Below are 288,358 nucleotides of genomic sequence, written 5' to 3' on the forward strand. Positions count from 1 at the left end.
ATCTTTCAAAGCAATTGGTTCAGTTTTACTCTCTGAGACCTAAAAGTATTGATTATAACGGTTTAATTCTGTGTTCACAGACAAAAGAAGACAGTGATATAGATGATCTGTTTCCTGTGCTCTTGGTAAGTAACTCCAAAAACCTCTGGCCATATGCATTAAAATCAGTTTCCTAGCTCAAGAATTCTGGAAAATAACTTGATGGACTGGGTGCACTGAGTCACAAGCTCACAAGTTATAGAAACAGAATTAGGCTATTCGGCCCATCAAGTCTACTCCGCCATTCAATCATGGCTTATCTCTGCATCCTAATCCCAATTTCCTGCCTTCTCCCCATAACCCTTGACACCTGTTCTAATCAAGAATCTGTCTATCTCTGCCTTAAAAATATCCATGACATGGCCTGCACAGCTTTCTGTGGCAATGAATTCCACAGATTAATTACCCTCTGACTAAAGAAGTTCCTTCTCAGTGGAGTCCAGTGGAGTGTGGTAATCTTCATGCCAGAACAGCAGATAACGTTGTCGCAAAGATAATGGAGCATAGTGCATTTGTTTAGTTGAGAAACACAACATGGAAAACAGGCCCTTCGGCCCACTGAGTCCATGCCGGCCATTGATCACCCGTTAACACACGTTCGGTGTTGTCTCATATCCTATACACACTAGGGGCAATTCACAGAAGCCAATTAACCTACAGACCTGCGCATCTTTGAGATGTGGGAGGAAACCAGAGCACTCGAAGGAAACTCATGCAGTCACAGGGAGAACATGCAAACCCCACACAGACAGTTCCCAAGGTTAGGATCGAACCCTGGTCTCTGGTGCTGTGAGGCAGCATCTCTACCAGCTGTGCAGCTCTTAATAAACCTCAGAACCAAAGTTAAAGTGAAAATATTTCTCCCAGTTGTAGCATTTCCAGCACAGTTAACCTTAAACCTTTCATATTTTATGTGTACATCTTCATCAAAAAGAATTGTTTTATTATTACATATTAAAATGGATGGAAGCATGATTATCTTAAATAGTAGGTGTGAATGTGGAGAGCGGTCTTCGTACTTAAAGTACTGATAACTCAACTATAGGAAGGGCTTATTTCTAACTGAGCCCTATTGAAGCACTGGGCCCCAGGAAAGTAACCTTCCCCTCATCAACTCCATCTATGCTTTATGCTGCCAACGTGATCAAAGCAGTCAACGTGATCAAGATCTATTTTGACTCTGATCATTCCCTCCTTTCCCTTCTCCCATTGGGCAGAAGATGAAACATTTGAAAGCATCCACTGTTATCAGACTACTGAACAATCTTCCCATAAACTAGGTAAAGTCCCAATCTTCCAACTGACAATGGATATTTTTTTACTGTAACTGTAATGCTAAAATGCGGCACACACAGTAACAGTTAAGGAATACACAGTAAACTGATGACAATTTATATCATCATATCATATCATCATATCATATATCTACAGCCGGAAACAGGCCTTTTCGGCCCACCAAGTCCGTGCCGCCCGGTGATCCCCGTACATTAACACTATCCTACACCCACTAGGGACAATTTTTACATTTACCCAGCCAATTAACCTACATACCTGTACGTCTTTGGAGTGTGGGAGGAAACCGAAGATCTCGGAGAAAACCCACGCAGGTCACGGGGAGAACGTACAAACTCCTTACAGTGCAGCACCCGTAGTCAGGATCGAACCTGTGTCTCCGGCGCTGCATTCGCTGTAAAGCAGCAACTCTACCGCTGCGCTACCGTGCCGTCCTTGTCTTTACTTTTATTTATAATGAATGATCTCTTGCTATCCACTTTGCTGTTGTAACACTGTAAATTTCCCCAGTGTGGGACGAATAAAGGAATATATTACTATATTACTTTTAGTTTTAATTTAGAGATACAGCGCAGAAACAAGCCCTTCAGACCACCGAGTCAGCACCGACCAGCGATCCCCACACATTAACACTGCCCTACACACACGGGGGACAATTTACATTTATACCAAGCCAATTAACCTACAAACCTGTATGCCTTTGGAGTATGGGAGGAAACCAAAGATCTCAGGGAAAACCCACATGGTCATGGGGAGAAAGTACAAACTCCATACAGACAGCATCCGTTGTCGAGATTGAACCCGTGCCGCAGAATAGGAGTATATTCTGTACTCTGATATTTTTCTATTTGCACTACCTGGTGTAGTTGCATAGGGCTTGATTGTACTTGATGTATAGTATGATTTGTCTCTATAGCGCACAGAGTATTTTGCTATATCTTGGTACATGAGAAAATAAACGAACACAATACCAATTAGAACAATTGGCTATCGCTAATGGTTTAGATTCCCACATTTCATTCCCCAAAATTGTTCATGTTTTCCCATAGTTCTTTAGTTACTCTTATATGACCAATGTCACAAATTATTGTTTTACCATATCATGAAATCTTCTTGTAGAATTACACTTTGTTATAATGCTCACATCATAACCAGTAGAGAAATGTACTCGCAGTTCCTATTGAACAGGCAAAATTAGCACAAGAAATGTAACTGTTTTTCTTGCTTTGAATTTGATACATGACATCCACTGTCTGGTTAGTGAGAAACTGCACAACATCTCTTCATTCCTGTTATTTCAACTCTCATTGCTTCTTTTCGTAAAAAACTAGAACAGGGTGCACCCATTGGGCCCAAAGCTCCTGCATTGGTGTAGCACCCTCCCCTTCCCCACTCCCCCACTCCCCCCACTCACCCACTTACCCAACCCATCCCCCCTTAACCCACCTTTCCCACCCCCCTGCTCCCCTCACCCCCCCCCCCCCACTCTTAGGGGCTCTCTGGCACTGCCCGCTCCCCCCTTCCCCTCCCCCCGGCCCCCTCACCCACTCACCCACTCCATCCCCCCTCAACCCGGGTACCCAGAATCTTGGAGATCCTTGAGACTGTCCCCTCATTCAGCAGCAGCGGCAGCTCGACGGCTCAGCAGCAGCGTCAGCTTGATGGCAACGGCTGTTGCTTTGAGCGAGAAGACGGGCACCCCCCCTCAATGGCCGCCACTCCCGTCACTTGGGCGGGTTCCATTGTGACGCCGAACGCGGCTGACGGGCAGGGCAGGTGGAAAAGTGATTTTTTTAAAGATTAAAAGGGTGATTTTTAGTTTTAAAAGTGAAAAACGTTTTGAGTATAACAACCATTTGGACTGCAGGCCAATGGTGAGTAAGGTGAGCCTAAAATTGTCGCGCTATCGTGTACCGTTTTGGCTGTATTTCGGGAACAAACAAATATATATATAAACAAACTAACAAGATGAGTTTTAGTAATATATAATAGATGAGACCACCACGAAAATGTAGCAAACATCTTAAGATTCTGGCATTCTACCGATCCACCATACAAACATATCTAATGGAAAAGCTCACTTCTTTCCACTGTCCCATTGAGAGTTCACCATTCTCTCTGTCTGACGGAATCTTATAAAAATGCCTTCAGGCTTCCCACGATGAACCCTCTAGGGTTTCTTTACTGTTGACAGATTTCACAAACAACTGGTGCTTCAGGCTTCCCAGGAAGAATTCAAGCTTAAACCATATCCTGAGTTGCAGCTTTGCCAGGTTAGCTTTATTCACAACCAACTTGCCAGGCTTCACTGATAGACCCAAGGCTGCAGCAACTGCATGTTCAGCAAAGTCAAGGCTTCACCCATGACTACTTTGCAAATGCTCAAGGCGTTATGAAGGAACACATCATGTGTTTCTCATAAACACATTAAGCATCAGCTTACAGACATTTATAGATCTCAAAGCCAACAGACTGTCAAAACGTATCCTTCCATTTTCAATATTAGTGGCACGAGTTCATCCCTGTACACAGATGCACAGGATTGCACAATTTCTGTTCAATAACCATCGCATTTCTCACATTTTATTTTCCACTGAATAGACAAAGCATAGGGTACTCTTTTCCTTAAACTAAGCAATATTTTGATCACTGAGGTAGAACCAAGATAAATTGTGATTTGTTGATGGTTCATTTTAAATCTATGCTAGGCAGCATTTATAAACATTAAATAGCTTTTGCTGAACAAAAATGTATAAAGGACAACACATTCTGCAACACAGAATGACAACACATTCTGCAAATTATCATTTCCCTCTGACTCAGCATAGACCCATCTGCATTAATTTACAACTCAATATCTCAATTAGCACAGCCAGGATTAGGCACACAAACGAATTTAGATTTTTTAAAAATAGAACACAGAATTAGACACAAAGTGCTGGAGTGACTCAACGGGTCAGGCAACATATCTGGAGAACACAGGTAGGCGACCTGTCTGAGGGAGAAGGTCTCAGCCCGAAACATCGCCTATCCATGTTCTCCAGATATGCGGATTGACCCGCTGAATTATTCCAGGTCCTTTTTTTGTAAACCAGCATCAGCAGTTCCGTGTGTCTATAGTACACAGAATTGTTTTCTGACAAATATATGAGATTTCTCATTTAAGTAATTTACTGCATCACAAAGTGCAAATGTATGCTCTTAGCTTGGACTTACAAAAGTAAAATGGAGCAGTTTATATTTGGTACCAGTTAGGTCTTATTGGAAGAGGGGACAAATCAAGAATCCTTAGTAGTCCAAAATAGCATCTATGACATGAATGTAGACTTGTAACACATTGGTGAGGGCATCAGTGCATATAGACCAAATAAGGACCAACATTTGCTAATAACCTGTGGACATGAGCTTTAAGTTATTGGGACCTATTGCAGTGCATTTGATTGATATTTACATCAGTGATATTTCTCCAGGAAATTCATGCCTGAAATTGTCTGCAGGGTGAAAGAAAGGTTGAGGAAATGATCAAATGATGAAGCAAGCTTTTGTTACCGTTGTTCTTTCTACATTTCTTCCTCAGAGAGAACGTACAATGCTCATTAAAGTTTTATAATTCCACAATCCCTTCCCAGAGCCATGCTACTGAAGGCTAGGGGATCATCGGAAGGTTTTAATGGTATTGATCACAATGACTGCACAAAGGGTGGAATGTCACAATCCCATCTGAAAAATACTCAAAATATTCCCAAAGGAACTTTCTGACGTCATTATCATTATCATTCTGATATCATTATCCCTGCCTTTCATGAGGAACTAAAGAACTGTAGAACTAAAGTGTAGTGTCCCAATCTTAGTTTGGATTGACTGAAACGAATTAACTTAGCCCAAACTTTGTCCATTATAATCAGTTGCATTCATGTAACGATTAGTAAGCTGAGGTTTTCATGGTACTTCCATCATTTTTTTTTAAGTCAAGTGGATTTGAGTGGAATTAATCAATTTCAAATTGATACATTACAGAAATAGTCAAACAGTGGAAACACCATCATAAATATCACCCGCAACTTGTCCTGATCTAGCCATATCAAACCAATGGCCAAGAAAGCACACCAACACCTCCCTTTCCTGAGAAGGCTTAGGAAAGGTTGTTGCATGTCCCCAACAACTCTCACCAACTTCTACACATGCACAGCAGAAAGCATTTTATCGGGATGCATCACAGCATGGTTTGGGAACAGCTTCATCCAAGACAAATAGAAATTGCAGAGAAGTGTGGATACAGCCCAGACCATCACACAAACCAACCTCTCTTCCATTGATTCCATCTACACCACGCTGCCTCTGCAAGGCCACTATCATAATCAAGGGCGAGCACTTCCTCTTCTCCCTTTTGCCATCAGGCAAGAAGTACAGAAACACATACCTTCAGATTCAGGGACAATTTCTTCCCAGCTGTAAAAAGTCAACTGAACCATCTTATCCACAACTAAAGAGTGGTCCTAAGCTACCATCTACCTCATTGGAGACCCTTGGATTATCTTTAATAGGACATTACCGGCCTTTATCTTGCACTATATGTTATTCCCTTTATCTGTGCCTGTACACTGTGGACAGCTCGATTGTAATCATATGTAGTCTTTTTGCTGACTGGATAGCATGCAACAAAAACCTTTTCACTGTACCTCGGTATATGTGATAATAAATTAAATAAACTAAACTAAACTCTGGTCCAGATCTGGAATTATTGGGTAAACTAAGTAAATATAATCTTTTAACACCAGAGTAGCTTTGTTGATAATAGGATCCCATCTCAAATCTGTAAAATTTAGATTTTAAATCTTCCATCCACAGATAGACATTGTGAGAAAACACTAAAAATGAAAGATCTATACTTCACATTGAAAACTTAGAGTTGCTTAAGCATAGTCTGAAAATAAAATCCTAACTGTGCAGAGAATCCTCAGTGGTGAATATAAATCAATGTTCTTGTGATTATTTACTGATGTGAATGCTTAAGTTCAGTGCAAACAAATGGTAACAATGTAATGTTCACTCAGAATTTTAAAGCATGTTTGCATATTGATACATGCCGGAGTGGATTCCTTGTCAAATTCTGCATCAGACTTCAGTGAAATGACCCCAGTGGGTTGACACATGTCCAATGGGATTCCCAATGCAGTTGGCCAGTCATGCATTTTCTTTGTGAACTTGAGAATTATTCGGTTGGGGATTGGCATAAGAGTATTGCATGATTCCAAAGGAGTGCTTGTACACAGGAAATAGGAAACATGTTTATGTTGCTCTACAGTTATTATCCATTAGATGGGAGCTGGTAGTCAATGGTTTTTGTCAATGGTTTTGTCTATGGAATGAACTGCCCGAGGAGGTAGTTGAAGCAGGTGCTATAACAACATTTAAAAGACATTTGGACAGGTACATGGATAGAAAAGATTTAGAGGGATATGGACCAAACACAGGCAAATTGGATAAGTGTACTGGGGTATCTTGGTGGACATGGGCGTTGGGCCAAAGGGTCTGTTTCCATGTTGTATGACTCCATGACTCTATGACATGCTGGAGATCATTGTTCCCCGCTCCAACAGTGCCGTCTGACCTGTTAAAGATTTTCAACATTCCCTGTTTTTGGTTCGGAATTTCTGAATCTGAAATTTTTTCAATTGCTGGAGGTATTCTTGATTGACATTTACCAAGTTCAAAACGTGTCATGTTTGGAATAAATCATACCAATGTGACATTGCATTTTTCATAAAAGCATAAAAATAATCTGGAAACCTGTGAGACTTTACATTGACTGGATCATCAGGCTTCTGCTGAAGTGGTGGAATAATACAAGGCTAATTTCACCTATAATAATAAATATAGCGCTGTAGGTTACATCAATACCCAATCCATAACCTCATATTCTCAGGCCTTCCGTCTCTACTTTAAAGGGCAATGAACCACCCACAGCAACCATCCTGAAAGGCTGTGTAGGTAGTAAAGGGATTGAACTGGAAAAGTTAACTCCTAGCTGGACTTTACCACAAATAAACCTCGCCTTCCACAAGTGAAAATATTGTTTGTGTTTGATATCTGGTTACTTCCCACGTGAATAGTGTGCTTTGAGTCTATGTACACAAGATGATATTATTTCAAATCATATCCCTTTCAAGAAAAACACCTTGACAGATGGTCACCAAATGACTGAATGGCCTTCAACACATCACACCAGGATTCAGTATAAACCTTGCCTTTGCAACTGAGCGAAATTCAGGGTGCATTCAATTATCCTAGTGGCCACGTCTACAGTAGCATGGTTTTGATTTAACTGAATGCAAACAGAAGACACACACACAGTGGCCAGTGAGCTGGAGGAAGCAGATTGGTTTGGGACTGGCTGTGCCACCAGGCAGGGAAAGACAGAAAACCTCAAAGCCCATAGATTATGGTGGGGGGTGGGGGGGGGGGGGGGGGGAGGGGGGAAGGGCGGGGGAGGTGGTGGTGACAATTGGGCTGGTTGAGTGTATTGTTGTTTGCAAGGCTTGCACACAAAAGGACAGTTAAGGTGAATTTTACAGGAAGGGAAAGAAGCACATGCTCCTTCCCTTCTTTTCTCCTCCAACCTTCCGAGTTCATGTCAATAATATTCCATCCCTTGTGCGCTCATTTCACCTTGCGCATATCATCCCATTTAGTTGGAAGCCTTCCAATCCTTTATTTCATGCCAACACTCATTCTTGTCCCACAATTAAAGACAGCATACTTTCTCCAACTGAATTTATGCATTCCCCATCTCTCGTTATTCTTGACCTCTTGTGCACCTCCAAAGGACCATTCTTCCCTTATTATTTCCCCCCTTCATTACTATCCCTGTTTATTTCTATTGATCAAAATCTAGTTTCAGTTTTCCTTCATTTCCTCCTTACCTTTTCACATCACAGCTACTTCCACACTGCCACCAGTGGCATTTATTCTAACTGCTCACTAAATCCCCTGGATTGCCCCATAACATTTGAAAATATATTGTTACCATTTTAACTTTATATTTTCTTTGAAGCTTTTAATGGATTGGATTCTATTCCATAAGCATTTGATCATGGCTTGTGCTATTTTGGGGATCAAACCATCACCTTTCGATAGTTACAGACTATCCCGTTGATCTTTCCCAGGTTTTCCGTACTTCTTCTCCCCTATTCAATCAGTATCTGTTACTCTATCATCTCCTGTTGCACAAGTAAAATAGTTACTAGAGTGACTCACACAGTCAGCTAAACAACCAGGATTGGCTTTTGATCTGTATCCATCTCTGATAGACACACGGGAGATCCACAATGCAGCAGTACTAGGTTGAGGAAGAGAAGGTTGTGGAAGAATATACACTTGGGCATGTAACACACTGTTAAATTGATCCATTTCTAATTGAACCTGGATGTTATTCTGTGAGTCTGCATGTCTAGGAGCTGCGCCATGATGCCGCCCATTATGTACATCCTGCGTCTGATTACTGCTGGGAGCTTACGTGGAAATAGTTTTTTCCTAGACTGTTTTTTCCCCAAAACAGCTTTGTTACCTGCATGTTAATTTTCAAAGTCAATTATAAATGGTTCTCCAGTTCCCGATCAAAATCGCATTGCAACCAATTTGGCTTGCGTAATACAAATCGTGTTCCCTAATTCTATAAACACATTCTATCCAATTAGTGTTATGAAAACACGAGTTTGCAGCTGAACTACCTGTACTAGAAGACAGACACGAAAACCTGGAGTAACTCAGCGGGTCAGGCAGTATCTCTGGAGAAAAGTAATTGGTGACTCTCGGATCAAAACCCTTCTTCAGACCCGAAATGTCACCTATTCCTTTTCTCCAGAGATGCTGCTTGACCCATTGAGTTACTCCAACATTTTGCGTCTGTCTTCGGTTTAAACCAGCATCTGCAGTTTCTCCCTACACATTTGACCTGTTCTAGAATATTATTTTAAAAAGTTAAGATTAAGTGGTCAAGAAGACTTTCGGCACATTGGCCTTCATCAGTCAGAGTATCGTATGTAGACGTTGGAAGGATATGTTACATTTGTACAAGGCATTGGTGAGGTCACATTTAAAGTATTGTGTTCAATTTTGGTCATCTTGTTGTAGGAAAGTTGTTGTCAAAATGAAAAGGGTGCAGAGAAGATTTATGAGGATGTTACCAGGACTCGAGGGCCTGAGCAATAAGGAGAGGTTGAGCAGGCAAGGCCTTTATTCCTTGGAGCGCAGGAGAATGAGGGGTGATCTTATAAAGTTGTACAAGATAAGAGAGGAATAGATGGTGTAAATGCACAGTGTCTTTTAGTAGAGTAAGGGAATCAAGAACCAGAGGACATAGGTTTAATGTGGGAGGGAAAAGATTTAATAGGGACCTGAGGGACAACTTTTTTTTTTAACACAACGGTGGTAGGTAAATGGAACGAGCTAACAGAGGAGGTTGTTGAGGCAGGCACTATCACAACATTTAAAAAACATTTGGACAGGTACATGGATAGGATAGTTTTAGAAGAATATGGGCAAAACAAAATACAGGCAGTTGGGACTAGTGTAGATGGGCCATGTTGGTTGGCGTGGACAAGTTGGGCTGAAGGACCTGCTTCCATGCTGTATGACTCTATGACTCAATGATTCTATAACAGATGGGGAGAAGCTGCTTCTGAGTCTGGTGGTGCAAAATGTCAAGCTTTTGTACATTCTGCTGCAGGGGAGCAGGGAGAAGAAGGAATGACTGGGGTGGGACAAATCTTTGTTTATGTTGACTACTTTTCCGAGGCTGTGTGAAGTGTTGATGCAATCAATGGTGGGTAATCTGGTCTGTGTGATGGACTGCACTCCATCTACAACTCTCTGCAATTTCTTGTGGATAAAGATAAATGGCACAGCGAAGGACTTTACATTTCTAAATATTCTTGTTTTAGCTTTTATTCATCATGAGAAACATTTCTGACCCCCTTGATGTAAGTTTGAAAGGAAATTTACAAAGATAAACATCATTGCCTCATTTGTGTATTCTATTGAATAAAAGGTTCTTTGAAATAAGCAAAGACAGTGAGCTCCCCTGACCTCCTACTGTTTCAATTTTTCTGGGAATAAACTGAGCAGTGAAATCAGATACACTGATATTTCACATCCTTCAGTGCAAGGAGCACTTTGAGCAGGAAACACTTTTGAAAGCTAAGAGTGTTTGACCATGCTGTCATGGACAATCTCTGTAAATATGTTACAACCAGCAGAAAGAGACTTTGTGCAAACAAATCAAGTCAAGCAGAAACACTGCCAAGACGTTGATGGTCTGAGGCCTTGATGCTGATACTGGATGCAAACCAAGTTTTGATGTGGTTTAATGGCTGACATCCAGTTCCTGACATATTCATTATATTCCTGCGTTTTAGTTAAAGTGATGACAGCTACAAGAAGGCCATACAGGCAGTTTGGCAACAGGTGGTCTGACATTAGTTCTGAAAAGTTGATCTATTTTATCATCAAAGTGCATTGTATTTAAGAAAGGAAGTGTTTTTAAGGTTTTCAAAAATGGATCAAGCAGCAGAGGTATTTGACAATTTTGACTGAAGCTTTCAAACTGACTGCTATTTTTTTTTAGGCAAGGGAGTAACAGAGCTCTCCATACATGTAATCTAATATGGATGGTCAGCTCCAAAGCTAGTATCTGCTGTCACACTAAAGTGGATGTATATTTGTTCTCCAGTTTTCTACTTTTACCAGAAAAGATGAGCAGCATTTGCAGTTCCCAAAGGGCAAGAAATCAAACCTCACAACTCATTCACCGCTTTCTGCAATTAGCACCATGAATCAAACCCAGCAAAATAAAACACATTTTCAGATATCCCATTCAATTTTGACCCATGTTATTTTTAAATCAAAGTAGATGTATTTGTGAATTAATAAACATTCAAAGAGGAATGCAATGATGTGACCACTTAATGGCCTGTATAATGTAGGGAATATTTTTCAAACTTTGGTCAGAACTGCCAGGGAGTCAGTGAACTGTGCTCCCGGCATCAGAGTGATGACTCCATCAGGAATGCAGACCTATTTTCAAGTTTAGTCCTGGTCAACAGAGCTGCATGGAGGGTCCCAGAATGCTCAGATTTTTAGACATTTAGTCTTTACTTTAGACTTTAGAGGTACAGTCTTCGACCCTTCGACCCACCGAGTCCGGACCGATCAGCGATCACCCTGTACATTAACACTATCTTACGCACTCAGGACAATTTACAGTTTTACCGAAGCCAAAGCCAATTAACCGACAAACCACTTTGGAGTCTGGTAGGAAACCGGAGCACCTGGAAAAAACTCATGTGGTCATAGGGGGAACATACAACAGCATCTGTTGTCAGGATCGAACCTGGGTCCCAGGAGCAGCAGCTCTACTGCTACAACACTGTGCCGCCCAAAACCTGTTGCTTTGAGACACCACCTGAGGCAGTGCTAAGGGTTAGGATATCTGCCCACTTACAAAAATGAACAGGACCTCTGTTTCCCTTTGAGATGGGAATCTAACTCGTTGAAAACTACAACAAAAGGTTTTCAAGGGATTGTCAAGATGTTATCGCCACTATTTTTATTTCCCAGTGCAGCAGGATCAGTTGGGCAGATAGGCTGAGGAATGTTTGATGAAGTATAATACTGAGAAGTGCAAGATGTTGCATTTTGGGAAGTCTAACGAGGGCAGGACATATACAGTGAATGGCAGGGCTCTGGGGAATATTAGAATGCAGGTACATAGTTCCTTGAAAGTGGTGTCACAGGTAGATAAGGTGGTCTAGAAAGCTTTCGGCACATTGGCCTTCATCAGTCAGAGTATTGAGTATAGAAAGTGGGAGGCCATGTTATAGTTATACAAGACATTGGTGAGGCCACATTTAGAGTATTGTATTCAGTTTTGGAAAGATGTTGTTAAACTGAAAAGGATGCAGCAAAGATTCATGAGGATGTTGCCAGGCCTCGTGGATCTGAGCTATAGAGAGAGTTTGAGCAGTCTTGGACTTTATTCCTTGGAGTGCAAGAGGATGAGAGATGATCTTTTAGAGGTGCCTTAGATCATGAGAGAAATAGATAGGCTAAATGCACAGAATCTGCAGGGAAATCAAGAACCAGAGGACATAAGTTTAAGTTGAGGGGGGAAAGAATTAATAGGAATCTGAGGGGCAAGTTTTTTTTACACAAAGGGTGGTAGGTATATGGAACGAGCTGCCAGAGAGGTAATTGATGTAGGTACTATTACCACATTTAAAATACATTTAGACAGGTGCATGGATGGGATAGGTTTAGAGAGATATTGACCAAACTCAGGCAGGTGAGACTAGTGTGGAGGGGCCCTGTTGGTCGCCGTAGGCAAGTTGGGCCACAGGGCATATTTCCACGCTGTATGACTCTATGCTTATTATTCATGAGAGAATTGGGCAGTCTTATTTCAATTTAGAAACATCTAATCCTATGATATGCCAATGGCAACAGCGCTTTTGTAAGCAGCCAACCTCCGCAGAAGATTCAATGGAGTATTGGTCAACATACTGAATCTTCTCTTCTCAGGAAGGAAATGCATTGATGGGATTTTTGATTTTTTTTTGCAATTGAATTTATGTGCAGGACCCAGGACAGATCTTCAGAGATGTGCACAACCAGGAACTGTAATCTGCTCACTCTCTCCACCACTGATTCGTCGATGAAAACAGGTCTGTGGATTCTTAGCTTTCCCTTCCTGATGTCAACAATCAGCTCGGTGGGCTTGCAAATGTTCAGAGAAAGATTGTTGTTCAATCTTTAGTTTAGTCAGTTTATCAATCTCCCTCCTGTACTCTGACTCTTTGCGCCAGTTATTCATCCAACAACGGTGGTATCATCGGTGAATTTAAAGATGGCATTAGAACTCATGAGTGTAGAGAGCAGAGCAATGGACTGAGCACACAGCCTTGAGGTGCCCCTTTGTTGATGGTTATTGAGGAGGAAATGTTGTTTCCTACAACACTGGGCGGCACAGTGATGCAGTGATAGAGTTGCTACCTTATAGCGCCAAGGGCCGGGGTCCAATCCTGACCTCGGGTGCTGTCTGTACGGAGTTGATATGTTCTCCCTGTGACCACATGGGTTTTCTCCGGGTGCTCCGGTTTCCCTCACATTCCAAAGATGTGAGGTTAACTGGCTTCTGTAAATTGTTTCAAGTGTGTAGGATATGAAAGTGGGATAACATAGAACTAATGTACTGGTATATACAGTATTATCGATGCCCTTTTATAGCGTGAGAATCTTGGCCCTTAGTAATGAGAGGTTGAAGATATCAGCAAAAATTCCAGCCAGTTGTTCCATTCTGGTTTTAGGATCGCTGGTAAATACCCCATGGGGCTGCATGCTTTCTGAGGATGCCTCTTCATGACTGGTGACTGAGTTCTTACAGAGGTGCAGAAGATCATGAGGGGAATAGATAGGGTAGATGCACAGTCTTTTACCCACAGTAGGGAAATCAAGAACCAGAGGACACAGGTTTAAAGTGAGTGGGGAACGATTTAAAAGGAACCAGAGAAGCAACTTTTTTTACACAAAGAGCGGTGGGTATATGGAACAAGATGCCAGAGGAAGCAGTTGAGCCGTAGCTTATGAAACATAGTTGGAACCATTTGCCTCTTGTAAGCATATGTGATGGACTGAGGTTATGCTGCTATGCGGCAGGCTCCTGGGTCAAGCATCTGAACAACATCACATAATCAGGGCGGCACGGTGGCACTTGCGGCGCCAGAGACCCAGGTTCGATCCCGACTACGGGTGCTGCCTGTACGGAGTTTGAACGTTCTTCCCGTGACCGGGTTGGGTTTTCTCCGAGATCTTCGGTTTCCTCCCACACTCCAAAGACATACAGGTTTGTAGGTTAATTGCCTTGGTGTAAGTGTAAATTGTCCCTAACATGTAGATAGTGCTAATGTGTGGGGATCGCTGGTTGGTGCGGACTCGGTGGGCCAAAGGGCCTTTTTTCACGCTGTGTCGCTAAACTAAACTAAACTAAACATCGGAACCTGGTGTGCCAAATTCAAATTTATATTTGCAACAAAAAACATTTATGAAATTGCTAAATATTCTTAGAAAAATTGGCTGGTTGCATGAGAATTCTGCATGCATATACATTGGATAAACAAGAACTTACTATTGTTGATATTCCTATTTGAGAGATTTTACTTTTCCATGGAATGATGAGCAAAATGAAATTGTTTCTAGTTAATTTTAAGAGGACTGCTGGTTATTATTTCATGAAAATTGTTCCAGTGAAATTAAGTCTAAGGCAGAACATAATCTGTAAGCTTGTCATTATGAGATATCTCATGTAGTTTTACTTTCCACAACTCAAGGTACCCTGTTGCCCTGTTACACAATACAGACAATTGTCCCAGTTGGAAATTAATCGCACTGAGACAAAAACTTCAAACTAGTTTGACTAACTAGACTAAATTTCTAATTTGAGGGTTTTTTTCCCATTTCATTTAAATTGAAATTAATTCTGCTGAAATGAGTATTACTTGATTGGATCCATTTTCTCTCTTTTCCTTCGACAATTTCTTCTCACCTTCTTCATGCATCTGGAAAAACACCCAGACTCTAATCTTTCTCTGTGTAGGAAGGATCTGCTGATGCTGGCTTAAACGGAAGATAGACACAAAAAGTGCAGAACTCCCGTCGGTGAGAGGAGGAGAACTTCTTCAAAGTAGACACACCTTGAGGAGATTTCGCAGTGGAGCAGACGAAATGTGTAGGAAGGAACTGCAGATGCTGGTTGTGTCTAATCTTTCTCTTTTCTTTGTTACACTTTGAAGTGCCTTTGGACAACTTTCCTTAACTCTGTTGCATCATGGTAATGATGCAGATTGAGTCACAGACAGATATTGGCATTGTCAGCATGGGATTGGTCACGGCCCCTTCAACGCCCAGTAATGCCCCTGCTGCACCAGAATCTGCAGACAGCTGACTTATGGACTCAAGTCAAAAGTCTGGCAAGGACATTGAGGTGTGAGGGGACTCAGATGTTATGGTCATGAGTGCTTAAAAAATAGCCGGTGATTGTTAAAGCAGATCTGGCACATTCCCAAAACTATTTTGGATTCGATCTGCTTAAATAGATGTTGTTTATTGGGTAAGGTGCCAGGGCAATTGTTGGTGGAAGCAGGCTTGTTTGCTGTGTATAATGATGCCAGATTCAAGGGTGAACAAAAGATAGGTGTTGTGGACTATTAAATTATTTCACAAAGGAATTTAATCTAAGCACTCGGAAGGACTGAATTTATCTGTGTTTTTCTTAATCATATGCTCCATTTTTTCCCCCTGGACCTTTCAGCTCATCTGCCTAAATTTGCAGCTTGCAAACAGGGGTACCTTCTTGCAAATTCACCTGTATGCTGACCTTGTAAAATGAATTCTGAGCTCTGAGTATTAGTTGACTCTAATCTGTGCATCGTGTACATATTGGCTCAGAACAGTCAGCAACAAAGCCTACTGCTGACCTCAAGGTTTCCTGCAAATATCTGAGTGCTCTCCGAGGTGAGAACTTGCCCTTGTCTGACAGCTGTATGCATCACACATCAGTTCAAGAAAGGATATTCGTGCCCAGTGGCCGTGATGTCATCAAACTGGTTCAGCTACCAACCAGATTAATTGTCTCATAGATGAAAACTAGGTGTTTTTTGCAAGTTTTTGCACACTATATAAAATGCAAAATAACAATTGAACTAAAAGGTGAAATATAATTTTAAAACAAATTTTAAATTGTTGTCTAGAAATGTAATTGTGTAGCGTAGCTCATTCTCTGATGCTAGACTAGTTCACTTTAAAATGAGTGAGACTTTCATTGCATTAGGTTAGTAACCATTAGAATAGAGTTTCATCTTGGTGCTGAGTTTTGAGGAAGCAATACTTCTCTCTAGCAGGAACAGACATTTGCAATCTCACTTTGTTGAAAATGGACAGATTCTTACAATCAATCCCCTGGTGTTTTTCACACTTAGAGTTGCCATGTTGATTAGATAAATAATTGAAATCATTCAGGATAAGATCCAAATAACACAGGGTGAAGGAAGATATGACATCTTATCCCACAAGTAAATTTAACAAAATTCAGCTGATGTGAATGAATTATTGATAAGGAGATTATTTTTCAAGAAGGTGAGAGCTTACACATGTACCAATATCCTACATGTCCATTTCAATTAGAGTTTCATGAAGCTTCACACAAGACCTTAAGCCATCTCAGGAGTCATTTCTCAAAACATCCTCTTGTATTTGAGCAAGGCATTATTATAAAATTATTATAAAATTATTAAATACAATTCTTAACTAAACTCATCATAAAACCTTGAGAAACGTTGAGTACAATAACAATAACAATAACTAACAATAACAAAAATAGATCACTCCAGGTGAGTCAGCATTGGCTGAATGGCAGTTTCTAAGTCTAAACATTTGGATTCAAGCCCCAACTTTGGAGACTTGAGGGCATCATCAAGATGGACACCTCAGTGAGGTACAGGAGGGCTGTACATGACATGTTCAAGATCACAAGTGACTGATTAAACCAAAGGAAGCTCTTCCAAAATTGAACCTTCATACCTTCATATCTCAACCAATATCACAAAGGACCTAAGTCAGGTCTCTCATTCCTGATTTTGGCATCTTATTGTGCATAGATTGGCTACTATATTTCTCCATATTATCCTGATGACTACACTTAAGCGACAATTTATTCATTTTTCAACAATGTTGTGACTTGCAGTCATGTTAGCTGCCAAAAGAACTGCCATGAAAATTTCCTTAAGAATTAATATACCATAGGCATTTCATTTCCCACTGATTTTACTATTTAACTGCTTTATGGATTGGTCTTGATTTGTCTAGAGTCAATGGTGTTTCATTGTGATATGTCCTGAAACAGAAAAATTAAATTCTTACTAGCAGCAGCAGCAGCAGCATAACAGTTTTGTAAACACGGGGCACAATAGTGATAATCAACAATATTATGTGCATGTATACATTGAGCCTTGTATTTCCCCAAGATAAAGTGCTGTTTGATACAAGCCTTTTTTGAGTCTTGATGGTATTTTGTTTAGGATTAGATTTAGTAGGCGGCACGGTGGCCTAAGCGGCAGAACTACTGCCTTACTGCGCCAGAGACCCAGGTTTGATCCTGACTACGGGTGCTGTCTTGTATCTATTATCTTGTATCTTGTATCTTGTAGTCTTCACCTCCGAAGAGTCCACCAGAGAGTATACTGGAAGTTGACAAGAGTGGGTTTGGTCTCGTGGGGGCTTTGCCTTCTGTGGGACTGGATGGAGGTCTTGAAGGTTGCGTAGGTGGGCATGTCAACAGAGGATTGTGGGAGGGCATTCCAGAAGGAAATTGCTTCAGGGAAAAACGACTGGATGTAGGGAGTAGATGTGTGTTGTTGAACTACAAGTTGCTTGTTGTGGATTCTTCCGGATCTTGTTATTTTCACTTTGATGTATGTCAGCGTCAAGTTCGATGTCCTTGTTGATGATCTTGTGAAGGGTAGGAAAGTAGCTGCAGATGCTGGTACAAATCGAAGGTATTTATTCACAAAATGCTGGAGTAACTCAGCAGGTCAGGTAGCATCTCAGGAGAAAAGGAATGGGTGACGTAGGACCCGAATCGTCACCCATTCATTCTCTCCTGAGATGCTGCCTGACCTGCTGAGTTACTCCAGCATTTTGTGAATAAATCTTGTGAAGGGTAGTTAATCTGAGCATCTGGTGCCTCGTTTCAAGGGAGTCCCAGTTTAAGTCGGTAAGCATTTTGGTTACACTGTCTGTACGAAGTTTGTACATTCTCCCCATGATCTGCGTGGGTTTCCTCTGTGAACTTCAGTTTCCTCCCATATTCCAGAGACGTACAGGTTTGTACTTTAATTGGCTTGATATAAATGTAAAATTGTCCCTTGTGTGTGTAGGGTAGTGTATATGTGCAAGGATCACTGGTCAGCGCAGACTCGATGGGCCGAAGGGCCTGTTTCCGCGCTTTATCTCTAAACTAAACTAAAAGAAAGGAACATTTTAGGTTTGTAATTTTTCATCAAAGATCAATAACCTGAAATGTTCACTCCATTTTTCATTCGCCACAGTGACTAAATGCCCAGAGTATTTTCACCATTTTCCGAATCTTATTATAAATTATTTTGAAAGCTGACATGGTGGAAGTGAGATGACACTTGCCTTGACAGCTGTCTTGGATAAGAGATCATAGTCTCAAAATAAGTGGGCAGCCATTCCGGGCTGAGCAGCCTCTGATTTTTCCACTGAGGGTGGCAATTTTTTTTAAATTCTCTGCTCAAGAGTCTCGGTTGCTGAGTAAATTTAAATCAGTTTATTATATATTTTTTATTTGTAGATCCTATGAAGAACGGTTGAATAGGACGGACATGTTCCCGATGTTGGGAGAGTCCAGAGCCAGGGGTCACACTTTAAGAATAAGGGGTAGGCCATTTAAGGCTGAAATGAGGAGAATTTTTTTCACCCAGAGAGTTGTGAATCTGTGAAATTCGCTGCCACAGAAGGCAATGGAGCCCAATTCACTGGATGATTTCAAGAGAGAGTTAGATAGAGCTCTTAGGGCTAACGGAATCAAGGCATATGGGGAGAAAGCAGGAATGGGGTACTGATTTTGGATGATCAGCCATGATCATATTGAATAGCGGTGGGCCGAATGGCCTACGCCTGCACCTATTTTCTATGTTTCTATGTTTCTATGCTTGTATCTGAGAGTGTTTAGAAGAGCGAGAGGGGACTTGGTTAAGACATGAGTGATCCTGAGATGTCTTGACAGGATGGATGTGAAGAAGTCACCCCTTTGGAAGCAAGAAAAGCCTACGCTAATGCTTCGCTACAAAAGAGAGACACAATCTTTTGATTGAGAGATTAAATTTGCTCTTTCACGTGGAAGTAAATTATCTTATAGCATAATATTGAAGGTAAGCACGAACTAGGTCAATTAGGAATGGCCAATAATTGGCGGTAATAAAAATGAACTGCAGATACTGGTTTATACCAAAGATAGACACAAGTAACTCAGCGTGTCAGGCAGCATCTCTGGAGAAAATTGATAAAATCCATTTGTTGGAATCGGCAACTGTTACTTTGCACCATTGGTCCCATCTAGAAATTGTTGACATGATTCCAGGAAAAAATCCATTGCTTGAACTTCATTCAAGTGATGCAAAAAGTGATGCACAAACATAAATGCATAAAATTATCCATTTTCTTCAGAGTTACTCCAACATTTTGTGTCTATTAATAATCATTGATAATAATAATAATAATAATATTCATTTATTGTCATTGCAACGAGTACAACGAAATTTAAAAATAGCCAATCCTGACGGTGCGTACAAACATATATGCAATAAATGCAAAAACAAATAAATACATAAATACAATTAAATACAATTATATGTACAATCTTATAAGTACAAGATTTTTTAACGGTGCTGCCTAGTGCAAAGGTAGTGTTCAGTTCTCGTATGGCCCTGGGGTAAAAACTGTTCTTAAGTCTGTTTGTTCGGGATTTGATCGACCTGAAACGTCGACCAGAGGGCAGATGAACAAACAGACGGTGGCCGGGGTGGGATGGATCTTTTATTATTTTGCCTGCTCTACTGAGGCAGCGTAGGCTGAACAGGTGCTCCAGGGAGGGCAGTGAGCAGCCGATGATCTTCTGGGCCGTCGTGATGACCCTCTGAAGGGCCTTCCTGTCCTTTTCTGAGCAGTTGGCATACCATGTGGTTATACAGTATGCCAGCACACTCTCGATGGAGCAGCGATAGAAGGACAACATGAGCTTCTCCTGCAGGTTGGTTTTCCTGAGGATCCTCAGGAAGTGGAGTCTCTGCTGTGCCTTCTTTACTGTGGTGATGGTGTTGGTAGACCAGGTAAGATCCTCTGCGATGTGCGTACCCAGGAACCTGAAAGCTGGTACCCTTTCCACACAGACCCCATTGATGTAGAGTGGGTCGTAATCTACACTGGTTTTTCTAAAGTCAATTATAAGTTCCTTTGTTTTGGAGGAGTTCAGGACCAGATTGTTCACGGAACACCATGCTGCCAGCCTTTGGATTTCATCCCTATAGGCTGTCTCATCTCCTTCTGAGATGAGTCCAACCACAGTCGTGTCATCCGCGAACTTGATGATGGTGTTGGTGGGATGGGTGGGGGCGCAGTCGTGAGTGTAGAGGGAGTAAAGGATGGGGCTCAACACACAGCCCTGTGGTGAGCCGGTGCTCAGTGTAATGGTGGAGGAGAGGTGAGGGCCTATTTTGACGGTCTGGGGGCGGTTGGTCAGGAAGTCCTTGATCCATTGGCAGATGGTTTGGGAAAATCCAAGGTCGGAAAGTTTGGTGACCAGTCTGCTCGGGATGACTGTGTTAAAGGCAGAGCTGAAGTCGAGGAAGAGCATCCTCACATAGCTCCCCTGGTGTTCAAGGTGGGTCAGTGCAGTGTGAAGAGCAGTGTCGATGGCATCCCCTGTAGACCTATTTGCTCTGTAGGCAAACTGGTGTGGGTCGAAGGTGGGTGGGAGGCTGGCTTTGATGTGCTGCAGGACCAGTCTCTCGAAGCACTTTGTGATGACCGGTGTGAGTGCTACCGGACGGTAGTCGTTAAGACCGCTGATGACAGACTTTTTCGGCAGTGGGATGATTGTGGCGGACTTCAGGCAGGGAGGGATGGTGGATTTTAAAAGGGACAGGTTGAAGATTTTTGTGAAGACCTCAGATAATTGGTCTGCACATTCCCTCAGCACTCTGCCCGTCACACCATCGGGGCCTGCAGCTTTCCTGGGATTCACTGCTCTGAGCACGCGCTTAACATCATACTCCTGCACAGTGAAGGTGTTGCTGTCAGGTGCTGGAGAGGGTGTTATGTCTGCCACTGTAGCTTTCACCTCGAAACGAGCAAAGAAACAGTTAAGTTCCTCTGCCAGCGAGGCGTCGCCGTCGGCAGTCGTGCGGTTGCTGGTCTTGTAGTTGGTGATGTGCTGGATGCCTTGCCATACCCGCCGTGGGTCATTGTTGGAAAAGTGGTCCTCAATCTTCCTCTTGTAGGACGCTTTGGCATCCTTGATGCCTCTCTTCAGGTTGGTTCTAGCAGCACTGTATAGAGCTCTATCACTAGACCTGAAGGCGGTGTTACGGTCCTTGAGGAGAGACCTGACATCCTTTGTCATCCAGGGTTTTTGATTGGGATACAACCGGATGTGTTTGTCGACGGTGACATTGTCAACACAGTTTTGGATGTAGCAAAGTACAGTTGATGTGTACTCCTCCAAGTCCTGATCCTCAAAAATATCCCAGTTGGTCCTTTCGAAGCAATCCTGCAGCTGCGAGGAAGCTCCTTCAGGCCATGTCTTAACAGTCTTTATGGTGACAGGAGCTTTCCTCCTGAGTGGGGTATATGCTGGAGTTAGGAATATGGACAGGTGATCTGACTGCCCCAGGTGTGGTAGTGGTGCTGACCTGAAACCCTTCTTAATATTTGAGTAAACCTTGTCTAGTGTGTTTTTCCCCCTGGTAGCACATCTTATGTGTTGTTCAGGTTTCGGGAGAACTGACTTTAGGTCTGCATGGTTGAAGTCCCCGGCTATGATGTGGGCTGCTTCTGGATATGTGCTCTGTTGTGAGTTTATTGCACCGAGCAGGTAGCCTAAAGCTGTGCTAGCGTTAGCATTCGGTGGGATGTAGACTGCTGTTACTATAACCCCTGTAAATTCGCGAGGAAGGTAAAAAGGCCTGCATTTAACTGTTAGGGACTCCAGATCAGGAGAACAGTGGCTATCTATGATTTGGATGTTAGTGCACCAGCTGTTGTGCACGTAAATGCATAACCCCCCCCCTTGCTCTTACCGGAGTGGATGTTTCTGTCCCAACGAAACGCTGTACGCCCGGCTAGCTCAATGGCTCCGTCTGGGATAAGTGGATGAAGCCATGTCTCTGTTACTAAGAGAATGCAACAGTCCTCCACGAGTTTGTTTGCTGATATCTGTAGTTTTAGTTCGTCCATTTTGTTGATGATGGATCTGGCGTTGGTGAGAAACATGCTAGGTAGCGGTGGTTTGTGTGGCTGTCTCTTTAGCTTGGCAAGTATACCGGACCGGCATCCTCGCTTTTGCTTCCTGTTTCTCCTCCGCCTGCGACGCCTGTTCGCGCCGACAACTATCCACGGAGCGCCCGGTGTCCTGGCTATCTCTTCCGGTATATTTCGCGGGTGTGGAAATTCGCGCACAAGGTCCCGATTGCACTGGAATCCTATGATCAGAAGATCCTTTCGGTTGTAGGTAGGATTTGCCTGATTTGCCTGGTTTGCATGACTAAAATTGACTAACAGACATAACACAGATAACACACATAAAACGCACCGAAAGGGAGAGCTGTGAGCCGCTGCGTCCGTGCGCGCCGCCATCTGCCATGTTAACCGTTCTGATGAAAATTTATCAATCTGAAAGATTGATAGTTTCTCTTTCCAGATTTTGCCATCCTACTGAGTATTTCCAGAATGTTCTCTTTTTATTTTATCTATGCCAGCCCAAAAATATGTGTTTTTATTTTAAAATACATCCCTCCTTGAACAGTTCAGCTAGAGGAACAGGTCTTCAACATTACAGTCCAGGTGTTGATTTGTTCCCACAGTCTTTGCTGTATCTAGTACTCTCAGCTATCTCTTGATAACACTTTGACCAAATTGAATTGGTTCAAGCCTGAATTTGTGATGGCAGGAACCACAACAGGAAGTCACGATGAACCATCTACTCAGCATCACTAACTGAAGATGGTTGCAAAAACAACACCTTTGGCATTGGCATGAACTGGGCTCTGCCATTTTTTAAAGTGGAATATTCCTGCAGTCTCCTCCCATTAACTGAATAACTATCCACCATTCTTCTCACCTGATGTGGCAAGACACCAAACTTTGATCTATTGAAGTATGAAGAAGGGTCTCGACCCGAACGTCAACAATTCCTTTTCTCCAGACATTGTGTCTGACCTGCTGAGTTACTCCAGCTTTTTGTGTCTATCTTCGGTTTAAACCAGTATCTGCAGTTCTTTCCTACACATTTGATCTTTCAGCTATGGATTTGCTTAGCTCTGCCTATTGCATTCTATTTTTGCTGATTTGTACACTTGTGGTTCTATTTCATATTCACCTGGTTGGCACTTCACTTTTAGGATGTCCAAAGATGTTCCTGACTTAGACGCAAAATGCAGGAGTAACTCAGCAGGTCAGGCAGCATCTCTGGAGAAAAGGAATAGATGTTCTTGACTTGTCCTTCCGCAGGAGTTATTTAAGGAATAGCTACAATACCAGTGCCTCAAATACAACATAAAATCCTTGATATCAGGATATGCATGATGAAGGAAATGTCACTTAAACCCAATCATCTTACTGCACCAGTGGAATGTATGGATTCAGATTACCTTTGATTTAAATCTAGCCTACTCTTATGAGAGGTCATTGGAGTGGATAATCATCAACGGTTTGTGAGCAGTCTTTATGCCTTGAATGAAGTTCAAGCAATGGATTCTTCCGGAATCATGTTAACTATTTCTGGATGGGGAACAATGGCTCAAAGTGCCAGTTGCCGATTCCAGCAAAGTTATTATTACCCTGTCCCTGAACCTCTGAAAAAAGTAATCATGAAGAGGTTTTCTATTGGGTAATGGGCATACATCATACTAAATTGAAGCATTTACTTCTGACTGCCCACTTTACCATTAAACTCTCAGTTGGGTGGCTTCAAACTTGTCTGTTTCTGGGCCTATTGTGTTGGCTCCTTTAAAATGGATAGTGGCTGAAGCGTTACAGGGATAGAAGCCTAAATGCATTCTCATGCTCCTTTTCCAAAGGTGGAAATCCTTGACCCAGACGGATGAATAGAAAATCTTGCCATGCTGCTGATGCAATTTAAATTCAGTTCAAAGTTGCCTCTGTTGCTTTACTCTTGAGCGGATTTATGATAGTGATTGACTGTACTCTGCACAGTGTCGCTCAACAAAGTAGACCATTAACAGTAGAAAAAGACACCTACAAAGATCAAACTAATTTAGAAACCAGTTTCAGATATTTTCCCAGGCAATTTTCTTCAGATAAAAATGTTTTTTTGAAATGCATAGAAAATATTATGCTGTGGTTCAGTATGCTGAATATTTTAACGTGGCACCTTGTAATGTAAGAATTTCTGTCAGTTCACTTAGTGTACAACACGACTGACCATGACATATCCTCTATTTATGAAACGATACATTTTCATGGTCATTGCAATAACATTATGATAACTTCATGGTTCAAGGAATTCCATAACTTTAAATTATTCTCATGCCAAAAATGCTGCAGTGTAAACGGTAGTTAGCAATCAGATGCCAATGGGTGAGGGAGGGTTTCATGTGGATGTTAAAAGTTGTTACATTCATTTGTAAACAGAGTACATTGTAGGAACTTCCATTATTCACTTATATTAAATGGTTGTATATAATTTAGGCTTCTATCACAAACCATATTCAAAACCACAACTATAAAAACAGAAATAGTGCAATTAAAAAGAGATTTTTATTCGGTAGGTACACTTTCCATCTGTTTGCCTTCCACTGACTTTGAATTTAATTCCTCTTCCCTCCTTATCTCACAATGTTCTGTGTTTGCATCTTTGGTCATCTACCAACCACTCCACCCCCCCACCCCTACCACTATAATCAGTCCGTCGAAGGGTGCCAACCCAAAATATCACCTTCATGTCTTCTAGAGAAGTTGCCAGACCTGCTGATTTACTCCTGCATTGTGCCTTTTTTTTGTAAACCAGCATCTGCAGGTCCTTGTGTCTACATGTACATACGTACATGTTTGTATTTGCGTTTCCACGGCTAGTTAAGACAGCCCATCTAAGAATATAGGCAGGCAGAAAGTCCTCACACTTCGATCAGTGGTACTTTTACCTGGTTGCTCTGATGTGTAACAAAAAAGCCAGTTTGCTCATTAACAGAACTCAAGCACTAAAGCGTCACACATTGTTTGTACTTTCCTCCACACTTTTATTTCCACCAAAGTCAGTTTATCTAAATGTGCAGAGGTGCATATAATGGGCAAGTATGCTCTCATGTAGAAACACAGAACTGTAGATAGTGGTCAATACACAAAAGGACAAAGTGCGGGAGTAACTCGGCAGGTCAGGCAGCACCTCTGGAGAACACGGATAGATTGGGTGGAGACCGTTCTTCAGGGAGTGGAGGGGGCAGAAGAAAGCTGGAAAAGTAGGGAAGCCGGACATAGCATTGCAGGTAATAAATCGACATAGGCAAGTTTTTTTGGACCAATTTTAGATAACCTTTCACTACCCCTCCTTTCTCCCCTACACCCTCCCTTCCCCTCCCTTTCCTGTGCCCAAGTGGATTCACACCTATTTCTCCCCTCCCCTCACCCTACTACTTTCCTGACTTCACAATCTGCAACTTTATAAATCTATCTCATACCTTCCTTTCTTATTTCTGTCCTATATTCCAACCATTTTCCCATCAAAAACTTCCCTCACCTATGTAAACTCAGTCCGCCTAAACCTACCCGATCTCCCGGCTGCTAAACACTTTAGCTCCCCCTCCCATTCCCATACTGACCTTTCTGTCCTGGACCTCCTTCACTGTCAGAGTGAGGCCCAGCACAAATTGGAGGAACAGCACCTCATGTTTCGCTTTGGCAACTTACACTCCAGCAGTATGAATATTGACTTCTCTAACTTCAAGTAACCCTTGCTTTCCCTCTCTCTCCATCCCTTCCCTTCCTAGTTCTTCGACCAGTCTGACTGTTCCCCTAATGAAATTTTATCTCTGTTTGCTTTGTTGTCACCTTCTCCTAGCTAATAATGATCTACTCTACATTTTCCTAGAACCTCATTGACTTTGATGTCTCATTTTCACACCTTACACTTCTTTATCCGTGTATCCCTTTCCCCTGACTCTCAATATGAAGAAGGGTCTTGACCCGAAATATCACCCATTCCTTCTATGAGATTCTGCCTGTCCCGCTGAGTTACTCTAGCATTTTGTGTCTATCTTCAAACTATTATCTGCCACGCTTTGTCCTGCCTCTCTCCTTTTCCTGCTTTCTCCCCACCCCAATCTGTCTGAAGAACGGCCTCTATCCAAAACATCACCTATCAATTTTCTTCAGAGATACTGCCTGACCTGCTGAGTTACTCCAGTACTTTGTATTCTCAGTGTATTCATTTTCATAGTACTTTCACGCCATGCCAATGTGTCCCACAGCCAATGAATTCCTCTTAATTGCATTCATCCCTCTAATTTGTTCAAATTACTTTAAATTCCACCTGCGCCTAAATTCTGCTGTTCCCCTTTCCCACCTCTAAACCTTCCAACTGGTGCATTCTGTTCAATCCGCATCCAGAGCTGCACTTAATTCAATGAGCCAATTCACATTGTTGTCCTATGATGACCTCGTTGTTTTGTGAGATTATTAACCACAAGAAAGCTGATTCACACAAATTCACCCAAATTGCCCTTCCTACCCAGGGTTTGAATTTGCAATGCTCAGCTAACCGAAAGAAATCAACTGAATCCACTCGCAGTCAAGTATGTCATAGAAACACTGTATATTTTGGAGTGGGCGTATATTTAATCTTTTGCATCATAAATGCGTAATCCTTAAAATGTTTAGGAGTTTAAACCTTTCTGTTGAAAAGAGGGGACATTCAGTCTCCCTACTATCCCCAAACACTCCACACATGTATAATTCCTTGAGGCTTTCTGCAGTTGAAGTAGCAGTGGTGAATGAGAACACTGACACTTGTTGAATCTGGATTTGATCTGGTTTGGATTAACATCAAAACTAGTTGCAACTTCTGCAAAACACAAAGTGTTGGAGAAACTCAGCGGGCCAGGCGGCATCTGGAGAGGGAATGGACAGGTGGCGTCTCGTGTCGAGACCCTTCTTCAGACTCCCCTCCTTTTTGCAACTTCTGTCGACTGGAACTGCATAATTAAATACTGAGGCCGGTGGCTTGTCAATAACACCCGGTTACCCGCCGTTTGTGCTGTTGCATTGTCATAGCGAGGAACACAGAATAATTGAACTGATGTGGATTTCACTATGTAACACAATAACATGCCTCGGGGGGGGGGGGGTGGGGGACATTGAGAAAAGGTAGTGGCTTGATGAAGGAGACGCATCTAACGTGTTTAGTAACTTAACAAAACACAATTGTTGTTAAACATTTCGTCGGGCTCAAAAGATTAGATGCACGGACATCTGCTCCTTTGCTCCACCCCCGAGTCATGTACAGGTGTACAACATAGTTTATTTCCTTATGGTGGTTGATTTTAATTTAATTTCCAATCACTTATATGTGGCTTTAAGTATTTAAAAAATATATATTTAATCATCTTTCAACTATCCCTCAATGCTTCTGATGATCAGAGACTTTGTGGTGATGCTAGGAAGTTTTTAGGACCCATAGGTATATATTTATATCACTGGGGATACATGCATGAAGGAACCCAGGTCAGTTTTGCAATGAAGATATCATTCCTTCCATTCTATGATTAAAATTTCCATGATTTTAAAACAAAAATAAATGGTATGTTCCAAGTTAATGCTGGGCCATACAAAGGCTGGGGAACGTTGGCAGTTACCCCAGAAAAGCTAGGAAGTTGAGGACTCACAGGCAGATATCAAGAAGTGAAGTTATTGCCCGGGTTATATTAATTGTCTGTATATAACATTGAGGCATCTTAGGTTGAGAAAGGCATTTTATAAAATAGCCTTTGTTCTTTCACACGGAATTAGCAGAGGTATATTGCTGATTGAACATCATTCTACAATCACAAGTAAAATTACAGTACCCTGTTCACAATTGTCAAATGTAAGTTAAGGTTTAGTACTGATTCTGACCTGCTGAGTTACTTCAGCATTTTGTGAATAAATACCTTCATTTGTACCAGCATCTGCAGTTATTTTCTTACACTACTGATCCAAATCAAGACTGCCAGTCCTACAAGTTGTACTTTAATTCATGCAATGATTGATTTAAGCTTGATTTGGAGCCAGGTTTGTCTTCCCCCTGAGCAAAAGTATTCTCTGTTGACCTTAGTTTGGCATAAACCTACTTGTTTCATAACATTAGTTTAATGTTAAACACAGCAACTTTTTTTGACCTGTGGAAATCTTGTGTTAACAATGACTTTTTGCATAGGAAATCAAAGCTCCTCATGGGGGGGGGGGCTTGGAACAAGTTTATAACTTGCAAAAACAAAATTGAAAATGTCAAACTTTTCACTAAAATTGCAGCACTGATGGAAGCCATATTCAGCCCAAAAGTTCTTTACTTGGGGCAATTCATCTGTTCCCATAGCCTTGCAAATCCTTTCCTTTCTGATCTTTTAAATACTACAATTGAAATCACTTTCTCTGTTAACCATTGCAGTGCATTCCAGACCCCAGACCACCTTTATATAAAAAATAATTCCACATCAATTTTGGTCAACTTTCTATCCCCCCTGATTCTTAATCCTGTAAATCAATAGGAAGAGTTTATTTCTATCTTCTCTGTATTTTCTTGATTTTAAATACCTTTAATTATGTCCCAAGGATATCAACCCCACCTCTCCAGTCTATCCACATAACTAAAGTCAACTTGTCATTGGAATTATTTTAATAAATCTCTTCTGCATCCTGTCTAAAGCCAACATATGTTTCCTAAAGCATTGGTTACAGAACTGAGCACAATAGTTCAGTCATGTTTTTAATGTTTTTTAAGCTTCTTCATGACTGACTTGTTCTTTTGCACTCAGTTTCTACTTAAAGTCCACAACCCCATTTGAAGTTTCACTTTCTCAACTTGCTCTGTCACTTCCAACAATATGTACATCATCACAAGTTCAGTGTTCTTGTACCACATAATAATTGCATTCTCTAGTATGTTTTGTCTCCTACCAAAATTAACACTGTGTTTCCCAGCATTGCATTACATTTCAGTCAATGCCTATCTGGCCAATTCATCAGCTTGTCTAAACCTCAAAGTAATTTACAGTTCACATACTTCACCTTATGTCATCAGTAAGCTTAGAAATTGTACCCTGAACACCTCAAGTTCAATTAATATTAACGAAAGTGGTGGTCCAAGTGTGTAGGAACTGCAGATGCTGTTTTACACTGACGATAGACACAAAAAGCTGGAGTAACTCAGCAGGTCAGGCAGCATCTCTGGAGAAAAGGAATGGGTGACATTTTGGGTCGAGACCCTTGGTCCTAGTACTGGTCCCCATGGAATGACACTGTATGTTGATGATAACCCAAGAGCAACCTTTCACTCTTCTTCTGGTTCCATTTATTTAGCATTTCTATCCATGCTTTCACAATCCAAGGCGTTCAATCTCAATGTCAAGATTATTATTTGGCTCCTTAATCTAATCCCTTCAAGTCTCTGTGTACTTACCACATTGGCTGCATTTTCATCATTGACTCACTTTTGTATCATCAAAAATAAAAGTCAAGCAGGTGAGACATGATTTGCTTTTAACACATTCACACTGGCTTTCTCTGGACAATTGATAAATATCCAAGTGACTATTAATTCTGTGCTTGATCTTATGATCCATGAGTAAGATGATTGGTTTGTCTAGTTGGTTCCTCCAGCACTTTGTTTTCCTCCAGAAATGATCCAGTGGCCCCAGGAGACTACCCCCCCCTCCCTACCCCCCCCTCCCCCCCCCTCCCTACCCCCCCTCCCCCCCACCCCCACCCCCCCCCACCCCCCCCCCCCCACCCACCCCCCACCCCCTCCCCTTGCATAATTTCTCCAGCTACACATTTATCTGTGATATTTTGCAGCTGCACAGGGAGTAATTCGGAAGCTAATATCATTTAAAGTTCCGCTTTTCAATAGACATCAAAACGCCTTCAAATCTGTTACAGGGCCTGGTCCCTCTTTTTCACCGATATTAATATTTCCATGTCAAAAACTGAAAGGTAATCTGCAAGATAGATATTTTTTTCTTATAATTAACCACAGGCATCATGTTTGATTGTAGCTCATTCAATGCAATTGGTATTCGTATGTAAATATTTAAACTATTAACTGTCTTTCTATTGACAATAAAAGGTGACATTTATTATAATCAGGTATTGAATGTGTGCAGGTCTTTGTGCTTATTTTGCAGATAATTAGGAAATGCTCTATAACAAGTAGCACATAAAAAAATAATTGCCAGGACTACCTTTAGGCAATAATATCTAACAATTTACATGTTAAGTATTACCCCAATCCTATCTCGGTGCAATTTCCCCACTTAATTGGGAGAATTGTGTGTTAAACTATGTCCAAATTGGTCTAATTTGTGCACAAAAATAAATGGTAAATCAGAAGCACAAAATGTCTCGGCTTCAGATCGCAGAACTTGAAAGGGAATTAGAGAGATACAGAGGGCTGCATCCTGGGCATAAAGGGTATCGATTGTTTTATTATCAGGATTTTTGTAGACAGCCAATGGTATCAATTCTATTTTCTTAACTAGAATTCAAACTTTATTGGGCCTGAGAGGCTAGCTTAGAGTTGAAGCCTACCAGTGAAGGTGATGACAATAGTGGTCTTCTGTGGTACGTCAAACGTTGGATGATGTCACGCTTTGGGCCACATTCCCAAGCCGACATTGCTTTGGGATGTGGGCATAGCTACAAAGAGCTGACAAAGGAAACCTTCATCCCATTGTTTAACTAAGTTCAGAGTTTTCTAGTCCAGAGCAGCATCCGTACTCCTAAATTAGCATGCGTCCATCAATTGAAGCAGCAGATTTTGTGTATTAACACATCTATCAGGAGTCCAGCTGCTTGAGATTTTGCATTTATAATGCCACAATATCATAAAATGAACACAAGGGTAGATTTTATGTCCATCTGTCAGCTGCTCTAAATCATGCTATTAACATCTTCTTCCATCCCACACTTAATCCATGCTTATCTTGGAATCTAGTATAGATACGAGCCTGCGGATGGTGGAATCTGAAGCATAAAAAACAATTGCCAGAGAAACTCCATGGGTGCGGCAGCATCCACAGAGATTTCAACCTGAAGGATTGGCTACTCCAATCCCTCCGCAGATGCTGCCTGACATGCTTTATTTTTTGCTTTGAATAATGTGCGACTGTCTAATACCAGTGAAGGCTATTTTGTTTTATTAACTAAGGCTTTGTTTTAAGACCCTTGTAATTCCCAAACTGCCGAGTAATTCAGTAAGACGTTTTCACCAAAGCACTCTGAAGCATTAAAGTTACACTTCTCATTGCGTTGTGTGTGTGTGTGGGGGGGGGGGGGGGGGGGGGGGGGGGAGCATAGCAACATTCACCTTTTAGATCTTCAGTTTTTTGTTATGCATTGGGCACTCCGCATCTTGCACTGTTAAGTAACGTTGAGTGAATTTTCCTGAGAGTTTAAGACAGCAAACTCCATTAGTGGTGTGAAAGACTGCTTATAATAAACAGAATTAGACATGATTTCCTTTTTTACAGGTACATATACTGTGATTGCAAAGTTGTTTTTCTTTGGGGAGTGAGACTGCTTTATTTGAAAGTCACATCTTCAGGCTTTGTTGGAATATCTGGTTTTAAAATGCACTAAGAAGTGTTTATGTAGTGAGATTTTGGAGCATTGCTGCTCCAATCAATCAGCCAGACTCTGTCTAATTATACATTTTGAATTGTGAAGGGGGCAGGGTTTTCGGCACATTGCGTGGTGTCTCTTGACTGCCATTTGTGGTGGTGCCTGGAAGCCATTTTGAAGGTAAGCTGCTCATTTTGAATGGCAGTGTAGCTAATTTTTCTTGTGAGATCTGGCATCACAAGCTCATTATAAATGCACTCTCTGCTCCAGTGTGTTCAAAAAGCTCAGCACAAAGAAGTATCTCATACATTTTTAAAATACAAGTACAAACCTAGGAATCTCATGCATGGAAATAGAACTTATTTTGTCATAATAAACCTCGATTATAAGGAATATCGGTCCTTCTGTATATTGCAGTCTAAGCCCCTGATAGTCAGTTTTCACAGAAAAGTGACTGTTATCACAGAATGCAATCCCCAAAACACGGATAATAAAAACAGAGTTTGACTTATTCAGTCACTGAGTAAGCCGGTAAAGTCCTACGATTGATTGCTGTGTGTACTCGCCTGGCTCCTGCTGCCATGCCATACTAATTAACATCTCTTGAGAACACCTTGCAACACTGAGGATATATTTGGTGGGAAGGATATGATAATCTCAGGAAGGCAGAGCAGAAGTATTTGTCACATAAATAAGATTCAACACTGATCTAGTTTCCAAGTAGTGTGAGTAAAGATTATTTTACCTGTTCTGAAATTTGAACAAGAAAGCCATTGTTTATACCTACAGCTGCCACCCTGGGGGTGTTTGAGCCCACAAGGTTTTTGTCAGATTCTTGATGCCAGTCTCTATGTTGGACTTCAACAATTCCCTGCCTGAAACTGTGAAGCTATCCTCAAAAAAAAAGTCGGACATTGAACTAACTTACTTTGGTTTGCTATCTTTTCTCTCTCACAACAGATTTGCTGCATATTTTCAGATATTGTTATTTTCTAGGCACATTGTGCACCTTATAGCGATGTGTCCTGTAAATGCAATGTGGCCTTGGAATGGAAATATTATTCCACACTTGATATCTGTGCATAAGGAAACCATATAAAAAATAATACCTAACGTGTAAAAGCATCTCCAATTTTTAGAAGTTATTAGATCAAGTTTCATGTCCATGGAGCAGAAATAAGACCACCTCTCCTCCAATAGAAATGGAAACAGAAACAAGTTTATTTGTACATTTATAAAATCATAGATGTCAAGGTTAGTGTCTATAGGAAGAGGATCAATTAATATTTCAGGTTGAAGACACAGTCAACATATTAACCCTGTTTCTCTTTCCACGGATGCTGCCTGACCCGCCAAGCATTTCCAGCATTTTGTTTTCATTTCAGACTTCCAGCATCTGCCATCTTACTTTTAGTTTTCAAATGGTACACATATTTTATTACACATTTATTCCATATTGTTACACCAGTGATCTTGATGATGATTTTATTTTACAGGAAAAAAAGATATGTAGTTTATCTAGGAATTCTATCGGGTTTCCTAATCATAACTTTTTAAAATAGTAATATCAGATCTGCATGTCCATTCACTATCTCTGACACCGCTCTCCCCATATCTCCATCACAGTTAAAATGGACTGTACATGACCCATATCCCTCTATTCCCTGCACTTCTATGGACCTTTCCAAAAGCCTCTTAAATGCCACTATTGCATTTATCGTATCTTTGTAGAATCAAACATTAGTGGGTTACTTTATAATTGTGATAGAAAGAAATGGCACTTTCAGTTTCTTTTATTTTGTAGAAATAGTGTCAGAGTTTGTGGAAATGTTCAGTAAGTTTACTCTAACTTTGACACTATTAATTAAGCGTGCTAGTGCAATCGTGTAGTTTGACAACATTAAAAAAAATATGGCGGGTATTGATCACAGTGAAAAATTGATTTGCTTTTATTTCATATCAAAACTCAAAAATATATAGTTCGACAAAATGTTCACAGAAACTCTGGTAATTCATGATATTGTGCATTAGATTGCTGTAGTTGTCAATACTATGGAGCATGAAAACATTTGTGTTCAATCATCTGTTCAATTCACCCTCAGTTGTTCCTACCTATCACATATCAGCCCCGGTCTCATCCCTCCCTCTCACCACTTTATACTGGCTATCTTATCTTCCCTCTGTACTCTGAGTCCTTATGTAGGGTCTCCACCTGGACCGTTGACTATCCCTTTGCCTCTACAGATGCTGCTTGATCTGCTGAGTTCCTCCAGCAGTTTAGGGCTTTGCAAAGAGTGGGGGGAATCTGAACCAGGCATAACATTTAGAATTGACATTTGGAAGATGCAGATGAAAAGAGAAATTAAATTGGCTGATCGTTGAATAGAGGCTGAATATAGTCAAAGGAAATCATGGAGATGCAGAATGGTTTTAGGAGGCAATTTATAACTATTTATAACTTTTTTGTTTTTCTTTTTGTAACATATTGTATATAAATTCAAGATCAGTTAGGTCTGCTCTGAACCATCTTGAAAATCTCTCACCATTCGAATAGATGCTCATCATAACATGTGGATGGATCTGAAAGTGTTCTGTATATGCTAAACCATACTTCAGCCTGGAACTGCACTCTGTTACTGTAGAGTGTTTGAAACACTTAAATAAACAGACATCAATTTTCCTAATGCAAACGGAAGCCATTTTGACAAGCAGTATAAATGGGATTGGAAGCAAGTGAATGAGACAGCCAGTAATCGAGATTTGCGATAAATGTTTACATTATAGTTCCTGTGAAACTTTTGTTTGCTAGTCTAAATCCTTGTGCAAATCCAGCCAGATATAAAAGAACCTCAATCACATCATAATAATAATGGCTTCAATTCCAACACTGCTCTGGCATAACTGTGAACAATGTCATGTAGGTGTTCATGTAAGCTCTACTTCTGACAATGAAAGAAATAATATGTGTCTGCAGAAGAGATATTAACATTTACATTCTTTAACAGAACCTGAATTTTAATGGAACTAAAATGTCATAAGATCACATGCTTCCCAAGATCCACAAAACTGCATTTTCAAATACCACCTTTGATGAGTAAGTCATAAACTGAACCGTTTACTTGTTTAATAATAGGTACTTAGATCTTAAAATAATATTGTACCTTGTGATTTTTTTAAATGGTACAGTGAAATGAAGTTTAATATCTATGCATTGCATCAACATTATTTTGATCTGAAATATAAGGAATGTATCTGATGGATACTATATTTGAAATTGCTTGCAGGAACAAATATTATATATTGTATGTTGAGTGGTTATGTAATTTAATACAAATATGGAATATTTTTGGAAGTGGTATTAAGTTCACATCATTGGTAACACTTTGGAATTTTTATTTTAAGAAACATTTTCAAATTTCTCATGCTAAAGCAAAATTTCAGATGTCAGAGTTTTTGTTGTTTCATTTTTTCCTATTTCTTAGATTTTTATATTGATCATCAATCATTTGTAATCTTTAGACTTGTTTCATGGTCCTCTTATCAGTATTCTGATCATCCCATCTTCCAGAAGCAATAATTAATTTACTAGCTTCATATCCTGTCATAACCATTTGCTGATTTCAGACTGTGGATATATGGTGGTCATGATTCTCTAGTTTTTTCTCCCTTGGTGCATGTTTGGCCTCACTGGGAAATATTCTGACAATTCCCTAAAATACCTATTGCGAGGATCAATCCAAGGCAAGGTTCAACTAATTCAAGAGGAGGTGGTGAGCTATCAGGACTAGTTGTTGACTGTAACATTTTGACCATTGTTCCTTGATCAGACTCCAAGACACATCGTGTACCAAGTCATGAAATTCATGTCTGGCTAGGGTTCCTTTCTTTGTAGGTCAAGTGCCCAGGCCAAGAGGATTAAACAGGAAAATGGCACCCTATGTGATTATCATATGGGTCTGTCGATGTCCCGATCAAAAACCCAGTCAATACCTGGCTTGACTGTAGGATACAATGATTTTGAGAAAGCTATTTTCTATAACATGAAATTTCTTAGCAATGCAACTATTGCATTATTATAGAACTACCTGTATTGCCACTTTGTCCTCACAATTTGTACTCTGTGGCATCTATTAATGTTTTAATTATTGATTTCTGTACAGATTTACCTCGTTCACAGCTCTTTCATGTGAGTAACCAATACCCAGAATCAGATTAAGGGCACAAATCAATTAATTCAGGTAAAATGCAAAAAAACAGTGCAAATTGAATAGAACAATACTGTACAAGAAAACCTTGAAGCAACAACATGATCAGATAACACAATGGCTCCCGACCTTTTCCAATCGCAGATGAAAATTGATTAAAGATTTGGACATGGACCATATTTTAAGATAGTGTGATAAATGAATTGAAGTTCTGTTAAAAATCATTCCAGTTTTCAAAACATTTTATTTTGGCTTTGCAGCTTATTAATTATGAAATAAAAATATGAAATAAAAATCAAATTAAATAATTGAAAACAAAATTAAAGCATGAAATAAAAGACTCCAAATGAATACTGTGATGAATGTTGCTACTGGTTGATCCGCCTGCCCCTTGCATGTTGCAACTTGCACAACGGCTGCAGGTCAACTATTTCAATAACTTTCACCAGAATAATCCATCAATTAGAAAAAAATGTTGGATCTCTCACAGCCCAATTTCAATCCTGGATGTGACCAGAGATTGGGACCAGTGAGATTTATTTTGGTTTAGTTTAGAGATACAGCGAAGAAACAGGGCCTTCGGCCCACAGAGTCTGCAACGACCAGCGATCCTGGCATATGCTATAGACAATAGACAATAGACAATAGGTGCAGGAGTAGGCCATTCAGCCCTTCGAGCCAGCACCGCCATTCAATGCGATCATGGCTGATCACTCTCAATCAGTACCCCGTTCCTGCCTTCTCCCCATACCCCCTCACTCCGCTATCCTTAAGAGCTCTATCCAGCTCTCTCTTGAAAGCATCCAACGAACTGGCCTCCACTGCCTTCTGAGGCAGAGAATTCCACACCTTCACCACTCTCTGACTGAAAAAGTTCTTCCTCATCTCCGTTCTAAATGGCCTACCCCTTATTCTTAAACTGTGGCCCCTTGTTCTGGACTCCCCCAACATTGGGAACATGTTTCCTGCCTCTAATGTGTCCAATCCCCTAATTATCTTATATGTTTCAATAAGATCCCCCCTCATCCTACACTACACACATTAAGGACAATTTACACTTATACCAAGCCAATTAATGAATAAACCTGTACGTCTCTGGAGTGTAGGTGGAAACCGAAGATCTCGGAGATAACCCACGCGGTCACAGGGAGAACGTACAAACTCCGTACAGAGAACACCCGGTCGGGATCGAAGCTGGGTCTCTGGCGCTGTAAAGCAGCAACTCTACCACTGCGCCACCATGTCATGATAACGGGAACCTTGGAGATGCTAAGAAACCTAGCATTGAGAACTCTTTGTCATTAAATGTTTCACTCACAGGAATCTCATTCTTTTTGCTCACCAGCGGTGAGACTGTACTTGTCAATGTATATTCCCTTAAGATACAAAAAAATGGACAATAGCCACCAGATACGGTCTGTGGAAGAAACGGCAGAGAAGGAATCCACCCTTCAGTTACATAGCTGAGGACCAGCAGTAATAACTGACTGACTGATGACATTGTACATTGTCACCTCACATTAAGTGACTTGCAGCTGCCTGCTTTTAATAGTCTTGCAATTTCCCTCACCAATATGGTTTGGGCTTGAAACATTGATTATTTGTATCAGGTTTTGCTCATTTCTAACACCTACTTTCTGTGTAATCCTGGTCTCCAATTTGTATACATCCTTAACCCAAGCAAATGATTTTCTAAGGTTCTAATTTGTAAACTATATTATGGTCCAAGCTGTTCCATCCCTTTAGAAACAGTCAAATAGCATTTCTGCAGTTTTTCTTCTGAATCTTCATTTTAATTTCAGTGGGAGGTTGGCAGACCCCTTCCTCTCTCCCCCAGAAAAAAAATTTTCAATATTACAAAAAGTACAAGTTGTATAATTTGCCTTCTCTCTAAAGGGGCCATTGATATCCTACATTACAGGAGAGGACAGGGAGAATTAACAAGGATATTCAACTCCCCTGTTTTCTTTATAATTTATAATCACTGATCCGTATTCTGTAGCCTAGTATTAAGTTGGGGAATTCTCAATTTAACAACTCATGTGCTAATTTCGATAGTTCCCAATAGCAAGAGACCTTGTTACTTACAAATGTAACCCATGTTACTACAGCAACCACAGTTACAAGTAATTTGTTGGCTCTGAAGCACTTTGGGATAATGTGATTGTGATCTCTGCTTAGTATTACTTTTATTTCCATCAAACAAAAATGGTTTGAATTAATAGATTTTCCTTGATTAAGAGAATTTAAAACAATGGCATTTAAAAAGCAGAACATTGGAAATAAGTAACGAGAATAGAATGGAAAGTAAAGACAGGATGAGTAGATGATATAAAATACGAAATAAGCCTTAAGAGAATAAATTCTAACCAGTAGTTGGAGAATACGGGATTATTAAATTTGCAGGACGGTCGATGGAAGCTTTTAAAATGGTTTGGAATACCTAAAAATTTGCCACATCATTTTATGATGATTATGATGGAGAATAGCCTAAAGTACTTCCCAGTCAACACATTTCATTTTGACGTGTTTTCTCGGCTGATTAAGTAAGCATAGCAACGAATGTATGCAAACTTTGGTCCTACACGCTGGAATGGTATAAGGGACTAGTAATCTGTTTTAATGCCTTTAATAAAGATAACTCCATGCTCTATTTCAATCTAATATTTTCATGCAAACAGAGCTTCAGCTTAATGCCTCATTTGAAAGAGATCACACTTCCATTTCTGTCTTGGTGCTGCACAAATGTATCTACGTATCAATTCCCTGGATGGGACTTGACTTTGCAGTCCTCTGAGGTAAGAGTGCAAGCACTGAGCCAGGTTAGTTTGGAGGAGGAATTACCCAACATAATTATTGGCAGATACTATTGCAGAAATTGTTGGAAAATCCTGGGGTGAAGTTAGGAAAAGGGGACGTACAACGGGATCTTGGTGTCCTAGTGCATTAGTCACTGAAAGGAAGCATGCAGGTACAGCAGGCAGTGAAGAAAGCCAATGGAATGTTGGGCTTCATAACAAGAGGAGTTGAGTACAGGAGCAAAGAGGTCCTTCTGCAGTTGTATAGTGCCCTAGTGAGACCGCACCTGGAGTACTGTGTGCAGTTTTGGTCTCCAAATTTGAGGAAGGATATTCTTGCTATTGAGGGCGTGCAGCATAGGTTTACTTGGTTAATTCCCAGAATGGCGGGACTGTCGTATGTTGAAAGACTGGAGCGGCTAGGCTTGTATACACTGGAATTTAGAAGGATGAGAGGGGATCTTATCGAAACATATAAGATTATTAAAGGGTTGGACACGTTAGAGGCAGGAAACATGTTCCCAATGTTGGGGGAGTCCAGAACAAGGGGCCACAGTTTAAGAATAAGGGGTAGGCCATTTAGGACGGAGATGAGGAAAAACTTTTTCAGTCAGAGAGTTGTAAATCTGTGGAATTCATTGCCTCAGAAGGCAATGGAGGTCAAGTCTCTGAATGCATTCAAGAGAGAGCTAGTTAGAGCTCTTAACGATAGCAGAGTCAGGGGGTATGGGGAGAAGGCAGGAATGGTGTACTGATTGAGAATAATCAGCCATGATCACATTGAATGGTGGTGCTGACTCGAAGGGCTGAATGGCCTCCTCCTGCACCTATTGTCTATTGTCTATTGTCACATCACTATCCACTGCCACAACTAGCATTTCTCTACATTTGGCACTCCTTCCGCATATGTTCCACACACATGGTGCTGGTAAAGCAAGTGTTTCTTGGAATATCTGAATACTTTCCAGCTAGCTACTGCTGTTTTGCCAGGTTACTTCAACATTCCAAGAGAGATATCCAAAACAATTGAAGTTAGTGGTAGGGATGGTATGGTGACATTGACGGGGGCGGCAGGTGTACATTATATTAAAAGGAATTGGCAGGATTTAATTGGGTGACATTAAACTATCCAAATAGGTGAAACGAGTTAATAAAGAAGTTAAATGCAATGCAATGGCAGCTAACTGGACTTTGGTTGTGTTCTAATAGATTGACAGAATAGGTACCATGGGGATTGCCTATGGCAATAATAATAATAATAATAATAATGCATTACATTTATATAGCGCTTTTCAAACACTCAAAGACGCTTTACAGGGATTTCTAGAACATAGAGAATTGAATAAATAGATAAATAAGTAAACGTACAGAAAAAGGAGACAGAAGGTGAGGTGACCTTCAGTGGTTGAAGGCAGTGCTGAACAGGTGAGACTTCAGTGATGTTTTGAATGTGGTGAGTGAGGAGGAGTCTCTGTCGGTTTGGGGTAGTGAGTTCCAGAGGGTGGGAGCAGCGATGGAGAAAGCCCTGTCCCGCCAGGATCTGAGTTTGGTCCGGATGGGGGGGGACAGGAGATTGGCAGCAGCAGAGCGGAGGGTGCAGGTGGGAGTGTGCCTGTGGAGGAGGTCAGTCAGGTAGGATGGGGCCAGGTTATGGAGGGCTTTGTAGGTCATGAGGAGGATTTTGTACTGGATTCTCTGGGGGATGGGGAGTCAGTGGAGTTTGTAAAGGACGGGGGTGATATGGTCACGGATCGGGGAGTGGGTGAGTAGACGGGCAGCGGAGTTTTGAATGTATTGAAGTTTACTGATGATTTTTGAGGGTGAGCCATAGAGGAGGCTGTTGCAGTAGTCCAGACGGGAGGTGATGAAGGCGTGGATGAGGGTTTCTGCAGCTGTGGAGGAGAGGGATGGACGGAGACGGGCAATGTTTTTGAGGTGGAAGAAGGCTGTCTTTGTGATGTGTTTGATGTGTTTGTCGAAGGAGAGGGTTTGATCAAAGATGATTCCAAGATTCCGGATGTGAGGGGAGGTGGATACTGGGAGACCATCAATATTGAGGATGAAGTTTTGGGTGGATTTGGTGAGCGTTTTTGGACCAATGATGATGATTTCAGATTTGTTGCAGTTGAGTTTGAGGAAATTTGATTGAAGCCAAGATTTTATTTCAGTGATGCAGTTTGTCAGTGTAGAGTGTGTGGTGGTGGAGATTGACTTGGTGGAGATGAGGAGCTGGATATCATCGGCCAAGCAGTGGAAGTTGAGACCATGACGGCGGATTAATTGACCAAGGGGGAACAGGTAGAGGATGAAGAGGAGGGGGCCATGGACTGAGCCTAGCGGGACACCTTGGGGGAGGGGAGCGGTGGGGGATTTACAGTTGTTAATGGAGATGAACTGGTGCCTGTCAGAGAGGTAAGATTTGAACCAGGATAGGGCTGTGCCGGTGATGTTAAAGGAGGTTTCAAGTCGGGTGAGGAGAATGGAGTGATTTATGGTGTCAAAGGCGGCGCTGAGGTCAAGTAGGATGAGGATGTTGAGGTTGCCAGCATCGGAGGAGAGGAAAAGGTCGTTAGTGATTTTGAGGAGCGCAGTTTCAGTACAGTGGTTGGAGCGGAATCCGGATTGGAAAGTTTCATACAGGTTATTGGTAGAGAGGTGGTATTTGAGTTGGGAAGCTACAGCACGTTCCAAAACTTTGGACAGAAAGGGTAGGTTGGAGATTGGTCTGAAGTTGTTTGGGGTGTCAGGGTTGAGACCAGGTTTTTTCAGAATGGGGGTGACAGCAGCGATTTTGAGGGATGGCGGGACGATGCCAGTGGACAGGGAGGAGTTTATTGTTGCAGTGATAAGTGGAGAGAGAGCAGGAAGGCAGGCCTTGACAAAGCTGGAGGGGATGGGGTCCAGAGAGCAGGTGGCAGTTTTTATTCCTGTGAAGAGATCAGAGAGGTCGGTGGTGGAGACTAGGGAGAACTGAGGCAGGGGTTGACAGGATAAGGGGGGGCAGGTGGTTTGAGGGGGAGCAGGTGCGTTGGTGGTTAAGGTGCTGTAGATGCTGTCTATTTTGCTTTGGAAGAATGAAAGGAAAGTGGTGCATTTGTCAACTGTGAATGATTGGGAGATGGTGTCCAGGGGGCTGAGGAGTTTGTTTATTGTATCCAGAGGGAATTATTTGAGAGTAGTAGGTGGAGTGGGCGCGGGAGAGGGCATCTTTGTAGTGCTGCAGTGGGGGCAGATGTACTCCCTTACAATGAGATTGCTGGTGACTGCCACCTGGCCACACCATTTCTTTCATCATGGCCTGGCCACAGACCTTCTCTGGGAGCCCAGCTCCAGCATCTCTCAACAAGACTGCTTAACTGCTTGCAACCTTCTTCTTCTTCTTCTTCTTACGTTTGAGGCAGCAGAAATTATGTAACGCCCTCCAGGCGCTGTATCCAGTACAATGCGCTGTTGTCAAGGGCCGTGAGGTCTACCCCTCCACCAGGGAGACAGAGGACAGTGCAGTCAAAAATGACTTGCTGCGCTGTTTGCTGGTCTGCTCCACACACGCAGACTACTGATGGACGCAACCCCCAACGATGCATGTTGGCATTGAACCGGCCGACCCCTATGCAGAGCCGGTTCAGGGCGACCCACTCTTTGTGGGGCATGTCCGAGCCGGGTGGGGCTGTGGTGTTCGGTGCTACAGTGAATTGAGGAGGTCGTGATGTCTGTTCCCAGCTGGTTCTCCATGCTCCTAATATGTTGAAACCGGAGCCACAGAGGGTCGCTGCATGACGGGAGAAAGGGTGACGAGTTGACAGGCGTTGAGGTCCCAGTTGCTGTGAATCCTGGGCGAGGTGGTGCAAAGGATGTTTGGCGTCCGATGGGGCCTTGTACACCAGCCCATGAGTGAAGAACTCTCTGCAAAGCTTGGCGGGTGCGATACCTGCGAGCACCGGCAGGAGATCCGTCGGAATGCAACCTGATGGAATGGCACTGACAACTAGTATGGCCTTGCACCCCAACTCAATGCCATCACTGTTACTTATAGGTCATAAGAGTCTTACAGCATGGAAACAGGCCCTTCGACCCAACTTGCCCACACAGGTCAACATGTCCCAGCTACACTAGTCCCACCTGCCTGCGTTTGGCCAATAAACCTCTAAACCTGTCCTATCCATGTACCTGTCTAATTGTTTCTTAAATGTTGCAATAGTCCCGACCTCAACTACCTCTTCTGGCAGCTCGTTCCATATACCCACCACCCTTTGTGAGAAAAAGTTACCCCTCAGATTCCTATTAAATCTTTTCCCCTTCGACTTAAACCTATGTCATCTGGTCCTCGATTCCCCTACTGTGGGCAAGAGACTCTGTGTGTCTACCTGATCTATTTCTCTCATGATTTTATACAAATGTCTGAAATCAATTTGGACCCATTTTTTACAACTTGGATTTTAACCTGCATGAAAACATTAAAAAATGTCAATTAACAATTAAAATTAAATAAAAAGCTACACCTGTGCTTCTCTCTGCAGCTGATTGCTCCCATTCATCCAACTGGCCCAGAGTGCATGGTCCATATTTAACCAGACACAACCTCGAACAGATCCCTAACCACAGATCCTGGAAATCTGCAGCAGTTGTGCAATGCCAGCAGTGCAAATAACTCCACTATTACCTAGAAAATTAAGATAGAAATTGGGCAGACTTAATATGGATTTACGAAAGAGAAATTATGTGGGACTAATCAATTTTCTTTTTACATGGGGGTTTCACGAGTAAATTAAATATGGAAGAATCAATGCATTTGGATCTTCAGAAAGTCTTCATTAAGGATACTGAACAAAATAGAGCATTTGAGATCATGGAGAATGCACCAGCATGTGTTGAGGATTGGTTACTGGACAGAAAAGAGAGCAGGAACAAGTGGATATATCTGGTTGGGAGGTTGTGACTGGTATGGTTCCAGCTGTTTCTTAATTAGGAGAGATTAGGAGGGATAGATATCATTGAATGGCAGAGTAGACTTGATGGGCTGAATGCCCTACTTCTCCTCCTATCACGTATGATCTTATAATCTATAACAATGAATTTGCTAGATCAAGTGTAATATGTTCATGTTTGCTGATAATACAAACCTGAGTGGCAGAGAACCTACCTGTTTCTTGAAATGTATCATTGCTTTCTGAAGGGCTGTAAGAAACCCATGCAACCACATTTTGATAACCTACAAACTGCTACTACTTGCGAATCCTAACTTATCATTCCATCCAACCCCCAGCTATTTTATACTGGTCTAAAAAAAATGGAGCCCATGGGATCCAAGGCAAATTGGATCCAAAATTGGCTTGGTAATTGGAGCCAAAGCATGATGGTGGTTGTTTTATGTGATTGGAAGTCTGTGACCAATGTGTATCACAGGGACTGGTTCAGAGACTTAATTGTTTGTTATATACATTTACAATCTGGATATGAATGAAGGAGGTGTGATTTGTATGTTTACAGATGACATGAAAACTGGTATTGTTGATAGAGAGGAAAATAATGGAAGGCTGCATAATGGAAAATGGAATTTAATCTTGTTCGAAACTGGATGATGTACTTTGGGAGGATTATTAAGTAGGACATGCAAAACAAAAAGTATGGTCCTGGAAAGTATTGAGGAACAGAGTGAACTTGGTGCACAAGTACCCAGATCCCTCAAGGTGGGCAGCACACGTGCTAAAGAAGACAAATGGCCTAGTTGCCTTCATTAGGCAGGATGTAAAATATAAGAGCAGGGAGATTGTGGTACAACTTATAATCATTGGTTAATCCACAGCTAAAATATAGTGTACATTTCAAACCACGTCAATACACCACACTACTCTGATTACTCTACTTTGCTGTCTACACCATTACAGTTTAGTTTACTAAGAATAACTGATAATTAATGTTTTTTGTTGTTATTGCGTCTTTTGTTGTTGTACCTGCAAAGCAGCAACTGGGAAGAATTTCATTGTCTCTGTTCATATCGGGTGCATATGGCATAAATACTATTGAAGAAAAGATGTGATTGTGCTGGAATTGGTGCAGAGAGGATTTACCAGTACGTGCCTGCAATGGAACGTTTCAGTTGTGAGGAGACTGAAGAGGTTTGGTTTGCTGTCCTTTCAAAGGAGAAGGTTGAGACAGGACCTGTTTGAGTTATACAAAATTATTTTGGATATGGTAGGATTCTTTCCGAAGACGAGGGGCATCTACAAGATGAGATCACATTTGAGCATTGTGTGCAGTTACGGTTGCCCAGTTATAGGAAGGATGGCAATTATATGGAAAGGATGCAGAAAAGATTCACTGGCATACTATCTTGACTTGTGGGCTTGTTTCTATTTATTGTTTCTGAATCAAAAGATTACTTTGAATTTGTCTGGAGACTTGGACATGCAGTTTTCAGTGGTACCTCCATCATGAGGAGGTCCTGCACACAATGAGGTGCTATCTTTCAGATATTAATCTAAGGCCACGTTTTGTAGAATGGTTTACCATTTGTTCCAGCCGAATTTTATCCTTCAACATCTAATGCAGAGTTTGATCCAGTTATTATAATGTCTTTTGCGAGATTTTACTATTTGAAAATGATTGCTGCACCATTTTCTGCATCGTGACAGTAACTGCATTTCAAAAGTGCTTAACTGGGAGTAAATCTCTGAGATAACTGGGGGGTTGTGGAAAGAAAACTCTAGTTTCAGCTTCTCTCATCTTTATCGCAAACCAAATGGATGCACGCAGCCAAAGTGTTTTAAATGGTGCTGTCCTGGAAATGTAGTCCAGAGCCTATTTTTATCCCAGTTGTTCTGATGATTCATTCCTGAGGCCCGACTCCCACTCCTGTTCCAAACTTATTAGTGGGAACTGCAGCATTGTAATGGTGGATTTTTGTACATTATGTGCAGCACTATATATTGAAGCACATTAGCAGGCCCTGATGCAGTTTCAACCCAAAAAGATAAACATTCCTTGCCAGCCGCAGATGCTGCTTAGCCCGCTGAGTTTCTCCAGCAGATTGTTTGTTGAGCCAATTATACTGTTTTCTGAATTGGGCTGCATGATACAACTTTACAGCATCAGAAACCATTTGCCTAATGTGCTTGTACTTTGTTTTTTTTTAAACAATCCACCCAGCTCTCTTTCCTCCTGCTTGTCAAAATGTTGGGTTTTCTCTCTTTTTTACCTTTTGGAAGATAAAAATTCTGAGTAATGGTTCCGGTAGAATATTCCTTTCAGTTTCTTGTTACCAGTTTTCCATGGGACCAATTCCGCATTGTCTGGGAGCAATCATTGTGGAGGATACATTACATGGCAAGTATCACTGCAGTGTACACATTTCTTGGGTGAACTATGGCCTAACGAAAAGCCATTTTATGAACTTATCATTGTGATAACCCCACAAGCAGACTTGTTAGTTATAGATATGGTCCTAGATTATTGTCAGGAAGTCATGATGCAGGTTTGAAGGACTTTGGTTAGACCACATTTTGCGTATTATCTGTAATTCTGGTTGCCCCATTACAGAAAGAATATGGAGGCTTTGGAAAAGGTGCAGAGAAGGTTTACCAGAATGCTGCCTAGATTAGAGGTTATTAGCTACAGAGAGACCTCTTCTCCAGGTTTCTCCCCCCATTATAATTAATCTGAAGCAGAGCCCCGATCAGAAACGTTGTCCATATTCTTTATAGATGTTGCCTGACTTGCTGAGTTACTCCAGAACTGTTTTACTGTTCCAGCATCTGCAGTTCCCTGGATCTTCATTTGTTAGTTTGGTGCCATCATCAGGTAATGACATTTCTTAAAGTTTGCTGACTAACTTCAGTTTCTACTTAAGTCATTCAAATATTTATCTGCATCAAACTCTTAATTCCAATTTCACATTTGCTCTAATGAGATTTTAGCACACAATAATTAATTCAAAAATAAGGACAAGAAACTTCAGGTTTGTAATACACAAACTGACACAAAGTGGTGGGGGTAAAGCAGCAGGTCAGGCAGCATCTCTGGAGAACATGGATAGGTCTTCAGACTGATTATGGTTGGGGGAGGGGAGAAGAAAGCTTGAAGTTCAAAAATAACTTGGTTTGTAACTCACCTCCGCAATTTAAATAAAGACTCCCAACTTATCCAATTTGCCCAGATTAAAACAACAGGATTTCTTTTTCCCTAAGCATAAATACAGTTTTACCCATGTGTTGTTACTTAAATGTAAATAGATCTGACCTAAAGCATTTCAGGAATATTCTGATATTTCTATAAAATAAGATATGTGCTTTGGTACTGCTTTACAAGTTTACACAAGGTTCCTGAATATTTTAGTGATTTAAAAAATATTGATGACTGGGTGGCAGTGGCAAAAATAGAAAAGATTGAAGATCATGAAACCCAAAATGGTTAAAATATTTCACATCAAGGGAAATAAATTCACTACTTGTAACTGTAAAGAGTTTACGAAGCATTGCAGAAAACCCGTGCCAGTAAAATAGTTATGTTTATTGCAGCTGTTTGATAAATCATTTAAAGGGCAATCTCACAATCCCATCTGTGGTGCTTGTGAAGTGTAAGTGACTTGTAAAGCATATCTTTTTGTGCATTTTACAATCCAATTTCTATTTAAAAATTGAAGTGTTCTTGAAAATTCAGGGTCTTGCCATGTGAATTGTGAAACATTTGTTCATTTTGTGCATCTGCCACGTTTTATGCGCTGTGGTGCATAACGACAGACAATACACATCTGGGTACGAGTAGGAAGTTTGAGTGTCCATGTGTCACCTATACAGTTTGTTGCAAGCCTGCTTGTGTGACTTGCGGGGAGATTCAGATTCAGAATCAGAATAGATTCAGATGTTTATTGTCTCATACGCCAGGATGTAATGAAATTCATTGTCTGCATGAAGCCCACAGAGTACACAGTATACGTGACAATGATACAACAATAAATACAATGATGAATGCAAAGCACCAGAATGGTGCAACAATTGCAATGCAGTCTGAAGTTGTGCAAAATAAAATTGTGCAATAACAGAATGAGGTAGAATTAAGAGTATGTGGCACAGCTCCAGGCAAAAGGAGATCAGTTCAGGAGACTGATTGAAGTAGGGAAGAAGATATTCTTAAGTTTGGTTGTCTGGGCTTACAAACTCCTTCACATCCTACCAGAAGGTAGATGAGGGAATGGCCAGGGTGACAGCAATTCAAATTGGAGACGATGGAAGGATGTGATGAGCCTGTGATGGAATGGACGGTGTTCCCACACTCTGCGGTTTCAGGCGGTCAAGAGCTGAGTGATTGCCATACCAGCCTGAGATGCATCTTATCAGCATAGATTCTACTGAACATCGAGGGGATGAAGGATGGATGTTTTAAACACTAGGACAGGAATTGATACCATGATAAGCAATTCTCTTATTTAAGATAGATGAGAACAGTTTGGCATGTGTATCACACTTGCAGGGTAATGATGGAGAGGGATTGGAAGAGGATGGCGTGGCCAACTATGCCCAAGGCTGGTATTTTCTGAGAACATGAGAAAGGCTTAACCTTAATTTCAGCCACAGAACATCTTTAATGAAATTAAACCAATTCTAAGCAATGACAGGCAAATAAATCTATTTGGACGGATGCAGTGGGGAAGTAAGCATGATCAATAAATCTAGTATTTCCCAGAGATGGATAAGTCAGTTTGTTTTTAGTGGGATGATATGAGTTTTAAAAGAGTCCCAAGAGGAGAAGGTAAGGTCAGTAACATTGGTAGGTCAGAGGCCAGGTAGATTGGAATTGGATCATAGGAACACTTGGCACATCCTGTGGATGAAAATGGGGAAGTGTAAGATGGGGCAGTGATGAGAACAAGAAAGATGCAAATTTCAGACCAGAACTGGGGGAAGTCTGGCATGTTTGACCTATTTTTGAGCAATAATATGCGGCACAGAATGCAGCAGCATGGATGATTTTGGGAAACAATTGATATTGTACCTAAACCAGTGTAATCCTTTTCAGCCATTCATGGAAATGAATGTCAGCTGGTGTTGCAAACCCTTGGAAATATAAGTTCGCCCATGCAGAGAGAGCAGCTCAGCAGTCACAGATTTCGAAAATGTTCTTCCTGAAATTGAATATTATCATCATCCCTTTCCAGCACTTTTGTTTTAAACAGGATGCAATAGTATTTGCATTTTTTCTCCAAACTCGCCATAAGCACAAGTTTACAAACTTTATATTTAACAGTACTATTTGTATTTTCCCAATTTTTTTTCCATCTGGCATTGTTATTACAAATCTTGAGAAATTGATGTGTCATCATGAAAAGCCCAGATATGTTTCTATGCACTAAAAATAATATATATTTTTTAACATTTTTCTTTTCTTCCCTCTGCATCTCCATTCCAGTTTAAAAGTTATACAATCAAAGAACAATGTAATACATGATATGGATCTATGAACGTGGGTGGTGTGTGTACGTGTTTGAAAATGAAAATTCAACCAAAACATGGATGATGTACGTTTGGACAGTAGGCTCTGCCGATTTCAGATGTATTACTGAGCATTGAAGCTCTCATCCATGAAATGGGCCAACTTCAATTGGCTGGAACTTATAGAAATTAAAAACTAAATGTCACACGAATGTCCCCAGTTGAAGGACTGGATGCCCTGTTGACTTTTAGGTCTGCAGTATTTGAAAAGCAACTAAATTGAAAATTTATTAATTTTACCTTTTAAATACCTAACACTAAGAGGTATATTTAAGTAACTGTGTATTAAGTTTTTTTAAATGCTTGCACCCCCTTGTACAGATGTTTTAATGTCTCTGAGCATGAAGCTGTCTTAAAGGACATTAGGGCAGCACAGGGTGATTTCAGAATCTGCCATTTGAGCTCTGTTACTGCTTGCTGGGCACAATGTGCTGTGAGATGGCAGCAGCAGAGAGGCTTCGACGACAATAGGACCTGCGGGATTGTAAAGGCTAAGTAAGTGCCAATGGTACATATCATGCTCCACACAGCTCAATGTCTGGAATTATGCATCTCCCATCAATTCCTGGTTTATGACAACTATATGTAGCTCATACACCCATGAACTCCAAGCAGCTGGTCATATTGTCTCTATTTGCTCTTCATAAAAACGGGAGCTTTATATTCTAGTGGCTCTAGTCGTAGTACAATTAAAGCCTCACTGCAAGGAGTAATGCAAGCCAATTTCAGAAACTTGCATCCTGCCCAGTCATTTTCAGCAGCTGCACTTTGGGCATGAGGGAGTCATCGCTTTTGGAAATCTGACACGGGAACATTTTTGCCATGTATATACATCAGTGGTGACCCATTTAAAATCAAAGAATAAATTTGCATGTTAAGTCTTTTTTTATTCAGTACATCAATTATATTTTTCAAAGATATACACAAAAAGCTGGAGTAACTCAGCGGGTCAGACAGCATCTCTGGAGAAAAGGAATAGGTGACATTTCTGGTCAACCCAAATTGTTACCTATTCCTTTTCTCCAGAGATGCTGTCTGACCCGCTGAGTTACTCCAGCTTTTTGTGTCTATCTTCGCTTTAAACCAGCATCTGCAGTTCCTTCCTGCACAATTATATTTATCAATTTATTATGACTCTTAATGTGTTCATATGGGACAATGTCCTCAAAATAGGATGATTATTGCCCTTTTTGACAGAGGTGCCACAAGGCAACCTAAGCTTGTGCTCCTTTTAGACTGATCTTATTTAATATGAACATATTTATTCTGCAATCTACATAGATTACCACTAAGGAAAGTTTTTTTTTGAAATACACACTTTTAACTAGTTTTACTGTTAATAGTGCTGCCCAAGCTTTCATTTCGCCCTTTGGAGTCAGCAGGTGTTCCTCCTGGCCCTACAAAGGTTACCTGGATATAAGTTACTCAACAACCACTGCCCTACAATCATAACCTAACACTCCGTGTCTCTGGCATGTTTCTGCTGTCAGAGTGCCCAATGTTGCACTTCCCTAAATCTGGTGAACCACTCAAGGCCCCCTCGCCTGTATCCACCTATTACAAGGCAGTCTTTGTTCCGTCTCTTTTCCAGCTTTCTTTCTCTGGCACCCCCCACTACAATTGGATTGTAGAAGGGTCCCAACCCAAAATGGCACCTGTCCTGCCTCACTGAGTTACTCCAGCAATTTGTGATTTATATAACCTGAATTTTTCTCTCCTCTCCTGCTGAATATATCTAGTACTTCTTATTTGTATGTTTGAAATACCATGTCAATTAAATATTTTTTTTCTAGAAGCTGATAGAGGTATTTTGAAGATTATAATCTGCACAGGATTTTAAAATGACTATGCAGATAGCAAATAGTTTTCCTATTACCATGTTGGCGACTGCCAAATTAATCAACCGGAGGCTTGGACATATTTTGCCATATTTAATTTCGCTATAACTTGAAGGCATAAAGGCAGGAATAAATACAAATGCTATTTGAGTTACAAATAATTTGATTTACGATAATGCCAATCAGAATAAATAAGTGGTTGATATACTGGCTGTTGGAAATCCTTATTAATTTGCACATTAAAGTAAATGATGTTTCGGAATGTGGGGGGGGGGGGGGAAGGAGGGGTGGTGGAAGACATCTTCAACATCTTCAACAGTCAGCAAATGTGTTTCTTTGGCTGTGCATGATTCATTCAGTTTGGAGATTTTGGAAACATAACAGAGCCCCCATTTATCAGAGTTCTAATGCACTCAAGGCGTGAAAGTGTAAATATTTCTTGACCTGTACTGCCCCGGAATGCCAGGTCTAGCCAACTCTGGTTTATTGATACTGTCATGACATGACTGTCAAATATTTATTTTATAACTGTTATTTTATAACAGTTTCTGCATTTTCTCGAAAATGGAAATCTCTGTAGGCTCTTCTCCCAAGTTTGGACATACAATTTGGTGTTTATATTTTAAGATCATTATATAAACGCTACAAAATATTTAATGCTAATCTCCCAGCAATTCATATCTTGAAATGGCCAGTCACTGATGTTAACATGTGAATAACAATGCAGAAATAAACACAGACCAAAACAGTGAAACAGTGTGTAATATTAAAAGAATTATTTTACAGTACAGAGACTACAAGAGACAAACTTGTTGAGGTTACATTTCCAGTGTTTCGGATCTTTGCTTTAATTAAAACAAAGGTGATTATTTTCTTTCCATAAATGAATACCCAGTGCAATTCTGCAGCATTTTTGCATTTCTGTCCTACCATTGTCACATTTTGAAAGACCTATAGTCATATGTGACTAATTCCTTTTTAAAGATCCAATGAACAAACAGGATCAGAATTGTATATTTTGCCATCAATTAGATATAAAACATTCCTACTGATTTAATTTAAGAAACTTTTAAATATAACAATATATCTAACAAAGAAAAGGGGATTAAAAAGCTAACAAGTTGACCACAGGGCACTTTTAGTGGTATATAATGCATGTGTACAATGAAAGACCTCAACAGCCATTTACTTGTTCTTTTATGTTCATCTGTAGGTTATAACAGCAACGGTTGATGGCTTTACAAATGTTAGTATTATCATTGAAAATGAAGTAAAAATTGATTGTGACCTTAGAAGTGTTCTATTAAGTTTGATAATCTAAAACTTTAGGCAGAAAGGAGTTAGTATAATGTTTGTGATTATTTGAAGCAAAGCAAGTTTTAGCCACAAGCTATAAGTTTAATTGTCAATGTGATGGTTAACTTCCTGGAAGTCAATTGATTCACAAATAAAGGCAAAGAAGCCTTAGATAGCCAAAATACCTAATATTTTATACTCTTACTGAGAAATTTGATGTTTCCATTTGATAAAAGGTCTAAAGTAGTTTAACGTGGAATGAGGAAAATAGGGTAAAAGAGAAATGTAGCCAACATACAGGCATTTGAAAGCACAATAGTTTTAAATTGCTTCTAGACCTACACATCCCCTTTCAATGCTAGTGTTTTTATCTTGTAGAACTAAACTCAGTATCTACATGGGACTACATGTTGGTTTAAAGTATGCATAAAACATAGCAGTCACAGGACTATTACAACAGAAATGGATTTCACAGAATAGTTCTTATACCGTTATATTGAACGTTAGGTTGGGGGGGGGGGAGGGAGCAATTGGGGGTGTGGACAGCAGGCCAAACATTTAGATTGGAAAGCAAGTTTCCCAGAATGACGCTTAGCATTGCATCAACTTACACACAGACTGCGTGCTCCTGTGCTTCCCTTTTTTTTTTTTAAACCCTATTAAAATGCCAATCTCTAGTCTTGCAAAAAAATGGTTTGAAGAGAACAAACACCATCACTTCCACTGCACATTAACAAGTTTGATAATCATTTGGTACATTCCTTACCATTAGAACTTTTCAGCTTGCAGTATGCCAGTATTTGACTGCTGGTCTCAAGCCAAGCAGTCTTTGATCTTTGATCTAAATGTGTACTTTAACACAAAACCACTGATGAATACAGTGCCTTTGACTGATGTGCATACACCGCCAGTTATGTATTTTTAATGTTTTGTTCAGAGACCACACCAAACCATTGCAATGGTTTTTCTTCCAAACTCCACAATTATCCATGGTGTTTCTTCAAGAATTATTCCTTGGCCCTGTTCTATTTTCATATTATCATGTTGTCTCTTGTTAATCTTCCCACAAAACACAGCATCAATCACCATACCATTTGTGAACAAGATCCATTTTGACTCAGCACCATGCTTCTTGGCCCCACCACTTTCACTGAACATTAGGACTGGTAATCTAACATCCAGTACTGGACAAGCAGAAATTTTCACTAACTAAATACTGAAAGTATCTAAGTCATCAATTTTAGTCCTTGCCACAAACTCCATTTGCCAGCTATTAACACAGGCTGACTTAAATAGTTGATGCAGCCAGATGGTCCACAAATTTGTTGTGATCATTGAATGCCTGAGTGAGCTTCCAACTACACCTAAATGCAATTACTAATACTATCTAATCCATTTTTTTTGTCTTTAACAACACCTAATTTTGCCATTGCCGCAAGTCATCTGCTGCTGAAACCCTCATCCATATCTTTGCCATCAGCAAGACCGCTTCAATAGACTCCTGGACCACTTCCCACAATTGTTTTTTCTGTGTTCATTGTCCTACATTGCTTCCTGGTTAAAATGTGCCAGAATTTAAAAAAATTCTCTTAAAAACCTTGATTGCTCCCCTCATACTTTTATGATCTCCTATCTTTGCAATTCCTCAGTGTTATCTTTTGCACATCTTTGACAGTAAGCACTTCATCGATAGATTTTTTATATCAAAGCCAATATGTTCCAGAATATCCTGCCTAAACCTCTAGTACTTTGCAATTTTTCCTTCTATTAAGATGCAGGAAGATTTATACCGTTAGTCCAAGCATTATGTGACTCACTGTCAATTATGCTAGGCTAGCAATCATATTAAGCATCTTAAGATGCTTGAGAAGTGGTTTGTGTGTGTGTGCGCGTGTATGTTGCCATGTCAGTTTTATAAGGTGTAATTCCATATTAACATGGGGGGGTTGGGTATATTGTGGAATGTTTCCAAAATCTTTCAATGCACAAGTCTTCATCAAAAACCAAAAGGTTGACATGAAGTTATGAAGGGTTCAGTGGCTAAAGATCACCATCGATGATAGAAACAGGATTTGCACTAAAACAGCTTGGACGTAGGCCAGAAATTAAAATGGGTAAGTGAGCATGGACTCGATAAATTATTTGAAAATTTTCAACCTTCACACATTTTGGAAAGTTTTTTTTTTCATTTCTGGATAAGATTTCCATCAGTTCCAAGGATAGAGTATGCATAAAGGGAGATGCCAAACTAGTTGTAAGTATGTAGTTATGGATTAATTGTTGAAAATTAGCGATTTTGTTTCTGTAATGATACACATTCAATTTTTTTTGGCACGCAAGTTATTCAGTCAATTCACACATCAAAAAGGAATGTATACATGGGGTTAAATATTTTTGCTTGTATTGTACTTTGAATGCTCACCTGCTTTCATAGCTTGTTACTTTCTAACTGTGCATTTGTAGTGATATTTATATTTATGGGAAGTTGAGAGTGACTGTTCTTGCTTTTGGCCTTTTGGATTGGTAAAGCAGAAATATGGCCCTGGGTGACTATAACGAATTGAATTGGCTTCAGTTTATAAAGGTTTCCATAGCGTCCCGGTTGAAGACCCATTTTAATCAGCACGCATAAACTTCTCTCTGAGAAATTACATTAGGCCTTTAAATTCTTCACAAAAATACTAGTATTTTACTTAACAAATCAGTTTGTACATTATTGCATACAAGGTATGAAAGACAATAAAAAATAGCATGTAGGCCAAAAATGTCTCATAAGTGCAAACAGGTAAACTGGCGCCAAATTGTCGGTGGTGTTAGGAAGTTGGAGTTGAAAGGTGGGTTTAAGGAGGGGTTAATTACCTGATGATTTCTAATGTTGGCCCAGGCCTATGACTCTCCAGACTTCCCTCTCCATCTGTTTAGTGAAGCTTGAGGCATTTGCATTAGTGCACCTACAATTGAACAACCATGCTCTTGAATGAGCACTGTAACTTCCAAACCATAGGGCCTAACCTATGATAAAGTAGCTGATGAGCAGAGGGGGAGATTTGCAAGACAAGGAGATGGAAGGATGCAGATTTTTTTGCAGTTCAAACTAGAGGCTGGACGAGAGAATGTGACAAGGCCTAGAGAAATTAAAAAATTGAGAATATTTAATCAATTTGGGGCCACCAAAGTGTGCTGTGCAAATATACTATTGCTTGCACTGTATTCCATACAGAGCTGCAGAAGAAGTGTGATTATGAAGGTGAGAAGCTGGATAGAAGAGTAGGATTTGCAACAGCTGAGGTGGAGAAAGCAATGAAGTGAAGTTGGAAGCTAGTGAAGTTTAACATATGCTCATTTATTGTGTCTTGCATTCTGCTTTACTTCCTTTTTATGGTGTTAATTGTTTTTGTCAAAGCAACCAGGATTGTTATCAGTTCTTATGTAGTATGGATGTAATAAAAAAAAGTAAACTACACAGAAATCACACTTCGAGACTTAATGACAAATCAAAGAAGTTTCTTCGACGTAAAAATCTACTTTGGTCATCAGCCACGTTTTTCAAATGTGGGCAGATTTCTGTAGAGGCTCCTGTGATTTACTGCAAGGAATAATTTTTCCTTATGGTTTATAAAGAGGGAATAGCCTGGATTGGTATACACATTAACAGTGGGTCTGATTTGCTGGGATAAGGTTTGCAAACAGGGTTATCACCTATGTCTTTTATATTTTGTCCATCAGACTAAGAATGCTCCAAAGGGGACTGGAGCCAAGGTGTGCATTTACTATGGGGATGCAAATCACAAAGATAGATGGGTTGAGGGATTGGTGATGATTATCAATGGATGGTAATGCATAGTGTTAATTACTGGAAAGGCATATCCAAGTATGAGAGTAGGCTAGGAAACAATGCAAAAAGACTTCAAATGTGTAATAGATAAGGAAAAATTAGGGATTGAATGTCAGTGAGGGAATGGATGAGAGAATGCAGTTATCATCTGTCCTAAATCTGGGTTCATATCAATGATCCATCCAGATGCCAGTCTCCACAATAATCTTGTTGATTTAAGACCAATAACACCACATAATTATGATCAAACTGACTAATTCAAACAACTATAATAAATGACATGATCCATTCTATACAGGAGCATATTCAGGACTGCAGGTTAAGAAATGAAACTGTCACAGATTGTACGAATGCTTGTAAGAACCAGTGGCGATTACCAGGCTGCAGATGTTAGTTGGCCTCTGCAGGTAGTCCTTTTATTATGTTACAATTCTGGGGAATGTGTTTATCTCTTGTTGGGTTCATAGGTGTGACACTGGCCTGGGATGCAGTTGTTTCTTCCACTTGGTCTTGTACTTCCAATTTGCTAGAGCTTGCTTTGGCAGTTTTTTGTACAGCAATTTTCTAGGGTCTCTACAATAAACATTTTATTATTTTGCAATGACTGGTGAGTTAAAGGCTTTTTGAAGCTAATGAGATTTTTTTTTAATGAAAGTTGTCACTTCATTAATAAAGCATCTTTGAAAATAATGGGAAATATTAAGAAATTTGATAGTCAGGGACCCATTAACTCTGTACAACATGCAATGTTGATGGTTTATCCAAGGAGTGAAGAGGTCTGAAGAAGGGTCGCGACACAAACCGTCACCTATTCCTTTTCTCCAGAGATGCTGTCTGACCCGCTGAGTTACTCCAGCTTTTTGTGTCTATCTTGGAAATACATCAGTTGGAATTAGTACATAAATCTCTGGCAAAGCTCGGACAGTTTATGACACCCCTTGATTGTAACTCACTTTATTCTCCTTTATTGTGCAAGTACAGATAACACACTATATTAGTGTTGGTGCATTAGATGTAAATCCAGTTGACTTTCGTATCTAAAAATGGCTCCCATCACGAACATCAGTTACAAATCGAAGTACAGAGCCTCCACCTACCACAATATACAATCTTCATTATACTTATTAGTTAATGAGTTACAGTCCTCCTCCTTAATCCTTTCTTGCTTCCTCAATTCTACAATAATGTTAGACTTTTAAATTAGCAAATAAAAACTATTCTTTGTAAATCACTAGTTGACCTTCCATGACTTTGCTCTCAGTAAGGATGATCAGGTGTGAAGTGGAAATGGGAACAATGATATCAGAATGAGAGGATTCCAGTCAAATAATGGCTCAAAACCTTCAGGTTTGGGGAAGGCTCAAAAAACACAGATGTTCATTGGTGAAGGAGTGTTCTTGAAATGGTGCCATGTAGAGATGATAACATTTCAAGAGCACTTAAAGGAGAAGGAGTGGAAGGGCACAAAGAATCTAGGGTCAGATTAGGACGACACAGCTGAGACCAGGGATGAAGCTACAGGCAGGTTCAATGACAAAGGAGCAAGAATATATTTTGCATCTTGAGAGTGGGAAAGTTAGGGGCAGTAAGGAACATGCAGAGAGCTAAAGAATAATCAAGGTATCCAAGTAATGAAAAATGGACAGATAATAGAAAGTGTCCTTACACAAAGGGAATGCTCGTGTGAGGGTCTGATGCAACATAGAATGTATGATTTTTAAACTTTTATTCAGAATAGTTGCATTTTATTGTGCCTTCCACTTTTAAAAAAAAAGTAAAATTCAGGAATCGTTAGTGGAGCGAGCTGGGAAGCTAACTTAATTGCTCAAGACGTGTTGTTGGAAAAGAACAGGAATTTGACTGGTCAGTTTTGTGGTAATCTGTTTTCAGTGAATATGAAATAATTGGCATTTGGTCATTTCTGAATGGTTGTTTTTCCATTATGCAAAACACCTGAGCAAATCAGCATGTTTCTCAGCTTGTGGATTTTCCCAATTTCTGTGGGTACCTTCTGCCTTGTTTAGTACATTACCAAGAAAGTGATTTGAACCAGTATTGTTTTATTAAGATCAATGGCCTTCTGCCAAAACAATACCGACAGCAAATCATTTCACTATCTAGCCAATCCTGTATTTTCTTTTGTTGGCATAATATCAACTAACTTCAATTTGGATAAATCCTCCAGAACATTGCTCTGCAACTTAATACTTCTATAAAAATCTTCATAATTCTGTAATAAAATGAAGAAATTATAAAACACACCATTAATCAATGTGAAAATGAACTAACACCTTTCATCCCCTTTTCCAAACAGAATAAATGTTAATACCAAAGCTTTGAGAGAGCTTGTACGAAATTAATCAATTTCAACAAAGATTATAAAAAGTCTTGGAAAAACAAAAATAAATAGTTGAATCCTTCTGGTCCTCCATTCACTTAATGGCAAAAGAAGCTTGTCACTCTGCTCGCATAGTTGGGTTTTGAGGCTTTTTTATATATCAGACGGAAGTGTCCAGAAATTACGATCAAATACAGCACAGAGCTGAGAAACAATGACAAGAACGTTGAAGTCTTTGTTTTGCAAAGTCAGCCATAAAGAGCAAATCTAACAAAAGTGCTATAGTGAGTATCTTTGTGTTCAGGCTCCATTCCTAATAAATAACTTCATAGACTGTAGCCTTCTTGTCTCCAGAGCCAGTGATAATGTATTTATCATCCACTGAGATGTCGCAGCTCAGCACCGATGAGGACTCCTTAGACTGTGAATATTTTATATTTAAAAAAAAAACAAATGACAGGAAAAGATGAGTTGGTACATATCATTATGGAGCACTTAGAACTAATGAACATTTTGTGAGAGAGCAAACAATATTTCAATATAGGATTTAACAGTATCTCACATTTAACTTAATGCAACTTAATCTATTGCTGGTGGAACTTGTATCATTCAGTGGTGCATTGGTCAATGGCAAAATTGTATTGCTTTTACCCAAATATTTTTGTCATTCCTCGACTTCCTAAGGCAGTAGCATCCCTTTGGCTACATAAACCTTCCTTTTTGCCTGTTTTTTGTTCGTTGTTTGCTTGTCTCATCCATGCAAACCAGTGCTGCAGGCAATACAGGCAGACTTAAATCAAAAATCTAAATTTTAGAGCAGATCATTTGTTTCTAATTTCCATCTTGAGAAACACTGGATTCCACAGTAGCAGATGCTCAAGGGAATGCACAAGCTTTGCTTCTGTAAAATCTTGTACAAGACAAGTTGACTATTTCACATACACCAGTGAAAACTTCTATTTCTGGAATCACAGATATATCCAAGATAAAAATCCCAAGTTAAGGAGAATGTTTATTCTGACCCTGAATGTGGTGCATCGGATTGCCTGGGGGCCACATTCAGCAAAGGCAAGAAGAGAGGACCGAGTACTCAGAAGAGAGTTTGGGCAGTGGAAGCCCACTCATTATAATCTGCTCTGTTAAAATTCATTACAAATGTGCTAACTACTTTATAGACATGGGATCCAAACAGCATTATTTTTCACCATCTGCTCCGTTCAAGCAATCAAATGTAGGATTACGAATGTATAAAATCTACTTTGTATTTTTTTCAGTCCCTTGGTTTATATCAGCGCTTCATAGTGAAATTAATCTATTCACAACTTCGGATTTAAAATGGTAAAGACAATATAACTTCTAAACTATTTTTGTCACTTGCACCAAGCTATAAGTAATTTCGATGTTATGTACATTTATTGTTTGATTGTGTGCTTCATATATTTCTCTTTCCTCCATCTCAAAAAAACATTTTGCTAAGATGTAGAACATATTTGTAGACATTAGAGATCAGGAAGTTACTGAGTGGGAAGTTATATAGGAAATAAATTAATCAAATTAGTCTGAGACTGATCATTGAACTGTGATTCTCAAGACTAGTTATTGATTAATGTTAGAATAAATCCAGTTAATTAGATGCATAGTTACATTATGCACAATATTTTTCCTTAATGTGAAGACAGTAAACTGAATAACTGACTATTACAATTACTACTGAAGTAATTAAGGGCCAATAATATACCTTTTGGTGGTTGATGTGAGAAAACAATTCCCTCGAGGTTGAAAATTAGCCAGACATTACAGGCAAAAAATTACAGTTAAGTTTGAAGTATTTGATTTAGAAACTATCAAGTTATATTGAGGCATACTAGTGAGAACATATCAACATTCCAGCCTTACCTGGAATATACTTGCTCCATAAGGTGTTCTCCAGGCATTCAGTAGATTATCCTTCCCAGTGCTTACAAACCATTTACCTGAAATTCAATGAGCAACACAAGTTCAACATTTTGTTTGGACAAATTGAACTTAATATGTAAAATAAATTAACATTACTAAAGAAATATCCAGTCATATCTCTTAAAATCCATGTCTCTGGACTTAATTTTCTAAAACCAAAACCCAATTTCATTCAATATTGTCCAGAATTTTTATAGAGTTTGAAGTGAACAGTGAACAAACAAATTCATTTGTTTCCATTCACACAACTGTAATAGTCAATTAATTTTTGCAAAGTTTCCCTAACTGCAGTAGGATTAATCTTCATTGAGATCAGAGACATGTCCTGAAATGTCCAGTGACACAGCAGTCAGTGGTGCTGTCACACACCTGCAGCAATCCGAGGTTGATCCTGTCCTTGGGAATTGCGTGTGTGCGTGCAGAGTTTACATATTCTCTCTGTAACTGTGTGGGTTTCCCCTGGATGCTCCCGTTTCCTCCCCATCCCAAAGACAAACTAACAGATTAATTGCAGAATTAAATTTCCCCTTAGGTGGGTGACGGAATAATAGAAAGGAATTGATGGGTGTGTAGAGAAGAATAGGTTAAAGGGATAATGTGGGGGAAGGGGATGATGGAAATGCTCTAAAAATTAACACAGGCTCGTTGGGCCAAACAGTTGCCTCATTTTGTAAAATGAAATAAATATGGCAAAACCAACAACTCAGATTTTGTTTAAAACTGAACATTCATTGGCTGGCCATAAAGGGAAAGTTGTCATTGTTCTATTGTGAGACAGATAAAAGCAGTCAAGGAACTCTGTAGAGGCCTTTATTAAATCCTTCATGAAGCTGGCAGATAAGGCATTAGTAGTGGTTATCTACTCATATGACTGGGTCCAAGCAATAAAGTGTTGTCATAAGCAAAAGCATTCAAGGTGGATCGTTCAAAAAAACACATATCTATTTACTATTACTGACTTTCCTTCTGAGAATAAGACAAGCAACAGGAGTTTGAATCTCCCCTTACAAAGATCCTACTTTCACTGCTATTATGCCCCTTGTTGCTGTTGTTCATGTCCGTGAAGTGTGCAAAGGTCTAGAGGTTGTCAATTATTCCAATCCTTGACAACGTGGTTTCACATCTCCACCCAATCAAATTACTATTGAAATAGATTTTGGTCGTCTCAACCTCTATTTAAAATGAAGGGAAATACTTGGTAAAAAAAATCAAGTATCCTATCCCCTGCATCCTTTAAGAATACTCAAACATGCAATACTCTCAGCTCAATTATTAACATGGGCAGTATAAAAAAACAGTGCTTACCACAATGAGCGAACTTAAGGGACAGCACGCAGCTCTCATGGAGGTGCAATTGATATTTGTCTGGTTTTGTCACATGCAGAACTTCTACATTGCTGTTTTCCATTCCAACTGCAAGCCACTCTCCAGTAGGACAATATCCCAAAGAAAAGATCTAGAGAAGACAGAAAATAAACTGCAGAAACTGCCCCCTTTGAAGTAAATTATTTTGTAAATGATGGATAGATGAACAGCGGTGTCTCAGTCAACTTTAGTGAACCTGCCATGGTGTCATGCATGCTGACCTGAAGACATTTTAAATTGTTGTTCAATTATATTCTTAAATTTCAGAATACTACATATACTAGTAAAATGCACAACAAACAACTTCCCTTTGCTAAGAGGTACCTTAAAATTTTGAATTAAAGTAAGTTCAAAGCATATGTTTGAATCTTAAGCACTAAAATTAGAACATTTCAGAATCCATCTTTGGACATTAAGCTGCAAATATCTCTACAAACACAAAATTACATAGCTGCTAAAATCTGTAAAAGATTCTGCCAGTTTGTTTATTCGGCATTCATAAATTAATTCAAATTTTGTTTCCTGGTTTTGTTAGCTAAAGACATTGATTATTCAACAAACTTTCATTTCTCAAATGATTCCCTATTTATGTATACCTGGGATGTGAAGTCATGTTGCTGCAGTTGCCTTCCTTCTCTGAGGTCCCAGGACCTTACAGTGTTATCTAAACCTCCCGTCCAAAGTTTGGTGCCATCATTTGAAATGTCAATACAGCTGGCTCCATCTGTGTGGCCTTGGAATTGCCTGATTAAAATTAAGAAAACAATAGATTTCAGCTCATTTCATCACAAAATAACACATCTGGAAGCGCTGAATTGAGATGCCAACCAAATTATAGGTCGCAATGGAGCTGAATTTCTAATTTTCAGACTTGAGGGGCAACGCTGCTACCAAATGAGATGTACTGAGCCTTGCACGTTTACTTCCAAACAAGATAAAGTTGTGCAATTGAGGTTTCTTAATTTTGTTTTATAAAGTAATGATTCCAGCTCTAAGCGTTTCAAACATCACGTTATAAGCATTAATGCAAGTATAATGGATGAGAACTAACTCTTACCTGACCAACGTCTGGTTGTGCAGATCCCAGACAGCGATGTTACCATCACTACAGCAGGAGAAACAGACCTTGGAGTCAGGGCTGATCGCTAAAGCATAACAGGCAGGAGCTGAAGACGTCAACTCTGCCTTTATACGTGGGGTCGGAGCTGCCAAATCCCAAATGGATAACGTGCTGGCTTCACCACCAACAATCAGAGTACGTCCATCAGGAAGCAACTTGCATGATCGGATGTAATTGTCTCTGTTCTGTTGAGATAGAATCCATTAAACATTTGATCATGTATAAAGGCCAAATAAAATGATATATATATATATATTTGATCGATTTTAACTACAGGTCCACTACCGATTTTCTGGCAACTGGTGGTCTGGAACCTCTTTTAATCCAGACAAAATTACTAAAACATACTTGCGACCTAGGCGAACCATTCCGTTTGACTCCTCTCTGAAGCTGTGACCTCTGTTGGTCTGGCAAAACAGATAATCCAGCAAAGCTCTGGAACCAAGGGTGCCAGAAAATCAGTGGAGGCCTTATATTTGGAGTTTAGAAGAATGAGGGGGGACCTCATTGAAACATACAGAATAGTGAAAGGCTTGGATAGAGTGGATGTTTCCATCAGTGGGAGAATCTAGGACAAGAGGTCGTAGCCTCAGAATTAAAGGACGTTCTTTTAGAAAGAAGATGAGGAGAAATTTCTTTAGTCAGAGGGTGGTGAATCCGTGGAATTCTTTGCCACAGGCTGTGGAGGTCATCAGTAGATATTTTTAAGGCAGAGATAGATAGATTATTGATTAGTACAGGTGTTATGGGGAGAAGGCAGGGGAATGGGATTAGGAGAGATAGATCAGTCATGATTGAATGGCGGAGTAGACGATGGGCCGAATGGCCTAATTCTATTCCTATTCCTCATGACCTTATTCCATTTAAGACCTTTATAAGATGTAGAGAGATTTTCTTTTCAACCAATTATGCACTGGCCATGCAAGTTTACTTTAATTAAATATGATTGGAATTTGGGATTATTCAAATGTAGAACGTTTTCTTCTTTTCAAAATGTTTTGCAGAATATTCTTCCTGACAATTTCATTTAAACAACTAGAGCTCATAAATAATATTGTTGCCATTATAGTGCTGAGAACTACAATAATTTAATAAATACCCATTAGCTAATATCCATGAGCAGGCTACCAGTCTATATGGAGTCTATGTGGAGTAATGTGAATGCATTCACCTTACGTTTTGAGTATTTGATAGGAATAATTTTCTCCTAAGTAATTACTTAATATTGAATTACATTGTATAATAATCTTCTGGATAAATATGCAATAATTAAATTTGCGACATTGAAGTTAACATTATTTTGGAATTTCTTAAACTCCCAATTGCTTCACTATTGGAGTTCCACAGTGCCAAGTCTGTTTGTTCATACAAAGCATATGCAAGACTAAAAGGATATAGAAGTGCATAACAAAGCTGTAACAACAAAAAATATTGCTCATGGCTTAAAATAAAATACCAGGCTTTTAAATAGAGCATCCTAGAAAGTGAGAGAGATTACCCAGAAGGAACTAGCAGAAACTAGAAATTTAAAAATCTTCACATTTAAATATTTTGAAATGGAACTGTGCAGTGAGAATATGGGACTTGAAAACACTATGCTATTTAGCAATTAGACTTTTAAATATCCTGTGATGAGAAAATCAACATTTTCAAATGGTGGAAATTATAATTTTAAACATTTTTGGTTAAAACAGTAACAAGTACTGAAAATATTTTCAAAATGATGCCAAAAAAGCATTTTGGCAAGAGCGCGCAATGACTGCTAACATAAAGGATAAAAACAAAAGCACTATCAAAACTCTGTAACCCACTGTTAAATGAGGCAAAGGGCACAGTGACAAGGAGCTTTGAACTAGCCAGTATGCAGATATAGACGAACCAACATAAGCTTAGTTTCTCATTTGAACACCTGCCTGGTAACCAGCTACAGAAATACATTAGTAGTCTGAGCAAAAAACAAATTGCTGGAACAACTCAGTGAGTCAGGTAACATCTGTGGAGGAAAATGGACAGACCGTTTTTCAGTCAGGTTAATGGTGGTCCTGACCCAAAACATCATCTGTTTATTTCTCTCCACAGATGCTGCCTGACCTGATGAGTTCCTCCAGCACTATTTTTTGCTCAAGATTCTCATGACTGTAGTCTCTTTTGTCTCCATTACGCTAGCAGATTGTCTGGACGGCAGCCTATCAAAAGCAGATATAATTAAGTCATTTGGCGATCGATTACAAGGAAGGAATTATAATTGGCACCTTTCATATAGGGTCAAAACACCACCACAGACAAGTAATTACTTTGAAATACAATCCCATGTATTGTACATAGAGCAATAAAATAATTAATTTGCTCATAAGGTGTCTCAAACAATTACAAAATAATGATTAATATGGGTAAATTGTATTTTTGTTCACATTATTTATTATGGGTGGGTGGAATGCAGGACACCAGGGAAATTAACTCTTCAAAGATTGGCATGGGAGTTTTCCAATTGACATCAATGAACAAATAAGGCTCCCTTGGTTAAACATCTCATCTGAAAATATACTACTTGTATCATAGTGAATTGCACAGTGAAATGTCAATCTAGATCACATGCTTAAATCCCCAGTCTCTATCCCAAAATCTCAACTCGGAAGTGAAACTTCAATATTTCCAAGTTAAAACTAAAAGAAAAAAAAAATCGCTCAGTAGTAGAATGCATTGCTTATATTGATCAGTTATGAAACTCCAAGGAATACATGCTGAGTTAGTTTAATTGCTAAACTGCTGTCCACGCAAGCAGATCAGTAATGATAGGTTTCATGATTCATGAGACAGTATTGACAAATTTAGGAAACTGCTTATAGACACTCCCCGACTTACCTAAGTGTTATGTTCCGTAAACCCTTACGTTAATCAGATTTTACGCAAGTCGATTTCATCTTAAAACTCAGTAGAAACAAAGAAGTGCAGATGCTTGTTAATACACGAAAGGACACAAAGTGCTGGACTGACTCAGTAGGTCAGGACCCTTCTTTAGACTGATTCAGTCTGTTGAGTTACTCCAGCACTTTGTGCCATTTCACCGTAAAACTATGAGCTGATGTCACTGGTCTGAACCAGCGAGCCCATCTTCACTAGCTGCCGCACCATCTGGTTGACATGGCTGTTGCTGCGGCTCACATTGTAGCCTCTGACCGACAGCGCTTTCATTCAGCCGCCACCACCAACAGGACGCACTTATTCACCGTGGGGCCCCCTCCGCTCTCACCAGCTGCTGTTTCTTCCTGTCCGTTCCCCCCCTCCACTGCAGCCTCCACCTCCTCTCCTGCAGCCACCAACATCTCCCATGTTAGACATTGGGGGCAGAAGTGGAGGGGAGAGCGACAGAGTGGACAAAGTGATGGGAAGAAACAGCATCTGGTAAAAGGGGAGGAAGCCCCACAGTGACAGAGGGTGTCCCGTCATTGACGGCAACCTAAGTCGCCACAACTGCTGTGCCAACTGGTTGGTGTGACAGCTGCTGAAGAAGGGCTTGTTCGTGCATCTTGTGAAAGACCTTGTGGCACCTTGTGGAATACCAGAGTTGCTCTCCACCGCCTCTCTCGCTCTCACACGCTTTCCCAGTGTCATACCAATTGTGTCCGAAACTAGAAGAGCAAAGAGCCCGGGCGATGCTTTTATATCTATGAAGTGGATGGGAAGCCCCCGCCATCCTCCTGTTGCAAAAAAAAACAGGTCATTCAGGAAATGGTTCTCACCTATTGAGAATTATTTGCTTAAGTGCCAGTTTACATAACTTGCCTATTATGTAATTGGGGGAGTGCCTGTAATTTGACTGTGTTATGAAGCTTTAAAGTTTCTGCAAATTGATATTGTCCAATCATAGATAAAAATACAAATGCTCACTAATAGGTTGAGATTTATTCCATGTAGGTTCCATTATTGTCCACAACATGCCAAGTTTTAGACATGTAATTTGTAGCGGATACTTGATTGAAGCTTATCTTGACTTCATGTAAATCATGTTAAAAAAAAATCTGCAAATCACATCAATAGACAATAGGTGCAGGAGGAGACCATTTGGCCCTTCGAGCCAGCACCGCCATTCAATGTGATCATGGCTGATCATTCTCAATCAGTACGCCGTTCCTGCCTTCTATAGCCCCTTGTTCTGGACTCCCCCAACATTGGGAACATGTTTCCTGCCTCTAACGTGTCCAACCCCTTAATAATCTTATACGTTTCGATAAGATCTCCTCTCATCCTTCTAAATTCCAGTGTATACAAGCCCAGTCGTTCCAGTCGTTCCAGTCTTCCAACATATGACAGTCTCGCCATTCCGGGAATTCACCTAGTAAACCTATGCTGTATGCCCTCAATTGCAAGAATATCCTTCCTCAAATTTGGAATCTCTGGAAATTGTCAGAATTCCTCACATGAAAGAATCTCTGGAAATTGTCAGAAATGTTTTGTCACAACAGATCATTTTCCCTGTGCATGGTGAATCCCACAAAGGGATAACAGAAAGATACTCCTGGAATGCCATGTACACGAATGTCATGTGGATCAAATTTATTCCTGGAGATAATAGTAAAACAACAGCAAATATGAATCAGTGAATTTCCACTTTTCTCTTCATTATCAAAATGTGCATCATAAAGAGCTAATGCTGTCCATCCAAAATTCAAATTTCGCTAATCATTGTAAACCTAATTTTCATTTGTATTTGCTGTATTTTACAGAGTTCACATTAATTTGCATATTATTCCTTATGATCTTTAACAATAAAAGCAGAAAATATTTCAGTACAAGTGCCATTCTGAATATTACTTTTCTTATTACTAGATACAATATTAACAGTGGTGCAGCGGTGGAGTTGCTGCCTGACAGTGTTGGAAATGTGGCTTCAATCCTTACTAAGCATGCTGTCTGTACGGAGTTTGTACATTCTTACTGTGACATGGGTTTCCTCCCCCATTCCAAAGACATGCTGGTTTGTAAATTGGCTTCTGTAAATTGTCCCTAGTGTGCAGGATAGAACTAGTGTACGGCCGATCACTGGTCGGCGTGGACTTGGTGAGCTGTAGGGCTTATTTCCACGCTGTATCTCTAAAACTAAAATAAACCCAATTGTCTACCCAATACAGTGAAACTTTGATAATCTGGAACCCTCGGGACCTTGGTGCTGGATTAACAGATTTTCCAGATGATATTCCAATCAATACAATGACACACTTTTGATTCAGTCTAACGTATTGCACAGTAATAGTTTTTTTAGTCAACCAGTTGAGTTTGAAGAAGTCTGAACCAGTCTGAAGAAAGGTCTCGACATGAAACGTCACCCATTCCTTCTCTCCAGAGATGCTGCCTGTCCCGCTGAGTTACTCCAGCTTTTTGTGTCAATCTTGAGTTTATTAGGCACACTAGGATATGTGTGAGTTTATCACAGCTGGGGAAACACCTAGTGAGCCATTGGGATTTCCAAATTATTGGATAGCAGATTATTAGAGTTTTACTGTTATGCAACTTGACAATTGATTGAAAGATACTGTGTAGAAAGAAACAGGCCCTTCAGCTGACCACGAATACGCTGACCATCAATCACCTGTTCACATTAGTTCTATGTCACCCCTTTTTCACGTCTTCCCTACACACCAGGGGTAATTTACAGCGGCCAATTAACCTACAAACCCACAAGTCTGTGGGATGTGGGAGAAAACCAGAGCACCTGGAGGAGACCCATACACGCAGTCACAGGGAGAATGTGCAAACTCCACACAGACTGTACACAAGGCCAGGATAAAACTCGGGTCCCTTGCACTGTGAGGCAGCAGCTCTACCAGCTGTGGAACTGCTCCGCCCTTAGCAGGAAAGATAATTTTACTGCAAATAAAAACTTCCTTTTCCTGACCAATACATGTCTGTGCAAGTAGAGTAACCATTTTCCAATTACTCCTCTACATAACATGTTATCCTCCCATCATTCCTCTTACCAGGCAATCCAGCTGAGAGACCGGGCTTTTGTTCCCAGGGTGACTAATGTCCCAGACCTTCACACATCCCTTTCCACCAGTGTATACGTGTCTCGTAGGATTGCTGATGGTCACTGCACAGACAACATCACCGTGGCTGAGAGAATTCATTTGCCGAGCATGTCTTGGAATTCCCAGTCCAATGAGAGCATCAGGAGGGAAAGGCACAGGTTGCATCTGTCCGTCAACACTTACATGAAATGAATAAGCACTGAACAAAGAATGAAATAACTGATTAGCAAATCACTGCATCAATCGGCACATTACTTCTGCAACCTGCATTTCATTACAAAATTTTAAATACAATTAATCCATGGTATTTCCTGAATGCTAAAGTCAGAACTTGAAATGTTTGTGCTTTTTCATTTGTCTAGGTCCCCGATTTGTCTAACAGGTGCTCAAGATGTCTACATTCCAGTATGGTTCCAGTTGCCCAACAGAGTCCTTTTAGGAATATATCTTACATGTGCAAGTCCAGAGGGCAAAGGTCAAGCTCAGTGGAGTTCAGTGGTTGAAAGACCAAGTGTGATGGTGCACTGTTGGAACTGAACAAACACATATTTATTGTTTTCAATTATGAACTTATCCAGAGCTAAAAGAGGAAACCTGCTGATCCATCAAGCCTATTACTACTTATTTTATTTAATATCCACTGTGCATTAGTGTGCTAAGCAATGGTCAGTGTGGTCAGTTCTAACCAGTGCTCTACAGTGCCCTCCGTAATGTTTGGGACAAAGACCCATCATTTATTTATTTGCCTCTGTACTCTACAATTTGAGATTTGTAATAGAAAAAAATCACATGTGGAAAGTGCACATTGTCAGATTTTAATAAAGGCCATTTTTATACATTTTGGTTTCACCATGAAGAAATTACAGCTGTGTTGACACATAGTCCCCCCATTTCAGGGCACCATAATGTTTGGGACACAGCAATGTCATGTAAATGGAAGTAGTCATGTTTAGTATTTTGTTACATATCCTTTGCATGTAATGACTGCTTGAAGTCTGCGATTCATGAACATCACCAGTTGCTAGGTGTCTTCTCTGGTGATACTCTGCCATGCCTGTATTGCAGCCACCTTTAGCTAATGCTTGTTTTGGGGGCTAATCCCCTTCAGTTTTCTCTTCAGCAAATAAAATGCATGCTCAATTGGTTTCAGATTGGGTGATTGACTTGGCCACTCAAGAATTAACCATTTTTTAGCTTTGAAAAAACTTCTTTGTTGCTTTAGCAGTATGTTTGGAATCATTGTCTTGCTGTAGAATGAACCTGTTTGAACTTGAGCAGATAGGATGTGACTATACACCAGAATTCATTATGCTACTACCATCAGCAGTTGTATCATCAATGAAGATAAGTGAGCCAGTACCTTCAGCAGCCATACATGCCAAGGCCATAACACCCCCACCACCATGTTTTACAGATGAGGTGGTATGCTTTGGATCTTGGACAGTTCCTTCTCTCCTCCATACTTTGCTCTTGCCATCAATCTGATATAAGTAAATCTTCATCTCATCTGTCTACAAGACCTTTTTCCAGAACTGTGGTTTCTCTTTTAAGTACGTATCAAACTGTAACCTGGCCATCCTATTTTTGCAGCTAACCAGTGGTTTGCATCTTGAAGTATAGCCTCTGTATTTCTGCTCATGAAGTCTTCTGCGGACAGTGGTCATTGACAAATCCACACCTGAAGAGTGTTTCTGATCTGTCGGACAGGTGTTTGGGGATTTTTCTTTATTATAGACAGAATTCTTCTGTCATCAGCTGTGGAGGTCTTCCTTGGCCTGCCAGTCCCTTTGCGATTAGTAAGCTCACCAATGCTCTCTTTCTACTTAATGATGTTCCAAACAGTTGATTTTGGTGAGCCTAAGGTTTGGCTGATTCTCTAACAGTTTCATTCGTGTTTCTCAGTCTTATAACGGCTTTGTTGTCTTTCATTGGCACAACTTTGGTCCTCATGTTGATAAACAGCAATAAAAATTTCCAAAGGTGATGGAAAGACTGGAGGAAATACTGGATGATGAGAGCTCTCTTATACCTGCTTGAAGGAGGCAATTGAACACACCTGAGTAATTACAAACGCCTGTGAAGCCATGTGTCCCAAACATTATGGTGCCCCGAAGTGGGGGGACTATGTATAAACACAGCTGTAATTTCTACACGGTGAAACCAAAATGTATAAAAATGGCCTTTACTAAAATCTGACAATGTGCACTTTAACCACATGTGATTTTTTTCTATTACAAATGTGAAATTGTGGAAATTACAGAGGCAAATAAATAAATGATAAGTCTTTGTCCCAAACATTATGGAGGGCACTGTATGTGGACTATGTTACTATCTCATTCAAATATTAATGCTTCGCTTTGGAACTATCTCAATCTCACTGATAGCCCTCTCAATCACTCCTTGAGAATAATCATTACCAGGCCAACAGTGGCTGAGAACGACATGTTTCTATTCCTGTTTGGTGAGACGTGGTACCCAGTGTGACTCACCAGCAACAGGACGAGTGGTACAATTCTACTGAAAGTCAATTGCAAGGCATTTTCCTCATGCAATTTTTAGATTAGCAGAATGATTATTATACACTCACGGTTTTCCTCCAGGAATGCCACTTAAGTTTGGTGGAATGCCAGGTACACGTATGTGATGTGGATCAAATCCAACCTTTTTTTTGACAGAAATAAATTATAGTTAATTTGCCATAATTTACATGAAGAGCAAATAATAAGCCAGGCTTAAAAAGAAAATTACCTCCTCCTAAACATTTATTCAAAAAGCTTTAATTGTTATCAATTTTCACTTTAACCAGTTTAGGGGCACAAAATAAACTTTATTCTTTAATTCAAAAATCATTCAAATAAGCAGTTATCTTAAAGATAAAAAGAAAATAGTTGGGACAAATTAGGATTAAAAATCCACTTAATTGACTCACCACTGGAGATCGGCTGTAAGCAGCTGCCGCGGCTGCAGCAGCTGCTGCTGCACTCATCTGAGGGGAGATATTATGTAAACCTGCATATGTCCCTGGACTCGTTAGGTCTCCATTCATACCAGCATGGGGCACAATTCCAAAAGGAGCAGGATAAGGACATGGAACTGCCATAGGAGTCCTCAAGCCTGTAAATCACCAAATTCTGAAATCAGTGAATGGAAACTCAAAGTATCTGCAAAAGCTAAATGTTCTCAGCTGAACATTATCAGAGCAATCAATTAAATTAGAGAGGGGGGGGGGTGGTCTATGTAGTGCTACTGTCTACAATTTGCTTCCTGTAACAACATTTTCCAGATATAAATTGTATTATAATTGTTTTTGTAATTCTAAACCTATGTGAAAGCAATTGATTCGGTACCATTAAAATGCAAAACCATGCCAATAGTAAATATAACATTGTTAGGTCTAAAAAGTCAACAGTTTATAATAAACCATTTGCTACCTATTGGATCAAGTCCTAGTGGTTTGCCAGAGATAGGCCTCAATCCTGGAGTGGAAATACTTCCTGGAGTTGAAGCATCTGATCGTGGAGTTGGAGTGTTGGACTTTGGCACAGGAGTAGTTGATTTTTCATTCTATACAAAAGCAAGAAAGTGCTTTGTCAATACTGTAACTACAAAAGAATACATCAATCATTCACTAGATATTAGTATTGTAATAGCAGTAGAAATTACCATCAACCAACATTTTAATAATGCCAACAATGTATTTGCCCAAGTTCAATACCAAATTTGTTAATAACTAAAAAAGTTATATATTATTTTTGAAGAAGTGCTCATGATCTTTGCAAGATGCATGAATTACAAACTTGCACCCCACACTTTAAAGTAATATGATTGATTTTGAATTAGTTCGGGCTCGCTGATGCAGGGTCTGCAATAGAGATAATAGCTTATTTTTCACAGATACTAACCAACTTACTATGTACTTTCAACAGTCAAGTCTCTTTCAGACTTGGATTTGTAGTTTTGCTACTTTCCAAAGATTATATATTGACATCCTACTGAAATTCACTACTTTTGCAGAAAATTATGGTTGGTAAGTTTTATCCTGTCAAAAGGTTGTGCTGACTTAATGAAAAGCAGAATTTTACTAAATTGGAATGTGCATCTAATGCCACTATTCAGCTGTAATTTAGGGAGAAGTATGGACACAATACTCACATGACTCGTTTCTTTGGACTTTGTAGAAGGAGTACTACTAGAAGAAGCAATGGAAGCTGGGCTTATGGGTGCATCCTTTTTTAAGAGGCGAGATTTATCTAAACCATTTTCCCGTGGTGAATGAGGTGGACTACCTCTTGGTGAAGTGGGGTCCTAAACAAAAAATATATTTTGAGTGGGCATATTTAAAAACAAAAATAAAAAGACCGAGCTATACCTGTCGAAAAATATATATAAGATCGCAGCAACACATTGTAATAAGATGCAGTTTAATGTTTAATAGATATGCAGTGATCGCACCAAATTCATTAAACTTCATGTAAATGTTATTGAGGAACACAGAATTGGCCACCATATAGTTTGAGAGAAAATAACCCAAAATCAGTATACAACTTGGAGGAAGTAGAAATTAGTCATCTTGTGAAGTAACCAACTTGGGAAAGATGGCATTTACTTAATGCAATACTTCCTTTAACAACCATCCTTGCATTGACAACTCTTCTTCAGTAGTCTAGGATATAAACACAGAAACTAGGAGCAACTGTGAATAACTGAACAAATCTATATTTTGTATGCAGGTGAAAACTGTGCTGCCATTTTCAAGGATCTATGGACTTGCACCCCAAGATACCTCTATACAACAATGCTCTGAAGGGTCCTGCCATTCACTGTGTCCCTTCCCCTTACATATGATCTTCCAAATTGCATACTCCACACTTGTCCAAATTAAAGTCCAATCTTATGTAACAGCTACCGTGTCAAATACCTTCCCAAAGTCCATGTAGATAACATCAACTACTCTATACTCATCAATCATCTTTGCCATCTCCTCAAAAAAGAAACCCAATCAAGTTCGCCCTGCACAAAGCCATGCTAACTATTTGTAATATGCCTATGTTTTTTCCATATGCAAGTAAATCCTATCCAATAGAATCCATCCTGCCACTAGAGCCTTGGCTGTGGCTAGAAATAGGACATACCAAAGTACAGGGCAGAAACAGACCCTGGGGGGAGGGGGGGGGGGGAAGAGAGAGAATACATGACTGCAGGTTTTTTAAATTCAGAATGTCTTATATTTAATCTCCATTAATCATTCATTGGAGAATCTGATTCAGAAAGATAAAGTTAGGGTAGAGAGTACGAAACATTTGCCCTTCGCCGAGGTCTCTACAAATGGGGAGGGGGCAGGGAGGGAAGGCATAGGTTTAAGGGAAGGGTGAGAGTATTTAAAGGCATTTGAAGATTTTTTTTCACTTGAAAAAATGGCTGAAATTTGGAAAAAATAACTGAGGGGATTGTGGAGGGAGGTATTCTCAAATGATTTTTAGTAGTATTTGGTTGGAACATTGCAGCATAGAAGGGTACAGATGGAATGCTGGATGTGGCATCAGTACAGAGAGGTACTCAATGGCCAACCCAGACAGGATAGGCTGAAGGGCCCGTTTCTGTGCTGCATGACAATTTCTGTCTGGTAAAGTAGGACTCCAGCTGTAGTTCAGTTTTCTCTTCCACTTCCACTTCGAGTTTATCTGGAATTCCATGTTCTGATATCAAGTGCCACCCTTTCATCCAAGGAAATCACTTTCACCTCACCACTGGAATTCAGTTTTTATCCTCTTTGGACAAAGCTGCAATAGGCTCAGGAGACAAATAGTCTCAGCAAAATCCAAACTCTTATAGAAGAGCTGGTCACTGGTGATTTAGTGCTGCTTGATGGAGCAAGTCATTGACAATGCTCCCGATTTAATGTTGACTAATGGAGCTACGATTGATTGGATTAGATTCTTCCTACATTTTCATGGACCTGGGCTTTTATATTATTGATTCCGTATCAATATTGTAAACTTACTGGAACATTTCAGTTGGAGATATGTCTAGCGCTGAGTGCAAAACTTTTATATTTTCCACACTCTCAGCCATTTATTGTTATCATGAAGAGTGAATCTAATTAGTTTAAGACTGGTTTCTATGTCCACAGCAGAAAGCTTAGATCGATTGTCCATTCAGTACTTCTGCCTGAAAATGGTTAGAAATCTGTGTATTTTCCTTGGCTGTCTTGTGCTGGTCTCTACCATCGTTGAGAATAGGACTTATTAAAGCTTCCTCCTTTTTAGTTATCCATTTCTATACACAAATGGGCGTAGGACTGCAAAAACTTTGGTATCATCCATTAGTTATTGGATTGCTTAGGTCTGTGTAATACGTACTGCTTTAGCTATTCAGTTTGTCCATATTCCACTGTTGTAACTTTGCCAAGTTGGCGCCTAATGTTTTAATAGATGAAATGTCTAGCCACGTTAAAATTGTGCAAGTGTCCATAAAAGAAAACAGAACCACATAAGAATTAAGAAATTGTCAAAAGCCTTGTTGCAGATGGAAAAAAGAGAGGAGAGATTTAAAGGTAGGGAAAATGGAGCTAACTAGGCAACTAAAAGCACAGACACCAATTAAAATAGGGCAGAAAGAGCAAACAGTTTCATTATTTGCAGACTGACAGAGACTGCAGCAATGGAGAAGCAAAAACAAACATGGTGATTTGAAAACAAGGCATAAAATATTCAGCCAATGCCACACCTGGAGCTCAGCAAGCATAGAGTGATGGCTCAAGATGACTTGGTTCAGGTTTGTGTAACAGAGCTTCAGGCAAGTTCAAGCCTGCAAAGGGTCAATAAGCCAGCTAAATAGTCCTCTAGCATTAACACCCAAGAGCTTCAGCAGACAAGCTGATGAAGTGCAGTTGTTAATAAACTGGATAGGTGAATGATCAGGAATGTGAAAAATGCTAATTTTCTACTCTCCACTAATTATGATTAGTCTTTCCCATGATAAATTCTCTCCTAGACCAATATATTGAAGATACGGGAAATCTGAAATAAAAACTAAATGCTCTATATATTCAGCAAATCAGACCACATCTGAAGGAGGCAATTTTGTTTCTCTCTATTGATGATAGCTTACTTGCCAAGTATTTCCAGCACATAGATTTTCCTTTTAAGTTTCCTTTAATATTTGGGATGGTCATATCTTCAGTTATATTGAGAGGCTTCCTCGTGTCAAGCTTCCATTTTGTGGATATATGGAACAAGCTGCCAGAGGTAGTAGTTGAGGCAGGTGCTATAAAAACATTTAACAGACATCTGGACAGATACATGGACAGGAAACGTTTAGAGGGATATGGACCAAACATGGGCAAATGGGACTGGTGTAGATGGAGCATCTTGGTTGGCATGGATAAGTTGATCGTGGGGCCTTTTTCTGTGCTGTATGACTCTGACTCTTTGACTCAATGATAAATGGCCAGTTAATTACAAATCTTTAATTTTTTGAAGATTAATTTGATGCTAATAAATCTTTTAAACAGAAGTTTAACAATAATTTGAAAATCTACGGCAACAAAGTCTGTTAAATTCCAACACTGATTAAATAATTGAACTCAATATTCCTAGATCTACAAACCTCATTGGAAACATCAACCACCAGGTTGTCATCACTCTTCTCTCCATCGCTATCCTAAAAAATACAGAAAAAATGTGTTATTTTATTTTTATGTGGGATTAAATAACAGTCTGTAACAGCTAAATTGTTCATTATAGAAAGCTAACTCAGGGAAAAACTGGACCATGTTTTGACAAGTGGAAGTAACTGGCATAAAATGGCCAGAATTGATATTTCTCAACATCAGGTACAGCCATATTCCTTGCTTTGCTTCGTCGCAACCATCTTCTTCTTTCCACTGAGCCATGACCATGGCAATTTGCATACACAAAACAAAGTATGCATCTGAAAGTTTATAAAATTACTGACTTCAGAAATCTGGAATAGTGGTGGAGAAGGAAGTAACAAGTTCACAAAACATATTTACATTTTCTAACTTAAATGTTGATACTAATGTTTATTCCAACAATAAAAGGACACATTTTCAGATAATCAAGATTAATGACCATCTATCTTTGGACCACGGTGTTCCTTCTAATGGGGTTTAGCTTGGAATCCAGCTCCCAGCATATTAGCTTCGTGGAGTGCAGCACAATGCTGAGTCAGCACAAGCAGCCTGATCTACTCGTCTGTTAGTTTTGACAACTGGTAAGGCTTCAATCAAAACTGTCACCATTATCAAAAGATTCTGGTTTTAATACTAAAAGACTAAACAATGTTCTTAAAACAATTAAAGGCTTTTTCAGCTAAATTAATTAAATTGGAAAAAAAGCCCTAATTGCTATTCTCCTGGCAACTGATTATTTCCTTTTATTTGGCTTGATCTCCTGTAATTGTGCCAGGTCTAACCTTTTGCAAGCTCAGCGATCAGATTTCCCAGCCTGAGAGATGGGAAGTCTGGAGAGGTTTGTGTGCCCCATTGAATGATGGGGTACAGAGGCAGACGGCAGTACAGCTGGCAAGGCAGAAAATGCTTTTGCCGACGCAAGTCATTGCCAGCATTGGATAGCAGAATCTCCACAAAGAAACAAACAAAAGATTTTGCATACAAGCTGGTACAAGAATGGAAGATCAGCCCCATTACATCAACAATGTAGAATTTCACAAAAAGCATCACTTTTTCTAAAGTTAAAGGCAATCCTTTTAAAAGTATCTTTAAGGTAATCAACGAGTTCATAGTCATATACAAGGGGAGGAAGAATAAATTACAGAATAATTTGCTTAATTACAATAAAACCAACATTTTATGAGGGCATTTCTATCATTACTCACGTAACGTTTTGCTAAATCCTTATCATCTGTCTTCCGCTTCTTACTATCTGAGGAGTAGTCATTTGAACCTCTGTGCTTCTCAGCAGCTCTGAAACTAGCTGATGGAGACACTGAGGAACTCTGAAAAGACAAGCATCATATCATGGCTTTATTTATTGAGGTTTTAATATTTTTCAATAAAACAGTCATTCATATCAATAAAAAAGAATGTGCTTTATTTACCTTTTTTCCATTTTATCAAAGCCGAATTAGTACTTATCATCATATATATACAGCCGGAAACAGGCCTTTTCGGCCCACCAAGTCCGTGCCGCCCAGTGATCCCCGCACATTAACACTATCCTACACCCACTAGGGACAATTTTTACATTTACCCAGCCAATTAACCTACATACCTGTACGTCTTTGGAGTGTGGGAGGAAACCGAAGATCTCGGAGAAAACCCACGCAGGTCACGGGGAGAACGTACAAACTCCTTACAGTGCAGCACCCGTAGTCAGGATCGAACCTGAGTCTCCGGCGCTGCATTCGCTGTAAAGCAGCAACTCTACCGCTGCGCTACCGTGCCGCCCTTAAGTTACATTTGATTGCGATATCCTATCCACTAACAACTATAAACACATCTACAGTAGCATTTCTGCCAATTTGATGGGACAGTACAAATGATCAAAAACCTGCATTTGTAGCTTTTCATGTCGCCCACAAACATGTCAAAATAGTCATTTATATTACTGGTGTGCATTAATGAAAAAGTACAATCTCGCAATAAATGATAATATTTTCACCATTGAGAGTGTAATGATGCATTAAGTGTAACCATGTTAACCTTCTTAATGTCATCCAAAGCTTTTTTTCTGTTAGGTTCTCCTCATCCAATACTGCTATCTTCACAGCTCTGTATTGGCTCCCAGTCTCTCAATATATTTAACTTTAAAAGTTCTTGTGTTTAAATTCCTCCAAGTATTTTCTCACCCTTTTGTCCCCACAATCTCTATTAGCCCTGCAACCCTTTCAAACCCATCTTTGGCTTATTTTGGATATATCGCACACTGTGGTCAGGTCTTTTACACAAACTAATTCAAGCTCTGGATTTCAATTGGAAACCCATCAGTTTCTTTTAGACTTGTCCCTTCATACAAGGCTCCGATATTTTCTTCAAAATTTACTCTTTACCCAAAGCATAGAATTCAAACAGGTGGTACTGCATGGTGCAAGCATAATGTTGATGTAGATGTACATCAAAATTAATTATTTCTAAAATAGATAGTTCCAGGATTCAAGTGCACCACTCTGGAAATTCAACCCAGCACTTCTAGTTGCAAATCAAATTTATACAAATAATACATTTTTTTGCATTAGAGAAACATGAAATGATGCAATTTCATTAACATCACGTTAATATAGCATTGCCCAGGAAATTGGGTCAAAATGTTCTGAGGTCCACCTATTGTTAGGCCATAGAAAACGTCATATTTTAATCGGTTTTATTTGGTAATGGGTTCCTGGGGAACAACTTTTTCTACACAGAGGGTGTTGGGTATACAGAATGAGTAGTCAGTGGTAGTAGTTGAAACTGGTCCAATAAAACCATTTATTAGTCATTTGGATGTACATGGCTGGAAAAGTTGAGGGATATGGGCCAAACACAGGAAAATGGGATGGGTAAATTTGTTTAGATGGAGTGTCTTGGTTAGAATGGACAAGTTGGGGCAAAGGACCTGCTTCTGTGCTGTATGACCCTATGACTCTAAAACATTCCACCCTACCATTTCTCCCCATCACTCTCTCCCAATCTTGTCTGTCTCTCAATCAACCCTTTTCTTTTCAAGCAAATTCCTGGCTCCAATCTTCTTTCACCCTCTAATCCTATCCCAAATGAAATCATGCAAGTTACATCTTCAATATTTTTAAATGTGTGACAATTATAAGATTATGCAAGTTTGATATTTCCAATGAAAAAATCTCTAGTCAAGGACTTTGACTGTTATCTTAACCTTGTGTTTTCATCCTATTTGCACCTTGGCTAATCTGCAATGCTGAATTATACAATTATCTAATTATTCAATACATGTTTATACTGTACTTGTTGAGAACAGTAAAAGCCACAACTAGATAGGTCAAAACAGTTTGTATAAACCCTTCTCCACAGGAACTGTTGCATTCTATGCCCTCTGCTTCAATAAACATAGAGGATCATTTAGTCATACAGAGTGCTTGTTTAGTGGTTTGCATTCTGTGAACCATGAATTAATAGCTTCCTGAATTTTTTCTGTGGGCTGGATGCCTGCACTGAATAGCAATAGGCAACACAATGGTGGTTTCTTGCTACAAATGTAGAGAGCACAAAAACAGGTCAGGGTCAGAGGAGAAAAAAAATGCACTTTAATGGTTAGCATCGGAATAATGAATAATGCATTCATCACTTGAAATTAATTCAAAGTCTATTTTTGTATAATAACCTTCCATATTTAAAATTGACCAATTAGAATTCACAAAAAACTGCACAAGCAACTTATGCATTTGTACTACTAGCATATCTAATAACGACTAAATATGCAAACTGAAGCAAATATTAAAAAATGACACAAAAAAAATACATTGCAAGGTCAGAACTCTAAATCTGAACACTAATGTAGTGAATGTTAAAGGGACAGGATTTTCCTTTGTTTGTGAACCTGAGGAACACTGCCCATAGAGATTGTGATCTTTGTGCCATGGATTTCACTGAATATTGTAGGATGTTACTTCTGGATGGATGGCTGGCATTCAGTAACCATGAAACAACTAAGGCAGAGCAGCTAATCAACTAGCCATTCACAGGCAGCAAGAAAGGGAAAAGAGGGAGGGATGGTGGAAAGGGGAAGGGAAGAGGGAAATATGTCCAGCTATTAAAAACAAATATGCTGCAAAATCTTTATTTTTAATCAAAGGATAGACTATCAAATAAATTTGAGAGTGATGATTTACCTTTAGATGATAGCTATATTTGATTACAAATTCACTTATTTCTTTATAATGCACATAGAATTACTTGGTCATTTGTTCAAGGATCACAGTGCTAATCTCATTCTGCATTCAAACTCAATTCACATATTTATTAAGTTACAGCAAAAATAGCTTAACTAAAGATTCCTTTCTTACTTTTTTAAACCATATACAGAAAATGATTTATTTTAACCTATCTATTGCCTTGGATAGTTATTTTCAATATTACGACGGGTGGTCAAAAGAAATCAAAAATTGTTTCATAAAAGCTATTTTACTCTCCTTGTGTTTTTCACACAGACAGATAACTCTTACTAATACCTAGATTCACAAGTAAATTTCTATTTTATTCCCTGGTAGAAATTTAGTTACTAACTAAATTTGATGCGAGAAGAGTTGGGCTAACTCCCTCAAACACAAAAAAACGCTGCCTGGCTAAACCTCACTTCACTTTTCAATTCTGTCAAACACTTAGGGCAGGGCCCATGGGAATCCTGGAGTTCATCCCTCCTCATGCAATGTCAGAGCCACAAGTTTGATTGGTCCAATCAGTGCTCAGAGAAGAATAAACTAAAAAGATTAAAAGACAGATGCTCACGTATTTCACATGGAGCATACCCAGTGGCCTGTTACTAGGCAACAAGAGACCACCAATGTGAATTGTATTGTTTTTATAAAATGCAGCACATGGTGGGAGAAAGGATATAATGATGCAGATTTTGCTGAACTTGTTTGTTCATCAATATAATAACATTTAATATACACATTCACTTACAAAAAATTGCTGACTAATAATTAATTTTCCATAAGAATCACATTTTAGTTCTCCATTACAACTCTTTTATGGAAAAGAGCATCCCTTTTAAAATGCAGACTACATCCTATTAATTGCAGTCTGAATAGCAAATACCATTTGCTTTGTATAATGTGTACACACAATGGTTAACCCAGAAGCAAAAATAAATTATCCCAGTTCTACTGGTGTGTCCTGCCAAGTGGAATATTGCATTAGGAAAGCTGGCTGCAGTACAGAACACAAAACACATATCCTCAACAATATCAATAAACCTTTAATCATCTGGGCAGATATAACAGCTTCACCTTTCCTGCACTTACAAACTCGGCTTTCTCCTGTAATCCATGTAGAATCTGGCAGCCTCAGACCAGTCAGGGGAAACATCACAAATCTCAGAGGACTACAGTAGTTCAAGTGTTGATTTACAGAGGGCAGGCAGAATAGATCAATAGGAGAACAGACTCCATTCAAATTCACAGGAGAAAGAGAACATGCTGAGACAATAATTTCCTGGGAAAGCTAAAACCTAATGAGAATTAATTCTGTCCATTTCATTCAGCCAACCAACCCTTTTGTGAGCAACAGCTTCCTGACAGAAAGGAACCCAAGGCTTCTTAATAGGATTTCCATATGATTTCCAACACCTGCTAAAAGTTATTTGTTTATATTCAGAGAGCGCTACTTGATTCAGACATCTGCTTGTCGTGCAGATATATCTTAGGAAGCAATCTAGAAAGCAGTTTTGTTGCCATGGTAACATGGATTTTCATTCTGCCCTTTAATGCACAGTAAAGTACAACATATTCACCCTTGGATTGAAGAGAAAAAATTACTATCCGTAGGACTGCTGATCAGTTTCATTTTCTCTCTAAGATTTAACATATGGAACAGAACACTGTTTAATTATCATTGCCATGTTTCAAGTGACATTATTAAATTAGACAAATACATCACTGTAGTCTGTAGCTTGACACAAGTCACTAATATATTCACTTATTCTACTGACAACTCAGTTACAAGACATTCAGTTGTTCCAAACAATTAATGCATCCACACAGGCACAGCTGAATGTGTATGGCTAAAATGTAAATGCCATTAGGATACAGTTTAAAACAAAGTCAATACCTTAGTACACTATTAAATACATTTGCATTATACAAAGGAACTATCAAGTATCAACAATAATAGGTCACCCACAAACAATTATTTTTACTAAGAATATTTCAGTGATCAAGGGGTACAAGTAATATAAAGCCATTAACAACATAAATAAAAGGCTGTAAAAATGCGAAATTGATGAATAGCTTCCCACTGTTACTATTGCCCCATGGTGTTAAATGCCAGGTGTTTATCATTTATCATCAATCAAGTAGTGAACATTCATAAAACTTCAGATTATAGTTTTAAAAGTTTTTTGCTGTAGAAGAGACTATCTGATCCACGGAAAAGCAAGCTATTAAAACAAAATGAAGACATTTTCATATGTTGTGGTTACTGAAAATGACGTGAATAATGAATTTCAAGCTTTCGACATATCTTTCGACAAGTACTATCAACACCAAAATGTTGTACTTTAATCTAACAGTGTCACTACTGTTTTGAGTATCTCAGCCACCATCAAATCCATTTGATTTCTCCGAGTAACCACTGCAAATGTAACTCCCGACAGCACTTCATTCAAAATGTCATGAGAATAGAACCATTTAAGATAGCTACAGAGGTTTTGACTGTTATTGACATCATTGCAACCAAAACTTGTCTATTGTTGCATTGCTCAACTCGATCCTTTGCATGATTAAAATGCCATTCTGAATCAGGCAAACCAAGGATTGGAGTCAAATAAAATTCTTTACAGTATGTTGTTTTAAACAATTACTGGTATGCTTTTTCCAACTTCTGGCAAAGTACAGTTAGGTCACAGTTACCATAAATATATCGTTGCTGATTTTATGTAGTCAGCATAACTATTGTTATTTATTTTGTATATAACATTCCTGATAACTGTCCATAACCTCAATTTTTTGTTGCCTCCAGAAATGTGTCTCCATGGTATGTCTGCTAAATGATGGCATGTTCAGAGTCACCAGCTATTCATTCACTGAAGTGATTGAGAACATATCTTGCATTAGTATCCTTAAAATATTAGATCCTCCAGTCCTCTCTAAACCTGTTCATTATTCAACACCACTTCACAACTCCCCAACCCACTTCACTCATAAAAATGCACCACAATCTAGCTAATACCTTCTAATATTCAATGGCATTACCATCACTGAATCCTCCACCCCCAATACCATTGAACGGAAGCTGAACAGGAGTAGCCATATACACAATGTGGCTACAAGAACAAGTCAAAGTCCAGCAATCCTGCGGCAAGCAATTCAACTCCTAACTCCCTAAAGCCTGCTCACTATCCACGAGGTTCATGTCAGGAGTGTGGTAAAATATTCTCCCCCTGCCTGGATGAGCGCAGCTTCAACAACACTCAAGAAACTCAACGGCATATAGCTTATCTTCAAAGAGCACTGCATTAAGACAGCTATAAATATCATCAAGGGTACCTGCCAACATGGTTGTTCCCCTTTCTCTATTTTGGGAGAAGATACAGGAGTCTGGATAGCCAGACTTAAGAACAACTCAACAGCTATCAGACTCCTGAATCAATCACCCTTTCACACCAGCTTCCTGGAGGTGCCGCTGCACACTCAACTCCAAATCATATGGTTATTCCAGTATTCCTGTTTAGGAATTTTATTTTACACTACTTCGAATTGCACTACCACTTCTGCATCATTCAATAAAATTCATAGTCTTTGACGTTCATTGTTTTGGACTTATGGTTGTATTTATTGTTGTTTCTATCATTACACATACCCTTGAGCTTCTTGTGAACAAGGAACCCTCGTGTATAAAACAATAAACTAACATGAATCTGAATCTGATTAAGCCATCTGCTTGATCGGCACCCCTTCTACAACCATTCACGTGCTCCAACACTGATGTACAGTACCAGCAAAGATACCATCTACAAGATGCATTGCAGCAGTTCACCTAAAGCAACACATTTCAAATCAACTACCTCTACCAGCTAGAAGGACAAGGGCAGCAAAAGCGTGGAAAATCACTGCCTAGAAGTTGACATCCAAGCCACATACCATCCTTACTTGTAACTATCACTGTTCCTTCACCATCGCTGGAACTCCATTCCTAACTGCATTGTGGGTAAACCACACCCAAAGGACTGCAGTGGCTCAAGAGGCCAGCTCATCGCCACTATCTCAAGGCGAATTGAGGATGAATAATTAAATGTTAGCTCAACCTGCTAAGCTCATCTCTCTTGAATGAACAATAAAAAAACAAGACACTGGAAAACATGGACCGCTCCCCATACCTCAGAAGCCACCATTCAATGAAGTCAAACATTGATGATGAAATTCACTATCATCTTCAATGCAAAAGCAGACTCTTTGGCCATAAGAGGAAGTGTTTGAATGTCAAGATTTTAAACCTGGCTCAAAATTTGTAGTCTAGCAGTGACTCTTGCCATCCTGTATCATTCCAAGACACCATAAACCATTTGAGAGATACCACATAGGCGGTCTTGGAAAGATTCACTGGCGGGATAAGCAAACCAATGTAAGCATCTTCTCCCAGGCCAAAATCCCCAGTATTGAGGGCCTTAATACACTCTGTCATGTTATTTGCATGCCCAACTCCAAACTCCCAATACAGACACTTGACTACATGTTCTGTCAAAAGAGGAGGACACCAAATGGACAAAGGAAAGATTCAGGTATTTTCACAAACTCCCGTTAAAAATGTGCAACGTCCCACCTAGTCAGGAGAATCACTCGCTCGTGACTGCTCAAGTTAGAGAAAGACCATTCAGGTTGGCACTGGGAGCCTCAAGCCCATTCATGAGCTGCACAGAGATTCTCAACGTAAACAGTAGGAGTAGTAATTCTATTCCCAAACTACCACCCACTCGGACTGCCAAGCTCCTCCTATCCCATCTGTAGTAGAGTCTACAGGTCCACATTGGCCTTATTAGTTCCTGACAAATTGTCTCAGAATCCCAAAAAACTCCAACACGAGGTCATCATCAATGATAAGGGACTGTCTAAGATTATGTTAATGAAGCATTTTCAAATTCAAAGCTGGCTTGTACTGTAACAGGTAAATGCACTGAATTAGGAATTAAATATCAACATTTTGAGGCCAGGAGTAGAAATAATGAAAAAAAGGAACTTTGGTGATAGAGGAATACCAACGTGTATTCCAGTCTTCTGGTTAGATGTTTTGTGTAGGTACAATACATAAATCATCACAAAAGCAAATTAAAAAATAGCCATGGTCTCTCATTATTCTGTCCTGTGAAAAGAACGAATGCAATTACATGATATGTAAAATTAAGAATCGCCCAAAAGCCACAAATAAAATAGAGCCTAATAACTGAATGACATTTCCTCTATAATTCTTTTATCCTATGTAAGAAAATATTGTCCTGGAATGGTTAGAAAAAAAGTATTTGTTTTAAATAAAATTAATCAAATGATCTGTAGTACACAAAAATACACATGTTCATAATATATCCTACACTAATTGTTACCAACTTCTGCTTTACACATTAATGACTTTCAAGCGAGCCATAAAAATTTCAGGCATCATTAATTTAGATTTGCACTGGAATTTTCTTTGACAGCCAGCCAAAAATTGCTTATTATTTAGAACACTAGTAATGCCTGTTTGCACGTTAGTAGAGGAGAAAAGGGAGAAAAATGCAAAAGGCAATTTATGTCATGCTCATTACCTGTTAAAGAGCATTATTCTGCATGAATAAATTATACACACATGTACAACTGTTGGGAATTGTCAAATTCTGGTAGTTAGACATCAGCATTAGTCACATGATGCAAAAAATCATAAAATGTCTCTCCTTCACAGAATAGGTTAAGAGATGATCAATCAATAAAACAAGCGACTAAATGCTACTTTATGTATTGCTGAAAACATTTAGGAAATTAGCAAGCTAGTGTATCTTGAAGTGCTGGCAGCAAGCTTTTCATCCAAAAGTAAATCATTCTGACATGTCTTTAAACCTTTGGTACTAAAAATATTTTCTTTTTGGCCACAACACAATTCTGTTCCCTACCATAGCAAAGATTATCCGAGTTTGTTCCACACCCACTGCAACCCATTTGTTAACCGGAGTGTGCTCAAATATTATTTAACCAATTGACTTTATTTCCTTAAAAAACAGCATGCTTTGGCATTTGTAGCAAGGTCCTCATGTAAAATCATGGCCCATTTAAGCAAAGGCACTGGACATAGAACATTGATGTTACTGAGCCTGGAACACATAACTAACATCAGTGCTTGAGTGGTTGCATGCCACTAGCTGAATGTGCCTCAATCGTAGCTGGTGAAGACATGCTGCAGGTTAGTTAGAGGGTCCTTCCATACCATGCCATTATCATCATCTGGCCATGAGATGGTGCTTGCAATGTTCACAGAGGACAGATATTGCCCATCATCAAGCTATAGCAGAGATAGTCCTGAAGACAAGGATGCTTGTCCAGTATGCTCATTTCTGATGGTCCATTGTCACATTGTCTATTGGTCAGTCTAGATAAGGAGCTACCCAAAATGGCTTCATCATTAAATCAGTAGATAGGTGTGGAGTCATACAACAAATGTTGCACTTCTTAGCCCAACATAGGACTGATCAGCCAAAACATTATGACCACTGACAGGCGAAGTGAATAACATTGATTATCTTGTTACAATGGCACCTGTCTAGGGGTGGGATATATTAGGCAGCAAGTGAACAGTCAGTTCTTGAAGTTGATGTGTTAGATGCAGGAGAAATGGGCAGTACTAAAGACCTGAGCGACTTTGACAAGGGCCAAATTGTTATGGCCAAACGACTGGGTCAGAACATCTCTGAAATGGCAAGGTTTGTGGGGTGCTCCCGGTCAGCAGTGGCGAGTACCTACCGACAGTGGTCCGAGGAGGGACAAACCACAAACCGGCGACAGGGTGTTGGGCGCTTAAGGCTCATCGATGCGCGAGGGCATCGAAGGCTATCCCGGCTGGTCCGAACCGTCATAAGGTCTACTGTGGCACAAGTCACAGAAAATTTTAATGGTGGTCACGGGAGGAATGTGTCACAATACACAGTGCATCGCATCCTGCTGCGTATAGGACTGCACACGGGGACCAACAGCATATTAGACAGGTGGTCATAATGATTTGACTGATGTATATATGTTCATATATAGAAAGCCCGGAAAATGTAATTCTAATGCAATGCAGCACACCTTGCTCATTAGACTGTCACTCACACAGAGTCTTGCAGAAAAGTACAAAATTAATCCAAACCTAGAACAGACCAAGTGCTTCATTGCTTTTAAATTAAAATCACTAAAGAGCCAGAGTTGGGGTATTAGTTTAGTTTAGTTTAGAGATACAGTGTGGTAACAAGCCCTTCGGAGAAACCAGGGTGAGAGTGGTCTTTGATTATGCTGTTGGCCTTGCAGAGACATCATGAAGTGTAGATGGAGTCAATGGATGGGAGGCTGGTTTGCGTGCTGATCTGGGCTGCGTCCACAATTTTCTGCAATTTCTTGCCGTCTTGGATGAAGCTGTTCCCAAACCATGCACGATGCATCCAGATAAAATGCTTTCTATGGCACATCTGTAGTAGTTGGTGAGAATTGTTGGGACAGGCCGCAATTTCTAAGACTTCTGAGGAAGTAGAAGTATTGGTGTGCTTTTTTGCCCATTGCTGCAATGTGGCTGGTCCAGGGCAAGTTGCTGGTGATATTTACTCGTAGGAACGTGAAGCCGACATCCATCTCTACTTCAGCACCGACACTGTATACCGGGGTATGTGTACTGCTTCGCTTCCTAAAGTAAATTACAATATCCTTTGTCTCACTGATATGGAGGGAAAGGTCGTTGTCTTGGCATCAGATGACGAGATACTCAATCGACTTTCTGTACTCTGTCTCATCATTATTTGATATCTGGCCCACTACAGTGGTATCGTTTTAGGAGTAAAGAAGGGGGCCAAGAATGCCCTTGCATGGGCACCAGTGTTGAGGATTATCGTAGAGGACTTTTTAGTCAACTATCCTCATTAATTGGGGTCTGTAGGTCAGGATCCAGTTGCAGAGGTGAGAGCTGACTTGAAGTTCCATGAGATTGGATGGTACTGAAAGCCGAGCTGTAGTCTATGAATAGAAGTCTGACAGAGGTGTCTCTCTTATCCAGGGATGAGTGTAGGGCCAGGGAGATGGCATCAGCCATGGACCTATTGTGGCGGTAGGTGAACTGCAGTGGGTCAAGGATGTAATGTGTTCCATAACCAGCCTCGCAAAGCACTTTAAGGAACATTGGCATATTTTCAAAGACTCTTACCAATTTCTACAATACAATACAATACAATATATCTTTATTGTCATTGTACCCAGGGGTACAACGAGATTGGGAATGCGCCTCCCATACGATGCAATAATTTAGGTAATTTAGACAGCAGCAACCCAACGAAACGAAACAGTTGTAACAGTTTTGGACAGGGTAAAGTGCAAGTTGATCTATGCGTTGTGGCCATCCGGCTCAGCAGGACCGGTTCATAGCAGCTATGGCCCTGGGGATGAAGCTGTTCCTCAGTCTGGAGGTGCGGGCATAGAAGGCCTTGTATCGTCTGCCCGATGGAAAGAGTTCGAACAGACTGTTGCAGGGGTGTGAAGAGTCTTTGTGGATGCTGGTGGCTTTTCTGAGGCATCGTGTGTTGTAGATGCCCTCCAAGTCTGGTAGCTGTGTTTTCCGATGGCCCTCTGAGCTCTATGGACTACCCGCTGTAGAGCTTTCCTTTCTGCCTCCGTGCAGCTGAGGTACCACACAGGGATGCCATGCGTTAGGATGCTCTCTATGGTGCAGCGGTAGAAGGTCGTCAGCAGCTGTTGGGGTAGACCAGACTTTTTCAGTGTTCTTAAGTAGAACAGTCTTTGTTGTGCCTTCTTGACCAGCGCAGCAGTGTTATTGGACCATGTTAGGTCCTCCGAAATGTGAGTGCCCAGAAACTTGAAGCTGGACACTCTCTCCACACTGTCCCCGTTGATAGAGATCGGGGCATATTCCCCGTTATGTGACCTACGGAAGTTGATGATCAGCTCCTTGGTCTTGGTGGTATTTAGGGACAGGTTGTTATCCGAGCCCCAGTCCGCCAGGTTCTGCACCTCCGCTCTATAGTTTGTTTCATCCCCATTGGTGATCAGCCCGATCACCGTTGTGTCATCTGCAAACTTGACAATGGTGTTGGTGTCAAATGCAGGAACACAGTCGTGTGTGAAGAGGGAGTAGAGCATGGGGCTCAGAACACAGCCCTGTGGTGTGCCGGTACTCAGGGTGATAGTGGAGGACAGGTGCGGGCCCATTCTCACTGCCTGCGGTCGTTCCAGCAGGAAGTCCAGGATCCAGTCACATAATGACGAGCTGAGGCCTAGCTGGTGGAGTTTGGTGATGAGCTTGGTGGGGATGACCGTGTTGAAGGCGGAGCTATAGTCTATGAATAGCATCCTCACGTACGTGCCCTGTCTCTCTAGGTGAGTCAGGACAGTGTGAAGAGCCAGAGAGATGGCATCCTCTGTGGATCTATTTGCCCTGTATGCAAATTGATGTGGGTCCAGTGAGTCAGGGATGCTGGATTTGATGTATGAGAGGACCAGCCTCTCAAAGCACTTCATGACTATCGGCGTTAGGGCAACCGGGCGGTAGTCGTTCAGGTTGGAGATCTTTGCTTTTTTCGGCACCGGAACTATAGATGCACCGTTGAAAGCAGACCATCAGGATGCATCACAACTTGGTTTGGCAATGGTCTGGGCTCTACACAGACTGCAAGAAATTGCATAGACTTGTGGATATAGGCCAGTCCATAACCCAAACCAGCCTCCCCCCATCCCCTTGACTCGATCTACATTTCATGATGCCTCGGGAAACCAGCTAATGTAATCAAGGACCATTTGATCGAGGTCATTCCCTCTTCTCCCCTCTCCTGTCAGCAGAAGACGCAAAAGCTTGAAAACACGTACCACCAGATTCAGAAACAGAGATATTTTTCCACTTTTTACATGCAATACAATATATCTTTATTGTCATTGTACAGGAGTACAACGAGATTGGGAATGCGCCTCCCATACGATGCAATAAATCAATTAGCTAATCAGTATTAATTTAAACAACCCAATGAAACAAATTGGAACAGTTTTAAAACAGAATAAAGTGCAAGTAGATCTGTGCCGGTTCACTGTGCGATGTGACCATCCGGCTCAGCAGGACCGGTTCATAGCAGCTATGGCCCTGGGGATGAAGCTGTTCCCGAGTCTGGAGGTGCGGGCGTAGAAGGCCTTGTATCGTCTGCCCGATGGTAGAAGTTCGAACAGACTGTTGCAGGGGTGTGAAGAGTCTTTGTGGATGCTGGTGGCTTTTCTGAGGCATCGTGTATTGTAGATGCCCTCCAAGGCTGGTAGCTGCATTCCGATAGTCTTCTGAGCTCTGGACTACCCGCTGAAGAGCTTTCCTCTCTGCCTCCGTGCAGCTGAGATACCACACAGGGATGCCATGTGTTAGGATGCTCTCTATGGTGCAGCGGTAGAAGGTCGTCAACAGCTGTTGGGGTAGACCAGACTTTTTCAGTGTTCTTAGGTAGAACAGTCGTTGCTGCGCCTTCTTGATCAGCGCAGCAGTGTTAGTGGACCATGTGAGATCCTCCGAGATGCGAGTGCCCAGAAACTTGAAGCTGGACACTCTCTCCACACTGACCCCATTGATAAGGGCATATTCCCCGTTGTGTGACCTACGGAAGTTGATGATCAGATCATCCACATTCCACAGATCGTACACCCAGATGATGCAAGTGCACTCGTAACCTAGGCAGACCCAGGTCATACAATGCCAAAAGTCTTGAAATTCAAAACTTTAATGTGTAAAACAACACATCAATTGGAATTGCTTTACTCCATCTGGAGCTGCCAATATCACCTCAATGCCAGTGGTCTCACAAGAAATTGCCCACTTTCTACCAAAGACTTAGTCACATTTTTAGCACCTAAGTAACCAGTAATTACACCAAGGGAGAATATATATTTCTGCAGTTACCACACTGTGTGACTCAGAAGTGATGACAAAAGTGCCACTTGCAGAACAAACACAACATATTTTGGCTGCATTGTTAAACATTGGCCAAAGTGAATGTAAAACATAGCCATATCTTGCAGCTGGGCATGGAGTTTTCCAATGCATTACAATATTTTCCCTTCACCCATTAGATCCAATAAAGTAGGCTAACTCATTATTTCACTCAGCTGCTGTTCATGAAACATTTCTTTGTATAAGCTGACTATTACATTTACTTAAAAAATAGTTCCTTCATCACAAAAGGAAATGATTCAATGCACTGTGATTTTGTGAAGATAGTATAAAAGGTGATCTGTAATTGTGAGCATCTTATTTCTTTTGTGTCACTGGCACATTCAAATGTCAAATCTCATGTTGAACTACTTTTGGGGTCAAATACCCAAACAAGGGCGGCACAGTGCTGGAGGTAGTAGAATCGCTGCATTACAGCACCAGTGACCTGGACTGAAACCTGTCCTTGAGTGCTGTCTGGGTGGAGTATGTACATTAAGTGATCGTGTGGGTTTCCTTCAGGTGTTCCAGTTTCCTCCCATATCTCAAAGACGTGTTCATTGGTAGTTTAACTGCAGACTGTTAAATTGCCCATAGTGTGTAGTTGAGTGGTTGGTTGATGAGAGTTGATGGGAATATGGGAGAATGGGAAACAAATTGGATTTATGGAGAATTAGTGTTAATAGGTGATTGATGGTCAGTGCTGAAGAGACAAACTATGCTGTGTCTCTTTGACTCTTTAAAAAATATAAATCAGTTTGAAAAAGTGATTTTATAAAACGTTTTTTGCAGATTAACACACACTAAAAAAAATACAAGTTTTATCAGGTATACAGTATAATATTGGAAGCAGTTATTGAGTATTGACCCCACCAATAGATCAAAGCACAAGCATTCAACTTCCAGACTGATGAGTTTTCCTGATTTCCAAGGTCAGTCATCAAAAATATGTATTTATTTTTCATTAACCCACTAACATGGGATAGCAGTATGCTGGTAGGCTAAAAATGAAAAGTCAAGTGTTCCGAGATAATGGGTTTCCCATTGATTTCCCATTGGAGCCTCAGCTCGAAAAGAAAACCATGTTTAGACACAGATCTAAAGTTATTGTTGGCAATGTGACAACAAAAGCATTCCTGTACTGCAGCAATATGAGAAGATACATGGGACTAAATGAATGAAAATCAAAATGGCAAAAAACAAGAAAATTGTCAAAAGATCCAATTTGTATCCCCTTGTAAAAAAATTGTTGAAACCTACCTTTACTGAGTCTCTGTCTGTTCTCGTGGGAAGCCATATCATTAAATAAATGAACGAGGTTGCAATCAATAGCGCAAGGAAAAATGGGAAATGGGGAAAGGGATAGGAAGGAAAAATAAGCACCTGTTATCATGATTGTCAGGTTATCCAATCACCAGAAGTGTCGTTTCCTAGTAAAGTACATTTTCACATCCTATATTAACACATCTACAGCATAGGAGTCATATTCTGAATTCACATCGGGTGACATCTGCATTCTGTCCCACCCTGCATCCCAAGCCCAACCCCAAAATATTACTTTTAGTTGGAGAAAAAAAAAAAATATTTTGACAGGGCAGATAGAGAGATACAGTTGTAGAGTCAAGGGCAGTTGTATTTTTGCACAATTGTATGTTCTACATCAGTGTAATTCCTTGGTTTAACAAAATCTCTCAAAACTTAAGTAAGGGTAAAACCTCAAACTGGATAAACACATTAAATTTGTGATGTTCAAAGTTGAAGAACAAATTAACTACTTTGTTCATTGATAAATCAGGATCCTACTTGCAAGTATGAAGTAGGAAATGATTCCACTGAGAAAGAGTAGAATGTTCCATATAGTGATAAGTATGGTAATTTCCTTTTCACTAATCCTCTTAATGAAGACATCTGAATATAGTATCAGACTCTATACAGAAAGACTGACTAATCAATTCAATGAATCAGCAGAATAATTTGGTCTACAAAATATTATACCTTTAACTTGATATTTTATAACTATTTTATAATTTCCTTTCTTACTTTTTGTGATAATTTACAACAGATAATTTCCCCAACCTGCGGATTAATGAAGAAAGCAGTTGAATCGATTCATAACTTTATGTTGTAGTTGATCAACCAGTCTACAAAAAAATATTTTTCCTTGATGGAAAATTATCGCTCTTTATATTGATTGCGAGACGTCAGTAAGAATGAACATACTCATCTTTCAAGGAGCATATAATCAAAGAACAAAGAGCAGGGGTAAGAGAAGGAGGGTCAGTTCACTAACGGCAGACTAGATTCGAGTGTCACTTTAAGGACCCAATTAGCTTCAGCACTGATAACCCTCACCATCAAAGTCCTAAAAAATCCACTTTCAATCAGAAAGTTGATGCTTTAACAGTAATAAGTAGTTCTTACATTACTGCTATATTTATAATTATTCACTTCAAATCAGAAGCAAAAATTTAATGTAATTTGGTCAATGGTCGGATAGGAAATATAAAGTTGCTGGTTATAAGATTACAGATTATTATTTCCTACATTTTTAAAACAAGGTACAAAGTAAGGGAATCAATCGTTCAGTTAGCTATTTTCTATCATTTCCAAATATGTTTTAGGAAAGACAATGATGTCTGACCTCAGTTGTAACACTTCCTCTCATTTTATCCAGGATACAGATTGTCTAATTTAAACAATTTGAAATGTTTTATTGTTGGATAATTCAAAGTGGTGAATTGATATCAATTTGTCATCTTTTGCTTTTATGAATTCAGTCTTAGCAAGTTAAGGCTGGAAATAAAGTATTATGCTGAATGGCTCTCTAGTTGGGATAGTTTGGTAGTATTGATGTTTAAACTGCATTGATGGTAATATGTTACCCAGCCTCTCCCACACAAAAAAATAACATAAATTTCCTACGTCATCAAATGTTTATTTTCAACGACCATGAATTTGATGTAAAATTTAAGAATAACTTCAACATGCTAGTTTTAAAATCACACAGGAGAAATGGGAAAGTAGGAAGGTAAAGGATCACTATGGCAATTAGGAATTTCAAAACTGACATTGATGGTTTTTCAATTATGAATATTAACAGATACAAAACTAATGCAATTTGTCAGTGAGGATACAGATTAGCATTAATCCAGTTGAATAATGAAAGGGATGAAAATTAATAGCCTATTCCTATCACTGTTATTAAAGACAATTACTAACACCATCAGGTTGAAGAAGGGTCCTGACCCAAAACGTCAACTGCCCATTCCCTCCACTGATGCTGCCTGACTCACTGAATTCCTCCACCGATTTGATTTTTGATTAACACCAGGTTCCCATTTTATAAATACTGTCTACTTCATCTCCGATTTCAAACATTGTTTACCTCTTTGATGGTCTGTTTCATGGTGCTTTTTCTCATCTTTCATAGCACTCGATAATGCCAATAGTCCTGCACAGCTTCCAACAGAAGGGATTCCTGGAAGCTGGAGTCCTGATGGGTGAGGAGTGAGGGGTACTGGAAGTGCATGGCCGTGGGATAAGTGTTGGGCTTGTAGTTGCTGCTGCTGCTGTGGAAAAATTAACTTGTATGAACATAATGTGTGAAAAAAATTAGAAAATGTACATAAAATCACGAGAACACATTGAGAAATACAGTATTGCAAAAACTATAAGCACAATTATTTTTCACTTTTTCCCCCCAATTTAATAATTTATTAAAAATCCAGGCTCTGATATTCAGGAAAAGATGAAGGTGACGGCAGAGAAATGTGGAAGTCCAACTAAATTTAAGAAAATAACGTCATTGAAATTGTTCTTTTTAGCCATTTTCCTCCCAGCATTTAGTCCAGTTAACAGGATGGTTTGCACCAGAAGCTTAGTGGTAGAATACAGAGATCTGGGATGGATGAGAGTAAGAGCTGGAAAGTTAAAAAGCATTCATTTGATTATAAGCAAGAAATTGGTTCTTGGTTACCATAGCGGTGAGATAGGGTGTGATGACGAGGTGAAAGGTAGGGCAATCAAAGAAGAGGAAACGGGATAGAGATTGTGATAGTAAGGACATCAGCAATTAGTTGGTCAGATCAAGAACCCATGGGGTAGAATGAGCACTTATGTATCTCAAGCACTTATAGATTTCAAGCCCACCAGATGCACTATAAAAGGCACTTCCTGAGCCAGCAATTCCACCAAATTGTGTGTTTGAGGAGACCCAAATACCAACTTTATTTAATTGCCTCCTGATTATACATTGAATCTGTTGATTTGACTATGTTAGTCTCTTGCCCCTTTAAAAGATAAACTCACATAGCGAATAACCTCTCCAAACATTAATATTAAGGCCCAAGTTTATACCCAAGTAGTTACACCGATCAGCCAAAACATTATGACCACCTGCCTAATATGCCGTTAGTCCTCCATGTGCCGCCAAAACAGCGCCGACCCGCCGAGGCAGGGACTCTACAAGACCCCTGAAGGTGTCCTGTGGTATCTGGCACCAAAACATTATCAGCAGATCCTTCAAGTCCTGTAAGTTGCGAGGTGGAGCCGCCGTGGATCGGGTTTGTCGATCCAGCACATCCCACAGATGCTCAATCGGATTGAGATCTGGAGAATTTGGAGGCCAGGGCAACACTGTGAACACTTCATCATATTCCTCAAATAGTTCCCGAACAATGTGTGCAGTGTGGCAGGGCGCATTATCCTGCTGAAAGAGGCCACTGCCATCAGGGAATACCATTGCCATGAAGGAGTATACCTGGTCTGCAACAATGTTTAGGTAGGTGACACGTGTCAAATTGACATCCACAAGAATGGCCGAACTCAGGGTTTCCCAGCAGAACATTGCCCAGAGCATCACACTCCCGCCACTGGTTTGTCGTATTCCCACAGTCGGTTCGGACCAGATGGGATAGCCTTCATTGGCCTCGCGCATCGATGAGCCTTGGGCACCCAACACCCTGTCGCCGGTTTGTCCCTCCTCGGACCACTGTCGGTAGGTACTCACCACTGCTGACCGGGAGCACTCCACAAGCCTTGCCGTTTCAGAGACGCTCTGACCCAGTCGTTTGGCCATAACAATTTGGCCCTTGTCAAAGTCGCTCAGGTCTTTTATTCCTGCCCATTTCTCCTGCCTCCAACACATCAACTTCAAGAACTGACTGTTCACTTGCTGCCTAATATATCCCACCCCTTGGCAGGTGCCATTGTAACAAGATAACCAATGTTATTCACTTCACCTGTCAGTGGTCATAATGTTTTGGCTGATCGGTGTATATGACTTGCTGCATGTTGTTTATAGCAATAAAAGAAAGTTTCACAATTCATCTGTCATTTTAAATAGTTCCTTATTATTTTTTAAAGTACAATTGAAGCTAAAGGAAACTGATTATTAATTTGGTATAGAACTGAAAACTATATTTGCAATTGTTTAAAAGGAACCTGGATATTCGCTTTCCCAGCACATTTTCAATGCAAATTTTTAATTATTTTGCATACAGGGCTAAATCACACAGCTTGCTGGTGTAATCATTTGGATTTGTAATTCAGGAAACTAGTTTGAATAATACTTTAGTTTAAAAAGTGCCAAGAAAATATGATAAAAAATTAACAATGTAAAACAAAAACAAAAAATCCAGAAACAATTAGAGCATAATGCAACACATTAACCGGGAACAATGTAACGACTTTAATGGCACACTGAATAGTACTTAAATGCTAAGAAATGTAAACTACTCCAAATGAAACAACAGCATTTTACTGTAAGCAGCTACATTAAGTTGCTTACAAAAATAGGCCTTCTGCCCCTCCACAAATAACAAATCAGCTGAAAAGAATTGACAATAAGAAAATACCACCTCAGCCCTCAGAGTGTCCTTAGCAGTACTTCAACAAATTACTAAAAATAATCTGATGTAGCAGAGATCCATCTCCTTCGGCTTGCTCAATAATATTGAAGTAATTGTACACTCTGTGCACGTTTGGTGATGCTCGAAATAAAAAGCTAGAGGCCTGCCCTTGTCCTCTTTGCTACTCTGCGAGTTTATGTTGTGACAGGTTTATTTGAGTGGGACTATGATGCATGCACCAGCAGCTCCACTGACAAGAGTTTAAAGTCTGTTTTACCAGTACACTGGAACACATAGAAAAGCCCTCAAGAGGTTAGAATTTGAGTGTTTGACCTCAGCTAGAGCTGCATGAAGCTTTGTGCTGTACTAACCATTGCTGGGTAGATGGTTTGCTACTGTTGACAGGTGGAAGGAGCAAGAGGAATAATACAATTTAGTCTGTGCATCGTGGAATATGCCATCCACAAAAATAAACACAATGTATCAAAAAGATTAGAATTCTCTCAATTAAATTAGAATTATAATATTTAACTTTAATTAGATCCAATTAAAAATCAATTTTCAATATTAGTTTTCAATGATCTGTAACTATTTAATGTAATTGAATGTACTATTTATTTCATGACAACAAATTGCTGTGATTAATTATCTAATAAAATACATGAATACGTTGAAAAGTATTCAAAACTGAGCTGAAGGAATATGATTTTATTTGCAGGAAGTTGGAGGAAAAGATAAACAAGCACCAGCAAAACAGATATCAGACTGCAGCAAGTTCAAATGCGAGAGCTGCACGAATGTGAATGCTTTACATGAATCTTCTGAGGTTCAGCATTCAAGTTCTAACAGAACAATCTAACTTTCTATGAAGCTAACCAATAATGGATTTTTGAGTTGAGAAATAATTACATTTTGAAGCAGCAGAAATCGTTCCTTTTTCCGTTATGTTTCTTACAAAGCGTTACATGCAAAATTTAAAAACAAATGATATCTGTTGAATGCGGAGATCATAAACTCTTAATATGACTATCCCGAGATATACTGGTTTGGACTTTTTCGACAAGTGAACTTTGTATCTAGGTCCAATAGTCAGCCTGAAATGGGTTAAAACTGCCTCTCTGAATATGACAACTCGGTACTCCACTCCACCACCCTGTCCTGCTGAGTTACTCCAGCATTTTTGTGTCTATCTTCAGTTTAAACCAGCAACTGTAGTTCCTTCCTACACACTGAATATTCGATTACCTTTCTGAAACAACTGGATTTTTTCCAGTTAATTTCCCCTATAGACACTTCAGCTCATAAGTTCAATATAAATGATGGCCAAAAGACTACTTAACATTCATTTTCCTAAGTTTTGGCCAAAAGAATAGATAGGTAAAACACTACCTACTCATTCCCGTCAGCAAATGCTTCAACCAAATCTTACACTGTCTTGAGATTATTAAAGAGTGGTCTCACACAAAGGTCTTTTGCCAGGAGTCCATCTCCCATCATGTCTGTGTGACCCAGCCTAGTGCAGTGTAACATATTAGATCGTAAGTCACAGGAGCAGAATTAAACTATTCGGCTTATCACGTCTAGTCTAGTTTAGTTTAGAGATACAGCGTCGAAACATGCCCTTCGGCCCACCGAGTCTGCATCAAACAGCGATCCCCGCACATTAACACTATCCTACACACACTAGGGACAATTTACACTTATACCAAGCCAAATAACCTACAAACCTATACGTCTTGGGAGTGTGGGAGGAAACTAAAGATCTCGGAGAATACCCACATGTTCACGGGGAGAACGTACACACTCCGTACAGACAACACTCGCAGTCGGGATCGAACCTGGGTTTCTGCCGCTACAAACGCTATAAGGCAGCAGCTCTACCGCTGCGCCACCGTGCCACCACTACTCTGCCATTCAATCATGGCTGATTTATCTTTCCTTCACAACCCCATTCTCCTGCCTTCTCCCCATAACCTCTGACACCACATTTCTTAAGCAAGTGGTCAGCTCCACATATTGCTTACGCAGCTATTTGGATCTCACAGGTTGTCAATGAAATGAATGATATCACAAACATTCAAAAACACCAAGCAGCTCAACTAAAGAACAACTTTTTTAAAAAAAAGATTAAAACTGAAAATAACATTCAGCACACTGAAAACCAACTAAATGCATTTAGAAAATATAATTAAATCAAGGAACAAGGCTTTCTGAATAACGCCCCCTGAGCTCTTTTTTTCTCACTGATTTCAATGGGCCTTTTGTACTTGCAGGCACCACCACAGTGAGCAGATGTTCTAGCCTGAGAACTGCCCCATTGGATTCCATGATGAATCCAATGATGCACTGCAGGCCTTGCAGCAGCAACACAAAAGATGCCATCACAGGCTTAAGCCCACACCATCCCTGGTTTACAGGACAATCATGTAAAAACACAGCACAATGTGTAAAGCACAATTGAAGCATTGGTACCCGAGTGGAATATTTTCCCCTTTGATATAGATGTACAGTCCTGGAAAAATAAACATTCAGGTTTTAAGGTGCACTGGTAGATACACAACTACAGAAATACAGCAAAGAAACTTAGTCTGGATCAGCTGTAATATAGCATTTATGCATACACGTCCATACCTTCAATTAATAGCAAAACAGACCATTTAAAATAAAAATGTTCAATATACAGTTAAGAAACTACATTTCTGTTGAGCAGTATGGTATAACTTTACCTGATAATAATTTACTGAAGTAGTTGTTTTAACACATACATTATTTCAACCAAAGATTTAAATATCTGGTACTGAAATGCGACTTATAAATAATTGCAGATGTATATGTGTGCATACTCACTCGCATCCATGAATGCACATCTATACAAAGCCATAAAGCTGAAAATCCATATCATTACTTTTCAGAGGAATAAAATGTTTATTGGGAAGAAAAATCAAATGGGATATTTGACCTGAAACATTGACTGGTTTCCCTTTCCACAGATGCTGCTTGAATGGCAGAGTTCTTCCAGCACTTGTTTGTTGGTTATTGCTAACATGGATTTGTTATTTTTTTAGGGGTATGCAATGTAATAACCGTGTATACCTTTAGAACTGAGTGTACCATGTGGTACAAATTTTGAAATATTGCCATGACTTGCCTTACCAACAGAAATATCAAATAATCTACAGAATCTATAGCAACACAAATTATTCATTTGTGGATACATTCTAGTCATAGCTTCAGCACCTCTGATGCCTACGTATTCCCTAAATGTTGTGACGCGAATTAAACACAATATGTCAGCTTTGGATGAACAAGTCTCAAAGGTTCATCATGACTTCCTTGCTCTTCAGGTCTAGTGGCAAGCATTTTTAGAACCCAAATGCTTCTTGCTACTTGACGTTAGTATGGATCCCATTCACACACTCTGCATGGTACTTATCATCTAAAATGGGAAATCCAATGAAGGAATATTTGTGATTCACAGCATCCTTCCCCAGTTTGTCTCTAAATTCGTTACCAATTATTGAAGCATGTTAACGCTCACTGTGGAGTGGAACAGTGACTACCTTGACTGTGGAACCTAGCCTGTCAGAACTGAAGCCAGCGAGATCATAACCACAGTAGCAGGTTTAAGGGTAAGGAGTCAAAGAGAGGGTACTTAAAAAACTAAGAGGGGAACCCAGGAGTCACTGAGCTAAGATCTTAACAGGAATAACACATTCACCCATGTAGAATCAGGCCTCGTGTTAGAAAAACTTGCATCTGCAAGCATTCTCCAATGCAAACTCCAAGTAAAAATCCTAGAAGAGGTTCTGAATATGCATTGCATATCACTGATGCCACATTAGGTGTGCAGGGTCCTCAATGTGTTATGCAAGAAGGCAAAGCGATCTAGAATTATGCTCTTGAATTTTGTAATCCACACCCAGTCTGTGATTTCCATTCAGGTGTTAGTTTTTAAAGAAATTGGATCACTTAATGCAGAAAAATATGGTGTGGTATTTTATGATCTAATTTCTAGGCAATCAATTCTGTAGCCATCCCGTATTTTGCGATGTTATATACTTGGCATTTATTGCCCACCTCTAGTTGCCCCTAGAGGATCGAAGTACAAGTTAACATGACTAGACGGATTACTAAGCCATATGAGGGCAGTCAAAAATCACAAATCACATTTATGTTCTGCAGAAGTCACAGAGAACAGAATAGGCAAAAATGGAAAGTGATCTGTTCTAAGCATCTCAATCAACCAGATGGGTTTTTTTATGGAGACACAAGGAACTGCAGATGCTGGAATCTATATTTATCTAGGAGTCTAGGTTTTAAAAATATTTATCCTGTATCACAACTCTATCTTATAACCTATTTTCTCAGGTGATGCCAACTTTTGAATTCATTTTTATTTTGAATCTGGAAATAAAAAGTTTCAAACTGCTAAAGTGGCATATAAATTTAAGATTCTTGGATTTTTAGTCTAAATCTTGACATTATTAATTCAATAACAAGACTATAGCTTCACTCTACCTCTCAAAACATTGTGATTTATGTCCACATTAGAGGGTGTAAAATCATGGGATGCAGCAGAAGTACAAACTGAAAAAGCAAGTGCTAATGTGTACAGAAAGGCATATCAGGGAGTGACAAGTATGTCTCCATACTTCCATGCACCAAATATATTTTATTTCCCAAACTGAGAAAAGATCATTCTCAGGATCATGAATCATCACCACCATTCCTGAGCTACCAAAGAGAATAACATTCTCATGCTAAGAAAAAATCCACAAAAACTGAAGAAAAAATTATACCCATAAAATTAAATATCTGTACTGAAGAATAAATATACCCAGATTGCAGAAAATAATTGTTCAATAACTGTAAAGCTGCCAAGCCCTAATTTATCCTGTGTCTTGTCCAAAGACAAACAGCTCATGATTCCTTTTTTATTAATCATAGAGATTCACTCCTGCAGCATAACGTTTCTGTTCATGATCTAGTAAAACATATTTGTGTTTACTATGCTTCATTGCTTCAGCTCCTTAGCTGCATTTTGTCCTAATCCTGAAGGTCCATCCATACTGCCAACGCAAACATATCTATTTCTATCTCAGATCTTGATAATAGTCTGTGATTTCAAATCTACAGTTTTCTGGGGAAGAGGGCTTTAAAGTTTCTCAATTTAAAAGATTTAAGAATTTTTTATTTGGTCCTAAATGGTATCCTCCATATATTAAGATATTGCACTTTGTTTAAAGTCTTTGGATAGTGTTTATAGCCATTTGGAATACAGTAAGGTTCTGTGACAGTTTCAGTGATGCATTGAGGATCTGTCAACTCCAACTTGAAACTTGGAGGACTCCAAACTCCCACCTCAGAGGCTAAACCCCACTCCCTAGATTCACCCGCAATGTCTCAGAGCACCCAAAAGCTTAGATTACAGAATTTCCTTCAAATTCAACACATTCTCGACCTGTCTCAGCATATACTCCAATTTCTTATTCAAGATCCATTATTTACCCTCTCTACAAAAACTATGAATTCACAGTTCTACAGGAAGTTCGCAAATTTACATTTTCTCAATTCCAAAAACTGTCACAAACAGTCTGAAGCAATAAATTGCTCAGTTTCTTCCAAGCGCAAACATGTCTGGTTTTTCAACCACTGTTAGAGACTCTATTACTATACTCACAACCTGGTATTTGTTGATCAGTACTCATCACCGATTTATATTACTACGTAACTTTGCTTGTTATAAAGAAAAAGTTATAGAATTTAACCACAACAGCAATGGAGTATGAAAGGGATTCATAGTGCACAGAAGCTATACTGAAGGATTAGATTCAGAAATCAAAGGCCACAACGAGAAGATCCATTTTGGGTTGACAAAAGAAAGCAAGGAAAAAAATTAAGTCAAAAGAAAATTAAGAGAATTATTCATCATATAAGGAAGCCATTCAGATGCATCAGCTTCGTGAAAGAATCACCCAATTAGTTCCAATCCACTAGCCCTTTCCAATAGCATATACACACAACTTTCAACTCCCCTTTACTTTATCTTTATTTTTAATTCACAAAATCAATTATTGGTGGGATAACAGGAATTTACCAGAAGCTGCACACATGCCACTGCCATTATTCCATCTGATCCATGTGCCACACTAACAAGGACTTCTCTCGAGCCGCTGCCCTGTGCTTCACCGAGACATGGCTGTGTGAGTCGACCCGGACAGCGCGCTGCAACTGGCTGGCTTTCAACTACACACAGCGAGCGGACCGCGACACAGAGGCAGCGGAAAAATCAAGAGGAGATGGAATATGCTTCTACACTAACCAGCGACATCACGGTACTGTGTAACTTCTGTTCCCCCAATCTAGAATCGTTCTTTATAAACTGCAAACCCTTTTACTCTCTGAGGGAATTTATCTCTTTTATTATCGCTGCAGTTTACATCCTCCCGCAAGCCTGCGTACGTGAAGCGCAAACGCAACTCGCTGACCAGGTATTGAGGATAGAGAGTGACTTCCCAGACTCCACGGTCATTGTTTTGGAGGACTTTAACAAGGCACACCTCAGTCATGAGCTCCCAAAGTACAGACTTCATGTTACCTGCCCCACCAGAGGGGAAAGGACACTTGATCACTGCTACTCTTCAATCAGGAACGCATATCGCTCTGTTCCTCGGGCGGCTCTGGATCGCTCTGATCATTGTTTAGTTGATCTTACACCGACCTACAGGCAGAAACTAAAATCTGCTAAACCTGTGGTCAGAACAACAAAAAGATGGACAAGCTGAAAAACATCACAAACCCCCTGCTGGACCCGCTGCAGTTTGCATATAGGGCCAGTAGATCGGTGGTCGATGCAGTCAATCTAGGCCTGTACTTCATCCTCCAGCACCTAGACCGCAAGGGGACCTATGCCAGGACTCTGTTTGTGGACTTTAGCTCTGCTTTTAGCACCATTGTGCCAGAGCTACTACACTACAAACTCTCCCAGCTGACTGTGCCTGAACCCCTCTGTCAGTGGATCATCAACTTCCTGATGAACAGGAAGCAGCATGTGAGGCTGGGAAAGCACATCTCAGACCCGCAGACCCTCAGCATAGGAGCACCGCAAGGCTGCGTACTCTCTCCTCTCCTTTACTCTCTCTACACCAACAATGCACCTCCATAGACTCCTCTGTCAAGCTCCTCAAGTTTGCAGATGACACTACCCTGATTGGACTGATCCAGGATGGGGAGGATTCTGCCTACAGATGGGAAATGACACAGCTGGCGTCCTGGTGCCATCGCAACAACCTGGAGCTCAATGCTCTCAAGACAGTGGAACTAATTGTAGACTTTCGAAGAGATCCTCCTCCTCTCCCCCCACTCACCATCAACAACACCATAGTCACATCTGTGGAGTCATTTAAGTTCCTTGGAACCATCACCTCCAGGGACCTTAAATGGGAGGCCAACATCGACTCCACAGTCAAAAAGGCCGAACAGAGGATGTACTTCCTGCGGCAACTGAAGAAACACAATCTGCCACAGGCAATGATGGTCCAATTCTATACTGCTATCATTGAGTCCGTCCTCACCTTCTCCATCATGGTCTGGTTTGGCTCAGCCACCAAGCACGACATCCGGAGGCTGCAACAGATCGTTCGCACAGCTGAGAAGGTTGTTGGCTGCAACCTTCCCCCCATTGACGAACTGTACACTGCAAGGACCAGGAAGCAAACGGGCAAAATCATCTCTGACCCCTCTCACCCTGGCCACAAACTCTCTGGAAAGCGACTCCGGACTGTCAAAGCAGCCACAGCCAGACATAAAAACAGCTTTTTTCCTCGAGTGATAGTTCTACTCAATAACCAAATTCTGTAGTTAGTTCTGTAACTATGCTCTTTTTTGCTCTGGTTTATTTTCACCCACATGCTTAGACTGTAACGTTGTATCCTTATTGTTTTGATTTGGTTATGCTTTATTCTTAATTGTTAACTGTATGTTTGTGTTGTCATTTGTGAGCGGAGCACCAAGGCACATTCCTTGTATATGCATACTTGGCGAATAAACTTATTCATTCATTCATTCATTCATTCATTCATTCATAAAATAAAAGCAGCATCTAGGATACAATTCCAACAAAACTGCGGTAACAAAAGATGCAATGTTGTTTGCAAATGCCCATCTATAATTTGTACCTCAATCATTATTTCTGAAAGCAAAAAAAACCTTCAGATTTCTTGACAGAATAAAAAGCATGAAAGAGAACATAGGAGAAATGATGAACAAAAATGGACAAGGATGAAAAAGAAAAGCAATGAAACCGAAAGCCATTTTTCCTTGTTGCGAGTATAATGATACACTAGGTATCTGATTTTGAAAAGATCATGGTCTTTATTTCAACATTTCACAGACTCACCAATAGCCAGCATTGAAACCTTCTCTTCTCTGTGTGCTATGGCAAAGATTAAAAAATTAATGCAAAGTAAAATGAAGTTTTCTACATACTTGTCTTGCAAATTATTGTAAGCTATTTAAATATTTTGCCTAAGATCAGCATTATTTCCCCCCAAACCTCCCCATGGTTGCCTTTTGGGTTAGTTTCACTGAAAGCTTGCATTTTTTGCCTCTTCCAAAGGACATTTTGTACAAACATCATCTGACCAACAATTGACACCAAGCTGCATATTAGGTCACATGATGTCTTCATCAGATACCTTTATGCAGTACCTTTTTGTGACGGTGCGTACCAGTGTGACATATTAGCACCTCTAAGAAGTCAAAAATGAGATTTTCAAATATAGAACATGAATTTGATTTAATATTTTTTTAGTCCTTAGTTTATTAAGTAAGAAGTTGATTGGTCAAAACAGAAGAGGGGGTATATTTTTGGAAAAAATGTTGATAAATATAGCTTGATTTCTAATTGATGTGCATACCGCCACCTTTTTATTTGCCAGAATAAAGCACTGCTTTTATGGAGTTCCAGAGGTTTGGGTCTGGTCATTAAATGGTTCACCTGCTAACGATGGAGTGGAAGAAAGGTTTATTGGAGAAATAGAACATTTTTGGAGGCTTATTGGGCTGGAGGTTAATTTGGAGGAAGTGTGAGGTAGAAACATAGAAAATAGGGGCAGGAGTAGGCCATTCTGCCCTATGAGCCAACATCTCCATTCTATATAATTAAGAACAAACTGGAACAAAAGGAAGTGGATTTTGAAAACAAGATTTTTGTTGAACTAAGAGCCAACATAGAAAATAGAGCACAAATGTTGTGGGTGAATGGAATTAGGTGTAGATCAGAGTACAGACAGAATGGTTTGTGTCATATTAGGTTTATGAAGACTGCAGGGGAAAGGTCAGTTAAGAAAGCATTAGGATAGTTCAATTTAAAAGTAATGCATTTACAATGAGGAGGAAGTAAATGTTCATGATAGCAAGGAAATGGCACCAGGAATTAGAGTCAGGCAAATAGACTAGAAAAAAAAAAAATCTGACATGGACGTTTAGACAGGTGACCACTAGACCAGAATCTTCAATGTCTTTTCCTCTGCTTTCCCTATAACAAAAACCTTATGCTGCTGAGTACACCTGGGCATAAAGGGATCCTGAGTAGTGATTCTCTGGGTCAGAGAGCAGGCCGGACGTTTCGTGGGATACTGGTCTGTGGGCACAGAGATGGGTTGATGATGAGCTGGGTGCCAACACTTTTGTGGAGAAAATTTAGCTCTGCTGTCTGCATCCACCACAGTGGAACAATAACATTTAAATTACAAGATTATGAAATGGTACGCTTTTAAAAACAATGCATATTTTTGAAATCTAGCATAACGTGATACAGAGTACAAGCAAACTTTTTGAAGATTCAATGGATCGCAAGCTGGCCTTGCTCTCAGACAGTATTTATACATGCTGAAGGTTTTTATTCACAAAATGCTGGAGTAACTCAGTAGGTCAGGCAGCATCTCGGGAGAGAAGGAATGGGTGACGTTTTGGGTCGAGACACTTCTTCAGACTGAAGAAGGGTCTCGACCCGAAACGTCACCCATTCCTTCTCTCCCGAGATGCTGCCTGACCTGCTGAGTTAGTCCAGCATTTTGTGAATAAAAACCTTCAATTTGTACCAGCATCTGCAGTTATCTTCTTATAGTATTTATACATGCACTCTTTCTAGCACAGATCATGACTGCAAAATGGAATCATCACTTTATTTCCTTACAGTCTAAAAGAGATAAATGTCAACTAAAATGACCAAACACACATATGCTCTATTAAAATATTAAGAATCTAAGCAAGGCCTCGCAGATTTTCTGGACTGTTCCACTTTAGGCAAAGTTAATCCAGAGTAATTCATGGAGCGATTCCTCCTTCCACACATGCAAGTATTTCTATGGCCTATGCACTACGATACAGTCTTCCTTATTAAAACATAGAAACATAGAAAATAGGTGGAGGAGGCCATTTGGCCCTTCGAGCCAGCACCGCCATTCATTGTGATCATGGCTGATCATTCACAATCAGTAACCTGTGCCCAATTTCTCCCCATATCCCTTGATTCCACTAGCCCCCAGAGCTCTATCTAACTCTCTCTTAAATTCATCCAGTGATTTGGCCTCCACTGCCTTCTGTGGCCGAGAATTCCACAAATTCACAACTCTCTGGGTGAAAAAGTTCCTTCTCACCTCAGTTTTAAATGGCCTCCCCTTTATTCTAAGACTGTGGCCCCTGGTTCTGGACTCCCCCGACATTGGGAACATTTTTCCTGCATCTAGCTTGTCCAGTCCTTTCATAATTTTATATGTCTCTATAACATCCCCTCTCATCCTTCTAAACTCCAGTGAATACAAGCCTAGTCTTTTAAATCTTTCCTCATATGACAGTCCCGCCATCCCAGGGATCAATCTCGTGAACCTACGCTGCACTGCCTCAATTACAAGGACGTCCTTCCTCAAATTAGGAGACCAAAACTATACACAATACCAGATGTGGTCTTACCAGGGCCCTATACAACTGCAGAAGAACCTCTTTACTCCTATACTGAAATCCTCTCATTATGAAGGCCAACATGCCATTAGCTTTCTTCACTGCCTGCTGTACCTGCACGCCAACTTTCAGTGACTGGTGTACAAGGACACCCAGGTCTCACTGCTCTTCCCCCTTACCTAACCTGACGCCATTGAGATAATAATCTGCCTCCTTGTTTTTGCCGCCAAAGTGGATATCCTCACATTTATCTATACTATACTGCATCTGCCACGCATCTGCCCACTCACTTACCCAGGTCTCGCTGCACTTTCCCCTTACCTAACCTGACGCCATTGAGATAATAATCTGCCTCCTTGTTTTTGCCGCCAAAGTGGATATCCTCACATTTATCTATAATATACTGCATCTGCCACGCATCTGCCCACTCACTCAACCTGTCCAGGTCACCCTGCAACCACCTAACATCCTCTTCGCAATTCACACTGCCACCCAGTTTTGTGTCATCTGCAAACTTGCAAGTGTCACTTCTAATTCCTTCATCCAAATCATTAATATATATGGTAAATAGTTGCGGTCCCAACACCGAGCCTTGCGGCACTCCACTCGCCATTGCTTGCCATTCTGAAAAGGACCCGTTTACTCCTACTCTTTGCTTCCTGTCTGCCAACCAAATCTCTATCCATGTCAACACCCAACCCCTTAGTATTTCCATGGCCTACGCAATATGATACAGTCTTCCTTATTCCTGCAGGATGAAGATTTTTCAAGAGGGCTTCAGTCAACGGTAAACTAGTAAAAGCAATATATAATCAAAGGAAGTAGACCAGAGCAATTGTGCGTATGTACAAAATTCTTCAATTCTTATATGATAGTATAGCAAAGACTAGATTATTGTGCTTGTTCCAATTTTGAAAGAGATTGCGGGAGTGCTGCTTAGGTTCACGAGGTTAATTCCCGGGATGGTGGGACTGTCATATGTTGAAACAATGGAGCGACTGGGCTTGTATACAATGAAATTTAGAAGGATGAGAGGGGATCTTATTGAAACATATAAGATTATTAAGGGATTGGACATGCTAGAGGCAGGAAACATGTTCCCAATGTTGGGGGAGTCCAGAACCAGGGGCTACAGTTTAAGAATAAAGGCTAGGCCATTTGGAACAGAGATGAGGAAATACTTTTTCACCCAGAGTTGTGAATCTGTGGAATTCTCTGCCTCAGAAGGCAGTGGAGGCTGATTAGATGCTTTCAAGAAAGTTAGATAGAGCTCTTAAAAATAGCGGAGTCAAGGGATATGGGGAGAAGGCAGGAACACGGTACTGATTGTGTATGATCAGCCACAATCACAGTGAATGGCGGTGGCTGGTTTGAAGGGCCGAATGGCCTGCTCCTGCACCTATTGTTTATTGTCTATTATCTATTAGGCTTGTCAATCTTGATTAGATTAGGTACTGGCACCTTTTTATATATAATGCTATTTTTTTTTGCAGATAGAAAGGTGCCGGTACCCAATCAAATCAAGGTCTCATGGTCTTTCTGGGTTGTTCCACTTTTGAAAGAGATTCCCTATTAGACATGACAGACCTCCCTGCAAACAACAAATAATATTTACCCAAAACTCTTTTAGAAATTAATATTGAATGTCTCCCTTTCCAGAAGTGCAATCAAAATTAGCAAATTTGCAGATGATACTAAGCTGAGGGGTAGTGTGAATTGTGAGGAAGATGCAATAAGGCTGCAGGGTGACTTGGACAGGTTGTGTGAGTGGGCGGATACATGGCAGATGCAGTTTAATGTAGATAAGTGTGAGGTTATTCACTTTGGAAGTAAGAATAGAAAGGCAGATTATTATCTGAATGGTGTCAAGTTAGGAAGAGGGGATGTTCAACGAGATCTGGGTGTCCTAGTGCATCAGTCACTGAAAGGAAGCATGCAGGTACAGCAGGCAGTGAAGAAAGCCAATGGAATGTTGGCCTTCATAACAAGAGGAGTTGAGTATAGGAGCAAAGATTTATTCACAAAATGCTGGAGTAACTCAGCAGGTCAGGCAGCATCTCGGGAGAGAAGCAAAGAGGAGCAAAGAGGTCCTTCTACAGTTGTACCGGGCCCTGGTGAGACCGCACCTGGAGCACTGTGTGCAGTTTTGGTCTCCAAATTTGAGGAAGGATATTGTTGCTATTGAGGGCGTGCAGCGTAGGTTCACTAGGTTAATTCCCGGAATGGTGGGACTGTCGTATGTTGAAAGGCTGGAGCAATTAGGCTTGTATACACTGGAATTTAGAAGGATGAGGGGGGATCTTATTGAAACATATAAGATAATTAGGGGATTGGACACAGTAGAGGCAGGAAACATGTTCCTAATGTTGGGGGAGTCCAGAACAAGGGGCCACAGTTTAAGAATAAGGGGTAGGCCATTTAGAACGGAGATGAGGAAGAACTTTTTCAGTCAGAGAGTGGTGAAGGTGTGGAATTCTCTGCCTCAGAAGGCAGTGGAGGCCAGTTCGTTGGATGCTTTCAAGAGAGAGCTGGATAGAGCTCTTAAGGATAGCGGAGTGAGGGGGTATGGGGAGAAGGCAGGAACGGGGTACTGATTGAGAGTGATCAGCCATGATCGCATTGAATGGCGGTGCTGGCTCGAAGGGCTGAATGGCCTACTCCTGCACCTATTGTCTATTGTCTATTGTCTATAAGATCATGACATTCTAATTTAATAGATAGAAATTCTTAACTGCTCTTTGCTCCTCTAGACAGTGTCTGAAATTTGTGACCTTTGTTTATGAACCATCTGGTCAAAAAAATAAATCCCAGTAAGGAAGTCAAGCATCTGAAATACTTTTGGGACAAACTTACAATGGAGAATTTTATTGTCGAGTGTAATAATACTGAATGAAAGCCTTTAACTGTTTACATACTTACATTTATACTATTTGTAAAATTCGAAGCTAAAAAAGTAGAAAAGGAAAGTTGAGTCATAACCATTCCTGCAAACTGATGAATTTGAAATATTTCAAACTTGTAAAACTGTCAGTTTAATACCATTTACATAAACTAGGATTCCACACTTTCCAATAGCTGGTTTGATTCCAAGGGCTAACATCTTATTCTTACACCAAGTACGTCAGTATGTGACAATTCATAGAAACATAGAAAATACGTGCAGGAGGCAGCCATTCGGCCCTTCGAGCCACCACCGCTATTCATTGTGATCAAGGCTGATCATCCACAATCCGTAACCCGTGCCTGCCTTCTATCCATACCCCATCATTCCACAAGCCCCTAGAGATCTATCTATCTTTCAAATTTATCCACTGAATTGGCCTCCACTGCCTTCTGTGGCAGAGAATTCCACAAATTCACAACTCTCTGGGTAAAAAATATTTTTCTCATTGCAGTTTTAAAAGGCCTCCCCTTTATTCTTAGACTGTGGCCCCTGGTTCTGGATTCCCCCAACAATGGGAACATTTTTCCTGCATCTAGCTTGTCCAGTCCTTTTATAATTTTATATGTTTCCATAAGATCCCCTTTCATCCTTCCAAATTACAGTGAAACAAGTCTTAGTAATTCCAATCTTTCCTCATATGTCAGTTCCGTCATCCCGGGGATGACGGATGACCTGGTGAATCTACACTGCACTAGCAAAGATGTCCTTCCTCAAATTAGGAGACCAAAACTGCACACAATACTCCAGATGTGGTCTCACCAGGGCCCTATAAAACTGCAGAAGGACCTCTTTACTCCGATACTCAAATCCTCTTGTTATGAAGGCCAACATTCCATTAGCATTTTTCACTGCTTGCTGCACCTGCATGTTTACTTTCAGTGGACACAAAATGCGGGAGTAACTCAGCGGGTCAGGCAGCATCTCGGGAGAGAAGGAATGGGTGACGTTTCGGGTTGAGACCCTTCTTCTTCAGACTGATGTCAGGAGAGGGGGCGGGACAACGATAGGATGTAGTCAGAGACAGGAAGACTAGTGGGAGAACTGGGAAGAGGGGAGTGGATAGAGACAGGAAGCAGGGACCACCTGAAGTTAGAGAAGTCAATGTTCATACAGCTGGGGTGTAAACTGCCCAAGCAAAATATGAGGTGCTGTTCCTCCAATTTGCGATGTGCCTCACTCTGGCAATGGAGGAGGCCCAAGACCAAAAGGTCATATTGGGAATGGGAGGGGGAGTTGAAGTGCTGAATCACCAGGAGATCAGGTTGGTTGAGTTGGACTGAGCGGACATGTTTAGCGAAACGATCAATGACCCTGTGCTTGGTCTCGCCGATGTAGAGAAGTTGACATCTGGAACAGCGGATATAGTAGATGAGGTTGGAGGCGATGCAGGTGAACCTCTGCCTCAACTGGAAAGACTGTTTGGGTCCTTGGATGGAGTCGAGGGGGGAGGTAAAGGGACAGGTGTTGCATCTCCTGCGGTTGCAGGGGAAAGTATCTGGGGAGGGGGTGGTTTGGGTGGGAAGGGACGAGTTGACCAGGGAGTTATGGAGGGAACAGTGTCTGCAGAAAGCAGAAAGGGGTGGAGATGGGAAGATGTGGCCAGTAGTGGGATCCCGTTAGAGGTGGCGGAAATGTAGGAGGATAATTTGTTGTATGCGACGGCTGATGGGGTGGAAGGTGAGCACAAGGGGGACTCTATCCTTGTTACGAATAGGGGGAGGGGGAGCAAGAATGGAGCTGAGGGATATTGAGGAGACCCTAGTGAGAGCCTCATCTATAATGGAAGAGGGGAACTCCCGTTTCCTAAAGAATGAGGACATCTCCGATGCCCTAGTATGGAACACCTCATCCTGGGCGCAAATGCGGCATAGACGGACGAATTGGGAGTAGAGGATAGTTTTTACAGGAAACAGGGTGGGACGAAGTGTAGACAAGATAGCTATGGGAGTCAGTGGGTTTGTAGTAGATGTCGGTCACTAGTCTGTCTCCTGTGATGGAGATGGTGAGATCCAGAAACGGTAGGGAGATGTCGGAGATGGTCCGAGTATATTTAAAAGCAGGAGTCAGTGAGTTCTGCAGGGGTACAAGAGGAAGCACCAATGCAATCGTCAATGTAGCGGAGGTAGAGTTCAGGGATGGGGCCAGTGTACGCCTGGAACAGGGAATGTCCGACGTACCCTGCAATGAGGCAGGCATAGCGGGTGCCCATAGCAACGCCTTGTTTGGAGATGGTGAAATCCAGTGAGATGGTGAGATCCAGTTTACTTTCAATGACTGGTCTACAAGAACACCCAGGTCTTGTTGCACTTCCCTTTTTCCTAATTGGACACCATTGAGATAATAATCTGCCTCCTTGTTCTTGCCGCCAAAATGGATAACCTCACATTTATCTACATTATACTGCATCTGCCATGCATCTGCCCACTCACTCAACCTGTCCAAGTCACCCTGCAATCTCCTAGCATCCTCTGCAGTTCACACTGCCACTCAGCTTTGTGTCATCTGCAAAAATTCAAAATAATACAACAGCTTTCTTCTCGCTTTCCAAAGCCGATTGTACAACCGAGCAAAACTCTTGACTACTTCAGGCTATTAGCAGTGTTGCAGTGCTAATTTTTTAGGTGCCGGAGCTGTCACAGGTGCCGGAGCGACCGCTGTTAAATTCCCCGCTAGTTAAAATTCCCCTGCTGTTTATTTTGGCTTGTTTTTTTTAGAGGAGCTGGAGCGGCACTCCGGTGAGCTCCGACAGCACTGCAACTCTGGCTATTAGAACTATATAATGGCCAGACTCAGTCGTTTGTATGTGAGGTTTCCACTTCCACAGTACTTAAGTATTGAACATAATAATAGCATCCTCGAACAACCACTAAATCAAAATGCACATCTTAACAATGACTAAGGTCACTGGTGAATTTCCAACAAGATTCTTTTGAAAGAGATGACAAGGTAATTATATGAAGTTGTTTTTTTCCAATCTGACTGAATTCACTTCCCAACAGAACATCAGTAAATCAGAAGGGCTTTCAGAACACAGTCACCATTTTAAAACCTATTTTTTTGATACTCTCAAATCATTTAATTAATGGATTTAAATTTTCACCAAATGGAAATAATTAGAATCTGCAATGCACCGCCTTGATAGGAGACCTGAGACTAATGGTCTGCCTCAGGGATCAGTGCTGGGCCCATATTATATATTACAATTTATATTAACAATTTAGACAAGGGAATTATATGTGACATCTCCAAGTTTGCGGATGACACAAAGCTGGGTGGCATTGTGGGCTGCGATGAGGATGCTATGAGGCTGCAGGGTGCCTTGGATAGGTTGGGTGAGTGGGAAGATGCATGGCGGATGCAGTATAATGTGGATAAATGTGAGGTTATCCACTTTGGTGGCAAGAACAGGAAGGCAGATAATTATCTGAATGGTGTCAGATTAGGAAAAGGGGAGGTGCAACAAGACCTGGGTGTGCTTGTACATCAGTCGCTGAAAGTAAGCATGCAGGTACAGCAGGCAGTGAAGAAAGCTAATGGCATGTTGACCTTCATTGTGAGATGATTTGAGTTTAGAAGCAACGAGGTCCTACTGCAGTTGTACAGGGTCCTGGTGAGACCGCACCTGGAGTATTGTGTGCAATTTTGGTCTCCTAATTTGAGGAAGGACATTATTGCTATTGAGGGAGTGCAGCGTAGGTTCACCAGGTTAATTCCCGGGATGACGGGACTGACATATGATGAAAGGACGGGTCAATTGCACTTGTATTCACTGGAATTTAGAAGGATGAGAGGGGATCTTATAGAAACATATAAAATTCTTAAGGGATTGGACAGGCAGGAAAAATGTTCCCGATGTTGGGAGAGTCCAGAACCAGGAGTCACAGTTTAAGAATAAGGGGTAGGTCATTTAGGACTGGGATGAAAAAAACATTTACCCAGAGAGATGTGAATCTGTGGAATTCCCTGCCACAGAAGCCAATGGAGGCTAGTTCACTGGATGTTTTCAAGAGAGACTTAGATTTAGCTCTTAGGACTAAAGGAATCAATGCCCTAAGATTCCTTTGGATACTGATTTTAGATGCTGGCTTGAAGGGCCGAATGGCCTACTCCTGCTCCTATTTTACTGTTTCTATTATTGCTTGTCAACTATTGCAAGGTTTTGGATGAGAATGTACAAGGCATGATTAGTACGTTCACAGAGGGCACCACAATAGGTGGTATTGCAGACCATGAAGACGGTTATCAAGAACTGCAATGTGATCTTAATCAGATCGGTAAGTGGGCACAAGCATTGGCTAATAGAATTTCATTCAGATAAGTGTGAGGTGGGAAGTCAAACCAGGGCAGAAAAGTCACAGTGAACAGTAGAGCCCTGAAGAGTGTTGCAGAGCAGAGGGATCCGGGAGTACAAATACATAGCCCCTGAAAGTGGCATCACAGGTGGAAAAGGTGGCAAAGAAAGCTTTTGGCCTTCATCAGTGAAGGATTTGATTATAAGAAATTGAGAAAATATGCTATGGCTGGACAAGATGTTGATAAGGTTGGACTTATGTTCAGATTTGGTCACCCTGCTCTAGTGAAGATACTATTAAGTTGAAGCGTGCAAGAGTGCAAAACTAACAAAGTTTTTTCCAGGATTCAAGGTCAAAAGGGAGAGGCTGCACAGGCAAGGATTTTATATCTTGGAGTGCAGGAGGTTGAGGGTTGATCTTATAGAGCTCTGTAAAATCATACGTGTAATAGATTGGGTAAAAAAATGACACTGTGCATTCACTCTAAGTAGGGAAATAAAAGTTTATTTAAAATCCTTTGGGTTTAAGGTGAGAAGGGCAAAAGATTTAATAGGAACCAGAGGGAAAGCTTTTTCCACACAGGGAGTGGTGACAATATGGAACAAGTTGCTGGAGGAATTAGTCAATGCAGACACAATAACACCATTTAAAAGACGGTTGGAAAGGTACTTAGATAGGAAATGGGCCAAACAGAGGAAAATGGGGCTAGCTTACATGGGTCATCTTGTTCGTCATGGGCGAGTTTGGCAGTATGGGTTGTTTCTGCGCTGAACAACTCTACAACTCTGAGAAACAATGACATGGAATGACAAGACATTTGCTGATGTGGTTTCAACACTATCGCATGGATAAATTAGTTGAATTATTCAAACAAGGTTTAACAATATAAGATGGTGGAAATTTGGGAAGCTACGATTCTTTCAAGAACTTTGAAAAAATGGTAGACAGACAAGCAAAAAGAAATGCTTGGGGATGAGAACAAATAATGCATATTAAGGTGTGAATGCCTTTAGCTCTTCCTGTGACCAATCTATATTCAACATTAGCAAAGTCCTATTCAATTGAGCACCAGGTATGATCTAGGTAAATCCATTTGGTTAGTATCTGGGGTTTTTTAAAGTTACCTAGCTTACCATCTCCAAATAAAGGACCCTGCCACTGGTTTTGTTGCTTGGCTAAAGAATGCTAAAGAATCCAAGAGCTATGATTCAGTAAAAGTAGAAAAGTGCAGAGTGTGTTTTGCTGTATTATAAATAAGCTGAATTAAGCTTAAATATTAAAAATATTATGCTAATAAGTATTGATGCTAATCATGGCGGCACGGTAGCGCAGCGGTAGAGTTGCTGCTTTACAGCGAATGCAGCGCCGGAGACTCAGGTTCAATCCTGACTACGGTGCTGCACTGTAAGGAGTTTGTACGTTCTCCCCGTGACCTGCGTGGGTTTTCTCCGAGATCTTCGGTTTTCTCCCACACTCCAAAGACGTACAGGTATGTAGGTTAATTGGCTGGGTAAATGTAAAAATTGTCCCTAGTGGGTGTAGGATAGTGTTAATGTGCGGGGATCGCTGGGCGGCACGGACTTGGAGGGCCGAAAAGGCCTGTTTCCGGCTGTATATATATGATATGATATGATATGATAATTATGGATTATGTCATGACACAAGATTTTGTTTTACCCTATTTTTGATGGAATGTCACAAACCTAATGTTTATGCAAAGAAAGGTAATTACTGATACTGAGTTGGATGATCAGCCATGATCATATTGAATGGCGGTGCAGGCTCGAAGGGCCAAATGGCCTACTCCTGCACCTATTTTCTATGTTTCTATGATCCTTGGGTGACCATACAGGCTTGAGTTGAGGATCCAGTTTCCATTCCACATCAAATAAAGCTCGAGTAACATTTGGCACAGCACTTGTGGTCAATGAAGAGCTGCCTACACGTAGAAAAACCATAGAAAAACCTCTATTACAAACATGCAGTCCAGAGTCAGATCCCTCAATCACAGCATGGCCCTTGCACATCTCAACTCTATTTTGTGGGTGGGTAAAGAATAAACTCTCTCGGAAGTCACAGTTGCCACAGTCACCGCATAGGAAAAGCAAGTGGGACACATTCATGCCATCCATGCAATCTGATTATCTAGCAATTCACAATCATCTTTGGAAATATGGAGAAAAAAAACTTAATCGAAATGTTATATCCAGCATTCTCAGTCTCTGGAACAAAAAGGGCATCCCCACCTTTCAAGTCTTCACGTGGGTGGGCCATAACAGGAAACACCTGCAAAAATTGACCAGATTACAGTCCCAACTTTCAAAAGATGGCACATGTCCTGCATTTTCATTTTGAAAGGGTAGTTATATTATCCAATGCAAAACAAAGTAATGGAGCAAGAGCGACATTTCTAAGTTCTAATCATTTATCATGCTACTGCTGATATCCAAGATAAGTGCTTCAACATATGACCAAGTCATCCAGCAGCAGCTGAGTGAAATGAACATTGATCGGATTTCAAACCCAAACCTGACGAGTTTGTGTCTCTGGAGGCCAACAGGTCAAGGCAATCACCTTGAGCAGCAGAGTTCATCTATTGCAGGCTCAGGAAAATACAGCTCTGATCACAAAAGTAGTTACTATTGCTGTGCCGGATATTGAAATCTTGAAACAAGATATTACGGTTGATGATTTCTCGCAGAATCTTATTGAAATTATGCATTGGAAGAATAATACATTTAAACTCTAGTTAGAAACTCAAACCTCCCTAAAACCTTGTCTGTTGATAGCATCAAATCATTTGGAATTAAGTAACACATCCCAGGAGAGCCTAACTCAACACTGGATGGAGAAGAGTATTACAATTGAACTCAAAGACCAAGGTTGGGAGAATATTTAATTTGAGACTCAAATTCTTGCCAGTAAACTGCGAAAACAGAATTAGGGTGGGCTTTGATATATGACTTGTGTATTTCATCCCAATGCTCAGGTAGGGCGTTCTCTCATAATGTTTTCCTTCATCAGATATTCTTCCCTTATATGTAAAATCTCATCATTTAAAAAAATATATTTAAGCAAACAAGCCTGTGAAGTGCCCAAATAATAAACCAGCACAAAATAAGTTTTAAGGCAAATAAATCAAATGAATATGATTAATTAATGTAATATAAAATGAATTCCATATTAAAATCTTTATATGGGCACTCAAGATTAAAGCATAGCCTCAACAGAACTGCCAACATATAATGTGAAATACAGTAAACCCTCATTATAACGGACCGTAGGGATGGTGTTGGCAACTCTGTATGCTTTCACCAAAATCAGTTATAAAGGGGTCTGTTAAAACAAGGGTTTACTGTAATACATTTTGAAAAGTACAATTCGTCTTAATTAATTTGCTTTATAATATTCACAATGCAAAAGATCTTGTGGATTCTCGAGAGGCTGACAGCTCATTACACCCAATGATGTTTACAAAATTAAATCTCTTCACTGCACTCTACCTCGAATCAATAGAAAGGGAGGTTCAAAGCCATTGGGGTTTAATTCTGTATCTTACTTAACTTGCAGGATAGACATGGTCCAACTGAACTGCTCCTTCAGCACCATCAAAGCATTACCATGTTAATCGTCCTTCCTTTGCTTTTACTAATGCAGTTCAAGATGTCAAATTGGACACTCCCAATCTCAATGCAATCTGGTTCACAGTTATTACTCTAAAAAGGTTACTGTTTTAGGCAATAATTCTTCGAAAAATTGATTTTAAAGAAATTCTTCCATCTGCAAGTAGTTGAAGTTTTAGTATTGTATCAAAAAAAAAATATTGAAGTTATTGTATGACTAATAGCATGCAAAAAAACCTAGATTTTCTGCTCGCAGTTTCATTGCTGTTTATAGGAGACTGTTATGTGTGAATAACCTGCTGTGTGCCTGTAACATTTCAACAGGTACATTTCAAAGGTAAGGAGGCACTTTGGAAGTGCAATTGTATCAATCTATTGGTCACATGATTTTAAAACCTTGACCTGCTTTATCAAGATATAGATATAGGTATCGGTTTACATTTTATACTTTTTATTAGTGTAAATAAATTACAAAGAAACTGAGAGATATCTAATTGCAATGTAATGTTTATAATCAAAACCTTTTATCTCAACTTACAATTACATCAGCAGCCACAGAAATGCATTAAAGCTGTTGATTGCCTTAACACCTCTCCATCAGGGCCAATTTTCATGAGCGGCTAACAATAAGCAAGTTCGGTATCTCGACTGAGCATGCGCCGGTCATAGGTTACAGGGGCTAAACATTCTCGCCGACTGATCTGCTGCGTGTATACAGATATTCCTTCTCTCCAGAGATGCTGCCTGTCCCGGTAAGTTACTCCAGCATTTTGTGTCTACCAGTGTACAAATTAACCATAAATACACCTAATTAATATTTTTTATAGCAGTATTTTCTTACCTCTACGAAGCAAAACTGGAAAATATGGATGAAACGCAGGTCTGTATACACGCAGCAGATCAGCCGGCGAGAATGTTTAGCCCCAGCTCAGTCAAGATACCGAACTCGCTTATTAAAGGCAGAAATTTCTGCTTCAAAGTCATAAGGTGCATTGTGACTACAGCAGATGATGAAGTCATTCCAAATGTCACTGCTGATGGAGAAGAGATGACAGAACATGTTCAAGAGAAAGCTTTCTGTTTTTCCAATGCAACTGAGGCTTTAGTTGTGGAGGGGATGAGGAAGAGAAACACACTATCTCCAGAGGATCAGGGAGTATAAATTACACCTCAACAGGGCAATGGGAGGGAGGAGTGACCACTCAAATATGGAAGTGTAAGAAAATAACTGCAGATGCTGGTACAAATCAAAGGTATTTATTTCACAAAATGCTGGAGTAACTCAGCGGGTCAGGCAGCATCTCAAGAGAGAAGGAATGGGTGATATTTCGGGTCGAGACCCTTCTTCAGACTGATGTCAGGGGGGCGGGACAAAGGAAGGATATAGGTGGAGACAGGAAGACAGTGGGAGATCTGGGAAGGGGGAGGGGAAGAGAGGGACTATCTAAAGTTGGAGAAGTCAATGTTCATACAGCTGGGCTGCAAGCTGCCCAAGCGAAATATGAGGTGCTCTTCCTCCAATTTCCGGTGGGCCTCACTATAGGCCCAATGGCTTAAATATGGCTCAAATATGGAAAGCACATAGGACTATCCATCATGTGTGGGAAGGAACTGCAGATGCTGGTTTAAACATTAAGTAATTATCCTCGTTCCTGTTGAGCACTGTGATCGAATCTGCCTTGAGTAACCCTCCAGGCAGTGCATTATGGATTCTAATAACTCCCTACATGCAAAAAAGATCTTTCCTTAGTACTTTTGGTTATATTGCCAATCGCCTTCATTCTAGATCTCTTGGTTCTTGACCATTTCCCAAAGGGAATAGTTTCTACTCTCTCCAGGCCCTTTCTGACTTTAAATATTTCTCTAAGATCTCCTGGCAAATTTCCTGTCTTTCAATTAATACAATCCCAGCTTCTGGGGGTAGGTTACTCATACCGTACAGTCCCTCTTCCCTGAAATCACTGCAGTAAATCTCTTCAGTACATTTTGAAGAGGTGGTTGTGGCATCTTTCTCCATTTACCTCCCCACCACCCAATCTCTCCATTCGTATTCTCCTTATTCTTCCTTTTGAATTGTGCCACTTTGGTGAATGGAGACTTTTCCAGTCTTGGTACATCTTAAAAATATAACAGTGACAACCACATACAAGTTTAATTAAGGGCACAGTGCACCATGGTAGAGTTCACAACTCCGGCATGGTCACATTCCTAAGCAGCCCACCAAATGAATATGAAATCTGCTCTGCTGAAACAACATTTGCTACCTCTCACAGTACTTGCATGGTATAAACCATGTCTGACATCTCCTGATGAGTCCAAAAATAATCCAGAACCATAAATTTTAATGGTGATAATGACAATAAAACAATAAATTAAAAATGACAATGACAACAGAAAACAGATTACTGTTATCTGCAGTAACAATTCTGGCTGCATCATATGGCACATTTTGAACAGAATATCATTGCTAAAGCAGAATCATCTGCCACATCAATCTGCCACAACACACGCAATTTATTTGAATACTCCTGGAGGCAGGAAGGTTGAACAGGGCTACAGGAGAGGTGATTGAATTGCCATTTCCCCTACCAATCAAGGTAACTCCACGCAAGTTGAACATGAAACAACCCCTAAAGTTGAGGTCTAAAAGTCAGCAATGGCATCAAATGAGTTTTCCTCGATTGGCTACATACAGTGCAGACTTCCAGCATGCAAGTGTTACGCATGCTGGTTCCATCTCAAAATGGAACTCAGTGCGAGTCGCATCAAAAATGCGCACATCAAATTGGAAGCAAATCACCACAATGGGTGCTCAGCACAAGAGTTCTAACGGTCATGATATGAACAATTATTTCAGATCATTTTTGAAACAATAATTCATTGGTGCAAAACTTATGAAAATATTAATCATCTCTCTCGACAGCGATTTCATCATTGAATACCTGAAATAAATATGGTGCAAGTTTGATAGTTTAAATAGTCTAAGGTGATAAGCTGGAGTTCTGCTCACATACAAGAATAAAGTCCAAATTGACCTCAGCCAATTTAAACTCTTCACAAGTGTGGGGACCTAAATCTATTCTTACCCAGTGTAAATCAAACCTGACACACGGTCAATTCACTAGGGCTTAGTTCTGAAAGCCAGAGGCTTGTAGGCATTACTTCTCAAAGGACATTTGTGATGCTATTATAATTTCTTGGCTGGATAGCACAGAAACAAAAGCTTTTCACTGTATCTCAGTACATGTGACAATAATATACTAAACTAAACCAGCCTATTCCATACTTTAATATCCTTTATTATATCTAGCTCCAAGCAGTCAGCATTCTTTGGTATTCACTTTTGATAAGACTTTCAACATTAACCCAGTTGTGTGATACTCATTTTTTCCAGAGTTTATGACAGGGATCAACAGCACTGTGTCTACAGAATTGGGAAATTTGCAGAAAGGTTTCATCCCTAAATTGGCTCAACCCCATCAGCCAAGTTTCTGGCTGCTGAAGGAATTGACAGAATAATGCAGTTTCTCGTAAATGTCCTACATAGTACAAATTTAATCCAAGCATTGTGCTTTCCTAAAATACTGAGATTTTCAAATTGCCATGTTGCTTTTCCTGAATGATATTAGACACTATGAGATCAGCAAATTATTCCATTCCACAATTTTTGCACACAGCCACTCTTGGTCTTCATAGTTGTCATTGGATGTCGTTCTGCCAGTTGATAAATTCAATGGCACAATAACAGGAGCATGTGATCTGCATCATGGGATACTGCCTTAGGTCAGCATGTGAGTTTTCATAATCACGGTCTTGTGTCTGGGAACAAGCATTGTATTCCCAGTGGTTAGATTTTAGCTCTGGCTAATGTTTTCTTCATTTGAAAAGGTTGCCATGGTATCATAAACTGCTGAAATACAAATTCTCATTATTAATCTGCAGCTATTAGACTTGCCTACACAAGTCCACAATGTCGATATGTGGTGTTTGACATGCAAAATACCCCATTCCTGAGTGATCATAAAATGTAACTGCACAGTATATTCATCTACCATACGAACAAATGAAGCATGAAAGGCACAGAACAAACATAATTCACAATTCTTCAGGACTGGTTTAGATTTGTCCTACTTTGTGAAAGGTCATTAGCAGGAAATGAAGGTCACTCTTCCATTCCATTTCATCTAATTAACTGCCAATATCTTCCATGTGGTCACCCAAACTCCAAACAGTGCTTAAAGTAGCCCATTAAAAAACAACTAACAATCAAGCCATGTCTAATGCTACTATCAGCAGCAATCAGTGGGTTTCAATTTCCTCTTTTATAAAAAAGAGGAGCAAAATGAAGCACTATCTACACTTCAGATTGATTATTCAGTGAACCATTATCTACATCTTCACTTAGCAATTTGAATTTTAATCAAAGCAAATGGAATAATTAACATTTCAAAGTATTTTGACACAATGAACAAAACAATAAAACATGCACAAAAAACCCTAAAAAGATGGTACATGCAAGTCAACCAAAATAAGAAATTATAAAATTGTAATTGCCAGAACCAGCTGCACAGTTACAAATGAAGGAGATTCTGCTGTGATAAAGTTGCTTCTCTCTTTTAAATTTACCAGAGTGTATAGCACTCTGGAATGACTGAATGTCCACTATTAAACTTATGGACATAGGTATTTACAGAACAGTTGTGTTGCAGTTAAAGCCATATTAGTTAGCATTACTGGAGAGCAAGAATTTATCCTTTAGAATCAAAGATAACTCCATTAAAATTCAGATCAGTCTGTAGAGGGGTCTCAACCCGAAACATTACCCATTCCTTCTCTCCAGAGATGCTGCCTGACACGCTGAGTTACTCCAGCATTTTGTGTCTACCCTTTAAAATTATGTTTTTTTAAATGATTACAGCTTAAGAAAGTAGCCAATGGATAAAAATCTTAATCCTATTTTGAAGCAATTTACTAAGAATTTATTCTACAACCACCATAGACAAATTTTTTTAACTTTTTTCCATTGGCCTCTCCTGATCTTGCAGATGGGAAAATAATTGAATTCTTAATGAAATGGCAAAAATGGTTGCTTGGTGGTTTCATCAGACCAAAGCTAACGTTGCTCCCTCACTAATATCACGCAGCTCTTGGAAAATCGTGAGGATTGCAGGCCGGACCCTGATATAATTGACCATAAGATGTAGAAATAGCTGGAGGCAGCCATTTAGCTCAAAGATGCTGACATAAGATCCCCAATGGTGAAAAGTGCTTAAAAATATGCAATCAAAATCCGAGTTAATATTTCTGATTTCTAAAATAATACTCAGATTTTAAGAGTTCATCAAACATTCTCTGTGCTGGATGATAACCATTTCTTGCAATTATTTTATGGAACAAGATTTTTTTCCCCCAATTAGTGACTCTAGGAACCCTTTTAACAGATGCCGCAAATTTTAGCACATTCATATATTCATATTAATCACCTCCAGAAATTGCAATTACCCTCAAATCTTAGGCTCCTGGAGAGATCAAAACTTTATAATATCACCATAAGATATGCAAGGCTGATATAATGAGAACTAGCACTAAAATTTACTGTAATGTTTCAACTGATCATTCACGAACATTTATAGCAATGATAGAGATGCAAATGAGATATCTTCAACAAAGCAAATAATAATGAATGGTAAGCTGCACGCTTTGCCAAAGGGAACAAGTCTATTTATGCCATCTGGAGCAAAGTGAAAAAATTTGCCTTTATCACATTAATTCAAATTTTGTTTTATACAGTTAATGTTTTTCGTGACTAAAAAAATCTAATCCAAGAATAAATACACATGATATGTGTATAAATCATAAAGACTCAAATCCCACCAGACTTGCATATATTATGCCAGGAAAGGCTACCTTTTGGATAAGAACTCCAGAACGCAAAGTCTCTTCTTAGCATGCCAAGTACAGAGATAGTGACAGGAATATAATAATCTGAACAATTATTCCACTTTTTCAGGGGAAACAAAACCGTTTGGAGGCTTTTAATTGCACTGCCAAAGAATATCAAAATGCTCCTGAAGAACACAGTATTAGCCACAGATAAACGTTATGTTAGATGTTCATGTGAATGACATTTTTTTTTAAATAGGTGCACCCCTAATCATTCACTTTTATAGATTTTTCTCTCCTTAATGTGTACTGGGACTTGATTTCATCAATCCGCATTCAACTGCAATAGCTAGATTGAATTGAGCAATAATTCATGCCTGTATTTTTTAATTAAAACTGGAATTAAAAAATAATGGATCCCTTTACACCCGATCTCCCTCATTTTAAATGTTAAACTGGCTCCAGCAGTGGTGAGGAGAGTAATAAAATGGGTATACACACTGTAAGGGGCAGACTTTGAAGACCACGTACCCCGATGATGGCGTTTAGCTCAGCCATGGTCACTTGCTTGGCCCGTTCCACTGCCTGCACCACTTGCTGTTGGTGCTGAAAGTGAATTTCAGAAAGCAAGTAATGTCAGTTTCATTTGCATTCTGTCGAATTACATCCTCCCTAAACATAAGAGTGAAAAACTAGCTGGTCAATGCCATATGTAATATTCACAGAGCATATTTAACTGCTCAATCCAATCTCTTTTAAGCGGTTACTATGATAAACTAATCCTGTCAATTCAAATTTAAAAGACAAACCATAACTGAAAGGAAAAAATACAAATTAGCTGTAAATCAACAAAATCTGCAATATGTCCATTTTCTTGGGTTAAAAAAAAATCTATTAAGAAAAAGCTGAACTTAATCTGCAAATAACCAAGACGCACAATAGTGACTCACAACAAGCAACACAATATTATGTTATGAAAACCACAGTACAAGTAAATTTGTGAAACATCACGAAAAATGCCTCAAGTCTTAATGTATTTCACAACCAGATTGTTGAATAAATTGCCTTTGTTTGTTGCAGTATCTAATAGACAGATCATATATTGTACCTTCTCAGTAATGTACTTTCTGTAAATTCACAAAGACTTACAGAAAGATCCCATGTACCATCCTAACCACAGACATTTACTAGTCTATATAATTAAATGAAGTCAAGTAAGTGTGCCACATGCAATACAGACTTTCAACTTAAATCACTTGCTCAGTGGCACTTAGAATAATCTGCTGAAGCATAAATGCGTCCAAGTACCCTCATCCTTAGTATGCTCTTTAAGCAGCAAGATACAGTGAGCAAATCTAACTATGAGGTAAAAGAAACTCAGAGTGAAAAGTACACGCCATGATAACATTATATCTTTAAGTTCATCATTCAACTACATAATAAATCAAAAAGGCATTTCTTTTTTTTTTGGAATCAAATAGCCACTTGATCAACACTTTCCTCACTTGTATAGCAAACTCATTCAACCTAACTGCTTGTTGCTTTTTGATGAATTAGCCATTAAATGAAGACTGGGGTCAACAATAATATTATGCAATTTGTCCACTGTACACCACCGTTCCGGTTTATATATGAACTTAAACCAATTAGGCAAGTTTTAAGCTCCCATTCCATGACAAGTTACCATTTTCAGAAAAGGCATAGTGAAGAAACATACATGCATTATATTACTATAAATTACCACAATTATATATAAACTCGAATAGTCTACATGGATTATTCATAAGGATTCAATACTGAAAATTACAGATAACCTAAAATAAATTTAGTTTCATACCAAAGTTGTCTTAGAAACAGTTCCACAAGAGTGTTAAGTTCCCATTGTAATTGTTACCAGTGCATTTTTATTATTAAGAGTAGTTCATTTTGAGGTCTACTCTTTGGGTACTCTTCTGTGGGTCTGAGTTAAACAAGGAAATTGGCTCAAAAATCAAAATACTTCCCTGGACTAAGCCAAGTGCTATCCACACGATCAGCGTCAAAATAAAATAGGAAAATAAGCTAGAACTTACCTCCTGAGACAGGAAAGGAATGACCTGGGCACAAATGGCATTAAGTCTCTTGACAATTTCAGCCTGAAAGACAAAAGAATAAGTAGATCTTCGGTCAATAGTGCAATACAGTTGAAATAAATATAATGGGGAAAACAAAAAGTGCTGGAGTAACTCAGCAAGTCAAGCAGTATCTGTGGAGAGAATGGATAGGCGATGCTCTGACCCAAAACACCACCTATGCATTTCCTCCCCAGATGCTGCTTGACCCGCTAAGTTCCTCCAGCATGTTCTGTTTTAATCCCCATTACAACTGAAAATAGAATGGATTGCAGACTTTTCTAATTGTGGAATTAATATGAAGTAAACACTAATAAACAGTCAAATCAGCAAAAATATTTCGTTTAATGTCTAATTTCAGAAAGAATCAATACTTGTATAAATGACCAGGATAAAATCTTAATCAAAAATAGAGTGCTGCATGAAATCAGTTTGCCAGGCAGCAGTGTGGGGGGAAACGGAAGGCAATGTTTTAAGTCGGAACTTTTCCTATTTCTGGAGAAGGGACCTAATCCGAAATGTCTTCTGTCCATTTCCTCCCCAAATGCTGCCTTGTTGAGTTCCTCCAGCATTTAGTATTTGTGCTGAAGAGTTCCAGCATCTGAAGTCTTTTGTCTCCAACATAAAATCTTAATGCATTAACAATTAAATAATTATACATATGTATTGAAATATAAATAAGAATATTACATCAGCAAAAATCTGAAAATGTTGAACGTAGCTTTGACAATTAACTTTTAAATGTAATTATATAGTTAGCAGATGAAATATTGGGACAGACAGATCTATGTACTTTCAGCAGTGAAGGTGAGCAGTCGAAATTATGTGCAGATCTTACTTTGCAATGTAGACAAAGATTTTAATCTGCACAGAATAAAATCTGCCAGAGGAAATCAGTGGGTCAGACAGCATCTTTGGAGGGAAATAGACAAGACTGTCTATCCTGCTGAATTCCCCCAATAGTTTATTTTTTCCTCTCATAATTCCAGCATCTGCAGCCTCTGTCTTCATTTTAATCTGCATTTGTTGAAAGCCACCAAGGTATTTAGAATCCCAACAATGGTATCATCACATGACGGTTGGAATGGAGTGGACTGAAATGGCCTACTTAATACAAGAGAAACACTGCCACATACAAGAAATAAAATTCACAAGATCATAAATCCTGTTTTCTGCCTCATGGTGTCATTAGAAACATTGGGGTCTGCTGTTTCCACTAGTTTGCAATGTTTTATTCAGCACAAACACAGCAAAATATCAATGTTTCAGTGATGTGGTGTACCTCGACTTTCAGAAAGCCTTCGACAAGGTCCCACATAGGAGATTAGTGGGCAAAATTAGGGCACATGGTATTGGGGGTAGGGTACTGACATGGATAGAAAATTGGTTAACAGACAGAAAGCAAAGAGTGGGGATAAATGGGTCCCTTTCGGAATGGCAGGCAGTGACCAGTGGGGTACCGCAAGGTTCGGTGCTGGGACCCCAGCTATTTACGATATACATTAATGACTTAGACGAAGGGATTAAAAGTACCATTAGCAAATTTGCAGATGATACTAAGTTGGGGGGTAGTGTGAATTGTGAGGAAGATGCAATAAGGCTGCAGGGTGACCTGGACAGGTTGTGTGAGTGGGCGGATACATGGCAGATGCAGTTTAATGTAGATAAGTGTGAGGTTATTCACTTTGGAAGTAAGAATAGAAAGGCAGATTATTATCTGAATGGTGTCAAGTTAGGAGGAGGGGGAGTTCAACGAGATCTGGGTGTCCTAGTGCATCAGTCAATGAAAGGAAGCATGCAGGTTCAGCAGGCAGTGAAGAAAGCCAATGGAATGTTGGCCTTCGTAACAAGAGGAGTTGAGTATAGGAGCAAAGAGGTCCTTCTACAGTTGTACCGGGCCCTGGTGAGACCGCACCTGGAGTACTGTGTGCAGTTTTGGTCTCCAAATTTGAGGAAGGATATTCTTGCTATGGAGGGCGTGCAGCGTAGGTTCACTAGATTAATTCCCGGAATGGCGGGACTGTCGTATGTTGAAAGGCTGGAGCGATTGGGCTTGTATACACTGGAATTTAGAAGGATGAGGGGGGATCTTATTGAAACATATAAGATAATTAGGGGATTGGACACATTAGAGGCAGATAACATGTTCCCAATGTTGGGGGAGTCCAGAACAAGGGGCCACAGTTTGAGAATAAGGGGTAGGCCATTTAGAACGGAGATGAGGAAGAACTTTTTCAGTCAGAGGGTGGTGAAGGTGTGGAATTCTCTGCCTCAGAAGGCAGTGGAGGCCAGTTCGTTGGATGCTTTCAAGAGAGAGCTGGATAGAGCTCTTAAGGATAGCGGAGTGAGGGGGTATGGGGAGAAGGCAGGAACGGGGTACTGATTGATAGTGATCAGCCATGATCGCATTGAATGGCGGTGCTGGCTCGAAGGGCTGAATGGCCTACTCCTGCACCTATTGTCTATTGTCTATTGTCTAAATTATGTACAAAGCAACACTGGTTTCTGTAATTTTTTGCATTAATCTATAACTCCAAGGCTCTCCAAATAATAAAACGCCACAACACTCAGGTAAATCAATTAATGTGGAGTACTTCCACACTCCAATTATTTTAATCCCTTTGGGGAGGCACTAAAAGTTAAGGCAGCTTTATTAAGGTGCAAAGACATCAAAAATATTAAAGAATTAAAGGTACATTGCAATTTTTTTCCTTTGCTATTTTACATAAATTTACTAAGAAATTGACTGGTGTGCATTGTTTTTCCAGATTTTTTCCCCCTACATTTCAGCTAACTAAAATGGTGGAATACCATTGATTAAAAATACTTTAGTAACAAACCAATTTTCTATTCCTTTAACCTATTGGAAGATTGAAGCTTGATTTACTTGTTTTGTTAAAAAAATTAAAACAAACAGTTTTAAAATTTTTCCCAATGCCATTCAGTATGTAACAAATAAGCAGAGTGAAAAATCTAAATCACAAAAAAGGGAGCAGTAATGGACATATTTATACCTGCTTTGCTGCGTTTACTCAGTGGAAACTCTTCCCCCTTAAGATTGATGAAGAAACCTTTTCAACAGAATCATTAGTGCTTCAATCGGTGAACTCCAAACAATTTAGAAAATTGATAATTATTAAAGGCAAATATAACAAAATTCCTTAAATGCCCAGCTGACTGCTTTTCTTAAATTACCAAATTAAACATTCAGATTGAGATGTCACAAATTTATTTAGCAAAGGTTTACAGCACGTGATGAAAGAGGAATATACCCTGATGCCATTTTGTCTGTAATCAATATCAGAATTTTGAAATGATAAGTTATCCTTTGATCTTTGCTCTCATTGTTAGGTCATCTTCAGAACCTCAATTGTTAAAGCTTTGCATTCATTGAATCCTGGAAATTACTGTAAAGAACACTACCGGTTCGTAATTGAATCCTTATCTGGAGCTATGTTTATCCCATTTTCCAGCCATTCTCTCCAACCTTTGCAATTAATGAAACAATTTCCTTTTAAATGTTTTCATCATGTTCAACTCTCCTATTAGTGGTTAAGATATCTATCAACCTGCTGCATGAAAATATATTCCTATAAACCATTTCTATTTTCTGATTAAGAGCAACATTAAGTTTATGCCCTGATTATTCTTTGATCTCAAAACCTTCATATCTTGAAAACCCATTACATACTTCTTAATCTCTCTGTTCCACTTAAACAGCTCAAAGTTCTCAATTAACCTTCTCCTAATTAATCTTTCCATATTGAGATCATTCCAATAAATTTGTACAATTTTTATTGATCTTATATATTTCCTATAAAGGAGTGCACAGAACCTGAACTAATAGATTAACTTTGATCTATCGATGTTTATTATCAATGCAACATAATTTGCAATATGAAGAAAGGGAAAAGTACACAATGACTTTATTGACTTAGTTCTTGGTTCTATATTACTAGCTTGTGGGTTGATACAAATGGTGAATTAAGAGTATGGCAACAGTAATTTGTTCTCTCTGGCATGTACTTGATGTCTCAAGTATTAATATATTCATCAATGGGAAAAATTCCAACGGTAAACTCTGGTTTTGTGTTTCACCCTCTGATCCTCCAGTTATTAATTGGTCTCCTTGAAACAACTCCCTACCTCTCAGTACATCACTATCACATTGTCCTCCTCTGCAGCTCCACCACCTTGTGTCCCTTTGTGCCTCACACTAAACACTGCCCTTTTCCTCTCACCATGTTTCCTCTTAGCTTTTGCATTTTGGCGTTTTTATATTTGCATAATAGGCCAGATCACCATCTCAACACCACATACCATCCCCTACATATATTTCTGACAAACATGGGGAATGGACAGATGACATTTTGGGTCAGGACCCTTTCTCACACGTTCATCAACCCATCCTGCATCACCTTCCCGTCATGTATTACTTTTTTTCTCCCTTGGGACTTGTGTGTCAAAAAATAAAGACTGTCTATTTCATACTTTCCATTATATATTGCTTACATATGCCCCATAATCTTCTTAACTCAACTGTCATTTCCTACTTGGGAAACAAAACCATGGAGGTTATGGGGAAACCCATATCCCACGTTTCTGATGCCCTATTCCCTGCAGTCATATTCCCTCTCACGGACATTACATTTTCTAATGGAAACAAAAGAGACTGCAGATGCTGGCATCTTAAGCAAAGAACAAAACTGTGGAGGTACTCAGCGGTTCAAAAGAGCATCTCTGAAGGGAAACAGGCAGAAGTTGCTTTGGGTCAGCACCCTTTGTCAGACTGATGGAGATTCAGGAAGATAGCTCAAAGAAAGATGTGAAGGAAAGTGATAGAGCAAGAGCTGCCAAGTGATAGATGGATCTAGGTGGAGGGGTCAATTGGGGGAAGAGATGGGTGGAAATGGTACACGAGGCTGGAGGTGATGTGGAGCTAAAAGAGTGCAAATTGTAGAATCTAATAAGAAAGGAAGATGGGGAATGAGGCGACAGAGGGAGAGGTGGTGGGTAGAAGGGTAAATAATTGAGTATTCAGGTAGAGAAAGGTGGGTGATAAGCAGAAAGAGGAGGTGATGGTGAGGTAGGGACCTGTGTGATGGGGCAGGAATAGTGGAATGAAAGATGTGCACAAGAGTTGGCTGGAAGAGACGGAAAAGAGTAAAAGTAACATGAAAATGGAGAATTTAAAATTCACGGTACTGGGTTGTAGGCTATCCAAGTAGAATATGAGGTGCTATTCTTCCAGTTTATGTGTTACCCTCACTCTGGCAATGGAGGAGACCAAGAGTAGACAGATAGGTTCAGGAAGAGATATTTACAGTCTCGAACGATCAAGAGATCCTGCAGGACTTGGCAGACAGAGAGCAAGAGTTCGACTAGTCTACACTTGGTCTCACCGATGTAGTGGAGGCGACATCGAGAGCAAGTAGTTGGAGAAAGTGCAGGTAAACCTCTGTCTCACCTGGAGGGGCTGTTTTGTATCCCTGAATTATGGTGAAGGAGGAGATTAGGGACAGGTGTTGCACCTACCACAGTCGCATGGGACAGTTACTGGGAAAGGGCAGGAATGTATGGGGAGAGGTGAGTGGACTGAGGAGTCACTAAGAAACCAGAAAGGGGTGGGGAGGGGAAAATGTGACTGGTGGTGGGATCGTTTTGAACCTGACAGCAATGTGCAAGAAAAATATGTTGGATGTACAAACTAGTTGATCTCCTGTTATACTTAACGCGATATTATGGAGACAAACTATCTAAATATGTGATTTAATTATGCATAGTTCAAAAGAACCAAATCTAAGACAAAGAGAACAAAAAACGGGTTATTACATTATGCAGTATCTAACAGAGATTGAACTTCTGTCCTTGGATCCCAAGCTAATGTCCCCTGGTAACTCTCGTGCATTTTTTTTCAAAATCCAATATCATTTTTTCTTCTTCATGCTGTGTCTGGTGCTGTGGTTTTTTTTAACCATGCTAGATAGCAGTCAATGCTGAGGTTCAATTCTAGTTCTTTCCACAAACCTTGGAAAAAAGCTAAGTGCATTCACCCTATCTGTGCTAATGATTTTACACACGTCTGTAAGATCATCCCTCAGTCAGTACATTCCAAGGAGTCAAGCCCTAGCCTTGCCAACCTCTTCCTATGTCAGGTCCTTGAGTCCTGGCATCATCCTCTTAAATCTTTTCTGCACTCTTTCCTGCTTACTGGCATCTTTCACGTAACAGAGTGACCAAAACTGAACACAATGCATAGTGCAGCTTAACCAACGTCTTGTATAAGTGCAAAGTAAAGTCCCAATTTCTGTATTTGGTGTCCTTGATGATGAAGGCATGAATACAAAATGCCTTCTTTACCACTCTGCCAATCTGTGTCGCCACTTTTAGGAAATTATTTACTTATACGCCAAGGGTTCTTTGTTCTATAACACTCCACCGGTACTACAGTTCACTGTGAAATACCTACCCTGGTTAGTTTTGAGAAAATGCAACACCCTGCACTTATCTGAATAAATCTCCATTTTCCATACCGTGGCCCACTTACACTTTGCTGCTTTATTCACCGCCTTATGATACAACCTTGCAAAATTACTAACCACGCCTCGTATATTTTCATTCAAATCGTTGTTATAGAGGGCAAACAACAAAGGGCCCAGCACCACCCTAGGGCACACCACTAGTTATGAGCCTCCAGTCTGAAAAACAACTTTCCACCATCACCCTCTGTTTCCTTCCATGAAGCTAACTCTGTATCCAGTAAGCTAGTTGTTCCTGAATCCTTTCTCCCTCGATGTCTCTTAGCTCTATTGCCACTTTAAATCGTCCGTTCATTACCTGCTATCCTTAGTAGTCAAGAGTCAAGAGTGTTTTATTATCATATGTTCCAGATAGAACAATGAAATTCTTACTTGCTGCAGCACAACAGAATATGTAAACATAGTACACTGTAAACAATATGATAAACGAGAGAAAAAATGTAGAGATCAAAGCTGTCCTCATGGTGACGTTTTACATCTATCTACCCATTTTGCTCAAAGGTTTTACTTGCTTTAATTAAAGAACCTTTACTTGCTTGAACTAACATGAATAGAAAAAAAAATGATCCTTTAAATGCACAACATAATGCACTCTCTTCAAAATGCTGAAGTAGGTTGATAATTGTTGTGCAATTTGTTCCACGAACACAGTTTTCTATTTAAACAAAGTATTTAAAATTTACCTAAATTGATGCCATTTCAGGAATGAAACTGCAAGTAAGATCAATACTGAAAAGGAATTATTATAGCATTGCACAGGCATTCTTGACAGTGTTGCTGTGCTGGGAACCCGGTACAAATCCTATCCCCAGTCAACATTCCCAATGGGGTTTATTACCATAGCAAATTACTCAAGGCTGATGGGGATTTGTGCATTCAGGGATGCAGTCACTTCATCACATCCAAATGAGACAATGAACGCGACCAAAGGACCTGGACTTGAACTGACTGCCGACATCTGAAGCAGCCACATGTTTACCAGGGTCAACGTCGCGATGTGGAGCATCCCAGTCTGTTTGCCACCACCCCTCCCAAGAAACCTCTCCACACTAAGCCATCAGATGATTCATCGCTGGAGGAGCAGTGATAGCAGACAGATTTCTAGCACAGCAGTATGCAACCAGAAGGTTGTTTTTTTAAAATCTGGACTTAAGGACAAGAATGCTGCAGTAAAATCAAATTGTGCTATGCAGGTCCCAGTGTCTTTATTTTTCAAAAAATCCTTTAAAGAATAACCAGTGAGCAAAATGTGCTAAAAAGCTAAAGAAATGCATTAAACAGAACAGAACTGATAAAGTCTATGCTACAAAGAAAGGACACACAATTAATTTCATTGTTGTAAATTATGTAATTTATGGATGCCATTATTCTGGGTTTAAAACTTTTCAGTTATCTACCTAAAATTCCAGCAATGTAGAATTCTGTTGCATAGACCGCAGAGACTTAACTTTACAGAAGTAAAACCCATTACTAATGTGAACATAAGATTTATTGAAATTAAACAGAAAACACTAGAAAAACCCAGGCGTATAGAGAGTGGGCGGGAAGAAGATGTTTCCAGTGGTGGGAGAGTCTCGGACCAGAGGGCACAACCTCAAAATAAAAGGATGTACATTTAGAATGGAGATTAGGAGGAATTTCTTTAGCCAGAGGATGGTGAATCTGTAGAATTCATTTCTACAGATGGCAGCGGACACCAAATCATTGGGTATTTTTAAGCAGAGATTGATAGGTTCTTGATTAGAAAGGTTGTCAAAGGTTACGATGGGAAGACAGGAGAATGGGATTGAGAGGCAAAATAGATCATCCATGATCAAATGGCGGAGCAGACTCAAAAGGCCCAAATGGCCTAATTCTGCTCCTACGACTTATGGTCTTATGGTAAGGCAACATCTGTGGAATGCAAAACAATGTTCTTTCTTCAGAAATGAAAAACGATTTTCATAAGGCTTATAGAACTGGACAGCTTACTTGACCCGGCCTACTTGAGCAATGAGCATTGAAACATACAAAATACTTCAGGGGCTTGACAAACGAGCTGAAGGGAGGATGTTTTCTCTGATTCGGTCTATGATTAGATGCACAGATTGAAAATAGGGAGTGAGCCATTTATGATTGAAACAAGAAGATATTTCTTCACTCAGCAGGTGATGAACCATTGAAAATCTCTATCCCAAAGGCCTGAGGAAGCCCAATCATTGTGTTAATTCAAAACAGAGATGTATGGAGCATCCATAAACTACATAACTTCTGGATTTTGATAGAATTATGGGATACAAGGATGGTGCTAGAAAGTGGGGCTGAGGTAGAAGTTCGGTCGTAACTTTGAATAATGGTGGAATGGGCTTGAAAGGACAAATAGCCTGCCCCTGCTCCTATGTTGGGGTCGGGTGTCCTGTGTTCTTTTCTTTTTTGCTGTGTCTTGTGACTGCTGAAATTTCGTTCGGTATTTATACCGAATGACAATAAAGTGTTGTTATATTGTTATGTTCTTATGTAATATTCTACTTTGACTCGAACCCATGTGATCTTCCTTTCCCCATCCCATCTTTCCCCAGCTTCGACCAAATGTTACTAAAGGCAAGGCCCAACTGACAGACTGGCAGACACACCTTGGATGTGCCAGAAAATGGCAATTAAAAAACTGTTCACCAGATCCTGCCATTAAGTTCAACAGTCCATGCAGTCACCCTTCACCAGTCAATAATTCCTCCTCCTACATTCTTAAGGTATTTCTATGCTGTTAATTTATAACAAGAAAACACGTTTAGTTATGGCTATAAAAGGCTGAAATGACTAATTGTGGCCTGGGGTTTAGACAAGTATTCCAAAAGCACTGCAAAATATTTGATGGATACAGATCCTCCTATTCCTCTTGTTAACATCTTTACATTTACAGTAAACAATTGCATATTTACTTACCAAATATGAAGAAAATCAAGTATCAACATTCCACCGAAACCTGCACTTGTTTCAAGGTTGCCTAATCTGGTAAAATACTTTTACTCACATAATCCATAGCTTTTGGTGAAATGTGAAAGAATTCCTCAGAAAAACAAATCTGATCACTCCTTTAACATATTAATGAGAAAGTACTCAAAGAATTGTTCTGTAAATATATACTCAAATCCTGCAACAAGCACATCAGAAACAAAGTTACAATGTACCCAGAATAGTATTCCAGATAATTTAACTGATATGTAGCTCGGATCGGGAAATGTTAGCAACATTATTATTCATCTAATCAGAGAACCGTAATGTCCTTGAGAAATTTGAGGCATGCAACCATGATGTAACTAGTACAAAAAAGTATGTGCATTAAACTAGTTTTATGACTGAAGGAGGAGAATTAAGCAGAAAGATGTAAAACTGATTTCCATGAAAAATCATTGAAGACAGCATTGTAAGTGGATTAATTAACCAGCCTGCAGACAGATGGTATTCAAGACAGACCTAATGTGTACAGTTACAATATAAGACTGCCTCACTAGATATAATATGTCAGAGATTATTTTATAAGAATAGGTAAACCAATAATTTAATTTTCATTCTAATAATGAGTATTGAATGAAAAACAGGTAGGAGTGTTCGAAGAAGTCCATATAGATTCACGGTTTATTATCATCAGGTGTATTGATGTACAGTGAAAAGCTTTGTTTTTCATGCTATCCACACATACAAGACATAAATACAATCAAGTCAAACTCAAGAACAATAGATAGAGCAAAGGGGAAGATACAGAATGCAGAATACAGTTCTCAGTGTTGTGACGTAGCGCATCAAAGATAAAGTCCAATCTCCAGAATGGGGTAGAGGTAAATTGGGCAGTGCCCAAGCTTATGGATGGACCATGCAGAAGCTGGTCCAGAGTCTGGTCTGGCGTGCTTTCAAGCTTCTGTGCCTTTTGCTGGACAGAAGCAGGAAGAAGGAGGAAAGACCGGACGGGCTTAGTTTAGTTTAGTTTAGAGATACAGTGTGGAAACAGACCTTCCGCACATCAAATCAACGCCGACCAGCGATTACCCATACACTCGGTCTATACACTACAGAAGCCAAATCTACAAACCTGCATGTCTTTGGAATATGGGAGGAAACTGAAATACCCGGAGGAAGCCCACGTGGCCACAGGGAGAACAAAGAAACTCTGTACAGACAGCACCCATGTTCAGGATCAAACTTGGGTTTCTGCCGCCGTACGACAGCAATGCCACTGTGCCGTACTGCGAGTGGTCGTGGGAGGTGGCAGGGGGCCGATGGAGTCAGCTCCAATTAGGGCCATCCAGCACTGTGAGCGATGGGAGAGGTAGCATGAAACAGAGGCGGCGCAGGCAGCCATCGGTAGATCAGTCCACTATAACCAAAATTCGTTGTAAAGAGGTCTGTTAAAATGAAGTTTACTCTACAGTCTTTCAAAAAAGAACTAGGCAATTTTAACTACTTTAAGATATGTGGTAAGAAAACTTTAATTAAAATTAAATGACTATCTAGTTAACGAATAAATAATTAGGACCAGCACGTTTTTCAGAAATGAATATTAAGTAGAAAAGTTATTTGACAATATATTGAATTGAATTTGAATTTCTTTATTTGTCATTCAAAACAGGTTTGAACGAAATTTAGGTACCATGCAGTCACAACAATAGAAAAATGCAACAAAAACACTTACAACTACATAATTCAACACAAACATCCATCACAGTGACTCTCCTCCAGGCACCTCCACACTGTGATGGAAGGTAAAAAGAAAGTTCTTATCTCCTTCTTGCTTCTTCACCCGCGGTCGGGCAGTCAAACCTGCTGCGTCGTGGCGATCGAGGCTCCCGACTCTGAAGCCCCCGCCGGGCGATGGAAGATCCCGTGGTCGATTTTAAGCCGCGATGAAAAGTCCTGCAAACTGACTGAACCAAGGCCCACGATTCTGGCCGGACGAAGATGCCATTGCTGGAACCCCTGAAAATCGGTCGCCAGCCAGGGACCCGCGAGCTCCCGAAGTCACAGTCCACAGGGCAAGCAGCCGAAGCCTCCGTAGCCTCCAAAGTCAGCCAGCTCCGCGATGTCCATGGGCTCTACATCCGGAGCCCTCAAGGTCGATTCCAGCTGGAGGCCGCCAGCTCCCTGGTGCTAGGCCGCAGCACGAATGGAGATGTGACCCGGAAAAAAGACGCATCCCCGTTGAAGGAGACAAAAAAAAAGTTTCCCCCACCCCCTACATAATACACAACTAAAAGTAAACTCTTACATACATCTAACATTAAAAATGAGACAAGAAGGAAAAAGACAAACGGACCGCAGGCAAGCCGCAGCTGCTAGGACATCGCCGCCATGTCTGGGATATGTGATAGATTGGGAAAGTCCAATAGATTGGATGCACATGGAGTTCCAGAGTATCTTTGCTATCTACCATAACAAAGATAATCAGGAGAAAATTAAGTACTGCAGAATTGTGGGGAAGCAATTAAATTGGATTAATCACCGATAAGAATCTAAGAAATGTGAATCAAGTGTTAAGGTCAGCATCTAGAAATCTCTTGAAGTTAGTATTTCCAATCTGGATCTGCTTTGTAAAATATTTACTTGAATCAGAGATTAGAGCTCATGAGATATTAAAATTACCAACTCAAGTGGTGGAATCAGGAAAGGTAATTCCATGGCAAGAGATAATTGTATGAAATTAAAGGTAGTGGTAAATCAATTTTGAAAGAATCAGCAAATATATGCCATGCTATCCTTTGGAACCTCGTGTTGTTGTATTGTTCTCATTGGACTTTTCTCGGATGAAGACGATAGCATTTGCCTCTGCTGAAAAGCTTCATTGCAGTTCTGATATGCATGAGCTACAGCTTATCGAGTGGAAACTACAGATGATATCCCAATTTATGTACCTTCAGTTTTCATCCAGTCTTCATTTGGTCCAAGTATCCATAGTGGTCTCAAAACTTATCCAATTCAGACATAATTATTTGATTGGTGAGTCTGTATGTCTGGTGCCAGATATTTAATATAGGTTTTAAAGTTTTACATCGTCTTGGACTTGCTGTATACCTTCTACTAACTATATGTTAGGCTCTGAATGTCTTTATTCCTGTTTTTCATATATAGATAAACTCAATATGGATTTCTCCAAGAAATACAAGTCAGATACTTCCAACAAATAATCCCAGTTATGAGGGTCAAGTCAAGTTTATTTGTCACATACACGATGTGCAGTGAAATGAAAGTGGCAATGCCTGCGGATTGTGCAAAAAAAAGTTATAATTACAGCAAATAAATTTAAATTAATACAGAAAAGAAAATTTAGTCCCTGTAGTTATAATAGTTAACAGTCCTGATGGCCTGTGGGAAGAAACTCCGTCTCATCCTCTCCGTTTTCACAGCATGACAGCGGAGGCGTTTGCCTGACCGTAGCAGCTGGAACAGTCCGTTGCTGGGGTGGCAGAGGTCCCTCATAATCGTGCTTGCTCTTGATCTGCACCTCCTGATGTATAGGTCCTGCAGGGGGGCGAGTGTAGTTCCCATGGTGCGTTCTGCCGAACGCACTACTCTCTGCAGGGCCTTCCTGTCCTGGGCAGAGCTGTTCCCAAACCAGACTGTGGTGTTGCCGGACAGGATGCTCTCTACAGCCCCAGAGTAGAAGCATTGAAGGATCCTCAGAGACACTCTGAATTTTCTCAGTTGTCTAAGGTGGTAAAGGCGCTGCTTTGCCTTACCCACCAGTGCGGCAATGTGCGTTGTCCATGTCAGATCCTCTTTGATGTGGACTCCCAGGTATTTAAAGCTGCTCACCCTATCCACAGTAGACCTATTTATTTTCAGTGGCATGTACGTCCTTGGATGTTGAGCCCTTCTAAAGTCCACAATCAGCTCCTTAGTTTTTGTGACATTCAAGAGGAGGCTATTGTCCCGACACCAGAGTGCCAGATCAGCCACCTCCTCCCGGTAGGCCTTCTCATCGTTGTCGGAGATCCGGCCCACCACCACAGTGTCATCAGCAAACTTGATGATGGAGTTTGAGCTGAACCTGGCCACACAGTCATGTGTGTACAGGGAGTACAGTAGGGGGCTATTGACGCAACCCTGGAAGGATCCTGTGTTCAGGGTGAGGGGGCTAGATGTGTGTTCCCCCATCCTGACCATTTGGGGCCTGGCGGTGAGAAAGTCCAGGACCCAGGCACACAGAGGAGTGTTAAGCCCCAGTTCCAGCAGCTTCTCAGCCAGTCTGCTGGGGACTATTGTGTTGAAAGCTGAACTAAAGTCAATGAACAGCATCCTCACATAGCCCCCCTTCTGGCTGTCTAGATGAGAGAGAGCGGTGTGCAGAACCTGGGAGACCGCATCATCCGTGGATCTGTTCGGACGGTATGCGAACTGTGGAGGGTTCATGTTGCGAGGAAGGAGGGCACAGATGTGGTTCTTGATTAGTCTCTTGAAGCATTTCATGACAAGGTGAGGGCCACCGGTCGGTAGTCATTCAAACAAGCTGGAGAGGCATTCTTTGGCACCGGTACAATAATGGATCTTTTGAAGCATGCAGGGACCATGGACTTGGCCAAGGAGAGGTTAAATAATGTGGTGAGCACTGGAGCAAGCCGAGTAGCACAAGACTTTAGTACTCGCCCAGCTATACCATCTGGGCCTCCTGCTTTCCTCGTGTTCACATGCGTCAGAGCCCTCCTCACGTCGTGCTCGGACACCGAGAATGTGTGCACATCCCCGGTAGTGGATCCCCCTCCACCCTTCGCAGTCGGTAGGACTCTACCTTATAGTCGTCCATATTGCCGGATGCCAGGCCGGAGTTGTAAGCAGCGGTGCGAGCATTCAAAGCAGCGCGAATAGACCTGTCCACCCAGGGTTTTTGATTAGGAAAGATACTAACCCTTACCGTGGGGATGATGTTATCGGCTGTTGTTGCAATGAAGTCTGTAACCGCTTCCGCAAACTCACTGACGTCTCTGGAACTTGCTTGGAACATATTCCAAACGACATCGCTCAGTGCATCTTGCAGCATGGCCTCTGAATGGTCAGACCACCGCTTTACGTCCCTCGTCACTGTCGTTTCCCGTACTATCTGTTGTTTATACTCCGGCAGCAGGAAAATGGCAGCGTGGTCAGATTTTCCAAAAGGAGGGAGAGAAACAGCCTTGTAGCCCTTCCTGAACGGCGTGTAGCAGTGGTCCAAAGTTCTATCCCCCCTGGTGACACACGTGATGTGTTGGTAGAAGTTGGGCATGACCTTTTTGACATTTGCCCTATTAAAATCCCCAGCCACCACCATGGCCGCATCAGGGTTTTTATTTTGGTGTCGACACAACACATTTTACGAAAGATCATACAGAGTCCTGACATGGGCCTTCCCTTAGTTTCCAAGCATCCCCCCAATCTAATGTCAATTTGAACTTGCGTCTGTAGACATTATGCCCATCACTAAAAAATGTGTGGTTGCATCAATGTGCATCTCCATCATTTATCCTGATGGTGGCCTTAAACTCACATGTCCTAATCTGTTGCATTAATGCCACTTAACATGCAACCTGGTCTTCATTTCACTTGCAGATTGGTGCATTTTTAAAATATATTTAATTCATTTATGTGTTGGAATGTCATAGGCAACAAGTACAATTGCCAAGTACAAGTACAACATCATTAAATGCCACCCAAACCAAGGAGGCACCTAAGAATTAACTGCATTGATGATTTGGTGGGTCTGAAGTTACATAGGCTTAAATAGTAAGACAATTTTCTTTCCTCAAACCAAATGGGTTTTTAATGAAAATCTGTTTGTTTCATCAGTACTGGATGGAGACTAGCTTTCCTTTTATAAACAATATTACAGATTTATTTAATTTGTTGAATTTAAATTTCCCAGCTACCCTAATGGAACTCAGCATTAATGGTCCAGTACTATTTCTGTACCCCAATGGACATACATGACTGCCATCCCAAATATCGCTACTAAGGTCTCTGTGAATAACCTAGAGTTTTCATGCCAACCCCTTTTCTAATTACATAACTTATCATATGCTGAAGATGACCCAGCTGTTACTGCCACTGTATCCGGAACAAACTGAAACATCTTTATGGTTTTCTAATGCTACTTCTAACACTAATCTAACTCGCCTATTTGAAACCAAGACTTAGCACTTTTAAGAGTATTGCTTGGATGCATTGATCTGTTCATCTGTATGCAAATGCATCCCAAGGCTTGATCCCAGAAATGCTTCAAAATATGTGTCTTGATAAGTCCTTCAAAACAACTGCCAATTGCTTTTTCCAGTCTCTTGATTAAACATACCTAATTTATAACCAGAAAACTTCAGCCAGTGCCATGGAAAAAGTCAGCCTTTAGTGTTCTAATGCATTGTCAAACTGAATATCAACTCGACTGCATGTCGGAAATACGTTAACCTGTGTTGGGCATGACCAACTTCTCCATTGAAAATCGATTATAGAGGTCTGTTCCTCAGTGTTTTCCCATCACTTTTGTGGTATTATTAACTGCAACGAATGTGTTCATTTTTACTAAGCACCTGCTAAATGCCCCCTGTGAACTATCGCAGCTACCAAGTTTTTCCAAATGTTCCATTATGTCGTCTGCAATCCTTCAAACAGTTTGTAAGTGCTCTTTTCTAATATTGTACCAAAGGATCCATCAAGCTGGTTGCCACTCTTTATAAATTGATGATTTACCCAGTCTCACTTCTAACAATATGGACTCCCACAATATCCATACCATCCTTGTCACCAGTGTTGCATATTAAGTTCTCATGAGCTTACTGTGGAGTACTGAATAAACTCGCATAGACTGCAGAGCACAAAGAAACATACACAGGCATCTAGAATCAATATTTCAGTTCAGTGAGCCATTGACCATGTGATAGTTTCTTCATGTAGTAACAAGATTAAAAGGATTATACATCATCAAATGATACATAGCATAATTTACCATAATTTTAGATAATTAAATAATATAACTACACTTTTTTTAAATGCTGCAATTATATAAGATAAATTTCTGCATTAAGGCATTCTAAACAAGATAGGGGCTATTATTCATAATTGGTCAAGTTTAGTTGGAACAAAACAAGTCAGTTTGACTAAAGCCATACATTATTTTGATAATACACGCACACAAAAACAAAGTCACAAAATGCTTCAATATTAACAAGCAACAAAGATGTTTGCTTAATCATTTCAAGTTTGATTACATCCCACAAAAGCACATTCATTATTTTCTTGGCTCTCTTCAACTCAAGGCAGATCCAATTAAACACGTTCATAACTATGAACAGCAAGACAACATGGAATAGGCCTAATAAAGGGAAATCTTGTAAACAGACTGTATGCATAAATTTAATTGCTTAGACAACAGGGAAGGGTGAGAGAGAGTAGTAAAGGTTTTACCAGGGATACTCAGGACTGCAGGACCCTTTTTAATGTCAGTGTAAGAAAGCATAACATTTTGACTAGAGTTGTGATGGCACACCAAAGGAATGATCAGAAATCAAACTGAAATTGCATCTTGGTCACATATTAATAAGAACAAAGTGCCATACATATCAAAACTAATAATATTTTTCAAGCCAGCAACATGAATGGAGGCTTTGGAGGAAGAATGAATCTCTGCGAATGGAGGCAAGGGAGTGGAAGCAGTGATGTTAATTAAGGACAATAGGCAAAAGTAAATTCTCCTTATACCTGTCAAAAGTGCTCGAGTATGCATAGAAACATAGAAAATAGGTGCAGGAGTAGGCCATTCGGCCCTTCGAGCCTGCACCGCCATTCAATATGATCATGGCTGATCATCCAGCTCAGTAACCTGTACCTGCCTTCTCTCCATACCCCCTGATCCCTTTAGCAAAAAGGGCCAAATCTAACTCCCTCTTAAATATAGCCAATGAACTGGCCTCAACTACCTTCTGTGGCAGAGAATTCCACAGACTCACCACTCTCTGTGTGAAGAAATGTTTTCTCATCTCGGACCTAAAAGACTTCCCCCTTATCCTTAAGCTGCGACCCCTGGTTCTGGACTCCCCCAACATCGGGAACAATCTTCCCGCATCTAGCCTCTCCAACCCCTTAAGAATTTTATATGTTTCTATAAGATCCCCCCTCAGTCTTCTAAATTCCAGCGAGTACAAGCCTAGTCTATCCAGTCTTTCTTCATATGAAAGTCCCGCCATCCCAGGGATCAATCTAGTGAACCTTCTCTGTACTCCCTCTAAGGCAAGAACGTCTTTCTTCAGATTTGGAGCCCAAAACTGCACACAATACTCCAGGTGCGGTCTCACCAAGGCCCTGTACCACTGCAGTAGAACCTCCTTGCTCCTAAACTCAAATCCTCTTGCTATGAATGGCAACATACCATTCGCTTTCTACACTGCCTGCTCCACCTGCATGCTTGCTTTCAATGACTGGTGCACCATGACACCCAGGTCACGTTGCATCTCCCCTTCTCCTAATCGTTCACCATTCAGGTAATACTCTGCTTTCCTGTTCTTGCCACCAAAGTGGATAACCTCACATTTATCCACATTATATTGCATCTGCCATGCATTTGCCGACTCGCCTAATCTATCCAAGTCACTCTGCAGCTTCCTAGCATCCTCCTCGCAGCTAACACTGCCACCCAGCTTCGTGTCATCCGCAAACTTAGAGATGTTGCATTCAATTCCCTCGTCCAAATCATTAATATACACTGTAAATAACTGGGGTCCCAGCACTGAGCCTTGCGGTACCCCACTAGTCACTGCCTGCCATTCCGAAAAGGACCCGTTTATTCCTACTCTTTGCTTCCTGTCCGCCAACCAATTTTCTATCCACCTCAACACTGAACCCTCAATACCGTGTGCTTTAAGTTTGTACACCAATCTCCTATGTGGGACCTTGTCGAAGGCCTTCTGAAAGTCCAGATATAACACATCGACTGGTTCTCCCTTATCCACTCTACTAGTTACATCCTCGAAAAATTCTATAAGATTCGTCAGACATGATTTGCCTTTTGTAAATCCATGCTGACTTTGTCCGATGATTTCACCACTTTCCAAATGTGATGCTATCACATCTTTAATAACTGACTCTAGCATTTTCCCCACTACCGATGTTAGGCTAACTGGTCTATAATTCCCCATTTTCTCTCTCCCTCCCTTTTTAAAAAGTGGGGTTACATTAGCTACCCTCCAGTCCTCAGGAACTACTCCAGAATCTAAGGAGTTTTGAAAAATTATCACTAATGCATCCACTATTTCTGAGGCTACTTCCTTAAGCACTCTGGGATGCAGCCTATCTGGCCCTGGGGATTTATCTGCCTTTAATCCATTTAATTTACCTAACACCACTTTAAAAGAACACTTTCGTGCTTCCTTCATCAGGATGAATGAAAACCAAAATGCAAATATACTCATTTTTTAATGTTTGCCATTTGTATTCCAGGAAGATTTATGCGCAGCAAGCCCAACTCCTGCTCTGCTCAGGAAACATGCATTTCATCGAATCTTAAAACTGACATGTGGCCTGGATTAAAACATAGAGGGCAGACACTTACCTTGGTAGCATCTCTGCATACCTGCATAACTAAGCAAATCAATTTCAGGTCAAACATTTTCTTCACTATTGGGGGGGACATTGAATGTTCCTAACCTTGTCTTGGTATGATTTTTACTTCCATTGGGTGGGTGCAATGAGGTTCAGTTTCCACCCCAAAGATCTAAGCAGGCAAGTGCAGGGTGAAACTGAAAGCTTAACAATGGCTGGTTAGACCCCAACCACAATAGGCCTATGTCTGTTTTTTTTTTTACAAAGGCAGCTAACCAATCCATTCTCAGGAATGGGTTGTCAAATAAGAGGCTGTGTGGCTCCATTATAATGTTCATAAGTGATAGGAGCAGAATTAGACCATTTGGCCCATCAAATCTAGTCTGCCATTCAATCATAGCTAATCTATCTCCCCCTCTCAACCCCATTCTCCAGCCTTCTCCCCATTGCCCTGACACCCTTACTAATCAAGAATCTATCTCTGCCTTAAAAATATCCACTGACTTGGCATCCACAGCCTTCTGTGGCAATGAATTCCACAGATTCACCACCCTCTGACTAAATAAATTCCTCCTCATCTCCTTCCTAAAGGAATGTCCTTATATTCTGAGGGTATGATCTCTGGTCCTAGACTGTCCCACAAGTGGAAATATTCTCTCCACATCCACTCAATCTAAGCTTTTCACTATTTGGTAAGTTTCAATGAAGTTCCCTCTCATCCTAAACTCCAGCGAGTAGCGGCCCAGAGCCATCTAATGCTCATCATATGAGTATTATTTTCAGACCATGTTTGCTAGACCTCAGTAAATCCAGCAGGAAAGGAAGTTTGGAAGGGTTGAACGCAGTAGACAATTGCAATACACCTAAGGGTTAAGAGCTGCCAACCCTGCAAATGGCCAATCCCAAATCCTACACCCAAGTAAATTATCTAGGTCAATGTTTTTTAAACTCTCTCTTCCTCTTGCCTCCAGCATATTTGACGTAAATGATTTTCAAATTCTTTGGCAGAAGTTTACATTTTACAAAAATGAGTCACATTTTACTCTGCCAGTTTCTATCTGTACAGTAATTGCTCTTGACAAGTGGAGAAAAAGTACAGTTTAGCCTAATGGTCTGGACACTGCATTAATACATCTGCAGGTGGAACCACAAGATCATCAATCTGACCCATGAAGATGGATATATTTATGGCTACTAATTTCAATCTCACAATGTTCTGTCTAGCTACTTCTATTTCTCGGCATCTTGACACACATTTATAGTTCAGATTTTTCAAGTGACTTTTTTTTTTTTTAAACATTTTGGCTTCCATTCTAATAAATGATAGACAACTCTTGAAACTGAAAGAACTTTTATTTTTCCATTTAAAATGTACTTGTTCTGAAAATATTAAAACATTATATCAAGTGGATTGATACTCTCCAGTATACCATCACTATCTTAAACAACCTACAGTAAGACGACCCAAGGTTTCTCAGGTAGCCTAGTATACTTACAACCCAGCAGTATAAATATTGATTTCTCTAACTTCAAGTAACCCTTGCATCCCCTCTCTCTCTCTCTCTCTCCATCCATCCCCCACTATAGTCTTCATACTAGTTTTACTGTCATCCTGTTGAGTTTTACTGTCTGTATAACTCATTATCACCTACCCCACAGCAATAATGGACCTTTGGGGGCTCCCCCTTTCTTTGATCATCATTGCTTTTTGCATTTCTTTCATTCATTTGTTCTATATACCTTTAATATCTCTTGCTTACCTTTCCCTTGACTCTCAGTCTGACAAAAGGTCTCGACCCGAAACCGTCACCTATTCATTTTCTCCAGAAATCCTACCTGACCCACTGAGTTACTCCAGCTTTTTGTAGGAAAATAACTGCAGATCCTGATACAAATCGAAGGTATCACAAAATGCTGGAGTAACTCAGCAGGTCAGGCAGCATCTTGGAGAGTAGGAATGGGTGACGTTTCGGGTCGAGACCCTTCTTCAGACTGATGCCAGGGGGGCGGGACAAAGAAAGGATATAGGTGGAGACAGGAAGACAGTGGGAGACAGTGGAACCAGCACCTCATATTTTGCTTGAGCAGTTTACAGCCCAGCGATATGAACATTGACTTCTCCAACTTTAGATAGTTCCTCTGTCCCTCTCTTCCCCTCCCCCTTCCCAGTTCTCCCACTGTCTTCCTGTCTCCACCTATATCCTTTCTTTGTCCCACCCTCCCTGACATCAGTCTGAAGGGTCTCGACCCAAAACGACACCCATTCCTTCTCTCCATGATGCTGCCTGACCTGCTGAGTTACTCCAGCATTTTGTGATACCAGCTTTTTGTATGCATCTTTGATGTAAACCAGCATCTGCAGTTCCTTCCTACACACTGTATTTTAATAGTTTTGAACATTTGACTAAATAGCAAACTAGAAAAAAAGTAATGCCTCAGACTGAAGGGTCTCGACCCGAAATGTCACCCATTCCTTCTCTCCAGAGATGCTGCCTGCCCCGTTGAGTTATTCCAGCATTTTATGTCTACCTTAAACCAGCATCTGCAGTTCTTCCCTCTACATTAAAGAGGAAGGATTCCAAATTCCATAAAGTTGCTTATTTATTTCATTCCTGTGTCATCTGGAGATATCCGTCATGTGAAATTGATCTCATTAATCGGCAAATTCATCAACAGCTGAAAACACAGCATGTACACATTCTCACAGGCCTCTTTGCTGCCAAAGTTGTAGCAATTGTTGACCCTTGCAAATAAGATATCTGACACTTGTCTGATGATTTTTTGAGTGGTTGACTCCAATATTTTACTTGCTTCTCTGCCAGAGATTTGGAGAAAAAGAAATCACCAGTGACATTCATTTTCCACCTCAAGCCAGCCAATCAGATCCAGAAGGCAATAGATTTCTCCAAGGCAGTAACTGAAACAATATCCAAATCCCCAGGACGTCAATATTCCATCAGATCAAGCCAACCAAGCCTCTGGAATGTACAAAGAATGGCTTCCTGGTGCTGCAGTTTTCTCATGACAACCTCTGTCGTGCTCTTGCAAGGATGCAAGAATAGACTGATGTAATTTGAGTAATTTAGTGGGACAGGCAGCATCTCTGGAGAGGAATGGGTGATGTTTCGGGTCGACCCTTCTTCAAACTGAGTAGACAGCTCGAGATACTCCAACATTTTGTGTCTATCTCTATCGTTTAAACCAGCATCTGCAGTTTCTTCCTACACATGAAGTCACTTGATTCTCCTTTCATTACTCATCCCAATCCTCATCTTGGATCCCATCTACCCTTCACCTGCTGAGATTCCAAGTTTAAAAAAAATAAGACTGTGATGAAATAAAAATGTTAACATGGGGAGATTCTGATATTCCATAAACATGTTCAATGACTGTCCCTTTAAGTGAGCAGACTGGTATCTGGGCTGAACTTTTAAACATTTTATTTCCTACATACCCTGAACCACCCACCTTTTAACGGTAATATTTCCCACATCAATAAATCAGAAGGTTTGAAGTCTCATTTGCACTTGCACCAGTTTTCAATGGATTGCCTGTTCGCAGAACCACATTCCAAGACCACCTTCAAGAAACAGATGAGGGAGTGAAAAACATGCAATGGGAGAGGTGCTGCTCTGTCATCATGATACTATCTGAAGTCACTATCACATAATTTTAATTGTACAAGACAGAAATTTAACCTCCTCAGCAGCATTGCTTCTCGGAATATAAAAACTAGGAGGTTAAGAAAATTCAGCAACATTCCCAATTTAAAAGAAAGGGTTACCACAGCAACATCAGCAGTTCTATGGTCACAGTGCAAGGTGCCCTCCTTTGTCCTCTGGGAAAGACAGATAGTGAGGCATCATTTATTTACAGATCCTTTCACAGAGCCTGGGTTATCAGACAATAATACTGCCAAAACATACTCCTAATAATCTCCTTTTGAGACTGATGTAATGGCAAGAGTCCCAAATCCGTTCCAACCTGCTATTAAAGGATATAGATTATTGCTATTGTCACCATTGATATTTGTCATTGTAATGTAATTAGAAGCCTAAAATGATGCATTACAGCCTTTGGCATGGCTTTTATTAAAACCTTTTCTTCGGTTCGCTGAACTGCAACTAGGTATCTGATGAGTAACAGACAGCTTTAGGGTGAACAGCAGATTCATCAAAGATTTATTTTATACTTTGAAGTGTAGGCCGCATAGGAGAAATAGAAAAGCAAAAGAAAGTGGTGCACTACCTGAATTTCATTTGGTCACTTGAAATTCTGACTGCATCTGATGAATGTTGCTTTGGCAACAGATTCCAAGCCTGTAAATCACATGGTTAATCACAGCCCTTAATCTTCCATCCATCAGTGAATCCAACCATGTTGCCCAAGCTGTAACTTTCAATCAGATTTATAGGTCACGTGGGTCACATCCCCGAACAACAACTACATTCATTGATAGCTTGGGTCATTTGATAAGCAGTCATTTTGTAAATGACTTGGGTGGGTTTTGGATAGGGGTGGGCAAGAGCAGATGGGGGTGGGGTAAACAAGAAAGCTTAAGAAAGAAAGGTTAATAAATGCAATAAAGGCACTTGAACCCTCCCAAAACAAATTACTATAGTGGATGCTTCTTCATTGTAAAACCAGTTTCTAAGCAATACTTTAAAAAATAACCTTTTTAAGTTGGCAAATTAATCCAGATCTGTCATGGAATTCTGAAGTTACAACAATGAAATTTTACTTAGATTGAAGACACATCTCCTCCAAATGCTTCAAAAGACTAAAATTGCTAGTTAAGAACACATCAAAAGTTTATAATCCTATTCTCTAAACCAAACAAAACTGCACATCAACATATCAGTTCTTCAGTCGTTCAGTTTGCTGAGAAACTTGATGCTGTTCTGTGCAAAAAGAAAATCACTAGAGTATAATTTTTATTAAAAGATATATTGCTAAAACGTTATGAAAATACAATAAAGTGCATGCAGGCATAGCAGCAAATGAACACACTGCTCCATCTAGACAATCTATATACTAAAACTCTCGTTTGTTGTTTGTTTGTTCCTGAACTACAGCCAAAACGGTACACGATAGTGCGGCAATTTTAGGCCCACCTTATTCACCGTCGTCCCTTTGGTGCTAATGGAAGAAGTTTCATTGAAGTCGGTGTTATATTTTTAAAGTTATTCACATTTTAAAGTTTAAATCAATCTCCTAGGGAGGGAGGATAAGGGGGGTTGAGGGGGGGTAGGGGAAGGGGGAGGGGGGAGAGGGGGAGAAGAGGGGGGAAGGGGGGGAAGGGAGGGAGGGGGAGGGGTCCAAACTCTCATACAAGTGGCTGCTTCAGAACTGTAATATTCAAAAAGCCCGTTCATTTATGAAATAAATATATCAATCTTTGAGGTTATGACTCTGAAAGCTGTTGTATTCAATAAAGCAATAATGTTTAGGTCAAAGATAGACAAAAAGCTGGAGAAACTCAGCGGGACAGGCAGCATCTCTGGAGAGAAGGAATGGGTGATGGTTCAGTTCGAGACCCTTCTTCAGACTGGTTTGGGATAAGGGAAACGAGAGATGTAGGCGATGATGTAGAGAGATAAAGAACAATGGATGAAAGATATGCAAAAAAATAACGATGATTAAGGAAACAGGCCATTGTTAGCTGTCTGTTAGGTGAAAACGAGAAGCTAGTGCGACTTGGGTGTGGGAGGGATAGAGAGAGGGGGAATGCAGAGGCTATCTGATGTTAGAGAAATCAATATTCATACCATTGGGCTGTAAGCTGCCTAAGCGAAATATGGGATGCTGTTCCTCCAATTTGCATTTAGCCTCACTCTGACAATGGAGGAGGCCCAGGACAGAAAGGTTAGATTGGGAATGGGAGGAGGAGTTAAAGTGCTGAGCAACCGGGAGATCAGGTAGGTTAAGGCAGACTGAGCGGAGGTGCTCAGCGAATCGATCGCCGAGCCTGTGCTTGGTCTCGCCAATGTACAAGAGTTGACACCTGGAACAACGGGTACAGTAGGTGAGGTTGGCGGAGGTGCAAGTGAACCTCTACCTAACCTGAAAGGACTGTTGGCATCCCTGGACAGATTCGAGGGAGGAGGTATGAGGACGTGTTGCATCTTCTGCAGTTGCAGGGGAAGGCACCTGGGTAGGGGAGGTTTGGGTGGGAAGGGACAAGTTAACCAGGGATTTGCGGAGGGAAAGGTCTCTGCGGAAGGCGGAAAGGGGTGAAGATGGGAAAATGTGGCTAGTGGCGGGATCCCGTTTGAGGCGGCGGAAAGTTTGGGGGATTATGTGTGGCATGCGACGGCTGATGGGGTGAAAGGCAAGGACTAGGGGGACTGTCTCTGTTGCGACTAGGGGGAAGGGGAGCAAGGGCGGAGCACCGAGGAGACATGAGTGAAGGCCTCATCTATGATGGGAGATGGGAACTCCCATTCCCTAAAGAATGAAGACATCTCGGATATCCTGGTATAGAACACCTCATCTTGAGCGCAGATGCGGCGTAGACGGAGGAATTGGGAGTAGGGGATAGTCTTTGCAGGAAGCAGGGTGGGAAGAAGTGTAGTCGAGATAGTTGTGGGAGTCAGTGGATTTGTAATAGGTCAAGTGTTTGGCAATTTGGTAAGTGTATGCAATCAAATGAGTAGCTTTAAACAAATGTTTGCTGAGAACATAAGATCACAATATTCACTGTTAAACCAGGAAAAGAAAAAAATAACTTTAACGATACTGAAAATGGAATGGTCCACTGCTCTGACACATTAATTCACACAACTGTCATTAGATGTGCAAGAACTGTAAACAGCAAGGATACTGCCATGGGCTGTTAACTGATTTATTTAACCAAAAAGAATTTTAATGCCAACTTTTGGCAATATGAAAAAATAACAAAGCGATTTTATTCATTTTGGTTAAGAAGACCATTCAGCTCAGCAGTAGAATTCATGCCTCATGTCCATTAAGTACTAAATTAGCAAAAAAAAAGACAAGGTTAAGACTTCTAAGTAATTTTGAGGAAATGCTACATTACTGTCGGAACCATCTTTCAGAGAAGCTAAACTGATTCTTCAGTCTGCAAAAGATACCATGCCACAATTTGAAAAATACTCTCCCGGTATTCTGGGCAAATTTTCCCCAGCCAGTCATTCACATCTGTTTGACATTCCACTCTCCATACATTTGCTGCTACCTTTACTCCAGGTTGTGCTTCAAAATACTTAATTGGCTGGATGGTACAAACATTTAAAATTCTTATCCTTGGAATGCATGGATTCAGATATGAATGAGATATTCATATCTCAGATGTATCTACATACAATTGGCAAAATGCCCTAGAAAAAGACCAAGCCAAAACAGAGGAGCATTTATATTACATCTTCAATGACCCAAGAATATCTGTCAATAAATTACTACTTCTTTTGAATATTCAAAGCGCTGCACAGAAATGTGGCAATTTTCTCATAACAAAATCTCACAAACACCAATAATAGTAACCAATTGGTTCCAACATGCTTTTTAACTCCTCATCGTGCAATTTTCCATTTTCAAAAGAAAAAGGAATCCCACCCATGGAACAGCTCGATTGATAGATTTGATCTCCAGTCAAATGGTGAGTATTTTCCACCAGATCATGAAACATGATTCAAGAGCAGATCCTTGCTGGAGGGTGGTTCCCCAAAGGAGGAAATAAGCTTGGCTGGTGTCATGGTAATGGGAACAAATAGAAGCAGAGTAAGTACCGCTTCTTCTAATGGCATGTGAGCAGTGTGCCAAGCACATTTACCTTTTCCCACATTTACGCTTGATTCCATTCAGCTTCCAGTTGCCCTAAGATACCCTGCAAACTATGGGTTAAATGATAAGTATTGATCTGCATTATAACACTTCAATAAACATTCTTTATGTAGGATATAATCACGGATAGTAGTTAAAAAGCTTGGGAATTAGAAAGATGTCTGGGCAACTGAGATAAAAGATCAGTCATGATCTTTTTGATTGATGGAATAGACACAAGGGGCTGAATGGCCTCCTTCTGCTTCTACAATGTGCAGGAATTCCAATCCTGAGAAATGTCCATAAACTGATTTCAGTCAGAAATATCATTTTTGTTTATAGTAACCCATATCATCCGAGAGGCTTGCTATAATTTTATTATTTCATGAATAAGTCACATAATTATAAACTAATAATAATAATAATAATACATTTTATTTATATAGCGCTTTTCATATACTCAAAGACGCTTTACAGAGATTTTGAGAACATAGGGAAATTAATAAATAGATAAATAAGTAAATAAATAAATGAACAGAGAAAGGAGACAGTAGGTGAGGTGACCTTCAGTGGTTGAAGGCAGTACTGAACAGGTGAGACTTCAGCGATGTTTTGAATGTGGTGAGTGTGGGGGAGTCTCTAACGGTTTGGGGTAGAGTTCCATAGGGTGGGAGCAGCGATGGAGAAAGCCCTGTCCCCCCAGGATCTGAGTTTAGTCCGGATGTGGGGGGATAGGAGATTGGCAGCGGCAGAGCGGAGGGTGCAGGTGGGAGTGTGCCTGTGGAGGAGGTCGGTCAGGTAGGATGGGGCCAGGTTATGGAGGGCTTTGTAGGTTATGAGGAGGATTTTGTACTGGATTCTCTGGGGGATGGGGAGCCAGTGGAGTTTATAAAGGACGGGGGTGATATGGTCACGGATCGAGGTGTGTGTGAGTAGACGGGCAGCGGAGTTTTGAATGTATTGAAGTTTATTGATGATTTTTGAGGGTGCGCCATAGAGGAGGCTGTTGCAGTAGTCCAGACGGGAGGTGATGAAGGCGTGGATGAGGGTTTCTGCAGCTGTGGAGGAGAGGGATGGATGGAGACGGGCAATGTTTTTGAGGTGGAAGAAGGCTGTCTTTGTGATGTGTTTGATGTGTTTGTCGAAGGAGAGGGTTTGATCAAGGATGATTCCAAGATTCCGGATGTGAGGTGAGGTGGATACTGGGAGACCATCAATGTTGAGGATGAAGTATATATGGTATCTAACTATTAATCAATAACATTAAACATTTTATTCATCTTATTACTAGCTCAAAAATGCTTTACACATGTATGGGAGAATTTGCATCATCGGATTTTGGCAATTCAGATAATTCGTAAACCAAGGGACCCCATGTACTTCTTTTGGTCTCAGTTGTGTCTCTAACTGGTTCAACAAACAAAAATAAGATTACAATATCAATACAAATTTTAAAAGTTAGTCTGCTGTTTACACGACTAACATTTTGGCTTTTTCCAAGAAAAAAATGAATCAAGCTAACTTGAGATGAAGACAAATAATTGCAAACCCTTACCAAATTGGTATTTCTGTTTACTCACGTGAATGACACTGTTTAGGAAAAAAAGTATTCTGTATGTTCACAAGCATATTAAACTTTCCTTTGAGCTATACGTGAAATTGTTAATGTTAGTATTCCTAGCTCAAAGCCAATGTACAAACAACTAAAACATAATTCTTTTGTAATAAATCAAATCCATGGTAGAATTTTCCTATTCAAAAAAGTGAAATATTGAACTGCACAAGGAGCTGTGGCATTGTATAATGTTGTACGTTACCCCAAGCGAAGTGTTACCCCATGCAATTACCTCAAACCCTACCTTCATCCCTAATAACTGGGATGACAAGACAGTTTAACAGCAAGAGAATATGTACATGAACAACACCAAGAAGCTACTAAAGTGAACCTAGTTTCACACGTACACCCCTATCTGAAAAGAATCACCAGTTTGTCAGCCGACTTGAAAATAAGTTTTTATTTAACCTTCGAGTTTCCTGAACAATTGCCACAGGCATGCCTCCAAGACAAGGCCTTAAACAATAATTTTCTTTAAAGTAACAGTTCCATCTTAGATTTCTCCCTTAACCTCCATAACCTTTGGTAAGAAAAGAAGAATGGGGTTAATTCCATACAATGAAAATAATCAATTGAACAGAATCAACATGGAATTATGAAAGTAAATCCAGGTGTAAATAATCTTAGTCCACTGCACTACTCTCTTTACATCTGTCATTGTTTGACTAAGCACAGATCCAATGCCATCTATAAATTCTCTGTTAAAATTACTGTAGTTGGTCGAATCATGACCGTCGATGAGTCAGTGTACAGGAAACCAATAGAATTCCTGGTTGAGTGGTGCCACAACAACCACTCCTTCAAAGTCAAAAGACCATAGAATAATCAATAACCAGAAAGGGGGATTCAAGAGACCATGTGTCAGTTTTCATTTGTGGGTCAATAATGGACAGAGTTAGGCAACTTCAAATTCCTGGGCATCTCGGCTTAACATCTCAGATGACCCGTTCTGGACCCAGCACATAGATGTAATAACAAGAAGGCAGCCAGTGCCTCTACTTTCTTAAATGTATACAGAGGATCGGCATTGCACTGAATACTTTCACAAACTTCTACCAATGCACTGTAGAAAGTATCATGATTGCTAGGATCATGGCCTGCTATGGCAATTCTAATGCACAGGATTACAAGAGGCTGCAAAGTGTTGGACTCAGCCCCATCCATCATGGACCGAGCCCTCCCTTCTGTCAAAAGCATTTATATCAGGCACTGCCTCATGATGGTGGCATCTATCATCAAGGATCCCCGCCAGTTAGGCAGTGCCCTCTTCTCACTGCTAAACCTCAGTCAGGAGATATAAAAACCTGAAGTACTAGACCAGGTTCAGGAACAACTACTTTCCCACAACAATCAGGTTCTTGAAACAACCTGCGTAAATCTAATTGATGTAATACCACTGCCCACTCTTGCACTACCATGGACTGTCTATATTAATATTGGAAAATTTCATTTATATTCTAATGTTGTTTTGCACTAATGTCTTTTTTTTGCAGTCTTTTAGAAATTTGCACTGCCATTTATGCACTTTTTTTGCTTTATATGTGTTTGTCTGAGTCTGTGCACCTGTGATGCTGCTGCAAGCAAGATTTTCATTGCACCTGTACCTCAACATACTTGTCCATATGGCCATGAACTCAATTTGACATGACTTGGAATAATGCAAACTGAACACCATGCTGAAACTGCACTCTGTGTTTTCTGTACTGTTTTCGGCTGTAATAGAGGAAATGGAACAAGAAAAATCACTAGACTGGTTCGAGTGGCAACGATTGCCTAATGAAGAGAGACTGCAGAATATAGGCTTGGCAGAGTGAGCAAGGATATGTACAAATTTCATAAGGACTCAACAGGCCGAGTGGATGTTTCCTCAATGACCCCAAAAGATTGAATTCAACAATTTAGGTAATCACTCCAAGTTTAAACAGAAATTGTTCAGTTCTGGTATAAGTGGGCAACCTAAAAAAATTCAAATTTTCTCTCCATAGATAGTGCCTGACTTGTGTATTTTCAGCACTTTCAGCTATTTATCTTGATTTTGAACATTTGTATTTTTTTCATATTATACACATGATTATCATACCCTTTCTAAAGTAATCTAATTTTCAATATACTTTAACTTGGCTTTCCTCCTAGACACAAAATTGGCAATGAAAGAGTGCTGGTCCTGACATACTTGTTGTTCCTAGCAAGACTTTCAAATAATAGAGGTTTATAAAGTACTTTTCATATACTTACCATGCAGCAATGATTGACACATATCACACTTTATTTTCCCAAGTTATGTGGTTATGCTTCATTATTTTACAAGCCTTGGATGGCAGCATTTTTAAATTTACACTTTGAAAAAGAAAGTAATTATATATTGCACTGCTAATAAAGTGAGATTATTCTCACTCATGCAAACAACTGTCATTAGCTCTCAGACTTGCAGAACCAATGATTAATGAGTCTCTCACATTTGTAAAATAACTCCTGTCGGATAGCCCACCCTGTTCCCAGGCAACATTTCATGCACATTTGTGGAGTAAATCTCAAAAACTTTAGGAGCTATTAAAATGTTGAACCAACAAATCTTAATGTTAAACTAGTCCAAGGTCCAAATCTCTCCTGCGGGCCTCTCTTGGGGCAACCCTCCCCCAACTGACGAAGCCAGTTGCCGGACGGGGAGTGTCCCCCGGGTCTGGGGGTGGGCGAGGGGGAACAGGGGAAGGAAGAGGGAGCCACTCACAACGGCCCAATGGCGCCAGCGCTGCAGCCAGAGCGAGCCGTGGACCCAAAGCCTCTCCTGCATCGGTCTAGCAACATCCTCTCCCCCACGCTCCCCCCAATCCATCCCCCTCAACCACTCTTATCCCCCCCTCCTCCCCTCCACCCTCTCCGCACTCCACACCCCCTCAACCCCCCTTAAACCTCCCCCAAACCTCTCCTGCATTGGTCTCGCACCCTCCCTCCCCCACTCCCCCTACTCCCCCTAGCCCCACACCCTCCCTCCCCTCCCCACACGCACTCACCCCCCACTCCCACCTCCCCTCCCCCCACTTCCCCCCTCCCCTCCCGCCACCCCCCCGCCCCCACTTCCCCCGTCCCCACTTCCCCCGTCCCCCACCTCCCCTCCACCCCCACTCCCTTCCCCCCAACTCTTCCCTCAACTCTACCCCCCTCCTCCCCGCCCCCCCCCCGCAAATAAATCTTATCTGTAAAATAAATTGGTTCCGCAGCGGCAGCCCAAGAGGGAGCTGGACGGCTCAGGCTTAGTAAAAATCAGCTCGAAGGAGACGGCAGGAAGAGCGGGAGCCCCCCCCCCCCCTCCCCCCACGTGGAACCCGGACCAATCGGGTGTCAACCTGGATGGAAGGGCTTTTTTAAAAAATGGACCACCACCCCCACCCCCACGAGGGACCCGGACCAATCCGGCGTCGAGCTGGATCGAAGGACATTTTTTTTCTTTTACTGGGCAGCACTCCCCCCACATGGGACCTGGACCAATCGGGCATCGAACGTGTTTTTTAAAAGAACGTTAAAAAAAAAAATCTTATATAAGCTAAACTTTTTTTTTTTTAATGAGAAAACTTTTTTTAAAATTAAATAAACCTTTTCTGTAAAATAAAGAGTCTCATGTTAAAGTAAACGTTTTATTTTCCTTATTTAAGCCAAACTTTTTTTTTAAATGAGAAAGATGTAAATGAAAAAAGCTTTCTTTTAAAATAATTCGTCTATTCTGCAAAACTAACGGGTTTGTTTAACAGCTTTTTTTAAAATGAAAACGCTTTTTTTAATCAAATAAAGTTTATCAGTAAAATAAATCGTTCTTTCTTTAAATCAACACATTTTTCTTAAAGGAAAATGCTTAAAATCTTATCTGTAACGGTTCAACAGCAGCAGCAGCACAAGTGGGAGCTGGATGGCTCTGGCTCAGTAAAAGGCAGCTGAAAGGAGATAGCCGTTTAAGAGTGGGGGTGACGCACCCACCCCCCAATCCCCCCCCCACGTAGGACCCGGACCAATCCGGATGCTAGGAGGCTGCAGAGTGACTTGGATAGATTAGGCGAGTGGGCAAATGCATGGCAGATGCAATATAATGTGGATAAATGTGAGGTTATCCACTTTGGCGGCAAGAACAGGAAAGCAGAGTATTACCTGAATGGTGACCGATTGGGAGAAGGGGAGATGCAACGGGACCTGGGTGTCATGGTGCACCAGTCATTGAAAGCAAGCATGCAGGTGCAGCAGGCAGTGAAGAAAGCGAATGGTATGTTGGCATTCATAGCAAGAGGATTTGAGTTTAGGAGCAGGGAGGTTCTGCTGCAGTTGTACAGGGCCTTGGTGAGACCGCAACTGGAGTATTGTGTGCAGTTTTGGTCTCCTAACCTGAGGAAAGACGTTCTTGCCTTAGAGGGAGTACAGAGAAGGTTCACCAGATTGATCCCTGGGATGGCGGGACTTACATATGAGGAAAGACTGGATAGACTGGGCTTGTACTCGCTGGAATTTAGAAGACTGAGGGGGGATCTTATAGAAACATATAAAATTCTTAAGGGGTTGGAGAGGCTAGATGCGGGAAGATTGTTCCCGATGTTGGGGGAGTCCAGAACCAGGGGTCACAGCTTAAGGATAAGGGGGAAGTCTTTTAGGACCGAGATGAGAAAACATTTCTTCACACAGAGAGTGGTGAGTCTGTGGAATTCTCTGCCACAGAAGGTAGTTGAGGCCAGTTCATTGGCTATATTTAAGAGGGAGTTAGATGTGGCCCTTTTTGCTAAAGGGATCAGGGGGTATGGAGAGAAGGCAGGTACAGACTACTGAGCTGAATGATCAGCCATGATCATATTGAATGGCGGTGCAAGCTCGAAGGGCCGAATGGCCTACTCCTGCACCTGTTTTGTATGTTTCTATGTTTCTAATCGGGTGCGAGCTGGATGGATTGGAAAATTTTCAATTATTTTTATTAATGGGCCACGTGAATGACAACCAGATGCTGGTTTAAATCGAAGGTAGACACAACATGTTGAAGTAACTCAGTGGGACAGGCAGCATCTCTGGAGAGAAGGAATGGGTGACGTTTCGGTCGAAACCTTTAATGGTCTTTGAGAAAAATGTATTTGACAGTTTCATAATCAGTAACGTAGTGCCTGAAAATGGAAGCAGATTCAGTAATTACAGAAATGCAATTGGGCAAACACTTAAGAGGAAAATGGAATGGGCAAGGGGGACAAATTCGTAGATTTAACCAAGACTTGCATTGACACGATGGGCTGAATGGTCTCATATTTTGTACTATTTTATGATTTTTGCTACCTTTAAGATGCTTACCATCCCATCTTTGGAAATAAGCTCTGTAAGAGAATCTTATCGTGCATAGAACTCTAATATTCTATAGCAATAGTAATGGACAATGTAATAGTTCTATCAGCGAACATGCAGGAATAAGGATTGAGGTTTGATTAAGGTATTAGGCACAGCAGAGTGCTTTAAATCAGCGAGGTTCTATTTGACTACAGAAAAGACTTCAACATTTATTACAGCCATTAGCAAACAGAATAGAAAAGTGCAAAGGACCTGTAAGAACCTCTAGGTTGTATTCCTGTCAATTCAATGGGCCAATTTTAGGGCTGAATTTTTCCATACTTAATTGGAATCCAATAAATTATTTGCCTATTAAAAATACACAGCAAATATTACCATTTAAAACGGTATGTGCTTGGACAATTTCACAAAGAACCAATTAAATGTTTAACAAGTCAATCTAAAACTAATTATTATCTACACCAGTTGTGACCCGATGCCAATTTCAATACCCATCTAAATTTTCATCTAATACTATAAGAAATTAATCAGAGATAAAACAGAATTCACTTGTTTCTTCATGCATAACAAATTCCTTATTGACTGTTTTAAGAATATATTCCATTAAAAAGTTACGCAGTTTTTTGTGCTCTGAACCTTTAAATTTACTTACTTACACATTACCGTCATCCTCTATCTCGCAAATAGTCTATTCCTATTGCCACACAAGGCCTTTTATCTGTTTTGGACAGCATATTCTCGAATAGATGAAGTAGATGCCAATTGATTTGCTGTCGACCATGGTAAATTAATAGCAACAAATTGCTGTGGGCCCCCGTCTTGCTGCTGCATCATGCTTCAGCAGTTTTGCTTTATTTGCTTCATGATGGGCAGCAGTCAAACCTCTTCAAGTCAATTTCTTCTTAACAACCTGCAATACTTCTTAGTAGCGAAAATAGAGCCATTGCTTGTAAGCTAGAAATCAATAATCCTATTGCCCTTAGAAAATGCTAAACAAGCAGTATTGACAATCCACTTGGTACTGGAGGGTATTGGATATAATGCAAATCTATGCTGCTCTCCTCTTTGCAGTCTCTATGCTTTTCTAAAAGGCTTCTAATCCTATTTATCATCATTTCTAATCGACTGCTGCTGTTATGATTGTGAAATTCAATCAGTGGGCCAAGCCCTTGATTTTGTATTTTATTCTTTGAACAACAATCACATAGTTATTGCACATTTTTACACAAGCTTTATTCTGCCTAGAAAGCTTCTCGTTGACATAAAGTGAAAAATAAAATATTCCAAAAAGGAAAGCAGCTGATTGCATTGATACAGCATGTTGCCTATATGTCTCTATATGACTATTTTTCAAAACAATACTTTGTATGTAGATACTTGCAATAATTGAAACATATATTTAAAAAACTCAACATTTATTGAGTAATCTTTAAAATCATTATCTTTCAACAATGCAGCCAAATGCATCAGCAGTTACATTTGCTAATGATCAACATTTTTGACATAAATCTGGATGCACGAAAAGAGTAATTGCAAGATTGAAATCTAATATTGTGGCTCAAGTAACTGTTACAAAGCACTTAATCAGCACTCTTGCTCCTGATGATGTTACATAAATCCCCATATTAAATTATATTCATTTTCAGTTTTATTCTACATAGCTTGTCAAACATAACAAATCAAAATAAATTAAAAGACAAAATACAAAACAACAATAAAATTAGCATCATGAAAATGAATCGATGGATTAGGAATTCTAGAAGTTTCAGTAAACAATCATATTTGAACACCTGCTGTACAAACGCAATTGCAGAAAATTACCATGAAACCAGCAGCAACTTACCTCCTAGTTTCAGTGAAATAGTTCCTTGAACAAGTTTCATAAAGCTCAAGAGCTAATGCCCTAATATTAATTCTGACCATAAAGTTAATACAACTCATTAATCACATAATTATAAAAATAGAAAAAAAAGGTAATTATAAAAGTCTTGTTTATACGGAAGTTAACAAAGCTTGTAGCTTTGTTTGTGCATAGGACCTTCACGCTTACAGTGTCCTCCATAAGATTTGGGACAAAGTGCCATCATTTATTTATTTGGCTCTGTACCCCACAATTTGAAATTTGTAATAGAAAAAAAATCACATGTGGTTAAAGTGCACATTGTCAAATTTTATTAAAGGCCATTTTTATACATTTGGTTTCACCAAGTAGAAATTAGAGCTGTGTTTATACATAGTCCCCCCCCCATTTCAGGGCACCATAATGTTTGGGACACATGGCTTCACAGGCGTTTAGAATTGCTCAGGTGTGTTGAATTGCCTCCTTAATGCAGGTACAAGAGAGCCCTCAGCACCTAGTCTTTCCTCCAGTCTTTCCATCACCTTTGGAAACTTTTATTGCTTTTATTTAAGGAGAGCACTGGTGAGCTCACTAATCGCAAAGGGACTGACAGGCCAAGGAAGACCTCCACAGCTGATGACAGAAGAATTCTCTCTATAATAAAGAAAAATCCCCAAACACCAGTCCAACAGATCAGAAACACTCTTCAGAAGTCAGGTGTGGATTTTGTCAATGACCACTGTCTGCAGAAGACTCATGAACAGAAATACAGAGGCTACACTGCAAGAAGCAAACCATTGGCTAGCCGCAAAAATAGGATGGCCGGGTTACAGTTTGCCAAGAAGTACTTAAAAGAGCAACCACAGATTTGGAACCACATGTATGCTTTCTAGACATTTCCTATCTGCTCAAGATCAAACAAATGCCTCAAAACGCATTGGCCAACAATTTATTGTACAGCAAGACAATGATCCCAAACATATTGCTAAAGAAACAAAGGAATTTTTCAAAGCTAAAAAATGGTCAATTCTTGAGTGGCCAAGTCAATCACCCGATCTGAACCCAATTGAGCATGCCTTTTATATGCTGAAGAGAAAACTGAAGGGTACTAGCCCCCAAAACAAGCATAAGCTAAAGATGACTGCAATACAGGCCTGGCAGAGCATCACCAGAGAAGACACCCAGCAACTGGTGATGTCCATGAATCGCAGACTTCAAGCAGTCATTGCATGCCAAGGATATGCAACAAAATACTAAACGTGATTACTTTAATTTACATGGCATTGGTGTGTCCCAAACATTATGGCACCCTGAAATGGCGGGTCTATGTATAAACACTACTGTAATTGCTCCATGTTGAAACCAAAAATGTAAATCTGACAATGTGCACTTTAACCACATGTGATTTTTTTCTATTACAAATCTCAAATTGTGGAGTACAAAGGCAAATAAATAAATGATGGGTCTTTGGCACAAACATTATGGAGGGCACTGTAAGTATTAACTTTAGCTGCAGATTTTGGCCTACAAGTTATACATCATTACTAAGAAATTACAAATCATTTTTAAATTCATAATGATAGCAACAACATTTCCAGAACTTTAACAAGTTGCAGTAGGCCTTTTTAAATAATAGTGAGTAAACAATATTTTAATTAGACCATTAAAAGCAAAAAAAGTATAATACAATTCTTACTTTAAATACAATTAATTATAGGAGCCCCATTTATTTTAATGGTCACAACAAAATGTTCACTATTTTAATTATGATGCATCGTCATAATTAAAATAGTGCTAAAGAATGTGCTATGCTTTGTAGATTAACAAATATTTGATCAATTAACATACTTCAAAACAGGCAACAACCTCAATATTAATTTAATCAGTGTAATATCCCAACAAGCTGAGAATATACCTTTGATCAATTTATCTGAACATAATGATGCCATTGGAGGAAATAGTTTAATTGGTACAATGCATTTACTACCCTTAAAGAAAAAATAAATGTTTTGTATTTACATCCAGGGGTTGCCATGTATGAGTAAAAATCATCTTAAATATTTAGAGCACCAAAATTCTCCGATTATTTGCTAAAGCAAACCCTTGTAAAGCAGAGTTTAATGAAGAGCAAAGATCGTCACAATAGCACAATTCTCTCCAACAGCAGGTTCTTATAATATCTCACTTCAATAGTTTCTATTGAAAGTGGTGTAGAAAGAATAACCAAATAGATAAATAAAAGTACCCTTTCATAAGGTGACAGGGGTAAAGCGCCATTATATAGAATGGTCTCAACCCAAAACGTCACCCATTCCTTCTCTCCAGAGATGCCGCCTGTCCCGCTGTTACTCCAGCATTTTGTATCTATCTTCAGTTTAAACCAGCATCTGCAGTTCCTTCCTACACATCCTTTCCATTATATTAAATATTGGAATTCAATCTCTATTCCATTGTATCCATTATCCACTGCATCAAATAATTATCTGCAAACAAATTCAAAAGCAGCAAAGTAGATTTTAACTTTTAGATGGATGGGTGAAAATAATTTGAATATTTGAAATATCAGGGTCACCAACTATCATGTACCTCTCGGATTCTTAAATCACTCCTTAAAGCACTAACCAAGCCAATCTAATGTGAATTAATCCTAGACTGGTTTCAGGAACTGGGCATAATTGCAATACACTTAAGCTAGTGTGCTTTTACTAGTACAAGTGATATAAATAAAAATATCCAGAAACCAGATAATTTTGAATAAAGTATAACATTGTGTGTATAACATTTAATCTTAGCATAAGAGATAGGTGGCGTGCATGTTTTTGTTTGCTTCAGGACGCAAAAGATTTTCTATTATGCTGCATTTTTATGAATGTGCTATATCAGAGAAACTCAAAAAATTATTGAAACCGGAACCTCAAACAATGCATTTCTAAAATTAATTTCTACAAAAGAATTCAAAAATCAGAGACGATTGTACGATGAGGAAGTGAAATGCACTTGCGCTTATTAATAAACAACCTAATAAATAAGGACAGTTCAGGATGCATCAAATATTTAATTTATATTTGTGTAGGATACAATTACATGAACAATGAGAATCAGAGAAACCAAATATCAAGTTAAAACCAAACTGCTTTAAAATACTAACTATTCCTTACTGTCAAGCCACAACTATTGTTACATGTCAATTAGTTCACATAATCCACATCGAATCATTTAAGTGGATGGTACTAAATAAAGTCAGTGACATCGTCCTCAATCAACTGTTCAATTAAGTGTTAGATTAGGTTTTTCCAAATTATCGTTATCTAGATCATTGGCACAAATCTCCGGAAACAGTGTTAAAGGAAATAGATGTGTTCAACAATGTTGTAACTGCATAACTAAAATGGTTCTGTTGCAGTTCCTTCTGATTCTACTACTTCTGAAAAATATTCTCACTTATCAAAAACTTATTTTTAGCAATTAAAAGCCTGAAATCCCAGTAAGTCTTCCTCTGGGTGCATAATGGAGATGTGTGAGGAAAGGGTTTTTTTTAAACACATAGACTGGCGAGTGCCTAGAATGCACTGCCAGGGGAGGTCATGGAGCAGATACAATAGTGATGTTTATGAGGCTTTTAGATAGGCACGTGGATAGGGAATGAAGGAATATGGATCACATGCAGGCAGATAAGGTTAGTTTATCTTGGTATCATGTTCAGCACAGACATTGTGGGCTGAAGGGCCTCTTCTTATGCTGCACTATACTATAATGAAAAAAGGAGAATTAATTCCCTTATGCAGCAAATGCACACTGAACATTTTTCTGTACTAATCATTTTAATTTGAGTTTAATGCAAAAATTAAAATATTTTAAATTTAATAATAGCTCAAATATTATAATTTTTCTGCAAAACAGCACATTTCAATCTTTAAAAGCACATAACTTTACAAATCGTTCACCATGGCTTTCTCTCAAATTGATTGGTAATTACAACTAAAGTCGACATGTACTAATTTGGTCTCTATTATAACAAAACCAAAAGTGGTTTCAAACATAAATTGAAACTGAAAATTGATATGCTGTGTTTAATTTTTTTTATATACAAATTCCTCACAATCCATTTCAAATTTTTTTTTTAAAGGTTCATCTCCACCTTTAGGTATTCGCATTTGATGCTATCATTTCATAGATTGCACCCCAGAGAGCATGAGGTGGACTTATCAAAGCCCATTACACAGGATTTCACAAGCAGCAAACTGCTCGATTTCACCCAAACACATAAGGTGTTTTTTTTTAAAATATATCTGAACTAATGACCGGTACCTAAGAATCACCAATTTGATCCTCATTACTGTGCCCGATCAAGGCTTATTTGCTGTGCAAATTCATACTAAAAACCACTATTCCTGATTAGACCATGTCCAAGTGGTGTCAATGGAGCAGTAATGGGGGTGTTATTGTAACAATGACTTTTCTAGTCTACAACAAGTTCTGAAAAGCTATTAAATGCTACTTCCTTGTTGATTAATATTTTCCACTTCAGGTTCAGTATCTATATAATTTTAGCAAATATAAAAAATGTATCTTATTGCGTTGAAAATTCACTGTACATACTATGAATCAAATATAAAATTAATATGCTACAATACATTCTACGTTTACTTTATTTGTGTAAAATTCAACTTATAGTTTTGCATGTAGTTATTTTTAAATTAGTTTAAAGAAATAGGAAGCCAAGAACTACTGCAACCACAAGTTTTTTTTCCTGAAATTACAGTAGTTAAAACTGTGTAAAAATAGTTAATTAACTATAAAGTGTTTAAGACATTCCTTGGTCATCAAGTGTGTAAGACATGTGCAAGATGTTCTCAAAATCTCTGTAAAGCGTCTTTGAGTATATGAAAAGCGCTATATAAATAAAATGTATTATTATTATTATTATTAAGATGTAATCTCACTAAATGCATCAGAAAAAGCAATAGTTCTGGAAAAGGATTCTGCTAAATTCTTCACACATCACACAAGTAATGTCACCAATTAGGATTATTCCACATTAAAAAAAATTGCATCTAAAATAATATAACAAAAAATATACCTGCACTGTGTTTGGAACATTAAATAATAATTCGCAACGTCTCTCCCATAGATGATGGGGAAATGTGATACGCATTTAACAAGTGGCAAAATCTGCAATCCTCAAGCAGAATTTCTCATTGTGGTACAAAAGTACCTTTAATGAAGTTACTAATGCATAACAGTAGAGACAGTTTGATTTACATGCCTGGTATTACGGCTCCGAGTAAAATTATCAATCATGCTGACAAGTAGAATATATCAATGCACTGTCATTGTTTTTCCACAGGATCGAAAGATTCAGCAAGTAAAATGGGCAAATGATCAATGAGATATTTAGGAAATCACAGAAAATCAAGTGAGCCCCACTAGGAACATAGTTACAAAAAAAACTTAACTTTAAGTTTCCTTGCTACTTAAAACAACACTTGAACGTGAAAACATCCTCAATGGTGTCAGAAAAGGTATTTCTGGAAAGTTGTAATACCTTGACACACTATAATTTCCACTGCAATAATTTGCATTTAAACAATTTGACGCCCCAATGGGTAGGAAGGCAAACGTTACTTTGTTGATACTTTTTTATATTGGAATTGCGACATGTGTAAAGTAATCCCAAACAGCTATTTCTAACTCACAATATAGAATAAACTGTCATTGAAAGGGCCACTCAACTAACTCAATGTCGTTTTATCCACTGTTACACAATTGGCTCTGTCTAGTCGGCATCATCTTTAAGGAGCTCAATAATCCTGTTAAAAGTTATGCCACTATCAGCATAGATCTTTCAATTCTCATTGTTCAAAATGTTATGATGAAACCTATATAAATCCATTTCAGGTACCTATTAACATATTTTCAAATAACAAATAGGCATTAAAAATGTAAGAAACATACCTGTTTGTGCATTTCTATATTCAGACCATAAGACATTTCATAATACTGTGAAGATAAAGAAATCAAATATAGTACTGGTTAATCAATAATGTATCACTCACACACAAGAAGAGAAACTGATAAATATGGAACAAAATGATACATTAACAACCATGATAACACAAAACAGTCCAAGATGTTTTTAAAACTTACCATTACATAATGGCGTTGCATTTCAGTCTTTTCACTGGCTAGTTTTTCACATTCCAATTTCAAACTGTTTAAGGAAAGAAAGATTGTTCAATGAAACAACATGGGTATTTTATAGACTGCGCTGCAGGCAATAGTTTCTCTGCATAAATGATCTTACCCGGATCATTAGAAAGGTTGACTTACCGAGGCAGAGTGCACTTAATTAGTGCTGTAGTGCATTTTACTCTTCTGGAAATGATTTATGATGCCAACTCCGTACATGCCAAAATATGACAGTTTGCATTCAAAGATTGATTTTAATAAGTAGAATACCAACGCTGACACATGCGAACATGTCAAATACGCCAACATTATTTATTTCAATAATATGTTGCATTAATGATAAGAAAACGAAACCATTACTTTGTAATTAAAACAGCTTGATGCAAATCCAGGGGAAATATGCCGGATTCTTAAGAGGTTTAGTGCTGTCCAGGATTAGTAACGCCAACGTATTTAGATTAAAAGTTTATTTTATCTGAAAATAAGCAATAGGATCGTACTCTTCAAATGTCCAAGAGAGACAACAATCAGCGTCTCAACAAAAGATCGAAAAGCAAATATGCCCACTACACATATCTGTGCAGACGATATTAAGCGCTTCAGCATTGTACAAAAATCATCGCAGATGCTGATCTGCCAAGCAGGACATACCAGTGCAATTTTAATCTAGATTTGGGGGATTTACGATAATGAAAGATGCGACTTTTTGACACCAAAGCCTCGGCGTGTTAGGCGAATGAGCAGAGCCTAATGGAGAGGACATTACTCCCTCATCATCACTTAACACGAAGCAGAAATGTGAAAGCGAGCCAAAGAGCAACCGCGGAAAATCAAGATCGAAAATAACATCGAAACACTAAAGCGCTGGGCGTTTCAATACCACTAATAATCGGGGACTGCATGCATTTGGCCAAATGAGATAAATCACTCTTCGAACAGTTCGAATATGCACCTTTCAAGAAATGAGACACAGAATTCAGCAACATTAACAACTATTTTTTTTTAAATCCCTTCCACGGCGTCATTGCATCGATAACCGATGCAAAAGCCCGTCTGTCCTACATCGCCGACACTACAAAGAGTGCGATTTGCACTCGGACACCATCTTCAATCAAACTGGAGGAATATCGGAGAGATCGTTTTACATCAGACAACTAGAAAAAGGGGGAGATGACCGAGAAAAGAAAGCCGACAGCACAAGACGCGTGAATAATGCGGAGCGTAACCGAACCCCCGCTAAGCAGCCAGTCGGAGATTTAAAATTAAACAATCATTCAGATTTTCCCTGTACTTCCTGCCTCATTAATGTTGTTAGATTTGCACATGTATAAATCGATGGCCAATCACCCTACCTGTGATACTGCGCCTGCAAAAACTGAAATTCTTCTTTGATACGATCGCACGATTCGGAGATGGTGAATTTAAAGGGCTGTGCGGGCTGGTGAGGCGCCTGCAAAGATAAACACGAAGGAGCATCAGTGCGGAGTCAAACTGGCAATCGACCTTCAATCCCAGGAGATTTCCATTTATTAATAATCATGAGAAAGCAAACGCAAACATTATACTTTGCACGTCTGCAAATATTAATTGAAAGATTATAATTAAGTGAATGTTGTGAAAAAAGCTCGACCCCGCATGCCACTGCCTGTGCCTGGTGTTTCGGGTGGAAGCAAAAATATAAATAAACATACACACAACACAAAAATAACTTACTGGATGTCTGGCTTGAGGATACATCGCGCTGAGATTCCGTTATCTTTCCCGGAAAGACGTCTTAATTTTTCAGCAGAGTTGTCTCATTCAAGTTGCTTAATTCAAAAGTCGCCAAGTTGTACGAGATCCGGTCGAAAGTAGCAATCTCCGACCTTCCGCGGTGCGATCGAAGAAACAAAGTGGAGCATTCGTCTGAGGCTTGCAGAAGTGCCCGCCCGCCGATCCGAGATGCGCCTGGGCTGGGCTGGGCTGGGCTCCGCTCCGGCGGGCAGCAGCTCGCTGCGACCTTACACCATCACTACTCCAGCATGAAAGAGAGAGAGAGCGAGAGAAGCGCGGCCAACCTTGCAATCAGGAGTGCGGAGCGGAGGCGGCAGCTTTCCCCCTGCCTTGCCTTGCCCTGCCCTGCCCTTCATCCGACAACATGCGAAAGTAATGACTTGTCTTTACCAAATTTAGAAGCTTGGTGTCATTGACATTCTTACATATTCACAGCCCGGTCAACTTCACCAGCGAGGGACGGATACTGGAGGAGGAGGAGGAGGAGGAGGAGGAGGAGGGATGCGAGACCGCCTATTCCCCAGACCCATTCGGTGGGAGGGCAAGAAGCGAGCGGCGCTTCGGATGTTGTAGTCCATTCCCACTAGTTTAACGCGCCAAGCCGCTCAGAGCAACCTGTCGCCGGACCACAACTCCCACAGTGCCATGCGCTCGGACCCACCCTTTGACAATGGTAATTAGCATCGGCGTCCGACCAATCAGAGGGCTGCAGCTCCCGGGCCGGCTGCTCCAGTCGCGCCCCGTTCACCAATCGCCGCGGGGCGGAGGCGGGGTCTCGGCTGCGTGACGGCCCCCATTGTCCGCTCCACCAATGGCGAGCGAGCGTGGCCGCTGCCCCCACGTGGGGCGTTGACGCGAGGCCGGCGGAGCGACCAATGGACGAGGGTGGAAGGTGCGGAGCTGCCGCCCGCCCGCTGCCAGCGCAAGGTTCGCTGTCGTTCGCTGGGTGTCTGTCTGGGCGGCTTCATCCCTCCCTCCCTCCCTCCCACTCCCCGGCACAAGTGAAAAGTTGGGAAAAAAGGGAGAGGAAACATTGTTCACTTGTCAATCAAAGTAACGTGGGTCTCTTGCCGGCGTTTGGTGAAACGAGAATGTTTTTCCTCCTGTGCTCCACTCCACCCAAGCGCTGTGTGCAATGTCGGCTAATTAGGGTCGGATGTCTCTTTTTGCAAAATACTCCAGCAATCTGTCATTACAGCGCATTTAAAACAAGATTGGGGACCCGCACGACTCTACAAAACGCCGACCTCTGAGCAAAGAGTTGAGGGTGGGGGTCGGTCGGGTTGCACTTGGTTGTACCTTGCGGTATTTGACAGGTTTTAACTTTAGTTTCAACATTAGGTTAACGAAATTCAATTCAAAAACAACCAGATCGTAAATTATATCTATAGTCGCGTAAGCGTTTGCGCTCCTCACCACGGCCGTGTTCCCTTTAGTGATTCAGAATGAATCTGAAAGGGAAATGGTTGGATTTGAATGTGGATGATTTCGAAGATTTCTCGTTAACTACCTTCTCGCTGTAATTCCCATGCAATTGCTAAATCAATGCAACATTCAAAGGAAGGTGAAACGGACACGTTACTTATACGATTAGATTTATCTCTGCTAGTGACAGGTTAAAACGCAGTTAATAAGCACAAATAAAGGATCTATACCCAATGCGGACAATGCTGGCCAGATTACTGACTGTTGTAAATTTTTGACCAATAAAGACTAAACGATAACACGTCTGCGAAATAATATCCATTAACAGCTGTTGCGGCTTCCCGCTGTTAGAACTCTGCGGTGGGTCGAAAAATAATTTTGGTTGAAAACCGAACGATGGGGAGGTTGTCAGTTTTGTATTGTATTTATATCGTTTTTTTAAAGCTTCTCTCCATTTGTAAGAAGTTTCTGCAACATGAATGTCTTCCCTTAACAATAAAATGATCCTGCATTATGTTGTAAGATGTTGCTTCCTTTGTTCTTTCCGGTTTCTATTTACATTCTTATCACCCTATCTTCTGATGAATGATGCTGGGAGGAATCTGAATTCAAAACAAAATGTGATTGTGTTGGTGTCAATTTCAGTTATTTAATTTACACATTTTCTGACTTTCTGCAACAACGTAGCTGAAGTAAATAAACTTACCCACAAAACCTCTGCCAGTTTCCCATTAAATTCTATTTATTTGAAAAATTTGGTTTCTGAGGAGGTTGTTTTGGAAATTCAAAAGTGTATGGTCAACACCAAAGTTAAAATAGAATTTATTTTACTCCAGCATATCAATGGATGCTACTGTGTCATTGATTATTAATAATGTGAGGTTACCATACATTTAACAATCTAAAAAGTTAAACAGAAATAAGATTTCAGCGCCTGCTGTGTGGTGCCTGGTTTTATAATTGCCACAAGGTGGATGTCTCATCTCATCTAAGTTTATTATTCTTCATTGCTAACAATGGCAGCAAAATTGAAGAGGTTTGCCATCATTTGAAACTCTTAATTATAATCATGGCTTTGAAACAGCTCCAACTTTTATTCATGTATACAGATTCAGCAATGGATATTACAAGAAAATAACTGCAGATGCTGGTACAAATCGATTTATTCACAAAATGCTGGAGTAACTCAGCAGGTCAGGCAGCATCTCGGGAGAAGGAATGGGTGACGTTTCGGGTCGAGACCGGTGACGTTTCAGGTCGAGACCCTTCAGACTGACCCTTCTTCAGATCATCAGTCTGAAGAAGGGTCTCGACCCGAAACATCACCCATTCCTTCTCTCCCGAGATGCTGCCTGACCTGCTGAGTTACTCCAGCATTTTGTGAATAAATGGATATTACACCTTAATTCTGAGCACAGCCATCTGACTTGGCATTTAAATTGGTCATCATTATGTCTCTTTTCCAAATGGAAAACAAGTCAAATATGCCCAAATCTGTGGACCATGAACTCTATTTCAATGACAACAGAATGGAAATAAATTTGGTCCATGTCAGTCATGCAAAATAGTGGACATTTTACTCGGCGTTTTCTGCATCATAATTTTTTTAAAGAAAATGGACCATGAGATACAACAGGCAAACTACCTATTAGTCAATTTGAAGCTAAAAATTCACAGTGCTGGGGTAACTCAGCAGGTCAGCCGAAACCTCTGGAAGACATGAATACGTGACGTTTTGGGTCGGGACCCTTCTTCACTCCATTTTAAGCTGCCGGCTTTGACCAATTTCACAGCCTATGAATTTAATAATCATGTTTATGCTTTATAATTTTACTTATGTAATAACTCAATCATAATCAAAAACACAATCACTGAGTGGATCAGTTTTCTACTTCTGCCACTCCATCACAGAGATTTTGATCATATCATCCTTTAACTTATTCAATGCATAATCCCACAATGATTTTTTTGTTTAAGTCTCTAAGTGCCCATTTATAGTCACTGATAAGATCTTATTCAAAAATGACATTTCTTTAAATTTCTTGCACAGTAGGATTCCTTCTGGCTTTTCTTCAGAGTGGTTCCTGAGATCATAATGATTCACCATCTGGCACCACATACAAAACTGGGACAACTTCTGAAAACTTTTTTTAAATAGCATACTTGGTAGATCTTTCATTCAGCTCAGGTATCTGGGTTTGATTGTTATCTAGGCAGATCTGAAAGACGTTTATTCTTTCTATTGCTTGTAAGCACCCTCCATATTTCTTTATTTCTGAAATAGTTGTAGCCTAATAGGAGGAGATTCTATGCTGAAAGGCACCAAGTCCTTTATTGTTTAACACCAAAGGCTAATCTTATTAAATGTTTCCAGTATAGTACCTTACCCACCTGGACCCTGCACTCTGAAATATAGGAGCAGAAACAAGGAATTACAGATGCTAGTTTATACCAAAGATAGATGTAAAGTGCTGGAGTAACTCAGCGGGCTGGGCAGCATCTCTGGAGAAAAAGGATGGGAAACATTTCAGGTTGGGATTTTCTTCAGACTGAAAGCAGGGAGTGTGGGGGTGGTGAAGAGTTGAAGGCGAGGAAAGACCAAGTTGAATCAGGGCTGGCCACAAATGACCTCATGTTCTCCTATTGTTTTCCTCTTGAGATCACGCTTTCCCTAGCAAACAATGGGCTTACCAGGCATCATCATGCCTGAGGTCATCTGTAGCCAGCCCTGATTGGTTCTAGTCTTTTATTGCCTCCAGCTCTTGAACCCCCCCCCCCATCCCCTACCTTCAGTCTGAAGGGTCCTGACCCAAAACATCACCCATCATTTTTCTCCAGAGATGCTGCCTGACCTGCTCAGTTACTCCAACACTTTGTGTCACTCCTAATTATTCTTGCTGAGCCATCCTGTTTCATGTTCAAAAGTAAAATAGTACATTTATGCACCAAATGAAATAAAAAGTGATTAGCTTTGGATACAAGCAATAAGTTCAACAATCATAGGCAAAGTGTGTTGGGGTGGAGTTGAAGGAACAAATGGATTAGGTATGGCAATTTTTGAGAAATCAGATTGGAAAGTTGAAAGTTCAGGCAGTGAACAAAAATGGCCTAATTCTGCTTCTATAACTTATGGACTAATGAACTTAGAAGCAGACCTGGATAGGTGTGTGCCAAATGAGCTGAGCATTTGTGGCATCAAATTTGGGCCAATGGATCAGGGTATCATGGATCTTTGCAGTATAGAATTTGGGACCAATTGACCATTCTTGCTGTGCTCTCTTTTAAAAGAACAGTTGTAATCACCAACTACTTTCCTATCACTTTGTTGTTTTCTCCATTTTGTGTACTTATCCAATTCCCTAATTGATCTACCTGCATGACCCATTCAGACCCTAATGTTGTAAAAATAAATAATCTCCTTGCTCTATCTCAAATGTCATTCTTTGGCTATTGCATCACTGCTAGTGGAAGTAGTTTTTTTATTCACTCTATCAAATCCCTTCATGAATTAAACATCTGCTAAATTTGTTCTTAACCTTCTCTGCTCAAAGGAGAATAACACACAATGGTGCAGTGATTCCTCGTAAATGAGTCCCACACCCCTTATGCAATTCTTGAATGCAACAAATACTATCAATTGTCTTTTAACTGGAACCACCCTTATCAGACCTCTTCAATATTTCAGCAAAGAATTCAATAATATCAGTAAAAGACAACTTGCCTTTAACAAATGTCTGCAGAATATTATTTGTTAATCCATATTTCTTCAGGTGACAATTTTGACCCAGATTTTGTCTCTGAAAATGGCTCAACATTAGTCTGACTGGCCTGCAATTACTTCCTTTATCCTTCCACTTTTAGAACAATGCGAAACACTTACAATTCTCTGATCCTATATCTAACGGTAATTAAAAATTGGGGCCTTCTGAAAAATAAAACATAGCCAAGATGCGGTGATTTTTTTTAACCTTTGAGCACTGGCAATCTTTTAGTTACCTTCCTTTTATTTTCCCTCATGCTATCCGATTTATCAGCTTTTAGCAAGGCATTCACAGCATCTATTTCCTGAGATGTAAATTTATCAATCAGTACTGCAACCATGATTTTAATCTTCTTAATTTTCCCACCCTATCCTAAACTGCTCTTTTATTATTTATAAAATACATTAGATTGCCCTCAAATTTATTCCTACATTCTCTTTTTTACCATACACACTTTCTTTTCAGTTCTCCTCTGCACTTTTGACGCGAGTCTTCCTTCTCCACTTCATCATGAACTTGACATTTATCGTAAGTCTCTTCTTCCAGTTCCATTTTAATATCCATACCTTCAGTCATCCAGGGAAATCTAGCTTTGGATGCTTTTCCTCCCCTCCTTGTGGGATTGTGCCTTGGACATTGGCCAGATCCTCCTTGAAGTAATTTATTGTTAATTTTCTGTTTTGCATGCTGCTTTTGACTTTTCACCATCCTCGTCAAATTTGCAGCTCATCAAGATTCTCCCTGATCCAGCTGGTTACTTTTATATTTCTTTTTTTCTTGCCTTTGTCTAAGTAAACTTTATCTCTATTGACACTATCAATCCAGCTTCTCAAACATTCTCCCACTGAAACATGCCCCTTGCTCTCACTTCATAGCCAGAAGTTAATCAGGCATGGCTTCTGTACTAGTTAAAATGAAAGCTGAATAAGCAAGCACTCTTGTTTACATTACAAGAATTCAACAATATTATTGTCCCATTTTCCCCATTCTATATTAGGATAACTGGAGGCTTCCATATTACTTTCATGTTTTTAAATCTGTTTGATAATTGTTCCTCCTTCTCTTGCTCTTTGACTAGGTAGCATAGTATACATTGAGCTTTACAACACCATTTCAGTTCCTTAATTTCACCTGGTTTAGTTTAGCGATACTGCATGGACCCAGGGCCTTTGACAAACTGAGTCCACAATGACCATTGATAGCCCGTTCACTAGTTCTATATTAATCCCTCTTTTTCATCAATTCCCGACACACTTGGGGCAATTTACAGATGGCCAATTAACCGACAAAAATGTATGTCATTGGAACGTGCAAGGAAACAGGAGCATGCAGCGGAAAGCTTCCCAGTCACAGGGAGAATGGACAAACTCCACACAGCCAGCTCCCGAGGTCAGGATCAAATCTGGGTCTCTGGTGCTACGAGGCAGCAGCTCTACCAGCTGTGCCACTATGCCACCTAATTCCACTAAATTCCATTTTTCATTCCTCAAGCAGGGTGGCACGGTAGTGAAAAGGTAGAGTTACTGCCTCAAAGACACAGATTCGATCCTGACTACAGTTGCCATCTTTACAGAGTTTGTACGTTCTCCCTGTGGAGTTTCTTGGGGTGCTCTGGTTTCCTCCCACACTCCAAAAGGTACAGATTTGTAGGTTAATTGGCTTTGGTAAAACTGTAAATTGTCCCTAGTCTGTGTGTAGGATAGTGTGAGAATGCGGGGATCGCTGGTTGGTGCAAACTCGGTGGACTGAAGGGCCTGTTTCCGCACTGTATCTCTAAACTAAACTAAACTAAAGCATGTTATCCTCCTCCAGAATTGTACCAATGTCATGTACTGCAATGATCTTATTTTGTGTGAACCTGACTAATATAATCGCATTTCAGTATTATTAATTGTTACTTATGCTAGTAAAATCACTAGTACCATGCAAAGCATAGCAAATTGCAACTTTTGCATATTTTAACAATCTGCAACTTTTGTACAGTGGTGCAGCTGGCAGAGCTGTTACCTCACAGCCCTGGTGACCTGGGTTGACTTCCATGTCTACTGCTGTCTATGTGTTTCAAACATTCTCCCTGTGACCACATATCTTTCCTCCAAGTGTTCCAAAGGTGTGCAGACTGGTGGGTTAATTGGCCACTATAAATTGCCTCATGATGGAAACAACTGAGGGGAAAAGAAATGGAATTCAGTGGACAACGTGGGAGCAGCTAGATGACCTTGACTTTGCAGACGACATGGCTCTCCTTTCACACACACAGATACAAATGCAGGAGAAGACGGACAGACTCTTACAAGCTGCAACAAAACTTGGTCTTACACCCAATACAGCAAAGACAGGTGATGAAGATCCACTCCAAAACCAGCAACGCTATCCTTGTGCACAGCACTGCCCTGGAGGAGGTAGAAACATTCACATACCTAGGCAGTGTTGTGGACACCATGGGAGGGGCAGATGCAGACATAAAAAACAGAATCAATAAGGTTAGGGTGGTGCTTAACATGCTCGGGAAGATCTGGAGCTCAAAATACATCTCAATCAACACCAAAATACACATCTTTAACTCAAATGTGAAGCAGGTAATGCTGTATGGATCGGAGACATGGAAAACAATAAAACACACAACAAACAGGCTGCATACATTCATTAACACCTGCCTCACGAGAATACTAAACATCTGGTGGAGAGACAAAGTAAGCAATGTGGACCTGTGGAAAAGAACAAGCCAGGATCCCATTGACTTACAAATTCAAAGGAGAAAATGGAGTTGGATTGGACACACCCTCATAAAACCAGCCACAAACATCACCCGGCAAGCCCTGAAACGGAACCCTCAAGGAAAAAGGAAAAGAGGTCGCCCCAGGAACAGCTGGAGAAGAGGTGTCCAGGCAGAAATGTCTGGGAGTGGGCTCAACTGGGGAGATCTCGAAAGAACCGCCAACAACCGAGTGAGGTGGAGGACATTTGTCAATGGCCTATGCTCCCTAGAGGAGCAAAGGGCTTAAGAAGAATTTAAATTGCCCCAAATGTTTAGATGGGTGATCAAACTCTTGAGAAAGTGTTATTGGAATATGGAAATAATAATGTAGGATTAGAGTAAGTTTGATGGTCAGCATGAACTCCTTGTTGTTTCCTTGGGGTTTCCTTGCTGTATAACTCTATATCTATGTCTTTGGTTAATTTTCATACTCTGATATTTCCTCTATGTTGCAATAATTATGCCTCTTGGTGAATACTTTAGATTAGTCAGAATGCATAGTCACAGAGAAATAATATTGTTCCATTTTTTAAAAGGTCTGAAGTAACACACAATTTTTAACATGCAAAGCTAAAAGTTGCTAAAACATAGTCATGCAAAATCATTGTTTTCAGATGGCATGGCAGACTTGTCCATCACCACTCTTGGATATGTTCTGTCTCACCAGAGGTAACAACATTTGACTTGGAGTTGTACTCTGAATCTTCAACATTCATCCAAATTTCATGAAGTCTTATCATACCATGTCAAACATGAATGAAGAAGTCTCAATGATAACCATGTAATTCATCGCCCTTCCTTGTATGTGTGGCAAATCCAACTAGTTAAGTATCTACCTCAAAGTCCTCTAATGATCAGCAAAGTGATGGAAGGTGGTGATGGCATGCTGCACAAGCATCAGTCAATGGCATCTCCAACAATTGAGAGTCTAATCAGCTCCCCTAATAATGATTCAGCTGCGTCATTATTCCCAAGTTTATCCTGATAATTACATTGACCAGAACTAAACTCACACAGCCCAACCCGTGACGCCAAAAGCAAATTAGAGACAAGATTCCTTTGATGAGTGACTCATTACCTGACTCTTTAAAGCCTTTCCATTAACTTTTAAGCACAAGTCCTGAACATGAGGGAATCTTCTCCATTTGCCTCAAAGAATGTCTCTTAGATTCTGAAAGTTGACACCACTCATGATAAAGAATCCACTCGATTGGCATTCTATTTTCATATTATTTGCATTCCCTCCTTTACTTATACATCATGGCTTACATGTGTACCATCTACTATTTGTCAAGCCATCTTTAGAAAAACCACCAGAAGGGAATTAAATGCATGGGATTACCATCATCTGTAAGTTTTCCTCCAAATCAAACACCATATATATATATCTACTACAAATCTACCGACTCCCACAGCTATCTTGACTACACTTCTTCCCACCCTGTCTCCTGTAAAAAGTCTATCCCCTACTCCCAATTCCTCCATCTACGCCGCATCTGCGCTCAGGATAAGATGTTTCACACTAGGGCATCAGAGATATCCTCATTCTTTAGGAAACGGGGCTTCCCCTCTTCCATTATAGATGAGGCTCTCACTAGGGCCTCCTCTATATCCTGCAGCTCTGCTCTTGCTCCCCCTCTCCCCATTCGTAACAAGGATAGAGTCCCCCTTGTCCTCTCCTTCCACCCATCAGCCAACGCATACAACAAATCCTCCAACATTTCCGTCACCTCCAACGGGATCCCACTACTGGCAACATCTTCTCCCCTTTCTGCTTTCCGCAGAGACCATTCCCTCCGTAACTCCCTGGTCCACTCGTCTCTTCCCACCCAAACCACCCCCTCCCCAGGCACTTTCACCTGCAACCGCAGGAGATGCCTCCCCCCTCGACTCCATCCAAGGACCCAAACAGCCTTTCCAGGTGAGGCAGAGGTTCACCTGCACCGCCTCCAACCTCATCTATTAATTGGAGGAACAGCACCTCATATTTCACTTGGGCAGCTTACACCCCAGTGGTATGAACATTGATTTCTCTAACTTTAGATAGCTCCTCTGTCCCTCTCTTTCCCCTCCCCCTTCCCAGTTCTCCCACTGTCTTCCTGTCTCCAACTACATCCTTTCTTTTGTCCCGCCCCCTCCCCTGACATCAGTCTGAAGAAGGGTCTCGACCCGAAATGTCACCCATTCCTTCTCTCCTGAGATGCTGCCTGACCCGTTGAGTTACTCCAGCTTTTTGTGATACCTTCGATTTGTACCAGCATCTGCAGTTATTTTCCTACACATATATATATCAGTTATCCTTCTTATTGACTGAGACTGGATCCTGATACACACTATTGACCAGCAAAGTCTGGATAACTTCAAAACATATGTTGCAGCTGTTGAAGAGGCTGCCACTGTCCAAACAAGAGCACACTGAGATGGACAAGAGGTGTTGACCTTAACCAAAAATGATAAATGGTGGAAATACTAAGCAGGTCTGACTGTGACAGTGGGAAGGGAAACACAGTCAATGTTTTGGATTAGGGACCTTTCCTCAATGTTGAGTTTGGTTGCAATATCCATATTCCATGAATGAAAAAATAACAGCACTCCTGCATTTCTGGGCATGTTGATATCAAGATTCAGCATCTGATCTTCAAGAGTATTCCATCAGAAACCAGATTGCTGTATCTGATGAGGGGCAAAAACAGAAGCATTGCCACAATGCTTGTTGCCAAGATACTTCATGAGACCTGGTGGTAAGAGGATGAATTGTAAAGTTGAATGTTGGCCAATCAAGTATAAAGAAAACACTATACTGTTGAAAGCATGAGCTCAAAGAAAATATGTGACTTTTGAAAAAAATGTGCTGAGTATTTAATTATTATTCACTAATTGTTGAATAATCTATTGAGTGAAAAGAGCAGCTTAAGAATTTTCCTATTGCCCATGAATATTGCACGTTCTATTGAGGGTTCATCAATATAAAACTTTTCTTTTCCCATTACAATAAATAATCTTAGCTGAATACCTTAATTAAGAAAAAGCGCTGACAGCAATTTTGGAGCTATCAAAAGAAAGCTATTGCTTGAGTGTGCAATAATGTAATCAGCATTCAATTCTGGCTATTATAAAGCTACTCAGTTACTTTGGTAATCCTCAATCTATTGTTTTTCTAATTATAGATTATACTTGTCTCAGGTTTGATTAACACATTCAGTATATTTGCTTGTTTTGTACCTAATGCCAATTTTTTAAACAAACATATATCTTGAATGAATTAGTAAAATTGCAAAAATCTACTGAATTGAAACATCATTATTGGGTTTACAGCAGAGACACTTAGAGAGGTTTCTAACTACAACAATATCTTATGTCTGCATTTGTAAAATAATAACACAAATGGATAATAATGTTTGGAATATCCCAGATCACTGTCCAAAAAGATGTCATATTGTCTGATATATAGAGGAATAAAGAAATATATGAGGAATAGAGATGAGGAAGATCTCAAGATAAATTTCCATTTTATGCAGAACAGGCAATCTGAGAAAGAAAAGAGATATAGTTGGAGAGCAATCTTCAGACACAATGCCGCTTACACCCCAGCGGTATGAACATTGATTTCTCCAACTTTAGATAGCTCCTCTGTCCCTCTCTTTCCCCTCCCCCTTCCCAGTTCTGTCTTCCTGTCTTCAACTACATCCTTTCTTTGTCCCGCCCCCTCCCCTGACATCAGTCAGTTTTGTATTCCTAATCAATTATCAGTAATTTATAACAGAATTTTAAATTACCTAAACATTAGAATTAAACAAAACAAGGTTCTATGTGATTACCAACATGATCAAATAGCTCATGGTCAATTTAGTTTGAAATTAAAAGGCCAGATTCAGCAAGCTAACTCTTCTGCAATGCCTCAATGTTGCCCATCTACGTTCTCTCGCCCACTTTACCGATTTTCCCATGGCCCAACTTACCTTTTGAAGCTCCAGGTGACCTGGAGGACTCAATGCTATGGCATTCCCACAAAGCACAAACTGCACAAGCCTCAGGTGGCAGATACTGAGGTCCTTCCTCCTCACATCATACCATTGTCAAAGGCCTTTGTTAAATGCTAGATGCTTTAAACAGTACTAATTAAACAAAAACAATTAATACGAATATTTTTTTTAAAATCTATTGGCAATAAATTTACTCGGCAGTACCTTAAACAATTTAAAAATAACTAAAACCTTATAAATTAAAATAAAGAAAAGTAAATAAATCACCTGCCTGTATATTGCATTCTAACTTGATCAACCATCCCCCACTCAGTTAAATGAATTCACATTTATCAGCTCAGTATGAGAGTAGTCCAGACCTGTACTCAGGACTCAGTGGTGAGCCCAGATCATCTCTGACTTCCCAGGTTTCACTGTGCAGAAACAGAGATCAGAAGTGAGAAGGGTGTTTCTATGGCACCATTGGCCAGAGGAGGAATGATTTGGACTGATAAGTTTTTAGGTGGTCTGACGCCATAAGGCAACAAGATTATCTTTGGCACATAGATATTGTAGGCTACCTAAAAATGTCAACTGCTCTAAATTGCATGTAAGAAAAAATAAATATTCAACTGATCTAGACATAGACATAGACATAGAAAATAGGTGCAGGAGTAGGCCATTCGGCCCTTCGAGCCTGCACCGCCATTCAATATGATCATGGATGATCATCCAGCTCAGTAGCCTGTACCTGCCTTTTCTCCATACCCCCTGATCCCTTTAGCAAAAAGGCCCACATCTAACTCCCTCTTAAATATAGCCAATGAACTGGCCTCAACTACCTTCTGTGGCAGAGAATTCCACAGACTCACCACTCTCTGTGTGAAGAAATGTTTTCTCATCTCGGTCCTAAAAGACTTCCCCTTTATCCTTAAGCTGTGACCCCTGGTTCTGGACTCCCCCAACATCGGGAACAATCTTCCCGCATCTAGCCTCTCCAACCCCTTAAGAATTTTATATGTTTCTATAAGATCCCCCCTCAGTCTTCTAAATTCCAGCGAGTACATGCCCAGTCTATCCAGTCTTTCCTCATATGCAAGTCCCGCCATCCCAGGGATTAATCTGGTGAACCTTCTCTGTACTCCCTCTAAGGCAAGAACGTCTTTCCTCAGGTTAGGAGACCAAAACTGCACACAATACTCCAGGTGCGGTCTCACCAAGGCCCTGTACAACTGCAGCAGAACCTCCCTGCTCCTAAACTCAAATCCTCTTGCTATGAATGCCAACATACCATTCGCTTTCTTCACTGCCTGCTGCACCTGCATGCTTGCTTTCAATGACAGGTGCACCATGACACCCAGGTCCCGTTGCATCTCCCCTTCTCCCAATCGGTCACCATTCAGGTAATACTCTGCTTTCCTGTTCTTGCCGCCAAAGTGGATAACCTCACATTTATCCACATTATATTGCATCTGCCATGCATTTGCCCACTCGCCTAATCTATCCAAGTCACTCTGCAGCCTCCTAGCATCCTCCTCGCAGCTAACACTGCCACCCAGCTTCGTGTCATCCGCAAACTTAGAGATGTTGCATTCAATTCCCTCGTCCAAATCATTAATATACACTGTAAATAACTGGGGTCCCAGCACTGAGCCTTGCGGTACCCCACTAGTCACTGCCTGCCATTCCGAAAAGGACCCGTTTATTCCTACTCTTTGCTTCCTGTCCGCCAACCAATTTTCTATCCACCTCAAAACTGAACCCTCATCAAAGATCATGAACAACCCTCTGCTCCTAATCAAATCCCAATCAAATCTCTAATGGTTCACAGACAGCATCTGTAAAGCCTATATACATGAGAGATCTAGCTTTGCCCCTCTAATCCAATGACCTTTTGTGAGTTGGAAGCTTCTGCCTTCAAAAAAAGCACAGAGGGTAAGTTAAAGCAATATTTCCAAGCATCAGTCTACATTCTATTCATTCGGTGACATGCTCAATGGAACTAATGAAAAAATATTTATTTCACAGCCTCAAGGAGAAGCCTTATAAGTCTCCCTCCAAATATTTTAACTAGAGATGTGTGTACATCCTATTTCTGTGCATGTGGTATTATCATAAAGTGTAATTTTTTGAATCTTTTATAAGTTATGTTAGAAAACAATTACTTCATTGCCTCTGGGCAATCTGTCACGAGCTTCCTTCCAAATTCCTCCACACAATCAGTGAGCTGCCAAACATCACATTTTATCACCACTGTTCATAAAACCCTTTCCCCTTTTTCAGCATTAAAATGAAAGATACCAAGTAGATTCCAAACGCAAGAGATATTAATCTTATGCTACCAAACCCCAGAAAATCCTATCACCCCGTCTGATGGTCCCCGGATTTCTTTATACTATACTGCAGCTGAATTCCCATTTCCATGTGTTTAGCAGTTGGATCCTGTTTTACCAAACAAGAAAGTCACCTTCAACTCCTGAGCAGTATCCTTCCTCCTATCCAATTAAAAGCTAGCGGTTGATACCAAAGTGGTGCATCCTGCCTACCAATTTGCTGGGTATTTTGTCTTTTGCCAAATAGTAAGAGATTAAAAGGCAAAATTTAGGCTGTTCTTGGCAAATACTCATGATTCAAGACACTTGATGATCTAATTCAATCTTGCCATTATTGGATCTCCAATAGCAAGTGGGAGATAGAGGAACAGATCTGTAGACAGATTACTGAAGGTGGGTGACTTTAACTTTCCCAATATTGATTAGGATTTGCTCCATGCCAAAGGGCCAGATGGGGCAGAATTTGTGAGGTGTATCCAAAAGGGTTTCTTGAAGCAGTATGTGGATTGTCCAACCCGAGAAGGGAACAAACTGGACCTTATCTGTGGAAATGAGCCTGGACAATTGGCTGGTGCTTCGGTAGAAGAGCATTTTGGGGATAGTGATCATAACTCCATAATTTTTTTCATTGTTTTGAATGTGGAGAAGGCTGGACCTTGCAGGAAAGTACTAAATTGGAGTAAGCCAAACTATAACTTTATTAATTTTATTAACTTTTATAACCGAAGGTCTCGACCCAAAATGTCACCCATTCCTTCTCTCCAGAGATGCTGCCTGTCCTGTTGAGTTACTATTCTGTGTCTACCTACAACTTTATTAGGCAGGAGCTCAGGAGGGTACCCTGGAAGAAATCTAGGTTGGTACTGGACCCCAAGAAAGAAAATTGGTCGAGTGCCTCCGAGATAGATTCTTAGAGCAGCTTGTAGTGGAGTCTACTAGGAAAAAGGCAATTCTGGATTTAGTGTTGTGTAATGAACAGGATTTGATAAGGGAACTCAAGGTAAAGGAACCACCAGGAGGTAGCAACCACAATATAAGTTTTAATTTGCAATTTGAGAGGGACAAGGTGAAATTGGATATTGCAGTTGAGCAAAGGGGATTACAGAGGCATGAGGGAGGAGCTGGCCAAAATTGACTGGAAAGGGACCCTAGCAGGGATGATGGTGGAACAGCAATGGTGTAGCGACCATAGAGAGTGGTCCTAGTCGCCGAACCCTCAGATTGGCCAGCAAGGGTGCGACCGTAGGGATTGGTCCAGAGAGCGACATCGCTGATTGGACAGCGTTGTCATGTGCGCTTTTGTGTGCCCGAAAAGAGTCAGTTGGGAGACGTCTTCGAAGAGGACAGTTAGTTTTAATGGTTGTCTGTAATCTTGTTAAGAAAACGTTGTAATCGAATATTGCTGTCGCAATAAACTTCTTCAACAAAGAACAAGTTTCCAGCCTCGCCATATTGGTGACCCCGACGTGATCTGGGCGATCACCGACCATGAATGGACACGACGCCCCGTTGTTGGCTGCTGCGGCCGGCACACCAGAGCTAAGCGCGGTCAGCGTTCACCTTCCGTCGTTTTGGACACATCAACCACAATCTTGGTTTGTCCACACCGAAGCCCAGTTTCACTTAAGAAACATCTCGGCAAATGCGACGAAATACTACTACCTCGTCAGCGCTCTATCGCCGGAGACGACTACACGCGTGATGCGGTTCATCGTAAACCCTCCCGCGGAAGACAAGTACGAGGCCATGAAGGCACTGTTACTACGAACCATTGGGTTCAATAGGCATGACCGAGCAAAAAAACTTCTGCACCTACCGGATCTCGGAGATCAGCTACCGTCCGTTCTCATGGCTGAGATGTTAATGCTAGCAGGTGAACATACGGATTGCCTCATGTTCGAGCAGGCATTCCGAGAGAAGCTTCCCGAAGATGTCAAACTTATGCTCACGGATTGTTCTTTTAAGGACCCCGTGGCATATGCAGAAAAAGCTGATGTGCTCATGGCGTCCAAATCGAAAGGAAGCGGTTCGATCAACAAGGTCTCGACATCAGTGACCACGCCACAGCGACATCAAGATGGCACCGCGTCTCCCGCCATTTCTCCAAAAGCCCGCCAAAAGGATCCGCACAAGCGCGGCTGGTGCTATTACCATCTACGATGGGGTGGAGAATCCCACAACTGCCGCTCACCTTGTACCTTCGCGGGAAATGCCTTGGCCGATCGTACATAGGGGCAGTTGCGATTGGCCAAAACCGACGCCTCTACGTCCGAGACCGATTCACGGACACAGAATTTTTGGTGGACACGGGAGCCATTGTCAGTATAGTGCCGCCGACCGACCTTGAGACCAGATCGGGTAAGACAGGTCCTACCCTCATCGCAGTTAATGGCAGCCCCATCCGCACGTTTGGTACACGGAAGATGTCCCTGGTTTTAGGCCTCTGCACGTATGAATGGCCATTCATTATAGCAGACGTCAGCCAAGCGATCCTAGGCGCAGATTTTCTCTGGGCCTTTTCACTGGTCCCCGACGTCCACGGTAACGACCTCCGACCCTCCGCCAGCGATGAGCCCGTTGCTCCGACAACCGCCACCCCGCCCAGCCCAACTGTCCAGGCCATCGTCACGGCCCCCGACTCGTATGCTGAGGTCCTGGCGGAGTTTCCAGAGCTGCTCATCCAGCGTTTCGATGCCCTTTCGGCCAAGCACGGCGTTGTCCACGACATCCGCACCGAGGGTCCCCCCCCGTTTTCGCTCGGGCCCGGAGGCTACCGCCTGACAAGCTGGTGGTGGCGCGAGAGGAATTTAGGAAGATGGAGGAAATGGGAATTGTCCATCAGTCTGACAGCCCATGGGCCTTGCCGTTGCATATGGTCTCCAAAGCATCTGGGGGGTGGAGACCATGTGGCGATTATCGGCGTCTCAACGCTGTCACCACGGCTGATCGCTACCCCATACCGCACCTGCAGGATTTCTCGTCTGGGCTGGAAGGTGCGGTGGTGTTCTCCAAGATCGATTTGGTGCGAGGATACCACCAGATTCCTGTGCGGCCGAAGGACATACCAAAAACTGCCACGATCACTCCGTTTGGGTTGTTCGAATGGTTGCGCATGCCTTTCGGTTTAAAGAACGCGGCACAGGCTTTCCAGCGACTGATGGACCGTGTGGGTCGGGGTTTACCTTTTGTGTTTATTTATTTAGATGACATCCTGGTCGCCAGCCCCTCAGTGCAGGAACACCTGGTCCACTTGCGGACTGTATTCCAGCGGCTCCAAGACCACGGGCTCATTATCCAACCCTCCAAGTGTCAATTCGGCCTTCCTTCTCTCGATTTTTTAGGGCACAGAATCACCCCTGCCGGCGCCACCCCTCTGCCCGAGAAGGTGGAGGCAATCCGAGCGGTGGACTGCGAGGTGGATCCCCAGGAGCTTGCGGAGGCACAGCTTCTGGCGGATACCGCCTCGGTATACCAGTCCACTCAGTTGGCTCAGGTAGCCTGCGGGTCGGAAGGCACAAAAGTCTGGTGTGATGTTTCCCTTCCCCGTCCCAGGCCGGTAGTGCCGCCCTCCCTTCAGCGCCGGGTTTTCGATGCCATTCACGGGCTGGCGCACCCGTCCACCCGCTCCACCTCTGCTTTAGTAGCCGCTCGGTTTGTGTGGCATGGCCTGCGTAAACAGGTAGCTGTTTGGGCCCGTTCCTGCGTTCCCTGCCAGACCGCTAAAGTCCAGCGCCATGTCCAGCCCCCGGTACAGGAGTTTGAGGTCCCAGCGGTCCGTTTTTTCCACATTCACGTGGATTTAGTCGGGCCCTTGCCTTCCTCCCGGGGCTACACCCATCTCCTCACGGTGGTGGATCGGTTCACCCGGTGGCCAGAGGCTTTCCCATTGTCAGATACCTCTGCTGCCTCTTGCGCCAGGACCTTGGCCCTCCATTGGGTAGCACATTTCGGGGTTCCGGCTGTTATTACCACCGACAGGGGGCCACAGTTCACTTCGACCCTCTGGGCCACGCTAGCAGAGCTGTACGGTTCCCGGTTACAACACACTACAGCGTACCACCCCCAGGCTAATGGGCTTGTGGAGAGGTTCCACCGTCAACTCAAGGCGGCCCTCAGTGCGAGGCTAGAAGGCCCGGACTGGGTAGACCAACTTCCCTGGGTCCTTCTGGGCATCCGGACTGCTCCTAAACAGGATCTCGGTGCTTCGTCCGCGGAGCTAGTATATGGCTCGCCACTTCGAGTACCCGGGGATTTACTTCCGGACCCCTCCGGCCAGCTGACTCCGGCCAGTCCCGTCAGTCTTAGCATCGCTCCGGGCACGTGTGGGTTCCCTGGCCCCAGTTCCGACTTCACGTCATGGGTGTCCCATGGTACACGAACCACCTGCCCTGAAGGACTGTGAGTTTGTATTTCTGCGTAAGGATGCCCATCGTTCCCCGTTGCAGAGGGTCTATGAAGGGCCGTTCCGGGTTTGCGTAAGGGGACGGTCACCTTCAACTTAGACGTGGGCGGCAGGAGTGAGCTCGTCTCGGTGTCCAGGCTTAAACCTGCGCACTTGGATCCGGACCGCCCAGTCCTGGTCGGCCAACCACCTCGGAGAGGCCGGCCTCCGGCAGTTCCGATCAGTCCAGGACCCCCCGCTCCGGCAGTTCCACCAAGTCCGGAATCCCCTGCTCCTATGGTTCAGGCTGCCCCTCTCCTTACGTGTTCTGGTCGCGAAATCCGGCTCCCTGCTAGGTTCCGTACCTCGGGTTCTGGGGGGGGTCATGTAGCGACCATAGAGAGTGGTCCTAGTCGTCGAACCCTCAGATTGGCCAGCAAGGTCACGTGTGGGTGCGACCGTAGGGATTGGTCCAGAGAGCGACATCGCTGATTGGACAGCGTTGTCATGTGCGCTTTTGGCGCCCGAAAAGAGTCAGTTGGGAGACGTCTTCGAAGAGGACAGTTAGTTTTAATGGTTGTCTGTAATCTTGTTAAGAAAACTTTGTAATCGAATATTGCTGTCGCAATAAACTTCTTCAACAAAGAACAAGTTTCCAGCCTCGCCATAATGGCAAGAATTTCATGGAATAATTCAGAAGATGCAAGATCTTTTCATTCCAAAGAGGAAGAAAGATTCTAGGTGGGGAAAGAGGCGGCCGTGGCTGACAAGAAAAGTCAAGGACAGTATAAAACTGAAAGAGAAGGCATATTACTTTGCAAGAATTAGTGGGAAGTCAGAGGATTGGGAAGCTTTTTAAGAACAACAGTTCTTATGTAAGGGATGATCAGCCATGATCATATTGAATGGCTTGATGGGATGAATGGCCTACTCCTGTACCTATTTTCTATCTTTCTATGTTTCTATATGAGTAATTTCCATCTGTTTTCACCAATGAGAAAGATATGGAGGACTGTGAGATAGTGTGGAGAATACTAAATTGTAAGGGTAGTTTGAGATTAAGAAGGAGGTGGTGATGGGACACTTGAACAGCATTAAGATGGATAAGTCCCCAGGACCTGATGGGCTTTATCCCAGGTTATTGAAAGAGGCAAGAGAGACGATTGTGGGACCCATAACAAAGACCGTTGCATCTTCTCAAGCTACACGCAAAGTAACATAGGACTGGAGAGTAGCTAATGTTGCTTCCTTCATTTAAAACGATGAATAGGGAGAATCCAGGTAATTATAGGCTGGTGAGCCTCATGTCAGTGGTAGGGAAGCTATTGGAGAGGATTCTTCAGGATAGGATTTACTCCCATTTGGAAGAGAATAGGTTAATTAGGGACAGTCAGCATGACCTTGTACATGGCAGGTCATTTCTTACTAAATTAATCGTTTTTTTGAGGAGATGACAAAGATGATCAACAATGGTAGGGTATTTATTCACAAAATGCTGCAGTAACTCAGCAGGTCAGGCAGCATCTCAGGAGAGAAGGAATGGGTGACGTTTCGGGTCTACCTTCAATAAATACCTTCAATTTGTACCAGCATCTGCAGTTATTTTCTTACACTAACAATGGTAGGGTGGTGGATGTTATCCACATGGATTTTAGTAAAGCATTTGATAAAGTTCCCCATGATGGGCTGATCCAGAAGATTAAGATGTGCAAGATTAGCAGTGACTTGGTCGGATGGATTCAAACCAGTCATACTAATAGCCTCTGCTGCCTTCAGTTGCACATGACAATCCCTCTAAGAGAGAGGAAAGTTTTTGTCATTCAGAGGCTTCTAGAGGGGACTTGTGTGGCCTACGAACGTAAGAAATGGAGCTGGCCGTTAGTGTATGTGGGATGGAACTATTGAACACAATTATATTCTCACGGATAATCCTCCTCATTCAGTACTGTGTGATATATGAAGTTAATGCAGATTCATGGCCTATTAGGAGGCAGTATGTGAACGGTTTGATATGTGGTTGCGTTGAATAGCTTGATAAAGTGCTAAGCTTGGGAGTATGTGGTTTGAAAATGGTTGGTAGATATGCATCGTAATTGATAGAGATTGCTGGCAGTTAAATTATGGGAGGGTGGTGGAGTGAGCAGTGTCTGAGGCCAGTGGTGTATTTGGTAATTCACACCATTTCTGAATCTGCTTCACTCAATTGAGATTGTTGAACTCCTTGAAGGTAGACACAAAATGCTGGAGTAACTCAGCGGGCCAGGCAGCATCTCAGGAGAGAAGGAACGGGTGACGTTTCGGGTCGAGACCCTTCTTCAGACTGTTCCTTCTCTCCAGAGATGCTGCCTGGCCCACTGAGGTACTCCAGCATTTTGTGTCTACCTTCAATTTGAACCAGCATCTGCAGTTATTTTCCTACACTTGTTGAACTCCTTGCATCACAATATCCAGACCCCCTGGTTCTCCTGACATTGATCTCCATAGTTATTAATGGACTACTGAGCATGTATCTAAAGATGTTCGTAGTCTTGTGTGGATACAGCACAAGCCTCCAGTGTTCCACCTCCTCTTACAAGGATTTATGTGAAGCATCTCAAAAACTCTGCTGTTTCTCCAATTCACTGTTTTCCGGATCAGATTCCCCCCTGCACAACTGCCCATAGCACTTCCACTCTGAATGGACTCGCCCTTAATGAAATGCAGCATTGCAGGTTAACTTTCATTATTTCTAACAATGAATAGTTTAGGGCATGTAGGGAATAATCAGAGCAATGAACACTGGCAGGACAAAGAAACTGTTTTAATGAGTGCCACTTAACCCATTTAGACCCTCAAGCATTTTGGAAATTAAAATATCATTGTAATCAAGATCTCTGATGGACAGTTTTCACACAAAAAACAATCTGAATCTTAAAAAAATTACTGGCAAAATTCTCAGACCATCATGTAATGAAAATTCTTCCAATGGGAATAATTTTCACCTTTGACATCTACGCAGCAAACAGACAGACCACAAACCGGTTTTTCAACCTAACAATAATACATTTTCCAACATGTACTCAGAAAACAAAGCTTTCCCATTTGAAAATAAGAAAATTGTAGCCGTCATACTGTTGTAGTAAACATATTGTATTTTCTAGGCTGTTGAGGCCACATCTGTAGTGCTGGTGGGAAAGGTCTCATCTGGCACAACTGGAAGGTGAACAATACGTTTTCATGGTATCCTAGCACATAACTCCTCTCTCAAATTTGAATTAACTGATATTTCTCTTGTGGGATCTTGCTGTGTGCAACCTATCAGCTACATTTACATTTATAAAGCAAGAGTGACTGTTCTTCAAAATAATTTATTATTTATCATTCACTCTTGTACAATTTTGATTTTTACAACAAGGCATTTTATGAATGAGGCTCTTTCATTATGAGGCAGAGCACTTAAGTTATGGAGCCATTATTTTAAAGTAGTATCTCCTCCAATATACTCTGAGCAATGTTATAGGAATTTTACCAGTAGTATATTTCATTTATATCTCAACTGAATTAAATAGCAATATTATAAATGTTTTTTATTTATATCTATCATTTTTCTTTTCAATGAAAAAGTCTTATATATGTCAAATATGGGGTTGCTTTATATCATGTTCTGTCAATCAGCACAGAAGGCTTTATGCATTCGTTACTGGTATATTGGCACTCATGAAGGGTGTTTCAAAGGCAGCTGAAAATAAATAAAGTTCCGTCTGACAGTTTCTCATTTATGGGAAAGGAATCAAAGCTGTTTGAAACTTCATTTCCAGTCTCATACCTTGAAGATTGTGGCGTGATAATTCTGGATGGAACAGCTTATCTGAGAGGATAAGGTAAAACACATTCTTTCTATTACTGGCGACTTCAGCTTGTTCAATTGGGTAGGCTGTGTCACACAGTATCTCTGGCCCTACATATGTCACTAATCTTATCTATATCATTTCTGCTGCTTCTCTCAGAATTCCAACCACTACATTGTAACCCTTAATTTCATGAATACAGCTAGTACGATCACATTAACCCTCCTTTGCAGCATTTATGCAGTGTTACTAAAAATGACAACGTTGTCCTTATATTTTGAATTGGAATACAATTCTGGTGTACAACCAATAAATTCTGCAATGCAGGTGTACAACAAATACAATCTTGCTCTTAGAAAAGGGAATGTTCAAAATCTGCACTGAATAATAAAAAAGGCTTTATTGTCAGTGGCCATTATAAGATAACATGGAATTAAAAACAAACTATTTTTGTCATCATTCGTGGGTGAAATTGAAAATTATTATATATACATGCTCTGTTGTAGTCCTTTTATTAAGATCAATCTAGTTTACATTGATAAAAAGAACAATAATGAATTGAGCTGGCATCATCATGTTCACCCTTCCTCTACGTTGCAAACTCACTGAGACAATTGAACAAGTTTAAAGTAAAGGTGGGAAAATTCAGTCTGAGCTTCAGTAAGGGGCATTTTCAAACCTCAGTGTTAAATAGGAATTTTGAAAATTATTTATTCTTGCAAAAATATTCAATAAAATTGGAGATTATTATTCTTCGTTCGGGTCATTAACACTTCAGTTACTGAAACAATGAAATATGCAAAGGAATGTTATTTGTAGATTCATAGAAGAGAATAGAATGGTTTCAGCACAGAAGGTGGCCATCTGATGCACGCAACCATGCCAACTTTCTATCAGTACAGCTCATACGTTCCACCCATTCCGGACCCTCTCCGTAACCTCAGCATGTATTTATCTAATTTCCTCTTGGCAACCACTATTTGCCTCCACCAAATGGATTCCAGATTCAAACCACACCCTGTGTAAAACACTATTTCCTCATGTCATTTTTGAATTTATTTCCCCCTTTATTTTCTACCAATGACCTTTCATCTTGTTCCCACCTCCACCAAAATGAATGGCCTCTCACTATCCATTCTGTCCAAACCATCATCATTTTTTATCTTTCTACCAAATCTCCAATTATCCTTCTCGATTCTTAAAAAAGAAGTCCTAGCCTCTCTAATTCATCCTTTTAACTGTAAACCCCCATCCTCGGAACCATTCTTGTAAATCTTTTTTGGTTTCTTTTTAATCCTTTCACATCCTTCTTATAATGACACAACCAGAAAGTGAAAACAATATTCCAACTGAAGATCAACTAATCTATAAGGATGATCATAAATTCCATTCTTTTGTACTGTACGAATCACACAATTGTGAATGCCCTATCAACCCCTTTCACTAACTTGTTTATCTATGGTTTCCTTGGCTCAGGAATTAGACAAATTCCTTGGCTCCTGCACCACTTTTACAACAGGTCAAAGTATTCTCCTTATTCCTCTTATCAATGAGTGTTGATTCATTCTTCTTAGCCATTTGTATCATCTCATACTGCTCCAGTCATCTTTGCATTTGCCATTCCACAAACTTGCTTATATCCTGCTGCAAGATCATCACAATTCATAAAACGGTAATGTTTGTGTCATTTACAAATCTTGAAACTATAGTTTGTACCCCCAAATTTAGGTCATTAATATAGATTAAGAAAGAAGAAATGGGCCTAACACTGATCCCTGAGGAATGTCTGGTTCATCTTCCTCTGTTGTCTGTCATTTGGCCAACTACATATCTAAGTCCAAAGAAGGGTCCCAACCCAAAACGTCACCTATCCATTTTCTTCAGAGATGTTGCCTGACCTGATGAGTTACTCCAGCATATTGTGTCTATCTTTGGTATGAACCAGCATCTGCAGTTCCTAGTTATTACATATCTAATGGATTATTTTAATGCCATATGGTTTACCTTTACTGAAAAGACTAATAACCACATCAAAAGCCTTCTGGAAGTCCATGTTTCAACTGGATTCCTCTCATCAACTCTACCCATTACTATGACATACAAATGGCCTTAAATTGGTTAAGCATTACTTGCTCCTAATAAATTTATGCTGATTCCCCTTACTTCATCCATTTCCTTCAGGTGACTGTTAATCCTTCTCAATCAATATTTCTCAAGGTTTTTCCACACTGAGGTTAAACCAACTGCTCTGTCTTCCCACACCGAGCTTTCCTTTTATAAACAGCGGATTAATATTTGCTGCTTTCGAGTCCTCTGGCATCATTCCATATCTAAATAGCATTGAATGATTATGGTCAGTAGCTCCTAAATTTCCTTCCATAATTTCCTCAAAATCTAGGAAGCAACCCATCCAAATCAAGTGTCAAACATACTTTAAGTTCAGCTAAATATTCTAATACCTTCATGTTATCATTTCTAAATGTATTTTTATCTCATCTATTCCTTCACTATTACTTTGAAAGCACCCCATTCTCTTGTGAATATGAATGAAAAGTATTCATTCAGTACCTTAATAGGTCAGGCATCATTGGTGAAGAAGACTTTTGGTACATTGGCCTTCATCAGTCTGGGTATTGAAAATAGAAGTTGGGACATTATGTTATAGTTGGACAAAACATTAGTAATGCCGTATTTGAAGTACTGTTATCAGTTTTGGTCACCCTGCTATAGGCTGATCACCAACGGTGATGAAACAAAATACAGAGCGGAGGTGCAGAACCTGGCGAACTGGTGCTCTGATAACAACCTGTCCCTAAATACCACCAAGACCAAGGAGCTGATCATCAACTTCCGTAGGTCACACAACGGGGAATACACCCCGATCTTTATCAATGGGGACAGTGTGGAGAGAGTGTCCAGCTTCAAGTTTCTGGGCACTCACATTTCGGAGGACCTAACATGGTCCAATAACATTGCTGCGCTGGTTAAGAAGGCACAGCAACGACTGTTCTACCTAAGAACACTGAAAAAGTCTGGTCTACCCCAACAGCTGCTGACGACCTTCTACCGCTGCACCATAGAGAGCATCCTAACACATGGCATCACTGTGTGGTATCTCAGCTGCACGGAGGCAGAGAGGAAAGCTCTTCAGCGGGTAGTCCATAGAGCCCAGAGGACCATCGGAACACAGCTACCAGCCTTGGAGGGCATCTACAACACAAGATGCTTAGAAAAGCCACCAGCATCCACAAAGACTCTTCACACCCCTGCAACAGTCTGTTCGAACTTCTACCATCGGGCAGACGATACAAGGCCTTCTACGCCCGCACCTCCAGACTCAGGAACAGCTTCATCCCCAGGGCCATAGCTGCTATGAACCGGTCCTGCTGAGCCGGATGGTCACAACGCACAGTGAACCGGCACAGATCTACTTGCACTTTATTCTGTTTTAAAACTGTTCTAATTTGTTTCATTGGGTTATTTAAATTAATACTGACTAGCTAATTAATTTATTGCATCGTATGGGAGGCGCATTCCCAATCTCGTTGTACCCCTGTACAATGACAATAAAAATATATTGTATTGTATTGTATTGTATTGTATTGTATTGTATTGTATTGTATTGTATTGTATTGTATTGTATTGTATTGTATTGTATAGGAAGGATGTTATTAAGCTGGAAAGGGTGCAGAGAGGATTTATGAGGATGCTGCCAGGACTCGATGGGCTGAGCTACAGGGAAAGGTTGGGCAGGCTAAGACTTTATTCCTTGGAATGCAGGAGGCTGAGGGGTGTTCTTTTAGAGATGTATTAAAACATGAAGGGTCTTGATGCAAAATGTCAACTATTCCTTCTATCCTGGGCCAATGGGTCTATTTCTATGCTGTATGACACTATGAATCTAATATTGCTGGCATATTAATTTGAAGAAGACCATTTCCCAATGGATTGGCAATTAAACTCCCCATTAAGCATTTTTTCGCAATCTCATTATGTATTTGTCCCAATAATATTATCTGCAAAATTGCACATGAAGCTTCAACTTTAGCTGTCATCCCTTATAAACAATTTTTGAAAATGTTGCATCTTTTGCCTTCTCATCCTGGTGAGCTCTCAGTATCAAGTGTTTAACTGAATACCTGCTGTACCATGTAACTAAAATCAGGTTATATTCATACATTAATCATTAATATTTCCCAACCACAGGTTTGATTACGTAATTTCTGGCCAGCACTTTTTGTTCCTCCTCATAAATAACACTCACTCCTTCCAACAATAACAAAATGACTGCCAATGATAGCTACCGAATGGGTCCTGCAAATCAATGTCATTTCAAACAGCTCTGAAGATACTTGATCGCTCAGAGGGTAAATACATCAATTGCGTTTGTACTGACCTAAGCAGGTAACAAAGATGCCAGGTTAGAGCCCTGAATGCTGATAAATCAGTTAATCCCAAATGAACCAAAGATGGAGGCATTGACTTGATATTTCAAACCAAGGAATAAAAGAAGATCAATTTAGACAGATTTTTTGTTCCTTACTGTTATTCAACAATTCTTGCCAGAAAGTGTACCTGTGTGGACATCAGAGGAGTAGGTTAGGATTTGGATCTGATGCTCTGCCAGGATTCACCATCTGGATTCACACACAAAGTCACCTGGATATAACATCAGAGAGCCAAGTTACATCTGGTAATTGCCTGATAAACTCTATAGGAGAGGAGAAATGGAAAATTGTTTTAAAAATACTGATTCAGGATTAAAAACACTGATATCTGTTTAACGTATATATTTTCTGACCAGTGTTATATAATGTTCTGCATTTTCCTAACACAGGCGTTCAGAATCACTGGCATTTACTAGTGAAAATGAAGTTAAAGCTTCACACGACAGCTGCTTAGAAATGATAATGGTATCAGACAGAACCTTCCATTTGCTTGGATATATATGGATGTATGTTTCATGTAAGTTATGTTAAACTTAATGAGAAAGTAGAGTAAGAAGTATGAACAAGGCTGTAACATTCCCTCAGGGTATAGAACTGGAATAGTGGTATCGTAGGGATAAAAGTGATACTTTATTGTAATTCATAATGCCTAAGGCAATGAGTATTTATGCACAATTAAACCAATTCTTCAACAAAAGCAGAAATACGAATGAGCTAATTCTAAAATATACCTTATTTTGTTATTTCTGACCAGGTTCTGGAATGAAGAATGTTTGGAGGCTTTGCCTTGAATGCCTCAGGTAAAATGTTGTTCTTTGATACAGCATCACTTTATGCTCCCTGGTTGTATATATAAAATGAGATATATCATTTAATTTTATATATATATATAATGTCTTATAAATTATTAGAAATATAAACATGTATAACTTCTTCACAGTATGATATAAAAATACATATTCTTTGCAGTAAGACTTCAAATGTAAGTAACTGTCATATGAACAATAAAATATTTTGTAGCATTTAAAGGAATCAGTGAGCTAAAGTGCTGAGGGAAGAAGGGATTTAAGATATTAGCACTATTACTGGGGTAAGGGAAGGCTTTTCTGTTGGAATGGACTTTACTTAAAATGGACTGGGACCAATTATCCCATGACAGGTACCAAAGGAGAGCTGGAGAAACTCAACAGATACATGATACATGATACATGATACATGATACAAAACAGTGCATGGTTTTCTCTACATTCATAGTGTTATCCAATCTTTACATGCATCGTGTCAAGTCTTTGCATTTATAGTGTCATCTAGTTTGTACATTCTACGTACAAGATGCCAATGCCAGTCGTGAGGTCTCTTTGTATAATACACACTTCAAGTGTTTGCAGGGCTGTAATACAAGACCTAGCCCCTCAGTACCCAGTGGCAGCAGGATCTTGGATTGCATTCCCTCCCAACAAAGTCTATGCATGGACTGCACCAAGCTTCAGCTTTGCACCTTAGCACATGCTTCCGCAGCTTGGAAAGTGCCATAGGGAGCATCTACTCATGGAAATCTCACCGTGCCGCAAGATCAACAGTTTTTAGACATGCCAAGGAGCATCTTTCACTAAATTGATGATCTTCCAGTAGCACAGCTAATTGTTAGAATCCTCCACTACTCTGCTGATTGGGATAAACCTCAATATGAACCCTTGCATCATTTTCCAGTCCTTCTTTGGAAATGCACTGTGCACAAAGAGGTGTGCGATTGTTTCATTTTCATCATGGCCATCTTGAGAGCAGTTTGCATCAGAGAGAGACTCTGACCGTGTAGGAAGTATCTCACTGGAAGTAAACTTCTCAGCACAAGTCCAGCGAGGTCATGCTCGTTGGTGAGTTCTGATGATGAAGCAGTCTGCCAAATGGTTTGACAGCCTACTAGGGAAGCCATTCCACAACATCCATGATGTCCTTCTTCCACAAAACCGCAGGACATTCTTTGCCTGATGGATAAGGTCAAAGGTCATTTTTTGAAATAACTTTCCCATGAAAGATAGAGTCTGGCAAATTCCAACTGAGTGGGACATTGCACAATAAGGTCAGCCCCATCCTTTGTAACACCAGGGATTGATAGAACCTCAGCACATAGTGCTTACACAGTACAGTTTTACACACAGGTTGAACCTCACACAATGATATTGGGTATGTATTCTTGCCCATTTTATGGAGAAAAGTGCCATGTATCCATCAGTCCCATTTAACCTTGTTCTCTGATGAAACTGAAGATGGCTCTGGTCACTGCCATGGCGATAGAGTGCAGTATGGGTTACACCTGAACCAGATACAGCAACTTCGAGAGCAGCATGCACCAATGACCAGGGTCTTGTCTGCCATCGAGAGGGATTGCCATTCCCACATTCGCATATAAATATGGAATATTTATATATTTATATATATGAACATAAAATATAAATATATGAATATATGAATATAATATAATATATGAATATTCATATATTCATATATCTAAAAACGGATGTAATGCTGAAGCTTTATAAGGCACTAGTCAGACCGCATTTGGAATATCGTGAGCAGTTTTGGGCCACATATCTGAGGAGGGATGTGCTGGCCCTGGAAAGGGTCCTGAGGAGGTTTATGAGAATGATCCTGGGGATGATTGGATTAACGTATGATGAGCGTTTGACAGTTCTGATCCTGTATTCACTGGAATTTAGAAGGATGAGGGGCAACCTCATTGAAACTTACCGAATAGTGAAAGACTTGGATAGAGTGATGTGGAGAGGATGTTTCCACTAGTGGGAAATTCGAGGACCAGAGGTTCATAGCCTCAGAATTAAATGGCATACCTTTTGAAAGGAGATGAAAAGGAATTTATTTAGTCAAAGGGTCGTGAATTTGTTGAGTTAATTGCCTTTGGCAGATGTGGAAGCCAAATTATTGGGTATTTTTAAAGCGGACATTGACAGGTTCGTGATTATGAAGGGTATCAAAGGTTATGGCGAGAAGGCAGGAGAATGGGGCTGAGAGGGAAAAATAGATCAGCCATGATTAAATGGCGGTGTAAACTCAATGAACCGAATGGCCTAATTCTGCTTCTATGACTTATGAACCTATGAACTTATGCCTTTAGATGAAAATGTGCATGAGCTCTGTACTCATCCATGTACAGAGGAGGAGTACATCAGACATATTGAGGATCCACAAGAAATACTGCAGACATAGTGAGTCCCATTTCAAATCCACGATTTTCTTTTGAAAGTGAATTGCCTTAGCACAGGAAATCATGGCTCCCTGCTTAATGCCACAGTTTTTGAAATCAATGTTCTGAATGAGAGAAATGTTTCACTCATGAATATATTATTTCCACATTACAATAAATAATTTGATTCATGTATTGTTTAAAAGCAATTGCTTTCTTTTTGGAAACATCATTACATTTTTTTTCACAGACGTCTGCATTTCACAAACTTGTAGTTACGTGGATATTAATTTGGTGCAGGATTCAGGGCTGTCCCTTAGGTGAAATTGCTTGGATCTGAACTATTTGTGATTTCTGTTAGTTATTAACAAGAACAAATTTCATTCCAATATTTTGGGCCAATTTCATCCTGGAGTCTCCAGAGATGATGAACATTAATTGAGATTTAACCAGCTGTATATCTGCTTCTTGTTTGTCCCTTAGCATGAGGCTTACCACAGACTTACAATGGCTTAACAAGCACTACAAGTTCCTGCAATTAGATTCCAAATACAAAATATATTTCTATTAGATCTTAACTTACATGCAGAAGTCCAATAAAAATCTTAGATATTCCTAAAATATTAAAAAATAATACGTCAACATGACTGCTTGCAATATTTTTAAAAAACACGCATTTATAATTAATCATTCTGAAGAAAGGTCCCGAGCCATAACATCACCTATCCATGTTCTCCAGGGATGCTGCCTGACCTGCTGAGTTACTCCAGCATTTCATGTCTTTCCTTGGTTAACCAGCATCTGCAGTTCCTTCTTTCCACATTTCTCAATATACCACTTCGGGTGCTTTTTGATGCTGTCAGTTATAATATTAAAATAACGTAATCAGTGTCATCTATATACTAAAACTCTTGTTTGTTATGGTGTTTGTGACTGAACTTCAGCCAAAACGGTACACGATAGTGCGACAATTTTAGGCCCACCTTACTCAACATTGTCACTTTAGTGATAATGCAAGTAGTTTTATTGAAATCGGTGTTATATTTTTTAAGTTATTCACATTTTAAAGTTTAAAAGGAGGGGGAGGGGAGGAGGGAGGGGGGAAGTGGGGAGTGGGGGAGAAAGGAGAGGGGGGGGTTGAGGAGAGAGGGAAGGGGGGGAAGGACAGGGTGCTGCACCAATGCAGGAGAGGTTTGGGCCCAATGGGTCCACTTTGTCTAGTGTAAATATAAAAAAGATTCATAATTGTAGTGGACTCCTAGAGATAACTCATATTAGATCAAATTTATATTGCATTTCTTGGAGCATTAAATTTATAGTAATTGTCATATCATCATATCATATCATATACATACAGCCGGAAACAGGCCTTTTCGGCCCTCCAAGTCCGTGCCGCCCAGTAATCCCCGTACATTTAACACTATCCTACACCCACTAGGGACAATTTTTACATTTTACCCAGCCAATTAACCTACATACCTGTACGTCTTTGGAGTGTGGGAGGAAACCGAAGATCTCGGAGTAAACCCACGCAGGTCACGGGGAGAACGTACAAACTCCTTACAGTGCAGCACCCGTAGTCAGGATCGAACCCGAGTCTCCGGCGCTGCATTCGCTGTAAAGCAGCAACTCTACCGCTGCGCTACCGTGCCGCCCTGTGGTGTAGTCTCCCAAAATGTGCTGCCAATAATGTTTGCAGAGTCCTACTGCAAGGAAATCTAATGCACAAATAGTTAATGCATGCAGATAATTTTAATGCCAAAGCACCAAAGCAGAAAATACAGAATGAATCATAGCTTGGATGGACAACCACTGATTAACTACACCAGTGTAATAAAGCCCAATGGAGCAATGACTGAAACATTCGGATCAAAATGTAAATCTTACTACACTGCAAACTATTTGCATGAAGGTATATTATAACATCAGTGGCAGTGTATAAAATTGTAATAATTCATATGAGAAAAGTGGAGCAGGTGATGAATTTTACTGTAGCACAGGCAATTAAAAGGTCTAATTCCTTGTTTTGGCAAGAATAAATAATTTTAAATGAGGCCATGAGTAGACAGTTTCATTTAAACATGGAATGAGATTTATCACTATAAATAAAGATACTGCTTTGTGTAAGGCAATAGCAAAAGGAACAAGGACAAAACTGAAATGTATTATTCTTATTGCAATGAATATATGTAATAACAAATTTAAAATGTCCTTGTGTTAGTCTAAAGTATATAGTACAATTTTCACAGCACTGACAGAATTATCTATCAAGTTTATAACATTTCAGTCTTCCTGGGAAGTTCACTTTTATTTACCATTATTGTGACTGGCTGCTCAGGCTAACTTAGGCCAACTTGTTGGCAAATGCATGCTCAATTCAATCAGGAGTTAGTTTCAATGGGATGAGTAATTTTGATGTACGTATAGAGGTGAATACTTTTGCAGCAGGGGTGAGCCCACTGATGCGTGCATACATCATCAAGAAACTTCATGCTTTATAGGGGCATCGATATAATAAAGTCCATTTACGTATAGAAACCAGTATGATGGATGAAATAATGATTGATTTGCCTCAGTAAACCTCTTGATTTTAGTTATAATGTAAATTAAACAAAAATAGTTACATGAAAAGCTGCATCTCAGCAATACACAATGCAACTGATGTGACACATGCTCCGGCTCACACAAAGGTATTTTTGTTATAATTTATAAGATTCACTATTCTTGGCATATCTAGAAACTGAACTAATTTCTGTATGTCCAATTGTGATGAGACCATATAAGGATAATCACGCACTGTCACTGGGAAAGTATTTTTCACGTAATTTTTGTTTTGCCATACCAATCTACGGGCCTGGCAAAAACAGACGAATATTTGAAATCGACTTTAATTGTGATATTGGCCGAAACAGCTTTGTCCTCGCCCGCAGCTGCTTACCTTAGGGGCAAAAAAAACCTTTAATTTTAAGCTGCAGACATGATTGCCAGCTGTTGGCGTGAGGTCAAAGCTGTGCTGTGAACATCTGCTGATTAACCTAATGATGTAATCCTACAAATCCATGTTTCGGCAATTCACTTTTGTTTAGCTGAAATGTGTCCAATTCTCAACATGACCGTTGGGAATGAAAAACTAGGTCAAAATACAGAGGGCAAGAATGGTCTTTGTTACTCCTTTGTCATTTTTATCCATTCGTCTGTCTTTCACTTTCTGATAACAAGCATGTAATTCTAACAAGCATGAAAAGTTTCTCATCTTACTTTGTTAAAAGTAGCGGTATATTTTGCTTCATTCCTACCAGTGCTATGTTACATATTAAATGAATGTGGTATAAAAAGGCCATTAATAGTAACTAGACCAAGTGGACCCGTTGGGCCCAAACCTCTCCTGCATTGGTGCAGCACCCTCTCCTCCCCTCCCCTCTCCCCCATCCCCTCCCCATCTCCTCTCCCCATCTCCTCTCCTCTCCATTCCCCTCTCCCCGCCCCTCTCCCCCCTCCCCCCTCCCCACTGACCCCCTATAATCTGGAATATACTGCCTGTGGATGGGATGGAGACAGACTATATCTTGGCTGAGAAGATGTATTGGATAAGTATATGGTTTAGAGAATGGACTGATGAGTTGGCCTGGTGGAGCTTCCTCCCATGCTCTAACCATTCAACTATACCATCCCATGTAAAGGGCCTGTCCCAGTTCGGCGATTTTTAAGGTGAATCCAGGCGACTAGGCTGTCACTGCATGGTCGCCGGTGTGTCGCGGGGTGTCGTGGGCATGGTCGTGAGTAGTCTCCAAAAAGTCGTAGCTTTTTTCTGGTCGCCGCGGAAATTTCTCCCTGCTTGAAAATCTTCGGCGACTGCTGGCTTGACGCCAATGATCGTAGCTTGTCATCTCCTGTCGTGGGCGCTGTCGTAGGTTGTCGCCGGTGCTGACAACGGTTATCCACCTTTTATAAGAATTTTGTTTGTTTGAATAAAGTAAATTTTGGACATTTTGACAAAAGATTGATGTTTGAAGTTATTGTATTTCAGAGCAGTTTCTCATGGCATCTCTTTTAAATATTTTAATTTCATTTATTTTGACCAATAAAACAAACACAAACACAAGCATTGCACTGCATTGAAAAGCAAAATCTTTTCATTTACTTTGACATTGCACTGCCTTGGGTCTCTTCAGGGACAAGGGCTTCAACCACACTGACCTCTTCTTGGGCTTCTTCTTCCCCATTCTTCTTGTCCTTCTGTCTTGCAGAATTTTAAGCATGAGGGCCGCTGCAAACAGCAGGGCTTGTTCTTCTTGTAAGAGCAATGCCATCATATGTTGCTCCATGGCAGTCATAAGGCAGAATGATTGGAACCCCTACCCACACCCCTTTGCGCCAAAGTTACGTGAAATGGCTACAGTTGGCATCAGTTGTGACCGACAGGGTCATAGCTTGTCGAGGGTGGAGGTAGGTTGACTTCGGTTGTCATAGCTTGTTGTAGGCGCTGTCGTAGGTGGATGTCCTAAGTCGCGATGACTGGGTCGCCGGTTGTCGGTAGCTTGCCGTCGACTAGGTGGTAGGTTGTCATAGCTTGTCGTAGACATTGTCGTAGGGGGAGTCCAGTCGCCGTTTTTTCGGCGATCTACTACGACTTTGACAGTCGCCAGCAGTCGCCTTAAAAATCGCCGAATTGGGACAGGCCCTTAAGGTTTGTTTCTTTATTATCAAAGCAAGCATCCAGCCTTTCAAAACCTAGTCCTTTGTGAATTTATTAGCTCTTCTATTTGTTAAAAAAAAAGCTTAATTTGCTTGTTCATATCACTTCTTGATATTGATAAAGGTTAATTTTTACTTGACCTACAATATGATTATCCCCATTGTGTCTGCAGGCAATTTCATTTTTCACTACAGAATTCTTTCTGGTTCAAACTATCCATCCCACCATCCTTAAATATACCTCCAAATTTAATTGCATTTTTAAATTCTCTTATTCTCAACTATCTTTCTCTTTTTTTAATATATTTGTGAAAATTCATCAGATGTCTAAATAAGCTCCTACACCAAACGCCTGTCCTACTTAAGGGCCTGTCCCACTTAGGCGATTTTAAGGCGACTGCTGGCGACTAGGCTGTCGCCGACAGTTCGCCGGGGTGTCGTGGGCATGATGGTGAGGAGTCTTCCAAAGATCGTAGTGGATCTCAGCGCGTCGCTGAGAAATCAGACGGTTTGAAATCTCTCGGCGACAGCTGGCTTGTCGCCAGGCATCGTTGCTTATTGCGGGCGCTGTCGCATGCTGTCCCCAGGTTTGATTGGTTCTCTTAAGATGCATTTAGAAGCACATAATATTAAAATAAGTAAAGTCATTTCAAAATACCATAAAATGCTTGTGTTTAACCAATTTATTTACCGTCAGGACATTTGGCAGGTAGATTGGAGGCAACAGTTTGATGGTCAGGTAAGCGTGGAAATTTTGCGATGTTTATGGCCATCAGCCATTACTTTTAAAGTGGGCTCCCATGCCAGATATTCAACCCAGAAACAAGATATGCATCTCCCTTACATTTTCAAAGAATGCCCACAAACTTTTCACAAAAATCCACTGAACCACTTTTTTTTTTAATACAGCTATTAGTAAACTGGAAGTAAATCCGGTTTATTCCTTGTTACAGTGAAGCTTGGTTTTTAAGTAACCCATACAAGGTGTTATAGTTCAAAACTCTCAAGTACTTACCGACTTGTCAGTGATATCAGCGAAAATGAGGACGCCGGAGAAGCATTGACAGCGTGGGAATTTTCACGATGTTTCAGAAGACGCTGTAATCTCGACCTGACTCGGCATTGTCGTGGTCATTGTCGTCGGGTAAAAGAAAAGTTTGGCGATCTGCTACGAATTTGACAGTCGCCGGCAGTTGCCAAAAAAAATCACCTAAGTGGGAGAGGCCCTACTGATGCTACATTTATTCCTCAATAAAATAAAACGGAATGGAAAATAAATATATATTTTTTTGTTCCTAAATATCTTTCACTTTCAGTTGGAACATCATTTTGCTTGCTTTCCTTTTCTTCGGCAGTTTCGTCATAAAGCTTTGTTGCCATTTTAGGTGAAGATTACTTGCCCAAGGTGAGAGCAATTATGGCCAAGGAAAGAATGTTCAGATCCAGAGAAGATGCTGTGGTTGTCTGCTAATTCCTCATTTTATGCAAAAATATGACCGAGATTCTCAAAGATTTAGTTTATATCTGCATGTAACGTTTTTCTCTTATTTTCTGATTTGATTTTCAACTTTATCACATTCTAGGTATTGTGGATCCAAGCTGATCTATCTATTCTGTTTTCCATTAAAAGAAACATTTAATGCCAGCATATAATATTGTGTTAAATATTTTATTAAGCAATTCAGTTGCTGCAATAACAGACATTCATTCTGTGACCAATTGTGCCCTCAATCCATTTGTTCAATATAATGAGCTATGAGTTTTCTTTTCGTTTGTTTGAGACTGACATGTAGCTAAATTGTTCTTGGTGTCAATAGTAGACCATTGTCATATGTTGCACTGGATGTGCTCATCGCCAACACACTCAGTTGCATGGACTTCAATGTAACCAAACATGCAGGTGGTGAACTCAACCAGCACTAATACATTAATATCTTGTTTGCATTCACAATCAAAGAAAAAATACACCCAGTGTACATATTTCAGAAGATATACTTAATGAAAAAAAAACCGATAATATTAACAGGTGGAATAAACATAGAAAATTATGAAAATATTAAACTTTTTAAGATAGATTTTGAAAAGAAGAAAAATTCACCAAGAAGGATACGGAATCTTGACTTGATTCAGAAGATTTCTCCTGATGTAATTTTATCATTTTCTGTTTTATTATATGTTAATGTCATGTTGACGGATCCAATTATGATGCAGCATCTTGAAGATCAAAGTAGTTAGAAAACTACTGCAATTTTAGAACATAACACTTGGACTCCATGAGATTAAATTGGGCTCAGGCCTATAAATCTGTCACAGGGTCTTAACGTGGTAAGTGGGCAATAAAACCATGAGCACTTTGTAATATTAAAAAATAGTTGCTTCACAAGGAAGATTAAATTTGCACTGGATTTTTATTAACCTATGTACCTGACTCGATATAATTCATAGTTTGGTGAAAATTTACATTTTATATGTATAGAAAAAACAGTTAAATTTATTGTACCAAGGACACAACCTTGGTAATGGAAGCCAACTAAACAGCTAATGCAGCTGTCAATAATCTGAAAGCCAACTTTGCTCAAAATTAAGACTATTAAACCACAAGAACCAATAAGGCATTAAGGTTAAATAATTAATTAGTTTTGGTTAGCATTAGTCACTTAATGAATTTATGCTATTAACCCTCAATGGTGGGCATAGGCACACGCACAGAGTAAATAGTAAAAATTCATGCTGCAAATTTATTTATTGTTTTATCACAAGAAATACCACATTATCTGATCTGATTTCAACTGAAGAATTTTGGTTCTGCATCCATAAACTTCGAGCTAGTTTGACATAATGTTGATCTAATTGCTCTGAACTGGGTTTCCTGATCACAGTCTGGCCAGCAAAAAGAGTATTAAAATTAGCATTTGTTTCCCATTGAGTGGATGTAAGCCATCTTTAATCCTGAGGGACTGCCTCAGATGAAGAAGGTCGATGGCTACCCAGTGACCCCTATTGGATGTGTGTGTGTTGCAAGTGTGGGAAGGGAAGTAAAGAGGAAACATTACAGTAGATGCAATGATTTAAACGACTGGTCATTGAAATTACCATCAGCAGCTGGAAGAAGTTTAATTTGGCGGTTATTGTAAAGTAAAAGCAATAATTTAGCTGGGATTCTACAGATGTGGTCTGACCTTCTGAAATGATCCCGAACATAAAAATATCATAACATGAGGGTAATCTACATCAAAAGTAAGGGCAGGGGTGAGCTTGCGAAGCTCTGGAGCTTGCTCCACCAATCAGATTATAGCTACTCAGCTCAGGAAGACTAAACTGCAAGACTACATGCACACTGCACATGAAAGCAATTCAAGAATGCTGTGCACCATCACTATCTTCTCAAGTACAATTATAGAAGGCCAACAGGTGTTTCCACAAACAACAATATGCAAGTTTTAAGAAGTCAATCAAAATACAGTAAACCCATGTCATAATGTACCATGGTTGGGGGGTGGGAGTGTCTATTATAACTGATTGAGGGGGAGTAAATATTAACTGGTTTAACCCAAGGTCAGTGGGGAAAAACGTGGCGTTGGGGGTGGGGAGGTTGGGGGGATTGGGTTAAACCAGCTGAAATTCACAGGCCGCAGTGATCTCTGGGTAACCTGGTGGAAGTGGGGGGCGATGCAACGGGAGCCTCACGCCCTTACCAGGCAACTGAGTTTCCCACCCCCAGCATCCTTCTCCCCTTCTCCACTGCCATGCACGGTCTATTGTCTAACATAGTTTTTCATCTAAATCTTACCCCGAGGCCCATGGCTGGCATCAAAAATTTTATTTTCTTCATGAGACAAGCAGTTGATGATAGAACAGCCTGTATCTGCAGCCAAATTTGAAGATGCAGAAGGAACCTGAGGGCCAGTTTTGGGATTGCTTCAGGACTTTTGTCCTGATGTCCACTGATTGTGGCACAACAATGGGTGCAAAATAATTAATTATTTGGATCGTCTTGTCTTTCTCCTTCATAGATGCTGCTGCACCCCCCCGGCAATGTTCTTCTGCCATTCTCATATCACTCAGGGTGTCAAGTCACAGCGGCTTCCTTATCCAACATCCATTGCCATTATTCTATCAAAAGACAGAGAAAGAAGGTGGAAAGAGACCATGGAATGAGCAACCTGAGGGATTAACGATGTGAGTTCCAATTCAACCATTTCCCAGTGTCTCCTTATCTCCTCAGGAATAGCAGGTTTAGTGTATTGCAGCCAAAGTCAAGAAACATCCTGGTTAACACAGACAATTAAAATGGAAAATCATAAGAAAGCTCTCAAAGCAGAAGACCTGGGTCAATGTTTGAGATCTGATAAGGACAATACTTTCAAACGCATTCAGCTGGAAGGTAGAAATCACATGCACTTGAAACTAACTTAACCAGAACAATTTGCAATGAATATATTTTGTAGTTTAAATCCCATTTTTAGTCTTTCTAAAACACAAATCTTTTATCATGCTGGTTTCTTTTCTTTTGTTGTAAGTATCTTCTCCTCAAATGAGTGTTATGGAAATGGATAATAAGCATCCCTGCAAGCTCAATTTCTAATCTATGAATATTAATCTTCTTGTATGAAAGAATAAAAAAATTATGACACCCTGCAGACTGGCAGACTGCCTACCATCAGAAAAAATGGGTCATTAATTTTTTAAAAGGAAACATTCATTATAATGCTTTCTTAGAGAAGACTGGGTTTTTTTTTAAATGACGACTTTAATTTACCTTTAGATAATGAACATTGGTAATACTAAACAGCCTCATGCATATACTATTAGGAGCCTGAGAGGTGCAGGTATAAGTACAGAAATATGTCTGATCAGTGGCTATTTAATGTCTGCTTTGCATGTTTTTAAAGGACAAGAGCTAATAATGGACTGTTTAACATTCCAGTCACATGACACCTGAGGAGAATAAATCAGCTGCACAGTAAGACGCCGCACAACTAATTTTCATGTAAAAGGGTGATTGCCTTTTTGCCGTTGTGATGTTGTCAAAGCTGTTTAAGCACAAACATCCTCATCTATTGCATATGAATTATTAATAATAAAAAAGAGGCAAAGCTTCCTTTAAAAAAAAATATCATCCACAAGCTCAAGTGCTTAAAGGGATTCCTGATTTACATAGTCCCAGTTGGAGTTTAATGAACACTGCCGGGCCACCCTTCAACATGGAAATGAGTCTTCATGTTTTTAAGCAGGGAATAAGTGCTTTTTGCTGGCAATTTATTCACCTAAGAGCTAAAGTTTTTGACACAACGTGCATCAGATAAACTGTCGTCTAAATTGCAAACTAATTAGTGATTCAAACATTTTCAAGCTGATTGATGACAGAATAATTTACACTTGTTTCTCAGCTTCTAGCTGGCACAGTCTGATGATTTGAGCCCTAATTAACGCTGGTACATCATTCATGTTCTGTCATACCAGTACATACAATTAAAAGGTAGTTTAAATGAAATTTCAAATAAAAAGGGCATGTGAGTGCAAACATGTAGAGAGCAACACCATTTATGCTCAGAGTGATTGCAGACAGCAGAAGATGTGATGGAAAACATTTCTGCATCGGTAAACTACAAAAGTTTTATTATTAAATCGTGCGTGTGTGTGTGTGTGTGTGTGTGTGTGTGTGTGTGTGTGTGTGTGTGTGTGTGTGTGTGTGTGTGTGTGTGTGTGTGTGTGTGTGTGTGTGTGTGTGTGTGTGCGCATGTGTGTTTGTGTATAATCTTTTATATAAATACTAGAGAAACAAGGAATTGTAGATGCTGCAATCTTGAGCAGAACATATAGTGCTGGAGTTATTCCAGGGTGTCAAGCAGCATCTATGGAAGAAATGGACAGATGACATTTTGGGCTGAGACTCTTCTTCAGATATATAAATACCACATTGGCTAGTAATTACTTAAATTAGTCCTCCATAGTTTTTAAGTATTGAAGTATTCTGCTGACTGTTTTACCTCTTTGTCTTAATAAAACTTGCCTTCAGATTAGAGTTGGGCAAAATGGTCTGGATAAACTATGGTTAGCCCATGCCTTTAAATATTAATAAGCAATATACCACTGGCAAAGGCAAATGATGACAGTTCAGGCATACATGTGAACGTCTCAAAACTAACAAGAGCTACAGGGATCAGTGAATAACAAACAGCACTGCCAGTGAATAACAGGATCACATATAGTTTATTGTTACCAGTACGAAGCTCTGTTTATTTCATGGATACATCAAGGCAGCACAGTGGCACAGCGAGTAGAGCCACTGCCTCAACAATACCAGAGCCTGAGTTCAATCCTGGCATTGGGTGACGTCTTTGTGGAGTTTGCATGCTCTCCTTGTGACCACATGGGTTTCCTGCAGGAGAGCGAGTTTTCTCCAACGTCACAATGACCCGCATGTTGGTAGGTTAATTAGCCACTGCATATCACTCCTAGTGTGTGCATGGGTGATAGAATCTGAGGGGTTGAGGTGGGGAAATGCGAGGACAAATTAAAAAAGTGAGATTAGTTTAGATCAGTGGATGATGATCAGTATGGCCTTCTTGGGTCAAAGGGCTAGTTCTGTGCAGTAATTCTGTGTTTCTGAGTTTCTTAAGCAGATTGGTTCTTAAATGAAATGCTACTGACCAACAATTGTGATCACAGAGCCATGATTTGATAAGTTCAATCATTCAAATATTAAATATTGACCCATGGGGCAGTGAGATGGAATAATAATTGCACCAACACAATTAAATATTTTAATGCACAGCTGTATTTTTGTTCTGCAATCTTACCAAGCATCGATTATATTTGATTTTCTTCCATCCTTTATTAAGTGTCAAAGCACCTTGGGCTGTTTAATGTGATGTTGTAGCATTGTTATTGTTGATGTGCCTTTGCATCCATATAATTTAGAACAAACAGAAGCCATGCATATGTCATTCAATTATTACCTCCTAGATTAATCCTTGTTTAATTATACAGACTAGAACCTGGTACTATTTAGTAGGCTTGAATTTATGTTCAACCAGAGTTCAACGATACATGTTGATTTCTGCAAGAAGGAACTGCAGATACTAGTTTAAACCAAAGATAGACTCAAAATGCTGGAGTAACACAGCGGGACAGGCAGCATCTCTGGAGAGAAGGAATGGGTGATGTTTTGGGTCGAGACCCTTCTTCAGATTTGCTGATTAGCATTATTTTGCAATGTGACGTACTGTGTGGTGCAACAAGAACAAATATCATAAATGAAACCCACTTTTTAAGAAGAAGGATAGAAATAAGTAAGATTCTTTAAATTAATAAATTTTGCTTTTTCTTTCCATGCATTTGTTCCAATAGACAATAGACAATAGACAATAGGTGCAGGAGTAGGCCATTCGGCCCATCGAGCCAGCACCGCTATTCAATGTGATCATGGCTGATCATTCTCAATCAGTACCCCGTTCCTGCTTTCTCCCCATACCCCCTGACTCCGCTTTCCTTAAGAGCTCTATCTAGCTCTCTCTTGAATGTATTCAGAGAATTGGCCTCCACTGCCCTCTGAGGCAGAGAATTCCACAGATTCACAACTCTCTGACTGAAAAAGTTTTTCCTCATCTCTGTTCTAAATGGCCTACCCCTTATTCTTAAACTGTGGCCCCTGGTTCTGGACTCCCCCAACATTGGGAACATGTTTCCTGCCTCTAATGTGTCCAACCCCTTAATAATCTTATACGTTTCGATAAGATCCCCTCTCATCCTTCTAAATTCCAGTGTATACAAGCCTAGTCGCTCCAGTCTTTCAACATATGACAGTCCCGCCATTCCGGGAATTAACCTAGTAAACCTACGCTGCACGCCCTCAATAGCAAGAATATCCTTCCTCAAATTTGGAGACCAAAACTGCACACAGTACTCCAGGTGCGGTCTCACTAGGCCCTGTACAACTGCAGAACGACCTCTTTGCTCCTATACTCAACTCCTCTTGTTATGAAGGCCAACATTCCATTGGCTTTCAACAGTTCAACAGTTCAACAGAGCTTTATTTGTCATTCGGTACCAAGGTACTGAACGAAACTACATAGCAGTCATACAAAAAAGAACACAAGACACATAACCCCAACACAAACGTCCATCACAGTGACTCCAAACACCCCCTCACTCTGATGGAGGCAACAAAACTTCCACTCTCTTCCCCACGCCCACGGACAGACAGCTCGTCCCCGACCGACCCGCACAGTCCCCGCAAGGGGGTGGAAGTCCCCCCGGCCGAGCCGCACCGGGCGCTGAAACGTCTCGCGGCCGAGCCGGGCGATGGAAGGCCCCGCTCATAGCCTTGCGCAGCTATGTCCCGCGGCTGAGCCGCACCGGGCGATGTTAAGTCCCGTGGCCGAGCCGCACCAGCGATGTAAAGCCCCGCGGCCGAGCCGCACCGGGCGATGTTGGGCCCCGCGGCCGAGCCGCACCAGCGATGTAGAGCCCCGCGGCCGAGCCGCACCGGGCGATGTTAAGTCCCGCGGCCGAGCCGCACCAGCGATGTAGAGCCCCGCGGCCGAGCCGCACCGGGCGATGTTAAGCCCCACAGCCGAGCCGCACCAGCGATGAAAAGTCCCGCGACCGAGCTGCACCGGGCGATGTAAAGTCCCGCGGCCCAGCCGCACCGGGCGATGTTAGCCCCCGCGGCCGAGCCGCACCGGGCACTGTTAAGTCCAGCGGCCGAGCCGCACCGGGCGATGTTAGGCCCCGCGGCCGAGCCGCACCCTGCGCCGTGAGGAAGAGACCTAAAAGAGAAAGGTTTCCCCCACCCCCCCCACCACCCCCCACCCACACCACCCACACCACCAACCCCCACACATACACAACACAAAAAAAAAACCCCATCCCAACACCGACACACAACAAAAAAAAAGGAAAAAGACGAACAGACTGCTAGCGAGCCGCAGCCGTTAGGCGCCGCCACTTCCGCGTCACTGCCTGCTGTACCTGCATGCTTCCTTTCAGTGACTGATGCACTAGGACACCCAGATCACGTTGTACGTCCCCTTTTCCTAACTTGACACCATTCAGATAATAATCTGCCTTCCTATTCTTACCACCAAAGTGGATAATCTCACACTTATCCACATTAAACTGCATCTGCCAAGCATCCGCCCACTCACACAACCTGTCCAAGTCACCCTGCAACCTCATAGCATCTTCCTCACAGTTCACACTGCCACCCAGCCTTGTATCATCTGCAAATTTGCTAATGGTACTTTTAATCCCTTCATCCAAGCCATTGATGTATATTGTAAATAGCTGCGGTCCCAACACCGAGCCTTTGCGGTACCCCACTGGTCACTGCCTGCCATTCTGAAAGGGACCCATTTATCCCCACTCTTTGCTTTCTGTCTGTCAACCAACTTTCTATCCATGTCAGTACCCTACCTCCAATGCATCAGTGGAATGCATCAGTGAAAAGTTTACAGATAGATAAGCATAAAGATCCCATTAGCAATTAAATGGTAGGGTTGTTAGTTCTAGCAGAATACCTCTACTGTTGAATGAATTTATCTCTAACATAAAAGGGGAATGGGGTTACATGGCACACAGTCTTCAGTGGCAATTATTTAATCATTAATTGATTTAATTTAGGTTGGGCACTAATGCAATTTTCAATTGTGTTGCAATAGTTGCAATAATTTGAGAAATTATTTGCCGTACATTCTTTAAAAGGTCTGCATTTCTCCTTAAAAAAGAGAATCAAGATCAAATAAATTCCAATATATCGCATTCCCAGAATTTATATTAGTTATAATCATCTTAAAATAATATTTTGGTGTTGAAATCCTCTTTCAACACTCAGAGTATTAATAATGAGTTCATAGTCCAATTGCTGCCAAGGTTTCTTGGTGTAAAACACAGCATTAACAAACTTGAGCTGGTTGTTTCCCACTGTCTTTTACTAACTATCTGAGTATTTCAGCACCTGAATCAGAATGTGTTGTTGTAGCAAAGATTAGAACAAATTAGAACAAAAATGACAAACATTTTGACTTGAAATGTGCAGCATTAATCAGGTATAAGAGTGAATAGGTATCACATTCCAGTCTTAATTGGAACCTTATCTAGTCGTGAACTTCTAAATTTCATGGAGGAGAGGTTGTGATGGTGAGCAGCTTGTTTAAACTGAAATTATAGCAATAAAACTGTTGCATAGATTTAGATTTAAAGAAAGTTATTTGTGAAGTATAACAGAAAATCCAACAAGGCCACATCATTTGTTCAGGATCACATCATTATTGGCTTGAAAACTTCCCAGAAGTTACCAGATGATTTCACTGATCCAAACATATAACTGATACTGTGCAGTATATTACTGTTCAAAACGGGATTGAAATTACATATAGTTGAAAAATGAATAATATATTATTATGAATAAATAATGACAAAATTGTTGCAGTCAATGCAACAATCCACTGGACAGATACAATTATTATCCAATTTAAGATTTATACCTTATTGCTCAGGAAAAAGAAGTAACAGTATTTAATGTTAAGCCATATAATGGTTGTTCATGAATATATATTTCTAAGTTAATTCTTTTTGCACCAAACTCCAATGAAGATAAAGCTGACCATATTAGATTATGTTTTTATTAACAGTTAACAATTCTTCTTGGGTGATGTTTTTCAGGTATTGGCCATCTGCTAGAATTGAGTGGCTTTTTCCTCCTGTCAGTCTTTGTAATCAGTTTAACTTAACCCCAATCTTAAACTTGATTGATTGATTGAAAGATACAGCATGGAAATTGGCCCTTCAGCCTATTCAGTCCATGCTGACCAGCAATCACCCATTCACAATACATGTATGTTATCCCACTTTTGCATTCATTCCCAACATACTTGGGGCAATTTACAGAGGCCACTTAACCTACAAAACCCGCACGTCTTTGCGATGTGGGAGGAAATTGGAAAGCAGTCACAGGGAGTCTCCATGGTGCAAACTCCACACAGACAGGGCTCGAGGTCAGATTAAAACCCTGGACTCTGCCACTGTGTGGTAACAGCTCTACCAGCTATGCCATTTTGTGCCGTTATCTTATTCAACAAGCACTCACTTGCAGTAGAGCAATGAAAACTTTGTACTCCGCATAAACCCACGGGCATTAAACCCAGTGGCTCAGCAAGAACCAACTACCACAATTCAAATTGGGGATCAACCCAAGACATCCCTCAAATACAGGACTCATTCAGACCAAGCAGTTTTTGTTTTCTCAACTGAGTCATTCAGGAGCAGTGTGGCTGCTTTAAATTACACTTGAGTTCAAATATGAGGGTACTATCACAACTACCTTTCCCATTCTCCAAAATGCACTAGTCTCTGCAAAGATCACTATTTAAATTAATTTGGTAAACTACACAAGTACTGATCATTTGAGATCCTCATTCGTTATACTGTGATCTACTTTGTGACAATGCATCAGTTTGCTCTTTAAAGTAAAACATGCCTCGAATATTTAATGAAATTGTGTTACTCGAATTTCTTAAGAAGTTCATAAGTCATAGGAGCAGAATTAGGCCATTTGGCCCATCAAGTCTACACCATTTTCCAACCGTGGCTGATCCATCTTTCCCTCTCAACTCCATTCTCCTGCTTTCTCCCCATAACCTTTGACACCTTTACTAATCAAGAATCTGTCAATCTCAAAATGACCCAAATACCCAATGAAAATACCCAATGACAGCCTCCACAGCCGTCTGTGTCAATGAATTCCATAGATTCACCACCCACTGGGTAAAGAAATTCTTCCTCATCTCCTTTCTAAAGGTACTTTCTAGAAGTGGTATTTCTTGAAACAATTCATCCCAAAGTAAAATTTTCAAACAAATATTTGCATGAGAAAAACTAATTTTGATCAATTTTACCATTTGTGATTTGAGAGCAGACAAATATTTGTGGCCATATTTGTGTAGACTTGGTGAAAGTGTTATGTGCATCTCTGTACCCAAATTCCTGTAGAATGAAACTATTGTTTAAAACTCTGTGCCAGGAGTGTTTACTTGTAAACATCTGCTAGATTGTCTGCTGTCTCCCAGACTGAAGGTTTGAAACCTGCCCTTCACACTTCAAGCGAATCACGTTGAAATACATATTGGATTGGATGTGAATCTTCTTGAGAAATGTCAGCAATTCCTTGTACAAATGGTGGCATTTATTCACATAACCATCATGAAACTTGGGATTTTATACATTGGCAATGGACATCCCTATTCCATTCCACAAAAACATAATACATTAATAAAATGGATAATATTCACTTCCCGACAAACTTGCTTGCTATATGATTAAAATGTATTCAAATGAGAATCACAGTAGTCAATTCACCTAAAAATTATGATGTCAGTTAACCATTCTAAGTGTATTTCCTTGATAATCTATGGAAGTTGCATGCCATACTTTTCATTTATCAATTTCCCTATTGCCTTTCTACAAAACATATCCCTCTGTCAGTAACAGATGAGTTATGAGCGTTGCACACCAGTGACATATTCACGGTGTTTTGTTTTAAAATTCTACCGGCCTAGTCTGATAACCTCTTTTTATTTTCATTTCAAAATGTTTTTTCCCAAGAGGACTCTGTACAATAACAGTTTCTATTAAAGCTGAAGCATCTCTTCAATTTCAGAGGTAGGTGCACATAAAATGTTATTGAGTTTATTATCAATTTTGTAAGTGTCTAACTTCAAATATATAAGAAGCAGTCACAATGAAAACTTTACACACATTTACTGAAATATTAGTTATTAAAAAAAAATCAGGGATTTGATTTTAGATTATTAGTTTGGAACTAGGACGAATGGAAAATAATACTGGGATATTAAAAATTGAACAAGTTGGCTTGAATTTTAAATTAACCCTTTGTGTCTTCGCACTTTTTTTATAATGGTCAAAATGTTCCAATATGCTTCCATCAAAGAAAATTTGTAGGGAAGTTTTTCAATGTTGAGAAACATGAAGTGGAATTACAGAGAGACAAGTTCCATTAGCAAGAAGCTTGTAATAGAATAATGTTTAATTTGGACCTTGTTTCAAGAAATACCATTTCTTAAGAAATTCCAGTAACTCAATATATGAAACATGTTTTTATTCAATACTGAAGCTGTCCATTTAGGTCACACAAGATGACACTAAGATTTAAAATATGGATCTTGCAGTTCATTCCCCTACAAGATGGAAGGACTAGGTATTGTGTAGTAACATTACAAAAGAATTGCTGCACAAACTGCCATTGGGAAAGAACTGTACAATCACAACATTAATTTCTATATAAATGATATTTTCTGCGTTCATAAAACAAACATTTACAGAGTAATTCCAATTTGGTTTGGGGAATCTTGTAAAATGGAGTGTAAAATGTGGCCCGCTGTTAGCTTTCCTTTCTGTGAGAGTGTAACATTACCAGTGGCATTTTATATCTACCCTCTCGTTCTCTTTGTTTAAATGTCAGACATGAAGTAGTGGCATATGTGTTTATTAGTAACACCATAGAGTGCAAAGAGCAAAGACATACAAATGCTGTCACAATTAAATAACATTTATTAAAAAAATTGCCAAAACTACTTCAGTCCTGAAGATGTCGGTTCAAATCCAGTGAAATTACAAGTTGCAAATGTCTGTATTCATTGCAGATCCTGATTAGAATATGTTCTAGCAGTTTCATTTTAGGGTACAAAATTACTTTGCCAAGATTTCAACTCGTACCCATGTCCAATTGAATTTTGAGTTACAAATGGGTTTGCCAGGTATGATGACAGGGACAACCTACATCCACAGTGCAAAATATGGAAAGCTATTGGCCCTTGCATTAACTACAGAGTATATTGAGAATAGAGGGTAAGGAAGGGTTGTAACTAATAAACCTAAAAATGGGGGCCATAGCAGGAGCGTTCTCATTGCGTTCTCATTCCCTGTCAGAGTCTACAAATATCTGCGAATCCTGCTACCTCACCACACACTGTATCCATCGCAACCAACTACTATTCCCCGATACAAAGGCAATGTTACCTCAAGAACAAGACAGAAGGTCCTTTTCAGGACCAGCAATCACAGTTCTTTCTTTCATTGTTGAAGGAATTTCAGCAGCTAAATAGGAGCTACTAGGTGACATCTGTGTCAGAAATCAGTGTCAAGCTCTGTGTTTGCAAGAGACACATTGCGGCCCAGATGACATCCGGCCCCATATTCCTGGCATGAGATTGGTGGTTGAAAGGCCACATGAACAGTATGGAAGTGCAATTTTTGTCAAATTGGGCATCCCAGTCTGTTGTACATCTATATTTGCTGAGAATGATTTTGAAGTATTGACAGTGCATGTTGATAGAGACATTTCGATCACCTCTGTCTACAAACCACCCACTCGGGAGTTTCATATGTCTCCTGATGTGGTTGGTAAGTGCAGAAACAAAATCTTCATAGGAGACTTTAATTGTCACAGTAATCGATGAGGCTATCAAGATACAGACGAGAATGGAGAGCTGTTGGAAAACTGGATGGACTCACACAACCTCCATCTCATCCATGATCCTAAGCTTCCCTGGTCATTCAACAGTGGACGATGGAGAAGGGGATATAACCCAGACCTCATTTTTGTCAGTTCCAAGCTAGCGCCCATGAGCTCCAAACTTGTCCTAGATCCTATTCCCAAGTCCCAACATCGCCCAATAGGGATCCAACTTCAAGCTGTTGTCCAACCTGAGATAATACCCCTACGAAGGTGTTTCAACTTCAAAAAGGCGGACTGGCAGGACTTTGCTACGGACATTGACCAGTTGATTGGGGATTTGGAGTCTACACCTGAAGCATATGACCAATTTGTGCTAAGAGTATGGAACTCGTTGAGAAGGCATATCCCTCGAGGTTGCTGCACGGAATATGTACCTGGCCTTTCCCCAGATTCTGCAACCATATAAGCCTTATACAAGGAGAAGTATGAAGCCGACCCCTTTTCTGCTGATACTATAGCCACCGGGGAAGCAGCTATCGCAACTGATTGGCGCAAGTCGTGGCAGGATCTGATTGAATCTGTGGATATGACACACAGCAGCAAGAAGGCTTGGGCCATTCTCAATTGGATTAACAAGGACCCAAAGATGACCAAGTCACTCGCTACTGACTGGCCTACTGCTAATCAAGGGTAAAAAGACCCTAATGGGAGTTATCTATAGGCCCCCAAACAGTAGCCTCGACATAGGGTGCAAGTTGAATCAGGAGATAAAATTGGCGTGTCAAAAATGTAATGCTACGGTGGTTATGGGAGATTTCAACATGCAGGTAGACTGGGAAAATCAGGTTGGAAATGGACCCCAGGAAAGAGAGTTTGTAGAGTGCCTTCGAGATGGATTCTTAGAACAGCTTGTACTGGAGCCTACCAGGGAGAAGGCAATTCTGGATTTAGTGTTGTGTAATGATCCTGATCTGATAAGGGGACTAGAGGTAAAAGAGCCATTAGGAGGCAGTGATCACAACATGATAAGTTTTACTCTGCAAATGGAAAGGCAGAAGGGAAAATCGGAAGTGTCGGTATTACAGTATAGCAAAGGGGATTACAGAGGCATGAGGCAGGAGCTGGCCAAAATTGATTGGAAGGAGGCCCTAGCAGGGAAGACGGTAGAACAGCAATGGCAGGTATTCCTGGGAATAATGCAGAGGTTGCAGGATCAATTTATTCCAAAGAGGTGGAAAGACTCTAAGGGGAGTAAGAGACACCTGTGGCTGACGAGGGAAGTCAGGGACAGCATAAAAATTAAGGAGAGGAAGTATAACATAGCAAAGAAGAGTGGGAAGACAGAGGATTGGGACTCTTTTAAAGAGCAACAAAAGTTAACTAAAAAGGCAATACGGGGAGAAAAGATGAGGTACGAGGGTAAACTAGCCAATAATATAAAGGAGGATAGCAAAAGTTTTTTTAGGTACGTGAAGAGGAAAAAAATAGTCAAGGCAAATGTGGGTCCCTTGAAGACAGAAGCAGGGGAATTTATTATGGGGAACAAAGAAATGGCAGACGAGTTAAACCGTTACTTTGGATCTGTCTTCACTGAGGAAGATACACACAATCTCCCAAATGTTCTAGGGGCCGGAGAACCTAGGGTGATGGAGGAACTGAAGGAAATCCACATTAGGCAGGAAATGGTTTTGGGTAGACTGATGGGACTGAAGGCTGATAAATCCCCAGGGCCTGATGGTCTGCATCCCAGAGTACTTAAGGAGGTGGCTCTAGAAATAGTGGAAGCATTGGAGATCATTTTTCAATGTTCTATAGATTCAGGATCAGTTCCTGTGGATTGGAGGATAGCAAATGTTATCCCACTTTTTAAGAAAGGAGGGAGAGAGAAAACGGGTAATTATAGACCAGTTAGTCTGACATCAGTGGTGGGGAAGATGCTGGAGTCAATTATAAAAGACGAAATTGCTGAGCATTTGGATAGCAGTAACGGGATCATTCCGAGTCAGCATGGATTTACGAAGGGGAAATCATGCTTGACAAATCTACTGGAATTTTTTGAGGATGTAACTAGGAAAATTGACAAGGGAGAGTCAGTGGATGTGGTGTACCTCGACTTTCAGAAAGCCTTCGACAAGGTCCCACATAGGAGATTAGTGGGCAAAATTAGGGCACATGGTATTGGGGGTAGGGTACTGACATGGATAGAAAATTGGTTGACAGACAGAAAGCAAAGAGTGGGGATAAATGGGTCCCTTTCGGAATGGCAGGCAGTGACCAGTGGGGTACCGCAAGGTTCGGTGCTGGGACCCCAGCTATTTACGATATACATTAATGACTTAGACGAAGGGATTAAAAGTACCATTAGCAAATTTGCAGATGATACTAAGTTGGGGGGTAGTGTGAATTGTGAGGAAGATGCAATAACGCTGCAGGGTGACTTGGACAGGTTGTGTGAGTGGGCGGATACATGGCAGATGCAGTTTAATGTAGGTAAGTGTGAGGTTATTCACTTTGGAAGTAAGAATAGAAAGGCAGATTATTATCTGAATGGTGTCAAGTTAGGAGGAGGGGGAGTTCAACGAGATCTGGGTGTCCTAGTGCATCAGTCAATGAAAGGAAGCATGCAGGTTCAGCAGGCAGTGAAGAAAGCCAATGGAATGTTGGCCTTCGTAACAAGAGGAGTTGAGTATAGGAGCAAAGAGGTCCTTCTACAGTTGTACCGGGCCCTGGTGAGACCGCACCTGGAGTACTGTGTGCAGTTTTGGTCTCCAAATTTGAGGAAGGATATTCTTGCTATGGAGGGCGTGCAGCGTAGGTTCACTAGGTTAATTCCCGGAATGGCGGGACTGTCGTATGTTGAAAGGCTGGAGCGATTGGGCTTGTATACACTGGAATTTAGAAGGATGAGGGGGGATCTTATTGAAACATATAAGATAATTAGGGGATTGGACACATTAGAGGCAGATAACATGTTCCCAATGTTGGGGGAGTCCAGAACAAGGGGCCACAGTTTGAGAATAAGGGGTAGGCCATTTAGAACGGAGATGAGGAAGAACTTTTTCAGTCAGAGGGTGGTGAAGGTGTGGAATTCTCTGCCTCAGAAGGCAGTGGAGGCCAGTTCGTTGGATGCTTTCAAGAGAGAGCTGGATAGAGCTCTTAAGGATAGCGGAGTGAGGGGGTATGGGGAGAAGGCAGGAACGGGGTACTGATTGAGAGTGATCAGCCATGATCGCATTGAATGGCGGTGCTGGCTCGAAGGGCTGAATGGCCTACTCCTGCACCTATTGTCTATTGTCTATTGTCTATTGTCAAGTAGCACACCAACTCCTACTCAATGGCAAAACTGACTCACCAGTGACAAAGCAGAAATCCCAGCAGTGCTATGAAGGTAACTCTGATAACCCACAACTGTGTCAGCCTTTCACAATGAAAGAACTAGATGCTGCTATCTGCACAGCCAAAATAAGTAAAGCTGCAGGTCTGGATAACATCATGACTGAACAGTTCAAGCACCTTGGACCAACTGCAAAACAGTGGTTGCTGGCCATGTTTAACACCTGCATGGAGATATGTCACATCCCAAAGATCTGGCGTCGTGCACGTGTCATAGCATTGCTGAAGCCAGGCAAAGATCCTTCAGCTACAGGCCAATATCACTTCTTGGCCACACCTACAAGCTGTTTGAGTGACTTATCTTGACCCACCTCAGCCAGGTGATAGAGCCATCCCTAACAAAGGAGCAGGCAGGGTTCCGGCCTGGGAAGTCCTGCACAGGTCAGCTTCTCAATCTCACCCAACACATAGAGGATGGCTTTCAGGGAGGTGTTATCACAGGCGCTGTTTTTGTAGTCCTTTCAGCCACTTATGATACAGTAAACCATCATCGACTCTTACACAAATTACTTAATTTGACACACAACTTGCATCTCACCAATCTGATGAAGACTCTGGTCGAAAACAGAAGCTTCTTTGTCGAGCTGTCAGGAAAGAAAAGTCGCTGGCACAGGCAGAAAAACGGCCTCCCTCAAGGAAGTGTCCTGGCACCCACCTTGTTCAATATCTATGTTAACGACCAGCCTATCCATCCTAACACCAGGAGTTTCATTTATGCAGATGACCTGTGTATTACAACCCAAAGTGCTGACTTCCTTGAGGCAGAAGCTACTCTGTGTGAGGCTTTAGTCAACCTGTCCTCATACTACAAAGAGAATCACCTGAGAGCCAATGCATCTAAAACCCAAGTCTGTGCCTTCCACTTGAACAACAAGTGTGCAAATCGAAGGTTGAAGGTCATATGGAATGGAGTCAGATTGGAGCACTGTGACAGTCCAGTCTATCTCCGTGTGACTCGTGATCGATCTCTGACCTACAAAGCACATATCACCAAGCTTAAAGGAAAAGTCAGTTCCAGAAATGCTCTTCTTAGCAAGCTGAGTGCCTCAAAATGGGGAGCAAATTCTAACCATTCGATCAACAGCTCTGGCTCTCTGCTTCTCCACTGCCGGGTATGCCTGCGCAGTATGGGAGCGCTCAGCTCATGCAAGGAAGATTGATCCTGTGCTAAACACAAGCTGTCGCTGCATCAGTGGATGCACGAAACCTACCAAGACTGACAACATCTACCTACTCTCTGGCACTGCACCTCCTGGAATCAGAAGAGCTGTAGCCAGTCAAAACGAATGCCTCAGACAATCAGAGGATGAAAGACACCCCCTACATGACCAGCCTTTGCTACCTCAGCGTTTGAAATCACGCAGAGGTTTCAATAGACAATAGACAATAGACAATAGGTGCAGGAGTAGGCCATTCAGCCCTTCGAGCCAGCACCGCCATTCAATGCGATCATGGCTGATCACTCTCAATCAGTACCCCGTTCCTGCCTTCTCCCCATACCCCCTCACTCCGCTATCCTTAAGAGCTCTATCCAGCTCTCTCTTGAAAGCATCCAACGAACTGGCCTCCACTGCCTTCTGAGGCAGAGAATTCCACACCTTCACCACTCTCTGACTGAAAAAGTTCTTCCTCATCTCCGTTCTAAATGGCCTACCCCTTATTCTTAAACTGTGGCCCCTTGTTCTCTTCTGTCCATCCCCTGGACTGCAGTGCATCATCCAGAAGGCTCAAACTCTGTGAAGAGAGACTAGAGAAATCTCCAGAAGACATTCACATGGCAATCGACTCCTCTGAGAAACATCCACAAGGTTCCGACCAACCATGGATAACCTGGTGCAGTCTCAACAGACTGCGGACAGGCATGGGGAGGAGCAAATCGAACACGCTAAGTGGGGATATACTGAAGATGCGACAGACTGCGAGTGCCTCTAGACTATGGAACATCTCCTGAGCTGTGACATGCTGCATGACACATGCACTGTAAAGGATCTTGCAGAGGCCAACGACATGGCACTAAAATGTGATCGCTATTGCTATGTGGCTTTCCCTAAAATACTGTGGAGTTTTAACAGAAGAGTTAAGTTAATTTGTCTTTACTGATTTCCTACTGCACAAGCAACCTAATTGACAGCCTCCCCGTTAGCCAGTGGGAAATCCTTTAGCACAGAAATGAGAGAATGCAGGAAGACAGAGAGATAGGGAACTCATAATGGGCCAATGTGTAGGAAGGAACTGCACAGAATGCTGGAGTAACTCAGTGGGACAGGCTGCATCTCTGGAGAGAAGGAATGGGTGACGATTCTGGTCGACATTCATTTGTTCTATATCTCTCAAATCACCGTCTGTATCTCTCGTTTCCTTTCCCTCTCAGTCTGAAGAAGAGCTTCGACCCGAAACATCATGCATTCCATCTCCCAAGAGATGCTGCCTGTCCTGCTGAGTTACTCCTGCATGCGGGGGAGGGCATGGTGGGGGTTACTTTACATGGTAACTAGTTGTGCCTGAGAGATACTTTTGTGCTCCTTTCTGCTCCTATGGCCTATAAATGATGCTGTAAAGACATTTGACTAATAGACCCAACTCTTCTTGCCTGCCATGTTTTCTGAGGCCCAGGAAATGCACAGACAAGCTAAAAAAAATTAAGACCTTGTTAAAATGAAATACACAGCTTCCTTACAAGGCAATGCTTAAAGATTTCCAATACGGAGGACAGGGCTCTCTCTTCTGCCTCCTTTACAATGAGTTTGAAGTGGATTAGGGAAGACGCGGAATTTAAGAATTTAGTCGACCATCCATATTGGGGATTTTTAAAGCCTCCCCATTCTGCCCCATCCATGTCATTCCATCATATTACACATTCAAGGCCCAGGTACCTATCAGGGCCTTCTAGATTTAGCCAAAATATGTTTCAGCCAGAGGTGACTGTGGGCTGCAGAACAGTGCAGCAAGCCTTTGGCGATAGATTTTGGGCCAATTTCACCAAAATAGCTGGTGTGAAGATGAGATAAGTATCAACTTTCAAACTGCTCCTTATTTATACATTTTGGCCTTCATGGCCTAGCCTGGTTGAAGAATTCCATCTTCCTTCTTCCTCAAATTTGTCCAGCATCTGCCACTTTCTAAACTTTATGCAATAATACTTGAAAACGTATTTCTCCGTTACAACAGATAAAAAGAAAAAGAGTATTTTTACCAAGTTTTGCAAACTCTTGAAGATATCTCTCCTTTTGAATTCCATTATGTTAAGTGTTTTCCATCACTGCTTTGAGCTGCCCTTTAAATAACATTTTCAATAAAACCACCTGCAGAGATGAGATTGTGTCTCAAAAATCTGCACAGAAATTTGCAGTCTTTATCTTTGAGGCCAGGATAAGGCATTGTTAAATAGTCATGAAAAAAAAGGTAAGAATTCTTCCCAGTTTCCAGACCACCTGCGGCAAGACATCTTGGTGAGGTGGTCGCGGTGGGGACGGGATGGGGAAGCAGTCAAATCAATAGAATATAAATGAAGTTTTCAAGCATTATTTCAAGCATCATAACTGAGGTTATGATGTTGCTTCACAACATATTCCAGGAATCTACTTTTGCTTGCTGTTTGAGTCCCCTGAAAGCATTATTTTATAGAAAATAGGGCTTGAGAATATCATTCTCAATAAATATTGTGAATGTATTCTTTTCTTGGTGCCATAAAAACATATTATCAATGCGACTGTGTGGGGTTTGCATCTGTTAAGATAAGAAAGCAGGTTGGCCATTCTGTAAATAGATTCCTTTTATTTCTTGCAGTCATTATTGTGCTGCAGAGCAAGGATGGATACTGATTGATTGCACACTGCCTTCATTTATCTGAGAATTTTCATTTTAAATCACCCCTTAGGGATTATTTCATATCAATTAGTTCATCTCTTCCCAAGGTGTTAACTGATATTGGGTGAAGTCTCAGGCACTAATCTCAGCCAGTGTCTCACATATGAGATTATTCTACTCATTTGACTTAAGATGGCAATTTTAATGGTTATTCAGTCCGGGCTTATTCGGTTTTATTCTCATTGGTTCTCCACACATGCCCAAGGTAAGGGAATCAAAAACTAGAAGACATAGGTTTAAGATGAGAGGGGCAAGATTTAATAGGAACTTAAGGGACAACATTTTTACTCAGAGGATGGTGGTAAATGGATCAAGATGCCAGAGGTGGTAGTTAATAAGACAGGTACCATAACAGCATTTAATAACACTTAGATAGGTAAGGTTTGAAGGAATATGAGCCAGATACAGGGTAATGGGAATATCTTAGATGGGAAATATTGGTCGGCTTGGATAAATTGGGCTGAATGGCCTGTTTCCATACTCTATGACATGCTTGCAGACAAAATGTACAGTGCTCAGGAGCAGTGATCCTGGCTGAAAGTTTCTCTTTACATGCCTTTCCTTCCATTGTGATCAGCTAATTAACCACATATCAGCCGACCACGCCACATTGTGACATTGCTCCAAAGGTACAGCGGCACGGTGGCGCAGCGGTAGAGTTGCTGCCTTACAGCGAATGCAGCGCCGGAGACTCAGGTTCAATCCTGACTAGGGGCGCCGTTTGTACGGAGTTTGTACGTTCTCCCCGTAACCTGCGTGGGTTTTCTCCGAGATCTTCGGTTTCCTCCCACACTCCAAAGACGTACAGGTATGTAGGTTAATTGGCTGGGCAAATGTAAAAATTGTCCCAAGGGTGTGTAGGATAGTGTTAACGTGCGGGGATCGCTGGGTGGCGTGGACCCGGTGTGCCGAAGGGCCTGTTTCCGCACTATATCTCTAAATCTAAAAAAAATCTAAATAAGATTAAAATAAATAAAATTGGGAATTCACAGTTAAAAAATCTGCAGTCTCCTATATAATTCCTATATTGCAATTTTTTTCAGTTAGGAAAATATGGTGATATCTGATTTATTGCTCATTCTGAAAGAAATATACCTTTAAGAAATATCTAAGTATTTCAGCAAAATGTTTAGGCTGCTGGTGCCATGTGGCATTCATGCGTGCACAATCAAATCTAATCTGATTTGAACATTGTCAGTTGGATTTAACACATTTTAGCATGGAACTAGCAGGATGAACAGATGAGTAAGAGCACTTATCGCTGAACTGAGAAGTCTTGGAGATGGGTTACATCCTCCCCTCCCCTCCCCCCTCCCCTCCCCTTCTCCCCTCCCACTCCTGTTCTACACCATCAGCCATTTATTTCAAAACAGCCTCCACACTGTGGCAACACTTTGATATTTTCTCATTTCCTTTTCTGGACAAACAGGAGCTCTCCAACCTGCTTCCCCCTCGCCCAAAGTTGTCATCAGCCACCATTTCATTTTATTTTTTAGCCTTTGGGGGAAGAAAATTGAAGAGATTAGGAGGCCATCTCTTTCCTGTTCACTGCGTTTCTGTTTCAGTAAATTGCCACCAACCTTCAATCTCCTGGTCAAGGATCTCCAAGCTCTCTCCACTGATATGACAGCCCAGTCAGCTTGATAAATGGTGCACATCCCCTCCAGCACAATGTAAGAGATTTGCAATATAAGTCCACCATTGCACCTTGTGCACATAAAGGAGAAAATTATCTTCAGCGTTACTGTTCCAATAAGGCACAGTTCATTGCACAGTTATCGCTCCTTGGCTGTTTATCTCATGATATACAAGAGTATTTTCTTTAAAATATTTTAAATTACTACACAATCAAACAGCAATGTGAGAAATTCTTGAAGCACATCCTCAGTGTGCAACATTTTAAAGCAATTTTTAATAAATGATGACCAAAACTGATTGTTTGCAATTTTATGTTATGAATATCACATACGTGTTTTTCCTTAAACCCAATCACACGTAATTTCACTTGCAAATTTATAATTACAATTTTGCCAATCATTCTGATTGTAGCACATAATTTCCAATTTAGAGCCCTGATAAAATCACTCACAATTACAGGCTCTTGTTGAATGTGAATGATGCTGTTTTACTTGTGTTTTCTGAAAACTACAGTTCCTGCATAAATCCCCCGGCTCCGTCAGGCTAAATCAGTCATCTGCCACAGACTTGTAATAAAATAACTTCACTTGCCTGCACTACATTCCTATTGTAACCCTGCGATGAAACATTATCTAAATTGTGTGTTATTTATTAGGAAGGCAGCAAAATAAGTAATCCTGAAAGACAAATCCCTTTAGTCATGTGTGCAACTGCTGCAAGTTGACAAAGATACGATAACCAAAAAGGTCTGGTGAGGAGGATGGTATCCATTTAACATAAGCGTCATCTCTGAGCACACAAATCATGGGAATACACAGGGAGTCTGCCTTGGGACTGCTTGCAGGACCCACTAATGCTCGCAACAGCTTCAAGTTCACCTTGTGTGAAGAGAGGTGCTGATGGCCCCAGAGAAAGTGAAATCCAAATGTCGATTTGTGGATGGAGTGAGGAGAGCCTGCTGGCTGACAGGCTGATTTATTGGATTCTTCCAATTAATCACCGCCAGCCTGTGGCCAAACTGATTTCCAGCAAAACTGAAAGGCAGCCGAGGGAAACAGGCTTATAAGCATAAAGCCGCATAATGGTGTTCAATGAAGTGTGAGACTTTTAGTTCAGTTTCACTGAGCTTATCACACCACCGGAATGTCAAAGAAGATTGTGGGTGGAAAAATTATGGATTTAAACTGCGAGCTGTAAATGAGGTCAATATGTCTGATTCATAAACAGTCCAAACCATTCCTTGAATTCAGTGAAGAAGAAAATTAGCGTACAGCCAAAGCTGTAGACAAACCTCATTGAGATATAATTGCAGCTATAAATACAGGTGGAAAGCCTGGGCCATACTAGCATGCAACACATTTCTTCTGGTATCTTCACACTGCAATATTTGCATCTCTGTCGTGTATTCATGGGTCAGCTGGTGTTCAAATTAATTGATGAGTCTATTATATTCCACCTTATTTTATTCAGGCAATATTGAAAATCAAAGGAGCAGATCAGAAAGCTTTTTCAAGCATTTCCATTTAAATTATTTTGAAATGTGTGAAGAGGCATACATTTTGAAAAGCTGATAGCTTTTAAAACAATACATCTGTGTGATCCCTTTGAATCTCAAATTTAATGAGGTTACATAAAATGCAAATACAATGTCCTAAGAAGTTTTTGTTCTTTGCTGCCTCTTAAAGGAATCACACAAGGGTCTAAATTCAACTCTATTACCTTCATATTACTCTGCTCAGTCCACCTAAACCTACCTGATCTCCCGGTTGCTAAACACTTTAACACCCCCTCTCATTCCCACATTGACCTTTCTGTCATGGGCCTCCTCCACTGTCAGAGTGAGCCCCAGCACAAATTGGAGGAACAGCACCTCATATCTCGCTTGGTAAGCCTACACCCCAGCGGTATGAACATTGACTTCTCTAACTTCAAGTAACCCTTGCTTTCCCTCTCCCTTGCTTTGTTGTCACCTTCTCCCTGCTAACAATTATCTATTCTACATTTTCCTTGATCTCCATTCCCTTTGTCCTGTTTTCACACCTACACTTCCTTATCTCTATATCTCCCTCTCCCCTGACTCAGTCTGAAGAAGGGTCTCGGACCCGAAACGTCACCCATTCCTTCTCTCCAGAGATGCTGCCTGACCTGCTGAGTTACTCCAGCATTTTGAGTCTATCTTCAGTTTAAACCAGCATCTGCAGTTCCTTCCTATACACCTTCATATTACCTTTATGCTATGGCTGTAATATTTCAAAGAACTGCAAATTTATTACTGTGAAGCTCCATGCACCCCCTTTTTTTAGGCAGCCACGATGGTGATTAAATAATATGCCCATTTGCAAATGTATCTACACTTCATACTGCAGATGCAAATGCATCTACACTTCATACAAAAGCAGCCAAAAAAAAACACTTGCCCCACCCCTGACATTCCTTTTTCTCCCTGCTTCTGTCCAGTAGAAGGTACAGAAGCTTGAAAGCACCCACCACCAAATTCAGGAACAATTTCTTCCCCTCTGTCATCAGGTTTCTGAATGTCCATCCATATGCGAGGATACTGACTGGTTCACCTCTACCCTGTTGCAGATATATTGTTCTTTGTCAATGGAACTGATGTACTACAATGCTGAGAACTTTATTTAGTTTAGTTTAGTTTAGAGATACAGCGCAGAAACAGGCCCTTTGGCCCACTGGGTCCAAGCCAACGAGTAATCCCTGCACACTAACATTATTCTACACACACTAAGGACAATTTGAAACATTACCAAAGCCAATGACCTACAAACCTCTACGTCTTTGGAGTGTGAGTGGAAATTGAAGCACCTAGAGAGAACCCACGCAGGTCAGGGAGAGAACATACAAACTGCGTATAGACGACACCCGTGGTCTGGATCGAACCTGGATCTCTGCTGCTAAGACAGCAACTCTACCACTGCACCACCGTGCTCTGCATTCTGTATCTTCTCCTTTACTGTATCTATTGGACATGAGTTGACCTGATTGTAATTATGTACAGTATATCTGATGTGTTTGGATAGCATGCAAAACAAAGATTTTCACTGCACCTTAGCACACATAACAGTGATAAAGCTAAACCAAAACTTAGTGAAAGTAATGTGAGCTTTCTCTACTGTTCCAAACAAACATTCCTTAAGGCAGATGTGTGCACTCCTGCTGTTTCCAGAGTAACATGAAAACACTTCGCCATATCCTCACTTGACCCCCTGTGCTTTGCTGCCCATGTCTAAAATGAGTCAGGTAGCCAACTGGCAGTCACAACGACCACAAATTATGTTTATAAGGATCAAGGAATAATTAAGGAAGGTCTCTGGGCCTTCACATCCTGGCCCGACTTGGCTACAATAAGACCATGCACCCAGGTTAATGCTCTTTGGAGATTCAGTCATATCATTCAAACTCTTTGCCTACCTGTGTTAGCAATCCCATATTCCCACTTCATATATAATGGTTCACTTTGTTTTGTCTCCTATTGTAGCAAGATGCGCCCCATCTGCCTGGCAGGGCGGATTCCAAATCTTTTTTTTCTCAGATGCTTGTTGAAGAGATGTCATTGCACATCTTATTTGGCATCGAATGACGATTGCTAAAACCTGAGATTAGTGTTGCCTGAATACTACGGAGAGTTTAAGCTCCAACGTAACCCGTGAACAACACAGGTGATGCCCTGCATGGTGTGGCTGGCTGGGAGCAGTTCATTTAACATGGCCAAATTAGTTGCCCGGGGACAGAGAGAAAATTCACTTTTTGAACTGATTCCTCAACATTGCCAGCAGTAGCAGACGGACTTCATTTACTCTGCAGCTTGAGCAGCTGAAGTTGGGCTGCTGCTGATTGCAGGGCTATACTTAGAAGCAAATCATCCACAACTTTCATGGCTGATGCCAGTTGTTAAGATGGATCATTCAGCAGTAAAATCAGAATGTTCTTATTCACACTAAGAGTAGCGGAATGCAGGTCCTATCTCACCGAAAAGATTGTGGAGGTTGAAGGTAATGTTTTCTGGCCCAAGATCTACAGATGCTGCGGACGGCTTGATTGTAATCATGTATAGTCTTTTCCTCGACTGGATAGCACAGAAACAAAAGCTTTTCACTGTGCCTCGGTACATGTGACAATAAACTAAGCTAAACTAAAACTTTTAAAAATCAAAGGATTGGGATGGATCAAATGGAGTGAGGTAAAGTTCAGCCGTTATCTAATAGTAAAGGATCAAGAGGTTGAAAGACCCACTCCTGTTCTTAGCTCCCTATGTCTGAGGTAAATTTCCAAAGCTTATCACAATCATAATCTCAATAATACTTTGTTAGCCACTGTGTTTTGCAACATACGAGGAACTTCATTTGCCATAGTGTCATAACAATAAAAAGCAACAGGACACATAAAATACATTTTAACAAGAACATCCACCGCAGTGACCACTCCACATTCCTCACTGTGATGGAAGGCGAAAAAAAGTTAAATCTCTCCCTTCTTTGTCCTCAAGTGATCGGGGGCCTCTAACCTTCCGTTGACGGGATGATCTTGACTCCAGTATCCGGTGGCGGGCCTTCCTCGTCGGGGTAATCTAGCTCCTGCATCGGGAGGGGTGGGGGGGGGGGAATTTCAGCTCCCCCGTGCCAGGGCTATCGGATCTCGTGCGGCTTTTGGAGCTCCCGACTGGTCTCAACCCGAGACTGCGAGCTCCGCGATGTTAAAGTCCGCAGGCTTGGAGTTGGAGTTGAAGCGGCGATCGCAGGCAAGGGATCGCACGCCCGATGGTAAGTCCGTGCCCTGGGGAGGCTCAAAGTCAGTCCCAGGCAAGGCCTCCAGCTCCACGATGCTAGGCCGCAGAACGACCGGAGATGCGATCCAGAAAGCAATCGAATCTCATGCAAGGTAAGAGATTGAAAAAAAGTATCCCCCGACCCCCTCCCCCACCCCCCACATAAAACAAACCAGAGAACATTTACACAAACTTTTAAAACTTTTAAAAGTGTACAAGTATAAGGTTTTAGGTTTAGGTTAATTATTGTGGCGGACAGTGCAAAGCTTTGTTTTGCATGGGTAAGTAATTGGAGTGATTCTGAGAAGCAGGATCGACATGCATTTGGAAAAGCAAGAGATAGCAAGAGATAGTCAGCATGGGAATTCTTATCTCGCCATTTTGGTTGAGTTGTTTGAAATGGTGACCAAGGGGATGGATGAGGCAGTGTAGTAGACTTCAGCAAGGCCTTTGACAAGTACCACATAGTAGGCTAATCTACGACGGTTAGATTCCATGGGATCCAAGGCAAGCTAGCCAATTGGATACAAAATTGAACGTAGGAACAAAAGGTTGTATTTCAGATTGGATACCTGTTGCAAGTGGTGTACTGCTGGGTCCACTGTTGTATGTTATTTATATTAATGATTTGAATGTGAATGTCAAATTAGTACATTTGTAGATGGCACTACACCATTGTCAAGTTTGCAGACGACACAATGGTGATCGGGCTGATCACCAACGTTGATGAAACAAAATGCAGAGCGGAGGTGCAGAACCTGGCGGACTGGTGCTCTGATAACAACCTGTCCCTAAATACCACCAAGACCAAGGAGCTGATCATCAATTTCCGTAGGTCACACAGCGGGGAATACGCCCCGATCTTTATCAACGGGGACAGTGTGGAGAGAGTGTCCAGCTTCAAGTTTCTGGGCACTCACATTTCGGAGGACCTAACATGGTCCAATAACACTCTTGCGCTGGTCAAGAAGGCACAGCAATGACTGTTCTACCTAAGAACACTGAAGAGGTCTGGTCTACCCCAACAGCTGCTAACGACATTCTACCGCTGCACCATAGAGAGCATCCTAACACATGGCATCCCTGTGTGGTACCTCAGCTGCACGGAGGCAGAAAGGAAAGCTCTTCAGCGGGTAGTCCATAGAGCTCAGAGGACCATCGAAACACAGCTACCAGCCTTGGAGGGCATCTACAACACACGATGCCTCAGAAAAGCCACCAGCATCCACAAAGACTCCTCACACCCCTGCAACAGTCTGTTCGAACTCCTTCCATCGGGCAGACGATACAAGGCCTTCTACGCCCGCACCTCCAGACTCAGGAACAGCTTCATCCCCAGGGCCATAGCTGCTATGAACCGGTCCTGCGGAGCCGGATGGTCACATCGTTCAGTGATCCGGGACAGATCTACTTGCACTTTATTCTGTCTTAAAACTGTTACAATTTGTTTCGTTGGGTTGTTGTTGTTTAAATTAATTAAATTATTGCATCGTATGGGAGGCGCATTCCCAATCTCGTTGTGCCCCTGTACAATGACAATAAAGATATATTGTATTGTATTGTATTGTAATATGGACAGTGAAAAGGTTATATACAATTACAGCGGGATCTTGATCAATTGGGCTAATGGACTGAGGAAGGGCAAATAGAGTTTAATTCAGATTAATGAGAGTTGTATTTTGGTAGGACAAACCAAGACAGGAATTACACAGTAAATGGTGAGGCCCTGGGCAGTATTGTAGAACAGAGAGACCTAAAGGTGCAAGAACATAGATCCATGAAAGTGATGGCACAGGTAGATAGGGTGGTGAAGGAGGTGTTGGTATGCTTGACCTCATAGATCAGGGTATTGAAGCCTGAGGAAAGGTCTTGACCCAAAAAGTCACATATTCCTTTTCTCCAGGGATGCTGTCTGACCCACTGAGTTAATCCAGCTTTGAGTCTCTTGAACATAGAAGATGGGATGTATTGTTATAACTGTACACAACATTGGCAGCGCCACATTTGGAGTACTGTGTACAGTTCTGATCACCCCATTACAGGACAGGTGTCATTAAAGAGTGCATAAAGATTTACAAACATGCTTCCAGGTCTGGAGGATTTGAGTTATAAGGAGAGGCTGGATAAGCTACATCTTTTTCTCCTGGAGCATAGGATGCTCAGGTGGGTTCTCAGTGAGTTTTACAAAAATCATGAGGGACATCGCTAAAGTGTATAAACACAGCTTTTTTAAAAGTGGCAGAAGCAGATACTCTGGTACAAATTCAGCAGCATCTGGACAAGTATTTGACCAAGGCATAGAAGATGTGGACCTGATGTGCAAAGATAATAGAGCAGAGCAAGATAGACCACTCGACCCTAAAAACCGTAGTATGTCATGGCGTCATTTTAGAAGGCAGAAACATTTAAAAAAGATAAATAACAAAAATCTGTGAATTGATAGATGAGATATATTCAGCATTTTAATGCTATCATCACACATACTGTTCCCCCAAAACACTGATTACACTGCGAGACACATAGTGAACGGCGGGTTTTTACTTACTAAAATGGCGGACGTTACGCTCCTTTGCGTACTACACTTCAGTATAGGCGATTTTGACGGGGTGGTTCATCTTGCTCCTCTAGTATCTTTGTTAATGTAGGTAAATGGGTACAGTAGGCAGCATGGACATTGTGGGCCAAAGGGCCTACTTCTGTGCTGTTTATTCGATGATTGTGTGCTTTTGAGTTCCGAGAATGATTACCACGTTGTGGCTCCAGTTCAGCTAGCCTTTCAATGACCTTGCAGAAATATCTCTTTCATACTCCATCTCTCTCAATATTGCCTGTTAACAGTTCCAAAAGCACTTCAACACCCTTCTCTACTGGACTCAAGGTCATGCTGTCCTCTCTCTCACTTTCAGTCAAACCACACAAGCATTCATTCCACATCTTCCAGGAGTCACTTCCCAGTTGTTAACCTTTACAAAAACAAAAATCAGAACGATAGGATTAAGGAAACATGATGCAGCTCTATAAGTCTTTGGTTAGGATGCATTTTGGAGCATCGCCTGCTGTTTTGGTCACCCCATTACAGAAAGGATGTGGGAGCATTGGAGAGGAATCATATAACATATAACATATAACAACTACAGCATGGAAACAGGCCTGTCCGGCCCTACCAGTCCACGCCGACCATTCTCCCTGACCTAGTCTCATCTACCTGCACTCAGACCATAATCAGAGGAGGGTTACCAGAATGCTGCCTGAATTAGGGGGTATTAGCTGAAAGGAGAGGTTGGACAAAATTGGATTGTTTTCTCTGGAATGCCGGAGGTTGAGGAAAGACCTGGTAGATATATATAAAATGATGAAAGGCAAAGATAGGGGTAGACAGTCATAACTTTTTTTCCCCAGGGTGGAAATGTCAAAGACTAGAGGGCACAGCTTCAAGCTGAGAAGAGCAAAGTTTAAAGGGGATGTGCAAGGCGAGTTTTTTTTTTTACACAGAGGATGGTGGATGCCTTGAACAAACTGCCAGGGGTGGTGGAGGTAGATACGATAGTGGTATTTAAGAGATTTTTAGATAAGCACATGGTCTAAGGGACTGGAGAGATATGGATTGTGTGCAGGCACATGAGATTAGTTTATCTTGGCATTATGTTTGGCACAGGCATTTTGGGCCAAAGGACCTGCTCATGTTACTGTTCTATGTTCTTCACTGGGAAGGCACAGTGGTACAGTGGTAGAGTTGCTGCCTTAGAGTGCCAGGGACCCGGGATGGATCCTAACTTCGGGTGCTTGTCTGGATGGAATTTGTACATTCTCCCCGTGACCTTTGGAGAGTGGGTTTTCTCTGGGGAGCTCCGGTTTCCTCCCATTCTCCAAAGACGTACAGGTTTGAAGGTTAATTGGCTTGGTATAAATGTAAATTATCGCTGGTGTGTGCAGAATGGCGTTAATGTGCGGGGATCGCTGGTCGGCATGGACTCGGTGGGCCGAAGGGCCTGTTTCCGAGCTGATTCACTAAACTTAACTCGTCTCATGGTCACTTTGTCACTTCACATTCACTTTCCAGTCAACCACCTGATTTGAATATTTCTTCTCTCCATTCCACACTCCAAGTTTCTTTCCACACTCCAAAGAAGTACAGGTTTGTAGGTTAATTGGCTTCTTTATATTGTAAATTGTCCCTAATATGTAGGATAGTACGTGTATGGTGTGATCGCTGGTCAGCATGGACTCGGTGGACCAAAGAGCCTGTTTCCATGCTGTATCTCTAAAGTAAAGTCTAAGTATTATGCACATCAAGGCTCAATAGTGTGGTAACGTCTCTGAAGATGGTCTCTGAATTTCAGTCAACTCCACATGGACTGAGAACTGTGAAATAAGTTGTCCATAGTAGAGAGAAACAATAAGAGAAAAAGAGATGTTCTGAAGTTACACTGTCAAACAAATATTGTTTGCATACTCCTTTTCATCTGTAAAATGTTAGGTCCATTCCAACCGCATATGCTGCCTATAAATGGTCGTAGGGAGAGATGACACCATTGGTGGAGGTAAACATGGTGAAAACATTGCACTGCATTCCTCTCATTTGCTAACCCATCTAGATTATTGATTATTGATGCAATGTATCCAGACGGATGGAGAGTTCAATGGAGAGTTCAAAATCTAATAGCATCCTCAACGTCCAAACTCCACTTTACCAGAATCCTCAGGCAGCTGTACAACATCAAAACCTCGCAGAAGGCAGCAGAATTCTCACGGCATGGATAAAGTTATAGCTTTCAGGGAATTAGCTGTAGTCAAAGGCACCGAGTGTCTTGTGTCTCCCCTCATGCCAGCATCCCCAGGGCACCCTCTCATCATCAACCGCTGGAATTACTCCCTTGGATCCTTGGCACCCTGAGGTCTTGACCCAATCCTGCCATTGCTCATTATCCTTAATTTTGTGTGTGTAGAATTAAATTATGCTCATGGTCCTCACACTGAGTAACTCGTGTGAAGAAATAGATGCTCCTCTGCTAACCCATCCCCTGTTGATGCTTGGCAATTTACAATCAAATGTTTTATTTGTAATTGGCAAGAGAGTTTGTTCCCATCAAGCAGAATCCAAATTTAAAGGTAAACTAGACCAAGTGGACCCGTTGAGCCCAAACCTCCTGTATTGGTGCAGCACCCTCTCCATGATGCAGCATAATCATGATACCCTGACATGATAACAAGGATATGGGGGAATGGTACAGAATGTATAATAAGTGTCTGGATGACCCTTATCTGAAGTCACTATTCTAAATGAAGGAATGGCTACAAAGGATGAGTACCAATTGATTATGCTGCTTGACATTTCAAGGCACCTCCCACATTTGACAACAGCATAGCACATCTGGAAAGAGGTAGCAACAAGTGCAAACCTGTGTACAATATGCTCGGGCCTAGGGAACATGTGCGATGCATTCTGAGAAAGCTGGGAAGGTATGGCGCACAACAGTGCGATGAGGTAGGCCAGCATTGTTCCGTACACTAACCGTTTACTTTTCTATGCCAAAACTACAAACAATGTTTGGGGTCTTCTATTGTTAATCATTCATGTTCATACTCGACACGATAATCAACATTATCTGATGGGTCTCGACCCAAATCGTTACCCATTCCTTCTCTCCAGAGATGCTGCCTGTCCTGCTGAGTTACTCCAGCATTTTGTGTCTATCTGCAAAGTTATTTGTGATACATTCATATCTTAAGAGAATCGCTCACTTAAACACAATCTAACCAAAACTTTTACCACACTAGGATATTACTGTATTAGGAAAAAGCAAAAAAGGAACAAAATGAGCATAAAACTAGAACTAAAAAGATTCTTAGAAAACGAAAGAGAAAAATAAAGAGAAAATCCATCCAGCCATTTAAAATCAACATTGTACATAGATATGGCTCTTACAGCCACTCCTGATAAGTGAATAGATTGCACAACACAATCTGTTCTAAGTTGCATGGGAGCTTTTAGTGCTTTCTAAAATAAATGTTAATATTTCAATGAGAGCACTTAAGGCTGATTCAGATAATGAGTCTGAATGGTGATTCAGGACTAATTGAGTGAGATTCTGGCAAAATGTTTGATCCTTGTACATACAATCCAATCCCAGCAATAAGGTGACCCCCCCCCCTTTTTTTTAAGCCTTCTAGTTAAGGTGTGTGTTAATTTCAGCCATTATGAATCCATTTAATGTAACATTTGAATGACTACGTTAAATTCTCTAACTGGTTCAGCTTTACAACCATTGGAAGAGAAATATTGGAAGTATTTTGGTGGCTTGTGGAGAAAGAAAACTACTTAATGTCCCAGATTTTGCAAGGACAGAATGTTGAGGTGGATAGGAAAAGCACCAAGGCTGAGGGTAAGAATCTCTGCCCAATCTGGCATCAGGACATGATTATAATGTTCAGCTTCATCCATGTCAGGTGATGGCCAAATTGTTGGGCTGTTTGAATTTTTCGCAGTAAAACAAGCAGTAGGAAACTGCAGACAGGAGCCCAAGGATGACCACGGGTGTAGGGCAGACAGTGGCTTTGAAAGTCAGAAGGGTGAGGTGTTTCTATCCATAATCAGGCCGAGAGAATGGCCATAAGCAGTGGAAGGCAGATTGAAAGTTCTCTTGAGGAATGAAGAACAGGATCCCAGTTCCTCCCAGCTCACAATGAATGGTATAAAACTCATGACTTGAAGGTGTACCCCCTTCAAGTTCACCGATGACACCACCGTTGTTAGATGAATTACAGATGGTGATGAGTCAGAGTATAGAAGTGAGATCGATCGATTGACCAAATGGTGCCAGCACAACAACCTGGCTCGCAATATCAGTAAAACCAAGGAACTGATTGTGGACTTTGGAAGAGGAAGCATGAGGACCCACAATCCTGTTTATATCATCGAGACGATGGTGGAGAGAGTCAAAAACTTTAAATTCCTGGGCGAGCATATTTCCAAAGATCTTTCTTGGACCCAACACACTGATGCAATTATAAAGAAAGCCCGTCAACACCTCTACTTCCTGAGAAGATGAAGGAGATTCGGTATGTCAGAGAGGATTCTCTTGAACTTCTACAGGTGTACAGGAGAGAACATATTGACTGGTTGTATCACGGCCTGGTTCGGCAACTTGAATGCCCAGGAGCGAAGAAGACTGCCAAAAGTTGTGAACACTGCCCAGTCCATCACCGGCTCTGACCTCCACACCATCAAAGGAATTTATCGGAGTCGCTGCCTCAAAAAGGCAGCCAGCATCATCAGAGACACACACCACCCTGGTCACACACTCATTTCACCCCTGCCATTGGGAAGAAGGTACAAGAGCCTGAAAACTGTAGCATCCAGGCTCAGGAACAGCATCTTCCCTACAGCCATTTGGCTATTAAACACTACAACCTCAAATAAGCTCTGAACTACAATGGATTATTATTGTTATTATTGCACTATTATTGTTTGTTTTTTTGTGTGTGCGTATGTGTGCGTGTTTGTGTACATATATATATTATATATGTATATTTGTGAGTATGTGTACATATACACACTGGACACTTTTTTCTCTTGTTTATTATATTGTTTACAGTGTACTGTGTTTACATATTCTGTGGTGCTGCTGCAAGTAAGAATTTCATTGTTCTTTCTGGGGCATATGACAATAAAACACTTTGATTCTCTTGATAAAACATATCAGCGTCAGTAGCCCCTCCCTTCACTTTACTGCCAGGTTTCCCCAAGAAACATGGCCATCACTGTGAAATGTAAATCAGGCTCTGTGGGAGCCTGATTTAAATGCTTTAATGAAGTATGTTCACTTTCCATATGTGATGTTAGCATGATATGTACTTGCCACCTCAAAATGCAAGCAGTCATGCATATAACAGTTTGGAATGGAGTTTGACATTTCTGAAAAAATACGCAGTGGGTCAGACAGCATCACAGTAGGATATGAATAGGTGATGTTTCGTGTAGGACCCTCCTCTCAAGCTGATTGTAGTGGGGGAGAGTGACAACAAGCACTCGTCTGTATCCACCTATTACTTGTAGGAAGGAATGGCAGATGCTGCTTTACTCCAAAGATAGACACAAAATGCAGGAGTAAATCAGCAGGACAGGCACAGCGGGAAGGAATGGATGACATTTTGGGTCGACACCCTATTACTTGCCAAGTTTTGTCCTGTCCCCACCTCTCTCCCAGCTTTCTTCCCCCCCAGTACATTTACAATTTGTCTCATGAAACAATGGTTTCTAACCTCAGTTTTCCAATCCCATGTTTGATGGACAAAACATAATCTTGGTCTGAGTCTCCTATTCATTAACACTAACATTTCAGCAGGAGGACATCTGTGGTGATGCGGTTTGATAGGTTAAAAAGAAAACTGCAAGCTGACATTTTATGTAGGGAAAAAACTGCAGATGCTGGTTTAAATCAAAGGTAGACACAAAATGCTGGAGTAATTCAGCTGGTCAGGCAGCATCTCGGGAAAGAAGGAATGGGTGACATTTTGGGTCGAGACCCTTCTTTTTCCTACACGGCTGACATTTGATGTTCAATTGACCCTCCTTCAACTGCTCATTTAATACCTCATTTACTTTTTTTGTGTAAACTGGGTGGTACAGTGAAGTTATGCTTTTTCCTGTCACTCTTCTTACATTGTCCATCTTTAAGGATCTGGACTGTGGGCATTGTCTGACACAACTTCTACAGACAGTGTATGACAATGATAACCTTAATCATATTCCATAGTTGTGCAGGAGTCTCCAGATATGGTCCAGCCACTGTGAGAAAGAAATGGACCACTTTTAGTGCTGATTAACATCTAAGTCAAGATCAATACAAACTCAATGGTACAGGTTTGTTGGGACAGCACGATGGCGCAACGGTAGAGTTGCTGCCTCACAGCGTTTGCAGCGCCAAAGACCTGGGTTCGATCCCGACTACAGATGCTGCCTGTACAGAGTTTGTACGTTCTCCCCATGATTGTGCGTGTTTTCTCCGAGATCTTTGGTTTCCTCGCACACTCCAAAGACGTACAAGTTTGTTGGTTAATTGGCTTGGTACAAGCGTAAATTGTTCCTAATGTGTGTAGCATAGTGTTAATGTGCGGGGATCGCTGGTCGGTGCGGACTCGGTAGGCCAAAGGATCTGTTTCCGCACTGGATCTCTAAACTAAACGAAATTTCCACATCGGTTAGTTCTTATGGAGATTTTGTTCAATAGCTTTGATAAATTATATATCTAAAGGCCAGAGCTTCTATGTCTTTGCAGACGTCAGGACAATAGATAGTAAATCTAACAGCAATGACCAGAGTACTATGACCAAGTGTTGTGTGTAGACTTCTTCCAAGATATTTTGCATCTCTTTTAAGATCACTGCCCATATTGTGCACACTGGCTATTAGAACATTCATATGTCTACAATGAAGCAGCTTCAGACAGACTTGCCACTTTTGAATCTGTAGATCCACAGTGTGATCCACAGTGTGTATTCATGCACCTGTTTCAAAATTCAGCCTTGCTGTGTTGCTTTAGCTACTTCCAGTGCTGTGGGATGGGAATCATCGTCAGCTCCACTGTAGGAAACATTTTGACTTTCCATGTTTTTGGCCTCAAGTTGTACAATTGTTTATTTTCCTTGAAAACTATGAAGTTTGACGCCAATATTAATGTTGATTAGACACAAAATGCTGGCGTAACTCCGCGGGACAGGCTGCATGTCTGTAGAGAAGGAATGGGTGGCGTTTCAGGGCAAGACCGTTTTTCCGACCCATCTCGACCTAAAACTTCACCCATCTAAACCTTCTCTCCAGAGATGTTGCCTGAGTTGCTCCAGCATTGTGTCTATCTTTGTTTTAAACCAGCATCTGCAGTCCCTTTCGACACATGTTTTCTATGTTTGTTGTGGATCCTTCAAAGGACATCTCAACAAGACATCTACTGTAACATTCTGTTTTAATGCTCTTCACTCAATATTTCAGTCACACTGACACAGAGCTGGATCATACAATTGCTTCAACATGCAAAAGGTAGATTTCAGACCCAGTGTAGGGATCCCTGGAGAACATGGATAGCTGATGTTTAAGGCCAAGGCTGGGGAAGGGTCCTGACCCGAAATGTCAGATAGATGTTTACCAGGGATCCTGCTGACCCTCTGAGTTACTCCATCACTTTGTGTCTTTTCTTTTGTAAACCAGCACCTGCATTTCCTTGTTTCTCCAGTTTAGGAGTCAGAGATTTGCGGTCAGTTACAAGGATAAATAGTGTTTGCAGCAAGAAGTGAGAAATCCTGTCACTTTGGATATAATCAGCAATTCTTCCTTCCTTTACACATAAATCTTTTCATATCAACATGTGGGATATATGGGTGGAAGACTTTTCATGTCACAGCCCATAACATAACCAATTACTGTCCAACCCCATGGTTAGAAGCATCTCAAGTCAGCTTCAAGACCCATTGCTGTGTTTTTTTTTTCTTGACTTGAACAGCAGTGGAATATTTTTAGTAAATTCCAATACCATTCTTGTCAATTCTGAGGGTGGTGTTGTAAAATGACCCACCACTGGGTATTTTCTGGTCCAGGTTAACAGCTTTTTGCTGACTTTACTTCAATGCAATGCTTTGTCTTTCTTCAATTTGCAAGCAGACCTTTTACTACAACTTGGGGATTCAAGACTTGACCAGATATTTATTAAATGTTGTGAAATAGAATTAGAATGGATAAATACTTGATGGTCAGTATAGATAGACATTGTAGGCCAATGGGCCTGTTTCTGTGTTGTATGACTCTATGGCTCCAAGATCAACTTCTTCCATTTGCAATAGCCTCGTTACATCTACCTTTACCCTCGCTATTATTTTGCAATTGTTCACAATGTTACATTCCCTGCATTCATCTTCCATCAGAACTGAAGATGTTACAGATGGAACAATAAGATTCAGCGACAAGCAGAAAAAGAACATCATTTTTTATGGTAGTATTGAGTGCTAAGTTACGGCAAGGAATACAAGGAAAATTAGATGATTACAACACAAGTATGGAAACAAGTAGTTAGTCTGGAGGAAATATAAGTAGTTACAATGGCATAACAAATGAGGAAGGAAGCAGGCAAGATCTGGCAAAAGGAAGGCTTTTATGGTCCAGGAATGTGGCAACTAGCCCCAAGCTTTTTATATCATTGTCAGTAGGCAGCTTCTCTGCAGGTCTCCAAAGGGCAGGTATCGTGAAGCAAGTGACAACAAGAGGGTAAGGCTGGATTTACTAAATATAACTGCTGGGAAGACCAGCATTTCAGTCATTGAAATGAATGTGGAAGTGAAATTATTAATGTGTTGCAACCATGCTGAGTGGGTTTGTATAACAAGGGCACCAGAAAGCTACTTTCAAGTCCTAACCTTGGCTGACATTTGCACTTGAGCTTCCCCCCAACAGTGAATTGAATTAACATTAGCAACAGCATTCAGACAGTGTCAGAATCTTGCATTGTTGAGTATAAAGGCTTTAGAGAATTCGTACTGAATATTGGATGACTGGCTGTTTGTTGCAGAACTTCTGTTCTGCAAAAATCAACATCCTTCTGACAAACTGCACACTAAAACGTGTTGCTCAGACGATGTTTTAATAGGATCTGACATGTTGCATGAAACTTTTATTTTGTATCCTATTCTACTTGCATGTTAAATTAACTTTTTCAAAATTGGCTTTTAGATAACTCACACGAGTATTTAAAGATTATTCATGTTTTAACTTCCATTGGAAACTGAATGGCGAACCATTGAATGAGTGAGTATTTCTCCAGCATGCATACTGTTCATCACCATGTGTCCCTCTTCCTTATGCAGTATTTCTTTCCCCAGCAGAATTTAAACCTTGTGAGAATGATGAAAGAACTCTCATGTATATTTAATTCAGTATGATAATTTAATATATTGAATACAGCCTTGCAGAATACTGCTTTGATTAGATTTGTCCTCCAATAATATGTACATCAAAACATTATCCATAAAATAAAGATTTTCCCTCTGTGCTCAGTTGGCAAATGCAAAGTCCTGTTTGCATTTCAAGGGTATTTAATTGTCCTATGTACCATCCACGGAATAATGAAATTCTTACTTGCTGCAACTTAACAGGCCCGTAAACGCAATGGCACATGATAGTATATAATAATTAAAAATATAATAAATTAATAACCACAATACTAGGTAACCATAATAGTGCAAAACAAAGTCTGCAGTGCATTCAAAGGCACAGTCCATAGAAGATGGCAGTAACAAAATTAGTTTAGTTCATTGTCACGTGTACCGAGGTACAGTGAAAAGCTTTTTTGTTGCGTACTATCGAGTCAGCGGAAAGACTATACATGATTAAAATCAAGCTGCCTACAGTGTACAGACACAGGATAAAGGGAATAACATTTAGTGCAAAATCCAGAATCCAGAAAAGTCTGATTAAAGATAGTCCGAGGGTCTCCAATGAGATAGATGGTAGCTCAGGACTGCTCTCTCGTTGGTGATAGGATTGTTCAGTTGCATGGACAAGGTGGGTATGGGCCATTAATGATATTGGCTGCCTTTTTTAAGGTAGCACCTTCTGATGGTGGGGAAGTCGGTAGGTATGATCACTCTCTGTTGTCGATAGTTCCTGGGGGTTTGACATGCTGAACCAGGCTGTGATGCAGCCAGTCAGTATGTATAGGAAGGAACTAAAGATGCTGGTTTACAACAAAGATCGACACAAAATGCTGGAGTAACTCAGCGAGACAGGCAGCATCTCTGGAGAGAAGGAATGGGTGATGTTTTGGGTTGAGATCCTTCTTCAGACTGAGAGTCAGGGGAGAGGGAGTCTCGAGATATGGTACAGTGTGAAAATGACATATCAAAGCAGATGCTGATAAGGAGATGTAGAATGGTTCATTGTTAGCTGAGGGGAAAGTGACAACACGGCCTCATTTTATACCTGTGAATAGAGGGTTGGGATGGAAGAGTGGAGGTCTGTGTCCAGTAGAGTTAACCAGAGATCTGTGCTGGGACATCTGTCGTTTGTGATATATACAAACGACTTGCACATAAATGTAGATGCCTGGGTTAGTAAGTTTACAGACAACTCCAAAATTGATGAAGTTGTGGACAGTGAGGAGGACTATTTAAGTACACAGTAGAAGGATCAGCTACAAATTGGGCAGAGAAATGGCAGATGGAGTTTAATCCAAACAAGTCTAAGATGTTGCACTTTGGGAAGTCGAATGTAAGGGAAAGTATACAGTATTAATGTACAGATGGATATTGGGGTCCAGGTCTATAACTCACTGAATGTGGCAACACAAATACATAGAGTGGTAAAGAAGGCATATGAAATGCTTACTTTTATTGGTTGGGGCATTGAAACCAAGAGTCAGAAAGCCATGTTGCAGCTTTTGGTTACTCTGCATTTGAAGTATTGTGTGCGGTTCCAGTTGACTCATTACAAGAAGGATGTGGAGGCTTTGGAGAGGGTACAAAAGAGCTTTACTAGAATGCCTCCCGCATCGGAGAGTATTAGCTAAAAAGATGGTTTAGACAAATCTGGATTGTATTCTTTGGAGTTTGAAAGGTTGAAGGGAAACCAGAATAGAAGTATATAAAATTAGGAGAGGTATAGAGAGGGTAGACAATCACAAACTTTTCCCCAGGGTGAAAATGTTTATTCCTTATCTTATATTTGTTGGGTAGTGATTTGTGAATTCTGCAAGGGCCAAGATTTATCTGAATGGCCACAACACAATGGTCGCCTCTATGATTTTTTTTTTTCTGAATCCCTCTTGTAGCATCTTTAATAGTGGTTTCTCACTCAATTCAAGTTATGATTTTTAAAATTTTTAATAAGCAGCAGTTTTGTTTTCAATTCAGGTTTCTTGACAGGTTCACTGATAACACGGATTTCTGCTACAGAAAATGACAATACAGACCATTTTCTAGGAAAGATACAATAACCCTCTAACTTGGAGTGTGTGTGGGGGCGGGGGTGGGGTGTCTGTAATCAAACAAAGTCAATTAGTTCTTGTGAAATCAAAATTATATTCCTCCAATTTATTCAAGTTCTTAAGAAATAACGTACGAATAACCAAGGGAGGCAACATATTCTTAAATTTCCCGAATATATTTCATAAAGTGTTATGTCAAAGAATATTGTGGAAAATAAATGCTTATCGAGTAGTAGGGTAACATTGGCCTCGACAAAAAATTAGCTAACAGACAGGAAACAAAAGATGGTCACAAATGGTTCTCTCTCAGGTTGGCAAGATGTAACATGTTGTTTGGAGAGTAATATAGCATGGCAATGGGCACTTCAGCCCAACTTGAATATGCCAAACAAGATGCCTATTTCTACTATTCTCATTTGTCTGTGTTTATCCCTTATAGCTTCAAACCTTTTCTTTCCACAAACCTCTCCAAATGTCTTCTAAATGTAGAAAATGTAATTGCCTCTACCACTTTCTTTTGATACTCATTCCATATACTTACAACCTTCCGTATGAAGAATTTGCCCCTCTAGTCTCCTTTAAGTCTTTCCCTCACATCTTAAACCTATGGCCTGGAGTTTTAGACTCTCTTGTCCTGGGAAAAACCTGTGATCATTCCCCTTATCTATGCCCGTCATGATTTTATAAACCACTACAAAGTCACTGCTTCATTCCAGGGAATCCAATCTCTCCTGATCACTCCTCCACTCCTAGCAGCTTCCTTGTGAATCTTTTCTACATCTGTCTAGTATAATCACATCCTTCCTATAGTATGACAACTGCAAACAATATTCCAGGTGCAGTCTCACCAATGAAGTGTACAGCTGTAACAAGGTATCCCAATTCCTGTCATCGGTGCTTGAAGGAAAGAGTGAGAATGTCACAGAGTCATACAGCACAGAAACAAGCTTTGTTCCCTCTGGGAGGTGGGAGAGCGAGAGCAGAACTACGGGACACAGAGGAGACGTGGGTGAAGGATCTTGACCCGAAACGTCACCCATTCCTTCTCTCCCGAGATGCTGCCTGACCCGCTGAGTTACTCCAGCATTTTGTGTCTACCTTGGGTGAAGGGTTCATCTATGACATCAGTGGGGGGAAACCACTTTTACTAAAGAACAAGAACATCTTGAGTGTCCTAGAGTGGAAAGCCTCGGATAGATGAGGAGGGAAGCCTTGTCTGAAGAAGAGTCTCGATCCCTATTCCTTTTCTCCAAGGATGTTGCCTGACCCATTGAGTTACCCCAGCATTTAGTGTCTAAGCTTAGGATAGAGTTCCCTGATGCTCACCTTTTCCCTCACCAGCCTCCACATCCAACACATCATACTCTGACCTTTCTGTCACCTCCAAAGTGATCCCACCACGTCACATCTTTCTTTCTCTACCGCTCTCTGCCTTCCATAGAGACTGCTCCTTCGGCAACTCTGGTTCACTCATCCCTTCCCACCAAAACCACCCCCTCCCCAGGTACCGCAGCCACAGGAGATGTAACACTTGTCCATCTACCTCTTCCTGGCGGCACGGTGGCGCAGCGGTAGAGTTGCTGCCTTGCAGCGAATGCGGTGCCAGAGACTCAGGTTCGATCCTGACTATGGGCGCCGTCTGTACGGATTTTGTATGTTCTCCCCGTGACCTGCGTGGGGTTTCTCCGAGATCGTCGGTTTCCTCCCACACTCCAAAGACGTACAGGTATGTAGGATAATTGGCTGGGCAAATATAAAAAATTGTCCCTAGTGGGTGTAGGATAGTGTTAGCGTGCGGGGATCGCTGGGCGGCGTGGATCCGGTGGGCCGAAGGACCTGTTTCTGCACTGTATCTCTAAATCTAAAAAAAAAATCTATCCAGAGACCTTAGCAGTTCTTCAAGGTGAGAGGTTCACATGCACCTCCTCATCTGCTGCATCTGGCGTTCCTAATGTGGCCCCCTGTACATCGGTGAGGCCAAGTGCAGGCTCAGCGTTTGTTACGTCGACCATTGCGCTCAGGCCACCAACGCTGACAATTTTTATTCCCTTTCCCTTAATGACCTTACTTTCCTGGGCCTCCTCCTTAAAAGTACCTACAGCACTTTGGTCAACGTGGGTTGTGTTTAAATGAGCTATATAAATAAAATTGACTTGACTTTGCCAGAATGAGGCCACGAGCATACTGGAGGAACAGCACCTTGTCTTCCACTTGGGTAGCTTACAACCCAATGGCATGAACGTTAAAGTTTCCAATTTTAGAGAACCTCTAACAATACTCCTCCCCCACATACCTCTCATCTATATCCCACCAGGACTCATACTGATATCTCCCCTCCTCTCCCTACATTCCTTACTCTGGTTTCACAATTTGCAACTCTGCCATTAGTCTATCTTGCACCACCTGCTCTAATCTCTTGCTTTTGTTCCAACATCAGTCCATCAAAACACCAGGTTTCACCTATTACCTGCCACGCCTTGTCCTGTCTCGTCTCTCACAGCTTTCTATTCTCCCTCCCCTACAATCACTGAAACTGGGTCCCAACTCTAAACATCCCCTTTCCATGTTCTCCAGAGATGCTGCCTGACCCACTGAGTTACTCCAGCACTTTGTGGCCTTCTAAACTATTGGGTTTGATAAAAACAAAACTCATCCGTTTTTTTAGTAGGAGAGCCCATTAATTTTATTCTACGCATTAAAATCATGGGCATATATTTCACATGAATGAATTAAGGTCTCTTTTGCTTGTATAAAAATATACTTCTCGCTGCAAGCCTTCTCCAATATACAATGCTGGTATTTTATATTTAATGCTAACACCAGCTGCACAGGTGAAAATCACCACAAAAGTTGATCCTCTGTTCCAGCAAAGATACTCAGTAATTCATTTATAATCTCACAAGTTGCATTTGCCTCTGGCAGTGGATCTGTAATGTAAATGCAGCATTTGAAGAAGTAACAACAATCATGAGCCATTTTCACACCCATCTGTGATTTACAGGGCGGAAGAATCGACATGGCTGATTTACAACTAAATCACTCCAGATCCGTGGTCAAATTGCTGTGGGTTATTTTTACTTAATGCCTAACAGCAGGCAATTACAACAAAGCTGAACGTTGCAAATGCCACTGTACAACTGGAACTCAGCTCCAGGACTGCAGACTTTGTTTTCGGGTTTGTCACATCTTCTCCTGAAAGTGGTAATTTAACTCGCAGAAAATGCCAGGACTGCTGGCAGCCCTCCAGTTCCTTACTCAAACTGCCAGTCATCATATACAAACTGGGAAGCGGAGTGTGGGCAAACTATTAAGTCACAGGGATGTTTTCAAGCTATGCATATTCAAGTTCCCACCTTACAGTCATACACATGCATTCTCCAGAAAGGTTGACAGCCGGGTCTCGACCCGAAACGTCACCCATTCCTTCTCTCCCGAGATGCTGCCTGCTGAGTTACTCCAGCATTTTGTGTCTACATTGACAGCCAGCAAACCGGACTGGCTTTTCCTCTCGTTAGCCTTGGCACACTGACACCCAACAACATCTATCCGTACCAAAATAAGCTTTGCCTCTGTTTTATAACATTTTCACTGCTGTGATACATTCTGAGGCACAGGATCACCTGCTGAGAGATGCACTGAAACTTTGAGTTATGGAGTCACAGACACAGACCCTTTGGGCCAACTTGCCCATGCTGACCAAGCTTTCCCATCTACACTAGTCCCACATGCCCATGTTTGGCCCACATCCCTTGACAGTGGTGAATTCCTGCAAAGACGGGAGGAGGGAGGAGGGAGGAGGGAGGAGGGAGGAGGGAGGAGGGAGGAGGGAGGAGGGAGGAGGGAGGAGGGAGGAGGGAGGAGGGAGGAGGGAGGAGGGAGGAGGGAGGAGGGAGGAGGGAGGAGGGAGGAGGGAGGAGGGAGGAGGGAGGAGGGAGGAGGGAGGAGGGAGGAGGGAGGACTCTGCTAACCATAACCACTACTGTCACTGAGGGCTGGGCCCTGAGCTTCTAAAACACTCCTCGGAAGCATTGTTCACAGAGGAAACATGAGTGGTGTTGATACATTGCAGTAGAATGTATTGATTGATGATTGTAGAGAAAGACATGTCCCAACCATACATATGACAAATAGAGATGTAGTTTGAAAAAAAAGTATTTTTAATTTTATATAACATTTTGCACAAGTAGAATGTAAATAGAAAAGCAATATCTCTGTGTACTTTATGAACTAATTTCTAAAGTCTGTGCTCAAATTCTTACCACACATAATAAGATTATTTCTTTCTGTTGGCCCTAGGTCAGCACACAGAGGTAGAGAGAGACACAAAAAGCTGGAGTAACTCAGCGGGTCAGGCAGCATCACTGGAGAGAAGGAATGGGTGACGTTTTGGGTCGAGACCTTTCTTCAGACGGTGCTGCTTGATGCTGCCTGTCCTGCTGACTTACTCCAGCTTTTTGTGTCTATCTTCAGTTTAAACCAGCATCCTTCCTGCACACGAGGCAGAGAGAGATGTGGGTTCAGGCTTTGCTGCAGGCTGGCGAACACATAATGCCTGCTGGAATCTCATTGTAGTGCTGACAATATGCTGCCTAGTCAGAGGCGTCATCTTCCACATGGAGCATCAAATGTCTCATTCATCCGATCATGGGAATGCAAAAGGTTGCAGGGTACTGTTTCAAGAGGAATGTTCTTCCAGAATCTTGGCCAACACCTACAAAATGACAATATAATCATTTTGTCCATTGTTGATGGGGGACCTTGTCATTTAAACATTAGTTGTTACATTTCCTACTTTACAACAATTGAAAAATATTTCGCTGGTTGTAAAGTATCCAAGATCATGGAAGCTCCAGTGGGAAAACAAATTAGCTATAATTGAACATCACAAGTCCAGGGCTTAGATGGGGTGGAATTTATTAAATGCTTTTTGGAAAGTTTCCTCAGGCAAAATATAAAGGTCCCGACTAAGCAGAAGACAAAGCATGGGAAATAGATCAGGACAAGTGACTCTTGGGAATAGGGCTGGGCAAGTGACTGAGAGGTCAGTGGAACCAGTGACCAAAATTCTATTAGTTTTTAAATACTTAAGAAAAGGACAGAACTGGTCCACAAGTTAAATTTCTAAACTGGGGCAAGGCGTATTTTGATGGCACTAAACAGGAGCTTCCAAAAGGCTGAGTACACTTAAAACCTACATGGAATGGAAAGGTTTAGCAGGATGCATGTCAAACACAGGCAAGTTGGACTAACTTAGATAAACATCGTGGTCAGTGTGGGTGAATTGAGCTGAAGGTCCTGGTTCGGTGCTCTATAGCTCTACCTGCTTGAAAATTGAATAAATAATTGCTTACTTCCATTGTTCAAATGATGATCCAAGACCAACTAAATGTGAAGGTCATCCCCAAGAAACACATAAAGACAACTGATTAAATAATTCAGTAGTTGTTAGCTAGTTGTTAGGTAGCTTAAAAAAAATCTATCTAATTTCCTTCAAAAGTATCAGACAGCTGGATTTATCCAAAGTTTTCCTTTTTAAGTTCATTTGTACCTCAACTATGCATTGTGTTAAACCAATATTCACACATCATTCTTTAAATCTTTTATCCATAAATTAGATAGCATCCTTTCAGGTTTTTGTGCATTATAAAATGCGATCAATTTTAATGAAAATTAAATAGTGAATGAAAACTGAGAACACTGGAGACAAATAAAGCCGTTTGTGAAATTTGAGCACTTTGGTTCTTGCTTTCTCTGCACATCATCTGCAACATGCAAACTGCTACAAAGGCTTTCAACAATATCCGAATGCCTCCTCAAGAACACCCACATTACAGTTTCTGAACCTTCACCAGGACTCTCCCATAGGAATCAGCTCTCAATGGGCCTTTAAAGTCTATCCAATGTGGCCTCTTGTTACATCGGTGAGACCAAGTGCAGAGTAGTCAACTGTTTTGCCAAATACGCTCTGAATGCCAAGGCATGCTGGATGTCCCGGTTGCCAACCATTTTAACTTCCCCTTCCATCCCCACAGCCAGATCAAGGCCACATGCATAACTGCAGGAATAACAGCTCATATTCCAGTTTTGTAGCTTACAAGCCAAAAGTACCAACCAATGTTAATTCCTCAATTTCAAGTGTGCCTTACACCCCAGTCCACACCCATTTCTTCACCTCTCCAGTCACCCGACTCCTTTCCCCTCCTTTGTACACTCATTTCCCACCACCAGGTCCTCCATTTATTCCCCTTTACCATTCCTTTTTACCCATATCCCGCTCTCCAGCTTTACAATTCACTCCTCTTCTCTTCTTACCTGACACACTTTCACCTCCTTTTTACCTTTGGCTTCTATCACATTCTCCACCCAATTGCCAGGCCTTATCCTACCCATACCTCTCTTTTTCCAGCTTCCCCACCCCTATCAGCCTGAAGAAGGGTCCCATCCTGAAAACTCATCTGCCCATCCCCTCAACAGATGCTGCATGAACTGTTGAGTTTCTCCAGCATTTGGTGTACTGAAGTCTACCTCTGACAATGTGGTGTGCGATTTCTCTGACAATGGGGCCATCATTAGTCAGTCCAAATCATTACTGAGACCCCTTTAAATGTTACTTACTGACTCGCCTGTTACTCTTCACACACTGCCATGTCTTTCACCACATTGTTCCCACTATGATGAGCCTTAACCAGCAACTCCCCTCAGCCAATAATCAGCCTATGCCTCTTCCCATTGATCAAACAATTAGCAGCCATCCTACAATCAACTGACTCCACAACTACAGATTATCTCTCCCCCTCCCCATCCCCCCCCCCCCCACCCAAAACAATCTCCTTCTTCTCCGGAAATGCCGCCTGACCTGTTGAGTTACTCCAGCACTTTGTGTCTTTTTTTGTACACTAGCATCTGCAGTTCCTTGCGTCAACAACAATCACCTGATCAGCTCTCTTTGCCACTAAGTTCACCGGCCACATATCATAGTGATCACAAGCTTCCTCTCTCTCCTCATACATACTCAGGCAGCCTGAAACTCCACTGGACCTGGACACAGTCCGAACTGTGTGCATGATTCTCCAATGCAGTGCATTAAGGAAATGGCTTTCCTTGGCTCTTAGATTATTGCATTGCCAGGCAACAATTTCACGAACAAAATAGTCATTAGCCCAGCAGGCAGCAATCATTTAATATGCCTATGCAGACGCCAAAGAAATTCCATGCCTTTGTCCAATCTTAGTAATATCATTCCACAATAATCCTTCATTTTCTTTTAAATTCATTTAATTTTATCATATTGGCGTGTTCAAAAAGATGTCATTATCTTTTCCTATGGCAGCACCCAATATTTTAATTTTTCCCATATTCTTTGTTCTCTGTGTGTACCTGAGAGACTGCTCAACATAACAAAATCAGATTATTGAGGTAATTGAATTCTGTTCTGCAAAATCAAGTCTTGAAGACATCAGTTAATTTTTTTTACTGGTAGCAGGACAATATCAGTCACGTAGAGCTTAACAGCTTTTATCATTTCTTCTGCTTTTTTTATTTTTGTTTTATGAGTTCAGCACATCTGTACTTATAATGGGAATATTGCTACAGCAATTGGATTGTATTTATGAGAGTAACGTGTTATAATTGTTATATAGGATTTGACATTTTTATATATCATATTTGTATGTGACTGCAATTTCTCTGCAATTCACTCTGAAACTCAACCTGCTTTGCATTAAAAAAAAAAATCATAAAATTGGACACCCTTTCTTGCAGTTGGTTAGATCTATAGGAAATGGATTTGTTAAAGTTCAAGTTTATAGTCATATGCACGAGTATGGTGAGGCACAGGTACAATGAAAAATCTTGCTGGCAGCAGCATCACTGGCACATTGACTCAGATAACACACATAAAACAAAATCATACATAAAGTCTACATAAATCACACAAAATTCAAAAAGAAAGAAGACTACAAAAAAAAAGCAAAGCTTTAATGCAAAAACATAATTAGAAAAAAATCAAGTCGATAATAGTGCAAGAGGTGGGCTATCGTGTTCCGTTGTCTAGGTAAGGTTAAGGTTGTGTAGGTTGGTTCAGGAACCTGTTGGTTGTAGGAATGTAGCTGTTCCACAAACTGGTGGTGTGACATCAGGCTCCCATATCTCCTGCCCGATGGTAACAGTAATATGAGGTCATGTCCTGGATGGTGGGGATCCTTGATGAAAGTGCCACATGAAAATGCTTTTGATGGAGAGGTTGGCTGTTCCCATGATAGGCTGGGCTGAGTCCACCTCTCTGTAGAGCCTCATCCATTCCCTTGCATTGAAATTGCTGTACCAGGCCATAATGCTACCAGTCAGGTTACAATGATAAACACAAAATGCTGGAGTAACTCAGCGGGACAGGCAGCATCTCTGGATAGAATGAATGGGTGACCTTTTGGGTCGAGACCCTTCTTCATACTTCAGTCTGAAGTATGAGTTACTCCAGCATTTTGTGTCGATCTTTGGTTTAAACCAGCATCTGTGTTTCACTGTGTTGACCAGGCTGCGCTGCAACATTTATTCACAGGTACGATCTGACTACTGATGGGCACGGGGGCGTTAACCTGCTCCGTTTCTGACCTAGGCCGATTCACCCCTCTTTACACAACCTGGTGATTCCGGATTCCTCCGGAGACACCATATCGATGCGCAGCTTAGTGAGGACACCCGATCGTGATTGCATTTCTGGGCTGGGCCTAAAGAGGTCATCCAAGATGTTAATGTCCAGGAATTTGAAAGTGCTAACTCTCTCCATCACCGATAATAGTTATTATGATAATTAAATTATGACAATCAATGCAGATTATCTGATCAGATTGATCTAAATTTTCACTTGCAGGTGATAGATTTTTGTTTTGAACAGTTTTTAATCAGGCTATTAAATCAATGCAGAAGTCTTTCTGGCCCACTGGTTAATCTATCTCTTGTATTGTTTTATGACGAGTTCATATCGCAAAGCAATTTGCTGTTTTATTTATCACACTAGATTTGCTAAGTAAGCCTAGTGGAACAACATAGTAAGAGAACTGATGAAAAGATAAGCACATTAGGAAAAAGAACTAAAACCACCAAAAATAGTCCTCTTATTCCTTTTGTTAGAAAAATCTTACATTCTTAAAATGAGCAATTAGCACTTCAGACCATTTTCTTCAAACAATTAGCAGGGTGACGTCAGTGTTAAACCTTATTATTCCTTGCCATAATTTTCTGCAGCATTTGCCTCTGCACAAATGTCACTAGATTATTAGAAAATAAACAGGAAAGCACATGGAAATGGTGTTATTTGTTTACTTGCTGCAGCTTTCTTACAGAGTGAACAAATGTCATGCAAATGGCGTACTGGCAATAAGCTGTCAATCATTTGGCTGGCATTCATGATGATTTGCTAAATCATTTAAAGAGTCATGCTTTACTAAATGAAAAAATATCTGCAGCGAGGGCCTATGTTTATACATGGGGCAAGTTATTATCCCAGAAGACTGGAATAAAATGAAGACATCTTCCAATTAAAGCTGCATATGAACCCAGACAAGGCCCTTTTCATAAAAACAGGCAGATTATGAGTGGGAACTACAGCGACAGAAGCTTTCATTACAACCTGATTATGGCGATATAATTCCCAACGCTGTGTCTGGGCCGAACTTCACATTTGATGGTTTTTAATATAATTTCCTTTGGGTGAATTGCTGAAGATTTATTAAACTTTATGAAAGGCTTAGAGATCCAATTTAAGAGAACATATCAGGGCAATACTGACAGAGGATAAAATAAATTCAAAGAAAGTTTAGCATATACACTGCCAGAACTGTGTTTTATTGAAATTATTCTTGTGCAAATGATTCATTTTAAGCATGAAAAACTAGGTTTGACTTTGTATGAGATTATACTCATGCATTCAGAATTTGTTTCCCTCAAGGAATATAATTTATATTATTATCTAACAAAACTAAGGTGGTATTCTGTTAAAAAAAAGGATATCATGAAACACAAATGTGGATAAAGTACACACCAGCGCACACTTACTTTGATATTTTAATTATAAGCTTTCCAATGGCAATGTTACGAATGACCCAAGTGTGCTCGGTTTCACCTTTGGTTGTGTTTTATCTTGAGAGCACATTTCTCATTTGCATTTGTCAGAACTAATAATGTCTTACCCAACAGATAATTAACACAATAAAATGCTGCTAATTTCACAGTGTGCCATTATAGAATTAGTCAGTTTGCAGTAGAAAGCAATTAATTCTCCGAGGTGGGTGATAACATTTTCAGTTACTGACTCTGGAATTAAATTTGCAGTTTTTTTTATGGCAAATTATTTTACAACTAACCATTTTTGATAATGACATCCCGTGAAGTAAGTACCCTTCAATTAGCAAAATTATCTGTAATTATCCTAGTCTCTTAATTCATATACATACCACCAGTAAGAAATTCCCTTCTACTGCAGTGTATCTGTTAACCTTGTTACCAATTTCATAATTTGCAAAGGCATAATTGTGACCAAGTTTATCAAAATGTTATGCAAAAATTCCTTTTGAAAAGTCATAATAATTTTGACCTAAAAGATGCCCGTGAGGTTAACTGCCTATTTGAAATGTGTGCATATTAAAACAAAATTTACAAATAAAATATGAAATGCAAAATCATGGACTTTATTGTTGAATTCTTTCTGTACTTATTTGGAAATATAACATTGCATTAAGTGCTTGCCAAGATTTTCAAAAGAGCAGTAATTTTTTTTCATAATTTTACAATTTTATATTAATTTTGTCCTGTCGTCCATGTAATAAATTGAATCAAGGAATCAAAGAGTTCATATTTAGCTTCAGAAATTCACAATCAGAATTCAAATTCCCAAACTGCAAGTTATTATGTTTTACTTGCCTCAATGTAACTCTTAAAAGCATCACTAACATCTATCTATCTATCTATCTATCTATCTATCTATCTATCTATCTATCTATCTATCTATCTATCTATCTATCTATCTATCTATCTATCTATCTATCTATCTATCTATCTATCTATCTATCTATCTATCTATCTATCTATCTATCTATCTATCTATCTATCTATCTATCTATCTATCTATCTATCTATCTATCTATCTATCTATCTCTATCTATCTATCTTCTTCTATCTTATATCTATCTATCTATATACAATACTAAAGCTCTCTGTATGTTTGTGCATTACATGGTTTGGAGCTGGACACAGCCAAAACGGGACACGATAGCGCAACAATTTTAGGCCCACTTTACTCACCATTCCCCCTTGCTCTCAATAAACCCACTTTTGTTACTTTTTAAAAACAATTTACCTAATAAACGTTAATAAATGCGCACCCCCCCCCCTACTCCCCGAGGATCAGCGGGAGGACCTCCGCCTGTCCCGGCGTGCCCCGCGCTTGACCTTCCTCCTGTAGTGCAGCGTGCAGCAGAGACTGCAGCAGAGGATCCACAAGATGGCCATCCACGTCGTTTCCCGCCGATTGCAGCCGAGCTGCAGAAGACGCTTCGGCTCCACGCCCAGCCCGCAGGAGAAATTGGGCCAAGGTCAGTGCCTTCTCCCTGTCCAGTCTCACCCACTTATGGCCCCGGGAGGCACTCCCCGCACGGCAACGGGTCCATGCAGTCAGGAGATGCCGGCTCCACGCCCGACACGCAGGAGAGGCCCGCAGGAGAAACGGGGCTGAGGTCAGTACTTTTTCCGTGACCCCCCTTGCCAGCCCATGGCCATGAGGGCACTCCCCGTCCGGCAACAGGTCCACAGTTGGGCCGGGGGAAGCGAGGGGAGGGGGAAGAGGGGGGGAGGAGAGGGAGGAGGGGAGGGAGGGAGGGGAGGGAGGGAGGGATAGGGAGGGGGTAGGTGAGGGGGAGGGAGAGGAGGGTAGGGAGCATGGGAGGGGGGTAGGGAGGGGGTAGGGAGTGAGGGGGAGAGAGGGGTGGGAGTGGGGGGGAGTGAGGGGAGGGGGGGATGGGGGGAGGTGTCAAGGGGATGGGGAGGGGGGGAGGGCATAGGGGGAGGGGAGGATGGGAAGGGAGGGGGGATGGGGAAGGGAGCATGGGGATGGGGGTGGGGGAGGGGGAGGGGGAGGAGAGGGGGAGAGAGGGGAGGAGAGGGTGCTGCACCAATGCAGGAGAGGTTTGGACCCAACGGATCCTCTTGGTCTAGTATATTACTAAAACTCTCTGTTTGCGTGTGTGTTTTATTAATGGTATATTATTTGGGGCTCGACACAGCCAAAACAGTACACAATAGCGCAATAATTTTAGGCCCACCTTACTCACCATTGTCCTGGGGTTTCAATAAATGTTATATTAAAACAAAATTCACTTTTTAATCTTTCAAAATATCTTTATCTGTTTAAACTGTACCTTACCAAATACTTTATACATTTGAGGCAGACAAGCAGGTAATAATGAGTCAGAATATTGGTGGGCAATTGAAAATCTGATTGAATGGTGCCAGTACAACCTTCTTGCTCTTAATGTCAGCACAACCAAGGAGATGATTGTTGTCTTTAGAAGGGGTAAGCCAAAGATCCATGAACCAGTCTTTCCCCTGAGTCTGAAGAAGGGTCCCGATCTGCAACGTTGCCCAGTTCTCTCCAGAGATGCTGCCTGTCCTGCTGAGTTACTCCAGTATTTTGGGTCTACCTTCGGTATAAACCTTCTTACACGACTGGTCTACAACAATGGGTTGGTGGTGGAGAGAGTCAACAACTTCGTACCTGGGCATGTGCATATATGTGAAGATCTGTCCTGGCCTTGGAAACATTGATGCAATCTTAAAGAAAGTCTATCAATGCCTCTTCTTCCTTAGAAGTTTGAGGGGATTCAGTATGTTGGATCTTCTCTTGAATTTCTACAGATGTGCAGTAGAGAGCATATTGACTGGTTGCATTATGACCTCGTTTGGCAACTCAAAATCTCAAGGACAAAGGAGATTACAGAGAGTGTTCGACACTATCCGATCCATCACGGATACCGACCTCCCCATCGTCAAAGGGATGTATAGGAGCGCTGCCTCAAAAAAAGGCAGCCAATTTCATTAAATACCACCCTGGCCACACTCTCCTTTCACTCCTTTTATTAGGAAGAGGTTTTTGGAAATAGTGACCACAAATTTACGAATGGCTTCTTACCAACAACCATCAAGCTCTTAAACTACACAACACTAACTTAATCTATGGACTCTGGACTGTCTTGGGTTGCACTAAGGACTTTGGATGTTTTTGCATTCATATTTAGGTTATTAACTTGAATTATTATTTACTATATATTATCCATGAATACTGTGTTTACAGGCCTGTTATGTTGCTGCAAGTAAGAATTTCATTGTTCTGTTGACTCTATATGTGACAATTAAACATTTTAATTGTTGACTCTCTTGAAGGACACAGATCGGATCCCTGTGCAAATGTAGTTTTGCAAGCATGTCTGCACATACAAAGAAATGCAGCGAGACACATAATCTATTTATACTCCAACTTTCTGTCCAAATTCCAAACACTGTCATTTTGCTTCAGGCTGATGTTTCACTGTGCTCTTGGAATCCAGGCTTATCTGCACTTCATGGAGGTGGGTCTCCGGCCTCAGAGAATGTCGGTGCTGTCTATGTGGAGTTGCGACATTAAAAGTGTTGGCCAATGATTCTTGCGTATGCCAGAAACATTGACGCAAATGGCCCGTCAGCCTCCTTTACAGGCCAGAATATTGAACATATTTTGTCTGTTTGTTATATTATCTATTGAGTACCGTGTTTACAAACCTGTTGTGCTGCTGCAAGTAAGAATTTCATTGTTCCATTTTGGTACATTCCCACTCCAACCCCTTGTAATAGTTCCAGGGATTACTGAGTAGATGAGGAAGCTTTATTTGGATAACTAATGACATTTCAGAGAAAATCAACAGCAAGATTGTTTGAACTTGCATTAACACAGAGGAAGGCAGACAGACACAAATATATATATATATTGGCTTTGAGCAGTTAAATTTAAAATATATGACATTTATTTCATAGGAGAAGGAACAGGATGAGAATGGGAGGACGGCTGAGAGAGATAAAAGATGGATGAAAAGGGATGAATATAAAGTCTAGAAGAATAGGTGAAAAAGGAAGAAGTGGGAGCAGAAGGTGAGATATATGATGAGGGATTGAGAGGAGAGGGGAAGAGCAGGAAGGATAAAAGGAGACAAATCCCAAGCCCAGGGTTTACAATGGACATAAGCAAGAGGGCAGTGGAGGAAGTAAGGATAACAAAGACAGATGGAAGGAGCATTGGAGATTGAAAGGATAAAGTGAAGAAATATATTGTCAGGTGAAGAATAGATGAGAACCAGAGAGAAGGACCTTGGGCAGAAGATGCCAGGAAGGGAGGGGAAGATTGAATTGGTGATAGGTGAAATGAGATAAAGAGAGATAAGATTGGAATAAAGGGAACAAAATAGTGATTGCAGCTTGGTGAATAAAAATATTGCCCTTTTCTCTATGCCCTTTGATCACCCTTCTTCAACCCTTGTTTTCTACCTTTCCCTCCACTTCTCTGTATCCGTCTCTTCCAGCTCCTTCTTCCTCTCCTCATTGTGCCCAATTTATCTAATTCCGAAAAAGATTTCATGTTTTTTAAGAGCCTGTGCCTTTAGAACTAACAAGTGGACCCGTTGGGCCCATTCCTCGTAGAGGGGGGACAGGGAAGGGGAGAGGGTGCCACTCACCGTGGTCCCGTGGCGCCAGCGCTGCAGCCAGAACGAGCCCCATGGACCCAAAGCCTCTCCTGTATTGGTTTAGCACCCTCACCCCCCCCCCCCCACTCACCCACGCAATCACCCTTATCCCCCATCCTCCCCCCCACTCACCCACCATCCCCCCCGCTCCACACACACCCCTCCCCCCACCCCTACTCCCCCTCCACTCCCCCCACCATCAGACATGTCCTCATTCTTTAGGAAAGGGGGCTTCCCCTCTTCCATTATAGATGAGGCTCTCACTTGGGCCTCCTCTATATCCCGCAGCTCCACTCTTGCCCCCCCTCCCCCCATTCGTAACAAGGATAGGGTCCCCCTTGTCCTCACCTTCCACCCCATCAGCCAGCATATACAACAAATTATCCTCCAACATTTCCGTCACCTCCAACGGGATCCCACTACTGGCCACATCTTACCATCTCCACCCCTTTCTGCTTTCCACAGAGACCGTTCCCTCCATAACTCCCTGGTCCACTCGTCCCTTCCTACCCAAACCACCCCTTCTCCAGGCACTTTCCCCTGCAACCACAGGAGATGCAACACCTCTCCCTTTACCTCCCCCTCGACTCCATCCAAGGACCCAAAGAGTCTTTCCAGGTGAGGCAGAGGTTCACCTGCACCTCCTCCAACCTCATCAATTGTATCCGCTGTTCCAGACACCAACTTCTCTACTTCAGCGAGACCAAACGCAGGCTCGGCAATCATTTCACTCAACACCTTCGCTCAGTCCGCCTTAACCAACCTGATCTTCCGGTGGCTGAGCACTTCAATTCCCCCTCCGACTCCCAGTCTCACCTCATCCAGTGTCATAGTGAGGCCCACCGGAAATTGGAGGAACAGCACCTCATATTTCACTTGGGCAGCTTACAGCCCAGCGGTATGAACGTTTTCTCTAACTTTAGATAGTTCCTCTGCCCTCTCTTCCCCTCTTCCTTCCCAGTTCTCTCACTGTCTTCCTGTCTCCACCTATATCCTTTCTTTGTCCCGCCCCCCTGACATCAGTCTGAAGAAGGGTCTCGACCCGAAACGTCACCCATTCCTTCTCTCCTGAGATGCTGCCTGACCCGATCAGCTTCACTGGTCTGTTCATCTTGAAGATTTCCAGCTGGTGCATGTACCTTTAGATCTATATCTTAATACATTGAGGCTTTTCACTTTATTTCACAAGATTAATCATGTTAAATATCAACCTTTTAGGTATATATTAATTTAAAGAGAGATTTGTAATGTATCATGGAACATGCAAATGAGCAGGCGACTGCATGTGTGATCATTTTAAATATTTTGAATACAAGGTGACATTGAAGATGGACAATTTTCTGCCCGCACACAGCAAGGTTTAGTTAAGAGAACTGCAGTGAGAGAAAAAGAGTTCTATTAAAACCCAGAACTGTAACATCCCATCTTTCATGTGCATAAATACCAGAAGATGATAACCCAATATTACAAGAAAGCTATTAGATCTGTAGATGGTATCTTTGATTGGATATCTTATCAACATTCAGTAGCTGTCAAACTTTCATTCAAAAATGTATTCCTAATGTAGGTTAACTGACAGATTAGGCTTTGAATTACATGCTTATTACTGGATAATTACCGCTGAAGACTTGTTCTTATCTAAGGTCACTATGTCAAAAGAAAGCACCTGTAATAAAATTATGATGGGGGGGGGGGCTTGGTTAGTGGAAGATCATTTAGCCAAGTAGGTGAGATGTTTTAACCCTGAGTATCATCACCATAATTCACATTGGACTCCTGTCCAAAGCCCGACTGCAGGTCTGTGATGAGAGGGATGTAGCACTGGAAAACCACAAGCTGACAGAGGTCACAGGAGGTGATTGGGCTGAGAGTGGAGGTAGGGCACATAATGTGTTTGAGGTTGGGTAAAAATGAAGAGACAGGGCACGGTGGCGCAGCAGTTGTGTTGCTGCCTTACAGCGCTTGCAGCGCCGGAGACCCAGGTTCGATCCTGACTACGGGTGCTGTCTGTTCAGCGTTTGTACGTTCTCCCCGTGACCTGCGTGTCTAAAACAGGAATCTCAAAGATTCACAGTGAGGCTTGGAAGCACACCCACAAGTAAACCTTGAGTTGTTTACAAATGTGCCATTTTCTGCCCAGGGTGCAGCTCACGACAGCTTTCCCAGTTGCGGTCAGTGCTCTGTGTGACTTGAATATTTTGGAGACTTGCGACAGCCTCCAATGAGAGCTTTGCACTCTCCCAAAACAAGACATGACAAATTGCAGATGGCAGGAGAGTAGAGTAAAGATAGTAAACTATGCAACTGTCAGATTAATCCCCTCATTCTGCTTACATTCTCCTCGGTCAAAGGAGCCAGAGGAGCTGGGAGAGATGGGGGAATGCAGTTAAAATGGAGGTTGTTTCACAACCTAATCTGTAAGTTCCCGACGCAATAAATTGCATCTCAGTAAGGCTGTCAAGTACATCTGTCTAGCTCTAATTTATTTCATAGGTTGCACATGAATTTTAACTTGCGATAACTCAGAGGAACCCACATCTGTTGAGATCAGGGGTTGGTCTCATTATTGGCCTGCAGGAGACTAATGTAAATCTCAGTGGGGGACATGGGGATGGGGTGCTGGTGGCAGATGGTGCTCCAGTCACTTAGTTAGCTCCATTACTAAGATTTGGGATGGGGTTAGCAGAGGGAAACAGCTGAAAAGTAATTCTGCCGTGTTGTTTTTGCAAAAACCTCTAATCAGGCTACTGAGTTTGAATTCCCTTCCCCAAATAATGTGGTTTTCAATTTAGGGTCATAATGACTGCTCATTCTTGAGGTTCTTTCTCATTTATAATGAAATGGGATAAAATGTTGCAGAGCTGGTCCTTCACAGGGAAATATGTTTGTTGCTTGGAAGCTATTTGGCGTTATTGTAGGGGTATTTACTTCAAAGATCCAGAGATCCTGATTATAAACAGTATTCTTTCTGGACAGTTCAATGATAACTATTGAGATAAAAAAACAATATCATCACTAATACTTGCTTCCAAGATAGATAAAAGATAATTAATTCTATCATAAAAATATCTGATTAAAATTCATTTCAAAAGTCTTGAAAAGGCCACTGTCAAATCCCAAGGTACTATTTCATTGGATAGACTGATAGCTTAATTGATTTTAAGTTGTGGTTGACCCTGTCTCTTTAAGAAGTAAATAGCAAGCAAAAGGTAGGCATGAGTGAACCAGCAGTCAAGCCAAGATTCAATTTGGTTCAGACACTTCCATTAATTGAAACGTGAACATCAATCAAATTGGCAGTTCTTGCTTCAAAATGTAATTAAAAACCCCCATAGCCCCCAGTCCCTCCTCCCCCACCCCCCCCCACCCCCCCCCCAAAAAAATATTTTAAGTGCATTGACATTTGCTTTTGAAAAAAAATCCCTTGGGGATGGCATTTTCTGATTGCTGCAAAAGCGAGAAGACTTCGTCCTATGCTTCCAATTCACATTTTCTGCCATGTTCACAGTGCAATATTTCAGATGTATAACAGAGAAATCACTCCCATTGTTCTAAGTCATACACATCGTGTTCTTGAGCTAAACAGGCAGAGATCTAATCAACTCAAATACAGTATTCAGGTTATATTGTAAAATAACTTTCTACTTCAGATAGTTTTGATTAATGATCAAGCATCAAATTCGATGAAAGCATCTGCACTGCTGCCTTTAAGCTTTCACTGTAAGCCACAGTGATGAGGTTGGCGTGACATGAAGTAAACAGAATGTGGATCTTTTATAACATGCAAGCTGCCAACGTTGAGCCAGGGTAAAGGGGCCAAATTGGATAGCACCTAAAAAGTAGCACGGTACTGTTTGATTAACTCAAACCTATTTAATCTGATGTGGTCCGAGAATGAATTATCAGTATTTCCAACAATCAACCAGCACTATCCATGATGTTGATTGCCTTAGCATGTTACCACATGTTACCAATTGCATGAGTGGCTGCAACCAGTAAGAGACAGCTAATGCTGATTAAGTTCAACTTAATTTAAGTCCAACACAGGAGGTGGATTCCGAGTGCAACAAGCAGTGAAAGTCTTTACAATCTACCAGACGTGATGATAAAACACGGGATGAATGGGGAACCTCTGATTTTCTGACAAAGCTTTTGGTTGACAAAGTGAGAAAAAGGTAAGGTACCCCGCTCTCAATGGCCCTGAAGGTTTCTGGATACATGCTGGACAGCAGGAGGAGGAAGAGGCTACTGTGGGGTTGAATGCTAGAAGTGTAGCCTCAATGATGTGGAGATGGATGCCTCAAGGAGTGCAGCCTCAAGGATGTAGAAACAGTGTCAACCAGCGTTCACGAGTTCTGGATTGTATGCCTCTTTGATCTTTGTCCCGCCCCCTCCCCTGACATCAGTCTGAAGAAGGGTCTCGACCCGAAACGTCATCCATTCCTTCTCTCCTGAGACGCTGCCTGACCCGCTAAGTTACTCCAGCATTTTGTGATACCTTCGATTTGTACCAGCATCTGCAGTTATTTTCCTACACATGTTGGAGTTGGTGATCCCCAAGTCGGTTTGGAATATAGAGTCCTTCTATTTACCCCTCTTCATATCCCTCTTTTCCCCAATCCCACAATTTCTGATTTCGACATTTACTGAGGATGTAAGCAATGCAGTTTCCCACTGTACAACCCAGTCCATGCCTTTAGATGTCCTTCAGCATCCACTCTCCAGGTCACAGCTTCTTCTCAACAGTGGCACTCCGACACTCCATCAAACACTAACAGCCACCGGTACAGATATAAACCCATCGCCACTGTTGTGATATTGCTGGGACTACTTTGTGTATCCAAGGACTACTTTGTATGCCTGTGTATATAAGTGATTGGGGTGATTAGGCGGTCACTCTGGATCCAGGCGGCCTTGGAAGAAACAGCCTGGAGTTAAGCTCACCATGATAACATCTTAAACACGTGTACTCGTGGTCCTTCCAGAGTCACAACAAAGGTACAACAGGTACCGGACCACGAAGTACAACATGGTGGCAGCGGTTTGGTGTTTCGCCTAGGGGGAGAATGAAGCATGCCCGAGCAGAAAAGGTTAAAATGAAAAAAAAAAAGAAGAAAAAAAAAGCCCTGAAGGGAAACAAAACAAAAGAAAAGTTTCCAGCTCAGTACGGGACGTTTGGAGTGCATCCCGACAGGGTCAGTGTGAGTTGGTATAGTTACCTGCTCAGTAGTCGGCGCCGAGTTGCCGACGTGACGCTGCAAGTTGTTGGGGGAGGTGCGTGTAGGCCCACGTCGCGCCCCAGCACCTGTGTAGGCCCGAGATTAGAAGCCTGCGACTGCTTCGCGGGGGAGAGACCGGGAGACCCGACACACACGGAGATGTGCGGTGACCGGGGAAGACCGACACCCATGGAGGTGTGCGGCGACCGGGAGAGCCCCGGAGGAGACCGACACCCACGGAGGTGTGCGGTGACCAGGAGAGCCCTGGAGGAGACCGACACCCACGGAGGTGTGCGGCAACCGGGAGAGCCCCGGAGGAGACCGACACCTACGGAGGTGTGCAATGACCGGAGGGGGTCGGCGACCGGAGGGACCGACCACCCGCGGAGGTGCGGCGGCCGGTAAGGCTGAAGCACTGTGTACTTACCCAGGTGCGTCGACCATAGAGTCGGGAGGCCCTGGGCCCGAGGCAGCGGCAGCGCGTTCGAATTTGAGCGGCAGCTGCCGGGAGCACCTGTGGGCGGGGCCTGGAGCACCTGTGGGCGGGGCCAGCGGCAGCGCATTCGAAAAGTTGAACGGCAGCTGCCGGGGAGCACCTGTGGGCGGGGCCAGTGCGCACTGCAGCGGAGGCGCGATCGCACCGCGATTCCAGCAGTGGGAGCCCAGCAGTGCCAGCCCAGCAGTGGGAGCCCAGCAATGCCAGCCCAGCAGTGGGAGCCCAGCAGTGCCAGCCCAGCAGTGAGAGCCCAGCAGTGGGAGCCCAGCAGTGCCAGCCCAGCAGTGGGAGCCCAGCAATGCCAGCCCAGCAGTGGGAGCCCAGCAGTGCCAGCCCAGCAGTGGCAGCCCAGCAATGCCAGCCCAGCAGTGGGAGCCCAGCAGTGCCAGCCCAGCAGTGAGAGCCCAGCAGTGGGAGCCCAGCAGTGGGAGCCCAGCAGTGCCAGCCCAGCAGTGCCAGCCCAGCAGTGAGAGCCCAGCAGTGGGAGCCCAGCAGTGCCAGCCCAGCAGTGCCAACCCAGCAGTGCCAACCCAGCAGTGGGAGCCCAGCAGTGCCAGCCCAGCAGTGAGAGCCCAGCAGTGCCAACCCAGCAGTGGGTGCCCAGCAATGCCAACCCAGCAGTGAGAGCCCAGCAGTGCCAACCCAGCAGTGGGAGCCCAGCAGTGGAAGCCCAGCAGTGGAAGCCCAGCAGTGGGAGCCCAGCAGTGCCAACCCAGCAGTGGGAGCCCAGCAGTGGCAGGCAAATCATGGTGGTGGAGCATCTAGAGCCTACACTACGTTTGATCACAGCACGTCTTCTTGAGGGGAAGATATGGAACAAAATGAATATTTTGTGTTTAATGACCTGTGTAGTGATCTGTGTAATGAAAGCTTAATGTATTATATTTGATGCTTTTGTATAAATGTATATATCTGTGGAGTGACCACACTGAGTGAGTGACCACCCGGAGTGAGTGACCACCCGGAGATGAGTGACCACCCGGAGATGAGTGACCACCCGGCGATGAGTGAAATTCCGCAGAGGAGTGACCACCATGATGGCGGAGAAAAGCAATTGTGTTTAGTTGTGTTATTGGTTTTGTTTGCAAAAAGCAATGGTGTTTTGGTTTTGTTTGTTAAATATATTTTAGCCCTCGAATGGTAAAGAAAACAATTTTATATAAGACAAGGGGGATGTTGTAATATATAAGACAAGGGGGATGTTGTGATATTGCTGGGACTACTTTGTGTATCCAAGGACTACTTTGTATGCCTGTGTATATAAGTGATTGGGGTGATTAGGCGGTCACTCTGGATCCAGGCGGCCTTGGAAGAAACAGCCTGGAGTTAAGCTCACCATGATAACATCTTAAACACGTGTACTCGTGGTCCTTCCAGAGTCACAACAAAGGTACAACAGGTACCGGACCACGAAGTACAACAGCCACCTTTCTCAATCTCATGCTGTGTGGCAGAGATTGAGATTCTTCAGTAGCGTGAATACCATCTGCGGCCCACTCCAAGGCCTACAATCCAAGGATATAAAGCCTACTCCACTGGGAGCCAAGAACAGAAGAACTTAATAATGTCTGGGAGGCAGTCAGCACTTGCTGGAAGAAGCACTGTAAAGGCCTGTACATTTAAAGGTCTGTTCTTGATGCACGAGTCTCAGACTCCAACCTGTGATCTACTATCAGTCCAGTCTATTACTCCTGACTGGTAATAGGTTGAAAATGCAGACAGCAAACATTGCAGGTTTACAAAATCACAACAAAAATGTTGTGTCCCCACTCTCCTCCCCCCTCCCTCCACCCCCCTCCCCCCACACACCCTCTCCCCCCACTTCAATCGTCATTGTCTTCAAGAATGGAGGCGGATTCAACTGAGGTATCTACAGTGGAATCATCCTGTGTCTCCCACAAGGAATGTCATCACCTTTTCAAACATCTCCTCCGAGAAGCTGCTCCTGAGTCACAGAGTGGATTCCATCCATTCAGAAATAGTTGGGTGTGGAATTCATCATGCAAAAACCCAAATAGAAATCTAGGAAGCACATGGCACTTATAAAAAACTTTGACTGTCACCCGAGAGGGATTGTAGAGAAATGTTCCCAATGTAGCTGCCTTTAGAAGGTCCAATCTACACGGCAATGAGCTGCAGTACACAAACAATGTTCGTGCAGTGGCACATTTAGAGGCCAATCTCTGAATCAATGCCGATTCCTTCACTGAAGATTAAGAGAATTTTCTTTGCACTAACCACCTGCAACATAAATGCCTTCTATCAAGCTGCCCCTACAGTAATAACACCATCCTCCAACAATAAATATGAATTACTTTCAATGTGTTGGGAGTCAACTCTCAACATGATCAGGTATTGATAAAAGGACACAAAGTGCTGGAGTTACACAGCAGGTCAGGCAGCATCTCTGGAAAGGGGACATTTAGGGTTGGGACCCAGTTTCAGTGATTGTAGGGGAGGGAGGATAGGAAGCTGTGAGAGAGACGAGACAGGACAAAGTGTGGCAGGTAATAGGTGAAAACTGGTGTTTAGATATACTAATGTTGGAACAAAAGCAAGATATTAGAGCAGATGGTGCGAGGTAGACTAATGGCAGAATTGCAAATTGTGAAACCAGAGGAAGGAAGAAGAGGGGGAGGGGACATATTAGTTTGAATTCTTTGGGTTATAGGTGAGAGGTGTGTGTGGGTGGGGGGGGGGGGGGAGATTGGAGAAAGAAAGGGGGGAGTGTTGTTCTTGGTTGCCTAAAATTGGAGACTCTGACGTTCATGCCATTGGGTTGTAAGCTACCCAAGTGGAATACAAGGTATGCTCGTGGCCTCATTCTGGCAATAGAGGAGGCCCAGGACAGTAAGGTCAGTAAGGGAATGGGAAAGGGAATTAAAATGGTCAGTCTATGTGCCCTGAGCGCAATGGTCGGCGTAACAAACGCCGAGTCTGCACTTGGCCTCACTGATGTACAGGGGGCCACATTAGGAACACCAAATGCAGCAGATGAGGAGGTGCATGTGAACCTCTCACCTTGAAGAACTGCTGAGGTCTCCGGATAGAGTCGAGGGAAGAGGTAGAATGACAGGTGCTACATCTCCTGTGGCTGTGGTACCTGGGGGGGGTGGTTTTGGTGGGAAGGGATGAGTGAACCAGAGTTGCTGAGGGAGCAGTCTCTATGGAAGGCATAGAGCGGTGGAGAAGTAAAAGTGGGACGTGGTGGGATCACTTTGGAGGTGACACAAAGGTCAGAGTATGATGTGTTGGATGTGGAGGCTGGTGAGGGGAAAGGTGAGGATCGAGGAACTCTATCCTAAGAGACACAAAATGCTGGAGTAATTCAACGGGTCAGGCAACATCCCTGGAGAAAAGGAATAGGGATCGAGACTCTTCTTCAGACAAGGCTTCTCTCCTCATCTATCCGAGGCTTTCCACTCTAGGACACTCAAGATGTCCTTGTTCTTTAGTAAAAGTGGTTTCCCCCCACTGCTGTCATAGATGAACCCTTCACCCAAGGTAGACACAAATGCTGGAGTAACTCAACGGGTCAGGCAGCATCTCGGGAGAGAAGGAATGGGTGATGTTTTGGGTCAAGACCCTTCACCCACGTCTCCTCTGTGTCCCGTAGTTCTGCTCTCGCTCTCCCACCTCCCAGAGGGAACAAGGCTTGTTTCCATGCTGTATGAGTCTGTGACATTCTCACAGGTTTTTCCCAGGCCAAGAGAGTCTAAAACTCGAGGGCATAGGTTTAAGATGTGAGGGAAAGACTTAACGGAGACTAGAGGGGCAAATTCTTCATACGGAAGGTTGTAAGAATATGGAATGAGGATCAAAAGAAAGTGGTAGAGGCAATTACATTTTCTACATTTAAAAGACATTTGGAGAGGTTTGTGGAAAGGAAAGGTTTAAAGATATATAGAATAAACACAGGCAAATGAGAATAGTGGAAATAGGCATCTTGGTTGGCATGTTCAAGTTGGGCTGAAGTGCCCATTGCCATGCTATATTACTCTCCAAACAACATGTTACATCTTGCCAACCTGAGAAAGAACCATTTGTGACTATCTTTTATTTCCTGTTTGTTAGCTAATGTGCTGGACTTACTCAGCAGGTCAGGCAGCATCTCTGGAGAACTTTCATTATTTTTAAGCTGTTTTTTTCCCTTTGAGATATGAAGGAGCTTCCATTACAGGAAAGCTTTGTGTCTTTGGTTAATTAGCTCATCTAATTCCCATTATTCTCAGCAAACCATTCCTGGCCTTTTTTTTAGAAAAGCAAAGATTCTCTCCACAACAGCCGTTTATGCTGGGCCAGGGGTAGTCCATGTACCCTGGATGCTGGTGTTTAAGAGGCACTTTCATGTGGTTCTGGAGAGATTCCACATTGGTCTTAAGGTATTGTTTCTGTTGACTCTGATGTGTTGGACGAAGTCAACTGAGGTAACAGCAGATTACACAGTGATGCATGTGGATATCCATGAAGCGTCTTGCTCAGATTATGATGTAATCCAACTGGAGTCATGGCCAGGACTAGGGTGCTGCTTTGAGCTCTTGTTCTATCTGTCTGATGAGACAAAGTGTTGATTATGACTAGATAGTTTTCCCAAGCGCTTTGCCAGGAGGGGCCCCACACCAGGTAGCTTTCCATTCTTCTTCAGGCCTTGCTTGAATGTTGTCTCCTTTTCCACTCTGACACTGAATTAGATCAGTTTGTTTCCCTCAGTGATTCAGGCCAGGATTACAAACTCAAATAAAATTTCTCCTTGGCCTCATCTGTTGCTTCCAGTGCATGTGCACCAATGCACGGTGAAATGTGTTCACTCCATGTTAGAGAATGTGATGGATCATGGGAGGTTCTCTTATTCCACAGCAGGAGCCACTGAGATGCTGGATCTGCTCATTTGGATGGTAAAGGCCACTCACTGAATACAGCATTCCACCTCCAGAAGAAGGGATATATATGACCATGTATAACAAAGGCCAGCTGAATGAAGATGGCAGTGAGTGCCCATGTGTCCCACTCAAGTCAACAATATCACCGTCAAAGCATCTGATTCCCAAACGGCGGCAATAGAGCAAGGTTTAGTTTGCTGCATTTGGGACTGCACATGTGGATTTTGACGTTCCACATCCTAAATTTCAAACTGTGGTGTGGATGGTACTTGCAAGGCATTTCCTTTTCTGTAGGGCGACAGTTAGATACGAGCTACCACGTGAACTGACAAAGCAAGAACTTGAATCTGCAGCTTCAAGAGGCTACTGCATGGGTAATAATGTTCATACATTAATGAACATACATGCAGGTGCCCATTAACACAAACACAACCACTCAGTTACTTGCATGCACACAACTAAACATAGGCACAAATATCCTTGCCTCTGATCTCTTCCCATCTCTTTTTCTGCAATCCTTACACCCCTTACCTCTCTGGGAATTTCTGCCCCATTTCAGGTCACACTCAGTCTGAGGCTCCTGATCATACACGGCTAATTTCATCTTGTATTTGGGCAATCGTTTTAACAGAGGAGGATCTCATAATGCTGAACATGTTTTTTTCCGTGGTGAGCCCTTGGTCCAGGAAGAGTTATTTCTCAGTTTACAGTTAGTAAACTGAGCCTCAGATGGGATTATACACAACAGACACTATCATGCGCTCTCAGCAGTGATTGAGCAGATCAATACTGCTTCTATTCCATGGGGTAATGTGATTTTTGATGGCATTTTGGAGATTGCATCCAATTTTCCATGAAGGGAAAACAGTGGCCTTCTATTCATTATAATTGGTTTATGATGACTGACAAAGTCAAATTCTGGCTGAGTACATGGGGCTGTTTGCTTTTACTGCTGTTTTGAGAATTGTATTCCAGGATTCAAACTGCTTTTACGTGATAATGGAAAATCAATGGCCTTGGACATTATTTGATGATTTATCCTGTCATATTGATTGTATAAAACTATAGAATACTGAAAGAGTTAGATCCCTAATTTTGCTATTCAATTTATTCTCTGATTGAACAAGGCCAATAATGCACTTAGCTCATGGAGTTAGCATTAGATTTAGCTCTGTACTGCCCTCTTCAGTAAGTTGTTGAAAGAGCATAACCGGTCTCCATCAATACATTTCATAACAACCCCAATTTAATTACAGTCCCAACATCAAGCTGGACTAAGCATAGAGCAAATAAATGTACAGATCAGAAATGGACAACAGTAATTAAATTGACGTTTCCATGAATCTAAATGCAAATCATAATTTCAATTAAAAACCAGAGAACATGCCTGATGAATTCATATATTAATCTAAATTATTAACATTTGGTTTTCATTTATTTAATATTTCACTCATCATTGCTTGATTGTAACAAAGTAGGGTACAGATGAAACTGTTGATTGCTGTCTTTGATTGTTCTAGTTTGGATCAGTTGGCAGTTCTCTAGATCATCAAAACATCATTAGGTTGGTGCTAAAACCAGGTTATGGGTGTGTATTTCAGGCTGATGATCCACTGTTCACTGCTGGATGAAACTTTAATCCACAACACTGTCTTGCTCTTATGGTGCTTACATTAACTTGAATCCTGCTATTTAAAGTCAAGCAGAGAGCATGGCTTGTTTGTCCGAACAACATTCCTTTCTTAAATATTGTCTTCAACCATGAATTAACTGACTGTCATCGTTTCTTTTGCTATTTATGTCAAGAGAACCGGCAATGTTCACTTACAAAATAGTGGTCTTTGCTTTTAAATTTACTGGGCATCTATTTTAAATGTTTCTGAAAGATGTGATAAGGCACTGCAGTAAATAGAAATATTTAGCAAATGAAACTTTCCAGGGACTAACAGGAAGATGATATAAAGTTACAAAATAATTATGGATGGAGAAGGCCATTCACTCCATTCTAACTTGCTCACCCAGAGATTCTAGCAGTTGTTCATTATATATTCATTTGTGTTTTAAATTACCCAAGGTTTTTAATGTAGATTGAAACTATGTGCTAAATTCTGTTTCCACAGTTCAAAGAAATTATCTTATTTTTAATCAGGAAAAAATATTATCAATACAATTACAACTTACATATCTATTCACAATGTTTGGCACTTAACTGTTGCACTATTCTCCTGCCACTTTGCTCCCATCACTTGTCCATTTATCAATCTTTTCTGTCACAATTGAACTTAACTGTTCATTTTATTTATCTATGATTGCGATACCTGCGATCCTGAATTAATTTTCAATTGGAATAGAGAAGCCTCAGAGAAGAACCAAATGGAAGTGTTTTTTTTCATTTATGAAGGGTTTTGACAGTGTAAATAAAGAAAGACTGTTTCTTCTCACTGGAGAATCAGAGCTGAGAGGTCATCAATTTAAAGCTGTCACTAAAAGGCTCAGAAAAGAGCTAAGCAGAATTTCTTTATGTAGTAAGTCGTTAGAACATGATATACTTTGCTACAGGGAGTAGTTATGACAAAAACCATTCTATCTTTTAAGAGAAGTATAGACAAGTGTTTGAGCCAGAAAAAAGCACAGGACTGTAGGCTTTTCTGTACTGTTGTGCAGAAGGTTAACACTGATAGAGAAACTGAGTTAACTTAAACCTGTTAACACGTACTGTAACTAACAACAGTGGCCGGTGCAACAGTGTATCAAAGGTCATACAACATAGTACATACACACTCAATGCTTTCCATTTTAAAACAAAACTAACAATCCTTACATCTATTTACAAATTACATGAATTAACCATTTCCATATTAAATTATGCAGTTAACTTATTTACAAAAATACATAGACAGCTCCAAGGTGTAACTAAACGTAAATTCATTTTCTCTAGTCCAGACTCATCTAGTGTTTCCATGTCTAATCTATGAACTCAATACGAACTTAACACTGAAATTAAATTAAATCTATGGTATCCAATCCGAGCACTGATAATCCCAAAGGAGTCACTCCCACAACAGAACTCACATGGAACAATTTACACATCATAATATATTATGTTAAATATATTTCTAGACATTCATTGTAATCCCAATCCTAATCTGGATGAATATACCCATGAGCTACCACAATAATTACTATTTTACATTGTTTACAATATGCTTGCAAGTACCATGAACTCAATAACATTTTCTAAGTTGAATTCTTTTTTAAGATTTCCATCTTCCTAACTTTGGACTTATTCTTGCTTCCGCTTTGGCTTCTCATTATCACTGAATCTTATCAACAAATTGATAAAGAAGGGGTAGATAGAATAAAATAATAAACTGGAGAGAAACATAAAAACAGACTAAGAAATTATTTAAGCATGTTAAAAGGATAAGACCAATGAGGATAAATGTGGGTCTCGTAATAAAAGAACAATGAAAATTATAATGGGAATAGACCAAGTGGACCCGTTGGGCCCAAACCTCTCCTGCATTGGTGCAGCACCCTCTTCTCCCCCACTCCCCCCATCCCCCCTCCCTCCTCCCCTCCCCCATCCCCCTCCCTCCTCCCCTCCCCCATCCCCCTCCCTCCTCCCCTCCCCATCCCCTTCCCCCTCCCCATCCCCCTCCCCCCTCCCCATCCCCCTCCCCTTCCCCCCTCCCCATCCCCCTATCCCCCCTCCCCATCCCCCTCCCTCCTCCCCTCCCCATCCCCTTCCCCCCTCCCCTTCCCCCTCCCCTTCCCCCATCCCCCCTCCCCTTCCCCCATCCCCCCTCCCCTTCCCCCATCCCCCCTCCCCTTCCCCCATCCCCCCTCCCCTTCCCCCATCCCCCCTCCCCTTCCCCCATCCCCCCTCCCCACTCCCCCTCTGCAATAGAAGAAACAATAAGACTGCCAGAAGGAGAACCAATGTTCTAGAATGAATGAGGAACTGAAATTGAAAAACAGACAATGCCAAGGGCTGGTGGTAGGCCAGAGGACTTGGAAGGTTTTGGGATATTGCACAAAAAAACTAAAGCTCATAAAGTAGAAACTTGATTTTGAGTGTAAACTGGTGTATAATATCAAAACAAAAGTAACAAGATAAAATTCATAAGGAAACTGAAAATATCTCTAGGATAACAGATGGGCTAAGTTTGAATATCGTGAAGGAAGTTATAAAATTCCTAATCCTGTGGGATATGATATCAAAGAAACTCATGGAGCTAAATGCAAACAAATCATCGGGACACAATGGCTTGCATCCAAGAATATCAGTGTCTGCAAAGATAATGGCCCATTAGTCCAATTGTTTTCAAAACTTGCTGAATTCCAGGAGAATACCAGAAGATTGTGACCCCCTTGTTCAACACACGGGGAAGTTAGAAGGTGGGGAAATAAAGGCAGGTTAGTTTGACATCTGCTATTGACACGAAGCTGGAATAAATAATGAAAGAGGAAGTACCAAGTTGTTTAAAAAAGTTATCCATAATCAAATTGTGTCAACATAGATTTATGAAATACAAATCATGCTTGATAAATTTGCACAAATTCTTTGAGGATACTGAAGGATCCCAGCTACAATGTGCAGGTGTACTTTACTTACATTGTGCATTATTGTTCTTTCATCAGTCACTCTTCTCATCACTTTAGTGTACTTGTGTACCATGTTCTTCCTTCTATCACATTCTCAGGTTGTCATCAGTTTGTCCCCACTCACAACCCAACTGAGCACATCCCTATTACCGATCAGCTTCCTGCATGTATTACCAATGCTGTTTTACTTCACCTCAGTTCTTGATTAGTACAGGTGTTGAAGGTTATGGAGAGAAGGCAGGAAAATGGGGTTAGGAGGGAGAGATAGATCAGCCATGATTGAATGGCGGAGTGGACCTGATGGGTGAATGGCCTAATTCTACTCCTATCCCTTATGATCTTATCATTTTATGATTCTCCCAAAATGTATGCAGCTATCTCACTAGATACTCTGTCATGGCTTTCTGAATTGATACCATGCACATTTATGCATTGTTGTTAACCTCGTCTCAGGCCAAAAGTAAATAATATTCAAAACACCTATTTGCACATCTTCACTTTCGGATTCCAGCATGTGGATAGTGTCACAGTGGAACTGGTCTACTCCTTAACTGCTTTGCATCCAAAGCATATGGGGACCTTAATACCTTATTTGGGAATAGGCAGTGAAAGTACCAGAGAATACTTTGGCAGTGAAGGTACCAGAGAATTTTAAGTGCTTTGTAGCCTGTCTGCCTCTCACGATCATATGAACAACTGATTTCACACCAAAGCCACTTACAGCACCAACATGACTTGGCTGTGAAGACCATGCTAGCAACACCTTTCCAACCTCACCATAGAGGTGTGGCCTGAGTGCATCATCTCCAAACTGGTGACACATTACCTCAGACCTTAAATCCACTCTGCCAAAGTTTGCTCCAATTCTCTCACTTGCCAGCCCCCACATCAAATGCTCCCAGAGCACCCAATCTAATAATTGCTCGTTTAAGTGGACAATATTATCACCAACTGGCTCTTTTGATCTTTGGTTCCATGTGGTAAACTTATAACTCTCAAAAATTTCAGGAGGCACTAAGTTAAAATATATTTTCTGAACTTTTACAATATCCACACAAGAGGTTTTATCCATGTCCTGTGGCACAAGTAAATTTAGCCACGTCTCATTCATCTCAGCCCTTAGTGCTTGCAGCAGTATTAGAAACATAGAAACCTAGAAAACATAGAAAAATATGTGCAGGAGTAGGCCATTCGACCCTTCGAGCCAGCAACGCCATTCAATATGATCATGGCTGATCATCTAAAATCAGTACCTCGTTCCTGCTTCCCCCCCCCCCCCCCCCCCATATCCCTTGATTCCTTTAGCCCTAAGAGCTAAATCTAACTCTCTCTTGAAACCATTCTGTGGCAGAGAATTCTACAGATTCACAACTCTCCTCTCCCCTCTCATCCTTCTAAATTCCAGTGAATACAAGCCCAGTCAACCTATTCTTTCATCATATGTCAGTCCCGCCATCCCGGGAATTAACCTGGTGAACCTACGCTGCACTCCCTCAATAACAGGAATGTCCTTCCTCAAATTAGGAGACCAAAATTAGACACAATACTCCGCGGTCTTTAAATCTTTGCCATTGCATCTCCACTGTCAACCCTTGAAGTATCATTTGCCAGTCTATCCTAGCCAAATTCCCGTCTCATACCTTCAAAATCTCCTTTCTTTAAATTCAGGACCCTAGTCTCTGAAGTAACCGTGTCACTCTCCATCCTAATGCAGAATTCCTCCATATTATGGTCACTGTTGCCCAAGGGGCCTTGTACAACAAGATTGCTAACTAATCCTTCCTCATTACACAATACCCAGTCTCGGATGGCCTGCCCTCTAGTCGCTTCCTCTACATATTGGTTTAAAAAACATCCCGTATCCATTCTAGGACATCCTCCTCCTCAGTGCTGTTACCAATTTGGTTAGCCCACTCTATATGTAGATTAAAGCCACCCTTGATAACTGCTGTACCTTTGCTACACGCATCCCTAATTTCCTGCTTGATGCTATCCCCAACCTCCCTACTGCTGTTTGGTGATCTGTACACAACTCCAACAAGCGTTTCATATCCCTTAACTACTAACTACGCATTCAATTGATCCACCTTATTACGCATGTTCTTCGCATTAAGGCACAAAGCTTTCAGGTTTGTTTTTCTTATCTCCCTTACCTTTTGCTTCTGTCCTCCTTTTATGGCCCTCTGTCTCCTTGCATTGGTTCCCATCCACCTGTCCTGTAGTTTAAACGTGACCTTTCCTACACTCTCTTTCCCGTTAATTGCAAGTATACGCTTCAATGTTGTTGACTCCACACCGCCCTCCCCCCCCCCCCCACACTTTAGTTTAGTTTAGTTTATTATCAACCTCTCTTCACTTACAGCCATGTTCTTCAGTTCTATGTCCTCCAGAATCACAATCATGACCCTTCCTTTCCCCCACCCCAAATTTTTCTCAAATGTCCCCCTGAGAGTCATCTTGAGCACTCCATATCTTGAGTCTGAAGAGAGGTCTTGACCTGAAACATCATATTTATTTTTTCATATTTCATATACAGCGCGGAAATAGGCATTTTCGGCCCACCAAGTCCGCGCCGCCCAGCAATCCCCGCACATTAACACTATCCTACACACGTTAGGGACAATTTTTACATTTACCCAGTCAATTAACCTACATACCTTTTATTCCTTTTCTCTGATTTGCTGAGTTATTCCAGCATTTTGTGTCTATCTTCACTCCATATCTTCAGTGGATGTGAGACAGGAGGTGCAGAAGAAAAAAATCCACATTTACAGCTCCACACTAACACTTAAGTGACAAATTCAAATCATGGTAATCGGCAATTAGGATTAAATTCACAAACTGTTGAGCAGATGTTTTTAATTAACACTGCACTGCGCCTAATTAGCATCACTTTTCACCCAAAGTAATCTCCAAAGTAAAAGAGTCTCTGAGAAAGAAACAGCACTTAAACCTGGAGAGATAGTGATGCAAAAAAAGAGAAAAGCTGAAAGAAGGTTAAAAGCAGAGAGATAAAAGCTGGATAAATGAAGAAATTAATTGTGAATTTTGTAACGATCAGCTTCCAGATGTCAGATTATCATCTTGGAGCCTGGCGTATAATTTAGTCAATATTTCTAGACCCGACAAATAACCCATTACTCCCAAACTCCTGGATCATCATTCTCACTCTTGCCTGTCCCTAGCAGACCTTAGAATTATCAGAAATTTCCCAACAACTCTGTCATTTCTCCCTCGCTTTTTCTGCTGCAACTCTTGTTCCCAATACTAATCAACATTAGGGTATGAAGAAGGGTCTCGACCCAAAATGTCACCCATTCCTTTTCTCCAGAGATGCTGCCTGTCCCGCCAGGTTACTCCAGCATTTTGTATCTAATCAACATTAATATTGGCGATAAACTTCATAGTTTTAACTTGAGGCCAAAATTGAATTTGCAATTTTATCAACATTTTCAAAAAATGGAATTTGGTGTGATCAATAACTGTTCATCAATGGCCTGAGGAAGTATTGTCCAAGGTGTAACATAACATCTTTGTAATTGCAAATCTTTTTGCCAAGAAATGTTTCAAGAAAGAACAGTTATGATAAGGGAAACACGTATCTAGAGGCATCATCACATCACTCAGGGCATCTGAAAGCATTTTGTGTTGGAAATACTTTCGAGTGGTTGTTGAAATGTGAGGAACCCATCTTCACAGAGCAAGGTATTATCAACCATATTGAGATGAATGGCCAGTTAATCTGCATTTAGTACGGTTAAATATTGTCTACAATAATCAGCACTCAAAATGAATCACTTATTGTCATATCTACTCACTATCCCGCGGTCTGGCTCAGGGGTGACCGCGCTTTTGCGGTTGCAGCTCCGAGACAGTGGAACAGCATCCCTCTCCCCATCAGAACTGCCCCCTCTATCGACTCCTTTAAGTCCAGGCTCAAAACCTATTTCTACTCCCTAGCGTTTGAGGCTCATTGAGGAGGCGCTGTGAACTGTTTGCGTGCTACTGTATGTTTCATTTTTTTCCTTAGTACCTAATCAGATGTACAGCACTTTGGTCAACGTGGGTTGTTTTTAAATGTGCTATACAAATAAAATTGACTTGACTTGACTTGATATATCTGAACATCTGAATATGTATATATTTCTTGGCAAAAAGATTTGCAGTTACAAAGATGTTATGTTACACCATGGACAATACCTCCTCAGGCCATACACACACACACACACACACACACACACACACACACACACACACACACACACCATCTTGGCCTCACACTCATTTCACCACTGCCATCGGGGAGAAGGTACAGGAGCCTGAAAACTGTAACGTTCAGGTTTAGGAACAGCTTCTTCCCTACAGCCATCAGGCTGTTAAACACTACAACCTCAAATAAGCTCTGAACTACAATAGACTATTATTATTATTATTATTATTATTATTATTATTATTATTATTATTATTATTATTATTATTATTATTATTATTATTATTATTATTATTATTATTATTATTATTATTATTATTATTATTATTATTATTATTATTATTATTATTATTATTATTATTATTATTATTATTATTATTATTATTTACAGTGTACTACGTTTACATATTCTGTTGTGCTGCAGCAAGTAAAAATTTCATTGTTCTATCTGGGACATATGACAATAAAACACTATTGACTCTTGACAAAAACATATATATATGTGTGTACAGTATATGTATGCACACACACACACACAAGCATATATATACACATGTGTACACACATGTATACACACATGTATATGTATACAAAAACAGCCACATACAGTCTATTAACATAATAGAAAAACAGAAAAAGAGGGAAGCACAATTTAAATAATCAAGAAATTTCAGGAAAATGCTGCTGTTACCATAATACATTAATGATGAGATCAAAATTAATTTATAAAAACCTAGAAATTGTGGAGTAAAAAAAAAAGGCGACAAGAAGTGGTCCTTCCGTGATGACTGTGTGACGTGCCTCACTGATGGCTATTCTGAACCAGATGAAACGTTCAATTATATCATCACATTTTCAATGGTCCTTGTGGCATTTGTGAAATCATTGCATTTTCAGTGTTACAGTAGTACAAATTATTCCCACAGGAGCCATTTTAGGTGCCGATTAATGTTATGGAGGACCTTGTTAATGAAGTGATTTATGCTTGTGACATGATAATCAACCTGAAGATCTATAAAGGCACCAATGAAGCTGTGTAGTCTGACACCACTGTATGATGTATGGCTTCTTGAGGTTTTTTTAATATACCATGGCAATAATTTTCTGCCGATTGAGCCACCACTTTCCAGGAAGTATCCAAAAACAATGACTTTCAGGTCACAAATCTATCTTGACACTTGATCAAATGCAAATTAGTAAGATTAAATATTTTAAAAATAACATTTTGGGTTAGTCTGCAATAGAAATGCAATAGGCATAACATGTTGGAGTGGAGGAGGATAATTTTGGACCTATGATTTCAAAGATTAATAACAATGGTGTTTTCCTTATGTCTGGATCAGCTATAAACTGACTATTGGAAATGATTAGTGCACAACTCCAATTTCATTGTATATTACCATTGTTAGCATTACAGTTGATCTTTTATTGTCCATCAATTTCAATGTTTTATTTTCTTAAATTATATTCATGAACAGGACTTCCAAGAATATTATAGCTCTGGGTTGATTTTTGCTGGTACTAGGATTAATTGTCATTTTATATTTGGCTTATATTTAGGATTTTGCTTCTATCCAAAGCATTTAGGTTTATTATCGTCATGTGTGCCGAGGTACAGTGAAAAGCATTATTTTGCATGCCATCTAATCAGATCAGATAATATTATACATAAATACAATCAAGTCAAACTCACATACAACAGGCAGAGCAAAGAGGAAGATATAGTGTAAGGAAATAATCTCTTCCCTTTGCTTTATATTTGGTGACTTATGAAGTATAAATAAGATTTCCCTAAATCTCATTAATTCTATTGTGATAATTGTCCTGTGAATAGCACAAACTCAGCGGGACAGGCAGCATCTCTGGAGAGAAGGAATGGGTGACTTTTTGGGTTGACACCCTTCTTCGGACTGAGAGTCATGGGAAAGGGAAATGAGAGGTATAGACAGTGACAGAGCCCTCTTTCAGTCTGAAGAAGGATCTCGACCCGAAACGTCACCCATTCCTTCTCTCCAGAGATGCTGCCTGTCCCGTTGAGTTACTTCAGCAGCTCGGTTTAAACCAGCATCTGCAGTTCCATCCTACATATTTTGTCTGCTAATCGGCCCTATGGATGAGATTATTCCTTTGGTACTAGTGAATGGTCATGACGATACCTTCAGTGTCCTCCATAATGTTTGTGACAAAGACCCATTATTTATTTATTTGCCTCCGTACTCCACAATTTCAGATTTGAAATCGAAAAAATCACTTGTGGTTAAAGTGCACTGGTTATATTTTGTCTGCTTTAAGCTAAACATAAAATTGCTTTGTCATGGAAATCCATTTATAGACCAAACAAGCAAAGTTGGGTTGATGGATTACTGCAGTGTTTTGCTTTGGAGAAACTTACATATATAGTTAAGGGGAAATACGACACTTTTGAAAAGATTTGGGGCTCGTTTATGAAATTTCTGGAGGGGAAAGATTTTACTGAGGCCTTGTAGTGAACTGCTGACTGTCTTTATTTTCATTGTGATTATTGTCTGGTTAGGTTATTAAAGGTGGGAGCAGTTTACATATATATATATATATATATATATATAATATATATATAAACATGTACTATTGCAGAAATGTGCCTTACTTCCTTTATATTTAAAGTGCCTTTAGGTGCCTAAAAGTGACCTTGCTGTTGATGTGCCTTGTTATGTTATGTTATTTTATGTTATGTTAAATGTTTTTATATGTTATTTGAAAAAGCAATAACAATAATATATATTTTTTTAAAGTGCACATTGTCAGATTTTATTAAAGGGTGTTTTTATACATTTTGGTTTCCCCATGTGGAAATTACAGCAGTGTTTATACATAGTCCCCCCATTTCAGGGCACCATAATGTTTGGGACACAGCAATGTCATGTAAATGAAAGTAGTCCTGTTTAGTATTTTGTTGCATATCCTTTGCATGCAATTTTCAGTCAGAGAGTTGTGAATCTGTGGAATTCTCTGCCTCAGAAGGCAGTGGAGGCCAATTCTTTGAATGCATTCAAGAGAGAGCTAGATAGAGCTCTTAAGGATAGCGGAGTCAGGGGGTATGGGGAGAAGGCAGGAACGGGGTACTGATTGAGAATGGTCAGTCATGATCACATTGAATGGCGGTGCTGGCTCGAGGGGCCGAATGGCCTACTCCTGCACCTATTGTCTATAATGACTGCTTGAAGTCTGCGATTCATGGACATCACCAGTTGTTGGGTGTCCTCTGGTGATGCTCTGCCAGGCCTGTATTGCAGCCATCTTTAGCTTATGCTTGTTTTGGGGGCAAGTCCACTTCAGTTTTCTTTTCAGCATATAAAAGGCATGCTCAATTGGGCTCAGATCGGGTGATTGACTTGGCCACTCAAGAATTGACCATTTTTTAGCTTTGAAAAACTCCTTTGTTGCTTTAGCAGCATGTTTGGGATCATTGTCGTGCTGTAGAATGAACTGCCGGCCAATGAGTTTTGAGGCATTTGTTTGAACTTGTGCAGATAGGATGTGTCTATACACTTCAGAATTCATTATGCTACTACCATCAGCAGTTGCATCATCAATGAAGATAAGTGAGCCAGTACCTTCAGCAGCCATACATGCCCAGGCCATAACACCTCCACTTCTGTGTTTCACAGATGAGGTGGTATGCTTTGGATCTTGGGCAGTTCTTTCTCTCCTCCATACTTTGCTCTTGCGATCACTTCGATATAAGTTAAACTTCATCTCATCTGTCCACAAGACCTTTTTCCAGAACTGTGGTTGCTCTTTTAAGTACTTCTTATCAAACTGTAACCCGGCGATACTATTTTTGTGGCTAACCAGTGGTTTGCATCTTGCAGTGTAGCCTCTGTATTTCTGTTCATGAAGACTTCTGCGGACAGTGGTCATTGACAAATTCACACTTGACTCCTGAAGAGTGTTTCTGATCTGTCGGACAGATGTTTGGGGTTTTTTCTTTATAGAAACATAGAAACATAGAAAATAGTTGCAGGAGGAGGCCATTTGGCCCTTCGAGCCAGCACTGCCTTTCATTGTGATCATCGCTGATCATGCACAATCAGTAAACTTTGCCTACCTTTTCCCCATATCCCTTGATTCCACTTGCCCCTAGAGCTCTATCTAACTCACCATCTAACAGTTGCTAAGCCTAAGGTTTGGCTGATGCCTCTAACAGTTTTATTCTTGTTTGTCAGTCTCATAATGGCTTATTTTACTTTCAGTGGCACAACTTTGGTCCTCGTGTTGATAAACAACATTAAAAGTTTCCATAGGTGATGGAAAGACTGGAGGAAAGACAAGGTGCTGAGAATCTGCATTAAGGAGGCATTTAAACATACCTGAGCAATTACAAACACCTGTGAAGCCATGTGTCCCAAACATTATGGTGCCCTGAAATGGGGGGACTATATATAAACATAATTGTAATTTCTACATGGTGAAACCAAAATGTATAAAAATGCCCGTTAATAAAATACGACAATGTGCACTTCAACCACAAGTGATTTTTTTCTATTACAAATCTCAAATTGTGGAGTACAGAGGCAAATAAATAAATGTTTGTCCCAAACATTATGGAGGGCACTGTATGTCCCACAACATCCTTAAATACAGTATGCGATTCATGATTTTCATGTCATGTTTTATCCCCCGGCCCCCCCCCCCCCCCCCCTCCCCTCCCCATCCTTTCTCCGGTGTCTGATTTCTTCAGGGAGGAATTTCAACAAATAGGTTAATATTTCTGCTACAACAAGAAGGCAGAAGAATTTATTTGAGCTTGTTGATGTGGCGCAGCATAATGTGCAGATATCATTGGTTGCCAAATTCAATGTAATATTTATAATTTAGAGGGCAAAATTAATTTTAATTTGGACACATTTCTTCTGATACAATCATAAAAAGTAATTCTAACTGTTTTTTTGTATCTTTTTCCATTCGTATTCAAAGATATGGGACGATAGCTGAGAATTTAAATAACAAACAAATGTACTTTGTTTAGAAAATAAATTACAATGTATTTCTCACAGTGGCTTCCTCTGTTAGGATTTACACTGAAACATTGTAGAAACATGCAGATAACAGTTAATCAAATGCTACAAGCAATATTACATAAGTTACATATATTACAATATGTACAAACATGATCTCCAGATATATTTGATAAAATGTATGCATACATTTATACAGAGTTCCTCATTCAAGCAGGATCTTAAACTATTCTAACCTGAGAAATGTTTGATCACACTCGTACTTTCCAGAGGTCTAATTACAATTCATATTTTTGTTCCTGTCCAGTGTATTTGTTTTGTTTCAATTGAAATTGAATAAATGTTTAAATGTCATGATTTTCCAATTTGGTTTTCCAATTTGGTTCCAGGATGGTTTTCCAATTAAATATTTTAATCTGGAATTTTTAGAAACACTGATCCAAACATTGTCTTGATTCAAACATGGCATCACTTGGCAAAGCAATTGTGGCTTTATCAAGGTATCACAAAATGCTGGAGTAACTCAGCAGGTCAGGCAGCATCTAGGAGAGATGGAATGGGTGACGTTTCGGATCGAGACCCTTCTTCAGACCTGAAACGTCACCCATTCCCTCTCTCCTTGATGTTGCCTGACCTGCTGAATTACTCCAGCATTTTGTGATACCTTCGATTTATACCAGCATCTGCAGTTATTTTTCTACACTACGTGGTTTTATCAAGAATTAGTGTGGCATAAGTGGGTATTCAGATCCACTTCGATCCTGCTGAAAAGTATGAACCATTATACAATACTATGGTTACAAACATAACGTTTACAACAAAATATCCTTTGTGGAAATGGACATGTATGAATTAAATATGAACGATTAAATAAAGTTATATTCCTCCTATAAATATTTATATGTAAAACAGTAACGTGAGATGTGGGGAATGG

At 40.9% G+C, this 288,358-nt stretch overlaps 1 protein-coding gene across 11 annotated transcripts; it reads right to left on the minus strand.

Annotated features, from left to right (window-relative positions):
- Window positions 1-52,095: 52,095 nt before the first annotated feature.
- Window positions 52,096-171,789, minus strand: LOC144592029 (transducin-like enhancer protein 4). 11 transcript variants are annotated; one of them, XM_078396211.1, is made up of 21 exons: window positions 171,274-171,789; window positions 170,913-171,010; window positions 169,519-169,582; window positions 169,327-169,371; window positions 127,725-127,787; window positions 126,184-126,258; window positions 106,347-106,382; window positions 95,485-95,665; window positions 93,360-93,376; window positions 78,128-78,247; window positions 76,877-76,930; window positions 73,421-73,573; window positions 72,700-72,832; window positions 72,198-72,382; window positions 71,856-71,929; window positions 69,218-69,467; window positions 63,180-63,427; window positions 62,719-62,866; window positions 62,063-62,213; window positions 60,698-60,774; window positions 52,096-59,222 (listed from the first exon to the last, which is right to left on the minus strand). In XM_078396211.1, exons 1-21 carry the CDS (start codon window positions 171,295-171,297, stop codon window positions 59,115-59,117), a joined length of 2,304 nt encoding a protein of 767 aa, XP_078252337.1. In that variant the 5' UTR covers window positions 171,298-171,789; the 3' UTR covers window positions 52,096-59,114. The 11 variants fall into 11 exon arrangements, with proteins under 11 accessions (XP_078252337.1, XP_078252335.1, XP_078252343.1 ...); XM_078396209.1 differs by having other exon boundaries at window positions 95,485-95,668; XM_078396217.1 differs by lacking the exon at window positions 126,184-126,258.
- Window positions 171,790-288,358: the final 116,569 nt, after the last annotated feature.

Source organism: Rhinoraja longicauda, chromosome 3 (genome assembly GCF_053455715.1).
Source record: "Rhinoraja longicauda isolate Sanriku21f chromosome 3, sRhiLon1.1, whole genome shotgun sequence".
NCBI lineage: Eukaryota > Metazoa > Chordata > Chondrichthyes > Rajiformes > Arhynchobatidae > Rhinoraja > Rhinoraja longicauda.

Coding starts and splice junctions, on each gene's coding strand:
- LOC144592029 (XM_078396209.1), bottom strand. CDS start 171,297: ATGTATCCTCAAGCCAGACATCCA. Junction 171,011..171,273: donor ATCCTCAAGCCAGACATCCA/GTAAGTTATTTT, acceptor TTATCTTTGCAG/GCGCCTCACCAGCCCGCACA. Junction 62,214..62,718: donor AACATGACTTCACATCCCAG/GTATACATAAAT, acceptor TGTCTTCTCTAG/ATCTTTTCTTTGGGATATTG.